The 285,644-nt window shown below is 40.4% G+C and overlaps 8 protein-coding genes, 2 long non-coding RNA genes and 1 pseudogene across 18 annotated transcripts; 6 read left to right on the forward strand and 5 right to left on the reverse strand.

The window, feature by feature from the left end:
* Positions 1 to 16,807: 16,807 nt before the first annotated feature.
* On the reverse strand, positions 16,808 to 18,169 carry LOC124063469. Its single transcript, XR_006844113.1, has 3 exons — positions 17,860 to 18,169; positions 17,166 to 17,258; positions 16,808 to 16,843 (listed from the first exon to the last, which is right to left on the reverse strand). It is a non-coding gene; the product is annotated as an uncharacterized LOC124063469 (long non-coding RNA).
* Positions 18,170 to 24,235: 6,066 nt separating this feature from the next.
* LOC124062876 (sodium-coupled neutral amino acid transporter 3-like) lies at positions 24,236 to 69,201 on the forward strand. 2 transcript variants are annotated; one of them, XM_046395925.1, is made up of 16 exons: positions 24,236 to 24,414; positions 37,740 to 37,878; positions 37,973 to 38,042; positions 50,728 to 50,843; positions 51,564 to 51,637; positions 51,964 to 52,056; positions 55,541 to 55,622; positions 60,850 to 60,932; positions 63,708 to 63,766; positions 64,381 to 64,497; positions 64,710 to 64,789; positions 65,316 to 65,416; positions 65,511 to 65,635; positions 67,490 to 67,634; positions 68,177 to 68,280; positions 68,424 to 69,201. In XM_046395925.1, exons 2-16 carry the CDS (start codon positions 37,814 to 37,816, stop codon positions 68,526 to 68,528), a joined length of 1,419 nt encoding a protein of 472 aa, XP_046251881.1. In that variant the 5' UTR covers positions 24,236 to 24,414; positions 37,740 to 37,813; the 3' UTR covers positions 68,529 to 69,201. The 2 variants fall into 2 exon arrangements, with proteins under 2 accessions (XP_046251881.1, XP_046251882.1); XM_046395926.1 differs by lacking the exon at positions 24,236 to 24,414 and adding an exon at positions 39,528 to 39,616 and having other exon boundaries at positions 37,822 to 37,878.
* Positions 69,202 to 70,085: 884 nt separating this feature from the next.
* Positions 70,086 to 82,980, reverse strand: ccdc22 (coiled-coil domain containing 22). Its single transcript, XM_046395924.1, has 16 exons — positions 82,564 to 82,980; positions 82,134 to 82,311; positions 81,313 to 81,445; positions 79,792 to 79,898; positions 78,709 to 78,793; positions 76,973 to 77,142; positions 75,132 to 75,347; positions 74,867 to 75,037; positions 73,552 to 73,671; positions 73,353 to 73,469; positions 73,165 to 73,266; positions 72,862 to 72,969; positions 72,485 to 72,580; positions 71,932 to 71,991; positions 71,752 to 71,826; positions 70,086 to 70,840 (listed from the first exon to the last, which is right to left on the reverse strand). Exons 1-16 carry the CDS (start codon positions 82,611 to 82,613, stop codon positions 70,727 to 70,729), a joined length of 1,902 nt encoding a protein of 633 aa, XP_046251880.1. The 5' UTR covers positions 82,614 to 82,980; the 3' UTR covers positions 70,086 to 70,726.
* Positions 82,981 to 91,041: 8,061 nt separating this feature from the next.
* Positions 91,042 to 100,286, forward strand: tbc1d25 (TBC1 domain family, member 25). Its single transcript, XM_046396777.1, has 7 exons — positions 91,042 to 91,382; positions 92,120 to 92,229; positions 92,347 to 92,501; positions 93,541 to 93,668; positions 93,758 to 93,946; positions 94,139 to 94,414; positions 95,988 to 100,286. Exons 1-7 carry the CDS (start codon positions 91,338 to 91,340, stop codon positions 97,644 to 97,646), a joined length of 2,562 nt encoding a protein of 853 aa, XP_046252733.1. The 5' UTR covers positions 91,042 to 91,337; the 3' UTR covers positions 97,647 to 100,286.
* Positions 100,287 to 111,568: 11,282 nt separating this feature from the next.
* On the forward strand, positions 111,569 to 117,067 carry ndufb11 (NADH:ubiquinone oxidoreductase subunit B11). The gene is made up of 3 exons (XM_046395853.1): positions 111,569 to 111,793; positions 115,178 to 115,308; positions 116,865 to 117,067. The coding sequence occupies exons 1-3, from the start codon at positions 111,629 to 111,631 to the stop codon at positions 116,992 to 116,994; spliced, it is 426 nt and encodes a 141-aa protein (XP_046251809.1). The 5' UTR covers positions 111,569 to 111,628; the 3' UTR covers positions 116,995 to 117,067.
* Positions 117,068 to 118,885: 1,818 nt separating this feature from the next.
* On the forward strand, positions 118,886 to 180,553 carry rtel1 (regulator of telomere elongation helicase 1). Its single transcript, XM_046395854.1, has 34 exons — positions 118,886 to 119,150; positions 119,570 to 119,768; positions 129,185 to 129,278; positions 129,435 to 129,516; positions 129,635 to 129,695; positions 129,855 to 129,930; positions 130,738 to 130,822; positions 131,622 to 131,687; positions 132,108 to 132,264; positions 132,395 to 132,433; positions 132,554 to 132,629; positions 133,324 to 133,421; positions 133,610 to 133,665; positions 135,930 to 136,001; positions 136,113 to 136,194; positions 136,603 to 136,735; positions 137,459 to 137,572; positions 137,784 to 137,824; positions 137,968 to 138,053; positions 138,175 to 138,252; positions 139,490 to 139,567; positions 151,823 to 151,969; positions 152,064 to 152,179; positions 155,020 to 155,143; positions 162,498 to 162,663; positions 162,792 to 162,949; positions 163,031 to 163,129; positions 164,482 to 164,692; positions 165,249 to 165,386; positions 167,962 to 168,087; positions 169,212 to 169,397; positions 169,523 to 169,645; positions 171,587 to 171,743; positions 180,128 to 180,553. The coding sequence occupies exons 1-34, from the start codon at positions 119,049 to 119,051 to the stop codon at positions 180,234 to 180,236; spliced, it is 3,735 nt and encodes a 1,244-aa protein (XP_046251810.1). The 5' UTR covers positions 118,886 to 119,048; the 3' UTR covers positions 180,237 to 180,553.
* An 18,957-nt stretch (positions 180,554 to 199,510) lies between these two features.
* icmt (isoprenylcysteine carboxyl methyltransferase) lies at positions 199,511 to 203,019 on the forward strand. Of its 2 annotated transcripts, none has more exons than XM_046398218.1 (5): positions 199,511 to 199,700; positions 200,721 to 200,809; positions 201,134 to 201,303; positions 201,753 to 201,970; positions 202,407 to 203,019. In XM_046398218.1, the coding sequence occupies exons 1-5, from the start codon at positions 199,668 to 199,670 to the stop codon at positions 202,584 to 202,586; spliced, it is 690 nt and encodes a 229-aa protein (XP_046254174.1). In that variant the 5' UTR covers positions 199,511 to 199,667; the 3' UTR covers positions 202,587 to 203,019. The 2 variants fall into 2 exon arrangements, with proteins under 2 accessions (XP_046254174.1, XP_046254173.1); XM_046398217.1 differs by having other exon boundaries at positions 199,524 to 199,886.
* A 94-nt stretch (positions 203,020 to 203,113) lies between these two features.
* On the reverse strand, positions 203,114 to 206,286 carry LOC124064034. 2 transcript variants are annotated; one of them, XR_006844205.1, is made up of 3 exons: positions 206,187 to 206,286; positions 203,738 to 203,781; positions 203,114 to 203,685 (listed from the first exon to the last, which is right to left on the reverse strand). It is a non-coding gene; the product is annotated as an uncharacterized LOC124064034 (long non-coding RNA). The 2 variants fall into 2 exon arrangements; XR_006844204.1 differs by lacking the exon at positions 206,187 to 206,286 and having other exon boundaries at positions 203,738 to 203,925.
* A 2,448-nt stretch (positions 206,287 to 208,734) lies between these two features.
* Positions 208,735 to 208,843, reverse strand: LOC124064051 (annotated as a pseudogene).
* Positions 208,844 to 210,846: 2,003 nt separating this feature from the next.
* Positions 210,847 to 215,322, forward strand: LOC124064033 (60S ribosomal protein L22). 4 transcript variants are annotated; one of them, XM_046398223.1, is made up of 4 exons: positions 210,847 to 210,937; positions 211,600 to 211,707; positions 213,812 to 213,936; positions 215,128 to 215,322. In XM_046398223.1, the coding sequence occupies exons 1-4, from the start codon at positions 210,926 to 210,928 to the stop codon at positions 215,270 to 215,272; spliced, it is 390 nt and encodes a 129-aa protein (XP_046254179.1). In that variant the 5' UTR covers positions 210,847 to 210,925; the 3' UTR covers positions 215,273 to 215,322. The 4 variants fall into 4 exon arrangements, with proteins under 4 accessions (XP_046254179.1, XP_046254180.1, XP_046254182.1 ...); XM_046398224.1 differs by having other exon boundaries at positions 210,911 to 210,937; positions 211,603 to 211,707; XM_046398226.1 differs by lacking the exon at positions 210,847 to 210,937 and adding an exon at positions 210,998 to 211,015.
* A 21,254-nt stretch (positions 215,323 to 236,576) lies between these two features.
* rcc2 (regulator of chromosome condensation 2) lies at positions 236,577 to 257,280 on the reverse strand. 3 transcript variants are annotated; one of them, XM_046398211.1, is made up of 13 exons: positions 257,131 to 257,280; positions 255,747 to 255,961; positions 254,838 to 254,931; positions 250,771 to 250,914; positions 250,438 to 250,569; positions 249,380 to 249,468; positions 249,051 to 249,165; positions 247,965 to 248,131; positions 247,263 to 247,443; positions 246,930 to 247,035; positions 241,074 to 241,146; positions 240,855 to 240,932; positions 236,577 to 237,677 (listed from the first exon to the last, which is right to left on the reverse strand). In XM_046398211.1, exons 2-13 carry the CDS (start codon positions 255,945 to 255,947, stop codon positions 237,573 to 237,575), a joined length of 1,485 nt encoding a protein of 494 aa, XP_046254167.1. In that variant the 5' UTR covers positions 255,948 to 255,961; positions 257,131 to 257,280; the 3' UTR covers positions 236,577 to 237,572. The 3 variants fall into 3 exon arrangements, with proteins under 3 accessions (XP_046254167.1, XP_046254169.1, XP_046254168.1); XM_046398213.1 differs by lacking the exon at positions 257,131 to 257,280 and adding an exon at positions 256,929 to 257,060; XM_046398212.1 differs by lacking the exon at positions 257,131 to 257,280 and adding an exon at positions 256,567 to 256,602.
* Positions 257,281 to 285,644: the final 28,364 nt, after the last annotated feature.

Here is a 285,644-nt window from a genome sequence, read left to right on the forward strand (position 1 = left end):
TTCTCCGTCATTGCCCATGACAGCGTTTAAGTTCCACAGTACAAGTACAACTACAACTGCAGAGTCTTGAGGTGGAACCCTTTCCAAGACACCACTCAGAGACTCCAAGCTTCAAGCTGAGCTGTTGTTTAGTGTATGGGCACGCACAACAGTCAGAGTCTTTCCCAAAGCGACATGCAGTCACATAGTGGCAACCCTTGTCTTCCACAGAAGGTCCAGCTCGGTGGTGTTCAGCCAAGGGCTTGTGAGTATCCCCATGCCCACCTGGGATCTCTCACCCTGGGCAACGCCGGAAAGAGAGCAGCTGCAGCCCATCTCCAGGGGTTTTGTTCTGGAACCCACATTGCATGGAGAGGAGACCCATCCACTACTTTGCCCTGCTGTTAGTGTTCCCACAGTGCTTCATTTCAAAGTGAAATGGACCAAATGGGACTCCAGCTGGCTAAGCAATGGAAAAGGGACTGTTGCGCCTACAACTTTCCAGAGACCTGTCTCAACCACAACATCATGAGGGAAGGTTTAAAATGGTTGGTAGACAAACAGTCTAAGCTGATGGACAATGTTTACCAAAAGATACCAACCATATTATTGTCATCATCCTGTTGTTCCAAACAGCCACCTCAGCAACAGCAGTAGGATTCCATTGCATCTCATATATACACATAAATATCTATTGTTCTATTTTAATTTTTCATTGTATGCCTGTAAAATATATTACTTATGTACAACATATGTTTTCTCTGTGTGTAAACATTGTCTTACAAAACTGTGTTGTGTCAGTAAAGAATATTCTTCTTCCTTGATTCTCATAATTATGTTGAAAATGTGAAATGTGTGTATCAGTGTGGAAAATGTGTGTATTGAAGTGTGTGTGTGTGTGTGTGTGTGTGTGTGTGTGTGTGTGTGTGTGTGTGTGTGTGTGTGTGTGTCTCACTGCTGCGAGCTTTGCTCTCCTCGTTGCAGTTGATGAGGAGATACCGGGGACTCTCAGGGCAGAGAGGCAGCAGGACACACTGCAGCAGAGCCGGCAGCAGGATAAAACCCAATAGCAAAGGCCATAGGAAGGTGTTCCCCATGATGGATTCGATCCCAAAGATCTTTTCAGCACACACAGCACAGTGCATACTCATGTTATACATCCGTATACAGCAACAGTGTTATAATTTACACCACCCTGACAATTTTCACTAGGAGCTGCAGATGTAAATGTAATGTGAAGCTTCTGAACTTATTCTGTCTATTTTTCCATAATAATAACTTTATTTCCTTTATACTTTGATTTTATAAGTCCAGTTTTAAGTGGACTATGCTAGTTGTTCATTAAATTTTACCAGGTTAATTTATTTCTTTTTTTTGTCATATATTTTGGCAACATGGGGTTTGCTGTTATTTTTTGAATATCAAATAATGTCTAAAATCTTGCAGGGTGGGCGGTGGGGTCGTTAAGCTCACAACACTAGTACTTTAATATATAATACTGGTGATAAAAATGGCAAATCAGTATTTTCAGTTTGAATTCATCCCTAAAAAATGGCAAACATATCATATTTAGATTCATAGAGAATTTTGATCAACACAGGGAGGAGGCTATTGTAATCGATTAGGTTATTGCTGTATTATATTCATTCATGTTTGAAAAGTATGCAGTGCTTCTTGATTTTATTTTTGATTTTTGGTTTTGCAATATTAGGATGTCTTTAAAATATCCATATGAATTTGCAGTTTGATTTTCCTCCATTTATGTTCTACTCTACTCTGCCAGTTTCAATTCAACTTCCTTTTCTTAGGAGACTGAACTGACTGCAATAATAGTCCTTACATAGTTTATAAATGAGAGATGACTATTCATCATAGAACTCATTCACAACCAAAGTATTTGGTTTGGGAGCCACAGTAACAGCTAGGTTTGCATCCCAGTAACACAATGGGTTTACAACATTCAAAGGAGAATCCAAAAAGGGGGAAGAGAGTGGATCTTGAGTATGAGAGAGAGTATGCTTGCAATTCCTCCCCCTTTTGCCCATTTCTAAGGTGTGAGAAAGTGTGGAGTGGCTTCAATTAAACAGCCTGACCATCCATAGCAGCCCAGGAGTAGGGATGAGATTGGCTTTATTTTGCATCCTAAGATCAACATTAGCAGAAGAATAAATGAAGACCAGAACAGCAGATGCCTTAAAACCAATTAAGACAGAACATAGGATGTAAAACCAGCTCCAGGCTGATGGTGGAGATCACTGCAGAATAAAAAAATGAAAATACCAAGGCTAACAAGGGTAGGACAGGAACCTTGATCCTGTGTGTTGCTGTCAAGCAAATTCCCTTTGTTATTTGAATGACTATGTTTAGGGTATGAGAGGTGCATCATGGCATCCAGTAATATCACATTCAGTTCTTTAAACTTGACTTCAGTTTATTCCAGATATCAGTGAGCAGGTAAGAGGGAAGAGTCTGAGGAGACAAACTTTGGTTTGACCATTTTATCAGGCTTACCACCCCGCAAGACTGCTCTTTGCAATCACTTTATCTACATTTAAAAAATAATAATAATAATAATTCATATTATTATTAAATTATTTAAATATGAAGCACTCTGCAACCCTGAAGTTTGAATGCTGTTTTAAACATAAATAAAATAAAATGCAATAATTTGCTAATTCTTTTTGATGCATACATACTTCGACCTCATCAACTTCATTGTTTTTTGTGTGCTGTGTGTATGTTTTGCCATGTTTCAAACAAGTTGGGACAGGGGCAACAACAGATGGGGTATATTGTGGAATGCTCAAAAAACACATTTAGGAAATTCCACAGGTAAACAAGTTCGCTGGTAACAGGTGATAGTGTCATGAGTAGATATGAAAGGAGAATGCTCCAAAGGCTCAGCTGTTTATAAGCAAGGATGATATAAGGTTCACCACTTTGTGAAATACATAACTGTATGAATATTAATACACAGGCTCATGAACACTTTTTAAAACTGCTGTTAATATAATTAAACATAGTTTATTTGATTGCATTCTGTTTGTATTTGTGTAATAGCTTTTTCTGGCATCAGTACAAGAATGATATTGTTTTTGATACTTATTATTTGCAGTTGTTTTGCTTTTTGTTTTGTTGTTTTTTGACGGTTGTTAAAGGGTTTTTGATATATCCAGAATCCTCGTAAAGTGGCACCCAGCTCCATTGTATTGGAACCAACCACAAGGATGAAACTGCTCACAACAAGGTCTGTGGATTATCTTGAGTAAGTGGTCATGATTTTCTGAAAGAGACATTGCTGTTTAAATGCATTTTCTATATGGGAACAAAGTGTACCAGTTTTTCCCTTCTATCTCTTTCACATAGAATTCCTCATGACATGCTGGATATTCTGCGCAGACAGACCAATTGCTGTTATTTGCAAGGCAAGAAAACTTAGTGTTGGCTCACTGGTGGAAAAGGGTGGGGAATTTTTTAACTTTATTTTCAATGCCAGTATGTTAATGAAATGAAGAAGGCATTTGTGGTTAGAGAGTTAACGATCTCACCTGTGCTACGAGAATGCCGATCACCACACCAAGCTGATGCAGAGTTCCTAATGCTCCACGAAGAGATGTGGGGGAGATTTCCTCAACATAAATGGGCACAAAGCCAGTGGAGAGGCCCGAGTAGATACCCACAATGAAACGTCCAATAATGAGCATCTCAAAGGAAGCAGCCAGCTTGCAAAAGCCCATAAATGCAGCAGCAATGAAGGCGAGGACATTGGCCATGAGCATGGAGTTCCTCCTTTGGAGATGATAAGAGCATTCATTTGTGTTATATTTGACATTTTTAGAGGTAAGTGCGATTAATAATGTTGTTGGTCATAGAATAAGCCATACCTGCCGAAGCGGTTGACAAAGAGGCCAACAGAGAAGGAGCCGAACATTCCTCCCACAGAAAAGATGGCCACAGAGAGTGACCACAGAGCTGTTAAAGTGGTCTGAGAGATGGGCTCTGAAAACCTGTTGCTCCATGTCTCATTATAGAAACTCTCTATGATCTAAAACACCAAACAACATAGGCTCAATGTGTGTGACATATGAAACTTGCTTGTCTTCTCTTTCATGATGTGGCTGTCTTTACAATGTTGGTTATTCAGTTGGTCCACCACTTTGGCTCAGTTTGAAATATTTCCGCCATCTTCAGGTTGATATTTTTGTCAGAGCAAAATATTTGAATAACTATTTAATGGACTGGTACAGCATTTTCATGTCTCCCAGAGGATGCAGCCTACTAACTTTGTCGATCCTGTGACTTCCTCTAGCACCTCCAGCGGGTAAAATATCTGTACCTGATAAAAAGGATGTAAACATCATCAGTATGATCATGTTAGCATGCTGACTCTAACTTGATCATTTACCTCAGAGTTCCACTTTGCCAAAGGAGCATGACCTTTAGTTTTTTTTCTTGTTTCATAACAAAAATAATTATACTTTTCACTTATGTGTTTTAATTTTCTTTGGTAGAGTAAATGACATTATTGCAGCAGTGCAAGCATTATTCACCTTGAAATATCTAAGTACAAAAAGTTCAGACTTAAATTCCAGTTGTATTTGTCAATATGGCTCTTTTCTGGGACCTCAACAGAAATGGCTTGGGGTACAGAACAGATTAGGCATCAGTGACAACAGAAATTACATTGATTAAGTCAGACACAGCATAAAAATAAGAGGAGCTGGGAGTGCAGGTGTGCTGCAAGGCAACTTGCAGAGGAAGTAGCAACTGTAGGCAGGCTAAAGCTTCTTAAGCTTGAGATTTGCCAATTAGATGCATACAGGGAATCACCTGAGCAATCAGCCTATGTGGGCTGACTTTAAGATCAGCTGCTAATGTAGCTGGGATTGTAAACTGAGAAACTTGACTTCCATGGCCTACCTGAAATGACGCTATTCTTAATATTTGGCAGAGGAACACCACTCCAATATGTATCATGAGGTGGCTGTGGCTTAGGAGGTAGAGAGGTTATCCACCAATCAGAAGGTTGGTGGTTCAATCCCTGGCAGTCTAGATGTTGAAGTGTCACCGGGCAAGAATCTGAACCCCAAATTGTTCCTTATGTCTGTTCCATTGGTCATCGCTTATTACTGCTACAATATATTGAATGGATCACATGTGCTTAGGAAGTAGTTCACCCTCAAATACCATCTTTAACTTGTCTATAACCTTGAGCTTCTTAATCCTTAATGCCTTAAACCACAGCACTATCTCATTAACCTTCCCTTTGTCATTTAAGATTTCTGTCAGACCACCTTCAGAGGCCATTGACAGACTGATACACTTATCAGCTACCTTAGGTTAACATACAAAAAGAGCATTTCTGACCAGACTCAAGCAGGTGACATTGTTTGTATCCCAAACCCCCAACCTCTCACGCCTTTATAATGATGATAATAATCATTGTAACCAAATAATATGTGTTTATCTGTGTAAAGTGTGTAAAAGTTTTAAGTTTAGGTTTAAGTTATAAATATCCATAGTAATCCTACCTTCTTGTTAGAGATTGTTGGGCATGCCTAAGGATACAACTCAAGGCTGAAATAAAAACCTTAATTCCTCCTTTGCTAAGAAAAAAAGTAGCTGTTTTTATTTACATATAATTCTTCGCCATCAGAGATAATGTAGTAACGTGTGTTTAAAGGTAATGTTTTTAAGTTTAAAGATTAGTTGTTGGACTGTAAATATTAGGTCAAATTTTTTGTCTTTTTTTAATAAAATAGTAGTATTTATTGAGTATTAGGTCTCTGTCAACAGAATTGTGGTTGATTATTTGGTCAGTGCATTATAATGTACAAAATTAATGAACAAACTTAATTGTCATTTTTCCTTTCTTGTTCATTTCTCACATAACACAGTACTTACATTTTGTGGAGCATTGATGACACCAGTGTTGTAGCCAAACTGGAAAGAGCCTATCACAGCAGTCCCGACAGCCAGCATCAGCTGGGATGTCACCTATTGTTATGAAAGAGAAACACAAATAAAGGTTTACTTTAAAAAGCCAGCTTAGTAAACTCATGCCCACAGTTAGCATGCATCACTGCAGTTTGTTGTTTTTATGAGATGTGCAGTAGAGGTGTTTGTGTGTTTTGGGCCTCTACATCAGCTGAAGAGATATCTTCCACACTACATTCTAAAACACACACGGTATGTTTTCAGTATACAATGTTTTCACACTGGACAGACAAAAATATAATACAAACATCATTCTTCTACTTCACAACATTTCAGAGAGAGAAATTTTGTACTGTTACCCTTCTACCTTTATGGTGATGTATGATAACAATCTCCACCATGAGGTTTTCACAACCACTAAATTTTGTGTGTGTGTGCGTGTGTGTGTGCATATATACATAGTGTAAGGTCAGGACACATTTAAATGGGGTTCTGGTGTAAAGTTACTTAGTTGGTTAGTTAGTTAGCCAGCACAAACAAAAACAATACAAGTGTTACTTGTACTCATAATAAAATAATAAGATAATAAGATGTTAGTAGGGATAATACTAGATGTCCATTTTTATATAGATAATAATAGATAACAAAATAAAATGTACTGATAATAAAAGTAAATAAAGATATGTTAATAGTAAGAAAAACAAAGGCCATGGAGGCAACAGCCAAGGAGGTTTAGACTACTCGGTTTAAAGTATTGATCACACAGCAGGTACCTTGCCACTGATCTCCATCCTGGTTGCTTGGATCACTCACAAATTGCAAAAACCACTTCCACTCAATTAAAGATTCCGGATCAATAGTAATCTCTCAGGTCAATATATTCTATTTTCTATCAAAACATGTCATCATATTGCTGTCTAAGATATCATTTAGTCCACCATCAGTGTGAACAAATCTTCCTGGGTTTCTTCCTTCATTCGCCTGCTGCTAAGCAGCTTAATGACGTCAGCACTAAGTGGATCTTAATGCGCTGCTGTGCATCCAGAAAATCACTGTGCTGATTGGCTGAAAATAAAACATAGTCAGACAAACATGTATATTGTCAAGTGCAATTAGTACATTGACAATAATACACTGACATTAATAATCCTGCCTTCATTAACAGATATAGATTAACTGTTAAAAAAACATGTCAAAACATGAAGGACATAAGAATCATAAGGGCACACAGGAAGAGGAATACACACAAAAAAAACTTTTTTTCATTGAGTCCATGGCAGAAATGACAACTATGTAGAAAACAATATAGTTTTTCAAAATTTCAAAGAACCTAGATACATCCCATCTAATCCCAAGTGGATCCTATTCTACAGAAATAAATAATCACAATTATAATAATGGTAAATAAAAATAACAATAGATAAAAGCATAAGCAATAAAACGAGCAGAAGAAAGTGGTGTTTCTTTCTGAATAATTTTTCCAAGAGTAAATGACAAGCTTATGATTGTTTTTTAGTTAGTTGAGACATAACAGGGTTTCAGGTAGGGTAAAGGTGGTCTTTGGATCCTCTAAGAGTGTATTCGATCTTTACAAGACGCTTGTGGAGCATAAGATCACTGTGTGCTGGTTTTAGGGATGCTTTTCTCAAATTGGACTGTTCAGAAAAATGTGCTATAATATCTTACTAGTAATCTCTGAGACAGTTGGCGCTATGCCAAAGATAGCTGAATATGCATTATGTTGTATATTTATGGGGAGTGGGAATGCCATGACTAAAACATGTCTGTTGCTCGAGTGCTACTACAATATCTACTATAATTTTTGTCTATATAATTTAGAAGAGATTGTCATCAGTCTGAACTTGAAGAGGTGAGTATGATGTAAGACCTTAAGTTGAATTACACCACGTGACAGGGGTGACTGTGATTCAGGAGGTGAAGTGGTTGTCCACTCATTAGACGGTCATTGGTTCAACACTTCAGTACTTCAGCAGTGGAAAATGATTGTTACAGGCACAGACCAAATTAAGTGTTAAACTAGTGTCAAAACTGTGACCAAATTCAAGGACAAACATAGGAATCGAGTTGTAGTGTGAGGTAGATAAGGGGACACTGGAAGTAACCAGTGTGGAAAGGTATGTTAAAGCGTATGACTCACTTTCAAAAAATATAAGTTGTTTGTGTGTCCTACTTGTTGTTAGAACCGGTGAACCACAGAAAACAAGACCCAAATGCACAACTCAGAAAGAAGGCTTCAGTCAAACTCACAGTCTTCAATCCAGAAGCAAGGGTTCAGTACACAGATAGGCAGTTATCACAGGCAAACAAATGCAAGGAAATGAGCACGGGCAATGTTGACAAGGCAAGTAAAAGTCCAAAAAACCAGGAAGGCAAAAGACGAGAGAATGCTGGTACAAATGTCACTGAACATTACGAGCTGGCAAGGAGACAAAGACTTGGCAGGGTGGTATTTGCAGAGGAGATAATAAGGCACAGGTGAAACTAACCAGAGCTCTGCATGTGTTTACTGTGCTGTGAAAAGAAAAGTTGATGCTTTAGCTGGGCACAAACATTTTGGCATAATTACAATAGTTTAGAAATATATCCAGACATATAGTGGTTGCGTTTGCATATTTATAAATACATGGAAGAGTGGACTAGGTATGCATTCAATTATTTTGTAGGTTAAATTTTCAGGTAAGATGTCCCTTTAAATTGACTGAATTACACAGAATTTACACACAGAAATCAGCTGACTAATGATGAGAAGTAGTACTTTCAGTACTTTCAGTCGTACTCTGAAACCATAAAGAAAGAAAGGAAGAACTGAGTTAAAAATGTATGGATCCAATGAAGAGGATCCACAACTACTGTATATAGAGGTGTTATATGAAATCAGTGGAATACTCCTTTAATGCATCATTTGAAGTTTAGTGAATTAATTTCTAATTCACTGTATTAAAAACATTAATTGATCATAATTTACCAAATTGTTAAAAAAAAAAAAAACAGATTACATTACTTACATTTGAAATTGTACCCTATGCAGACAAGGCACAGTAGAACTGTACTGTACAGCTCAGTAGAAACAGTAGTTCCAGCATAAGAAAAAATATTATTGCTTATGGTAAGTGCCATGACTTAAAATAAAAACACAGAATATACTGGGCTGGGATAGGATAGTAACAGTATGTGGCTACAGGGTATGTATTACATAGCTACATGTATTACAATCATACAATTTTGTTCTAATTCATATATTTGGTGCCATATACAAAAAGTTCATAGTCTTAATCACACAATCAAACACCAGTTTGACTGATATTCCATGGAGTACACACTAAAAAAAATCATTTAGGAAAATAAGCTATGTTGATTGTTTGCTAGCAAAAAATATTACCTCTGTTTATCTTTTTTGGCCACCTCAGGGCATGCATTTATTATTAAAGTTATGTTTTGAAATTTGCTGTATAATAAAGTCTATAAGTATCTCTGCAGGACGTAAGCCAGAGGATCCGGTCGGTTATCAGTGTATGTTGTTTCTGTGTACTTGTTTTCTTATTATGTAGAAAATAGGAACATTCCAGATTTTTCTTCTCGGCACTGCAGTCAGGCTGACAGAGAGCTTTAGCACTATCGAGCAAACCCTCGAACCCTCAGTGGTATTGATCCTTTTTAATGACAAAGTTTTATTAAATAGTCTTACCCGTAGTTAGTACTCCTTCACTCGATATGTTAAAAAGCCTGCTCTTAATGAGGTCTCATTCCCCTACAAATCTTCACCAGATATAGACAAAGGTATCCAGACCTCTTTATGGGACTGTTTTTCAGAGGTTGAAACCTAGTGAAGAGAAATCTCAATGCAGCAAGAAAAGCAGCTGAAGCAGAAAAGAAGAAAACAGAAAGTTTCTGCAAAGCTGAGGGGAGCTGTGCAGTCAATGATAATTCCCTGTGTGATCATTATGAGGGACCCCTCCCCTTTCATGTTACAGTCATTGGATCAAGTATGATCACTCAACTATGATCACTTTAAAGGACCAGCATGAGTACAACATCCATCATCCCAACATGGTCATGTGTACACCACCAAGTGCAGTCCATGTGGTGCAATGTTGTTGAATGTGTCAACATTTGTCCAGGAAAAGTTGTTAAGTTAATTTAATCAGTTTTGTCTTGTGTCTGTGTTGTCTTTTGATTTCCTATTTTATCTTTTTTTTATTATTTATTGTATCTTGCTTTTCTTTCAATCATAATCATAATCAGTCATAATCAATTTGCTTTCTTCCTTTGTCTGTTTTCCCTCCTCATTACCTGTCTCCGCCCTGAATGTTTTCACCTGTGCCCCTGCCTTATGTGTATATATAGTCCTCGTCTCCCTTTGTCCGGTGCCAGTTCGTCTTGTCCCTTGTGTCAGACAACTAGTGTCATTGCCATGCCTTGGCCATTGCCACTGCCAGCTCTTGTTATTTTTGTCACTTTGTTCTAGTGATTTTGTTTGTTTTCTTAGCCTACCTTGAGTCTAGAGAGTTTTTTGTTTCTTAGATTAGGGTAGGATTTTTCTCCTCTGTGAAGAGCGATTTTCTGTTTGTACCTTTTGAGAACAAATTTTATTTTGAAACTTTGAGAGTCGTGCATTTGGGTTCAGGTTTGAAGTTCAGTCGTGACAACATTAACCTGGTCACATTTTGGTAAATATTTATTCACTCCAGTGCTGTATTGAATGTTGTTAGTTGTTAGTGGCAGATTTTACCCTGAAATGAACTTTATTATTGTTTATTTTTATAATTATTATTTAATTTGTGTGGAGTCACTCGTGTTGGTCCTGGTGAGAGGCTGTTGCTCTGTCACTAATCCTCTGAGCACAGTAGCTATTTATACTTCCACTCAGTGGAGTCACTGGAGACTGTATCGGCGATGCCAACATGCTCGACATGTGACCTGAGGCTGTGGTTACTGTTGAACTGAAGTTATGCAGGGTGTCATACAATGCAAAGTGCCTTTTCTTAAACATGTTGGACCTTATCAAAAAGTCTTCCACCAATGACCCATAGTCACATTGTGTATTTCCATGTGAATCTGTGTGACACCTAAGGTGACCCGTTTTGGCACATCCCTCACCATCTCATCCAGATGCAGAAGTTACCCTTTAGCATCTTGAAGAGTTTCACCCTATTAGTGGTGTTGTGATATACTGGACAAGAACCGTGATATTTAAAACATAAAATGCTGATATACTCTTAATGATGCACTTATAATATTGTGTGAAAAATCTAGTGCTGATCTTAGGCCTTGTGGATCTTTTGTTAACCAGTTCATCTGGTTTCCTTTTCACTATTCATTGTAATTGTTTATTTGTACAGTTATGGTTACAAAGAATCCAGGGAAGAAGTCAAGTTACAGAAGTACAGAAGGAGCGTTAGAGGAGCAGAGAGAAACTTAGTGCATCCCATGGCAGTCTAAGCCTGTACTACGTTCACATCCCTTGTGAATCAAAAAGTCAGTGATCTTTTCCTAAACCTAACCATGTAGTTTTTGTGCCTAAACTTAACCATGTGTTTAAAAGGCTTTGTAACAGGAAGGCTTCACCAAAGGCATCACCCAAAGATGCTAAGGTTACCATGTGCATCGGAGGGTTTTATCATGTGAGGCATGTAATAAAACTGCGATATCTGACACCTGGGATGAGAACGAGTTGACTGAACTCTAACATTGGAAAATGGAATTTACAATAAATAATGTCACCCTTTAAACAATAATAATAGAGAGCTTGTGAGACAAGTTCCAATCTGGACCCTTTTCTCAAAAGGGTGGCAGTGGAAAGTTTATTTGTCCAACATTGGAAATGTATGGGGGGATAAAGTTTTTGAAGTTATTCAAATATCTGACAAGCAGGTCTGATGAAGCACACTGGAAGTTTAATGGTCTAGCGCAGGAGTCGGCAACCCAAAATGTTCAAAGAGCCATATTGGACCAAAAAAACAAAAACAAATCTGTCTGGAGCCGCAAAAAATTAGAAGCCTTATATAAGCCTTATATGAAGGGAACACAGGCTGTAAGTGTATATTAGCTTACCAAAATCACCAATTTGACGAATGAATCCTTTACGTACTCACCGTCTGTGAACGGTTTTCCACGCTTTATTATCTCCCGGGTTGCAACAAAACTAGCAGCAGAGTTTGGAGATGCAATCCACTTCTTAAATCTATCTTTGCACTCCTCTAATTTCTCCAGAAGTAAAGCAATCGCACTTTTTCTCTCACTCCCAACTGGGTGGTCTGTTGCAAATTCAGCATGCCTTCCCTGGAAATGTCTTTCCAAATAACTCTTTTTGTTATTTGACAACTTCTCATTACAAAGCAAACATGCAGGTGTGACCGGGGCAGCTCTACACCCCTGACAATATGACAACGCCACTCTGGGAATTTCACCCAGAGAATACACACAGGTTCTTTGATTTGAGAAAAAGGAGCAGAGAGGTGGATTTCCAGTTTCACAACAATATTCAAGTTTTATTTAAACAGAATTTACCGCATCACATGCCGATTTGGCTTAAAATCCCACTACTAAAAACATACTCTCAAAAAAAGGTATGACTGTACTGGAGCATTTTACCAGCAGGAGGGGTGGTGTCAAGGAGACCAACAGGAAGTGGGGGGGGGGGGTGACACCCACCCACACACACACACACACACACACACACGCACACACACTGCAAAGCAGAAAGACAGGTTAGAGCACAACAAAGTATTAAGCATGCAGGTAAACTCAAGGAGTAAGGGGGGGGGGGCCCTCCACCTAGTGAGCCACCACCCGTAAGCCTCCGACCAACCCACCTACGCTGGTATCAAAAGGACTCCAGAATAAAGTGCAAGCTCAAGGTTGGTTTACCAAAAAGAATAACAAAACTTAACCCAACTGGGGAGAAAAAAACCTAATAACTACAATAACTTATAAAAAAAATAGCTAATCAACAAGGTTGATAAGTACACCAAACATATTTGACAAATGGGCAAAAACAGCAGTGCCTAGAGCTCAGCTACTGCACCAGGAGCCGACATCACTTCCCCGTTCCCGGGAACTCCACATGATACAGCCACACATACACACATGATGAGCACTGCACCAAACGTAGAGGGGAGCACGGTGACCAGCAGCTTAAGTGCTCCGTCCTGCACCTCAACTAGACGCCGTTCCTGGCAGTATAGGATCAGGAAAGAATGAGGGGGACCTACCACTGGCTGTCTGCAGCTACATTTAAAGGTGACCAGGAAGTGATCTAACCTCGGCTGTTATGAATCGGTGCTGATTAGAGGGGCGTGACCAAGCTGCCAGTGGGAGGGGAAGGAGCTCTACCTATCACACAGGCAATCCTTCCGCATCGGCAATGAAAGCAAATGATTCGGTCCATTCTTCCTTGAATCCTCTGTTCTCATCAGCTATCTTTCGCTTTTCCCCGTTGGGATCCATGGCCCATGACACACCCGCCGGTTTGTTGACAACAGCCACCTGCGTGGCACCGCGCCGCGCCGAAACATGTGTCGCAGGCTATGACGCACATCGTCGTTGACAGAAATGTTGAAATTTAATATTTATTATAAACATTTTTACAGCACTGGAAAACGTTAAGAATGTTTGTGTCATGTTTGTCCTCCTACAGAAACCATATTAAAACAAAATATATATCCCCCCCTATTTCTTTCCATTTTCATACATTTTTGAAAAAGCTCCAGAGAGCCACTAGGGAGGCGCTGAAGAGCCGCATGCAGCTCCAGAGCCGCGCGTTGCCGACCCCTGGTCTAGCGATACATAAAAGGGCCTAGAACCAGAACCAGCCCCTGTCACTATTTCAGTCTAGCCCACAATGACTTTAGTTCATAGGAGCTTTTTCCATTCATTTCCATTTCCATTCAATTTAAATTTGTGAAATGTTGGATTCAGACTGAATTAAGCATTTTCACACACTACAAAGCTATGACAGAAACCGCATAGATGGTTGTCACACTCTTAACCCAAATTAGTTGAGTTTACTAGAACAATGCGTGGAAATGGATTGCCTTAAATGGTTTAAGTTTTTACACAGTGGTTAAACTAGGCATTTTAAGTTGTATTAACGTAACACATTAATTAAATGCAATAGTCTTTACTAAAAATATTTAGCTCACATGACTAATTTGTTTCTTTTTTGAGTGTGTAAAAATTACTATTTTAAATTCAACATACATATATATTGTCATGCCTGGTGTTTTTTGGTTATGCTTTGTCTTTTGATTTCTGTCCATGTGCCATGTTCCACGTTTGTCTTGTGCTTCCATGTATTATGTTCAAGGTTTTTTGTCATGTCCTGTTTTATTTTGAAAGTGTCTCTTCCCCTGTGTGTCCTGTTTTCATGTAGCTTTGCTTTAGTTTTCCTGATTGCTTTTTCCCTCCTGATGTGTGTCACCTGTGTCTTGTTGTCTTGTCTATTTAGTCCTTGTCTTCCCAGTCACCATTGTCAGTGCGTCTGCTTCCCCCCCCCCCCCCCCCCCCCCCCCCCATATGCCATGCCAGGATCTGCATTTCTCTCCATGCCATGCCAGGAACTTTTGTTTTACCTTGCCATGCCTTGCCATGTTTGCCCAGGAGCTTTTTTGCCACAGTAAGTGTGATTTTTGAGTTTAGCTTAGTTTAATCAAAGACTATTGCTTGGATGTGCTGAGTCCCCTGCTGTACTCCCTGTATACACATGACTGTGTGTCCACATCAGACAGTAACACCATCATAAAGTTTGCTGACGACACAGCCATCGTGGGGTTAATCTCCCACAACAAGGAGGAGGCCTACAGGAAGGAGGTCACCCACCTGGAGAGCTGCTCCCGGGAGAATAACCTCCTGCTGAACGTCAGCAAAACTAAGGAGCTGATTGTGGACTACAGGAAGAAGCAGCAGAAGGACATCCGTCTACTCTGCATCGGCGGGTCTGAGGTGGAAAGGGTGGACAGTTTTAAATACCTCGGTGTGACTATCACACGGGACCTGTCCTGGTCACTGCACATTAACAGGACTGTTAAGAAGGCCAGGCAGCGTCTGTTCCACCTCAGACGCCTCAGAGACTTCAGGCTCCCCCTCAAGGTGCTCAGGAACTTCTATACCTGCACCACTGAGAGTATCTTGAGTGGGAGCATCACCACATGGATGGGCAGCTGCACAAAGCAGGACCTCTCGGCCCTTAGGAGGGTAGTTCGCTCAGCTGAGCGGACAATCAGAACAACCTTACCCGACCTGCAGGACATTTACACCAAACGATGCAGGTTGAGAGCTGAGAAGATCCTCAGGCAGCCCCATCACCCCGGACACTCACTCTTCTCCCTGTTGCCACCAGGCCGTCGGTTCCGCTGCCTGAGAACCAACACTGAGAGGATGAGGAGAAGCTTCTTCCCCCAGGCCATCCGTCTGCTCAACAGTGAGCGTTAATCTGGACAATCTCACTCCCACCTGCACGACATGCACTAGTTGTAAATACCACTCATGTAAATAATGCACATTTTCACTTTTTTTAAATTTAATTTTAATTTAATTTTTTTTTTCTTTAAATTAAAAATTTTTTATTTACCTATTTTTTTGGTAGCAGGGACACAAAGAATTTCACTGCACATTGTACCGTGTATGTGACAAATAAACCTATCTTGTACCTGCCTGCCTGCTCTTTTGACTCTGCATTGGGGTTCAGTATTTTTCTGCGTCAGCTACGCCGACTCATCGTGACATATATATATATATATATATATCTATATATAGATATATATATCTATATATATCTATATATATATATATCTATATATCTATATATATATATATATATATATATATATATCTATATATATATGTATATATATATATCTATATAGATATATATATCAAAAAACTAATATGTATTATTTCTCATTACTTAAAATGATTTTTAAACTAATTTTTAGTAGTTTTTTATTATTGTATTTTATACAATAAAATAAGAAAGAAATAATAATCCAGAACATCAATTCATTGGGTTCAACATGTTTTATTTTCGAAATAATTGGCTGCAACAACATTAACTTGTCACATTTGTAAAAACAGGTTAAAAAGAGGCATTAAAATGGTTTAACTGTCTGGACTCAAAGGAACAGTGAATACAGTGGCACAAGTTTACAGTGGACAAACAAAAATCAAAACTTTTTTTTCCTGTCTTAGTAAAGTTTAAAGGTTGAGGCCAGGTTGTTGGTTTAATGGTCAAGACAGATAAGTTCTTCAATACAATACTGGGAACATCATTTCTTGATGCTTTTTTGTTATTTCAAACAAACTGTTTATATGAAAACAGAAATTTTTCTCTGGTCTTTCATAAAATATCAGAATACAAATGATTAACCATGAAAGACTAATATAAACAATCATCAGCTGGAGATATGCCTGCGTCAGATCTAATAGAATGCAGAATAAAGAGCAGTAAAAGCATTGCATTCATTATTGTTTTTAACAAAATAGTGGTCAGAACAAATCCACAAAATCTGGAATGCAAATATTTGCACCTCAATACAGGGAGACCAAACAGGTACAACTTGAGGCTTTCTGATATGGCCCTGTAGATATTTTTCCTTTAAATTGTCAGCTGGTTTGCCAATGTAATCTAGGTTTCAGGTCAGTATGGCCCAACATCAGGAGCACCTGCTGGATGAAGTGGAAGGTGTTTTTCATGGACTTGGGATAGTTAAGGTGTAATGCGTGTATCAGTCCAAACAGGATGCACACAGCCTTTGGCAAGTCCTGAAGACTGTCCACGACAGGTTCTCCCTCAATGACAATCTTAAAGGATGATGGACTGAAATTGAGGGGAGGCAACAGCACAGTACCTTTCTTGTTCAACAATGAGGATCCAAATGTCAACTTGGTGGAGCGAGTCACCATCATCACCCTAACAAAAGATAAAATCATATTCTTATTAAACAATTATTGATATTGTTGGAAAATACAATAGAATTAATTACAATTAATAGAATACAATTGAATTTTGTTAGACACAACACATCAGAGTGAACCTAAGCAGAAACTGGACGAAAAGATTGTACAAAAGATAACTGGAACAACTGGATAAAAGGCCGTTTTGTGCTGTATTTGATGGGTCTAAATGGAAAAGGTACGAGGAAAAAAGCAAAAAATAATCATCATTTTGATAACTATCAAAAATGAGACTTATTGAATAATGGTAATTTAACAGATATTGAGAGGATACTTACAATGCATGTTTTGTAGAAGTCTGTAGGCTTGTCACCAAGCAGAAGAGGAAGTCCTCTGAGCACCAGTGTGCAGATGTCAGCTGGTTCATTAGTCTTAGGGAGTAATATGACAATACATGTTAGAACAGAATATGTTAGAATATGTTGCTCTTCTTTTAGTGGTTGATAAGGGGCCATCCTTGCCAAAAAAAATTTGTTATGACATTGCTTTCTGAGACAGCCCTGACTATTTTTCGAACAGCTACTTACAGTTCCACGGCATCATTGAAAATCATAAACTAAAACAGGTGAAGTGAAAAAAGCTTTTGACCGTTCTTTTAAAATCTCGACACAAGCATGTATTAACCATTAAGTGCTCTCTGTTTAGCTAAACAGTGGCTTGACAAAACAATAAGAATAATAATAACCTAAATGCTAACTTTTTCGTTCGACATTGCCTCAGCAGAAACGTTGCCCTGAATGCTAAGGTTGTAGCACAACAATGGCTTGAACTTGAATGCTACAAAACAATTAATTAACATTATTAACATTAGCATTAACATTAATGCTAACCTTAGTTAAACTGAAATGGTGAGAGCTACAAAGACTTCAATATAGAGCTAACTCGTGCGTTTAGGTAAACTGCTGTCACTCCACCGGTCTTTCGAATAAACATCTTTCCCAAGAAGATACGGGAGTGTACTAAAACACTCACCTGTCACTTGGTATGAAGTCGCACTCCAAAAGCCCTCCGTTCCAGAAAAATCCTCTGTCTCAGTTGGTTTCAGCGCGCAGCAGCCACAGGACAGTTGACACTAACAGCGATGTTCAAATTTCGAATAAACTCCTCCCCTCGCATAAACATAACATAGTGTGTAATGTCTACTAAACATGATCGTTGGATTAAACATTTCACTTAAATATTGCAATCAACGAATTGTATTTTGTAATGAGACCCACTTTTTACTAAACACAAAAGATTAACTAATGACTACTGAAAAGCTTAATTAAAACTAAAATCTGGGTTTACAGTGCACGACTGACCCACATGGAAAGGAAATATATGCAGAATATATGTTGCATGTATGCCATATTTAGGGTCATATATGTGCATGTAGACAAGACATGACAAGACTTTATTTGTATAGCCCATTTTTACAAGCAGTTTGTCTCAAAGGGCTTAACATAACATCAGCAACATCCTCTGCCCTTTGACCCTCACATCGACTAAGGAAAAACTCCCAGAAAAACCTTTAACAGGAAAAAATGGAAGAAACCTCAGGGTGAGCAACAGAGGAGGGATCCCTCACCCAGGACGGGCAGACGTGCAATGGATGTTGTACATGCAGGAAAGCAATTAACAACATGAGAACAACATTACTAAAAAGACAAATAAAACAAAATCTCAACTCATAAAATTTTTTAGTTTTCATGTCATTCATCCGTTCAGTTTCACTTTCCATACCACCTCAATATGATTTTAACATTTCACATGTTAAATTATAAATTATAATGAAATGCTGTATGGTGAAATGCTGAGGAAACCCCAAGCAGGACCCGGCCCACAAGGGAAAACCACCCTGCCCATAGTCGGTGCATAGAAGAATGACAGGCAGATGTCAACAGTAGACATTGGGTTGGTCGTATGCCTATAGCAGCATAGCTATGATAGAGATTTAAAGATTAACAGTCAGTCAGACCTATTCTACTTGTGGCTGTATATCACGAAGTGACGGTAACTATGCCTACCAGCCCTACACACTTTGTTTGAGGCTAACTATATGCTTTACTAAACAGAAAGGTTTTAAGCTTAGTCTTAAAAGTGGAGGTGGTGTCTGCCTGTCAAACCCAGACTGGCAACTGGTTCCACAGTAAGGGTGCCTGATAGCTAAAGGCTCGTCCTCCCATTCTACTTTTCGGAATTCTGAGAACTGCAAGTAAACCTGCACTCTGTGATCTGAGTGTTCTATTGGGAATACATGGGACTATTAGATCCTGCAGGTATGATGGGGCTAGTCCATTTAGGGCCTTATATGTAAGTAGGAGAATTTTAAAGTCTATTCTTAATTTTACCAGAAGCCAGTGAAGAGAAGCTAAGATGGGGGAGATATGATCCCTTTTATGGATTCCTGTTAAAACTCTAGCTGCTGCATTCTGGATCAGCTGCAGGCTATTAAGTAATTTGGACATTCTGACAATAATGAGTTGCAGTAGTCCAGCCTAGAGGTAAGGACAGCATGAACAAGTTTTTCAGCATCACTCTGAGACAGGACGCTCCTAATCTTAGCAATATTATGGAGGTGAAAGAAGGCGGTCTTAGAGGTCTGTTTAATGTGATGAATAAATGACACGTCCTGATCAAAAATAACGCTGAGGTTCCTCGCGGTCGTACTGGAGGCCAAAGTAATGCCGCCTAGAGAAAGAATATTATCAGCTATTCTAGTTCTAAGATGTTTGGGGCCTAGAACAATGACCTCAGTTTTGTCTGAGTTTAATAATAAAAAATTGGAGGTCATCCAGTCCTTTATGTCCTTAAGACATGCCTGGAGTCTGGCTAACGGCTCTGTTTCTTCAGGCTTTAAGGATAAGTACAGCTGAGTGTCATCAGCATAACAATGAAAGTTTATGCCATGTTTCTGAATAATATTTCCTAGAGGGAGTATGTATAAGGTGAACAGGATCGGCCCAAGCACTGAACCCTGTGGAACATTGAGGCTAACCCTTTCATGTGAAGAGGAAACATCATTAACGTGAACAAAGTGAAATCTATCTGTTAAATATGATTTAAACCAGTGTAACGCAGTCCCTGTGTGTCTCATGTTCTAATCTGTGTAATAAAATGTTCACTGATCTACAGTGTGGAAAGCAGCACTGAGATCCAGTAGAACAAGTATGGAGACAAGTCTGTGGTCTGATGCCATGAGGAGGTCATTTGTAGCTTTATCCAGTGCTGTTTCTGTGCTGTGATGGTCTCTGAAACCAGACTGAAACGTTTCAAACAGACTGTTCCCGTGTAGATGATCAGTTAGGTGATCAATTAACTGATTTGCAACCACTCTTTCAAGTATTTTAGATAAAAACGGGAGGTTGGATATCGGCTTATAGTTTGCTAAGATGCCTGGGTCAAGTGAAGGTTTTTTAAGCAAAGGTCTAATGACAGCGGCTTTAAACGCCTGTGGTACATAACCTGTTGTTAAAGATAAGTTGATCTGATCTAAGAAGGAAACGCCAATCAAGGGGTCTAAGAGACATGTAGTTGGGTTAGATTTGTTAATGTTGGAGGTCAGCTCGGGGAGGTCTATGGGCAGGAACCTGTCCAGAGATGGAGTAGGATTAAAAGAGGTTTCTAGAGATGGCACTATATCGGCTATTCTGGGGAGATCTTTATTGATTTTTTTCTCTAATGTTATTGATTTTATTGGTGAAGAAACTCATGAAGTCTTCACTACTAAGAGCTGCAGGAATACAAGGTTCGACAGAGCTGTGACTCTTTGTCAGCCTGGCTATAGTGTTAAAGAGAAAACGTGGGCACGACTCTCAAAGTTTCAAAATAAAGTCTTTATTCAAAAAGTACAAAATGAAAATCACTCTTCACAGAGGAAAAAACCTACACTAAACTAGGAAACAAAAAGTCTCTAGACTGAAGCTAGGCTAAGAAAACAGAAAATCATTAGAACAAAGTAACAATATAACAAGACCTGAATTCCATTTCATGAGGGAGGTTCCACAAACTCTGAGTATGAATGTTAACTCTGAGTTGACAAACCCTGAGAGAAGTAACTCAACACACCAAAACTCATAACCAATAATAGTATAAAGTTCACAGAATAAAATGTTTGTCTTCAAAGGATAATGAAGATGAAGACACTGTGTCTGCTGTCACAGAGAGGCCTACAGAGGTATCATATTAGATCAGCTTTACATGTACATGTGACATTCTTGTATGGATTTATATTGACATGGAAGCTGACATTGGTATTCTTTTTTAACAGAGCGTAACTGGACAGCATGAAGAGGGTCCATCAAATTCTGCATAACAAATGAACACAGTGAGAGCTTCAGTAAACAACAGAGTTTAATTCTGTACAATTGCACATGTAGAACAATATGACTTAATGTCATTCTTATAGATTTCCAGTTACCAGTCAAGGAGTTATACAGAAAACATCTCCTTAAACAGAATGAAAAAACAGATAAGGAAATGGTACACTTGGCTGATCTGGCAGATCTAGAAATCGAGATACTTAAATACAAGTTAGAGGTGGGTGTGCAGTCACAGCTAAATTTAATTTATTATTGGAACAATATGAAAAACTAACAGAAAAATGTTCTCTTTGTCTCTCTCTGTCTGTAGGATATAAGGAAGACTAAATAAAATTAATATGTGACAGTGTGGTCATTTACTCTATGTGGTTGTGCTTTTATTGATTTAATCTGGAAAATGATTATTGCATATGAGATCTCTGATTGCTCTTCCATCCCGGTTTTCTGGGAGGTGGATGGGGTCCTCCTCATGGTCTTCTGTTTGTAGGGCAGAGTGTTCAGAGTGCTCTCCTCTAATAGTCACAATATTATGGAGAATAACACAAGCCACACTTATGTCACAGGCTCTCTCAGGGGTTACTCTGAGATGACGTAAGCACTGGAAACGGGCTTTCAGCAGGCCTATAGTCATCTCTACCCTGGCTCTTGTCCTGCAGTGTCACATTGAAGTGCTGCTGGGGGCCTGGTTGAGGGTCTGGGTAAGGGGTTATGAGTGTGGATTGGCAGGGGTAACCCCTGTCACCCAGAAGGAAGCCTTCAATCTCTCCTGCAATTAAAGTCACATTTATTTAGTACTGATATTTTTCACAGACAAACTAGATAAAGATCTTTACGGTGACAAACAGCCACCAGTGCAATGTTTCAGACCACTTGCCACAGTCCAGTCTGTTGCTCAGAGTAGACTCTCGATGCACAGACCCAGGCCACTTGGCTTCCACATTTGTGATTATATGAGCTGCATCACAAATGATCTTAACAGTACAAAAAATGAGACAGGTTAGTTGAAATGTTTGTGCTCTGACATTTAAAGGTAGTAGTCAATGTATGTACCTGCACATTAATGCTGTGGAAGGACGTCCTATTTGCAGAATCTCCTTCATTTTCTGAAGGAGCAGTGATAGGAATGTGAGTGCCATCAATGAAGCCAATCACATTTGGAAATCCTAAAAGACATACAAATTTTTGCTCCCAAAGGTCACAGCAACATGTTATTAACAGAAAAGTTATTATTCATTTGAAATTATTTACCCGCAATACCCTGGAACTCTTCTTTGATGGCTCTCACAGGCTTGTTCACAAGAAAAACAACGAAAACTGAGAGAAATCGTTTCAGAGCAAAGCGGACCTTTCTGACAGCTCTGTAAACAGTTGCCTTACTTATGTGTTCTGCATCTCCAATGTTGTACAGAACACTCCCGTTTGAAAAAAAACGTAGAGCTATGCAAAGTATTTGTTCAGTGGTGAGTGCACGGCCACGGTGGGTGATGTGAGTGATGTGAGGACGGATGAGGTTGTGAATGTGTTGCAGTGACTGTAACGAAAAATGATAACGCTCAAATAAAAAGTCGAGAGAGTATGAAAAATTATCCAAACGTGCTCGGAAAATCCTCGCCCGACGCAGTCACAATTCTGTGCAAAGCAGAATTGCTTCTTTGTCTATAGTTTCCTGATTTTTCCTGAACAATTAGACACAGCTAAAACTTAGAATTTAATGTTTTATGGCTCTGAGCCTCGGCTTTGAGTCCACACTACACCTGCACATGACAATGGTTATCTGGTGTCTAAATCAAGGCAAAAACATTTCAAACTGTGATGATACATCATACGTGGAACAGTTTCCTTAGAGACACCAAAATTATAAGACAATCAGTTTGAAAGGGAGTGTCAATCGAAACACAGTAGTAATAATAAAAATAATAATGTTAACCTTAGTAGTGACAGAGAACATTTACTGCACAATAGGTATTTTTACTATTTATGCATTAAGTGTATTTTGCCGGTAATACTTAAATTATCTTAATGAAATAACATTGTCAATGTAGGACCTTTACTTGGATACAGTATGTTTACACAGTGGTACTGGTACTTTTATTGATTTTAAGGATCTTAATACTTTTTCTACCACTGTTTGTGAGTCCCCCAGCCCTATGGAAGTGACATACTAAGTCAATTCAAGTCAGTTTATTTATATGGCTCCAATTCACAACAGAAATTGTATCATGAAACTTTCCAATTAGACCAGGTCTAGACCAAACCCTTTACTTTAATTACAGGAGTACCCCTCATCTTCCCATGCAACAGGTTAGTAATGGGTGTTTTTGAAGGTTTTGTTTTAAATTTATATCTCACCAGATGTACTCAACAGTATTCAAATACATAGATCACTTACTTAAATGCACCTTTTCATCACAAGTCAAAATTTTACACACATACAGTGATGAATTGAGGAATATAGTTAAGGCAACCAAACCTTCACACACACACTTAATGGAGTAGATTAGCGCTCACTCAGCTGAAACTGTGTTCCTGTGTGGACACAATACACCAAAATAACCATGGGAATGTGTGCATCCTTAGCCATGTGTTATTTCAAATGGCTCTGTTCAGCTGAATGAGCCAGGTCACCACAGGCACTTCTGGGTAAAGCTGGTTTACATATTTACCTTTCTGCGAAACATTCTAATAGACCTAGCTTATTCCAGTTTTGATTTCTTTCTTCTACTGTAGAACTGCCCACCAGCAGCCAAGCTTTTTTGCAACTCTCTGCCTATCACCTCACCATATTTCCACTCTTACCATAACTCAGAGACAGGAGAAGAGCATAGACAGTAGAAACATGGACAACAATTCAATAGATCCAGCTGTATAAGCAGGCCATAGAAGCCCAGTAAATTCCCTGCAGACAGAGCCCTGAGAGAAATTCACAGTTGACTTGTTTTCTTTGTTTATTTATTTTTTGAAAGGAAGAGGATTGCCTCTACATGTGACAAGTAATTTGAAACCGTCATTTTCAGTAGCCCTCCCTCTTTAGTGCCTGTTTCCACATTGGCTCCCCTCTTCCCAACCTCTTCCTGAAACAGTCTGTGCTTCTCTGCTGGGCTCCAAAGCTCCAAGCACCAACAGACCAGCATTACCATCCTCCCAACCCAAACTACACGTCAGATCCCAGGACTTCGTCTCACAGGTTGCCTCTCTGGTATACAGTCAGCTGACCCTGTTTCTGGAGGTAAGTCTCTCAATATTGTGTTGCCACGTAGTTTGGAAACTTCAAGAGATCCACTCAGGAAGAGTGAAGAACCATGGGAGAAGAGCACAGCTTTTTTAGTGGCACCAGCCAGTGCTCAGAGGCTTTGATTTGGAAAGGTTAATCAGACTCACTAAAGTAGTTGTATTCACAAATTATGCAGTTGTGTTCCAGATGTGAGCAGTCTGAACAGTTTGACACTCAGTTCTTGGTACTGTTTTTTTTTTAAGTTCATATATTATACATTTAAAGTAGCCTAACTTACTATAAATAAGCTTGAGCATTACTTCAACCATTTTTGTCATATATCAACACTTTAATTTTTGTTAGTGATTATTTTTTAAATAAATAATTAAAATTTTGTTAACAAAATCAAAGGATGCCATATTGCAACTTGTTAGTTTATATAATGTAGTGTGTATAAATTACATCTGCAATCTTCCTGATTATCTTAATCTTGGCAATTTTACATTTTTCTTTGCGAAATGAGAAATGCAGAATCTTGATAGAAACCAAATAAAAAAAGATATAGACTATGTCAACAACTACACATAAAAGAAAAAAATGAACATAAAAAACAATAACAACAAAACAAACAGTTACAGTTTTGCTGATGTTGTGGTAAACATGAGCCTCATCAGATGATTGTCATACTGTAGATCTGAACTCAGAGTTTCATGTGCTGTACATTAAAAGAAGAAAAAGACTAAAAACATGAAACATGAAAAAGATGACTGTATTGCACAATCTGTGTATCTCCACATTCCCCACCTGGAAAATAGATCAGGGTTTCATTTGGACACACATTTTACACCATATGTTTCATCTTGTGGTAGACATCAGTGTCATTAAAATATTTTTTGTATAAACATGATTATGAATGTGCAAGAAATGCCTTAATAAAAGTGTTCTGTATTTTAGGACATATAACAATTCATTTTCTTGACAAGAGATGCGATAGATAGATAGATACCAAAAACAGACAACACAAACAGAGAAGTAATAAAACCCAAATTGTCATTTTTACATCTTGCAGATTAAATAAACAAAACAAATAGATACTACATGTGAAATGATGAGTTTTGAACTTGAGTCAAATGAACTGTTTTCCCCTGCTTTAATTTTTTATGTTAAACTAGGGTAGATGTGCAAATTTATCTCTGACATCTTACTCTAAGACAGAAAGCTAGCACACTCATGAAATGTCAAACTAGTCTTTTTGAACTATTTGCTTACCTACTTAACAGCTATTCAGTTTAGTGTAATCATATCAATTTTTATATTACACCTGCTAGTTTCCATGCAGACGTAATTAGGTTAAACCCACTTTTGGACATTGTAATGTAAATTATAAGGTTAAAGTAATGTTCTTCACTGGCTATTTTTATTTCATAAATAAAGATTTAATTCTCAGTGATCCACCGAAAGCATGTGCTACATCACTGTGTCTGTTTTCAGTTGTATGTCTTTGGCCAAAAGGCATTGCCAAAAAACTATTTAAGCTGATTGGTTCATAGGGTGGGTGGGTGTATCTACATGATAATAACTCACTGAGTGTCAGGTGAGCAGACAGCCACAGGAAATTGTTCAACTTTTATATACTCAACTGGAACACACAACTGGAATTTTGGATGTTGCAAAGTTCTGTATAGTTAAACATATTGAATTATATAATATAAAAACAGGTTCAGACAAGTTATCAATAATGTGCGTAATAACTGTGAAATTTATTAAGCAACAGAAGTACATCATTTAATTTCAACCACATCAAAACTCTCATTCTACCATTTTATAATGATGAAATATAGTGCAAATATGAATCTGTGTTTTAAAGTAGGATCAATGTTGTGTGTCCAATAATCAGAGATAATGTGATTCAGATCTGGATCAGGTAACTCACAATGTCAACTGTCATGTTTAAGGGGATGCATTTAAGCACACACACAATTCAGTTGTGCACAGTGCAGCGATTACTATGTGTTGTGATTGCTATGCCATCCGAACAACATGGCATTACCATAATACATATATTTTCTTCTAATTAGAAAATATTTTTTTTATTTTTCTCTGGGAAACATGAATATATTTAATAACGCAAATGAAGTGCATGATAGCATGAAAATGTAATGTAAATACCTCTGTACGTATGGACAGTATTTACAAATAGAATCCATATAACGACCATTGTCCAAAAAGTCAATGTCTGAGGAGACAGTTCAGTCATGTTTGAGCAGGGAGGTCATTCTCAGCTGTTATCACTCTGTCTGTTACTGAGGCCTACAGAGAGGAGATAGCCACAACTGTAGCCGTTGAGATTTGGCTTCACTCCAGCCTCTTATCTGTAAAGTCACGTTGCCTTTTACTGGGGTTTTCTGGAATGGGTCTACCAATACAAAACATCCTGTAATATAATGCAACCAACTGTATTGTTTTTATTTGAAATGGAATGTGCTCATATCTTGAGTGTTTCATTTCAAATTCAATGTGGTGATGTACAGAGTTCAAATGCCAAAAAACGTACACATATTCAAACATATTCAATTCAAGTCAGTTTATTTATATAGTGCCAATTCACAACAAAGGTTATCTCATTTCCAATTAGAGCAGGTCTAGACCACACACAGTTTAACTAAACTTTGTAATACAGAGAATCCAACATACCTCCATGAACAGTGGCGAGTGCCTTTTAGAAGGCAGAAACCTCGGAGAAGACCCCAGCTCTAGGTGGACAGCCATCTGTCTTGACTGGTTGGGTTGAAAGAGATAAAGAGAGAGAGAGAGAGAGGGGGGAGAAGAGAAGGAGCACAAAAACAGAGATGTGTAGCTGTGGCCTAGAGGTTGGAGAAGCGGCTTGTGATCGGAGGGTCACCGGTTCAATTCCCCTATCGAACGGGAAGGAAAAATTTGGGTGTGGTGGAGTGATTAATGCGAAAAATGCTCCCCCCCTCCATTAGCCAGCTGATGTGCCTTTGAGCACTTAACCCCCCAATATGCTCCCCGGGCGCTTGATGCTGCCCACTGCTCCTGTGTGTGTTTCACAGCATGTAATTTGCCGGGTGTTGCATGTGTGTTCAACTAGGGATGGGTCAAATGCAGAGGACAGATTCAGTGTGTGTATGTGAAAATATATATACTGTCAATAAAGTGATTCTTTTTCTTCTTCTTCTAAAAAAAAGCAATGATACCAGAAGTACTGGAGAAGTACTGGAACTGTAGATAATGATAATGATAATGATGTAGAAGGTACAGAAGTTACTCTATGGTGATTGTGATAACAATAGTAGCAACAATACAAATGGTAGTAGCTGTAGCCATAGTAGTAATAGAATTAAAATAAATATATGACTAAACAGTAGTAATTGCAGTAGGTTTCAAGCAGGACCACAGCAGGAGGTCCAATCACAATCCATGGGAACCTGCGAGATGAGAAAGCACACGGACTCCAGGGGAGAAGTTGTGTTAGTAACTTGCATTAATGGGATATAAATGTGTGCAGAAAGAGAGGGAGAGAAAGAAAGAGGGTTCCACAGTAGAGGAACTTGATAACTAAAGGCTCTGGTTCCCAGTCTACTTTTGAAGACTCTAGGAACAACAAGTAAACCTGCACCTTGGGAACGAAAAGCTCTGGTGGGATAACAGGGTACTATCAACTCTTTAAGATATGATGGTGCCTGGCCGTTCAGGGCTTTATATGTGAAGAGAAGAATTTTAAACTCTATTCAGCATTTTACAGGCAGCCAATGTAGAGAAGCCAGTTACAGGAGAAATATGATCTCTAATGCTAGTTCTTGTGAGTAATCATGCAGCAGTGTTCTGGATTAGCTGGAGAGTCTTTAGAGATTTACTGGGGCAACCTGATAAAAGGGAGTTACAATAATCCAGCCTCGAAGTAATAAATGCATATGTGGACCTGACTGTAACGTCTCTTCAGACAATTACATGGAGAATAGAGTGACCATTTTACTGTTCAAAGCTAGCATCATTCTCACGCTTTTAATCATTGGATTCATAACCTGCACAAAAACAGCCTCCTCATCATTGGTAGCCCTGCTCCAGCTGAGATGTCCCTGTTTCAGACTTTCTCGAGTTGTGGTGGTTGACTTCCTGTTAGCTTCCTTCACATATGAATGGCGTGAAATATTTGCGATGCTCACAAAAATGTATTCATTATTTTACATTTGCTTTATTTCTTATGATTGTGCTTGGTCATTGCAGCTATTATGTGAGAAAGAGACAAGTCCCACCCACTTTATAAACTGTTAATTTTGACATTGGTCCATCCACCAAGCACTCTTTTTAGAGCACTGTGTCAGTAATTCATCGTCACATCCATTACATTCATTGAAAAGAACAATGAACAAAGAACAGTGAAATTCTACTACACGCCTTTATTGATTGGACATCCAAAATGTGATGGTAAAGGGAAGGACAGAGAAGGGACAACATGCAGCAAAGGGACACATGCTGGAACTGAACTCACAATCATTCAGTTTTTTTTTTTTTACATGGGGCACCATGTGCCACTATGCAGATATGTATATAACCTGTATAGCAGTATATTGTACAGTGTTTATTTTGAAGGTGTTAATTTATAACTCTTTTTATTTTTGACTCTGTGCTGCCCAGATGCTAGGTATCTGAGTCAAGGTGGGACACACTGTTGGCACAAAAGGACTTGAGTACAAAGAGTATACAAGGTAATAAAAGAGAAATATGTTAGTAAAGAAGAAAGTAAGATTGTAAATAAGATTAAAATGAGTGAAAGAGTGGTAAAAAGAACAAGTGAAGTAAGTAAGGAAACAAAAAGAGATGAAGGCAGCCGTGGCCTTGGATTTTAAATTCTTTGAAATTTTAGTAAATATTGTATATATGTTGAACCAGAAAGTATAAATCAGTGCCACAAAGCTATTATAATGTCATTTTGTTACTTGATGGATTTGCACACCCCTCAAACCCATGCCACTGAATCTGTTATTAACTATTGATTTTCATTACATTGATGCCTTTTAAATATTTATGTGGAGTGCTTCCTGGTAGAAGTGCCATGTGTGTAATGCTGCCACTATGATTGGCTAACAACATAATGTTTGAGACACAGGCCACAGTGATTCTTCATAGAACCAAAGATCTGAAGTTAATGTAGTTTGTGGAGAATGCATAGGAGCACTTTAACTACAGCTGTCCTCTCCACTTTACTCATTTATCTGATAACATTTAAGACCTTCATTGAAGAGAAATTGCAGTTCAATGCAAGCTGAAAGAGATCCTTAAGTTTAAATAAACAGTGAGCCTTTATTATTAAAGATGGCTATGAATTAACCAAATCATATTCTGTAATTTTAGCTGGGGCCAATCACTTCCTGTAGATCTACAATTACAAAATGTACCTCTGATTTTCCTCATGTAGTATAAAAATATGAAATCACCTGTTAAAAGGTATAATATTTGCTCTGTTAAATTTTTTTTAGTGGAGCAACCCCAGGTTCGCATTAGATTGCCCACCTACATTTTACATGCTTCCTATACCCATTCCCATTTGAGAAATGCTTTTGGGCCACTGTGTGTCAAGTGATGTGGCACTACTGTGTGGTTATTACTCCGTAAATGGCTGATAGCACAACGCTCTTCTTGAGTAAACCTCTGGCTCTTAGGGCCACTAACAGTCAAGTGCCTTGGGGAGCTGCCCGCTTTGCCTAGTTAGTATTCAAGCCCTGTCAGATCCTAACTTTCTGTACATCTAGTAAGACAGTTTCCCAAAGCCTGAGTTGAAATATTCAGATGGCTTATTTTGTCCATCCAACAGTCCAACCAATAGTCAATAACAAAAGATATTCAGTTTATTATCATAGGAGACTAAAGAAATCAGAGGAATCATTTAAAAAGTTGGACTGACTGAATTTTAACCATATGTTGTGAGTAATGGCTGTGAGTAATGGTTTCAGCTGTAATCATATTTGCCTTGAAATTTATATTCATACATTTTTTTAACAATACAAGGAACACAAGATATTACCTGTAAGCAAATGTCTATAGAAAAGTTAGCAGCGCCTGGCTTCATCCATTCATGCTGCAGTGATTGTAGTTTTACTTTTTCACTAGTGCATTCAGACCAAACACAGACATATGGAGAGTTGTTTCGTGGCACGGGCTCAGATGTATACTTTGATACGATGACATGGGGTTGACTGTAGCTACTGAACTTGTTTAATCCACTTTCTTCAACTGTCTAAATCAGAAGTAACAGGACAAAAAAGTAGCTCTGAGAGCAGCTAATGTATTATGAAATGAGTCACAGTAACAGATAGCATTATTTAACTGTTAAAGTCTCTGTGCTGCTCAGAGATTTTTATTGTTGGTACATTTTTTGGCTGTTAACCAGAAGTGTCAGTTTCATCCCATTTACTTCTGGCATCACGATGTGCATCTCCTAAATTTCTTAATGAGTTCAGTTCAACAAATTATATTAAAAACACTGACTTATCATCAACTTCTAAAAGTGTTGTGGTGAACATGTTAGCAAGTAATTGCCTCTGTGCCCCAAAGCCTGGAAGTCTGCAAAGGTTTTTCCTCTAACCAAAAAACAAAAGGAAAGTTTATCAGCATCAGTCTATTAGCATCATCAGTTTTTTTACTTCAGAATTCCAACATGCACATAAAGAGGGTCACTCTACAAGTACAGCTTTAATGCAGATCAGTGGTTGTATAACAGGAAAAGAGTAGTAGGTGTTGTCCTTGATTTCAGTATGTTTGTACATCCAAAAGACAGGGAACACATTAGTTTCAGCATTAGCATTTTGTGGTGTCTGTGCCACATGCTGAATGTGAGTCCAATATTTACTCTATTTCAGTTTTATTTTTGGTTTTCCCCAGTAGTTTGCTTCAGAGCAGGTGGTGTGCAGTTTTTTTACAGGTTTATCTAGTGATTGTAGCACTGAGAGTGAACTGGAATAAGTTTCACCTATCCATCCATCCATCCATCCACATTATTTTAAACCATGGTCTGGATGAATACTGAATACTAATTCTGACTGGCTGCATGAATTCAAACAGTTCCTCCTAATGGACACCTAAGTAGTTCACCATTCTAAATCAATGTGCTGGCTGCGGACATCTAGAAATTGGAACTGAATGATATGGAAAAAAATCAGAATCTAAAGAGTGAGTGCAGTCCTTGAGTGTCTCATCCTCATGGCAACTGTACACACACCTTGTAAGCAGCCTACACTGCCCCTGAACTTACTTTGTAGATCACATAAGCCATCATCTCACATTGAGCATTCAGTCTAAAGCCTAAAGTCAACTGTCATTCATTCAAAAGCCTTATTTTTAGTCTTTCACACCCAACCTGGAAAATAGTACAACCAATTTTTATTGTTGTAGCATGCCGCACTCCTGGACCATACTCTGAATTTCTACTGGAATTTTCAGAGTTTCTATCGAGTCAAGTCCTTAAAACTAAGTACTTATTTTAAGTAATTATTATGGGCGATTTCAATATCCATGTGGACAATGGTAATGATACCCTTTGCTCAGCATTTATCTCTTTATTAAATTCAATTGGCTTCTGTCAGTGTGTACATAAACTCACATTTGACACCATTGACCATTCCATGTTATTGCACAGATTGGAACACTTAGTTGGCATCAAAGGAACTGCATTAAGCTGGTTTCAGTCCTATTCATGAGATTGATCTCAATTTGTTCATGTTAATGATGCATCGTCCATACTCACAAAAGTTAGTCACACAGTTCCCCAAGGTTTTGTCTTCAGGCCAATACTATTCACCCTTTATATGTTCCCCATTGGTGATATTATTAGGAAACACTCCATACATTTTTTTTTGTAAAGTATATACATATACACAGAGGAGAGTATACAAAAAAATAACAATAATATAAAATAAATAACCAAATTCCATTCTTTGTGAGAAGTCTATGTATATCCTTCCACATGTACAGACTGAACACAAATTCACACATATAAGTCATTATCCACTTGCACAGACGTTTTCATGTAACTTATAATCCTCTGTTTTTACTTAAGTCTTTTTTCGTGTTTAGATGTCTAATACATGTCCATCTTGCCTTCTATTAGAAATATAACTTTATACAATAGAACCAAGGGATCTTACACTTCTGTTATTTCTATCTAAAAGAGAAGAGCAATCAGTGAAGTCATCCAAATTCTGCTCGCATTGGGGCTATAAATTCAATGTATTTATTCCAGATCTGATAAAACTGGTCTTTTTGGATCCTCAAGGAATACGTCAATCTTTTCATTATAAAAATTTCCAGAATTATTCCATACCAATCCCCCAATGTGGGAAGGATTGGGTTCAGCCATTTTCTAGTGATTGATTTTTTACTCGCCCCAAAAGTGCCTGCAGCAGCTTTATGTCTCTCTTCTTTTTCAAGAAACCAACATGGCCCAGATAAAGAGTCTCCAGGTTCTTAGGTATTTGAGTCTTAAATACCAAAGTCAGTATCTTATGAATATCATTCCAATATAGATTGAATTTAGGGCAGTCCCAGAATATTTGAAAATGGTTTGCCTCCACTGAGCCACACTGTCTCCAGCATATCGAATTCCTATTCTTGTATTTTTCCTGGTGAGGTGTTTTAAAATATCTTATAACATTTTTCCAGCAGTGTTCCCTCCACTCTATGTCCGTTGAGGACCACTGGAAGCTGCAAATTTGCTCCCAGATTTCCCCAGAAAGCTTGTCGTTAATATAAAAGGTGTTTTCATTCTTAGCCAAAAAGAAGGCATTATACCATTTAGAAATTGACTTGTTTGGAGTTGACTTATAGGCTAATTTTAGGATCTTGTGAAACTCAGATTCTACAGATTCTACTGTACATGTTTTATGTGTGACTTCCAGTTTATTTTGTCATCCATTATTACCCCAAGAAACTTGTTATTATGTACTCTTTCGATATCCACCCAATCTACTGGTATTTGTACTTGTGTATTTTCATTGCAGTTACTGAATAACATGAATTTGGTTTTTCCTAGGTTTAATGATAATTTATTCCTGTCAAACCACCTTTTCAGTTTGCACATTTCAATAGTGACCCTCCCCAGAAGTTCTTGTAAATCCCTCCCAGAACAAAAAATACTAGTATCATCTGCAAATAATACTAGTTTTAAAATGTTTGACACTTTACATATGTCATTTATATAAAGTATAAACAGTTTTGGACCTAATACTGATCCCTGGGGGACACCACAAACAATGTCCAAGAATGATGAAGAATATTCCCCCAACTTCACAAATTGTTTCCTGTTGTTCAAATAACTTCTCCCCCACTGCAAAACTAAACCCCTGATCCCATACTGTTCAAGTTTATTGATTAATATGTTATGATTGATTGTATCAAATGCTTTTTTAAGGTCTATGAATATTCCTACTGAATGCAGTTTTTGATCTAAAGCGTTAGTGATCTCCTCAATTGGTTCTATCAGTGCCAGTAATGTTGAACTATTGGCTCTAAATCCATATTGAGTATCAGAGATTAATTTATGTTTTTTATGAATTTGTCTAATCTGTTATTGAATAATTTTTCAAAAAAATTGGAAAAACAGACCTGTAATTTGTGAAATCATGTTTATCCCTGGTTTTATACAGCAGCACAACTTTAGCTATTTTCATTTTGTTCGGAAATTTATCAGTTTGGAATGATAAATTACAGATGTATGTTAATGATTTTGAAATCCCCTCAATGACCTTTTTAACACTTTCATATCAATTTCTTTTGAATTAGTAGATACATTTATTTACAATGTAAAAACTTTTTTTCCACTGCTGTGAGGAATATTGAATTAGGATTTCTCATTATGAGGTTATCATCCCAATCCTCAGATAGCAATGGATCAGGAATTTTTCCCGCCAAGTTTCCAACATTTACAAAAAAAAATTGTTAAAGCTGCCTGTACAACATCCATTGCACGTCTGCCCGTCCTGGGTGAGGGATCCCTCCTCTGTTGCTTACCCTGAGGTTTCTCCCATTTTTTCCTGTTAAAAGTTTTTCTGGGAGTTTTTCCTTAGTCGATGTGAGGGTCGAAGGGCAGAGGATGTTGCTGATGTTATGTTAAGCCCTTTGAGACAAACTGCTTGTAAAAATAGGGTATGCAAATAAAGTTGTCTTGTCTTGTCTTGTCTTGTTGACCACATTATCCATATTGTCCTTTTTAATATTGTTACTAATAAAATATTGTGGGTGACTCTGTTGTTAAGCACCCTTTTTAATAATACTTACTACATAATATGTTCCATATTCCATTATTATTGTTTTTGTTATTATATAATATTTTACTATAGTATTCCTTCCTACATTCCTTGACAATGTTGGTTAACTAATTTTTCATACTTATTTTCTGACTCTTTAGCCCTTTTTTTTAATAAATTCTTTTAAATTTGTGCATCATATTGATAAATTCATCAATAATTTTATGGTTATTTGGATTGAGCAGATCAATATTTAAGTCACCACAAATGAAAACAACTTTTTGATTAGTTTTTGAAAACATTTCCCCAGTCCAGTTCTTGAATGCTTCAACACTAGAGCCTGGTGCTCTATACAGCTGATTATGACATTTTTGCTTTTTTCCTCACAATTGTTATACATTCTAATAAATTATCAATCACAGTTGTCATATTTTCTACTATTTTGTAACTCAGTTTGTTATCTATATACACAGCCACTCCTCCTCCGCTCTTGTTCTTTCTGCTTACACAGTTAAATTCATATCCATATACTGTAGTTCAAACTCCATTCCTTATCTGTATTGATGCATGTTTCTGATATAGTAATAATTTTAAATGTTTATTTTTAAATGGCTTAAATATTCCTTTATGTTAATAAAGTTTGCATACAGACTGCTTCAACTGAAATGGATTATTGATAATTTACTGTCCATTGTAATGGTCTGGTTAAACTGCTCATTTGTGTAGTAGTAGCAGTTGTTATTGATATTAAAAAAGAAATTATTGTCCGGGTCTACAGTATATCATGCTCCAATTCCAGTGAATTATAGTCAGTGTATTGAAATGTTCTCAGCTCCAATTTGTCATAATCCGCAATCCTTTGAGTTATATCCTTTTTGTCACCAGGTATAGATGAATGAGTTCTTTCAGTCTGTGTCATGGGTGTATGTTGTATTTGAGTCATACTTTATAGTCCGGATTGGAATGATCATTCATATTTGTCCACTTCCTCGATGTTCCTGATGACCACAACTTTAGATTGCTCTGGTACCCCGTTTAGTTTGATGAATACTTTACAGTTTGATGTCCATGTATGTTAAATTTTTCCCTGTTTTTTAATGAGGTGTGCTTTTCTGGCGATGTCGGCATTTCGTTTGGTCAGATGCTCATTGATAAACACTTTTGATCCTTTTAGTTTCTTTCCTTGCATTAACAGTGCGGTCTTATGTTTTCTGATGGCAAATCTTATGATGACGGCTCGTTTTCCGTTGTCATCTTTTCGGGACAGAGGGTGGCATGCCTCAATGTTGATATGGTCCACATGAATTCTTTTGGATTGTAGGAAGGTAACATCATTGATCCTGGTGTACTGCTCCAGTTTCGACACTCGGTTCTCCAGGTGAAACATTCTCACTGTTCTGGATCCAGAGAGCCTTTACTTCCTCCACCAGGTTCATGATGGTTTTCTGCTGCTGTTTCACAACAGAAATCTCCTCAGACAAAAAGTCCTGAGACTTTTTGATGTCATCGCCTTCTTCCGCCCCATATTGCACAAATTTGCACAACTTTTTACCTGCAGCTCAAGCTAATGTTAGCTGACATTAGCTTACATACGTAAGCGCATGCGTAAGGTAAGCTGCCCCTCTGACTGTCATGTCCAACAGTGAGGTCTCTTCTTAGACCTGTCTAACTCTGAAGGATAACCTCTGTATCCTAGCTGGATTAGAGGGCCCTCAGCCTTGATAACAGTCATGATAATTTTTTTGTTGTTTTGTTTTGTATTGACCATATCACTAAAATTTTACATTTTTTCATCTAATGTATTTTCTGTAAAATTATGAACCTATACCTGCTCCTTTCCAGCTTGAATTTCCCTCGAGATCAATATAGTATCTATCTATCTATCTATCTATCTATCTATCTATCTATCTATCTTTAGTCAGTCTGTGTTCTCCGTTTGTTCACGTCTAAAAATTTGCAGCTTGCAGCTTCCCTGTAGTTTGGTGCTATGCTGCGCTGGGATGTGTGCCGAGTCTGTGCCGGCTTCCACGACCACCACTGGATCCTCTCCAGAAGTGATTTCGGTTCCTTGATTACTTTCACCGGCAATTCCCGGGCTTTTAGTTCTGACATTGCCTCCACCACCGTCTCATAAATTTTACTCCTGTCCTCATAGAAAACTTTGAGCAGGGCACAGAACAAAGTCTGGAATTTTATGTTATTTTCTTTCAGGACCCTCCGTGCTTCCACATATTCCCTCCGTTTGACGAGGATGGCTGGTGCATAATCATGGTCAAGGCTGATTTTGCAGTTGTTCCATATGAAGCCTTTCTTTTGCCATGCAAGTTTGAGCACTTTTTCTTTCGTCCTAAAACTCAGGAATTTAACGAGGATCGATCTGGGCTGAGCACTCGCCAGGGGCTGGGGTGCTATTGCTTGGTGGGCTCTCTCTGTAAATCCTTCGTATCGAGAATGACAAGGTTCTCTTTGAGCAGCTTCTCCACAAATGGAATCATTGATGCGGATCCGTTTTCAGTTCCCTCGGGTACCCCGTATATCCTCACGTTTTCCCTCCTAGGTCTGCTAACTTTGATTGGAGCTGCTCTTGGAGCTGGATTATTGTAACTCTTTTATCAGGTTGTCCCAATAACTCTCTTAATATTCTCCAGCTAATCCAGAATGCTGCTGCACGATTACTTACAAGAACTAGCATGAGAGATCATATTTCTCCTGTACTGGCTTCTCTACATTGGCTACGTGTAAAACCCAGGATAGAGTTTAAATTCTTCTCCTCACATATAAAGCCCTGAACGCTCAGGCACCATCATATCTTAAAGAGCTGATAGTTCCCTTCCCATCAGAGCTTTACAGGGTTTTTACCCGCCAGGGACTGCTCCAAGGTTTCTGCCCTCTAACAGGCAGTTCTTTCCTCTTTTTCCTTTTAACATATCGGCATCACACACTATTCCTGCTTGTTTGCAAAGTATAAGTGGTGATAGATAATGGGTGGATGGCTGGATCTTGAATATAAAGTGATTAAATAGAATATATTCTACATGAAGTAGTTTAAGTTGTTTGTGTTTAATTTCTTCTTTTCAGATTTTACGTTTCAATACCTTCTTTGGAAAGTTTCCATCTATTTGAAGAAATAAGTCCATGTACCTGTCATAAGTATGGAACTGCAGAAGTTATCAAATGGTAACCACCACCATGATGTCACTGTGCCTGTGGACGGAGGGTACGTGTACTGTGTTGGCTCACTATGAATTCATAGCAAATCAACTTTCTTGATATCACAGTGTTTCTTTTTTGTTTTGTGGTGGATATTTCAGATTCCCACCAGAGAAAGGAAAGTTCCTGCAACACAAGAATGATCAATTGAGGAGACCCCAGTTCACAGATGTGAGTAAATCATGATTACTTTTGTCAAACTGATTCTGATAGGTTCCCCCATCCAATGAGAAGCTGCTTGGTCATTAGCCAAGTCCCTCATCTTTCAGCCAATCACAAAGCAGCATTTGACTTTGGGTCTTGCCTCAGCGGCAGCCAGTGGGCATGTCTAAATACCTAACAAAGACATGAAACATACCCCATCCATCACACAAGCCCCTGAGAGTCTAATTAGGGGTAGTAATATGAAGTTGCAAAGAAAGGTCATGAAGGTCAGAACTTTCCCACTTCCCCATTCTATCAATGCAGGTATTGTCACTAAAGATATTTTATGGCCTGAATTTTCCCATGGGAGAAACACTAACTCTCTGGAGATCTATAATATTTTCTCACAAACAGATAAGCAACATAGGTATCTAAAAGATCATGAAAAAAATTGGTGCATTTAAATAAATCAATACAAAAAAAGAGTATGCAAGTGTCCAAAAAAGGACCAGCAACAGTGCAGGCAGTGATCTGGGTTTAACAATAATTGCATTAAAAAATCTCCCCTTTTTTTACCCCCCCCCCCCCAATATACACACACACACACAATAAAAAAGACAATTCCCATGGAACAGAGAATAAAGGTATTAAGCAATTGTCCCTTTCTGGTTCTAAAACATCTAAGAATAGATAAGGCATAAAAAAAAGTAAGATTGAGCCATTAGATTCACTGAAGACGCCTGAGACTGACAAGATGGGATACAGTATGGAAAAAAATGAACTTTCTATTTAAAATAAATACATTTAAATTACAGGTTTTAGTTAATTTAGAAAAAAAGTTTGTGTGGAGATTCATCAAACTCCTCAAAACACCCTTAACATTCCTGGGTAAGTAATCTACTCTATTGTTTACATTAATGCTTCTTTTACCACATATACTAGCCTATTTAGACATTATACTTTAACATAAAATAGGATAAGATTTAGTTATTATTTTATTTTAGATTTTTATATATTTTTAAGTTTTATTGTCATTGTATTGTTGAGAAACCATACAACAACATTTGTGAGCTTTTATGTGGTGCAACAAATTGAAAACACACTGTCCACACATTTATTCATAGGCTGTACATAGGTTACTCACGTCTTAATAAATAATAATAGTAAATAATAATATATTACACCTTAAGAAATAATAACAATAAATAATAATAATAATATATTGTAGAATATATTATATTTTTTACAATCACACTTGAAATCCTGGCTGTATGCAGTGGTGTGACAGACAGCATAGAAGCAGAGATAGATAGACAGATAGATAGATAGATAGATACTTTATTGACATATTATTTATTGAAATTCAAGCATCCAGCAGCACATTACAGCAGTGTAGGTTAGTTAAAAAGTAAAAACAAACAAGGCCTAACTGTTAGAAGGAAATAGACTAAAATAGATAAAGATATGCTGTCAGGAAAGTACCTGACCAACTGCCACCTTCTCCTGACTAAGACATCCCAAGCCTGCTAGTGATGTATCCACCAATAATGTCAGACCTGAGGCTCCTGCGAAAGAATCTAGTGGCAACCAAGTTCCATCAGGTAAGCTGATAAAACATTTTTAAATGAAACTTTTTAAACACTCCACTTTTCCTATACCTTGCCATGAGTGTGTCCGCTGAAAAGTGTGAAGTCAGTTCAGACCACAGCCCTTCTACGGACAGCCTGTCTACTCCATATTAAACCCCATTGTACTGAAAGTTGGCTGCAATGCAATTTCTGGACAAACATGTGTACTTGATTGATAATGTATGCTGATTTAAGATTTAAGAAAGATTTACGACCAGCAGCGTTACTTTACCGTAGATTGACTTCAATTAACATTACATGAACATAAACACAATAGTACAATTTCAGTTCTGTGTATTATAGTGCTTATGCATTTTCCTGACAATAGCTACATCAGATCGTTACTTTCAGGTCAGACATTGTGCCTCTTCCCTGTTTCAGGGATACCCCTCTTTACCTCCTAAATAGCTGTGGGAGGAATTTTTGACTTTTGAGCCTCACAAGAAATCTCTGATTTCTTTGATATATAGACAGCTTATCGAACTAGAGGATAGCTCAACGGTTAAAGTCAGAAACACTTGGGAGCAGGAACTAGGGATAGATTTCTCAGAGCAACAGTGGGACAAAGCTGTATGTAATATACGCTCAACTACGCCCTGTGCGAGACTGCAACTCACACAGTTCAAGGTCTTATACAGCATCCATTATTCAAAATATCACTTATCAGAAATTGTGTGCCTGTGTGGTGCCTCCCCATGTAATCTAAGCCATATGTTCTTCACCTGTTCTAAATTACACAAATTCTGGAATGATTTTTTCCACAATACTTTCTTAAATATTGGAGACCCAAGTTAAAGTGGATCCATTTTTAGCTGTGTTTGGACTTCCAATAAGCCATAGAGCGAAGGAGAGTTGCAATGTCTCGCCGGGCTGAACGATCAAATGGCAGTCACCTTTAGTGAGATTGACAAATTTGAAAAACTTGTAAATCGTAAAATTGTGGTGTTCTACAGAAACCCCCCAAACAGGGTTTAGATTTGAAACCAACTTCTCAAAATGTTCTAACTGTCAAAAAAGCAATCAGGAAAACCCAAAGCAAAGCTACATGAAAACGGGAGAGAACCAGGATGTGACAGAAACCTTGAACATAAACCATGAAAACACATGAGAAGACAAACATGAAACATGGCACATGAACTCAAACATAAAACATGGAAACACAAGAAACATGACACATGGATTCCAAAACAAAAGGACAGAAAACCAGGACGTGACCAAAACCTGAACTTAAAACATGAAACACATGAGAAGACAAACATGAAACATGGCACATGGACTCCAAAATCAAAAAACAAAGCATAACAAAAACACCAGGCATGACACTAACTCCGTGTTTCTATTTTTATGCCATAACAATTACCATGGAATAAAATAATCTCAAAGGCTTTTTAGGGGCAACATCTATCATTATTGTTACACAAGTTACAGCAATCCCTATATGTACGGATGTCAAGGCCATCTGCAACAACCTCACTTGTTTCACACACTGGATCGGAATGCAATGGTGCTCTGTCTTCGCAATACGTCTTTTCTAAGCTTAAAGTAGACCTTTCAAAGCATCGTTGGTACGTTCGTATATATTAAGACGTTGTTATATGTTATTGTACTAGGAATTGATAAATGAACAAAAGCGTTGTAACAACTTTGTTATGCTACTGTGTTAGCCTTCTGGCAAAATGAACTTAGCAGCTAACCTAATCTACATACCATCTGTTAAATGTTTATACTGAAGCATTGTATTTGTACTTCTCAGTTTAACCCTATTTCATCACATCATAAAGACTGAACTGGAACTTGTCATCTGCGTGATTTGTTGGAGAGGAGTTTAACTATCTGTTGACCCTGGCAACAGATAGTAGAGGGGGTAGAGGGCAGAACAACGATGATATACTAAAAAGATGCCTAATATATAAAAAAAATATACCACAATGCTGTGGGTGAAGACAAAGACCGGAATATGTGTCAGGGACTCAAATGTAACATCTGTGAGGAAAAGTTACCTCCTGACGATCACAGGTGCTATATGCAGTCCCTACCCGCAGCTGCAGAGAAAAATTGGTTTTCTATGACTTTGAGACATACGTCAATCAGAGCACAAATCACACATCCTGATTACGAGTTAAAATTTATCAACCCCCGTCTTTTCTAACCATACACCTCAGTGCTATGCCCAAGGCGTTAGGATTCAGCGATCAAACCTAGGGCTATTTCCAACACAAGTTCAGCTCAGGGAGGCATTTAAATTACATAGGACCCTACCCTGCACCATGCTATTATGACATAAAATGCATGGCTTTGAGTGAGAAGTAAGAGTTTCACAACTGGTACAGAGAAGTGAGTCAGGACACTTTAACTTTGGGAGGAAAGCTTTGCACTACGTCACTAAAAATGATATCCTCTTAGAGGGCTGCATCAGATTCAGGAAACATTTTCACAACGACATGGGTGTGGACCCTTTCAGGAAAAGGAAAGTGGAAGGAAAGTGACATATCTTGTCATTGGAGGGAACTCACTCCAATGAAATTTGTTCTCTGCATTTAACCCACCCAAGTGACGTGCACACACACACAGCAAACCCGGGGCAGTGGGCTACCGCGTGCAGCGCCCGGGGAGCAGTGGGGGTTAGGTACCTTGCTCAAGGGTACCTCAGCCATGGACACTGGGACGGGGAATCGAACCAGCGATCCACCGGTTACGAGTCCGACACCCTAACCGCTGATCCACGACTGCCCCTACTGCGCTACTATTGCCTCCACCTGCATGAATGTATTTGTCACGAATTTCCTGCCGCCTAAAACCCTAGCCATACCTTTGCACAACAACTACATTCAATGGTTAGAGGGGGTAGCGCACAGCAAATCATTCAGCACGCTTTAAAGGGGGAAAAACAAATAGGCCCATTCTTTGTAAATGGTCACACCAAGATTCAGGGTTTAATATATACGCTTGGGAGTTTCTAGCGTGATTGTCCAACGTTTTCATCCTTTGCCCTTTGAGAGGTGTTCCCCTTTAAGGAGCCTCACGAAGACAATGAGGAAATGCTACAGAAGTTAAAGTCTGTTTGCGGCATGGTTGTCGTGAGACAACACAAATGGATGGAGATGGAAAAAATGGTGTCAGCTCCTATCCGTTAGGTCACCCTACTATCATCCACAGCGACTTTGGTGAACCTCAAAAATATTTCGAGCCAGTCAAAGCCGTAATCTTTCCGCCTCACAGGCCCTTTTCCTCCATTTTTCCATGCACAGCCTCAGGAAATTGGTCTTCACCCTCTGTCGTACCTGCAACAACCTGTGTGGCACTTTGACCAACAGAGTGCTTCCATTTTTGTCAAATACATACACACTTTTTTGAAAGGCAAGCAGGAAGCGTCAGGCTACCACGGCTCAAGACAACAAGAAAAAGTGCATCAATAGGGTCAATCAGGGTATTCTGTTGGATGCTGACAAAATCAAAATGAACCTCACTAAAACCATGCCAACCCTGCCCAGAACGATATAGCCTGAGGACTGGTATACTTCCCCACCAGTGGCCGGCTGTTTATTCCCAAAACAAAGTAAATCATCATCATCACATCTGTGCATATAAAACGGAACGTTCCCTTATTAAACAGTACCACACCATGCCTCACAAACGAAAAGACATTCTTGTCCACGGCTCCCCGGATTTTCTCCAGGCTCCGTGTGAGATTGCTTTAAATCTTCTGAAAGTGAACATTCCTTTTTGAAGATTTTAAAGAAAAAGAAAATTAGCAGACAAAAGAAAATTATCAGAAGGAAATCAATAGACTGCAAAAAGAAAATTATCAGACTGCTGGCTGATAAGAAGACGTGTAGAAGACGATAAGAAGTGTCTATCCTTGGAAACCTTTTATGAGTACTCATTACAAGGTGATCACATTTGCCATGTATTTAAATTTCAAAAAATTTCTCTGAGAACCATGCAGAAAATGTTTCTTGTTTCACCCCATCAATTTAACTATCTGACCCATCCTGAGGTGTCCAGCAGACAAACGGCCAAAGGTGATTTGGATGCAGAAAGAAGAGTGATATTGAAGTGGATCAAGGTCTTATGAAAAAATTAAGGAATGGAACGAGCTGCTGCAGAGATATCTGGCCCTCAAAACTATGGTCAGAAAAATGAGCAACAAGTGACTTTGATTCTGTGGCATGGCCCATGGACCCAAACCGCATCAGGTCAAAGGCATTCCTGAATCTGCTCTGGATGAATGAGATCTTGAGAAGCCTCCCCTTGTGTGCTCATCAAAATGCAAAGGATATTATGAGGAAATTATCCAAGAGTGAGAGGAGTTGGAATTCAAAAAAAGGAAATTGTTTATAAGGGAAATGTTGTGAAAGGCTCTCATATGACCAATCTATTTAAAAACCTTCCATTCACTTATAATAACAAAAATCCCATAGACCTCTGCCCAGAGCCTGGGAAAGTTTCTTAAGTACTCTGTTGGAGCTCAACATTCCCTTATCCTCCATAAAGAACCTTCAAGTTTGCGAAATGGAAAAAAAAAAAAAAAAATCAAAAATGGACAGCAAGCCCCATGGTTTTGAAACATCTCAAGACCTGCCATGGACCATGAAGCTGAAGAAAAAATGTGAAATAGCCACTTGGACTAGACCAGAAAAAGAAGACAAGGAAGCTGAAGAAGATGAAGAAGGTTCTACAGATCTCAGACTAGATCAAGACTAGATCAAAGACTAGATAATAAAAAAACTACCAAACCTTTGCATTGGGTCAACTTTTCCCCATAAAACCTTTTATCTTTTCTCAGTAAAGCATTTATTATTCACATGCAGACATTGTTATTGTTCATATGAAAATCAATCTAAACATTTCACAAGTTGCAGCCACAATTTTTTGAATGTACAGCAAGTCCCATGGTGATAACTCTCTGAGCATCAATTTCTGATGCAACGTTGATATTTCTTCGCAAAGATGGACACCATAAGGTCATTTTTTAACAGATCAGCATGATACAAAGACAGTGTTTGTTCATACGTAAGTCCGCAGGCCCAATGGCAGAGATAATAAACGTAGTATTGACTGCTCACGACGGAAAGGGTGTGTTGAAACTAACGATTGTGGAACAGTATCTGCGAGTGGTCTTCCAAAAACTGTAAGATGTTTGATGGGTAATGAGCAAAATCCAGCAGGAATCTTTAAGAGTCTAAAAAGGTGGCTTTACTGTCCTCTTCCAAAGTCATCATTAACCAGTGCTGCCCAGACGTGTGTGTGGGGTGCATGTTCACAAGTAGGTAGGTAGTGACTGAGCAAGGGCAGCTTATCAATACCCCATACATCACAAAATGCCTTCCTAGTAGATAATGCAAAAGACTTTCCAACTGATGACTGTTCAATACGTATGAGTTGAGATTTGATAGCTTGTATGTTAAGTGGTAGCTGTTAAGAAAATGGCAACAAACGAACGAGAACTGAAATAGGGCACTTCAGGACAGCCACCGAGTTGAACAAGGAGGACAGGGAAGTCAAGGTCTGCTCACTCGTCTGCTCACTCATGCTTCTATCAGCAGAAACAGCCAATGTGGCAGAAATCGGAGGCTTACATACGAGTGCTGTATGAGCTAGCAGAGAACCGTAAGTTTGGCCACAAAAGCAATGTACACATCCGTGATAGACTGGTTGTGGGTATAAGAAACACAGTGTTGTCTTAGGAGTTCCACCTCAAGCCAGATTTGACTCTAGAACAAGTTATCCAGCAAGTACAACAGGAAGAGGAGGTTGCTAAACAGATTAGCCTCAAGACCAACCTGGCAGAGCTGCGAGTGGATAACGTTAATGCCGGCTGGAGCCGGGAGAGGGGAGGTCAGTGAGGCAGCAGGCCTGGATAAATGGACTGTCACTCTGAATATTGGAAATACACCCCTAATCTTCAAAATAGATATGGGGGCAGATGCAACTATCATAAGTGAAAAGACATTCTGGAAATTTTCTAAAACCTACAGACTGGGTCCAGCTGAGACACCCATTGTTTGACCTGGAGGTGAGCTTCAATGCATAGGGTGGTTCACTGCCAATACAGAATACAGAGGCAAAACATACACTTTCCCAGTGTACGTGATAAAAGGAAATAGCAGCTGCTTGCTCAGTTGACCTGAAGCAGTAAAAATGGGTTTAGTGAAGAGGGTGGAGCATGTCAGCTCTGTGTTTGGAACCAGCGGCCTGGTAAAAACTGAACCTGTTAAAATCATCCTCAAGGAATATGCACAACCATATGCTGTACATACTGCTAGACGTGTACCACAGTCACTAATGTCTCTAGTAAAGAAGGAGCTGTTACGGTTGGGAATGAGGGCATCATCGAGAAAGTAAAACAACCCACAGAGTGGTGTGCTGTTATGATCCCAGTGTTAAAGCCTAACAAAACAGAGGTCCGATGTTGTGCAGACCTCAGGAAACTAAATCCAGCTTTGAAAAGAGAAAACTATGTGCTACCCACCATAGAGGAAATTATGCTATGGCTCTCAGGATTTATAGTATTCACATCATTGGATGCTGCCAGTAGATTTTACCGGATTCTCCTCCACGAGGAAAGCTGCAAGTTAACCACTTTTATCACTCCTTTTGGAAGATATGCTTTCCATAGACTCCCATTTGCCATCACAAGTGCTTCAGAAATATTCCAGCGTAAAATGGCAGAGACTTTACAGGGGCTGAACGGAACCTATATGGATGACATCTTAGTGCATGGAGAAATGGAAGAAAACCATGTTAGACATCTGGAGCAGGTCTGGAAGTGAATAAGGCAGCTGGCCTCAAACTTAATAAGGACAAATGTAAGTTCAGACAGCAACAGATTCACTTCTTTGGACATACCTTTGATGAAGACGGGGTGAGGCCTGACCCAAACAAAGTGGGCAGGGTTGATAATTTCCCACCACCCCAAAATGTAGCAGAGCACAGACGGTTTCTGGGTATGGTGAATGACATGGCAAAGTTCATACCGGAGCTTCCAACAACAGGACAGCCCCGCTACGAGCTACTGAAAGGAAATGTAAAATGTAAAACTAACAGGTTCTTAGTTTCTAAGCCGTAGGTGAGAACTAGATCGAGTGTGTGATTGTGGCAGTGTGTTGGTTCATTCACTATCTGAAGGAAACCTATTGAATCTAGGAGTGAACTAAAGGCGGTCTTAAGACTGTCAGAGACCCACTATAATGACTTTATCTGTACTGAGCACTAAACTAGATAAGAAGTCAGAAAACTCAGACAGGAACTCTGAGTAAGCAGCAGCAGGTGGGCGATACACAACAACTAATAAAACTGGTTTTTCTGACTTCCACTTTTGGTGAGACAGGCTGAGAGTGAGACTCTCAAATGAACTATAGATAGATTTAGGTTTGGGGTTAATCTGAAGACTGGAGTGGTAGATTGCTGCCACTCCTCCTCCTCGGCCTGTGCCTCGAGGAACATGATAGTTAATATAACCAGATGGAGTTGATTCATTTAAACCAGGCATCTCAAACTGGTCCACAGGAGGGCCGGTGTGGCTGCAGGTTTTCTTTCCAACCAAGTAGCAGCACACCAGACTTGACTCATTTAATCAACTGATCTCCGTCTTCAGACAGTTGATTGGTCAAACGGTGTGCTCTTGGTTGGTTGGCACAAAAACCTGCAGCCACACCGGCCCTCCTGTGGACCAGTTTGAGATGTCTGATTTAAACTAACATACTCATCATGCTGTAACCAAGTCTCAGTGAGGCAGAATATATCGGACTGATGATCAATAATTAGATCACTGACTAGGAGGGATTTAGAGTGGAGGGATTGTATATTTAATAATCCACATCTGATTGTCCAATTTTTTGGCTCTAAATAATTGCTAGTTTGTATTTTAATGAGGTTATTATGATTAATACTTCTTAAATTTTGTGCTGGTTGGACTACGGGAGGACGAGGCACTGACACTATTTCTATGGGATTGTTAAACTTAGTATTACTATGTGCATTTATATTTTTATTTATTCTACTTTTAACGGAGGGCGGCAGTCCTACAGAAGCAGCAGAGAAGTGTGTAAGACAGCGACTCTGCTTCCTGGCCTCGACCCTGGGTTGTCAGGGGGTTGGTTGTCTAATAAACTTGGCTATATTGGTAGAAGCAAGAGCCTAAACAGGCATGTTTGATGGCTAATCAAGCACAGTAACACCATGGTCATTGAACCAGCTTTTGGTACCTTTGGCAGTGTGAGCAGGTGCCAAGTCCTGTTGCAAAATGAAATCAGCATCTCCCTAGCTTGCCAGCAGAAGGCAGCATGAAACTCTAAAATTTCCTGGTACAGTCGTCGCCAGTCAGCTATGCGAGTATCTCCATAATTACAGCCTATTTCAAGTAATTCAGTCAGGTTTTAGGGAACATCACAGCACAGAGACCACACCGGTAAAAGTCACCAACAACCTGTTAATGACCTCTGATCAGGGCTGTGTTTTAGTACTTGTCCTTCTGGATCTCAGTGCTGCATTTGATACCGTTGACAACCAGATTCTTTTACAGAGACTAAAGAATCAAATTGGTATAAATGGAACTGCTTTAAGCTGGTTCAAGTCCTATCCATTAGACAGACATCACTTTGTACATGCACTTTGTAAATCACAACTCGTCTATGCACACTAAGGTTAGTCATGGTGTTCCACATGGTTCTGTGCTTGGCCTGATCCTATTCACAATCTATATGCTCCCACTAGGCAATGTGATCAGAAAGCACTCAAAATTTTCACTGTTATGCTGACGACACCCAATTATATTTATCAATGAAGCCAGATAAAAGCAATCACCTAACACAACTACAATCCTGTGTTGCAGATATTAAGTCCTGGATGACCCACAACTTTCTTCTATTGAACTCTAAAAACTGAGGTTCTACTAGTTGGTAGAAAACATCTTAGAGAATCTTTAGCTAATGATATAGCCTTTCATAATGGACTAGCTCCTGCCTTTAGCACCATTGTAAAGAACCTGGGTGTTAGCTTTGATCATGACTTGTCTTTCAACTTGCACATAAAACAAATCTCGAGGACTGCCTACTTCCACCTTTGTAACATTGCAAAAATCAGGCACGTCCTTTCCTTAGATGTTCCTGAGATCCATGCTTTTGTTACCTCCAGGCTGGATTACTGTAACTCTCTTTTGTCAGGATGCTCTAAAAAGTCCCTCAGGACTCTGCAGCTCATTCAGAACTCCACAGCTCATGTTCTGACTAAGACTAAGAGGCGTGACCACATTTCTTCTGTGTTAGCCTCTCTACATTAGCTTCCAGTAAAATTTAGAGTAGAATTTAAGATCCTCCTCCTAACATAGGAAGGACAAACAAAATCCACTGCTACACATGGTCTGGTGTAGAACCGCTTCCCAGGGTGTATGTACAGGAGTGGACTTCATTCAGAATGTTTTCCAGTCATTCGATTTCTACATCTCTGACAAAACCATTTGTGCTTCCATATACCAAAGCTCTGTTTTCAACTGTTTAACTATCCCTGTTTTTAATAACCTGTACCTGTTTTTAATAACCTGTGCAAATAGGTCTATCAGCTGACAAATTACAACATTCTTGTCTAAATACATTACAAGTTTTGCCTATCTTTCTTTCTTTCTTTTTTTATTGTTTACTGTTCCAATACTCTGTTACCAGTCTACATTGCTCTATTTTCACTAAATCTTGTCCAGATCAGATTATCATACATGTCTGTAATACGCTCAAGGATCTTTTCCTCCCGGGAAAGCTATGCAGGTGTTGGTTGTTCTTCTTCTTCGAGTTTCAGCACTCCCCAGTCACTGGAAGTCAGCATAGCTACAGTCATCAGAGCTCCCAATGTTTTCCCTCCTCCAGCTGATACAAGCAAAGATTGCCTATGTCATACTCACACATAGCACAAGCATTTGTGCATTCCATGAGGGTCTAAAAACCATTCCCCTTGCAGAGACTTGGGTGAAGGCATCTAGCTGCAACATACATGCACCACATTTCTCTTAGGAGCACCTTTTATCAAGCTTGACTTTTGAAAGATTGTCACAGGCGTCTAGCAAATGAGCAATGCGGAAGCAGGCACTCTCTGAGATATGACAAGGTTCTTGGCTCATAATGGTTTTTTTTTTTGAAAGTTGCTTCCTTCAAGGAACATGCACTTGGTGCTGTGAATGGTGATGTCGTTGTTGTTATTGCTGACTTAGATACTTCACAGAGATGCTCTTATCAGAACTCTTAGCATTCATATTTCCCAAATACCTGCTCCTTACTCTCATTGGTGTTTTAATTTTTTAGGGTTTACATTCATTGGCTCACAAAGCCCCTTACCGTCAATGATATGGCGCACACACACATCGGTTCTTGCAGAGTTAAATGCTACTCTCTGAAAAGGGGAGGGACTTGGTTGATGACGTGACAGCTTCTCATTGGATGAGAAGGCCTGTCAAAATCAGTTTGACGACGGGTATCCTTATATACTCTCTGATGTGTTTATAAAGGAGAGGAAGAGGCTCTGCCACCCGCTCTATACCAAAATTCATGGAGGGAGCGGAGACCAGAAAAGGGGAGCACTGAACTGTATCCTACAAATCATGTATAGCTGGAGGTTATGTTTTGAGCAAATGTAATTGTCTGTAATGTTGAAAGTCCAGTAAAGAAACTTCAGAGCATATTCTGTCCAAATGCCATTCCTTTTCGTATATTAAATATCCATCCATCCATTTTCTATACCGCTTATCCGTCAGGGTCGCGGGGTATATTAAATATGTTGTTTAAATTGTATTTCAATTTAATTTAACTTTATTAAACTTCTCTCAGCCTATGGTATGTGCCATTGTCATCAGCAACACCATTTCATCAAGACAGTTCCCCCCAAAATACAAGTGCTGAGGCTAAAGAGTTGCATATCAAAGCATGTTGTGACTTGGCTGCATGTTTTGTGATTAGAAAGTTGAAAGGTATTACATTGCCTTGGATACTATACAGAGGTGAACCAAGATGTAACATCAAAATATGAAAATATGTGTCCTAAAAACAAATAATTGTTATTGTGTCTTTGAAGTTAATATTCCAGTCTTATGGCTTTTCCAGTTCGAGGGTAAGACCTCCTTGGGGATGTCTATCTTCAACCTGAGCAATGCCATTATGGGCAGTGGCATTCTGGGTCTGTCATATGCCATGTCAAACACAGGCATCATCCTCTTCCTGTGAGTACCAGAAATGCAAAAATTGAAGTATAAAAACTTTGAAAGAACTTCAGATTTTTTAAAAAAGAAAAAAAAACCCAACAGTCTTGAGAATTAATGAATATTTCATATTATGGATATGTTTCTACAGATTTGTAATGTATAATAATGTATAAAAAGTGAGAATCTGATATGAAACAGTGATTTGTACACTGAAATGAATACCCTATGTTGATATAATATTCACATATATACAGTATGTAGAATAAATCCAGATTATTCCCAAGTGGCACTTTCCACTTCTTATTTTGCGTTGCATAACAACGATCCTAACAGTTTAACAGTACAAGTTGTACAACATTCACCTTGAAAAACTGACACTCAAAGTGCCCCATGTTGGCTGTTCATGGCCTATTTAGTATTAAAATATTAAATTTGAGTGATGCTGCATTTAAATTGGGGTGCAAGAAGAGGCAACCTAAAGTGTGCTTTTGTATCAGATTGGCTGTACTACTGAAATGTTTTTTTACCTGGTCCCCTGAAAACCAGATTTCTCCAATGACAGCCACACTGTAATGGCCGGCTGTAGCTTTTAAAATTTATTTCAAGGACTCCAAAGAAGTTGGAAAGAAGTGAAGCAGCTTTTATAAATTATGGTTCAAAGCTTTGCAATACACAATGAAGCTAATCAATATGTAAGAAGCGACATTAATGTCATTACCTACCATAACTCTTTTACAGGATCCTGCTGACATGCATTGCCTGTTTATCCTGTTATTCCATCCATTTGCTATTACGCAGTGCTGGAGTTGTAGGTAAGTATTAATTCAGTTTAGAAAATAAATTAAGAAAAACTTACCAACATCTCTTTTTTAATAAGAATCGCTTTATTTATAGTATACACACTGAATTTGTCTTCTGCATTTAAGCCATCCTTAGTTGAACACACATGCAACACTGCAAATTACATGCAGTGAAACACACAGGAGCAGTGGGCTACAACTATCAAGCGCCCAGGGACCAAATTCACTTCACTTCCCCTCTTGGGTATATAACGTTAATTTAGCTAGTAGCCCTTTACCAATGTTTCACTATTCGTAGTCAGTTTGTTAACATGATTCTGTGTTATTGATTTCCACAGGTATTCGTGCCTATGAGCAGCTTGGCTTGAGAGCTTTTGGTCATCCAGGAAAGATTCTAGCAGCTGTCATCATAACATTACATAACATTGGAGGTAAGATACTGTTATACAGATGTAGTAGATGTAATGTCCCAGTGTTTTCCATTTGTCTGGGGTCAAGTTGAAAGGCCAGCAGAAGCCTGGGAAACATGAGACTGCTGTTGCTGCTGCATTGCCGCTAATGACTGCTGCAGCCTAGTTGAAATGGGAACTGGTGATGGGTGCATCTCGAAATCCAACCTCCACATTGGGGTTGCTGCAGTACAGAGACTGCAGGTTGCATTGGAGGTTACTACTGCAACACAGATACTGGAGGCTGCTGCAGTGCAACTACTAGGACAAGACAAGACAACTTTATTTGTATAGCCCATTTTTACAAGCAGTTTGTCTCAAAGGGCTTTACATAACATCACAGCAACATGAAAAAAGAAAAACTGCCAGAAAAACCTTTAACAGGGAAAAAAAATGGGAGAAACCTCAGGATGAGTAACAGAGGAGAGATCCCTCACCCAGGACGAGCAGATGTGCAATGGATGTTGTACAGGCAGCCAGGGCCGCAAAAAGGCTACAGTTATCACAAGTGCCATTATCAGTAAACTAGGCCGAGGAATAGCTAGTCATCAGGTACACGGAGCAGGAGAGAGGTGAGGAAGTGGAGGGAGAGAGTGAAGCCATAGCTAAGTATGCTAAGTATGCTAAGTAAGCTAGCGATCCAACTGCAAGTATATAGGCGAATGGATGAGTACAGAGGCAGCTTTCTAACAAGCTTGTTGACTAAGCTCAGGTTGATGTAAAGTGGCGTTTACTGCTATAAAACGCTATAAAAGTTAGAAAAGTAGAAAATATGTGGAGAGCGTCTAACACGCAGCAACAGAGCACTACATGCACAAACAGGAAGTGACGCAATACGCTCACCATGAGTCGGAGGAGGAGTCCAGTAGAGTCAAACCCCAATGAATTCTGAGAGTACCTTCAAGACCACAGATGTCAAGTTCAAGCTGAAGGAAGAATTCGACGTGACGACTGCGGATAGCCGAAATACCAAGACTGTAATCAGGATTTGCTGCAGTGTAGGAACTGGATACTCAACACTGCAGAGCACGGAGTGGAGGACTGGAGGCTTTTGCTTGGGCAGTCAACTAAAGGTTCAGAGCATGTGTCAGCCAGTGAACCAACTGAAGACCAAGAGTTGGTGTTGGCCAAGATTCCAACTGGAAACCAGAGTCAGGAGTGGGTCAAGCTATCACAGGACAACCAGAGTGATGTGTCAGGCAGGAGTGCTGGAAGGAGCTTAGCAGACTGTTGGCTAGCCATCTCAGAAGCTATAGCTAACAAGAGGCTAGCTGCATGCAAGCATAACATGAAAAAACATGGGCAGAGACCCTGGAACAACTTCCCCAAACTTCTTTTGTGACATCCCAAGAGCGGCGGGTCCCTACTCCTGACTTGGTGTTCTTCTCCTATTCCCATATAAACACACAAGATGAAAGATGAAAGTGACATATTGTCATTGGAGGGAGCTCACTCCAACGAAATTCGTGCTCTGCATTTAACCCACCCAAGTGACGTGCACACACACACACACAGCAAACCCGGGGCAGTGGGCGACCTCGTGCAGCGCCCGGGGAGCAGTGGGGGTTAGGTACCTTGCTCAAGGGTACCTCAGCCATGGACACCAGTACGGGGAATCGAACCAGCGATCCACCGGTTACGGGTCCGACACCCTAACCGCTGATCCACGACTGCCCACACAAGTGTTATGCCTGGTGTTTTTTGTTATGCTTTGTCTTTTGATTTCAGTCCATGTGCCATGTTTCATGTTTGCCTTGTCATGTGTTTCCATGTATTATGTTCAAGGTTTTTGTCATGTCCTGTTTTATTTTGAAAAGCGTCACTTCCCCTGTGTGTCCTGTTTTCTTGTAGCTTTGCTTTTAGTTTTCTTGATTGCTTTCTCCCTCCTAATGTGTGTCACCTGTGTCTCATTGGCTTGTCTATTTAGTCTTTGTCTTCCCAGCCACCTTTGTCAGAGCGTTATTTTTTCTGTCTTTAGTGATCATGCCAGGAAACCATTTGTCTTGTTTTGCCTTACCATGCCATGTATTATCAGGAGTTTTTTTTTACCACAGTTTTCTTAGACCTCATGCCACAGTAAATGTGCTTTTTTCAGTTTAGATTTTGTTAAATAAAGACGTTTGCTCGGACCTCTGCCTTGCCTCGCCTGCCCGCCTTTTGACTTTGCATCGGGGTTCAGCCCTTTTTATGCGTCAGCGACGCCGACTTCTCTGACACCAAGCATGTATGCCAGGTCATACAGTTTATGTTCTACACCAATGTGTGCAGCCTCAATTTTGTACTATAAACAAAGTTTAATAAACTTACTCAAACAGAAGCTGGAAAACTCAAGTAGGCCTAACTGAGAATAAATTGCATTCAGAAATCAACAAAAAGTTAGTAAGTATGTAACACAAAGAGAATTGCTGGAATCAGGAAAATGATGTAGGAAGACAGATGCCACAGGCAACAAACACAGACAAACTGACACAGAGGGAAGACACCACACAATTTAAGTAACAAAGGAGATTAGACAAAGATGTAAAAACAATCAGGGCAGGGCAAGTAACAGAAACCGGAGGGAAAACAGATGTACACTGGAAATGTAAAGATAAACAAGAAACAAGAGGCAAAAACCACAAAATTAAACAGGAACTAATGAAATAGAACTCCAATCCATGACAATGTGGTTGAAGCCAGTCAAGGTCCTCATGGGAACAAAAAGTATGGACAGTTGCTCCCTGTGTCTTATACTATGCATGACACAGGACCTATCACAGGCAAGTTCCGAAACTTTTGCTTTTGTTTGTCTCTCCTCTTGAGCTATTGTTTAAAGTTGCACAAGTTCTCTTGTCTTTTGTGGCATGAGGTGTGTTTTGGTATGACAACAGGAAAGCACTGAGGTGCCTGCTGAGGCACTGTGTACCTTGAGAGGATGCTACAGCTTGCTTCATGGTCTGTACAAATCTTCCAGCAAGCCCATTTTTAGCTGGCTTGATGTGCTCAACAAAGTTCCATGGATGTCTTCAGATACTAGTTGTGGTTCATTACCAGTATTAACCTGTTGCAGTACACTAAAACAGATGAGGATAGACTTTAGCTCTTTCGTGGTTTTGTCTGAGGAGGTAATGTCAGTTTTCTTTGCCATGGTTCTTCAGGCCAGTCCCCTAGATGTAATAGAGCCAGCAGTGGGAGAGTTCTCAAAGTCATGTTCTTGTCCCTTGTAGAGTAAGGTCCTGCAATTTCTCCCTTTATCCAGTCTGTTATACTTTACTTGTGTACCAGTATCCATTTGCATTCACACTCCTCTGTTCTCTAACACTGATGTGACTCACAGTCCCAATCAATAAAACATGCACTGTACTATCAAAGTCATAAAAGCACATCACATAAGGTGATGAGACTCAACGGAGTCTCAAAAGAACCCAACAGGCTGTCCTATCAGTACACCACATTAATGAATACTCTGTCTTTTCTTCCCCTACAGCCATGTCAAGCTACCTGTTCATAGTAAAATCTGAGTTACCACTGGTCATCCAAGCCTTTCTTGGCCAGACATCCAGTTCTGAGTGAGTAGTACTAATAACTTTGAAATCTACAAAATGCATGAAATTCAATATCAGTTTCGTCTGTGTGTCCATTACAGATAGGATCAGATAAAAGCAAGATAAAAAAAAAATCTAGGCAGTATCAATTCATATATTAGTGTATCTCTCTGTTGTTTCTCAAGTCCTGTCTATGGTCAATTGGTTTCTAACAAAAGTAAATCTTTGAAAACACATAAATAAATAGTTTCACATTTTAATAAAAGGCACTCTTGTTATCATATGGTACTCAAACAGGGAAATCTGCATCTGTGACTAATTGGCTGCACAATAATCTACATTTGGCAATCTAGTGTTAAGTCAACTAGCTCACATATATATCTTATTATGGGAATTTACAGAATGTATAATGTTAATGTTTGGTATTGAGGCTCTGTTCTTTTCATTTCCCACAAGAAAGTACCAACCTTGGCAGGATATATACAATATTTACTTCCTCCCTTGGGGAAGGCAGTCTCTGAGCCTACACATGGATGCAGGATGGAAGTGTGGCTTAAAAAAATGCAATATGAACAGCAACAGCAAAAGATGATAACTTAGCTTTCCGATGCAGCGACAAAAGGGTTAACAGAGCACTAACTGCTTAAGTACACCACCATGATGAAAAGGGTTTGTTGAATAGATATTGCCGTGAGAGTAGTATGTCATATATGTCAAGTGAAGCTGCCTGGACACACTGACTTCCCTGCAGTAAGACAGTGTATGTGTGATTGAGTCAAAAGAAATAAAACAACAACAAAAAACTATATTGTATATGTTTATGGTGATGCAGAGACATTGCAATGGTGTGACAGCGTGTTTCTGGACAACAGTGGAGCTCTATGGCACACATGAATGTTATGCAAGGGAAGGCACAGACAGTAGGACCAAAAAGTGCGACTTGGGAACTGGACTTGAAAGTGAGTCACAGTCTTGGGAGGGCTGAGATTCAATACACAGGTGGGCAGTCAAAAGAGGCAAAATCAAATAACACGTCTGCGCAAACACCGCTCCTTTACCATCTTGAGTGTGTCTCTGTTTAATTGCTTACTCCTCCCTAATGTGTTGCAGCTGTGTCTTATTGTCTTGTCTATTTAGTCCCAGTCACGTTTGTCAATTTGCTATATTTGTATTTGTACTACCTACTCTGGGGCAGCCTTCTGATCACAGTAAATTTTTAGGATCGTCTGTTGTATGATCGGCTGGTAGAGACCCTGGTGCTCTGTGTCTGAAAATTGAAAGGTTGTTATTTTAGCTGTGTGCAGGTACCCTTCTTTTTCTTAATATTACGCTATCAGACTACAAGCTACAACATACATTGTTTACAGTTTTTGATTGCTCTGCTCAGTGTGAATTGATTCACAATCCAATGCAATCATTTTGTGAGTTCTAATATAATATAATATACTTGCTTTTAACTAGGTTTTGTGTATGATCATATTGTATTCCTTCAGAGCATTAGTTGTGTGCCTGCTCAGAAATAAATGCTTTGCAACTGCAAGATGCATTTAAGCTCAAACTAAACACTGCAGGCAGTATATCAGGATGTGAAGTAAGTCAAGAAGGAAATTTTTCAATTTAATTTATATAGCACTTTATACAATCAAAATTGTCTCTAAATGCTTTACCCGAGCAAGCAGACAGTGGCAAGGAAAAACTCCCTTTTAACAGAAAGAAACCTTGAGCAGGACCTGGCCCCCCAATGAGAACTATCCTGCTAATAGTCGGCTGGGTGAAGGAGGGAGGGGGGGGGGGGGGGGGGGGGTGGGAGGTAGACAGGATAGAGAGGATGAAAGAAAGAGAGAGACAGAAACATACATGCAATAAACATCATACATTACAAAGGACAAACATGACAGGTTGTTATAATTGGAATTCTGAAGACTATGTGTTGTATGTATTTGTTTTTTAGCTGATATGTTGTTCAAGTTAGTTACAATAGCACTAAATAGAAGAACGACATGGGCAGATGTTGATAGTAGACACTGGGTTTGTCACTGGGTTTGTCAGAGGATGCAGTTCAACATGTAGATCTGGATGGAGAGATACCTGCAGAAAGATGCAGAGAGAGAAAGAAAGGGAGGGAGAGACACAAAACTACGAGGAGAACTGGACACACAATTAGTAACATAAAATAATGAATTACATGTTCATCTAATAAGAGGAGAGGAGGTGGGGGAGTAGAGATGGTGGTGGTGTTGGGGAGTTGGGGGAACTGCTCGGTGGATCATGTTTGTGTCCCCCGGCAGCATAGAGCTATAGTAGCGTAGCTATGATAGAGATTAAGAATTAACAGTTAGTCAGACAAGTCAAGAAGTGACTGTAACTATGCCTACCAGCCCTACACACTTTGTTTGAGGCTAACTATACGCTTTACTAAACAGAAAGGTTGTAAGTCTAGTCTTAAAAGTGGAGGTGGTGTCTGCCTGTTGAACCCAGATTGGCAACTGGTTCCACAGTAAGGGTGATGATAGCTAAAGGCTCGTCCTCTCATTCTACTTTTCTGAATTGTGGGAACTGCAAATAAACCTGCACTCTGTGATCTGAGTGTTCTATTGGGAATATATGGGACTATTAGATCCTACAGGTATGGTGCGGCTAGTCCATTTAGGGCCTTATATGTAAGTAGGAGAATTTTTAAGTCTATTCTGAATTTTACTGGAAGCCAGTGAAGAGAAGCTAAGATGGGGGAAGATAAGATCCCTTTTACCGATTCCTGTCAAAACTCTAGCTGCTGCATTCTGGATCAATTGCAGGCTATTAAGAGAGTAATTTGGACATCCTGACAATAATGAGGTGCAGTAGTCCAGCCTAGAAGTAACGAAAGCATGGACAAATCGTACTGGAGGCCAAAGTTATGCCGTCCAGACAGAGAATATTATCAGCTATTCTAGTTCTAAGATGTTTGGGGCCAAAAACAATTACCTCAGACCTCAGAGTTTAATAGTATAAAACTGGAGATCTTCCAGTCATTTATGTCCTTAAGACATGCCTGGAGCCTTGCTAACGGCTTTGTTTCTTAAGGATAAGTACAACTGAGTGTCATCACCATAACAATGAAAGTTTATGCCGTGTTTCCAAAAAATATTTCCTAGAGGGAGCATATATAAGGTGAACAGGATGGGCCCAAGCACTGAACCCTGTGGAACACCGAGGTTAACCCTTATATGCGAAGAGGAAACATCATTAAAATGAACAAAGTGAAATCTGTCTGATAAATATGATTTAATCCAGCCTAGTGCTGTCCCTGTGATCCTAGTCTCATGTTCTAATCTGTGTAATAAACAGTGTATGTGATCTACGGTGTCAAAAGCAGCACTGAGATCCAGTAGAACGAGTATGGAGACAAGCCTGCGGTCTGATGTCATGAGGAGGTCATTTGTAACTTAACCAGTGCTGTTTCTGTGCTGTGATGAAACACTTCAGACTGTTTCTGTGTAGGTGATCAGTTCACTGACTTGCAACCACTCTTTCAAGTATTTTAGACAAAAATGGGAGGTTGGATATCAGCCTATAGTTTGCTAAGATGTCTGGGTCAAGTGAAGGTTTTTTAAGTAATGGTTTGATAACAGCAGTTTTAAACTCCTGTGGTACATAACCTGTTGTTAAGGATAAGTTGATCTGATCTAAGAAGGAAAAGCCAGTCAAAGGAAAGATGTCCGTGAGGAGCTTAGTTGGGATGGGGTCTAAGAGGCATGTGGTTGGGTTAGATTTATTAATGCTGGAGGTCATATCTAAAACTGTGTGTAACGTGGCTGCAGTGTTGTTGACAAAGCAATCAATTTTTGCAGGAGTAATATTTAAATCAGTACGCTCTGTTGTAATGGTATATGGTGCTGAAGGGAGCTGTGATGGGACTGCATCCCTAAACCTGTCTACAATATTCTCAGAGAGGCATCTGGTATAGTAGACCTTTTTGTTGTGTGCCGTAAAGTTTGTTAGAGTTAGCTCAAAAGTTATAAGTGAATGGTCTGAAAGGAGAGGGTTTTGAGGGACAACTAACAGGTTCTTAGTTTCTAGGCCATAGGTGAGAACCAGATCAAGGGTGTGATTATGACAGTGTTGGTTCATTTACTATCTGAACGAAACCTACTGAATCTAAGAGTGAGTTAAAGGCTGTCTTAAGACTGTCAGAGTCAACATCCATATGAATGTTAAAGTCACCCACTATAATGACTTTATCTGTACAGAGCACTAAACTAGATAAGAAGTCTGAAAACTCAGACAGGAACTCTGAGTAAGCAGCATCAGGTGGGCGATACACAACAACTAATAAAACTGGCTTTTCTGACTTCCAGTTTTGGTGAGACAGGCTGAGAGTGAGACTCTCAAATTAACTATAGATAGATTTAGGTTTGGGTTAAAACTGAAGTGGTAGATTGCTGCCACTCCTCCTCGGCCTGTGCCTCGAGGAACGTGATAGTTAATATAACCAGACGGAGTTGATTTGTTTAAACTAACATATTCTTCATCCCGTAACCAAGTCTCAGTGAGACAGAATTTATCGGACTGATGATTAATAATTATATCACTGACGAGGAGGGATTTAGAGTGGAGGGATTGTATATTTAATAATCCACATCTGATTGTTCTATTTTTTGGTTCTAAATAATTGTTAGTTTATATTTTTAAGAGGTTATTTTGATTAACAGTTCTTAAATTTTGTGCTAGTTGAACTATGTAAGGACGAGGCACTGACACTGTTTCTATGGGATTGTTAAACTTAGTGTTACTGTGTGCATTTATATTTTCATTTATTCTACTTTTAACAAAGGGTGGCAAGTTCTACAGAAGCAACAGAGAAGTGTGTAAGAAAATTTTCAACAAGCTACAGCAACAAACAGAAATGTAGCAAGTAGCAAGTATGTAGTAAGTAGCAACTTTTTGTTTCTGCTGTGATCTCAACATTAACTAATTGGCTTATTAATGTGTCACCATTTTTAGTTATTTTTACACTGTACAAAAGATAGAATAGCTTAAAACCTAGTAAACACATTAGACCCTGGTGAGTATGTAAACTTTCACATCACAGCCACTTATCCAAGTGTAATAGATATATCATAAGAATCCTATATATTTGACTTCCTTACACTAGGACAAATTGAAAAATTGCAGAACTGACTTCACTTTTGTTCTAGATGCACACCGTTTTATATTGTTTCTGCCTGTGCTTTAATGTCTATGTGTTTTACTCCTTGTGTTCTGCATCTAGTGAATGGTTCATGAATGGAAACTACCTCATCGTCATCGTCACTATCGGCATCATCCTTCCACTAACTCTGATGAAACACCTAGGTACTTCCCTCAACCTCATCATACTCAACAACTCCTGAAAGTAACAACCAAGCCGTCTTTTGAGAAAATTCCATCCATCCATCCATCTTCTTCCGCTTCATCCGCGACCAGGTCGTGGGGGCAGCAGCTTGAGCAGGGATGCCCAGGCTTCCCCAAGGCGTTCCCAGGCCAGCCAGGTGACATAGTCCCTCCAGCGTGTCCTGGGTCTCCCTCAGGGCCTCCTCCCGGTGGGGCATGCCTGGAACACCTCCCCAGGAATGCGTCCAGGGGGCACCCGAAACAAATGCCCGAGCCACCTTAGCTGGCTCCTTTCGATGTGGAGGAGCAGCGGCTCTACTCCGAGCTCCTCCCGGGTGACAGAGCTCCTCACCCTATCCCTAAGGGAGCGCCACGGCACCCTGCGAAGAAAGCTCATTTCAGCCGCTTGTATGCAAGATCTCGTTCTTTCGGTCATGACCCAAAGTTCATGACCATAGGTGAGGGTAGGAACGTAGATTGACTGGTAAATTGAGATCTTCACCTTACGACTCAGCTGCCTCTTTACCATGACGGACTGATACAACGACCTCATTACTGTTGTCGCTGCACCAATCCGCCTGTCAATCTCACGCTCCCATCTTTCCCAACTCGTGAACAAGACCCCGAGATACTTAAACTCCTCCACTTGGAGGTGGTCCACCTTTTTCTGGTCGAGAACCATGGCCTCGGATTTAGAGGTGCTGATTCTCATCCCAGCTGCTTCGCACTCGGCGGCAAACCTCCCCAGCGCATGCTGAAGGTCCTGGCCTGAAGAAGCCAACAGGACAACATCATCCACAAAAAGCAGAGAAGAAAACTTGTGGTTCCCAAACCAGACACACTCCGGCCCCTGGCTGCGCCAAGAAATCCTGTCCATAAAAATAATGAACAGGACCGGTGACAAAGGGCAGCCCTGCCAGAGGCCAACACGTACTGGGAACAGGTCCGACTTACTGCCGGCAATGCGGACCAAACTCCTGCTCCGGGAGTACAGAGACCGCACAGCCCTTAGCAAAGGACCCCAGACCCCATACTCCCAAAGCACCTCCCACAGGATGCCACGGGGAACACGGTCGAATGCCTTCTCCAAGTTCACAAAACACATGTGGACCGGTTGGGCAAACTCCCATGAACCCTCAAGCATCCTGCGGAGGGTATAGAGCTGGTCCAGTGTTCCACGACCAGGACAAAAACTGCATTGTTCCTCTTGGATCCGAGGTTCGACTATCGGCCAGAATCTCCTCTCCAGTACCCTGGCATAGACTTTCCCAGGGAGGCTGAGGAGTGTGATCCCTCTGTAATTGGAGCACACCCTCCAGTCTCCCTTCTTAAAAAGAGGGACCACCACCTCGGTCTGCCAGTCCAAGGGCACTGTCCCTGACTGCCATGTGATGCTGCAGAGTCATGTCAACCAAGACAGCCCCACAATATCCAGAGTCTTCAGGTACCCAGGACGAATCTCATCCACTCCCGGTGCTCTGCCACTGAGGAGCTTCCCAACTACCTCAGTGACTTCGACTTGGGTAATGTGTGGATCCGCCTCAGGGTCCTCAGCCTCTGCTTCAATGACGGAAGACAGGTCAGCAGGATTGAGGAGATCCTCGAAGTATTCCTTCCACCTTCCAACAATATCCCCAGTCGAAGTCAGCAGCTCCCCACTTCTACTATAGACAGTATTAGCAGGGCACTGCTTCCCCCTCCTGAGGAACCAGATGGTTTGCCAATAGTCCTCCTCCATGGCCTCCCCAAACTCCTCCCAGAGTTTTTGCTTCCACAACTGCTCGGGCTGCCGCACGCTTGGCCCTCCGATACCCATCACCTGCCTCGGGAGTCCTACAAGTCAACCACGCTCGATAGGACTCCTTCTTCAGCTTGACGGCATCCCTTACTTCTGGTGTCCACCACCGGGTTCGGGGATTGCGAAACGACAGGCACCAGAGACCTTACGACCACAGCTCCGAGCTGCAGCTTCCACAATGGAGGTGGAAAACATGGTCCATTCGGACTCAATGTCCCCAGCCTCCCTCGGGATCTGGTCAAAGTTCTCCCAAGGTGTGAGTTGAAAACCCCTCTGACGGAGGGTTCCGCCAGATGTTCCCAGCAGACCCTCACAATACATTTGGGTCTGCCAAGTCTGTCCGGCTTCCTCCTCCCCCAGCAGATCCAACTCACCACCGGGTGGTGATCGTTGGACAGCTCAGCCCCTCTCTTCACCCGAGTGTCCAAAACATATGGCCGAAGGCCAGATGACTCTACCACAAAGTCGATCATTGACCTCTGGCCCAGGGTGTCTTGGTGCCATGTGCACTGATGGACATCCTTATGCATGAACATGGTGTTCGTCATGGACAAACTGTGACTAGCACAGAAGTCCAACAACAGAACACCGCTCGGGTTCAGATTGGGGAGGCCGTTCCTCCCAATCATGCCAATCACTCCTCCCGAGTGAGGTGACACTCCATGTCCCCATAGCCAGAGTGTTTGTCGGGGATTTGGGTCGCCGGGATCCCCGTCCACAGTTGTCGTCCAAACCACATTGCACTGAACCCTTGTATTTTCTTGTATTGTATGGTGCACAGAATTCAGCACAGTCTTATTGAAACCATGTAAGAAACAAAATATTAGTTTTGTTCTCCTGCAGAAGAGGAAACTCAAGCAGCACTTTTTTTTTATCCTCGCAACACTTGACATTAGCAACAAAGTGCCTATATGTATTTTTTGAGGTGTGTCTGAGGCTTGTGCTCTTGTGATCTGCAGGGTATCTTGGTTATACCAGTGGTTTCTCTCTCTCCTGCATGGTCTTCTTCCTTTCTGCGGTGAGTCGGTGGGTTGTCGTGGGCTGCATAAGTTAATGGCTACCATCAGGTCACGGGTAGTGCTGCAGTAATGATGTGTTGTTATGTCTAAGGAAGTTAATGAGCTAAGACATACTGTATACTAAGTTCCTGTGGTTGCTGATTACCACTATTAACACCAATATTAACACTATAAACATTTCTCTTTAGGCTTGCACCTGTGTGTTGTTGGGAGATTTAACTGAAATTGGAAAGTTTTAATAAAAAGAAATACATAAATAATAAATCTCCAAACTCGTAGTATTGGAGAAGACCCAATACAACAGAAATATTTTGTGATAAACTGTAAAAACATTTTTACATGCACACATATTACTTATTTTACATGTGTTTCTGTGGATTATAATGTAATATTTACCAGTGGTTTTGGTAAAACATACAGTAAATACTAGGAGCAAATATGCAATACATCAGTTACCTACATGTAAAGTGGAGAAGAATTAAGATACCGAATAAAACAGGAAGGGCTCATGAAAAGTATAAAAAGTATTAAAACGTATATTGTTTTGTCAGCAAAAGGCAGTAAATACATTATAATCTCATCAAAGTCTTTTCCTCTCTTTCTGTCACATCAGGTCATCTATAAAAGATTCAACATTGCTTGCCCTCTGGAAGTGTTTGGCAACTACTCTGTGAACACAGCTATCCCAGAGGACACATGCACTTCTAAATTCTTCACTATCAACCAAGAGGCGAGAACTCAATCAATTTCAAGCACATGCACAAAAATTAACATTTGCATTTGAACTGTCCATTTTTTATGAGCTCTGCTCAGAGAACTGTGGTGTGCTCTGGATATGTGCATGGGCAGGAACTAGATCCATCATAATTCACAGGGCAGTGTAGAGTTCATATGCCTCCTGGGAAACAACCAAGTGAAGAAACTCTGTTTTTTGATTTGCAGACCGCATATACGATCCCCATCCTTGCATTTGCATTTGTATGTCACCCGGAAGTACTTCCCATCTACACTGAACTGAGGAAGTAAGATGCCCACATGATTCCTACATTCTTCACATACAGTACACGTGCAGGGAATATTCTAGGTTCAAAAATATACTTGATTGCAACACGATGATAGAAAGCAATACTCATTGCTACATAGGTCTTATTTTTTAACGTTGCACGGTTGACATTGTGATGGTGCCTCCAAATTGAATTCGGCATGATTTAAAGGATAACTCTGGTCTATTATAATTTGGGTCTCCTTTTGCGGTTTTGGCTGCCATCAATAACCCTTGGTTATAGTGTAAAAAAGGAATCAGAAAGACAGAAAATCCAACAAAATCTACCAATAGTTTTTCATACAAAAGTGAGTGCACCTAAAATGTCTAACCTGGAGTTCTTTTTACAACCTGTCCAAGTGACCAAAGAAGTTAGTTAATGCAGATAGTTTCACATTTTGGCACATAGGGGACATATCTTTTGTTATAAGTTTTTCTGAAAATAAACCATAACAATAGCCATGTTTCTTGATTTAATGTACTGTACCTACCTTGTTCTCCTAAAGCCCAACCAAGAGAAGAATGCAGAATGTTGGCAATGTTTCCATCCTCGGCATGTTCACCATGTACTTCTTCACTGCCATATTTGGATATCTTACCTTCTATGGTGAGGCATCATCTGTTTAATTCAGGTGCAGAACATTGCTTAGTCAAGACAGTGAGGTTTCACAGATTCTATGTTTGTGTGTTTGTTTGTGCAGAGAACACTGAAGCAGAGCTCCTCCACACATACAGTAAAGTGGACCCCCTGGACACACTGATCTTGTGTGTTCGGCTGGCCGTCCTGGTAGCTGTCACCCTGACTGTACCTGTGGTTTTATTTCCTGTAAGAACATCTCTGGTCTTCACAAATGCTTCCACCTGACATAATCTCTGACAGTGACCTGAAATACATGTGTTTTTTTACTAAAGCAGACAGGCTTCTGTACATTCTCAAATAAAAGCTGGGCTCTGTCCAACATGGAAAGACAGCCTCTAAGGAAGGCAAGGTACAAACATTGAGAGGAAGCGGAACACTTTAGAAACAAATTATACAGTGATATAGCAATGCTAGATGGCTTAGCCTTGGCCTCAAGCTCTGCTGTGAGGAATCTAGCAATTATGTTTGACCAGGACATGTCCTTTAACTCGCACATAGCGAATATTTCAAAGACTGCATTTTTCACCTCCACAATATTGCAAAAATTAGGTACATTTTGAGTCAGAAAGATGCAGAAAAATTAGTCCATGCATTCATTACCTCCAGGCTGGATTACTGTAATTTCCTTCTATCAGGCTGCCCCAATAAATCATTAAAGACTCTCCAGCTAATCCAGAACGCTGCAGCAAGATTACTCACAAGAACCAGCATGAGAGATCATATTTCTCCTGTACTGGCTTCTCTACATTGGCTACCTGTAAAATTCAGGATAGAGTTTAAAATTCTTCTCCTCATATATAAAGCCCTGAGCTGTCAGGCACCATCATATTTTAAAAAGTTGATAGTTCCCTATTACCCCACCAGAGCTTTACAATCGCAAAATGCAGGGCTACTTGTTGTTCCTAGAGTCCTCAAAAGCAGATTGGGAACCAGAGCCTTTAGTTATCAAGCTCCTCTACTATGGAACCATCTTCTGGTTTTGGTCTGGGAGGCGGACACCCTCTCTATATTAAAGAGTAGACTAAAAACTTTCCTTTTTGATAAAGCTTAGTTAGCGCTTGCCTAGGCTGGCCCCTAGTTATGCTGCTATAGGGTTAGACTGCCGGGGGACCTCCCATGATGCACTGAGCTCTTTCTGCTTCTAACTCTCCTTCTGCAGACATTTATGTCCCATTAATGCATATCACTAACTCAACTTCTTTGCTCGAATCCTTGTGCTTTCTCGTCTCTCAGGTTCCCATGGATCATGGTCGGACCTCCTGCTGCAGTCCTGCTCGAAACTTACTGCGATTACTACTGTTTAGTCATAATCTATTTTAACCCTATTACTACTCTGCTGCAGCTGCTACCGCTATTATTGTTACTAATATTGCTATCATAATCACCATAATACCTTCTGTGTACTTCATTGTAATTATCATTATCTACAGTTCCAATACTTCTGGCATTATTACTGCTGCTATGCATCTCTGCTTGTGTGCTCCTTCTCTCACGAGTGCTATATAAATAAACTGAAGTGAACTGACATTCTGGTAACACAGGTACTCAATGTACTTGTGGTACTTCCACCTCCTCATTCAGTTCAACAACAGAGATATAACTGCTTCCATCACTTCCTATATACAGAATGTTTCACATTAAATAGTTTAATGGGTATACTTCCTTCCATGGGAAAAGATCACATAATTAATGGATATGCATCATTTAATTACAAGAAAACTATTTTGTAATCACAAAATCAAGATCTCATAATTTCTGTCAAAATAAAGCAAGCATGTCATAGAAAAATTCCTGGTAATATGAGATTCTTATGAATTCACAATTACATTTTATTGATCAAATGGTGTGTATGTGAGCAGTGCATACATCATACATCCATGAAAAATAAATACAATAAAATAAAATAAAACAAGAAAATTAAAATGATGAAAATGCTCTGCTGTAATTTCTGACACATTCTTTTGTATTTGTTGTTTGAATGAATGAATGTTGTTTGATAGACTCAGTACACTGCATTCTCATTTGTGTGTTGTCTGTCAGATTCGTCGAGCCCTCCTGCAGCTGCTGTTTCCAGGGAAGCCGTTTCACTGGTTTCGTCACATCACCATTGCGCTGTGTCTACTGTTTGCTGTCAACCTGCTGGTCATCCTCGTTCCCAACATTCGAGATATCTTCGGCATTACTGGTGAAATATTAGACCTATAAGTCAAATAAAAGCCTGAACGAAAAGGGTTATAAATAAAAATAAAATAATAATAATCACTTAATATTGGTCATGGGCTTCTACATGAAATGAGAACAATTGCACATTAGACATATATGCAGTATAGAGACTTGGAGCATGCCTTTAGGGTTATGTTATTATTGTTCTAAATGTGTTACTAACATGCAGCCTTTGTTTAATTGGCTCTCTGTGATGCATCTGATGTGGTAAATCACAATATCTTACTAGGCAAGCTAAGGTAATGTATGCTAAGCTGGTTCAAATCCTAGCTGAAGGACAGGGAGTACTACGCATCTATCTGTAATTGCAAGTCTCAGCTAACAAAAATAACATGTTCTCGAAGGTTCAATTCTCAGGTCTCTTCTGTTCAACCTCTACATGTTCACTAGCTCAGATAAAGAACGTGATGTTTTACCATAATTATGCAGATGACATACATTATTTACAATAACAACATCACCAGTAAATCAATGAGTGCTTTATTGTGCCTCTTCTATGTCCAGGGGCAACTACTGCTCCCAGTCTGATCTTTATCCTGCCTGGACTTTTCTACATCCGCATTATCCCCACTGACCAGGAGCCCATGAACTCCAGATCAAAGATTCAGGTATGTATGTTCAGGTATCTTTCCCTGACCGAGATGGGAGAGACAAAAAAAATTCAGCTAAAAACAACAGTGTTATGATTAAAATAAGAGAAGCACAGTGGGCCTCTTGACTCTGTATTGACGTATCTTCTTTGGGTTTTCAGGCGGCATGTTTCACTGCACTAGGTTTCATGTTTATGACCATGAGCCTAACCTTCATTGGGCTTGACTGGATGAGCGGAGAAAAGCGAAGTCATGGTGGCCATTAATTTAAAACCCTCCCAGTCATACACCAACAGCACCAACAAAATTCAACCCACTGCTGGAAGGGTCACAGTTTGGGGGATTTTATTAATCATAACTACAATCCGTTCCTCCAGAGTGACAATTCCTCCAGTTTTGTTCCTACACCCAACCAAGTTGTGATCTCTGTTCCACATGAAGAGCTGACAGATGTGTTGGCCATGAAAGCCCCTCAACCAGTATAAGCCATTTACTTCATTGTAAGGCTAAACGTGGTTCATAATAATAGTAAAATTAAAAATAAACTGGACAAGTGCAAAAAAAAAAAAATAACCCAAAAATCTGCTCCAAAAATGTTTGATTATCAACAAAGTTTGATAGAGAAAATGTATTTGCTATGTGCTTGATAAAACTGTTTTTCAAAAAGAAATCCCATCATGGTGTTTAACATTATGGTCCAAATAATTCTGTTCATTTGAGAGCTGTACATTATGAGATAACCAAACAGATGCCTTTAGATAATTTACTTTAATTCAGTTTCAGTTAGTTATTCTGGCAAACTAGAAAGAATATGTCAGAAAAGCCTAAGATGAAGTGAATGTAACTGTCAATTCATTTGGTGTGATTCATTTGCAAATTATTCTGGACAGCCTATATGTATATTCTTTAATAAAAGTTCACAAAAATCTTCCATTGCAATATCAATGAAAACAAGTCTGGGATGCTCCTGTTGGTCTGTGTCTGTGTTTATGTAAGAGAGCAAATGTCAACTGCAATTCCCTTAACTACTTGATAAACCGAAAGTATATTGGCTTCGTTTCAGCCCGCTAGCTTAAGAGCTAAATGCAGCTTTAAGACAGAATGGTCTAAAGACTTGTGAACAGTCCACATGAATTTTCACCCTTGAGCAACACCAAACCCTTATTTGCTCCCAATGCCCAGACATACACCTTGCACAGCAAATAAGAGGCAGAATATAAAAGGCTTGTTGTCAAACTAAAGATAGAAGTGCTAATGCATTTGTAATCTAAGTATCATGGTTTTACTGATTGGTTTACTGGTGGGGAAGATTATGTGCGATATGCCAACAGAACAGCGACAAAGTGACAGACTATTATCCACTTTTGATTCATGAACACTGAGTGCAGCTAAGCATATAAGACACTGTACTGGGGTGTGGATGATGTTGATAATAAGTCCAGTCATCATGAGTAATGTCACACAGGTTTAGCAGTGGTTTGCAATGTCGCCTCACAGCTAGAGGGTTCCAGATTCGAATCCTGCATATAAGACACTGAACTGGGGTGTGAATGATGTTGAGAACAAGTCCAGTCATCATGAGTAAAAACTCTGTGCGGAGTTTGCATGTCCTGCCACAATCCCAAAAACATGCACATTAGGTTAACTGACTAATCTACCTTGCCCCTCAGTGTGAGTGTGTGTCAGCCCTGCAATTGACTGGTAACCAGTCCAGGGTACACACCACCTCTCGCCCATAGTCAGCTGGGACAGACTCTAGCTCCCTGTGACCCTGACAGATAAGCGGTATATATGGATGGATGGTTTACAATGAGAGTTACTCCTCAAGTTTGTAAGGCATCTTTATTTAAGCAGTACCATATATACAACAATACTTTGCTGATGGGGCTGGACATTCAAATGTCATTCACTCAACATATTGATAAAATCCTAACTGCAGACAAACTGCTAATATCTGAAAACAGTAGAATAATTTGTTTATTAAAAAATTCAAAGTCAAATATTTGATTTCAATCAACATCTTATGAAAACATTTCATACATTAGTATGAATGAGTTTACATTTGAAAAGAAAAGATCAGACAGCACCCTCTGCTGTCCAGTGTTGTGTTTTGTTTACGTACAGGGTGAACAAATCATTGCACAGCCCCTTGGAGAGAATGTCTAGCCATAGAAATTAGTTTGAGGTGAAAACAATAAATCATCATCGTCATCTTCATCCATCCATAATAAATGTCATATTAAAGGTCATTAGTTCCACAGGACAAAAATCAGTTTGCCTGCCTTTCTAAAGAAAAGCGGGTCTCAATGGAAACAGAGCATTTTGTTAAAAAACAGCAATATCTTCAGTAAGAAGACTTGGGTACTGTTGCAGTCCAATTCATGGCTGTCTGTATATTTATTTTTTAGCACAAGTTGAGCATCAGCAGGCAGAGCAGAGCAAACCTTGGTTTCAAGGGCTTCCTTCAGCCTTCTCTGACTTTGGCAGCAAGTGCAGCATTCTCCTGTCGAATAGACTTGTAGTCATCCAGAATCCTCTCCAGGTTGGCCACAGTTTTGTTACCATTTTCTGTCTCAATCTGTGGAGAATTAAAATGCCAGTGAAAAATGTACTAAATCATCCTGCAAATCTCTGAACCACTGTTGCAATTTAAAATATAATAGACTGGAGATTTTGAGAAATACATGTTGGCTGTTACACAATACGCCATATAAAAATAGTGACAATTTCATTCCTGTCCTGTACAGATATACGACAGGTCTAAGACATGTTTTGACTAGGTCAACAAAAAAACTGGTAGCAGAGGGAAGATGCTATTCTCTGTTAAATGCGAATAAACAGACCCTACATAGTCTCACCACAGCTTGTATATGCATATTAGTAATCAAACAAAATATTACTGATACAATATAAGTAAAGCACAACATACAACCATTTGCTCTTGGCTGTGAAAAGAACAAGTCTCATTCTTCATTGTTCCAAAGACTAAAAGTTGATTTTCATTTCTACAACAGTCCAGAGAAGAATGTGTATATGTGAAGAATGTGGACATAATTTTAGAGATTTAAGAGAGACTCACACATGTTGTAGGAATTCAACAATGAGAGATCAATGAAAAGTGGGATAAAAATAAATGAGATAAACCCATCACAAAGACATTACTAAAACCTGGACTTGTATAAGGACTGAAAGTGTGTCAGCTGTACACCTTACTGTGGCGGAATAAAATGTCTTTTTAAAAAAGGAAAAAACTAATGAATAATAATTTTAAAAAAATCTGCTCCTGGAACCAAAATGTATTGTTTTGTAATTATGATGTGTTAAATACACTTGATATGTGTAAACTGAAATAAGCCAGGCTGCTATGCTAAGCTAGACTAACCACGTCCTGCAGCTCTCTATATACTAGACAGACTGATGAAAGTGATATTGATTTTCCTATCCGAAATACTAGCATGCATTATGTGATGATGTAACTGTAAATCGTACCTGCTCTTCGAGATCTCGAATCTCTCTCATGATTGTCCCAGTGTCCTCAATGGTTTGGATCAAATGATTACAGTTCTACAGAAGAGTACAAGATAGAAAGATGACTTGCATAAGGAATTCTCTGATGAGAGCTATAGATCTAATGAAACAGAGGAAATTTAGACAAACATGTTGACATACTTCATGAAGGGCAGCCAGGTACTTATAGGATTTACGAACGGATTCATCCTTTTTGGCGTCCTACAGATGACCAAAAAAAGAGGAAAAGGTTTGTCGGGTTGTCCATAGACATAAACATATATATATTTAAAAACAGCCACCTTGAGAATCCACAGGATTTAAGAGCATCTACGGTGTTTGTGGAAAAAAAATTCAAACCTGTTTTTGTTGGGGTTTTTTTTTACATTTTCTTGTGTAACAAACTGAACTTCAATTTGCCCCATGAAGATGATGCATGATATTTCTGTGTAGCATAGGCCATTTGGTTCAAACGCCTTCTACAGCGGTGTCCTTTATTGAACCTATCCATGCTTTATGTTCACACACGATGTATAGGTTCAATGTTTAACAGATGAAGAAATACTTGAGTGATTTCAGTTGCTTTGGACTGTTGCAGGTTATGCAGCCAGAGTAAATGGCAGATTAATAACACTCTTCAACTAAGTTCTTTCAAAGTTAAACAACTACAACAGAATGTAACAAGAGTTCGGATAAAATAAAAGCCCTCTGTTACCTTGAAGATCAGCTCATCAGTTACAGCAAATGTCCTGTCCAGCTTTCCTGTCAGGTTGTTGATCTCTTTCTGGAGTTCCTTAGTGTCTGACAAAATCTGCAAGCAAAGTGAACACAGAGTTGAGAAGGGGGCATTGTAGCTGTTCTACAGCACACACTTAACGAAGAAATGATTCTTCTACAAAATACTTCTGTTTTAAATGATAAGACTGGGTTCACTTTACTGCTGTGCACATGACATGAGACATGAGTTGAAGTTGTCAGAATACATTATGAGGCCTGACAGAAGTGAACCTGTGTCCAAACTGAAACTATTCAAAGCAGTTTATTTACTTGCCTTAGCGTTAGTTATGTGTTATCATTTGCTTTTAGATATACCTTTGTAATTTCCTCCTTCTGTTTTCTGATGTTGATGACAATCTCTAGAATCCTCTGAGTGTATGCTGACCGAGATGCATCCTGAGAGAGATTTTCTAATTCTGTTACCTACATTGAAAGAAACAGGCACAAAAGATTTAGTACATTCAGCAAGGTGCCAAAAGAGAACTTACTGTACAACTCATAACTTCACTGTGATAACAATTCTGTATCTACATGATACTTCCAATAATACCTAATATCAGTATAACTGTGCTCATAAAGATCAGCTAAAATGCATTTGCTACAAATTAAATCCATTACCAGTTGTTTGTATATTTCTTCTTTATTCTTTGCCTCTTCTGTAGACACACGTATTTTGTCATGCATAGACTTGATTTCAGACAGCTTTCTGGATGACTCCAGCTGAAAAGAATTGAGACATATGAGCAGAATACAAATCTGTTTTCATTGGAACAAATAAAGTGTCAAATTTGTAAGGCACCACTTACGTCTTGGTTGCTGTAGATTTCTTTAAGTCTGCGGTGTTCATCGATGAGTGGAGCACGGTGTTTCTCCCACTGAGAGGCCAGGTTCACGACACGCTTGGCACTGGCCTCAACCCTAGACTAGAGCAAGAAACACACAGGTTTCCACTAAATCTGAGTACTATGTTGATTTGATGTTGGAGATCTAGATCAGCTGTCCTACCTGAAGCTGAAACAGGTTGTTGTCTGCATTGGGCAAAAGGTCGATTGTTTTCTTCTTCATCTGCATCTTTTCCTCTTTTTCAGAGTTACCCAAATCCCTCTGCTTCAACTCATCGAATGCCTACAACAAAACCGATTACACAAGTGCATTTGTGCTCATTTTAGGAATTATGTCTTCTGTCACAAAAGCTCACATCTACTTCAAATACACCAGTGCTAATTTCTTTCCTTTAGAAGAAAGCCTCTACAGGCAGGTCTGACACCATAAACACATTTTTAGTTTATTTTGGGTGTAATGTAGCTCTAACCTTTTGTAACTACAGCTCCCATAATTTAAGAAATGTGAACAGAACGTATGTTACAGTGTTAGCATGTGGCAAGACTACAACTTCAGCCCTTTATTTTTTGCCAGCATTTTGGCGAACTATCCCCATTTAAAGTTTGCTGAATTAAGTATTAGCAGCTCTTGTTTGCTGTGTACCAGTGGACATACAGACAAATATCTGTGGATACTTTTGATTGTGCAGAAAACTTAAAAAATGTGATCACATTCGGTTTTACTGGCCACATATGTGCACACTTACAAGTAATTTGATTGTGATTTCTTTTCCACTGCTCTTTAAGTGCTTACAAAGGAACAGACATTAGGCTGCAACAAAAAACGCATGACAACATGATTATGTGGGAATGCCACAGCCTCTAACTGGTGGACAGACTTGACCTAATCTATTATGGAACTGACAGTGGATGACTAACCACGCTAACAACAACTGTTTTGAACACAGAATACAATAAATAATCTTAGAATACAGTCAGAGTTAGATTTCTGATGACAAATTTATTCTACAAAATTTCCAAAAGACACAGTTCAAGGCTGGATTACAAAGCTTCTGAAGGACAATGATAACAACATGGCATTGTTACCCTTGCCTGCTTAGCTTGCAGACCGTACTTCAACTTTTCCAGGTTTATGATTCCCATGCGGTTCTGCAATTAACTTTGTAATTGCATTTCACCTGATGCCCGTGTTACGAGGATTTGTGCTTAGTGAATTAACTTCAGTGTTAACCTTCTCAAGGTTACAACAGTGGCTCACTTCTTTCTTGTGCACATGGTGCACACCTTACATTCCACAAATCAGGTTATGTTCCAAATAACAGATCAAAACATATAAAAGCTCCGTCTACATCAGCCAGTCCTAGCGTTTGTGGTTGGAAGCCAATCCGAAACATAAGAGCATTGTGTTAGTTTTCCACACACAATTCCAAACACAACACATAGGCTGTTAGATTCAGCTGAGTTTGTGTGTGTGTTACCTGTGTACAGGTGACACTCATGTGCTTCATGTCTGCTGCCAGCTGGCTGACATCACTACAGAGTTGCTGGAACTGCTGCTGGAGTGATGTCAGCTCCTCTTGCTGATGAACTTGGATATCACTTTCAGACTGGTATCCAGTGGTGATGGAGCTTGTAATTGCTGCTGACTCCTAGAGGACACACACACATACAAAAAAGAAATTGAGAAAACTGCATTAAATGCAGATATATTTTTTTGTGTTATGCTCACGGATTGCTCCTCACCTGTGTGAAGGTGAACTTTTGGGTGTGGGTGAAGTGGGTGCCCTTGGTCAGGATAAAGTTAGAGGGGGCTGAACATCTGAAGATCTGCAGTAGCTCAGACAAGTCAGAAGTGGAGCAAGGCCCACCAAAGGCACTTTCACAGGAGGGCAGTGTAGCAGAGCGCAGCTGCTCCTCGATGCGTTTATGTAACCGCGTCAGTTTCCTGCAGCGATACTCCTGCTCAACAAAAGAAAATCTCATTTAACATGGATTTTTTTTGGAATAAAAATGGCAATCAGGATTGCAGTCTGTTCTGAACAGGCATAGGACATCCAACACTGTAATTTTTGGTTTCCCTTCCCTGTGTTTCTCTCACCATTCTCTCCATTCAACATTTTACAGCAAGGACAGAAGGTAATATGACAAAATGATTACATCAAAGTCACCTACAAGAAAAGTGTGTGGAAAAGAATGGTGGAACAACACTGCAATACTATGTGTATGTATGTAGTACAATGGGTATCGTAGAAAACGTTACGTAAATAGTCCTCTTAGCCAGGTGACAATTTGTGTACCAAGCTTTGTGGGAAATGACTCCAAACTTCTGTATTGTATGTACATATGTATGTATGAATGAATGCTGACATACATTAGGTTCATATATATTGGGACAATGTTTCTGGCATTTGGCCTCTGTACACCACCACTCTGAATTCAAAATGAAACACAATGTGAGCAAAATGAAGACTTTCAGCTTTAATTCAAAAAGTTTGACTAAAGTGTGCATTAACCATTTAGGAATTGCAGCCATTTTATACTCCCACCCCTACTTTTGGAAGCTCATGAATGATAAGCTGACAAGCAGCCGAAAAACCCTTTCACAGTGTCTAACCAAATCAAGAACACTCTTGAGGAGATAGGTGTGTTATTGTCAAAGTCTATAAGTCTATAAGTGAAGATTGGAGGCTTCACAACAAGATGAAAACCACTGCTAACGCTCAACAACAGAAAGGCCAGATTAGACTTTACTAGGAAAGAACTAAAAGAGCCTGCCCAGTTCTGGAATAAGATGCTGGTTAACTGCTCAACCTCGTCTGTTGTCCTCCTATCCATCTAATCTGTCTACAAATGTCAAAAAACTTATACTTGTCCCAATATATATGGACCTAACTGTAATTATGAGCAAAACTTGCTGTCAATCATGACATTTCATCCCCTTTTTATAGTATCAAATAACTAATTAATAAAACCAAACTTCTCAGATCAATTAACACTTGAAGATACATAAGTGTGAACAGTCTAAAATAACAGAAACCATGTTTGGCAAAAAATTACTTAACACAAACTTCGAGTTTTTAGTTTGGCCGATTTCCCAATTGTTACTATGTGACTCGTACTGCAGCCAGCCACCAGAGGGTGATCTAGAGGTTTTCGCTTCAATTTAAGGAGCCATCATGTCATCCATCTTTATAGTAATTGATTTAAAGTAAAGTAAGTAAGAAATTTTGTTCGGCTGGTTCTACTTTGCCAATTTTCAAATGTGGTTCCACTATTGTAAAGAAAACACAACTTGCTGGAGATGTTTCATATTAAAAATATTCCTGTGGCTCACAGAGAATAATCTCTTGTTAAACATTTGAAGTTTGTAGTTTACTTAACAGAGTTACAAAGTGAAAGTGTGAGCATCAGAGAGGTGAGTGTAACATGCCTCTGTTGTTGTAATGAACATTATAATGAATTTACCATGTGAGGTATTAGAGTTAATTTCATCCTCCTATTTTATGACATTTTCAGGTCATACAGAAAAACAAATTTATAACTGTCTAAAAAGTAAATATGCATGTGGAGAGTGAGAAGTTTGCCTGTGGTGTAAGGCGAGACAAGAGTCCCTGACTGTTCCACTCATTGTCCCACTCCTGAGCAGCACTCAGCTCAGCTGTGTGCTGCTCCAGTATGGATGCCACCACAGAGGCATGATGGGAAGGCTGGGCAGTCACAGGAGAAAGAATGTTCCACTGGTAGTCCTTCACATCTGAAATCACAGTACACACACACACACACACACACTTACTCCAATTGCTTGCACATACTGCAACAGATATTCTCTGCAGCTTTTCTGCACAAAGTCACAAAGTGATTTCACCACAAACTTGGTGGACTAAACACAACCCACAAAGTAATACCATATCAGTGTCTTAAATCAGATCTTGGCAATAAAACAAATTTGAAATAACCTATACGAAAATCAAGTAGAGCTAAACTATGTGCTATGTGAACTATGTAACTAAAATGCCCTTAATCTAAAAATAAGCCAGTGACAAGTTGAGAAAAATAGGCAACCAACAAGTCAAGAAATTTATACATAAAGTCAAAGCCCTGCTACAGCAAGAACGTTTTTGGTACGAACCCTGGCCAGAGCCTTTCTGCTTGGAGTGTCCTCCCCATATCTAAATGGGTCCCCTAGAGGTACTCTTGCCTCCCCCCACAGTCCACGACATGCCTGTTAGGGGGCTCTAAATTGCCCGAGTGTCTGCCTGTTTGTCTCTATATGTTTGGGTGTAACCCTGTGATGAGCTGGCAGCTTCACCAGTGGGAACCCTGCCTCTCACCCGGTGTCAGCTGGGATCAGATCATGAGACTGGCTAATGAACATTCATTTGCTACGATGAAGGACTGCCCTATACCTGCTGAGTATACTCACAATCAATGAACAATTAGTTCTTATTTCCTCTTGTATATATTTAATAAAGCAATTAGTATTCTTAATAAAACTCAAGTATTTCTTAGTAACTGGTAGGATACACGACTACTAAAATAATCAATAGCTGCAGCCCTAATTTTCTGTTAACCTGTTGTTTTGCATAGTTCACTGTTTAATGCTTCAAGATCCCCTGAACAAAAACTCTTAGTCCTGCTGTGTGTTTAGCTACACTGTGAGCTATTACTTCAATTAGCGGTTAGCTCCCTTAGCAAAGCACACACTGCTCATCAGCTGCTAACAGCTAACTTACACTCCCGTCAATATGGATTTGACGTGGATATTTGTGAGCAAGCTGCTTATGACTGAGGGGATAGATGGATTGTAATATGACAATATTTCAGAATTCTACATTGTTTTTAGGCCTCACGCTGGCATGTGCAGCCTGTGATAGTAACCATAGTAACGGCATGAGACGTGCTCTATTGTGGTTACCGCTCGATTCATTTTGTCATTTGCTAAGTGGTTATCTGTTTGTCCCAAAGATACTTTCTATCATCTCTGCTGTATGCTATGGCATTTTAGCACCATCTTACATTTATCTGATCTTTACATAAAGACTACAGACAAAATTATTTAGAATGAATATTGGCCAATAGAAATCAATGGCCATTCAATGAGAATACCTCAGAAAAAAGTAGTGCATTCTTTCAAATATTTTCAGTCGACAAATAAAACCACCAAGCAAATAAAGTTTTAACAAAAAACAATTATTGATGAATTGCATCACAAGTTTTAGGAAAGTCTGAGCACATTTTGAAATTTTAGATCAAGATAACGACCAATCTACATGGACCACAGTGAAACATCACACAGCAGTACATGCAGTCGGAGGCCTACCTTTCAGTTGCTTCTGTCTTGGACCTTTAGTGCAGTGTGGTAAACTTAGGGGCTGCATGTGGAAGCTGTGCAATACTCTTGGATACTAAATAGAAAAAAATTAAATGTCACAAAACTAAAATATCAAAAAAATAATAGAACAAAATATCATTTGGTTACATATTTGTCTTTACAGCAGCAAAGTAGTGTGGTAACCAATAACTGTTATAATTTCCTGAAAATGTAAATGTAAATTTGCACTTAACCTAATAAGAAATGTCATAAAACCCAAGAATAAAATAATTTGACCAGTAATGTAATCTAATTCTCTCTCTCTTGATTTCAGGCACACAAATTTCCCAGCTTCTTTGAAATTGTTTCTTCAAAATTCTTTCCTTTGTGTACGTTTTTGGAACTATTTGATACAGTATGTTGATATGTTATTACTGGTACCTATAGGTTTTATTTATTTGACGTTTTCATTCTTTTTTTTATCTTTTTGCAAGCACTTTGTAACATTATAAAATGCATAATATGCAGGATTTTCCATAAGAAAAAAAAATCTACAGACTTAAAAGAAATCTCTCTCACTCATCACATATGACCCACTATTGAGTGTGGCACACCCTCAATAAAAAAACACCCTGACTGTGCTAGTTTTTTTTAATTATTATTTGTAATTTTTTTTATTTAATTAGCTAGTAACAGTAAAATATTAGGAGACCAAACACATAGAAACCAGATTACAGATCACTGTCTTCTGCTTGATCGTTTTAAGGCTAAATTCTAAATACGACATTTGTTTTATCTGTGACACTGTATGCGGGTAAAAAGAGAACTTAAGGGAAACTTAAGATGAGCAGATTTATGTTGTTTGTGAGCACAAAGGCTAATGTATTCTCTCTTCCTTGGCCCACACTACACCCTTATGCCAAACAGACCAACAAACTGAACCCAAAACATTACCTTCTTGGTGAAGGTAATAAACAGAAGACTTTATGTAAATATGCTTGGTTTGCTCACTCTTTCACTGATTGCCCATTATCTGACTTGATACATCACCACATATTAAAGGACAACAAAATGTAATTTTAAAGCATTTACTTGTGTTGCACCATGCACTGGTAGTGTGCAGTTTGAGGGCAGCCAGGGCACAGACAGTTGGGCTTTCATGGCAGCAGCAATGGCTCGCTGGAAGACCACCGATTTACCTACAATAACAGAAGAGAGCACATGTTGTGCCAACATCATATTAGAACAATAAAAATGACTGTCATGCAGGACATGTAATCATTTAATCCTGTGTATGATAGTTGACAACAACCGATGTCACATCCAAAACCCCTCACAACAATCAGATTTCAAGATGTGTGCGCTGCCATTGTTTGTTTATGTTCTTGTTCCTAGAAGTCAGCTGACATCATAATAAATGAGTGATTTTTAGAAAGAATAAGAACACAGACATTAGCTCATATATGTCATTCATTCCATCCTTGGCCCTCCTCCCTATCCTGAGATCATTTTCTGCATGCAGGTATTGAAAATAGGAGGATGGGCCGATTTGTCTCAAGTTACAACTTTCGTTTTAGCTTGTTCTGGGATTAGCCGAGGTAGTGCTCTGCTTGTATAAAGAGAAAGCAGACAGAAAAAATCAAAATCTAGCTTTTCTACATGTCATGCTCATGGTACTAATAAGGTACTGAAAGAAAAAAAATCGAAAAATGAAAGTGATAATTCACAGTAAAGTGTCGATTGCACATGATATGGTAACAACTATTTACTTTTGAATTGACTAAGAGTTGTTGATTGCTTTAGGAAAAAATGGCTCTTGAGGGAGAGGCTTACAAGAAAACAGGCAATGATTCTATGTGCTGTGTTTATTACCCCCATCTTCCACTGTGTCCTAAGTGATCCAGTGACATGTGGAGAGCTATGGTGATGATGTCCTTGGTGGATTTGTTTGCTCTGTATAGAAACTGATGTGGGTTCAATGTTGGAACCAAACTGGCCTTGATGTGTCTGAATTTCAGTCTCTTCATGATTACAGGTGTGAGTGCAACAGGCTTGTAATCATTTAGGCTATCCATTGAGGGTTTTTTTGGGACAGGGATAATAGTGTCTTTAGGCAGAGTGGGATGGTGGCTTGTGCAAAGGATAAGTTGAAGATGTTGGTGGAAAGCACCGAGTGCTGGTCTGCACATGCTTTGGGTACTTTTCCAAGTATTTCATCACAGCCAGTAGCCTTCTTTGGGTTCACCAATCTAAGCACCAGTCTTACTTCAAGCATGGTTCTCATGAGCATGAGTGTTAATAAATCACAACAGAATGAAAAACAAAACACAGATTAAGAACTATTACATCATATAACATCAGAGCTTATCAATGCTATGGTCTTTAATAATTTAGTTCCAGGGCCCAATTAATGCTGGACTTCCTTACCCATGCCTAGTAATAATCAGTGCAAACATGGCAACTGTTAAAATAATGATTACATAGTAGCTACAAACCATGATTATAGTAACTTACATTCTGACACAAATAACTGTAACAGTAAAGTATATCTTTCTTTCTGTCTGTCTGAAGAAAAGACAATATGACATTTTGTGGATGACATGTTGTTGGTACCTGTTGGCTGGTCTGAGGCCTCTGCACGTTCTCTGGGCAGCTTCTCCACCAGGAACATAAGCAGAGAACGGATCTCTGGCTCATTGCTGTACAGAAAAGTCTGGTAGCCTATCTCTCCTTTATAACCAATGTCCTAAAAACAAATGGTTTGAATTATAAAGAAATATAAGCACTGGGATACTACAGGCAATGCACATCTGAATTTCCTCCTGAATTTGTGAAAAGCACTCTATAAATAATACGAATTGTAGATTGGCTGCTGCTTCTTCTGGTGAAAACCTGTGTGCACAAGTCTCTGATTCTAAAGTACCACATCGAAGCCAGGTTGAATTTGTTCTCATTTGAATGGATTCATTACGCAAGAAGGAAAGTTTTAGGCTCAATAACTGAATGAAACATCTTTATTCAAAATACTTTCATGGTTCACACTATATTTCAAGATGACATTCCATTTTAACAAATAATATGTGGATGTAATCTGCTCTGTGGTTAACTGAATTTGTCAGTTGTCATTTACAATGGAGCAAACTCCTCTGAGTTAGGGTTTTTTTACGACCATTTTCAAGGTCAAGAATCACCAAACATTTTCTCACTTTAATTCCTACTTTTTCCAATTAATGACATACTATTGATTGCTTTTGTTGATGCCAGCATGTACAAAAGCATTTGTGTGCACTGGAAAACTACATAAGATGATTTTAATTGTGTTAAGAAAAGAATATCTTAGGTATTGCAGGTATTTAAATTCAAAAACTGATTAGATGAAGAAATTACGTTCATTCATTCTAAATAAGTGTGGTTCATAATTCACAGGGTCTTACCTGGCAGGCCTGCGCCAGGCTCATGCCCACTCTAAAGCGGGCAGACATGCCTGGAGGAAGGGAGGTGGGCAGCACGTTGCCCAGGCCTGGATTGATCACCCGAATACATCTGACCACCGCCTCCACTATCAGCTCACTGCTGAACTGTTTGACGCTGTCGATCTCCTCACTCACCTCTCTGTGGGTCACAAATCAAATATCATTAATTATCACTTACACAATTATATCTTATTCAATCCGAGTTCATAAAGTGTGTCTCAAACAAGCCACATACATCTGTGATCATATGATGGGCTGACGTTCCTTAACGTTTCAGATAGCTATGTTGCTAACCACCAAACTTGAGTCAGTTAACATATCAGTTCAATAACATATGATTAAGTTGACTTTATACACAAAAGTAAATTAATAAGACGCTCTTGATACTTACGTGCCGACTTGTTTGAGGGTGTGAATTAAAATGCTGTCAACTTCTTCCATCGCTGAGCTTTTACTGAAACTATAGCTACTAGCTAACAGACAGGAAAACAGCAGATCATCTAACGCTAGCAGATCATAAAATCCAGTTAGCTAATATTACTCTGAATTTCCCATGCATGAAAGTAAGCAGGAGAACTAGCTTCCATCTTCGGTTAGCTAACCTTAACAAGCTACTAAAAACTACTGCTTTTAGCAAGGGTGATAAATTGCAATTCTGCACTTGAATGCCTCGCTACAAATCACATTTAGGTGTAATGGGAGTTTTTTTTCTGATAGACTGAACCTGACCGGCACCATCTGCTACAATCGTAACAAACCTGACATTTGTATCTTTTTCGATGTGGAAATGAACTAATAAGGGCGCAGCAGTGTTTCTGGGAAGTAGAGTTTCATCTGGAAACTACTGTCGTCGAAAACGAATGGGAAACGAGCAAATTACAAATACACTTCCCAGTATGCACCAAAAGCGACAGTCTCATGACCGGAAGGGTGCAGGACAATCCTTTCTTTGTCGTTTTTTTAGTTTGTAAATGCTCTGCTCGGCTGCTATGGCAGGATTTTTCATTCAAAATTAAATAAAAAATATGGCAATGAAATAAATCCAATAAATAAATAAATACAATTATTTATCTCAAAATGGTGTTTTCATTAATTAATTTTATATTCCTTTATTTATTTCATGGCACTTTTATTTCATCATGCCAAATTTATTTCGTGGCTCTGTTTATTTCCATTTCTTATATGCAAATGACAGGGCATGGTTTTCTTCAAGCCAAAGCAATCGCACCAGAACAGCACTGAGTCAAGACTGTATGATCCGTAGATTGTAGGCTATGGTCACACACTGAAGGGGAATACCACCAGAAGGTGGCAGCTGACATGTCATGAGAATCAGTTTTAGACTGAGCAAAAATCACTTAGCAAATCTGGATTGTCACTGAAGCAGGATGGCAAACAGTAGTGGTAGTTGTTCTGAAGCAGAAGACATGGAGTTCAGGTGGATTCCGGTTAGTCAAAGGAGGAAGGAAAGAAAGTAGTGTGAGGACCCCTGTTAACAAGCATTCACTAACAGATGATGGAGGAAGAGGTGAATTACGGAAAAAAGTAATGACAGAGGAGTTTCAGATTAACAAATGGTTTAAGGAAAGCATTGGGAAACACTGAAGTAGCTAAAGTGTTAAGAGATGGAAGATTGTTTGTGAAATGCAAGAATCTCGAGCAACGAAATAAGGCACTACAAACATAGAATCGCAGTTGGTGAAAGAAATGGTGTCAGGGGAGTGATCTCTGGAATACCCATAGGAGAAAACTTGGGAGAGCTGAAAAAAATGATTAAAAAATATGGAAGGTCAACTCCAGGAATAGATCAAATAAGTTATTATATGTTGAAAAATCTTAGTGATGAAGGGAAAGAAGTATTGTTGAAATTAGATAATAAGGTATTGAAAAGGCTTATGACATGGTGTGGAGAGAGGGGTCGCTAATCAAGCTGTATGGTATGGGAATAAGAGGGCAAATGTATAGGTGGATTAAGCAATTTTTAACTGACAGGCATGATTTCAGTGCAGTTAGGAAGAGATTATAGTGAAAAGTATGTAGCAGGGAATGGAACTCCTCAAGGTAATATTGTAAGTCCAATTTTGTTTTTGGTTATGATAAACGAAATATTTAGTTACATAGATAGGTCCATTGGGGTCTCATTATTTACAGATTATGTTATTATATGGAAAAGGGGACGGAACATTGCAGTTGTTGTTGGGAAGTTGCAACAAGTAATAGAGAAAGTAGAAGCTTGGGCACTGGAATGGAGTTTTAGATTTTCAGTCGTGAAGACAAAGGTAGTTGTTTTTTTAAAAAATAAAATGGTTATGCAGATCGATCTTAAATTGTATGGACAGAATCTAGAAGTGGTAGAGTGCTTTAAATGTCTAACTATTTGGTCTGATAAGAGAATTACCTGGAAAACATATCAAAAGGAGAGTTGGAAAGTGTAAAAAGACATTATATATATATACACATTACATCCTTAGGGATAGAGAATGGGGAGCAAATAGAGCATCACTGAAAACTATAATTGGCCTAATTAGATCAGTTTTGACTGTGGATGTATTATTTATGAGTCAGTATCAACACTGCTTAAAAAATTTAATATAATTCAATATCACGTTCTGAGACTGTGCTGCAGGGCTATGAAGACTACTCCAGTATCGCCACTACAGATGGAGATGGGAGAAATGCCACTGGAATTAAAAGGGAAACGGATTGCTCTAGTGTATTGGGCACACTTCAGGGTATATAAGGAGAGTCATCCAGGCCAGAATGTGGTTAAACCCTGCCAAGAGTGAGAGAAAGGATGGACACAAAGTTTTGTATGGACAATTGAGAACTAGGCTAAGGAAGTTGGAATTGTGGATAAAGTGATAAGTCCAACTGAGATCAAAAGTATTGCTAAATCAGAAATGAAGAAAAATGGCAGGAAGAATGGGATTGAGGCAGTAAAGGTTGGTAGTTCTACAATATCCAAAAGAAAGTAGGAGAAGTAAAAGCAAGCAATAGAAGTAGAAAGGAAGAAGACATCATTTCGAGGATGAGATTTAGTCATACTGACATAAATAGTACATTTTTCACTATGAAGGAGCGTGCTACAGGTAACTGTGAATTTTGTGGAGTACAGGAAACAGTACAGCATGTATTCTTAGAATTCCCAAGGTACCAGCAACAGAGATGAACTCTCAAAACAGCAGTCCAGAGTAACCAAATATCTCTCAATATATGAGAATTGTTGCAAAGGAATTCAGGTGATGTGGGATATAGAGTGGTTTTCAAGTTTTTAGAAAGGGTAGGGATCACAAGGAGAATTTAAGGCAGATATGTAGTGCAAGTTCTGTTCCACACTCCAGTCCAGAAGGGGGCAATAATGCACCTAAAAGTTGTTTGCCAATTGTCAATATCGAAATGGTACTGCAGGAGCAATAGTGAGTTGTGGCAGCTCTACCCCTTCTTCTCTTCTTTTTAGTATTCTTGGCATGTTTTATTTGTTTTCTTTAATGTAGTCAAATCCTGCCGTCAATCTGCACACAGGGAGACTATTTTTATTAGTTTTGTGTTTTGTTTGCAATCTGAGGCACATCTCTGTAAAGGATCAAATCTGCACTAAAGACATTGAGTTACTTGCTGCTGGCATTCGGCTTATTACATTGTACGTTATTGTGTTTAATGTGTACATTCCTCCCTTGGCCGCCTGTGAGTTGCTCCACAGTGCAGTGACCAGGATGCAGACACAGCACCCACAGTCCCCCCTGCTCATCAGCGGAGACTTCATTGAAGCCTCTCTACAGCTTGCAAAAGTATTCGTACCCCTGGAACTGGAAACAGTGTAAACAAAGCGCCGTTTCCCCTTCCTGAGTTGCCATTTCTTCACAGTCTTTCTCCACAGTCTCACCAATCTCCTCCCACACCCGGGTTTTACCTGGCATTTTCCAGGTAAATGTAGTCAGTAAGCTAACTGTTAACACTGTTAATTTAACTTTTGTGATTATTCATTATAGATGGCACTACATTGTGTGTGCGACTGACAAAATGAGATATTCTGTGACAACGTGATGTCATAATGTTATAAGATAATGGTCAGTCACTGAATGGTTGTGGTAGCATCATGTTGACTTGCGCTTTGCTTGAGTTAAGATAAGAACTTTATTGATCCCACAGGAAATTGTTGTGCCAGGGTTGCTGTGTTGCTGCATAGTTATTCAGACAGTTTGAATACAGTAAAGTTTGAAATAATTTCAAAACATACTTGTTAACATAAGGATCAGTCGTTATTGCTGCGTCATAGACTGCAATTGCCCATGTCTCGATCGACACACCAAATTTAAATTTGTTGTTGTTGTTGTTAGGGCTGCTTGCAGCATATTTCATTATTTGTTTGTGTTGTTAGTATTTGCAGTTCATGTGTTGTCAATTTGATGAAGATGATTTTCTAATTTGCTGTCTACTTGTATGTGTTTTCATAAGTTGCATTGCATTGAGCTCTCGACCACTGTAGAATGTCCACATCTTTTGGGATCTAGTGACAAAATCACCTATTTTTACCTCTAAAGCGTTTTTCCTTACATAAGTATATGTTGGCTTCAGTCCCTTTTTTTAATATGAATTATTAAGCACATACAAAATAGGTCCTTATGTTTTTATGCGTAATCGCCTGGGTCTCATAAGCACTACATTGCCTGATTGTTAAAAAGCGGCAATGAGAACAGGAACGTCATTCTGAAAGATTAACTTTTAACCTGAAGGGCTCTGCTGCAAAAAAGTTCAGATATTTAGGAGAAAGACTGATGTCAGGCATGGCAGTTTCTCCAAAGGTGTCACACTCAGTGGACATATGCCCTTAATCACTTCTTAGCTATTATCTTACTATAGTTACTTATTATCTTACTATTAAAAATCATGAAATTAAGACTATTTATTTTAGCTGTTTTTCTTTGGTAGTGATTTAGGAAGGATCATGGGACATTCATTTCTGCATAATGGACACAGACCATATGAGGTGGAAAGGAGGTTACACTGTGCCCATCCTGAGTGTATGGGTGACTACAATTAAGGAAAGCCAGGTGATCTGACAATTATGCATAAACAGTATGCTTTCATACACCTCCAAAGAGGTTTTAGCCACACCCACAGCCCAAGGACAATTACCAGTAACTAAACTATGAGAATTGAGAATAGAAATATCTATTCACATCCTCTCCAAATTTGTGTCTGACAACAGTGTTCTCTGTAGCTTTTTCAATGTTCTACTGAAATTATTTTTTACAGCTTTGTTGGTTTGTGTTTCATTTCATCCATCCATTTTCTATACCACTTATCTGTTAGGGTTGCAGGTGGGCTGGAGCCTACCCCAGCTGGCAAAGAAGGGCCCAGACCAGGATTTGAACCCGGAGCCCTCTTGCTGTAAGGCAACAGTGCTAACTACTACACCACTGTGCCACCCACACAGACATATTCAGTGTCAGAAAAAAGAAAAACCTGATAGTTGAAGCAGACAGCACTTCCACTTAAGGACTTTGGTTGCTCCTTAAGTTTTGTAGTCCGACCTAAGGGTTGAACATAACTATGTCTTTTGATAGTTTCAAGATAAACTGTCAATAACTGAGTGAATGGAACATCAAGGTTTGATAGAGCTGCAAGGTCTTGTTTACTTAATGAGGGTAGTAGCTGGAACTGAGGAACACTGACATTTGCACAGGGAGTATGCAGTCCCAGTCCACACCATAATCCTCACTAACCTGTAATAAAGTAGGAATACAGCTGTTCACAAGCAAGCCATTTTGCTGTGTGTCACTTAGCATTAACAATTAAACCAGTGCATAACATAACATTATAATAATAATAAAAAACTTTATTGTCTCCAAGAGGAAATTTGTCTTGGGTGTAGTGCTACAGCTACTTTATCATCAGATTCAGATCTGGGCATGGTATAAACAAACAGCCAATATTAACTCCAGCCTCTGACAAAGAACATTAGGGAGATTGCAAAACCGCTGGTGCTGGCACCGGATAACATGTCTGGCAGGAGTGTCAAAAGTTCAGTCAGAATATATTTACTACTATTTTTATATTATGTGGTTTTTACATTTACTTGCATATTTGGAAAATTGGGAAAAGATGAGAGAAGTGTGGGGTTTAAACAAAAAGAAAGTGCGTCACTGTGACAGAAAATCCTGAGGACTCACTTGAAAGCAAATTTATAGGAAACTTATGACTGAGACACACCCATGTGTGTGGTGCAGGTCTCAATTATTTTGCGTTATGTGCATGTGTTCAGTTATACCAAAAGACTCTGACCCAAATAAGCACTCACAACAGATGTAACGACAGAGAAGTCTTTCACTTACTATTAATGAACTATATACACTATTTACAAGATTCAAAGAACACAAGGTAAGTTTCACAGTCTCAATTCCAACGCAGGTGACGAGCAACAGGTGAGTGCATGTAGTCAACCAGCAGGTAAGTACAAATAAAAATCCAAGTTTCCAACAGGTGACAAAAGCTTCTGCAACAAACTGGGCAGGGAAGACAGAGGCAGAACAGTGAAGATTATCTGAGTACCCACTGAGCTAAACTCCACACACAGACAGGGTCCCAACCAGCACCCCACATTTTTACACCTCCATCGTCCAGTCTGTTCTCTGCACTTCCATCACTGTCTGGTTTGGATCGGCCACCAAACAGGACAGAAACAGACTGCAACAGACAATCAGGTCTGCAGAAAAAATCATCGGGGCCGACCTGCCCTCCATCCAGGACTTATACCAGTCCAGGGTCAAAAAACGGGCAGGAAGCATCACTGCAGACCCCTCACACCCTGCACACAAACTATTTGATCTGCTTCCCTCTGGTAGGCGTTACAGAGCTCTGTATGCCAAGACTACCAGACACAAAAACAGTTTCTTCCCCCAGGCTGTCTCCCTGATCTCCCCGTAATCCACCTGCCATTGTGTGAACCATCACACTGTTTGCACTACCTCATTCCACTGTTTGCACTACATGTATATATATATCTACATATATATATGTATATATACATATATATATTTCCCTTTCTTGTAAATACTTTATTCTTCATTTTTATTATTATTATTGCTATTTTGTATTTTGTATGGTGCGCAGGACAGAGAAAAATCCGGAGTCAAATTGCTTATATGGTCACACATACTTGGCAAATAAAGCTGATTCTGATTCTGATTCTGATTCAGACACAGGGAGAAAGGTTTAACAAATGAAATGAAATGTTCTTCCAAAAACAGAATATAAAAATGCTCAAACCCAAGAGTACAAGAGTACAAAATGGCTCAAAACTAGGATGGCAGGTGAGTAGTGGTCAGGGGAAAAGATACACAAAAAAAACAAAAAAAAATCTGCAGAGCAGGACTCCAGGAAACACAAGTAGCTCAGGAGAGAGCTGGGTGCAGAGTATATGGTGGAGGGAGGCAGTGGACCTGAGGCAAAAAAGGAGAAAAGTTACTGGAAACGAAAACACTGGACAAGAGCAAAATTTGGCCAGAGTAAAGGAGCCTGAAGCATTGATAGCACAGACGGAAGCACAACGATCTGATAAAGCTGGAGAGAGTGAAATAGTCTTTTATGTAGCAGTCTGGAGTGAAGCTGATTGCAGGTGTAGAGGCAGGAGGCGGTGCTTGGGAAAACACACCCAGCTGGGGACAAATTAAAAAGACAGACAGGAGAGGGGAGACAGGAGACAGGGACAAACCCAAAAATTCAAGGAAGGAGATAACAAAAGGAGGGGTAGAAAGGAGACCTGGTAGATCCTGACACTGACATATAGCACAAAACTTGGCAGCACAAAGACAAAGGTGCTTAAATAATGACAGCAGGTAGTTGAGTTGATTGATAGATGTTGCAGGACAGGTGTGTAGGACATGAAATGACTGGAAGACTGGCAGGGCCCACCTAGCTCTGCTCAGACAGACAACCAAACATGCAGGGAAAGGTAGGAGGGGAGGGAGAATGGGAGAAACACAATGAAAAAAAAGACACACACCAGAATCCACAATCCTAACAGCGTGGTTGCTTCTTGGCAACAGTAGACCTCAAAATGACCTGTGGATATGCATATTACATGTGCTAATAGTGATGCACCAATCCAGTGTTTTCTTAACTGATACAAAATTCAGGTTTTTGGCAGATCCTGAGTACCAATCCAATACTAGTGCTCTTTTTATAAACCAGTTCAAAATCTGTATCCCCTTACTATTATTGTTATTGTTCTATTATCTACACAAACATGCATTGTGGTCTTGTGCAAATTTTGTGTTCCAAAGGGTTTGTGAATTATTAATTATATTGTTAGTGCAGTATGTGCAGTATGACTGTTGTGTGGAGACTTGCTGTTCTGTGTATTCACAGTCCAACTTGGGGGAAGGCTCCTGCCTTACTGTGTGTCTATGTAAACCTGCACTTCATTTGTGTGTGGCTCCTGGTTTCTTTTTTCTCTCCATGAGCCAAAGTCAAACCATTCACTAAAATATTTTGTAAAGGGGTGTATCTTGTGGTTGTCTGTCTTTGTGTGTTGGCCCTGCGATTGACTGGTGACCAGTCCAGGGTGTACCCCGCCTCTCGCCCGTAGTCAGCTGGGATAGGCTCCAGCTCCCCCGCGACCCTGACGGATAAGCGATATAGAAAATGGATGGATGGATGTATCTTGTGGATGATAATATGCCACTGAACAGTCATAGAAATATTACTGAGCTGCTATACAGGCAGCAATGTGTCTGTATGGTGCTCTCACGTGACTGCGCGTTCCTACTTCCTGCAGAACAGGATGACTTCAGAAAACACAGAAAGAACTAAAGTCAACGGGCTAATTTGTTCTGAAAATAAAATACGACTAAAAATGATCAGCTAACATATAAAGCTTTTGCATTATGAATCCGTTTACTTCTAATCTAGGTATTTCTGTGTTTCCACTTTCACAGTCGGATTTTTACCAATTTGGTACTCTGGAGGTTAGTGAGGACATGATACAGGTGTATCCAGTAGATGGCGGTAATACAACTGTAAACAATATGTAAAATTAAAGCAGAAGAAGATCAGGAAACAGAGGAACTCGGCTAGTGGTCACCCATCATTTTATTGATTACCATTTCGGTGTAAAAGGAAAACAAAACTCAGAACAACCACCCTGATCCGAAAGTACTTAAAATGGCAGGCGAGGAGGAGAGGGGGGTGGTTCGTGTCAAAGTCAAGGTAGGATGCTTAAGGGAACAAATTGCCAACCAGCGTCCGCTAGTTAGCTAGCAACCCCGTTGTTATGTTCAGTGAAATATCTGCTTTATGTTTACAGACTGTCCACCAAGTACACATTAGTGCTGCAAAAAAATGAAACGGCTGTAAAACTGTTTGTAGAGAGCAAGTCTGTGCAGCGGTTACCCGCCTATTATCCCATTTCATTTATCGCCAGCTTATTCGTTGTCGCAGCATGCAATTTAATCAGCTGGAGGCACTAATCGAGAGTTCATCATAATTCTTTATTGTGACTGACTAAGAGGGAGTTAGAACTGACACCTTGACATAAGCCACATGATATCCAAAATAACAATGAACTCACAGTGGACCCGTCTCTCACAGACTTGAGCTGACGTCACCTACATGCTAAGCAAATACGTGCGTGTGTGCGCTGGACGTTTCTTGAAGTGCATGGATGTATTACATCCATGAAGGCCTTTGTGTGGTCTCTGCTTCAGGAAATGGTAAAAATGGGTCAGATTAGAGAGTATATTAAATATCAATCATGCAATTAAATAACATAGTGCTTTCTAAATTGCCCTGTTTAATGTGTACTGTGGAAACACTGATCGGGGGTGTTCAGGGCCAGTAGCAGGTATTTTGAACTGATATATATTTTCATTAAAAAATTAATCTTATTGACAAAATTTAGAATAAGTAGTGATGGAATAGTTTCTTCATATTGTGATATTTTTCAGAAATGTGATGGAGTTCTTCCTGTGGAGTTTCGATCCTTTGCAGTTGATCCTCAGATAACATCACTGGAGGTCCTGCAGCACATACTTATCAGAGCCTTTGATTTGAATGGGTAAGTCATCATCACCTTGACAAAACAGTTTGTATAAAGACTGCATCACATATTTATCAGAGTTTTTTTCTACCAGGCATTACATTATGTGAGCTTTCTCTTTATCTTTCAAACTAGGAAGCGGAATTTTGTGATCAGTTACTTGTCTCGAGATCGCAGTGGTGTTGAAATGTATCTCTCTCTGCTGTCTGACTGGGATTTGGATGTTGCATTTGTGAGTGCAGCCAAACCATATCTACAGCTAAAGATGGACATAAAACCTTTAGAAGACAGTAAGTATGCCAGGGTATCCCAAATGTAACAAAGAAACCCAAAAGCTTAAGGAAAAAATGCATTACTTTGGAGGTCTTAATATGTTACAGAGAACAGAAAGTGTAGGACTCTGTGAAATGCGGTATCTACAGACTGTTTTGATTTTGTGTCATGTATCTTGTAAATGAACCTAAACTCAACACTTTACTGTATGAGTGCAGTCACATGTATTAAGACTTGAAGGAACCAGTTCTTTGCAGCTGGGATTTACACAGATTAGAGTGGGGAAATTTATGCAGTGACATGTTATTATTTACCCACTTCGTTTGACCAACTCATGCTCCTGAAGCCATATATACAGAGGCATTTTGGAATACACTTTTGCACAGAACATGAACTGTGGATTTTGTCCTTCCCTTACAATGGAACAGCAACTAATAATTGACTGTATATAAAGATGGGTGAAAGGAGGGCTCCTCAAAAGCGAACCTAAAATCCCTTGCACCCTGGTGACTGGCTGTAGTACAAGTAAAAACCCTCTATGTTAACAGAGGGGACATAGAAAACTTAACTAAAAATTAACTAACTAAAACACATCACACAGCAAATACATTTTTCATTATAGTTAGTTCTTATCATGCTGATGAATGTTCAAAAAATAATTTTTCAGATAAATTTCATTTTAATTAGTTATTTGATGCTGGGAAGGAGCATCGTGATTGCTCAACAATTGCGTTAGGCAGGAACTACATCTTTCAGATCCATCTCCTGTTAACTACTTCACAGACTGCAGCTCCAAATGATTTGTTAATCCATGAGCTAATGATCCATCATTAGCTGGAGATGGCAGTGCTTGCATCTGGGATATTTTGGCTTCACTTTTGTACTGTGTGAGGAAGTGGAAACGGTTTGTTCAGCTTTACATATGTCAGTGGTTTCAGTGCTCATATAGGCACTTGACTGTTATTTTAGGACAAATTCAAGCTTAGTAGGGAGTATAAAAAATGTTAGACTTGAAATACATGTTTGTTCAGTCTACTCCTTTTTGTTTGTCTGCAGGTCCTGTTATGGAGGACTGGGACATCATAAGCCCCAAAGATGTGATTGGCTCGGAGCAGCTTCTTGTAGAGAGGACAAGGTCTTTGGCATCTGCAGCTGTTCCTTTCACCCAGTCTCTACTGTCCCAGGTTCCTTCAGCTTCTTCAAACTTTCTCATGCAGTCTTCTACTCTATGAGTCAAGATCTTTGCTTATGCACTTGCTTAACTTGTGTTCAGATGGGCCGGACCCTGTCCAGAGTCCAACAGGCATTCAGCTGGTCTTATGTGGAGGAAATCAAGCCATTTAAGCCCCCTCTGAGCGACGCTGAGTTTCACAGTTACCTCAATGGACAGGGCCAGTTGACAAGACCTGAGGAACTCAGACTGCGGATATACCATGGTGGTGTGGATCCGTCATTGCGTAAGGTGTTGAACCTCCCATTATTAAACAAAAAAACAATCTATTCTCTGTTTCTGCTGTTCACACAAAATGTGCTATATGAAATTAGCAATTAAAAATCACGCATCCATATAGAAATTATGTCATTTGTATAATTTGTATTTTTTGACTGTTCATCAATTAATCATCAACTTGTCTGCTGCGTGGTGTTATGTTAGGTTGTTTGGAGATACCTCCTAAATGTCTATCCTGATGGTCTAAGTGGACAGGAAAGAATGGACTACATGAAGAGGAAGACAAGGGAGTATGACCAGCTGAAGAGAGAGTGGACAGCCCGGGTCAGCCTTGAGGACCTTGAATTTATTCGTGGGAATGTTCTTAAAGATGTCCTGAGGACGGACCGGGCTCATCCATACTATGCGGGTTCAGAAGATAGTCCACATTTGACTGCCCTTACAGACCTGCTCACCACATTTGCCATCACACATCCACAGGTGTGTAGAGATGTTTTGTCTGTTATACCTGTTTTTAGTCTGCTCTTAAATGACATGAGACAAACATTCTATGTGAAAGCGAGTATGCTAAATGTTTAGAAATCCAATTAGAGATCACAGGAAAAATATTCAATAATAATGAATGCAAATCAGCATGTTTTAAATAATAAACCCCCCGTCTACACATCATTAGGTGTAGTGTTGAATATTTACATGAAAATTAAGTTAAAAAAAAGTAAAACACAAAGATTTAAGTTATCACCTACAGTAAAAACTATACAGTTTTTCATGGAGAAGAGGTTTAGAAGAGATCCATTTATTTATTTTACTTTATTAAATAAGGACCATGCACAAAAACATTAATCTCTGGAGTAGAATCTAATGGAGTAGCCATGGACCTTAGTGATTCTGGCTATTTTCCACCCAGGACCCAGATCAAAAATGGAACCCAGCAACTGGAACCCAACCCAAAAAATATACTGGCAAGGCAGCACAACACTTAAATCTAAATTCATATATGGTCAGCTATTCCTTTTGAAAGACCTGCTAACCTTCATGCCAAGTTGTTTGTGTATTGGACAAAAGTAGAAATGAGTAACAGAAAGATGAACAACACAGGTGACAAATTTAAGAGTATAGCATTTTAAAAAAAGGAAGGCATGTGGGAACATGTCCACTATCTAAGGATACTAAGTCTCCTTTTACTTGTGTTCCTGCACTGTTACTGACGTTATTGTATTTCACAGTGTTCCTCAATGGTTCCGCTCTTTGTTGCCATACAGTATTAATCGCGAGCAAATGTGGTCAAACCACCAGTGATGTGGTGTACGCATAGAACACATAAAACGTGGATGTAGTCACCATGACATCAACCAAAAGGTTTCTGAAGAGCCATTGTGAAGCTTATTTCACTAATCGCCATCTTGGCAGTGCTGGCCCATCCAAGACTTTACAAAGACTTGGAGGGTGGGTGGAGCTGATTAGAGCTAAATGAAGAGAGGTTGATGACTGCTAGTTATAATTTACAGTTTGCAGTTTTGTTTCAGTTTGAATTTAATTGATGCACTTAAGAAGGACACAAAATATACCAGTCTTAGTGGAATCAAGATTGATGACAAATGAATGTCATTAAAAGCTTCTGTGGATCTCTTACAATGAATTGTACATGATCAGTAGAGCAGTACTAGATAAAAGATAAAAATTACGGATTATTATATTGGCATTATTTACTGAAAGCAACGATTAACATGTACAGAAAGTGATGTGTTCAGCGACAACAGTTAAATAGTCTTGCATTATTTCATGGATGACAGTGGGGTTTGTTGGTTGGTTCTTGAGTGCACATTTTCAAGCACAGGAGGAAATTGATAAATTAGGCCAATGCATAGCAGCATGTGCATGATAAAGGAGGTTCCTCGAACTAAAAGACTACTGTTAATGAGTACTTTTTTCGTTTTCCTGAAATCTGCAAGCCAGATCATGAAAGCATGCATATATCTCCACATGATGTAGAATTCAGTTTTTGTTTGTAAAGTGGAGACCTGTAATTTTGTGTGGATGTGTTGTTTTTCAGATATCATACTGTCAAGGCATGAGTGATATTGCCTCCCCTATACTTGCAGTAATGGACAACGAGGCACATGCCTTTATTTGCTTTTGTGGTATCATGAAACGCTTGGAGGGAAACTTCAGACCAGATGGGCAGCTCATGTCTATTAAGTTCCAGCATCTAAAGCTGCTTCTGCAATACTCGGATCCTGAATTTTACTCTTACCTGGTGTCCCGAGGAGCTGATGACCTCTTCTTCTGCTACCGCTGGCTGCTTCTAGAGCTCAAGCGAGAGTTTGTGTTTGATGATGCCTTGAGGATGCTGGAGGTTACTTGGAGCTCCCTGCCTCCAGATCCTCCTGAAACTGAAGTGGAGCTTCTGGGACTACCATTGGAGACTGATGAAACTATATCCTGCAGAGACAAGGACAAGACAGGAAATTTCTTTGGAGATGATAAGGTACAAAAAGAGAAGCAGCGTAGACGACATATGCTAAGGCCTTCGAGAGAAGAATCAGATGTGAGCAGGAATGCTGTCAAAGAAGAAAAATACGTAGGTGCTGGAAAAGGTAGGGTGGAAAGGCAATGTGATATTCCTAAAGTGACCATGGAAAAGGAAGATTTGCCAACTCCTCCTTTTGAAAGGCAAACTAGTTTTGGAGAGTTTAAATATTATATTTCCCAAAAGGAAGATAGCTTTGATATGGAGGATGCTGAACAGTCACAGGGCATGATTGCTTCAAAGTCAATAACAAATGACCCCAGGCACCTGTCCATAGTTGACAATGAGGAGGACCCAGGAGAGACAACACCTCTTATAAAAACCTGTGACAATGGTTTCTCTCCCATGTCATCAGCACCTCTCTCTAGTGGCCTACCAATCTGGAAAACTGGTTCCACTGTCTCTCCCACATCTTCAGTTTCACCCTCCAGCTGGCCAGCTGCATCTCCAGACTCTTCTCCAAAATCTCCATCCACAGCCAGTGGAAGAGAGGCCTTACCAAGAACTGCCCCAAAAGTAATAACCCCTTCTGCCCAGGTGCTCAGCAGTACAGGAATAAACTTGCCCACAACATCCACAGTAAAAACATCTGTTGTGTCTCCTTCCCCCATTCAGAATCAGTCCCTACTCTCTTCACCCATTTTGTCCTTTGGGAGAGGCCCATCATTGTCTGGCAGCCGGTTATCCTCCAACAATCTCCCTTCACCTGGCAACAACACTCCCAGTTCTTCAAAAGCTGAGACTAACAGCTTCAAACCGTGTTCCCTGCCACCTCCTCAAGAGTTCGGCAAAGGCAATCCCTTCATGCTGTTCTTGTGCCTGTCCATCCTGCTGGAACACCGAGACCACATCATCAAGAACAGCTTGGATTACAATGAGCTAGCCATGCACTTTGATCGCCTTGTGCGGCGGCACAACCTGAGCAGAGTGCTTCAGCGAGCCAAGGCGTTATTTGCAGACTACTTGCAGAGTGAAGTATGGGACTCAGAAGAAGGGGATGAGGTTAGTTCGGACTCCCCTACAACAGCTACTGCTGCTCGTATCTCTTCTTCCACTATCTCTGCCAGGCCCATTTACAGTCCTTTAACATCGCCTCGGTCATCATCTCTGTACTCAGCCTATAACCTTGCAACCACTGTTCCCTCTTCAACACCTCAAGTTTCAGTTTCTGCCACACCCTGACTCGTCATGTATGAACTCCTCAGTAGACTGTGGCCCATTGGAGGTGTCAGTGTTTTTGAGACAGCCTCCAAAATTGAGGCTGAATATATTGTCTGTCAGTGTAATATTACATTTTTTCAAGTTTTTGGTTGTCCATCCTTACAGGGGTGGCTGAGCCCCTAAAGTTGTTGACTGATGAAATATTAAATCCTTTGATTCATGTGTTTGACGGTCAGACACATTGGATGCTAGAGTTTTGCTAGAAACTTTTAAATTTTACCCACTTGGTGCATTTAGCTTGTGTTGCCCACTTTATTAACATTTTTTACAAGCTCATGATATGTCCAATTATCCACAAAGTGTCTTAAAGCAACATTGTGTAACTATTTGACTTTAAAATGAGAACTTCAAAATCATTTTGATAGTACCCTGACTTGTTACAGGGTGAAAGTCACTACAAAGTCTAACATGGGTGAGCAGATAGGATTTCAGTGCGTTACACTATGGCACACACAGCACCGACTGCCACTCATTTTAGTGGAACTGGATTATGAATCATGTTTTATGGCAAAAATGAGTTTGCATGAGTTTGAGTTTGTTTCAGTTTGTCTGAGTCTGAGTTTGCGTCTGATGTTGTATGGCTTTCTTGCCTTAAGTTTCAGTGATTTATGGAGTCTCCTGGTGGACAGCTTTACTCGTTGCAGAAGTAACCCTGTACCTCCTGCTTAGTTAGCACTTTTGGCTGCGCAGCTAGCTTGACTCACTTGATTAAAAGCCAAGTCAGTCCATTTTGATAGAGATTTAGCTGGTAGCATGTTATAGCCAGGTGTTAGAATATTGTTTCTGTTTCAGAGCATGTTAGCTTGACATGCTGCTGTTCAGAGTTGTGTGCAATGCTTGTGCAAACTTTGACTGATACACAGCAACAAATGACTGAGCATGCATGTTTATCTTCAACACATATGTTTGTGAAACATAACATTGTTATGACCTTACTGAGTTTTGTTTATGGTGGACGTGTACATTACATCTGACAGTACAGAAACCTTTATGACAGATTTATGACAGTAGCATTACACTCAGAGACTGTTGGTTTATCAGATTACAAGAAATACACATTTTTACTACAATTGAGAGCATATACAAACAAAAATCAACTTTTCTTCAATGCAAATGCAAAATTTTATTTTCATAATAAAAGAAATTATTAAACTCTACTATTTCCTCTCAAAATAAAGCATCTGGAAAGAGCTACAAATAACAATTAACCGAAAATTAACTGTACACCCAACTTAATCTGACATATTAAAAGCAGGTACAACAGATTTATATAACAATACAAATGTCCGTAGCTTATATAATTTAACAGTATGCTTATAAATTCACCAGGGCTGAAGTAATTTATCAGATTAATGAAGCCCTTTGTTAAACCTGTTCTCTGCTCAGTTTCTGGACCGTGGTTGGGAAGCAGGGTAAATATTCCTCCTGGGCCGAAGCTAATTTGTGCTTTGGGGCTAACCCCTTCACTTCACAAACAGTGGTGAAACAGCACACGGGAGCTCTGTTTGGTCTTGAGAAGTCGTAGCATTTATTTACCGACTGACTGTGGGTTGCACTGGACATTTACAGTCAGCTCCCACTTGTGGCTAACTCTGTGTATAATTGTGCTGAGCTGCACACATGCCATCACTCACTGCTTGCTCTCTGGCTCTTACTTCACCACTAACTCCTTATGCATTCACAAATGTACTGCTCTATCTCTTTAAGGAGCAATGCTACTCTGATAACACTGTGTTTGCAACTATGGAGAATGGTTGATCATCCATAATTTTCCTTGTAATTGGTTTGATCTTTTCACTGCTCATACCAAGAAAAGATGGGACACGCAAGCCAGTAGCCTGTCCCATCTTTTCACTGCTCATACCAAGGAAAGATGGGACAGACTACTGGCTTGCGTCTGACATCGAGCTCTGGATAACTTTTCCTTTGCTAGTGTCTGTTCAGCTGGGTGATGATGTTTTAAGTGCCTGATTAGGTTTATTGTTCCAAACGTTTTGGTTGTAGCTCCCCATGGTTTACTTTGGCCTTACATGTATTACGACTTGCAAGCTTTGTGTCTTTTTCACTAACAGTGAAGAACTTGTTAGTGTAGGCTTGTGATGTTATTGCCTGTGCCACTGTGCATATGACGTGTGCATCTCTAATTTTTACATAACACACCTTTAAGTAAAGCACTCAAGCTTAAACCGTGAGGAAAGTCAAGGTTTAAATGGCTTTTGTTCACAAAGCAGGTCTCAAATGACATTTACAGAAACAAGACTTCTCCACTAAGATCTGTCTGTCATGAAATAAACTGATGACAACACTAAGAAACAAGACAAAGACAGCACACACACTGTCTTTACCCAACCTTTCTGACCTCAACTGACACCATTAACCTTAAATGGTAATTCAGCCGTAAGTATACATACTGTTATGCCAAATAAAGAAAAAAAAGTTGCTAGGTGTTCCCAGAAAGTTTCTTTAGACAAATCACAAAGTGAATTTAGATGTGACGCAGTTACAAATTTGATTATAGGGCATGAATACATGTGAAAAATGCAAGCTGATCCTGGGACACTATAAATCGGCTTGATAAACATACAGAGACGAAAGGAAAACTGCAGTGATATAACTATCAAATTGGTTCGAGGCAGAGCTGAGCAAACAGTTCAAAAACACAATAGGTGTATATGTTGCAGGTTGGCTCTAGCTAACATCTGTAACTTCAGTAGCCTTTTAGGACAGATAAACACAAACCATAGCAGTCGGTGTGATGTGCAAAATTGATTTGCCTTCTGTCTGAACAGACTTTAATGCCCCTAATGCACCAGCATTTATAACAATGAAATCTTAAACTGTTCCATTAGAAATCGCAGTAATCGAAGTAGATTGCAGAGCTTTGTTGTAGAGTTCATCCTTGGTGAACTTTTATATGCAAATTTGCACTGCTGACCAATTCAGACTGCACTGACAGTGCTGACCTCTGAGGAGCAGACTCCAAAACAGAGGAAGCTATAATAACCGCTGTATCTCAGAATCTAATTTTGTATAGCCTGCTCTGTCAGAGTATAAACTTCACAAATGAGATGCAGAATGGTTTGTAGTCCGTAGTTGTTTTGATTTAACTGTGCTAATTTGTTTCAGGAGGAGACACAAGTGAATTCTGCTGTGCCATTTTCTGGTGTCACCAGCTAGTAGCTTTAGTACCTGGTCACAACCAACCCCTCAAGCATTTTGCTCTTTTAGTGACATCTTAACCGCATTTTTTTACCTCAGCACTCCATACATCTGTGATTCAGACACAAGTGTTCCCTACGTAGATCTTAGGGATTCTCTTAAGAGCTGAATAGAGAACACAAATCTGTTGTCCAGCAATAAATTTAATTTTGAATGGTATTTTTGTCATTCCACTGATTCACCAAGCATTACATCCATTCCGAAGATGAAAATTTACTTAATTTTTTGGCTGAACACAACTGGAGAAAATAACCTTGATGATTAAACCAGGCTTATCTCATCTTGGGCATGGGTACTACAAAATTATAACAGAACAACCTCTGGGTGCAGTGTTAAACATGATAGTGATAGACATAGGCATTTACCAGTCGAGTGTGACCCAATTAATGACTTGGGCTCACTGCTGCCTCTGCTAATTCTGCTTGAGTACTCCTTTAAACCCCCCAAAAATCAAGATGGATTGCCTAAACCTGTTCTGTGCCAGTAATAATGTATCAGAAGCAGATTTGCCCATACTTTCTGCTACTCAAAGATTTCTTTTTGTAACATCTATTTCATTTTAATTTTCGTTTTTGTTATTTTAACTACTTTAAAAGTGTCGACTCTTTTATTTTTGAAACTGTTTTGCACACTTTTGCTTTTTGCACTCTATTCTGTTCTTGTGAGCTGCCATGACAAGTGAATTTCCCCGCTGTGGGATCAATAAAGTTCATCTCTCTCTTATGTTGTAAGCTGTACATGAGACAAAATTAATGAGTTCATTTTTTTTATTCTGTAATTTTGTTGCTGTGAGCCTGATAATCTTGACATTTATGCAGTAAGTTAAACAAAACTTTTTAAAGGTTTAATGTTACTTAAATTGATTATAGCAGCTTTGACACTGTATTAGGGCCATAATGGAAAACAAAAAATCTCAATCAGGCTTAATGATGTGACCAGTTTTTGTTTTGCTCTCTCTTTCTTTCTTTCTCTCTCTCTATCAGTCATGCCTTCTTCATTTGGTAATGGGGGATACAGTTCAAGTTGTTCCTTATTTCTAAATCAATTTGCAAATTATGGTTTGATTAATAATCATTTACAGCAAGCATAATACAGGACAAGCAGTGGTGTGATGTGATGAGGTTGATCCAGCCTTGCAAAGTGAAGCAGTGTGGTTACTTGATGCTATTTTCTGATGTTTGTTTCACTCAATTGTGTAACTTAACAGGGAATTCCTCAGAGAGGAGTCTTGTAAATTTGAAAATGTTCACAGAGGGGTTTAATGTTACCTAAAAAAAATTTATATGGTCATAGTGATACATTTTTGTTTGGTTTTATTGTTTTGTTTGTTTTTCAAATGTGGCTCAGCCAGTCACAGTTGAGGACTGACACCTGGTGAACAAATGAGGATATTTATGTTTAAATGTCTCCTTGATACAAGGGTTTCTCTAGTTATAACAGGATGAAGCAATGTCTTATTGATGATACACTGTATCTGCAGGACATACAGTGCATTAAACTACAAGAATAATCAAGCACTGTAGATTGTTTAATACTGTGGTGGGTCATTATATGTCATTTTAGCACTTTGGTTATTGCTGTTTCCCAACGTCTGTTTTTTTGGCTTTGTTGGCTGTATTATGATTTCAAAGAATCCATGAAGATAGATATATGTCTAGATCAGACTGATTTAATGCACAATTGCATGTATTACATATTGACTGTCATTTATATTTGCTGTGCATGGTTTCGTAATGTGATAGACATTACAGACAAGAGGAAGAGGATGTGATGACGTGACATGAACAATGACAAAATAGTGCAACAATCTGACAGAGAAGTGCCTCACTTGTTTGAATCAGTGGGCTTGATTTATATATTTTTCTTAATAACTGTCTGAATTGTGTCATCATGTGAGCTGAGTGATAATTAGTTTAAAGCATTATTGGACAGACATTGTATGTCATTAATGTGAAGGACATCCTGATGTGAGAGGGCGTTGGGGAAGCTGATGAACTGTGACTAACCCGATGCTGTGTTTCTGTGTTTGTCCATGAAAGGAAAAATAAAGCAGCAATTTTTCAGTGGTGTAAAGCAAAGGGACGAAGAGCTGTCCTCAGATGTTAAAAATTCATAGAAATTCATAAACTCAATATTAACACGTTTTCTTTACTGATTTTGTTGAAGGAGTACATCAAATTCAGTATTAGTCACAGCCTTTTTATGACCTCATGGTGAAAACTATCGAAAGTTTAGGTCATTTCCTCACCTCATGATTTACAGTGACAATTTCCTGCATTACCCTCCCTCCTATGTTATTTCACGTAGGGCACCTTACAGCTCAGCAAGTTTGCATAATGTATTCCCTCAACTGAAAAGGTATATTGCTAACAGTGAATATTGTCAGGGAAGCAATTAATGAAAGGGTGGTGGCTTTTATGGTTGATTTCAACTTGAAACTCTGAACATAACCTCCTCTGGACCAGGTCAGGTGTGCAGCATAAGTTGCCATGGTGAGCTAGCCAGGTTAAGGCTCAGCATGCCTCACTAACTCATTGGTCTTGCTTCAGACAGAGTTAGGGAACATATCTTAAAATTGTCCAGTTTGTTGTTTGTTTTCCCAGCGTTGTTTACTTTGACTTTATTTCTTGCATTGAGTGGTGTATATTATAAATTTTCTGTAATGCATTAGGGTGAAAAAAGGTGTGATTCCTCCTCCTTCAAATGGGAAGTCCCTCTTTGATAAGTGCTTCTGTTTTAAGCAGAAAGTAATTTTCATGTCTTTACAGGGATCTTTGTGTTTATTATGGTTATTAGTCTAACATTTGGTTTCACCTGGTACTGTAAATCAGTTTTTAATAACTTATTTAAGAATTAAGGTAATTGGGCTAGCTCATCTGTGAGCTGGTAGTATTTGCGCTTGAAAAAAATGAAAAGGTTTGTTTATCTCATTAAATTATATATCTGCACTTAAGTTAAACTTTTTAATCATACAACACTACAGTGTTACTGATTGTGTATCAGACAGAAAGACGGAAATAAATGCAAGTGATTGAGTGATTGTGTTTTTGAAATGAAACTGCTTCAGCAAAAGTGTGTAGCCCTCGGAAAATGATTTCATGTTATTAATAGTTCTCCGTATTGACATGGTGAAAATACGTACAATTCTTGGTAATATGCTAAATAATGTGTAGAAGTGAAAATGTAGTTGTGTTTGCTAAGTTGACTTTATATTAGATTTACTGTAAGAGTCACCAAACAAGATGTAAAATGAGACAAGGTCACCACAAAAATGATGAGTCCATCAGCAATAAAACACATACAGTCCATCACATGCATCCTGGAGGCTGCAATGTTCGCTACATTACACAATATACAGTCAAGCCTGAAATTATTCATACCCCTGGCAAATTTTGACTTAAAGTTACTTTTATTCAACCGGCAAGTTTTCTCTTGTTTGGAAATGGCTTCTGGAGGACAGAACAATGTACAAGAGGCATCATTGTAAAAGTTTTTATTTACATTTGAACAAAAAGTGGCATGTCCAAAATTATTCATACCCTTTGCAAACTGTCACAGTCTATGGGAAAATCCAAAGTTCTATCCCATTCCAAATAGTCCAAGCTGTTTTAAAGCATCCTAAGTACCCTGATTTATTGGGAACAGCTGTTTTCATAAACTCAACAGGTGAAAAACAGGAGCTCTGCAGTTGGTTGACTGTGCATTGTGGCTGCTCACAAGTCAGAAAAGGGCTATAAGACCATATCTAAAAGTTCCAGTGGCTACAGTGCAAAGTATTATTAAAAAATACAAGACGTTCCGCACTGTGGAAAATCTCAGAGGATGTGGTCGGAAGCCAAAAGTGACACCTGTGCTGGCCGGGAGAGAGGCGAAAAAGAATCCAAGGACCACCATGAAGGCCATCCCGGTGAATCTGGGCTTTTGCTTGGTGGCAACATCTCAAGACAGACAGTCCAATGGACACTGCACACTGCTGGGTTCCACAGACATAGACCAAGGAGGATGCCACTTCTCCAGATAAGGCACACAAAAGCCCGCTTGGCCTTTGCAAAAGCTCATCTGGACAAAGAAGAAGACTTTTGGTCTTCTGTTTTATGGTCACATGAAACAAAAATTGAATTGTTTGGCCACAATGATGTATCCTTCATTTGGCGTGAAAAAGGAGAAGCCATCAACCCTAAGAACACCATCCCCACTGTCAAACGTGGGGGGAACCTAATGCTTTGGGGGTGTTTTTCCAGCCAATGGACCAGGGAACCTAATCACAGAAAACGGCACCATGAAAAAGAGCAATACATCAAGATTTTCAACCACAACATTAAGCAGTCTGCAGAGAAACTTGGCCTTGGGCACCAGTGGACATTTCAGCATGAGAACGACCCAAAACACACACCAAAAGTGTTGAAGAAATGGTTAGCAGACAAAAAACATTAACATTTCACAGTATAACGTTTCACAGCCAGAGTCCTGACTTGAATCCAATTGAAAATCTGTGGAGGCAGCTAAAGATCAGGGCGATGGCAAGGAGACCTGCTCATCGCTAAAGATGAATGGGCAAAAATACCAGTGGAGACATGCAAAAAGCTGGTCAACAATTATCGGAAGCATATGATTGCTGTAATAGCCAATAAAGGCTTTTCTATTGATTATTGAGAAGGGTATGAATAATTTTGATGCAAATGCAATAAGCTGAGAAATCATTTTTTCCAACGATGATGCCTCTTGTACATCATCTTATTATCTTCTGGGAGATGCCTGTGTCATTTCCAAACAAGAAAAAACTTGCTGGTTGAACAAAAGTAACTTCAAGTCAAAATTTGCCAGGGGTATGAATAATTTCAGGTTTGACTGTAAATGTGTCAAGATGGAAGAAATAATAAATGTGCTAATGATTCTGTTGAAAGTCACTCATTAAATCAAAGGTTTACCCTATGTGGAGCATAAATGTGGTCAGTAAATGTCATGACAGTATCCCCATATGATATTTTCATACAGGTGGATATGTTGGTGGCACTAGATAATTGCACTCATACTATGAATGGCACAGAGAAATTAATGTTGAAATCCAGCAATTAGTTTTTGAGGCCTCTTGCTATGGACCAAATTATTAATGGGCAGTGGTGTGAAAGGTACACACATTTATTACTCAAATGGAAGTATAGATACAGGGGTTTAAAAATTGTTTGGTAAAAGCTGAAATACAGAATCAGAATCAGAATTCCTTTATTTATCCCTGAAGGGAAATTCTTTTTCCTACAGACATTGCACTTGCAGTTTTTCCGACCAAGAAAGAAAAGTGAAAGATATAAAAATAGGATAAACAAAAACAAGATAAGTATAAATCTAAAAATGCAGGTATTTACATGTGTTAAAAATCTAAAAATACAGGTAATACAGGTACTGACACAGAATTGCTACTCAAGTTGAAGTACAGAAGTATGGGGTTTGAAAAATACTTTAAAGTATAAAAGTAACTATTCTAAAAATACCAAAAAAATAAGGACAAAACTAGGTGGAAGTCACATCACTATAGCGACTGCGTATTGAGCAGCATCAACAAATAAGATATGATGACCAGCTGTACGCCTAAATATTGTAAGGCATGTAGGCATGGTTTTAAACACACTTTCTTTGAATGTAAATGCATTCCCAAACTTAGCAGCTTAAGTAGCATGAATCTGTGAGGACTAGGGATGTAACAAAATTGAACTGGAACACTGGACTAGCCTTTCCATTGTATTTTTATTATTCAGTATGCTTAATATATATCAATAGCCACCAAACCACTAAGTTTGTTAGACAGTTTCATGCTTATTTAGACTATGTAAGTGTCATTGTTTTGTTGCAGTGGAAAATTATGTTAACACTTAGCAAGAGTTTAACAGGAGTGCTTTAATTCAGTACAGATTCTCCTAGTCATTTTAGGTTGTTAACACCGCCAAAAAGTACTGATATGCAGGAAAAAGTTATATTGTGATACAGCCTACATTTTACCCATATTGTTCAGACCTAGTTACAATCGTTCAGACAAGTTACAAAATGCTTTTGACCCATCTGGTATGATTGTCCATAATAGAACAAATAGAACAGAACAATAAAGACAGGACATAGTATAACAGAAGTATAAGGGGCAGTCGTGGATCAGCGGTTAGGGTGTCGGACCCGTAACCGGTGGATCGCTGGTTCGATTCCCCGTCCCGGTGTCCATGGCTGAGGTACCCTTGAGCAAGGTACCTAACCCCCACTGCTCCCCGGGCGCTGCACGCGGTCGCCCACTGCCCCGGGTTTGCTGTGTGTGTGTGCACGTCACTTGGGTGGGTTAAATGCAGAGAACAAATTTCGTTGGAGTGAGTTCCCTCCAATGACAAAAATATGTCACACACACACACATATCAGTGTGCACAGATTCATGTGTGTGTGTGTATAAGGGCCTACAGCCGTACAGAAAATGAATATGGGCATACAACCAAAGGTTTTGTTGAGCCGCAAAAGCAGCTGATTCTCAAAGTTTCTTGAGCCAATGCATGCCCTTCTTGGCCTGAAGATGAGCCCTGCTACACTAAACAGTCTTTCATAGACTGCTGAGGCTGGGAGTGCAGTGTTAAGTTTATATGATAGTTGACTTGAGTACCTTAACTGTATCACCCGGGCACCTCAGTTAAGCGTTCAACTCTTTGGTACTTTCTTAGGGAGCCCTCTTTCTCAGTGTCGAAGAGAAGTCTTCCTCCTCAGAGGATTGGGAGCCCTCACTGGCATTCTGCTCTGCTTGAGAAGTCAAGTGACTTTTGATATACTCAAGGCCTATGAAATAACAAAAACAAAAATTAGGACAAATCAGACAATATTACAATATTGTAATTACAACCTTGATGACAGTATGATAGATAATCATTTTGATGCAGTTACATGAAGAGGTTTGGCCATCCCCATTTAGGTTTTTGTAAATCATGAACAAAATATCTTCAGTCCTGTTGGATGACTGTCAATGTCAAGTGCACACAGTTCTCAGTATTGTCCTGTCATTACGTACACTCTTTGGTAAATTTTGACCCACAATTTGGATTGTTGATCACTGCTCACTTAAACAGACCAGCTTAATCAGTCTAGGTTAAGGTAAGCTAAGGTTAGTATATTCAGTGGCCACCAAAATCTAATGATCAGGGCCTGGTTTTTCAAAAATAATCCGCTCGGATTTTGGATAATGGATTGGATCAAATCTTTAAAATGGGTTTTTTAGAACCTTTTAGTAGGCTTGGGATCACTTTGATCCAAAAACTCTGGATTATAATGAGCCCGTCAGAAGGGTGGATTCAGCGTGGATTTCAGGCCCAAAATATAATGAAACTTTAAAATTGTATTAAATAATACTATATTTGGATCATGCAGTATAGCCTACAAGATATCCTATTTATTCACAAGATTTTAATTTTATTTGTTCATCCATCAGGCTACATTTTTATTAGGTAGGCTATATATTCAGTCTTTCACTATAGGCCTACAGCAAAGTAGAAAGAGTATGGCCTCATAAAATAATCCCTCAAACAGCTGTCAATATTGACCACAAATGATATATTTAATTCTCTCATTAATTAATGGGTATTCATCACTATCAAAGATATTTTTGTTTTGTTTTTTGATTATTTTTTAGTGATGCATGCAATGATAAAACAGAATAACAAAGCAATGGCAATGGCATCACTGGTTTTTGAAATCCAAAAGAAATCCAAATCAGAAATAGTGTCTAACTATTGTGTCCCTTGTTGCACGTCCGGTTTGCTCGTTCTGGCAGAATGCAGGAGTCTATAGTTCTACATTGTGATTTTCTATCCTATTTGAGCGCTGGTTATCCAGATTTGGCGACCCTGAAAAGTTTCTATCTGCATCAGATTGATCCAATCCGATGTTGTGTTGAAGAACCGGCTCAGAAATAAAATGGGTTACGTGATTATGGATAGCAAAAAGAAAGGATGACCAAATCCAGATTAGTTTTATCCGGATTAAACTTTTTGAAAAACCGGGCCCAGAACATTTTGAAAACTCTGACCGTGTCAAATGCTTGTACACAACATTGGCTTCTGCTTTTGGCATCAGCTGTGGACACCAAATTCAGAAGGTGGCAGGCGCAGTGATGGTGCTTGGGTAGCTGATATTCCATGTAGTCATCTTCGTCCAGTGCCTTGAACGCCTCGTCCGGACCATCATTTGGATTCACTCTTCCTGACTTCCCTATCAGGGCTGCTGAAGTGAACTGTGTGTACCTCTTTAGATGAGTGGGGTGTTTCTTTTGTGAAGAAAAACACGCAAAGGCTGAGATGAGAGCCATATTATTACTCTCAAACCACAAGCTCAGACTAATTAGGACTTCCAGGGTATAAAATGTCATACTTGGCTCAAGCAAGCTTGGCTCAAGTAGCTACCAGTTTCACTGGCCTAAGCAATATGTTGAGCAGACCAGAATATCACCACAGTTTAAAATTGTTTTAGGACAATGCATTGCAAACAAGCTGTATTGACTAGTTGGTGGTAGTATACAAATAGCCTCGAAAGCACTGAAAAAACTAAAAACCTTTAAAGTTTGTCACGTGTGGAGGAGATGTATTCCGTACAAACCCATAGGAAGTCTGAATGGTATATGTTATTACTCCTTATCGAATCTGGATGGCGCTACAGCTTGGACGTTTTTTTAAACGACGAGAATTCCAAAATAGGACTAAATGAAAGGAAACACGTGTAACGAGACTGTTTTCAAAATGTAACGAATAGAAGTAAAAAGTAGGCAGAAAAATAAATAGTGGAGTAAAGTAGTATTTGCACTTCGTTACTTGACACAAGACAAGACAACTTTATTTGTATAGCTCATTTTTACAAGAAGTTTGTCTCAAAGGGCTTTACATAGCATCATAGCAACATCCTCTGCCCTTTTGACCCTGGGTGGAAAAACTCCCAGAAAAAACCTTTAACAGGAAAAAATGGAAGAAACCTCAGGATGAATAACAGAGGAGGGATCCCTCACCCAGGACGGGCAGGTGTGCAATGGGTGTTGTACAGGCAGGAAAGCAGTTAACAACATGAGAATGACATTACTAAAAAGACAAATAAAGCAAAATCTCAACTCATAAAAATTTTAAATTTTCATGTGATTCATCTGTTCAGTTTCACTTTTGATACCACTTCAATATGGGGGCAGTCGTGGATCAGCGGTTAGGGTGTCGGACCCGTAACCGGTGGATCGCTGGTTCGATTCCCCGTACCGGTGTCCATGGCTGAGGTACCCTTGAGCAAGGTACCTAACCCCCACTGCTCCCCGGGCGCTGCACGCGGTCGCCCACTGCCCCGGGTTTGCTGTGTGTGTGTGCACGTCACTTGGGTGGGTTAAATGCAGAGCACAAATTTCGTTGGAGTGAGTTCCCTCCAATGACAAAATATGTCACTTTCTTTCTTCTTATATGATTTTTACATTTCACAAGACTGAAATTATAATTATGAAATTATAATGAAATGCTGTATCATTCATGTATTTTGGGCGGCACGGTGGTGCAGTGGTTAGCACTGTCGCCTCATAGCAAGAGGGTTCCAGGTTCGAATCCCGGTCTGGGCCCTTCTATGTGGAGTTTGCATGTTCTCCCTGTGCCTGCGTGGGTTTTCTCCGGGTACTCCGGCTTCCTCCCACAATACCAAAAACATGCACATTAGGTTAATTGGCTACTCTAAATTGCCCCTAGGTGTGAGTGTGAGAGTGTGTGGTTGTTTGTCTTTGTGTGTTGGCCCTGCGATTGACTGGCGACCAGTCCAGGGTGAACCCCGCCTCTCGCCCGTAGTCAGCTGGGATAGGCTCCAGCTCCCCCGCGACCCTGACTGATAAGCGGTATAGAAAATGGATGGATGGATTCATGTATTTTTCATGTTCTGTTGAAAACCACTATCCTATCAATTCAATTCAGTTCAATTTCGGCCCGACACCACTGTCAATGGGATATGTCAACCTTATTGTAAGGCTATAAATGACAATATCAAGGTGAAAGCATACTCAGACTTACCTCAGAAAATTGCAGGCCAAATACCCCTCCAGGTGGAAGGCTCAATACACAGGACCCAAAGGATTCAACATTCCTGTGCTAGTCACCACAAAATAGCCCCAGAGGTCCTGTGTCCCTTCCCTGGGCATCCAGGTTAAAGTTTTTAATGTTGCTGATTGGTGTAGGCGTCCAGTCAAAACACTAGATGATTTAAAATGGAAAAAACATGAGATTGTTTGGTGTGCTAGAACAAACTAAAACTTAATGCAATAAAAACATATTTAGAATAAAAACATTCACCTGAGATAACAGCCACGCAAATTGAATTGTTTTCACACTGTCAAGCTTTGCAAAAATAGTTCTCAGAACATACCTATAGACACAAATTACAAGCAGCACAACACACTTTGCATGCTCACAAGTGATGGTAGGTGGAACTGCATTTTTCTGTGATCTGTGATTTGGGTATTAACAATTTTTGACGTGTTATGTAGTCCCACTGAGGTTTACCAAATGTCGAGAATGCTTAAGCAACACTTTGTAACTTGTGTGATAGTATAACAAAACCGCACCTGCCGGAGAATCCTCATCCTACATCCTCTTGGTGGCGGTAATAGACGCTTTAACCTCAAGAAAGTAAAGAAGAAGAAAGGTTACATTCTCACACTTCCGATTCCGGGTCATTATATACTTCACAAAACAGGGGCAATGTTATCCCGACTTTTACGGTTTGGGCCCGTGTTTTCACGGTCTAATGCACCGGCTCGGTTCGTCTCCCAGTCAAAACCGACCGGTGCTGGTTCGACCGCTGTGACTGAGGTGCACCCCGCAGCAGGGAAGGCTGGACACGGAGAGGTCAGTCAGTATGTCAAGGTGAGTTCCTCTCCATTTCTAGTCTAAGCAAACACCTTCATAAATCGTTTACTGTTGGAATAAAACTTAGATTTATGTCACATACAAAGATATGCAGAAAATGACCCAACCATTCGGTCAAAACATGCTCTAAATTGCATTATATTGCGCATCATATATTACAACGTAGATGCGCCATGAACTGTATCAGCTAGCTACCTAGCGTCAGCTACTACAGTAAACTGAGGCTACATACAAATCCACATTTTTGCTTTTGGTTGGTGTAAATCCAGAACAGTGGGTGCCTCTTCTAAATCAATTTAGGTTAACTCTAACTCCCAATTTGGGTCTGAAACATAACGTTCCCCATTCTCAAGAGAGGCTCAACAATTGGATTTTGATTAATTTGATTAGTGTTTCAAGAAAATCAGTTGACAGCTATTTGATTGACATTTCATTAATCCTCAATTTTCAAGCATAATTGTCAAGCATCCTAGTAGTAGTGTCCTAGTTTTAGCTTCTTAAATGAAAAATTTTCTGCTTTTCTTTGTCATGCTTGATGGCAAATAATGTATGTCTTGTTATTGAACTGTTGGTTTGACCATATAAGCAGTCTGAACACGTCACTTTGGATTCTGGGAAATTGTGATAAGCATTTTTCCACAACATTTTGCAAATTGATCCATTAATATTGAAAGTAATTGACAGATTAATCAATAATGGAAGTAATTGTTAGTCCCAACCTTAATTGTAACTGTTAATTTATAAATAATGTAAATGTTATTTTAAATGGTGCAGATGACAATTGTTAACTAAGCACAAATATAACATTAATGGCTATAATAACATTACCCTATTCTGTCAGTATGTAATATAATTGGCAACAGTTGCAACATTGAGTCAATAAGAATAGATCAGCATCAGCTGGTCCTGTCTGATTCTAACACAAATGTAAAATGAAAAACTGGGAAAAAAATTGAAAATATGGTGTTTTACTATTAATCTTATTAATTTCTCTGACGTTTTCACACAGTGAAATCACAGTGTCATTGTCTGAAGTGTGCTTGAGGCCCCTGGAGAACTTCATGAATTGTGGATTTGAACCACCCTTGGCACTGCCATGAATCCAGAGATCTGTAATTTTGTTTTTGTCAGTAAATAACTGACAAGTTGGACACAAAGACACACATACTCAAAAATAACCAAAATAAGAGGAAAGAAAGCAAAATATAGAAAATGTTTTATGACTGCTTAAAAGAAGATACAGTTACTGCAGATCTCAGGTCATCATTTGCATTTGTTGCCTTGTACTTACTACATGTGTAATGACAATAAAGTTGAATCTGATCTAATCTAATATAATCAAATCAGGCAGTTTGCTCCAGAAAAGAACACCATAGTGACTAAATGCATCCTTGGCTGATTTACTTCTGATTCTGGGTACATTCTGGGTACATTCTGGTGCCCAATACGTAAACTACAGAGGCCAGAGGTTGAACCACCGACCTTCCAATCAGTGGACGACGCACTCTACCTTCTGAGACACAGCTGAACAGAAAAGAATACATGCATACCTGTTTTTTCTTTGTTACGTTGTAGAAGGTTTTGAGACATCCAGTGTTTGTATGATCAGTCTCGTGTTATTCCACTGTGTAATGCGTTTGAGATCAGAGTTGTCATACTCGGTGTGCTCTGATTGTTCCAAGGCATCATGGGACTGATAGTGGATGGTTAACAACAACAGTAACTTTTTTTTACACAGAAAATAGATAAATAATCATGCAAAAAATTCAGCGTTGCATTTATCATACTGGATATTTTACAAAGTTTCCAAAAAGACACTGCAGTTCAAGGCTGGATTACGAAAGGATATGATCACACCTAACGGCACTATGGTATTGTTAGCCTTTTCTGCTTAGCTTCCATACCTTACTTCACTTTTCTAGCAGTTGTTAAATGTAGTTGTAGTTGTGAAAACAGCTGAGACATTTCTTTGACTGCAACCTTTATTAACTATAGACTGAAGCCTATCCTGAACATTTACTGCCAGATTGACATTTCACTGCGAGCTACCCTTTTCCTTTGCTCTGCTTGTACTCACTCTCTCAACAAGTCACTTCACAGTAAGAAAAAATCCATACCATGTCCTGCATACAGCTGTGTATCATCATCGTAAGATTGATAGGATACATTGACATTCTGATGATACCAAGAAGGGGGTCATGATTGAAGGTATTCAGTGGTTAGCACCATCACCTCATATGCACTGCCCCTGGAGTTGTTTCCTGTTCCTCGGGACTAGGTTAAATGGAGAGAAGTTGTTCAGAATCAGAATCAGAATTCCTTTATTTATCCCTGGAGGGAAATTCTTGTTCTTACAGACATTGCACATGCAGTATTCCCGACCAAGAAAGGAGAAAAGTACGGAGTATAAAATATAGGATAAACAATAAAGATAGGATAAACAAAAACTAAAATCTCAAAGTACAGGTATTTACAAAAACTGTATTCAATTTTTTTAAGAAAATTTAAAATGCAGGTATGTACATGTGTAGAAAACCAATATATACATTGTATATATAAAGTGAGTGTGCCCGTCACAGTGCTGAGTTTAGCAGTTTGATGGCGACAGGCAGGAATGATTTCCTGTGTCGCTCTGTGTTGCATCGTGGGAATATGAGTCTTTTGCTGAACGACCTCCTGTAGCTGATCAGCACATTGTGGAGAGTTTGAGAGGGAAAGTCCAGTATAGTTCTTATTTTGGACAACATCCTCCTCTCAGACACCACTGTCAGAGAGTCCAGTTCCTCTCCCACAACATGGTGGCCTTCTTTATGATTCTATTGAGTCTGTTAGTGTCCCTCACCCTCAGGCAGCTGCCCCAGCAGGCAACAGCATATGTGATGCTGTGTGATGACTCATAGAACATCCTCAGCATCGTCCTGCAGATGTTGAAGGACCTCAGCCGCCTCAGAAAGTAGAGGCGGCTCTGGCCCTTTCTGTAGACCATGTCCACGTTCTTGCACTAGTCCAGTTTCATTACATTGTACTGAGTATGTAACAAATAGAGATGAGTCTTCACAGCTAGAGGCTAAATTGAGCAGTGCCATTTTTAAGGCACATGTAAAGGCAATCTTGTAGAGATTTTACAATCTGCCTGCTGCTATTGATATTGGCTCGGATCAACCCAGGCAAAGGACAATCTGACTGACCAGTAGAGACAGAAGAATAAGACTTACAAAGCCTGTCGGGTCTCTGGAGTGGTTTAGAACAGTATATGGCAATAACTGTCCTGTTTTGATCTAGTCAAAAAAGAGACTGAAAACATGTCAGTAAAACAACTTGTAGGTCTGTCCTGTATTGGATGCCTTCAATATATAATTTATCCCTTTTTTGTTTTGCTAGAATCCAGATTACCATGGTTTCTCCATTGACCCTGAGGTGGATGTGTGGACCATGAAACTGGCCTTCTTCTTTGGCATCTCGTTGGCTCTTGTTGTTGGAGGAACATATATCTACTATTTACCAGACCATGGGTGAGTTCTCAGTTCTTCATCTTTTCATATCTGCCATCATGTTTGTTTTCAAATATAATATGAAATTTTGTCCCATACCATAGTGAAAATTCTGCTAAGCTGCGGTTTTCTGACAGTGGGCAGAATATAAAATGTCATGCCATAATCTGTCCACCATATTCATTCAGTGTTACTAACACTACCAATGAGTGGCATTTATATGTTGGAACTTAACAAACTGCTCAGTCCATGCTGATAGAAAATGTGAGCTATCACTCTAGCTTTCCTCAAACTCAAAATTCCGTCAAATTTATTTATATATACAAAAAGCCTGTGAATATTCTCATTCATCCAGGTCATGGTTATCTCAAGGGAATTCAATCGAATGCAACTGGACTTAGTTATTTGTCTTTGAAGACGTTTCACCTCTCATCCAAGAGGCTTCATCAGTTCATGCTCGCTTGACTAGGCTGGGACTAGTCCCAATTTCCTTGAGATTATATATACAAATCACCACAGTGATTATCTCATGACATTTTCCAAATAGAGCAGTTCTAGATCATACTCTTTAAAGTTAGTCTTTAATACAGAAAGACTGAATAATCCCCCATGAGCAAGGACTTGGCAACAGTAGTGAAGAAAAACTTCCTTTTAGACAGCAAAAACCTTGGAGCACATACTGGCTCTTGGTGGGTGGTCATCTGACCGGAGAGAGTGAGAGTGCAAATGAAGCAGGAAGACAGAGATTAGTAATAATAATAATAATATTCCTCACACCCAAATTTACCATTGCTTTATCTTTTTGTAAACACTTAATCATTAAATCAGCCTTATGTTAATACATGTCTGTGTGTACATCTATGATATAATGTATGTAGGGCTGTGGCCACATTAACGCGTTAAGGTATTAGGGCTGGGCAAGTCAATACATTATTAATTAATGCCAACAATTATTATTTTTTATTTTATCGCACATTAACACAGTTTTTTTTAGTGAGCAAGTGAGCAATGGTTAGATAGCTAGTGAGCATCGGACTTTAAAAATAATTATTATAATAAAAACAACTATGCAATAAAATAATTGTCGGCGTTAATTAAAATTGCACAGCCCTAATTTAATGCAGATCTTAATATGAATGAATTTATTCTCACCACTACTAGTGACTACTAAATGTCACCATTAACCACCCAACATGAATTCTGTTAACAGAATAAACCAGTCAGCCCTTGGATCAGTTGACATGCAGGCGATTCCTACCTTGCTGAGTCTTGCAGTTGGAGGAGAGCAACTGACTTTTTTCAGCCATTTGGCTCAAAAACAGTTGCCAACTTGATGTCACGAGATTAGCATGACATCAAGTTGACGTCAGAGCAAGTGAAATCAAGTCAGAAATCTACCCGGCATGCATTGGGCAATGATTGATTCTCCACAGGGCTGGCTCATCTTAAACGAGCCTGGTTTCACTCCTTTCTTTTCTCTCTTCCTTTGTATCTTCTCTTGTGTGTGTGTGTGTGTGTGTGTGTGTGTGTGTGTGTGTGTGTGTGTGTACGCACTCATGCATGCGTATTTGTTTCAGCATGCGGCAGTGGGCCAGAAGGGAGGCAGAACGTGTGATCCAGCAGAGAGAGAAAGAAAATCTTCCTCTCATTGATGAGAACTACTATGATCCAAACAAAATTATTGTGCCTGCAGCTGGAGAAGCATAGGATGTTCAACATCTACTTGCTGTATTTCATGTTTATTGTATTTCGCTGTGATAGAATAAATGATGTAATTAATTATTATGTGTGGACAACAATTTTTTGAAACAACAGTCTAAATAAGAAACTTGTATTTTTTACATTGGCAATCCTGATAAAACATGAACCCAAATGGAAAAAAGTGGACATGAAATGAGTAACTTATACCATGTACCATACACAATATACACTGTTTATATTTTTATCATGGTACCTCTTCAGGTCACAGGTGATCACAGTCATAAAGAGAGTTTAAAATGCAGCTTGCTGTCTGAGTATGTGGAAATGTGGGTTTCTGTTTTACTGCCCATCGTCCTTAACAAGTCTGTGTAGAAGCTTTTGTCAGTTGCCCTTTATCCATGATTTATTCCATCCTTGCCACATTGAAGCACAAATGTAATCGATGCTCGAGTTGCTCAAATCTTTGGCAAAAATAATACACTGTAAACGGAAAACAAATAATTCTAAGTTTACACAATAATGTTCTATGCCAGAAAATGTACGTAACTGAATTTACACTTTGAGTAAAAATGTAATAAACCAAATAGTCTAATAAGATATCCTGACATGAGAGAGTAACATTTTCACTGATAAACCTCATTACATTATTAATTTATTACAGGGACGTGCAACAATATTCTGCTTTAATTGTTAGTTGAATTTAATTTAGTTTAATTAGGGTGACAAGAGTTCTAATCTACTGAGACGAAGTTACGCTGATTATTAATGTTACTTGAATGTATAGACTGCGTTGATGTTACTTATTGGACTCACATTGCTAAAATTGTTACCTTTATAATAACATACATGATTTTACATACATTTCTGTATTATTCTTTAAGCATTTGTGGCATATGCACCACTTTATGACATTCGCCATTTTAATTTCACACATCAGTCAAGCATTAAGTTTGTGTTTTTTTTACCCACGCTTATACATCATAAAAAATACATAAGGACTACAATACACAAAACTGAACCCTGAAATTTTTGTGGTTATGTTTACGTAATGACCATTGAAGTTAGCTTACCGTAACATAACGTTGCTAGTCGTAAATCTTTAACCGACCACTCAGCATACATACAGAATGCCCTGTAAGAAATTCAATTCTGGTATATTCTATATATATATGTATATATATACATATATATATATGTATATATATATTCTGATATATATAACTGATACTATATTTACAAAACTGAAAGAAAATTTGGGCGTTTTGTACAAAGTAGGTATAAATTCACTCCCTTTCATAGGGGATTACCTCTCACGTCCCTTAGGTGACTTGCAGCCAACCTTCGGTACAACGGGTTTTAATAACTGGGAGTGCGCAGGCTGTCCATAGAAAGGCTAGAAAAACCTCACCCTTCCGATAGTTTGATTTTGTGTATTACAGCCCTTAAGCATTTTCCTAGCGAGAGCTTCAGCGAACGTCAGAAGCACGGTGAAAACAAAACACAAACTTGTGCTTGATTGATCCGTGAAAGCGAGAAGTCGGCTGCCGTAAAGTGGCGCGAGTGCCGCAAACATTTAAATAATAATACAAAAAAGTATTTCATCACAGAAAGTCACGAAATTTTAATCTAATAGAACTGTATCTGTTGTCTCTGCCGCTCATACTGAAAACATGAAGATTCGTTAGAAATTAGTAGAACATTTTTTCCATCATACATTTTGGGTCTTCAGCTCCATAAACCCACATTCATTTTGGACTATCTCGCGAGCGCGGCCTAGATAACCGGAAATGTAAGAGAGTGAGAGTTCTTTCGGTTCTTTCGTTCACAATTTCTTTGAAACTCCCCCTCTATTTAGTACGTCATCGCAGTGCGCAGTGATAACGAAGATTTGGCGGTAAGAACAGGGCCGTTCAGAGAGTAGAGCATGTTAGTCTGACCCTGCAGCAGCGATTAATTATTAGTTTGACCACTTTCCATGACTTTTAACAGTTTCACTGTAAATCCGAAGTGACGTGCGTCATTCTGCACATCACATTAATTAATACTGCTGCCGATACGTGATGCATTCACTAACTCTGAACGGAGTGACAGTGAATTTTCCTTTTCTGCCATATGATTGTCAGAAGAACTACATGAGCAAAGTGATTGAATGTCTTCAGAAGGTGAGTACGTACGAGTCACGTTACTATTGGAAGGACTATGATGTTTATCAGCTATACGGTCATGCTGAAATCAAGATGCTATAAAGTGGGGAAAAAAGCCAATTCTTGATTTATTAAGGGTGGTACCGTCCTTAATAGTCTTCTGTGTGATTGTTCAGTGAGGTGCATAAGTCTTTTTTCGACTCAACACACCACAGGCTACACAAGAACTGCATGCATGATCCAAATGCAAAGTTTGGATTCTTATGTGTTTAAGATCTGCTTTGTGGGCCACCAGGAGAAACAGAATAAGCTAAAAATTTTTGAAATATCTTATTCCTTGTTCTGTCAGTAGTTAACATCTCACAGAAATCAAAACGTAGCGTTTGGCAGAAGCTCTTAAGATGAAACTGTGGTACATGTTGGCCTGTTTGTTTCAGAAGGTGAATGGAGTTCTTGAGAGTCCTACAGGTACTGGCAAAACCCTGTGCCTGCTGTGTGCCACCTTGGCCTGGAGAGAGCAGTTCAGGGACACAATCTCTGCCCACAAGATAGCAGCGAGGCTGGGTGGTGAGGAGATGTTGCCAAAAACACCTCTGTCATCCTGGGGGTCAGCTTCTGCAAGTGATGACATATCAAGTATGTTTACATCAGATCACCAAACACCTCAGTGCAGTTTTAAGTGCTGTATTCTTCAGTCCAATACACATATAAACACAATCATTTTGGAATTGTTGACCACATACATTGTCAGACAACGTGATTGACGTGAATGACACTGATTAGCACCTGTCAATGCCAAGTGCAAAGTGCAGGGAGTGGGTACTAGTACAACCGCACTGCAACCAATACTACCTGTGAATATAAAGTGGCGTAGAGACAGTCAGGGATGTGTTCTTAAAACAGGTAGATAATTTTAATGCAGTTGTTTTCTTAACACCCAATAGTAGAGTGCTATCAAGTATGACAATACTTGAGACCATAGGTGCCTAAGCAATGACGCAAGCTGCAAGCAAGCAAGCAAGCAGCAACAAAGCTGGCTGAGCAGCAATTAGACTTGGGGGAACAAACATGCTTGGATCTTAAAACTGTAGGACTGAGATACACTGGCTACATTATTGCGATGTGATCATCTGTCTGGTTGGTTCTCAATCATTGTGCCGCAGTCTGACAAGTTAAGACTCATGTCAGTCACCCTTAGTCTGTTTTGGACAGACTAGAAATGAAAGTTGGTTCTTTTTTTGAGTCACGAGGATGCCAAAGTATGTAACAGGTAGGTTAGGCAGCTTGTAGGATGTCAAAGCTAAGACAGTCACCCAAGTTTGTTATCACTCTTTTTTTCATTTTGATATTTTGATAAAATCACATTTAATATTATCAGAAGGTGGGTATGCTGTTTTGTATTGCAGCAACCTGCGTAGTCACTTTAGTAGCAAGCAACAACAACAACAACAAAAAAAGTCATTAGATGCTGTCACCTTGACATGATAGACAGTAAATTATCAGTCTCAAGAGTCAGTGTTTATCTGATCCACCAACTAGTACTTATTTTAGTGAGAAATGTTATTGTTTGAAATGGTTCACCTCTCATTCCTAGCCCAACCAATGTAAAGTCTGTATGGAAATACAGTTTATCTTTATAAAGTATATTGATGCACAATTGACAACAACACTGTCAACATACAGTATAACACCCTTTATCTTGTGTTTCTACAGTTTTTAGGGACATGCAAGAAATAATTATAAATAATTACAAATATTTCATAAAGGGAGTTTGGCATGATATATTCTCTGGAGAGGGCATGGATCTTAAAGGGGAATAATAATAATAATATGGTAACACTTTATTCTAAGGGTACAAATCATGCTTAATTCACAGTTAGGCTTCTTCATACATTAATTTATAAGATAAGACACGATGAGACTTTATTGATCTCAGAGGGGAAATCTGATCATTACAGCAGGACAGTCCAAAAAGTGCAGCTAAAGGTATAAAAGAAGATATAAAAGATTACATAAAATAATAATAATATGAATAAAAACAAAAGAATACAAGTTTATATTTATAGTACAACAAATATACAGTTGTGTCGAAAGGACTTGTACACATATACAAATGAGGTAGTGCACAGGTTGGGAGTCAGTAAAAATAAGAAAAAATGGTGGTTTATTAGTGTTGACCTGAGAGGAAGAGTCACAGCGGCAGCCTAAGGATACACTGCTATTGCAGACTCTGACTGCTGTCTGGACAAAGAACCTTCGGTAGCATTCCTTCCTACACTGAGTGTGCAGCAGTCTGGACGAGTAGGGTTGTTGAGGATGCTTGGACAGCTTGGCCAGCATCCTCCTCTCACCCACCACCTCCACTGAGTCCAGAGGACAGCCCAGGAGAGAGCTTGCCCTCCTTATCAGCTTGTTCAGTCCTTTTTTTTTTATCCCTCTCGGTGATACCTCTGCTCCAGCAGACCATTGCGTAGAAGGCTGCTGATGCAACCACAGTGACCAAATTAGCTGTATCCCATTTAAAACTTTGTTTCAGATCCATGTATTTGCTTAGCTTCTTTTAAAGCAGACCAGTGGTTGAGATATGAAGATAGCCTATATTTTTTGGAAAATAAAACAGGTTGCAAAGTGCAACCAAATATGTCAATTAACCAAATATATTCAAACCAAATATATAAATGCAAAAAGTAACTAGTAACTGAAGTAACTTGTTTTAACTAATCATCTTTTAAGTGTGAACTAATAACATTAAATCATAGTCAACTCGATAATTTGTTAACTGTGAGCGAGCTGGTAGAAGTGGTCGCGTGGTCTGGGCTTCCATACGTCTCAGTATGGAAGCCCAGACTACTTCCTCTAGTCCCCGTGACCCGGACCTGGGTAAGTGGTAGTAAACGAGATGAGACATATTCTCCACTGAAAGGTCATGTCCTCCTAGTCCAGTGCTTGTCAGTTATTTTCTGTTACACCCATTTATTTGGCTTCATGCTGTCCGCTCTTTTTTCGTCTCCCACCGTAGTCACAGTGAAGCCAAGCACTACATACGCTTCGTCATATTTCCTCGTCTTAGCTTTCGGGAGACTTTCGTTTGTCTCATTATCACTTTCTGCCTTTCTTTTCATCCCTGTTAAATATTTTTCCATGGTGTCTCTTGCAGTTTTGTTCACTGCACTTCATATCTCCTGCTCTGTGCGAACCTTGAGAGCTGGCGGAAAAAAAGGACGCACGGTAATTGCTCCGAGTAACAAAATTCTCAAAGGTGGAAAAACTGATTCAAAAACTCACAAAATTTATCTATGTTCGAAGTAAACATTACTAAGACGAATTAAAGACATTCGCCATCCTGTAAGTAATCCCGTACTCCGCTACGTGTGACTATGCCTAAATGGCATGTGCTCTCTTACAACACGACTAATGCAGACCAGAGAATATGGAGACAAATGCCAAAGGCGCAAAAAATCCTCAACATCACCTTCTAAACCACAGAAAAAACTAAGAGGAGACGAACACACAATTACAGAAGCCCATGCCGGAGATACTTCAGATGCTGCCATCCCGGCCGCAATTGGAACACTAAGAACTAAAAGAAAACATACCATGGCCAGCATTGCAAAAGTGGTCGATTTCAACTCGGCTGAAATCAAAGAATGCAAGGAAAAAACAAAGAGTTAGGAATGGAAATGAAACTGCTTAAGTTGAAGAACACAGAGCTGGAAAAGAGTGCTGCAGAGTTGGAGAAGTATAATAGAAGAATGAATCTAAGACTAAATGGGTTGAAGGAACAAAAAGATGATCAAGGATATCATCAGAAAAATCATGCCGTACTGGAAGGAGAACATGGATTTCATAATGGACTCTATGCATCATCTAGGTCCAAACAACGGCAACCGTCCTCGCCAGATCATCATACAGTTCACTAGAAGGCCCTTCAGGGATGAACTCTGGTGTACCCCCAAACATCATACCATCTGCAAGGAGCTCAACATCCGCTTTGCTTAAGATCTCACCAAAGAAGACAGAAAGGCACATAAAGCTGTATAACCAAAAACTGACCAAGCAAGACAGGCGGGACTTAAGACTATGTTCCAAGGCCCCCATACCTTCATCAATGGACAGAGCCACACCGTAATCAAAGTAACAGGTTGGACTTTATTCTCACAAACAATTGAGTTTGGATAAGCAAAGGACATGCCTAGGGTTTTGCTACCATTAAGGTTCAGGTTAGCTAACGCCTACTCTTATTTAAACAGTTCAGTTTGATTAATTCATCTCAGTCTTTGTTTATGTTATATGTTCCAGTTAAAAAATGACATTTCTCTGATATCTGTTAATTCAAAGGGTCTAAGAGATATAACCAAAAGAAAATGTTTTTTTTGTTTTGCAAAAAAAAATGTTACTTTTTTTTTTCTACAAGAAATGCATTCCAAGGTTGAAAGTGACATTTTTGGTCAATACAATGGGGAGATGAAGTGTATTTCTGTAATGGCACTTGAAGATCAGCAGGGGTCATCATTCTACTGAAAAACTTTAAGGTTCAGGTTATCTCTCATGTGGCAGATGTTAATGGTCATTGGCTGATACTGATACCGATACCAACCCTTGATGATTTCAAATTCATCTTAGTCAACATTTATGGCTACAATGGGAGCACTGAAAATAAAAACCTATTAGAATAAATTGGCTTACAATTAGATAATATTAAATCAAAATACTCAACTGATAACATTACAATAGGTGGTGATCTGAATTTAGTCCATGATGATTTCTTTGATAAATGGCCTACTAGATTTTCTGAGTCAGCCAAACAGCACTTTTACTAACTTCTGCAATGTTCATGGCTTAATTGATGTCTGGAGACAGTTAAATCCAGGAATATTTAAATTCTCATGGTTTAACTCCAACTATAAATCCAGAATTGACTACTGGTTAATTGAAAACAACCTCCTAAGTTATAACGTCAAGCCCTGATATCTCTGCTGCTCCACTAACTGATCACAGTGTTATCTATCTATGTGTAAAGTCTAACAACAGGAGAACTTGTTCAAACAAATTTTGTTCAACTCTAGTCTAATTAAAAATGATGATTACTGTCAAATTATTAAATCACTAATTACAGAAATTATAAAATCTCTCGCCTCTCTCTCTTAATAAAGCACCTGGCTCGGACGGCCTCACAGGAGACTTTTATAGACATTTTTGGGAAGACATAAAAAAAAAAAAAAAAACTACTTTATCAAGTTTTTTGGAAATATTTGAAACTTGTATACTTCCACCCACAATGAGACACGGACTTATTATCTCAATTCCTAAACCTGGCAAAGACCCCAGATTCATAGAAAACAGGAGACCTATTACTCTTAGAAATTCTGATTATAAACTACTCACCTATATTTTCTCCACTCGTCTTCAAACGGGAATTTCACATCTTATTGCAGAATCACAATCTGGGTTTTTAATAGGGAGATCAATCCACAATAGTATAAGGTTGGTAATGGACATGACTGAATATAGAAATCAAATTGAAAATGATGGTTTTCTATTCTTTTTAGACTTCTATAAAGCATTTGTTTCGGTTGAGCGCCCATTTATCTTCCAACTCCTTGAACATTTAGGTTTTGGCATCAAATTTCGAAACTTGGTTAGTGGTTTGTGTCAGAGTATCAACAGTAGCGTTGTACTTTCTCATGGCACCACCCCCAGCTTTAATGTTAGTGTAGGAATTCCACAAGGTTGTCTCATTTCACCATATTTATTCATATTGGTCACAGAAATGTTAGCAATATACATTAAAAATTGTAATGAAATTAAACACTTAAATGTCTTAGGGACCAATGTTGTTATCAGCCAACTGGCAGATGAGACAACAAATTCCAACTACTATTGAAAAAATTAAAAACATTTCTAAAGCTTCAGGGTTAACCTTAAACTTGTGTGAACTTTTCGCAATTCGTGATACAACACTAAAAGACATCTATCCCTATCAAATGGGAAATCAAATACCTAGGAGTACACCTTACTAAAGACCAAAAACAAAGTCAGTACTTGAATGTAGAACAAAAAATTAAAGAGAGTAAAGCCAATCTAAATTTGTGGCTCCAAAGAGACCTTTCAATACTGGATTTATCTAACCAAGATGGAATGTCTATCAAGATGTATTTATCCAGCCTACTCTTGTGTTATCCCGGATAAACTAATAAAATCTATTAAGCAAATTAATCTAAAAATGATTTAAAAGCGATATGATTAAGGAAAGTAAAGATGGTGGTCTAAAAGTTATTGATTTTGATAGCCTTAATGGAACTTTAAAAATGAATTGGCTGAAATCTTGGATTCAAACATAGCAACTCATTTTGGTACTGTATTCCAAATGCCTTATTTAATAGGATTGGAGGATTGAGATGTCTTCTTACAACAGATTTCAATGTTGATAAATTACGTATCATTATCAGAGTTCCACAAACAAATTCTATTATACTGGAAAATGTTATATGTGCTTAATTTCTCACCCCACACCACACCACTATGATTTGGAACAATAGATATGCATTATACCGAAATCTTTATTTTTTCAGGATTGGTATGAGAGGAATATATGGTCTATAGTTGATTTAATGGATGCCAGTGGTAATCTCTTGGATTATCAACAATTTTGCACTAAATATAAATTTAACCCTTCAAAGTCAGACTTTATTAAATTACAAAAAGCACTTCCTCATGGATTAGTCTTTATAACGAAAAATATATTGGCACACCAACCTATAATGCCACAATTGGCCCCATTGTCAATACAGGGGATCTCAATATTGGGTAAAAAATGTGACAATAAATTCATTAGAAACTACCTTACTGGAATATTGTTCTCTGACAGACAAAGCAAAATTGATATACTAAATAAATTTGATTAAAAAAAATAAATTACGAACAATGTACTTGACATTCCCTATATCCCCCAAAATGAAAGAAACACACTTTAGAATTATGAACATTTATCCCTCTGAAGAATTACGTAGACTACGTTTTAATATCAGTGACAATATATGCACATTTTGTGAAACTGTGGACTATATTTTCTTCTCTTGTGGTATAATACAAACATTCTGGAATAATCTTCACAAATGGATTAAAAGACAAATTGTTTTGCTCCCAGCTTCAATTTCTAGAGATGATGTAACTTTTGGTATGGTCTTGAAAAACACAAATGTTTGCATTTGTATATGTTGCAATGTGATCTTATGCTTAGCAAAAATCTTTATTTACAAGAATAGAGTACTAAAATCCTCCTCCAACTTTAATGTATTTATGAATGAATTTAAAATATATATGAAAGCTCTAAAACCTATAACAACAATAAAGGCACAAAAATTATATGATATCTTAAAGAATTTCCCTACTGAATTGGATAGATGAACTCATTCTAAAATTCCCCCTCATGGAAGTTGTTAATTTTTTTTTTATTATACTAGTTTATTTGCTTATTTATATATTTTCTTTGTCTTTTTCATTGTGTTCATTTTATTGTTTATTTTATTCAATCTGCTATTGCACTTTATATTGAAAAATTATGTGATATGTTGCATTAATGTCAGTTTTATGTTCCCTTGTCATTTTCTCTATGGTTCTGGATTATGTATTATGAATACAATGCCACTTTTGTTACTGTTATACTTTCTCAATAAAGGGAAGAAAAGAAATCTGCTTTTGCGTATGCTCGGTGCAAAAAAAAATCCTACACCATAGAGCTAATACTCCCTGCACACACTCTGACAATGAGAGTGCCACTGCCACCTACTGTAGTGGATGTGCAATTACACTTTATTCTAGTATGACAAGAAACAAAAACAAAACAGCAAAACAAAAAGGCAAACAGATTACAGCGTAGAGCATAGACTTCAGCAGCGTTCACACAGCATTTGTACTTAAAATGAACTTTATTGATCCCACAGTGGGGAAATTCACTGGTTTTGACAGCTCACAAAAGCAGAAAAGAGTGCAACAAGCAAAGGTGTGCAAAACAGTTTCAAAAAATATGAAGAGATAATAAGTTAACAATAAGTTAATAAGTTAAGTTTTCAAAGTAAACACTGTACAACACACAGCTATATTCAAGTCTGCATGAGAGAGGAAATGAGGAACTAGACTGTTGAGTTGTACAGTCTAACAGCAGTGGGAATGAAGGACCTGTGGTAACGCTCCTTCCTACACTGAGGGTGTAGCAGTCTGTCGCTGAAGGAGCTGCTCACAGCCTCCACTGTCTGATGCAGAGGGTAAGAGGTGTTGTCCATGATGAATGTCAGCTTGGCTAACATCCTCCTCTCACCCACCTCCTCCACAGAGTCCAGTGGGCAGCCCAGGACAGAACTGGCCCTCCTGACCAGCTTGTTTAGTCTCTTCCTGTCCTGGACAGTGCTGCCCAGTCCCCAAAATGTCTAACAGGGGTCTGCACACTCCAAAGGACCTCAGTCTCCTCAGAAGGTAGAGGCGACTTTGGCCCTTCTTGTACAGGGCATCGGTGTGTGAACAGTCCAATTTATGGTTAAGGTGGACACCCAGGTATTTAAAACTGTCCAACATCTCAATGTCCAAGGCTTGGATGTTCACTGGTTTATGTATGTGGTGGCGTCCTTCTCTGAAAGTGAGTCACCATCTCCTCCATTTTACTGGTGTTTAAGCACAGGTGGTTATGCTCATACCAGTCCACAAAGTCCATGATGACTGACCTGTACTCCGTCTCATTCCCCTCAGACACACAGCCAACAATGGCTGAGTCATCAGAGAACCTCTGGAGGTGACATCTGCTGGTGTTGTAGGTGAAGTCAGAAGTGTAGAGGGTGAAGAGGAAAGGTGAGAGCACTGTTCCCTGAGGGGCCCCTGTGCTGCACACCACCACCTCTGACACACAGTTACGCAGTCTCACATAATGTGGCCTGTTGGCGAGGTAGTTGATGATCCAAGCAGCTAAATGTCCATCCACTCCTGCACTCTCCAGCTTCCCTCTCAGCAGCACTGGTTGAATGGTTGTGTTGAATGTGCTCGAGAAGTCAAAAACAAAAACATGATTCTCACAGCGCTCCCAGCACTCTCCAGGTGAGTCACCACCAGGAGCAGCAGGTAGATGACAGCGTCATCCACTCTGATGTTTGCCCTATATCCAAACTGCAGCGTGTCCATCGCTGTGCTCAACACAAAGTGAAGGTGGCTGAGGATGAGCCTCTCCATGGTCTTCATCATGTGGAAGGTCAAGGTGACAGGCCTGTAGTGGTTTGGCTCCTTGGGGTGTGTAGTCTGAGGAACTGGAACCACACAGGAGGTCTTCCACAGGACAGGGACCCTCTACAGACTAAGGATCAAGTTGAAGATGTACATGACCACCTCACAGAGCTGGTCAGCACAGCCCCTAAGCAGTCTGGGGCTGATACCATCTAGTCCTGCAGCTTTTCTGCTCTTCAGCCACCTCAGTTCTCTCCTCATCTGGTCCGATGTTAAGGAGAGGGGTGGCGGGGTGAGGAGAGGAGAGGAAAGGGGTGGACAGTTGGGGATGGGGGCTGATGATGGTGGAGGGGGCTGGTGTGAAGTGGAGTGGGAGGTGAAGGTGAAGATGGTGAAGGTCAGGTGATGGAGGTAGTGACCTGCTGGCCTGGAGATGTGTGAAGACGGGAGAGGAGTGGCAAAGGGGATGGGGCAGCGCTGGTTGCCTCCAGCTGTCCCTCTGGCTCCACTCAGTCCATGTCCTGAGATGGTCTTTAGGCCCCTCTACACATCTCGTGTGTTGTTCTGCTCCACTCACTCCTCCAGATTCTTCTTGTGGCAGTTCTTGGCTCGCCTGATTGAGTACTTGAGTTCACACTGAACTCTCTGCTGCTCCACTCTGTCCCCAAATGCGTGAACATGTTCCATAGTTTATTTAGAGGAAAACCCTTTAACTTCAATGTGCTAATATCACAGGGACATAACAGGTCATTTGGCTGCTGATACGATTGTATCTCTATGATAGTATGCTTCATGAAATTTTATGAAATAATATGTAGTTATTGTGTATTCTTATTGTCTTTCAGCCTACTATACAGATGTTCCCAAGATTATATATGCATCAAGGACACACTCTCAGCTTGCACAGGTTATCAGAGAGTTAAAGAACACTTCATACAGGTATACTGGGTCGGTTCTAAACAATATATGCCAGAAATATTCTTTGGTTATGCAAGATGAATGGCTGTATTTGACATTGACTGAGGAAAATGCAATACCTTCAGTTTTGGACCATTTCTGGTAAACCTATATCTCAATGTCTCTCTCAACATTCAGGCCAAAGGTGTGTGTGCTGGGATCAAGAGAGCAGCTGTGTATCAACCAGGAGGTAATGCGTCAGGAGAGCAACTATGTCAAAGTAAGTGGATAACAACACTGGTTTGTTCATGCTTAGTGGTCCTGGTAGTGGAGATAAAAACCAGTCTTCAGATCAGAATATCCACCTTGCAGATTTGATGGAATCACCTCTTTTTCAGGTCCATATGTGCAGAAGAAAAGTTTCCACCAGGTCATGTATCTACTACAATAACCATGAAGGTAATGGTTTGACACTTTAAATAAACACAATCTTAGTACTGCAATAAGATTCATGGATCGTTTATGAAAGACCACAGCTGGATGTTGGCGATGTGTTTAGGCCATCTGACAAGGACATCTTTTTGATATAATCCTTTTCCCTACTTTTTTTTTTCTTAGAGAAGAGTACTGACAGAGACTTGGTGAATTCTATCCTTGATGTGGAAGATTTGGTCAAATTTGGCAACAAACAAAGGTGGGATTTATGTATTGATGTTCTCCAGCATGCCTGACCTGTCACTGTCCTGATTCATCAGATGTCCAGTGATACAGTTGGTGCATGGTGTCTGCAATATAATTGTGTTTGGAGGGTAGAGTTGTAAATCTGAACATTTGACAGCTGGAATCAAACACATACCCTAAAGCCTAAAGATATCCAATTTACTAAAAACTAAGATAAAGAAATTTTTTTCTACCTTAAAATGTGTGTGTGTGTGTGTGTGTGTGTGTGTGTGTGTGTGTGTGTATGTGTGTATGTGTATGTCTATGAGCTCTCAAACTGTAACCCAAGCCACAATTGTCTCAGGAAACTGAAAAACAAATGTACCATGTATAGTACAAATCATCTTGCGATCTTTAGCCTACTAAAGTTGGGATAACATGTTGTGGCACTGAAACACAGCCACAACCATAACTAAATAGCTCGATCTCTTAAAACAGAGCAAATTTTTGCATTCTGGCTGAGACCGAAGTCCTCCCACCCTCCACCGGTGTCAGGTGTCACTAGCAAGAGAGAGGAGGACATAGAACAGAATAAATAAGTGATACTTGCTGATTTTTGTCTTCTTCATTCCTTTTATGTCAGACATATCATTTATTTGTTTTTGTTTTGTTTTTTTACTTTGATGTTGTATGCATTGCTGATGCTGCTCTACACACAATAGTTTATAGTTTCAATATCCGTTGTGCTGCAGGTTTATTATAAATTAAATCAAGTAAAACTAGTCTCCGTTTTTGGCATTCAGAAAGTCCATTTGAATTTAAAGTTAACATTTTTCTGCAGGGTTTGTCCTTACTACCTCTCCCGTTCCTTGAAGCAGCAAGCAGATGTCATTTTTATGCCATACAACTACCTGCTCGATCCAAAGGTAAATAATGACAAATTACCATTAAGTATTGTTGAAAGTATTGAAGCTAAAGCTGGATATGTTTCTCCCTTTCTGCTGTTCGAATTGGTTTATAGATCAGCATAACATTGTAGTGTCACCAGCATTACATAGATGTGTCCACATCATTGACATGAGCTAAGAAACCTATACTAAACGACTGAACTTTAATAAGTTGCATTAACCAATAGCAAACTGTGTAAACGGTGTCAACCTGAGAAGGGACAATGTGGTACAAATATAGCACATATCTTAAATATGATTCTGAAATGTATTGTTGTGTTTCTCTAAAGCACCTAGAGACAATGTTGATTGTAAAAGGTGATATATAAATAAAATTGAATTGAACTGTATTGTTAGTGACTGATTTAGCTCCATCACAACTTTTTTCACAAGGATGCGTGAATGAACTGCACTTAAATGTCGTGTCCCAAACTAGAACTTTGTGAGCTATCCACCAGCATTGACAACAATATTGGAAATATAGAAGGAATTGTTTTGAAAATTATTTAAAATGCATGAACATGCATTATGTAGATGTAGTGAAGTAGCCCAGTCAATCCTAGTCACTTGTTCAGGGAGTACAAGCTGCTTCTGGTTGCAGATATAATCAGCTGAGATGCAGAACCAAGAGTTAAGCACTCATCAGTCCTCTGCTACTTAGAATGTTGAATAACTTTATAGAATTCTTTTTTTTTTTTTTCTTTTACTGCTTCTCGCTGTGAAACAAATTGACCCTCATGGATAACGAAGATTACCCTGACCTACCTCTTTGTTTCAGAGTCGCAGGGCGCACAACATCGAACTAAACGGGGCTGTGGTCATCTTTGATGAAGCTCACAATGTGGTAGGATTCTGTTCTGGACACATTTATTTATTATTTACTGTGTAATAACTTATTAATTCACTTTTCACTGAAGCTCCCCTATTGATTATTATATAACTAACAGCACGCTCTCAAAGACAATGACAATGTGGAACTCAGATGTTATTATAAAAAGTGACACTTGTGTGAAGAATGAAAAAGGGAACATTCAAGGAGAAGCTCAGAACCTACCCACATTTGCATGCCTATCTACTCCAGAGATGGAAGCCATAAAAATCACATTATTTAATTTTTGATTGTACTGAGAGTTGCAGTCTTTTGATCCTGTTTGGACTGTTGATTCAGAATCATGAACATGAAAATCGAAATGACTGTTGTCTGTGGTAACCGTTCTAATAGGGGGAAGTATATCACAACAGATGATGTTTCTAATATTTGTAGGAGAAGACCTGTGAAGAGTCAACATCATTTGACCTAACTCCCTATGATGTAGCCTCAGCCATTGATGCTGTGGACAGGCTGCTGGTGGAGCAGGCTAAAGATGTCAGCTATGGAGACTCTGTTACTGAAGACTTCAGTCTAGACTTTTCCAATTCTGGTCAGAGTCCTGATTTTTCTTAACCATTAAAGATACACACATGAGAATTATTACATTTTACTGACAATCGAAAACATATCTGAATATTATAAACAAATCTATATGTACTTAAACTTCAGTTTTTTTCCAGGCTTAAGAATGGATATAGCCACCATTGCTAAAATCAAACGTAAGTATTCTTAAATGTAAAAGAAGATGAATCAAAGATAAACCCTGTTTGGGTGTTTGATGAATAAGTTTTAATCATTCTTTGATGCCCAAGATTTTAACAACCTGTCTGCTTTAACAGAAATACTGCTGGATCTGGAAACTGCCATCGATTCCTATGATGTTACAAGTGACAAAGGCATCACAAAACCTGGAATGTACGTGAAAGTGTGGTATTGAATTTATTCAGTCACTCATCCTGTCTAACATGTTTCAAAACAAATGTTTTTCGGTTAGGTTGCCAGGTTAAAATGCCATGACACCTGATAAGGATTTTCACAAAACCCTTTCCAATTCATTTTGACACCATTTCCAAGGTGTCAGTGTAAGCTGAATGAGCCTTATGTAGCATTAGGGGTGTCAAACCTTGATGTTAACTCCTCCTTAGCTAATAAAAAAGAAATTGAAGACAAAAACAAATAGGAATTACTATATATCATGGAAAAAAAAAATCAATCTCCTTATGTCTGGTGAAGAGAAACAACTGAGTCTTTTAGTTAATTTACTGTTGATTGTAGAGTAAGACAGGGTCACGCTCCTGCAAGAGGGCCAGCAGTTCCAAACTGACTCACCAAGACCAGTTAAGAGCAAAATGTATTTATGTGTGTGTGAGTCTGAGGATGAGAGAGAGAACAGAGGTGTCTCCTGAGTGTATTAGCGGTGTGTGGGTGTGCTCTGAGTGAGAGGTGTTGGTGAGGTGTCAGTTTCCATTACAGTATTAACACAAATCTAAATTTGCTCATCTAAATAACATATTGAACATTACACTTCAGTGATTATCTTCTGGCTTTCCACAGAAAGTTAGTTTGATATATTGTTTCTTTTGTCAACTCTCTTCTCTGCCTGTCTCAGCTTTATTTATGAACTGTTGGAGAGAGCCCACTTGACCTACAACAGCAAGACAGCAGTTTATGAAGCTCTGGAGCAAATCAGTGGATACTTAGCAGCGAGTCAGTATGGTTCGATTTCTTCATATTGAATTCCCATTCTCCTTCATACCTATACAGTAGAAGAAAGAAGGAATTGTATGTAAAGCAGGGGTTGTATTTTGTACAGACTCACAGTCTGAAAGTTATACAGACATATAAAATCACATTATTTGCATAATTAACAATTGTTGTGACATGTTTGTCATCAGAGCCAGGAGTATTCCTGAATACAAGTGGACTACAAAAGCTTGCTGATATCATACAGGTATGCTACATGGTGATGTTAAAGGAGTATTTCAACATTTTTATGAGCTTATTGTTTTTCTTCCTGAGAGTCATGTCATGTTAGTTTTATTGATGCAGTGACAAATCACAACAAAATTTATCTCATGACACTCCATATAGAACAAAATTATACTCTTTAATATATAGATGAGGGCAGAGGGAGAGACGGACAGCAACAATAAATGGACCTATGACAAATGATAATAATTATTATAACTGCCATTATAAATCTATAATAATAATATTCATATCCAAGTATAACTAATTGCACAAATAGTAATAATAACAATAAGAAGAAGAACAGGGGTAAGAGTATATCATATATGATATACTTTCTTCTGGAGAGACCACCACAGACCACTGATGTTGTAGCTGGAATCTGCTGGAGCCACTATTCCAGTTTTGGGGGTTACATCCCCCATTGCCCTGATTACCACAGGCATCACTGTTGCTTTTGCTCTCTACATCTTTTCTAGCTCCCCCTTCAGTCCTTGCTATTTTTTTAGTATCTGGTGTTCCCTCTTCTTGATGTTGCTGTCACTTGGGAGCGCTACTGGGGTCCTGTCTGCTTTGGTAGACCCCAGCCTCTATTGACCTTGTGCTGAGTGCATGTTCTTGTGCCTTCTCTAGCCATTGGTAGGATTTCTTGATATCAACCACTTATTCTATCTGTTGGAGGTACATGCAGGGGCTTGTCCTGCCATGATAGACCATTCCCTTCCTCCTCATCATTGCCAGGTTTCTGCTGCCTGACATATTCACTTAGCAGTTCATCACTGGGGGCCATATTTTTGATGTATTCCTCCTCCTTTGATCAACTTATTATGCCAGTGGGGTATCCGATGACTGACAGGGTGTACGTGTTGATGGCCCAGACCTTGTTTTTATCATTCAGGTTTTATCAGGTTCAGGGTTTTAAACCTACTCTTGAATGGAGAGAGGGTGTCTGCCACCAGGGCCGAGACTGAAAGATGGTTCCACAGGAGAGGAGCTTGATAACTAAAGACTCTGGCTCCCATTCTACTTTTGGAGAGAAGACTGTATGGGAGAAATATGATGTCTTAGTGTAGTTCTTTTCAGTTTACATACAGTAACATTTTAGATAAGTTGTCCTCAGAGACTGAGGCAGACTGATTAGGGAATTAGGGAAGGACAATAACCCAGCCTGTGTTTCTTAGATATTTAGGGCCCAGCACAATAACCTTTGTGTTGAGTAGTAACAGAAAACTGCAAGTCATCCAGGTTTTCATATTTTTAAGACATGCCTGAAACTTATTGAATTGATTGGTTTCATTGATAAGTATAATTGTGTGTCATTTGCATAGCAGTGAAAATTTAGGAAGTGTTTCTTAATAATATTGCCTGCAGGAAACATAGCTAAGGTGAATAGTAATGTAGCTCAGAAGCTTGTGAAGCTCAGTGACTATCTTTGGCGTTTATGGAGGGTGGATTCATTGGTAACATGTACAAACTGAGATTGATCTGATGAATTCAACTTAAACCAGCTTAGTTGGAGTTCCAATGCCAGTGCCAAATAAATGTTGCATTTTGTGTAATAAATGTGATGGTCAATGGTATCAAATGTAGCACTAAGATCTAACAATACAAGTATCGAGACAAGTCCCTCATCCGATAAAATTAGGTCATTTTAACTTTGACCAGCTCAGTAACCTTGTTATGATGCACTTAAGGATCTTAGAGATAAAGGTTAGATATATTGTAGGTGTGTAGCTGACTAAAATCTCTGCATCAGGTTTTTGATGAAGTCAATTATTTATTTGGAGACTTTTGACAGCAGTGCTGAGTGCATAAACTGTTGTTTGCACTAAGGGCCTGAATATGCTCCCCATGTACAGCAATAGTTCTACTTTCTAGAGTCCAGGGTACATTTTCACACAAACACAGACATTTCCATAACTTGTAGTAATGTAATCACAGAAAACTAGAGGTATGTGGATGTCCATGTAGAGCATACATATACACCCTGTGATGACTCTTGCTCAGTCACATGCTTTCCCGAAACAATCCCCGGTTTCACAAGATTAATTTTTGAGATTGATACTGACCTTCACCCCACTCTTGGTGGAGAAAGCAAATAAGCATGTTTCCCAAAATGTAGATTGTAGCATATAAGGTTTCCTGTTATGCATTGCATCTGATGTTAGTGTATGATCCATTGTATAAACTGCATTCAGTTATAATTTTATACTAGCAACAATTATTCATCCTTTCCTTTTCTTGCAGCTAGTGTTCTGTGGAGAACCATCAGAAAAGGACAGACAACAGCAGATGCAATCCAACACGGCTCATTTTAAGGTGTGTCTTAAAGTCATAAAGACCATATTGAAATGATTTTCCATCTCTTTACATTCTTTTGTTATGTATACAGTGACAGTGCCAGCTATCATATGCATCTATTTGGCTCAGGTTCATATCCATCAAGACACCAGCTATCACAAGAAAAAACAGAGCAATGATGTGTGGACTTCTTCTTCAACAAAGAAACAAGGTAATGATACGCAGCCTGTGACGTGCAGAGTTTTAGTATTAACACAGTTACAGCAGTGGAATCATGAGCCCTTTATTTGGACAGTAAGAAAAGTTAGGAAATGATTATCATTATTTTTTTCTACTTTTATAGATTGTCAGTAAAGGGTAGCTTGTTAAAATAATGCAAGTATGTAGTACCAGCTTGTTTCAGCAGCACTCTTACTACAAAATGTAAAGACTCAAATTATAGTCGCTCTTTGAGTCTTTAAATTTTCTGCATGGGTTTCAGACCCAGAGGTTGAACCCTGTTTGAAGTTTATATTTGTTTTGTCATTACTTTCTCTCACATTTCTATCTGTGGACATTTCACCAACATTTTGCGTAATCCTGGTTTAATGACCCTAATGTATTTCTTCACTCCTTGTAGGCAACATCCTGAGTTACTGGTGCTTTTCTCCTGGCTTCAGCATGCAGGATCTGGTGAATCAAGGTGTTCGCTGCATCATTCTGACCAGCGGTACCCTTTCTCCTCTGTCCTCATTCACATCTGAGATGAGGATGTAAGTTTATATTCACTCTGTAACTGTAACTAACTTCTACTGTTGACCTTTGCACGCTCTAAATCCCTTTTCAAATTACAACTAGAAACAACTGGAAAGAGTTATATGCATATGCAACTGTATGTGAGGAGAGAGAAGAAATGAAGCTGACTTGGTAAAATTGACAAAAGAAGAACAGCCAGCTCTAGCTCTTTGAATTTTCCGTAGTAAACAAACATAAGATCTAGTCACACCTTACCATATCTCAAGCACAGCACATCATAGTTGTGACAGTTCTTCTATGTATTTAGATAACCATCACCACTCTGCTGTTTATTCACTGTTGTGGTGCTCTGCAGCAAACTTTGTATTCAAATTATTTCTGGAAATAACTTTTTTTGTTTAATTGTTGAAACACTTTCTCACATATAGTATATGTGTGTCAGTTGTAGTAATGCACGCTCAAATCAGTTGAATCATTTTATGTTCCTGTTCTTTGAATACAATGAATCTTGACTTGATACCAGACACAGCTAAGGAGCTTTATTTTTGGGGGGTGGGTGGGTGGTGGCTTTATTAACCCAACCATAGTCAGAAATGTTTTCCAAATCATATCATTAAAGGTTTCAAACAAACCATAGGTAGTATTTGGGCAGTATTTACTTTGTTTTGTTAACAGCAGGTCAACCATGATCTCGAGTTTATGTAGTCATGTGTTTGTGGATCTTGTTGCTACTGGTTCAGAGAATTCCCAGTGAGTTTAGAGAACAGCCATGTGATTGAACGGGACCAGATCTATGTGAGCATCATTGACCGAGGCCCAGATGGAGAGCTGTTAAGTTCAGCGTTTGATAGAAGGTTAGTTCTACAGTTTCAGTATATGAATTGGTTGTGGGATTTGATTTGTTTTTTTGTCACTGATCTTTATATACAAGTATCTGTATCCTTTTCTGCCAAACATATCTTATGTGTTAGGGTTGTTACATCTGATATAGAGCAGTTACTTTAATAGTACTTCAACTCTAAAAATGGCTTACTATAAACTATAATAAAACATTTTCTGTGACAGGTTTGTTCCTGAAAACATGGCATCTTTAGGCAACACTGTTGGTAAGATCAGACCGTAAATGTATTGTGCATCATGTTTTTGTTCTATCATGCCTCAAGTATGACAGTCTGATTTTTTTTTTAATATATATAATTTCTATCTCAGTCCTCACATGAATGTTTGGGCTACTGTATTCTCTCCTCAGCAAACCTGAGCCGTGTGGTTCCTCATGGTCTCTTAGTGTTTTTTCCCTCCTTCACATTAATGGAAAAAACCCTGGAGTTCTGGAGAGTAAGTAGAGAGTAGAATCGCTATTGTTATATAATAATACATTTTCTTGATTTCTTTTGGATGTTCTGTGGGATATAGTGTTGTCATATAAAATCTGATACTCTTTGTGTTCTCCGACCAGGCTAATGGACATGCAGATCGCATTGAGACTATAAAGCCTATGTTTGTTGAACCTAAAGGAAAAGGCTCCTTTACTGAGGTAACTGTTTTCTTAAGTATGCAAATGCACATAAATATCTAATTCGGTGTCTGTAGGATTATGAAACTGCATCAAGACAATTTCAGGGTTTATTTTAAGGTCTTGCAGTTTTTCATGAACTGGTCATAGTTTGAGATGTATCCTTAAAGGACTTGGAGTCTGGACTGGAGTCACACTCAAGTCTGAGTTGAGACTTGACTTCAGACTCTTCACCAAAAGACTTGACATGGACTGGAGGGGACTAATCAGCAATCTTTATTTTATGTTTTTGACTCATTAACATTGAGGATATGTTTGATAAGCACAAGCAGAATGTAATTCCCTCCTGTATTTTTACACTTCTGGTGCAATAAGGCCACAGATGTCACTGCAGTAATAACACAATGGCAAGCATACCTGCACCTGCTGAGACATAACTTTTGGCTGTAGTAATTTCACACAAGGCCCAAACAAAATCATTAAATGCAACCAACCATGTAAAACTTTGTCAGACACCTGAAGCTGCGTGGGACAGGTGAGTCACTTTGATTTAAGACAATGTTAGCATCTATGGTCAGTTTAGCATCCAATATTAGCTTGCTGCTAGCTTTGTAGCTAATAAGGCAAAATGGTTTGCTGAATATTTTGAAAAGATGAGTGCTAGTTTACTTCACTTATTTTCATAGAGTGCTGATAGTTTGCTTCTTGTTCTTCTCCGTGTTCTTTGGTTCACTTTAATCTGTGTGATCTCCTGTTTTTCTATATGACTTACTCTGTACTGAGTGTTTTGTCAGAGTGATTGATGTTGGGTGATTTTGCTCATTTTTTTTTTTTTTAACCTGTAAGTTCTCGGAGAACTGTCTTTTCTCCTTCTCTGCTCCTCTCTGAACTTTAACAGTGCTTAACTTTTGTCTCTGCTTTCTCATAGCAATTGATTAATTACTTTCCAGCCTTCATGGTTAGTATTGAATATTCTCCTGTGCTGCTCTGTGACAGTGACTGGGCCTAATTTCATATTGCATTGCATAGCCTGTGGTGATATTCTAAAAAACGAATCAGTGCTGATACTGTGTGACAGTAAATGCTTGGAAGTCCTCAGAAATAGACATGCATTGTTTCAAGTAGACCGCATAGCATGCAGCATACACTTGAGACGCAGCATACCCTTGAGACGGACCCTGGACTTGCAAAAAATGACTTGTGAGCATTTCTAGAGATTGATAGCAACATCTGATTTTGTCTTTCTGCCTGTTTTCAGGTTATTGATGGATATTACAACAAAGTCAATGATCCAGTATCAAAAGGGGGAACCTTCTGTGCTGTGTGTCGAGGGAAGGTGAGCAGTGATGTGCATCCATGGAGTCATTTTAGATAATTATGTGGATCGCTGGTTCGATTCCCCGTGCCGGTGTCCATGGCTGAGGTACCCTTGAGCAAGGTACCTAACCCCCACTGCTCCCCGGGCGCTGCACGCGGTCGCCCACTGCCCCGGGTTTGCTGTGTGTATGCACGTCACTTGGGTGGGTTAAATGCAGAGCACGAATTTCATTGGAGTGAGTTCCCTCCAATGACAAAATATGTCACTTTCATCTTTCATCTTTCATGAATATTTATTATATCCAGAGGCCCCATCACTTTTTCTCTAGTGTCACCTTCAGGCTAAATCACTTGGTCAAATTCTTACTATGGAGCATTACTGATATTTGTTATTTATTTTTTTCTTATTGAGAATATGACAACATTTGAGTACCTTAATTTAAATACTGTCATTGTATAATTGTGGTGATGTTAACAGCATAGTTGCAATTTTGATTATTGTTATGGTTGTGGTCAGTCAGGACTGTTTTCCCAATTATTGAAAATTGTTTATGAAAACGTGTTAAAAACAATACAGGAGAAAACTTAGGACAAGCAATGGCAGGGTTACAAGGCTAAACATTTTGGATTGACAGTGAATGTAGTGGAGCAAGAGTAAAAGAGTAAGAAGGAAGTTGTCAGTTGATCAGTATCAGGTTACAATTTGTAAAGGATACAGCCGTGACCTAGAGGTTGGAGAAGCGGCTTGTGATCGGAAGGTTGCTGGTTTGATTCCCCCACTAGACAGGCAGGAAAAATTTGAGTGTGGTGGAGTGATAATGTCCCCACCCCCCATTAGTCGGCTGATGTGCCCTTGAGCAAGACACTTAACCCCCAATATATGCTTCCCGGGCACTTGATGCTGCCCAATGCTCCTGTGTGTTTCACTACATGTTGCATGTGTGTGTGTTTCAATCAGTGATGGGTTAAATGCAGAGAAGTAATTTCCCAGCTTGGGATTAATAAAGTAACTTAAATTCAGTTCAATTCAATTCAGGCAAATAAAGACTCCAGCTTTTTGAGACCAATGTGAATTCCTGTGTGTGAAGAATTGACTTTACCCAGGAGGAAAACTGACATCACCTCTGCTCCCAACTGTAAACCAGAAACTGAACAGGGAAGTCTAGCAAGCTGAAATAGTTTATTGTGGTTACGTAAATGTGATTTATGATGCTGTAGGCTGCCCCATTATACAGGAGTGTGCCACAAGCAGGAGATCAAATAAACAAACAGTTTATGAATGAAAAGAAAAGTAATTCGCCTTTAGCTACATGATATCAACTACACTGGTCTGTGTCATTGCAGTCTAACAAATCTATAGAGCAAAAAAAAAAAAAGACATAAATTTGTGAATCTGCAATCCACTATCCACACAGCTGTTATCTATTGTAATTGTTAAGAGTGTTTAATGATAGATATTGTTACATTTGCAACTGTACTACAAAGAGCACTGTGATTTACAGTCTTATATTTATATTTAACTATTTTAACTCATCTATAATTTCAATTCAGTTCAGTTTATTTATGTAGTGTTGATTCACAACAAAAGTTATCTCATGACACTTTCCAATTAGAGCAGGTCTAGACCAAACTCTTTAAATAAATTTTGTAAAACAGAGAACCCAATATTCCCTCTTAAACAAGCACTTGGCAACAGTAGCGAGGAAAAACTGCCTTTTAGAAGTAGAAAACTTGGAGAAGATCCCGTCTCCAGATGGGCGGCCATCTGCCTTGACTGGCTGGGTAGAGAGAGAAAGAGAGAGAAGGAGCACAGAAACAGAGATGCGTAGTAGCAGCAATAATACCAGAAGTATTGGAACTCTAGATAATGACGTATACAGAAGGTACTATGGTGATTATGATAGCAATGGTAGTAACAATGATAATGGTGGTAGCTGTACAGAGTAGTAATAGAATTAAAATAGATGACTGATAGTTATGACTAAACAGTAGTAATCGCAGTAGCTTTCAAGCAGGACCGCAGCAGGAGATCCAACCATGATCTATGGGAACCTGCGAGACGAGAAAGCACAAGGACTCCAGGGAAGAAGTTGAGTTAGTAACAAAATGTGTGCAGACAGAGAGAGAGAGGAATAGAGAGCTCAGTGGGTCATGGGAGATCTCCCAGCAGTCTACACCTATAGCAGCATAACTAGGGGCCACCCTAGGCCAGCACTAACTAAGCTTTATCAAAAAGGAAAGTTTTAAGTCTACTCTTAAATGTAGAGAGGGTATCCGTCTCCTGGACCGAAACCGGATGATGGTTCCATAGCAGAGGAGCTTCATAACTAAAGTCTCTGGTTCCCAATCTACTTCCACAAGTAACCCTGCATCTTGGTAACGTAAAGCTCTCATGGAATAATAGGGTACTATCAATTCTTTATGATATGATTGTGCGTGGCTGTTTAGGCTTTATATGTGAGGAGAAAGATTTGAAACGCTATCCTGAATCATGCAGCAGTATTCTGGATTAGCTGTAGAGTCTTTCGAGACTTATTGGGGCAACCTGATAGAAGGGAGTTTTAATAATCCAGCCTGGAAGTAATAAACACATGGACTAATTTTTCTGCATCTTTCTGACTCTGAATAAGAATGTGCCTAATTTTTGCAATATTGCAGAGGTGAAAGAATGCAGTCTTTGAAATGTGTGTTCGTGAGTTAAAGGACATGTCCTGATCAAAGATTGCTCCTAGATTCCTTACAGTGGAGCTTGAGGCCAAGGCTAAGCCATCTAGCATTGCTTAAGACATGCCTGAAGTTTGGCTAGCTGATTTGTTTCATGTAGTTTCATTGACAAGTACAATTGTGTGTCATCTGCATAACAATGAAAATGTACACTTTCCTCTGTGTATATGTATATACTTTACAAAAAAATGTATGGAGTGTTTCCTTATAATATCACCAATGGGGAGCATATAAAGGGTGAATAGTGGTGGCCCGAGCACAGAACCTTGGGGAACTCCGTGACTAACTTTTGTGAGTATGGACTATGCATCATTAACATGAACAAATTGAGATCGATCTGATAAATAGGACTGAAACCAGCTTAATGCAGTTCCTTTAATGCCAATTACGTGTTCCAATTTGTGTAATAAGATGGAATGGTCAATGGTATCTAATGCAGCACTACGGTCTAACATTACAAGGACAGTGATAAGTCCCTTGTCTGATGCCAGTAGAAGGTCATTGGTGACATTGACTAATGCTGTCTCTGTGCTGTGATGAGCTCTACAGCCAGACTGAAAATTCTCAAATAAGCTATTACTATGAAGAAAGTCGCATAGCTGATTGGCAGCTGTTCTCTCATGGATCTTGGAGCGAAATGGAAGGTTAGATATTGCTCTGTAGTCGCTTAAAAAGGAGAGGTTTCAAGGAGAGGTTTGACTACAGCTACTTTAAAAGACTGGGGTGCATAGGCTGTCATTAGGGACAGACTGATCATAATAGACAGTTGCTAAGTAAGGGTAAAACTTCTCTGAGTAGCTTAGTTGGAATGGGGTCTAAGAGGGATGTTGTTGGTTTAGATGAAAATATGAGTGAATTTAACTGATGAAGGTCAATGGGAGAAAAGCAGTCAAGATATTTGTCTTTTTGTTCTGCTGTTTCTAAGTTTTCAGTGTTTGAAGGTAGATCAGTACCAGCTGAGGTCAGTAGATGATAAATTTTGTCTCTCATGTTCAAAATCTTGTCATTAACAAAGGTCGTAAAGTCATTGCTGCTGAGGGTTACAGGGATACAAGGCTTTCACTCTCTGTCAGCTTGGCTACAGTGCTGAACAGTAACCTGGGGTTATGCTTGTTATCCTCAATTAATTTTGAGTCATAAGCTCCTCTGGCAGTCTGTAGGGCCTTCCTATATGATCTAAGGCTGTCTTGCCAGATTGAGCAAGAATCAGTGAGTTAGGCAGAATGCCATTTCCTTTCAAGTTTTTGTGCATTTTGCTTTAATTTGCGAACTTCACTATTATACCATGGCGCAAGTCTCTTTTGCTTTGAGACTTGGAGACTTTTGCTGTTTGTTTTTCAGCGGGGCAATAGAGTCGATTGTTGTCCTGCTTGCAGCACTGTCCACAAAATGGTCGATTCGAGAGGGATTACAATTGGAATAAGACTTTTCTTGAGTGTTGTAATGTTCTGCAGTACCGGGACATGATACTGAAGTAAATGACAATAGAATTGCTTCCTTAAATTTAGCCACAGCACTATCAGACAGGTACCTAGTGTAGGAGTTTTTTCTTGATGGTATGTAGTCAAGTAATACAAACTCGAATGATATTAAACAATGGTCAGATAAAAGAGGATTTTGTTGAAAGACTATTAAATATTCTACTTCAATGCCATATGTCAAAACAAGGTCAAGATTTTGTCAGTGTAAACCCACTCACTGTTTCAATCAGAGGCTGATTGAATCTAATAAAGAGATAAATGCTGTGCATCATTATGCATCATTACCATTGTCCACATGGATATTGAAATCGACCATAATAATTACTTGATTAGTTTTAGGGACTTGACTCGATACAAAATCTGAAAATTCCAGTAGAAATTCAGAGGATGGGCCAGGAGTGTGGTACACTACAACAATAAATTGGTTGTGATGTTTTTCAGATTGGTTGTGAAAGACTAAGAATAAGCGTTTCGAGTGAATGGTAGCTGACTTTAGGCTTTAGACTGAATGGTAGGCTTGGGTCAAAAATGGCTGCAACCCCACCTCCTCAGCCGGTATCTTGAGGAATGTGAGTTTTAATATGACTGTGGGGAGTAGATTCATTTAAGCTGACATATTCTTCTAGCCATAGCCAGGTTTCAGTTAGACAAAATAAATCTATATTATAGTCTAATATTAATTCATTTACTAGTATAGCTTTAGATGATAGATATCTAACGTATAACAGTCCGCATTTAATTCTCCTATTTGTTGTAGCTGTGGAGGTGTTGGTGTTAATCTATATTAAATTTTTATGTATAACTCCTCTTTTTGTCTGATTTCATTAATTTAAGTGGCCGATGGACCGACAAAGTCTCTATGGGATTTTGGATGGGTGGTTGGGTTTGGTTTGATAAGAAAGTCAGATTTCTTGATATAAGCGCTGCTCCATCCAAAGTGGGATGAATTCCGTCTCTCCTAATGAGACCCATAATAATAACTTTATTAGTTTTAAGGACCAGACCCGATAGGAACTCTGGAAATTCCAGTAAAAATTCAGAGTATGGGCCAGGAGCGCAGTACACTACAACAATAAAAATTGGTTGTATTGTTTTCCAGGTAGGGTGTGAGAGAGTAAGAATAAGGCTTTCAAATGAATGGTAGTTGATTTTGGGCTTTCGACTAAATGATAGGTTTGGGTCAAAAATGGCGGCAACTCCACCTCCTCGGCCGGTGTCTCAAGGAATGTGAGTATTAATATGACGTTGGGGAGTGGATTCATTTTTAGATATGATTGAACGTCGCCCACTCTGACCCCAGGAATGCATTTGACTATGGTCGCTGGTGTCACTAACTTCACGTTTCTGGGTAAAGAGCTGCCAATTACCAGAGTTGGTTTCTCAGCGGGTGTGTCACTGAGTGGGGAGAATCTGTTGGAAATGTGAATTTCAGTTCAATTTTTCAGTTCAATTTTATTTATATATAGCACCTTTTACAATAAACATTGTTTAAAAAGAAAAAAAAAGGTGATTAGATACATGAAGCGGTTGGTGGCGAACCACGGGCCTTTGTTTTGGACCACGCTTCCTTCAAACCGCCACCCAACTTCCCTGACTTCCCGGCTGCTCAGGAGCTGCCGTGGGATGGCTAACATCAGCTAAGGTAGGCCGGTCAAGGCTAACTGCTGCTGGCTAGCTGTCAGGGCTACTGGACTATGATCTACAGTACGGAGCCCATCCTCTAACTCACTTAGCCTTGCCTCCAAAGCTATTAATAAGCTACACTTTCTACACATCTCACTCTCACTAAAGGTTGAACAGGTTTGGAGTGAACCATGGGCTTGTGCTTAGGACTATGCTTCCTCTGTACAGTCACCCAGCCTCCCTGGTTTCCTGGCTGCTTGGGAGCTGCCTGGGGCCGGCTAGCAGGAGCTACACTAGATCGGTCCACTCCAGCTAATCGGGGCTGGTTAACTATAGCAGCTAATGACTTTGTTTCCATGGAACAGAGCTGTGTTTATAATTCACTAAGCCTCACCTCCAGGGTTGAAAATAAGCTACATTTATTACATTTGCCATTTTCACTAAATGAGGCTAGGGAATAGCTAAACATGTGATACACTGAGCAGAGTGAGAGTGAGAGGGAGACAGAGAAGCCATCATACCTAAACAGGCTAAGCTAGCTAGTGGACTTTAACGAACACTAAACAATCATAAGATTAGCGTGAAACTTGCTAAAGTGAGTGATTAAGTGTTTGACTCGAACAGGCGTTCAACATACCAGTGTTAAATTACTGGCTGTAGTGGATAGTAGAACAACTTAATCGAGGTTAAGGTAAAGAGCAGCACAGGGCTGTTACTAACACAACAGGAACTGACGTAGATGCTTACCGTAGCAGATGGCAGTCCATAACTATTTTACTATTTTATCTATTTTGAAAACATCTTGGTAATGCCAATGTTTTTTTAAATATGGAAAAACTAATGTATTCTCATAAAGGAAAATAAACATCGGATAGCTGTGAGGATAAATAATTTGTGGGCACAAGATAAAAATAACAACTAGCTGTCAAGTATTTTATATGTAATTAAGTTTAATATTAGAAAAGATACATATATGTAGATCAGTCCAAGTTTCTCCATACAGTGACTGTATAGTAATAATGCAGTTTATTTATAGGCGCCTTTCTAGACACTCAAGGTCACTTTGCATCATTAATCATAAAAAACACACACAATATTAGCAACAATAACAGAAAATAAGAGACAATAAAATACAATTTAAAATGGACAGTGCTTCCATGTAGTAGTGGTCAGAGGGGGTAGGCCAGTCTAAACAGATGGGTTTTGAGTTTGGATTTGAAATGAGGGAGTGAGTCAGAGTTATGGAGGTTAGGTGGAAGGAAGTTCCGGAGCTGGGAAGCGGCTGAATGCTCTGCTCCCTATGGTAGCAAGGCGGGCAGAGGGGACAGCGAGATGGAGGGAGGAGGAGGATCTGAGGGTATGGGTGTGACAATATGGAGGAGGTCAGAGAGGTATGGTGGGGTGAAGTTGTGGATGGCTTTAAAGGTAAGAAGAAGTATTTTATAGTTGATGCATTGTGTGATGGGGAGCCAGTGGAGCTGTTGTAAAATGGGTGTGATGTGATGGGTGGAGCGTGTGATGATAAGGAGCAGAAGTGGGTGTTTGCTGCTGGTGAATATGTTCAGTTTTTGTAGAGAAATAATATACCATAGCATTACAGAAATCAGAGGAGTAAAGGTGAGGAGGAAATGAATCTGGGGGTTTTGTGATGTTTGTAAGGAGGGAAAAAGGGGCCTTGGAATTTCCATCATTTGAGCTGATTAAACCAGAGTAATAGATGGATTTGGCTTTAGAAATACAGTCTTTGTAGTGGAGAATATGGTGAGAATACATGTATTTGTGCACAGTGAGATTGGGTTTCCTGTAGAGTCTTTCAAGTTGACATCCTTTTGCTTTTAACTATCAAAGTGAGAGTGAGAGTGGGAGTGAACCAAGGTGCAGAGACAGTAAATGATACAGACAGGAAACTGTGAAATTCAGTCATTTCTTAAAACAGTGAGGGGAAGCTGTTTTCCACTCTAAAAAATAAAAAGGATAACCCTTTTTGCAATGAGCATACCAAAAATTAGGGCTTGTTGGAGAGCTAGGGATAAAGATAATGAAAAAGTAGAACAACCAAATATTGCAAGAGGACCATCCGGAATTAGCAGTATATTGTATACAGTACTACAGAAAAGAAAGATTTCATCCCAAAACTTCCTGAGTTTGGGACAAGCCAAGACGAGGTGACCTTGGGTCCCCGGATTCAACTTCTCACAGGTGGCAGACATAGAAGGAAAGATGCTATTCAATTTGGTCTTAGAAAAGTACAGTGGATGGATTACTTTATACTGAATGAGTTGATTATGATTGAATGAGATAATTCTGATTTGAAAAAGTGACTTGAGGGGTAATTAAGTTTTATCTTCAGTTCAGTAAAAGATGCAAAGTGATTACTGATACAGAAATTCTTTGTTGTGGGCAGGCCCTTCTGTGACTACTGTGCAAAGACAGCATCCATCAGGCCTGGTTTAAGAGGGGCTTTGACATATTGGTGCATAATTGGATAGTTCTGAGAGACTCAGCTCACTCCTGATCTCAAGTTGTGATGCTTTACATTATGTGATCAGTTTCCTAGTTTAGCCCATGCGGCATTGGCACATAAAGCCCTTTTCAGACTGGCAAACTGACCCCTGAACAATGCACATACACCGTACAGGCTGAATAGTGCATAACTGGTTGTAATATGTCTTTTGGGAGATTAAAAGAACTGCAAAATGGGGCTGAACTACAGAGTGAGCTGATAGGGTTAGCAGGGTATTTTAAGCATAAAGCCTACCAGGGGCAAACAGCCCCCGACAACATAGCTCGTGGGAGCGTTAGGGCAGTCAAACCCCTCCACCATGGTAAAGTGGCAGTTCATGGAAGGGTTTCTCCATACAGCCAAACATTTCACTAATACAATACAGTATTGACTAGTGTAGCACTCAAGAAGCAGTTCCTGCTAAAGTGGTGTCCTAGAAATGGCTCCTGAATGTACAGGTGACGATTCATGGAGGGGTGCTTCAAAGGTTATCGCTTAAAGTTTTCAACAGACTATCATTCATACACATGATAACTATAGACCACTTTTGGTCATGTTTTTATTTGTGGTCCTTTGCTGTCAAGTCCATTTTATACTGCTGGTTGAGGGTTTGCAACAGCAATGATTTACTTTCCATGCTGTGGAGCTGCATTTCCAATGCACTAAACCTTGCCACAACATGGCAAATAAGTTACATTTATTACATGTACCAGTACTACTAAAGGAGAGAGAGGAATAGCTAAACATTAACACAAAAGGGACAGAGAGAAGTCAGAACTAGCAGAACTGAATACAACCCCTGGCAAAAAATATGGAATCACCAGTCTTTGATGAGCACTCAGTCAAACATTTTATTCTGTAGATCAAACTCACATCAAAAATATGAAACAATAATGAGATCATTCAAAAGTGCAGCTCCTTGCCATTCAGAAACACTAAAAGAAATGAACAAAAATCACTGTGGTAGTCAGTAAATGTTACTTTTATAGAGCAAGTGCTTGGAAAGAAATATGGAATCACTCAATTCTGAGGAAATAAATTTGGAATCACTCAATTCTGAGGAAAAAAATATGGAATCACTCAATAAAAATACAAAAAGAAAAAGCTTAACACCTAACTAGTATTTCGTTGCACCACCTCTGGCTTGTATTACAGCTTTAAGTCTCTGAGGCATGGATTTGATGAGTGACAAACAGTACTCTTCATCAATCTGGTTCCAACTCTCCTTGATTGCTGTTGCCAGTTCAGCTTTGCAGGTTGGAGCCTTGTTGTTGACAATTTTTTTCAATTTCCACCACAGATTTTCAATTGGGTTGAGATCAGGGCTATTAGAGGGCCATGTTATTGTCTGGATGTGTCTTTCTGCAAGGAATGCCTTCACAGTTTTCGCTCTATGGCACGATGCATTGTCATCTTGGAATATGATTTCACCATCCCCATACATCTTTTCAATCGAAGGGATAAGAAAGCTGTCCAAAATGTCAATGTATACCTGTGCATTTATTGAAGATTTAACTACAGCCATCTCTCCAGCACCTTTACCTGACATGCAGCCCCAGATCATCAAGGACTGTGGAAACTTGGAGGTCTTCTTTAGGCAGTCCTCTTTGTAAATCTCACTGGAACGGCACCAAACAAAAGTTCCAGCATCATCACCTTGTCCAATGCAGATTCTTGATTCATCACTGAAGATAACCTTCATCCAGTCATCTACAGTCCATGCTTGCCTCTCCTTAGCCCATTGCAGTCTTGTTCTTTTCTGTTTAGGCATCAATGATGGTTTTCTTTTAGCTTTTCTGTATGAAAATCCCATTTCCTTAAGACGATTTCGCACGGTTTGCTCACATACATTGACTCCAGCTTCCTCCCACTTCTTCTTCATTTGTCTTGAGGTGCGTTTTCGGTCTTCAAGACATAAGGCCTTTAGGTTTTTGTCTTGACGCTTGGATGTCTTCCTTGGTCTACCAGAGCGCTTGGCTTTAAGAACCTTCCCATGCTGTTTGTACTTGGTCCATATCTTCGAAACAGCTGACTGTGAACAGCCCACATCTTTGGCTACCATGCGAGAAGAAACCCCTTCTTCAAGAAGCTTGATGATCCTCTCTCTGGTTTCAAGAGACATCTCTTTTGTTGGAGCCATGATCCTTGCCACTCCACTTGCTCCTGCAGCCCTCCAAATTGTGATAATTGCAGTGTTTTTAACTCTAGACTATCGAGCAGAACTAATCTGAGCCCAATTAAAAGACTGTAATTGACTGATTGAGCCCTTACTCTCTACCTCAACATTAAGTGATTCCAAATTTATTTCCTCAGAATTGAGTGATTCCATATTTCTTTCCAAGCACTTGCTCTATAAAAGTAACATTTACTGACTACCACAGTGATTTTTGTTAATTTCTTTTAGTGTTTCTGAATGGCAAGGAGCTGCACTTTTGAATGATCTCATTATTGCTTCATATTTTTGATGTGAGTTTGATCTACAGAATAAAATGTTTGACTGAGTGCTCATCAAAGACTGGTGATTCCATATTTTTTGCCAGGGGTTGTAGTGTTCAACTAAACAACTGTGAGATTAGCAAGAAATTGGCTAAAATGAGGGCTATGAGTTCTTGACCCAAAGAAATGTAGCTTTAAATGTGTAGCAGGTGAATTAGTCGCCTCAGTGAAGAATAAAACAAATCTAACAGTGTTTATCTAGGCAGCAGTTTTCCTAATAAAAAAGGTACAAAATTGAACAAAAGTGATTTCTCTCAGTCATTACTTCAAAGCCTCTGGAAGTGCAGAGACCCTACCCTCTGTTCATATTTACTTATTTTATTAGAACTTTGCTGTGCAAGGAGATTTCTGAGTATCAGCCTCCTTGCAACGATGTGTTCCCCCCAGTCAATGACAGTGTGAGTTTGAAACTATGAAAATGTAGCAGCCATGTTAGAGCTGTCTCTGTTTCTCCGTAGTCTCTCTCTTCTGTTCCCTCTGTCTGTCATAAAGAGCTGCAGGTCTGTCTGTGATACAGAGAGGCAAGATGACCTTCTTCTTCACAAAACAGAAAAATTGTGCAGAGGTTTGGATGTGTTTGTGTTTTAGATCATAACCGCTGTAAAACCCTCCAAAATAAGGGTTTATTTTATTGACTGTGCTAACCACCATACTCTCTTTTCATCCACTTTGGTGTTAACTTGACCACCGCTTCTTTCATAGTGTGTCTCACTATAAAATGTCTAAATCAAGGATGAAGTGATGAGCTTGTGACTGTCAAGGTCAATGTCTGTCCTAGTGAACACCCTATCTGAAGTACACCATTAGGGAAATTCATTATGTCTGGCACAGATGAATTTGGTAAAGGTCATGGTCACAAAACAATTTTCATGCTTCCACACCAGGGTTGTCTGTCTGTAAATGGTCTTGCATTTGTATAGCTCTTTTCTAGTCTATCAGCTCCACAAAGCGCTTCATGCCATTTTACTGCATTCACATGCTCATACACCGATGGGAGGGGCTGATACGCAACGTGCTGATCTTCTCATCAAAAGCAATACAGCACCTCCTATCCAAAGTTCTCAACAATATTTTTATGCCAAGCCATTCACATACATTTACGCAGCAATGTAACAGACACTGGGGTGGGGAGTATCTTTCCTAAGGACACTACAACATGCAGCCAGTGCTAAGGATTGAACCATGACCTTACAAGATACAAGATCAAGATACAAGATAGGTTTATTTGTCACACACACAATCATACACAGTACAATGTGCAGTGAAATTCCAGTTAGGGCATGATTCACTCAGCCTCCTGAGCCACAATCAACCCAAAGCAGGGATCCACTCAGCTTCTCTGGGACCCAATCAAATGACCACCAAACCTATAAACAATACTAGAATTGTAATTGCTTCCCTCTAAGAGCTGCTCTATCAGCCCTCTATCTGTGTATTCTTGTATCAGGCTAGCGAGGGACTGGATTTTGCAGATACGTTTGGACGGGGTGTCGTCATCACTGGCCTTCCTTTTCCTCCCAAGATGGATCCTAGAGTCATCCTGAAGATGCAGTTCTTGGATGAGATGAGCTTGAAAAAATCTCCTGGGCTGAAGGTGAGAGAAAACACTGAGGATGACTGAACAAGCTTGATGTTGTTTCAGTAACTCATTCTTATTGCATATGCTTGTGTGTGTGGTGGGGGTACAGTACCTGTCTGGGCAGCAGTGGTACAGACAGCAGGCTTTCCGAGCAGTGAACCAGGCAATTGGGAGAGTCATTCGGCATAGGCAGGACTACGGCGCCATCTTCCTGTGTGATCAGAGGTAACATCAGTCATATTTTTGTTTTGGACCTCATGCAAGAACCATTCAAACCAACAGATTTCTTATGGTTTTGGACTGTTGAAGGGGCGTGATTGGGAGGAACAGCCTCCCTGATCTGAACCCGAGCGGTGTTCTGTTGTTAAACTTCTGTGATAGTCACAGTTTGTCCATAACGAACGCCATGTTCATGCATAAGGATGCCCATCAGTGCATGTGGCACCAGGACAGGCTGGAGGTCAGTGATCGACTTTGTGGTCGTGTCATCTGACCTGCAGCCATATGTTTTGGATACTCGGGTGAAGAGGGGGGCTGAGCTGTCAACTGATCACCACCTGGTAGTGAGTTGGATCCGCTGGAGGTGGAGGAAGCCAGACAGACTTGGCAGACCCAAACGCTGGGAATGTCTAGTGGAAGCCTCTGTCAGAGGGGTTTTCAACTCACACCTCCGGGAGAACTTTGACCAGATCCCGAGGGAGGCCAAGGACATGTGGACCATGTTCTTCACCTCCATTGTGGAAGCTGCTGTTCAGAGTTGTGGTCGTAAGGTCTCTGGTGCCTGTTGCGGCGGCAACCCTTGAACCCGGTGGTGAACACCGGAAGTAAGGGATGCCGTCAAGCTGAAGAAGGAGTCCTATCGAGCCTGGTTGGCTTGTGGGACCCCTGAGGCAGCTGATGGGTGTCGGAGGGCTAAACATGCTGGACTAGGGACGTTGTTGGACTTTGGAAGGAATACTTCGAGGATCGTCTCAATTCTGGAGTGGATGAGATCCGTCCTGGATACCTTAAGGCTCTGGATGTTGTGGGGCTGTCTTGGCTGACACGACTCTGCAGCATCGCGTGGCAGTCGGGGACAGTGCCCTTGGACTAGCAGACCGGGATGGTGGTCCCTCTTTTTAAGAAGGGGAACTGGAGGGTGTGCTCCAATTACAGAGTGATCACAGTCCTCAGCCTTCCTGGGAAAGTCTAGGGTACTGGAGAGGAGAATTTGGCCGTTAGTCAAACCTCGGATCCAGGAAGAACAATGTGGGTTTCGCCCTGGTCGTGGAACACTGGATCAGGGCGAAACTCTCTACACCTTCCGCAGGGTGCTTGAGGGTTCATGGGAGTTTGCCCAACCAGTCCACATGTGTTTTGTGGACTTGGAAAAGGCATTCGACTGTGTGGGGGGTTCTCCGGGAGTATGGGGGCTGGGGGCTTTTTGCTAAGGGGTGTGCGGTCTCTGTACTCCCAGAGTAGGAGTCGGGTCCACATTGCTGGCAGCAAGTCAGACCTGTTCCCTGTGCATGTTGGCCTCCGGCAGGGCTGCCCTTTGTCTCCGGTGGGTGTCACACAGGATTTCATCTCTGCTTTTTGCGGATGATGTCGACCTTCATCAGCTGGAGAGGTTTGCAGCCGAGTGTGAGGCAGCTGGGATGAGAATCAGCACCTCCAAATCCAAGGCCATAGTTCTCGACTGGAAAAAAAAAAGTGGTCTGCCCCTCCAGGTCGGAGGAGAGCTCATGCAGATAAAAAGACACTTTTTTTTTTTAACTCCATACAGATGCACTCTTTGTCAACATGAATCTAACTACCATGTCGTAGGAGTAGGACTAGATGATATTTGTGCAAATGGGTGAGAGATTCTGCCTTTGTAGAGTTTGAGCAGTGTTTGGGGTCGTTGTATTGTTGAAGTATCCAGCCCCGGCGCAACTTCAACTTTGTCACTGATTCTTGAACATTGTTGGCAAGAATCTGCTGATACTGACTGGAATCCATGCGACCTTCAACTTTTACAAGATTGCCAGTACCTGCACTGGCCACACAGCCCCACAGCATGATGGAACCACCACGAAATTTTACTGTGGGTAGCAAGTGTTTGTCTTGGAATGCTGTGTTCTTCTTCCGCCATGCATACCGCCCCTTGTTATGTCCAAATAACTCAATTTTACATTCATCAGTCCACAGCACCTTATTCCAAAAGGAAGCTGGCTTGTCCAAATGTGCTTTAGCATACCTCAAGCGACTCTGTTTGTGGCATGTGCGTAGAAAAGGCTTCCGCCGCATTACTCTCCCATACAGCATCTCCTTGTGCAAAGTGCGCTGAATAGTTGAACGATGCACAGTGACACCATCTGCAGCAAGATCATGTTGTAGGTCTTTGGAGCTGGTCTGTGGGTTGAGTTTGACCGTTCTCACCATTCCTCGCCTCTGCTTATCAGAGATTTTTCTTGGCCTGCCACTTCGGACCTTAACTAGGACTGTGCCTGTGGTCTTCCATTTCCTCACTATGTTCCTCACAGTGGAAACTGACAGCTTAAATCTCTGAGCCAGCTTTTTGTATCCTTCCCCTAAACTATGATGTTGGACAGTCTTTGTTTTCAGGTCATTTGAGAGTTGTTTTGAGGCTCCCATGTTGCCACTCCTCAGAGAAGATGCAAAAGGGAGAACAACTTGCTACTGGCCACCTGAAATACCCTTTCTCATGATCGGATTCACCTGTGTATGTAGGTCAAGGGTCAATGAGCTTACCAAACAAACTTTGTGTTCCAATAATTAGTGCTAAAGGTACTCAAATCAATAAAACAACAAGGGTGCCCAAATTTATGCACCTGCCTAATGTTGTTTAAGTAATTGTTGCACACTTTCTGTTAATCCTATAAACTTCATTTCACTTCTGAAATATCACTGTGTTTGTCTGCTATATGATATATTTAACTGAAATTGCTGATCCGAACAACCAATGATTTATAAAGGAAAATCCTGAAAATCATCAGGGGTGCCCAAACTTTTTCATACCACTGTAAATGCACACTTCTTTCCAGTGCCACATGAATAGATTAACATGATTTTTTGCTCCCTAGGTTCAAAAGCCTTGACGCCAGGGCGCAGCTTCCATTGTGGGTACGGCCTTATGTGCGTCTTTGTGACAGATTTGGGAATGTGATCCGTGATGTGTCTCAATTCTTCAGAGTTGCACAGAAAATGGTAGGTTCTAACACAGTTCACAAATATGCTACATGCCCTTGCATGAACTATTCAAGACTCACTGTCCAACTGTATTATCACGAAATGGACAGATAATTTTTGCATGAATTTGCAAGGGTTGTTGATATCTGATGCAACGGAAAAAAATATATACAACCATGTTGGGCAGGCCTACATGCCCCAAATGCTTCAAAGCTTTAATCGTTGTCCTGGAAATTGACGTCCCAACCAGAGTGCTTATACAAATGCAGTCCAACAAGCTAGGGGCTGAAGCCGAAACAGATATCTCACCTACTGGTCCCTCCTCTCTTTCCTCTCATAATTAAAAAATTATATAGCAAGGTATTTGAGTAAATAATATCTGCAAATCAGATGAAAGTATGATACCTTGTAGTGATGCACAGGTTATCCAATTCCACATGTGCACTTTCGTGAACACAACCCACCCGAACTAATTACTTTCTCTAATTTATAGACCCGCCCCTGCAAGGATATTTCTTTGCTTTGTGGACTGGTGTGAGCGCAACCACCTGTGCTTAAACAAAACAAGACAACTTTATTTGTATAGACCATTTTTACAAGCAGTTTGTCTCAAAGGGCTCAACATAACATCAGCAACATCCTCTGCCCTTCAGCCCTCACATCGATTAAGGAAAAACTCCCAGAAAAACCTTTAACAGAAAAAAATGGAAGAAACCTCAGGGTGAGCAACAGAGGAGGGATCCCTCACTCAGAACGGGCAGATGTGCAATGGATGTTGTACCGGCAGGAAAGCAATTAACAACATGAGAACAACATTACTAAAAAGACAAGTAAAACAAAATCACAACTCATAAAAAATTTAAAATTTTCATGTGATTCATCTGTTCAGTTTCACTTTTGATACCACTTCAATTTGATTTTAACATTTCACAAGACTGAAATTCTAATAATGAAATTATAATGAAATGCTGTATCATTCATGTATTTTTCATATTCTGTTGAAAACCACTATCCTATCAATTCAATTCAGTTCAATTTTGGCCTGCAAGGGAGAACCACCCCGCCGATAGTCGGTGCACAGAAGAATGACAGGCAGATGTCAACAGTAGACATTGGGTTTGTCATAGAGCCGGATGCAGTTCAACATGAAGATCTGGATGGAGAGATACCTGCAGAAAGATACAGAGAGAGAGAGAGAGAAAGGGAGGGAAAGACACAAAACTACAAGGAGAACTGGACACACAGTTAGTGACATAAAATAATGAATTGTATGTTAATCTGATGAGGGGAGAGGATAGAAGAGGAAAAGGAGGAGGGGAAACTGCTTGGTGGATCATGTTTGTGTCCCCCGGCAGCATAGGCCTATAGCAGCATAGCTATGATAGAGATTTAAAGATTAACTGTTAGTCAGACCTATTCTACCTATGGCTATATATCAAGAGGTGATAAAAATTAAATTTAAACAGAAAAAACTTTTTCTAAATTAATTAATTAATTATTAGTTCAAGTACAATGTTGTATTTTTCAAAGTTAAAATTTTCAACTTTCAATTTCAAACCTTTTTTCAGATTAAATAAACTTTCGGCCCTGATTTGGCTCCATCTTGGCCTATTGGGAGATTTATGTGTTGCAAGTTAGAGCAATCTTCAATAATATCTTAAACAACAGTTTAACAGTGTTTTAACATTGGTAACGTATGCTACTCTTTTTAATAAAACAATTCAATTCAGTTCAGTTTATTTATATAGCACCAATTCACAACAAAAGCTATCTCATGACACTTTCCAATTTGAGCAGGTCTAGACCAAACTCTTTTATTAAACTGTAATACAGAGAGCCCAACATTCCCCTTGAGCAAGCATTTGGCGACAGTGGCGAGGAAAAACTGCCTTTAGAAGGCAGAAACCTCGGAGCAGACCCTGGCTCAAGATGGGCGACCATCTGCCTTGACCGGGTGGGTTGAGAGAGGGAGAGAGAGAGCAGGAGAGAGAGCGAGAGACAGAGGGAGAGGCAGAGGGGGTGGGATGTGAGAGAAGGAGCACACAAGCAGAGATGCATAGCAGCAGCAGTAATACCAGAAGTATCGGAAATGTAGATAATGATAATGACAATGAAGTATACAGAAGGTATTATGGTGATTTTGATAACAATAGTAGTAACAATAATAAGAGGTCTGACTACAGCTACTTTAAAGGACTGGGATACATAGCCTGTTATCAGGGACAGATTGATCATGTCTAATAGACCGGTGCTAAGTAAGAGTAAAGCTTCTTTGAGTCGGTTAGTAGGGATGGGGTCTAAGAGGCATGTTGTTGGCTTGGATGGATATACAGGTGAATATAGCTGATGGGGATCAATAGGTGAAAAGCAGTCAAGATGAATATCTGTTTCTACTGTTGGTTCAAAGAAACTAGTGTTTGATGTTAGATCAGTACCAGCTGAGGTCAGTGGGTGCTGAATTTTGTCTCTAATGTTTAAGATCTTGTCGTTACAAAAGGTTATAAAGTCAATGCTGCTAAGGCTCACAGGGATACAATAGCACTATGGCTCTCTGTCAGCCTGGCTACAGTGCTGAAGAGAAACCTGAGATTATGCTTGTTATCCTCAATTAATTTCGAGTAATAGGCTGCTCTGGCAGTCTGTACGGCCTTCCTATATAATCTAAGACTGTCTTGCCAGATTGAGCGAGATTCAATAAGTTTGGAGGAACGCCATTTCCTTTCAAGTTTTTGCACATTTTGCTTTAATTTGTGAACCTCTGTATTATACCAAGGTGCAAATTTCTTTTGCTTTATGAGTTTCTTTTTCAGCGGAGCAGCAGAGTCTTAAGTCGTCCTTAATAAGTTTGCAGCCCTGTCCACGAAATGGTCGATTTGAGAGGGATTATTGTATTGTTCACTAGTATGGGGGCATGATACTGAAGTTAATGACAATAGAACTGTTTCTTTAAATTTAGCCACAGCACTATCAGACAGGTATCTAGTGTACGAGTTTTTTCTAAAGTCAAATAGTATAAACTCAAAAGTTATTAAACAATGGTCGGACAGAAGAGGATTTTGTTCAGAGACAATTAAATGTTCTACATCAATGCCATATGTCAGAACAAGGTCAAGAGTGTGATTGAAGCAATGAGTGGGTTTATGTACACACTGACAGAAGCTGATTGAATCTAAGGCAGAGATAAATGCTGCACGAAGGCTATCATTACTATCATCCACGTGGATGTTGAAATCACCCATAATAATAACTTTATTAGTTTTAAGGACCAGACTCAATAGGAACTCTGGAAATTCCAGTAAAAATTCAGAGTATGGGCCAGGAGCGCGGTACACTACAACAATAAAAATTGGTTGTATTGTTTTCCAGGTAGGGTGTGAGAGAGTAAGAATAAGGCTTTCAAATGAATGGTAGTTGATTATGTGCTTTGGACTAAATGATAGGTTTGGGTCAAAAATGGCGGCAACTCCACCTCCTCGGCCGGTGTCTCGAGGAATGTGAGTATTAATATGACTTTGAGGAGTGGATTCATTTAAGCTGACATATTCTTCTGGCCGAAGCCGGGTTTCGGTTAAACAAAATAAATCTATATTATTGTCCAATATTAACTCATTCACTAGTACAGCTTTAGATGAGAGAGATCTAGTGTTTAACAGTGCACATTTAATTCTCCTATTTGTTGTAGCTGTGGAGGTGTTGGTGTTGATCTTTATTAGGTTTTTATGTATAACGTACAGTCACCCAGCCTCTCTTGTTTCCCGGCTGCTTGGGAACTACCGGGGGCAGGCTACGAGCTACACTAGATTGGTCCACACCGGGTAATGGGGGCTGACTAACAACAGTAGCTAAAGACTTTGTTTCCATGGTGCAGAGCCGTGCTTCTAATTCACTAAGCCTCGCCTCCAGCGCTACAAGTAAACTGCATTTATTACATTTACCATTTTCACTAAAGGAGGCAGAGGAATACATAAACATTTGACACACCAAGCAGGAGAGCAAGAGGAAGACAGAGAAGCCATCGCTAATGAACAGGCAAGCTAGCTTAGCAGAATTTAGCAAATGCTAATCGGTTATAAGATTAGCGTCAAATTACTAAAGTGAGTGATGAAGTCTATGACTAGAACAGACATTCAGGGTAACAGTGTGAAATTACTCGCTACAGCGAATAGTAGAACAACTTAAACGATCTTTAATTGAAAGCGCAGACGGTGCTGCTCGTAACACCGGTAACACACAACAACAGGACATGACGTAGGACGCTTACCGCAACAGGAAGTCCACCTGCACTGGTAAAACCACAGTTTACAACTTCACAAGGTTGTAAACAGGCTTCAGGTCCATCAGCTGATCCCTAGTGTAAAGAAAACACAGAAAAGACCCACAACTTTCCCTGGCATGTAATATGAAGGGGGAAAAAAAGGGTTGTCCAGTAGCGTAAAGTAATAGAAAACAGTAAAGTATGTTGGGAGCTCTGTAACAGGCTGCATACGTGTTGACGCATGCGCACTAGGAATCCAAATCTGTGTCGTGGAGGCAGCAGTTTCAGCAGGGAAGCCCAGACCATCCGCTCCCCGGCCACTTCCACCAGCTCATCCGGGGGATACCATGGCGTTCTCAGGCCAGACAAGAGGTATAATCCCTCCATTGTGTTCTGGATCTTCCCTGGGGTCTCCTCCCAGATGGGCAGGCCTGAAACAACTCCCCAGGGAGACGTCTAGGAGGCATCTTAGCCAGCTGGGCCCCTTGGGTGAAGCCTCAGCCACCAGGCGCTCTCCGACGGGCTCCTTGGTCCAGAGCGGGGCAGGGTACACTTGTCCTTGGTTTTGCCTTTCATAGAGGTCTCTGTGAACTGTGCTTTGTCTCACCCTTCCCTCAGGACTATTTTGTCTTGGGAGACCCTGTCATGGGCAAACAGCCTCTGATAACATAGCTCCACCATGGTAAGGTGGTGGTTCATGGAGGGATGTCCATAAATCTCCATGCAGCCAAACATTTCACCAATATACAACAACACAGCATTTGCCTGGTACTCAAGAAGCTATTTGTGTTCTGTCCACCAAATTCTGTCCAACCAAATTCTTAGCAACAGTGGTGTCCTAGAAATGGCTCCTGAATGTACAGAAAAGAAAATAATAATTAGTTTAATGTCCAACTAGATTTTTTTGAAGGGTAGTAACATTTAATGTATGGAGAGCTGTTTTGTTTATTTTTTATTTGTTTCACAGGACTTTTATTTCACAATGCCATATTTATTTATTTATAGGGCGGCACGGTGGTGCAGTGGTTAGCACTGTCGCCTCATGGCAAGAGGGTTCCAGGTTCGAATCCCAGTCTGGGCCCTTCTATGTGGAATTTGCATGTTCTCCCTGTGCCTGCGTGGGTTTTCTCCGGGTACTCCGGCTTCCTCCCACAATACCAAAAACATGTACGTTAGGTTAATTGGCTACTCTAAATTGCCCCTAGGTGTGAGTGTGTGGTTGTCTGTCTTTGTGTGTTGGCCCTGCGATTGACTGGCGACCAGTCCAGGGTGTACCCCGCCTCTCGCCCGTAGTCAGCTGAGATAGGCTCCAGCTCCCCCGCGACCCTGACGGATAAGCGGTATAGAAAATGGATGGATATTTATTTATTTCATGACACTTTTATTTCATAATGTGACATTCATATCATGGATCTATTTATTTCCATTTTTAATATGTAAGGGATTGTGGTTATCTTCAGGCCAAAGCAAATGCACCACGTCACAGAGATCATTGTGCAGATAGGATGCGTTTGGATTGCATGATATTGGCAGCATAATGACTTGCATAATGATAGTCACTCATAATATACAGTAGTAATAATAATGATGATAGATATTGTTACTAATGCTCATATTATTATTTTTGTTATGGTTTTATTAATATAATAAGAATAATAATTTTTGTTTGTATAATAAACATACTTTATACTTTTGTGTAAGAGAAATTGTTGTTTCACTGAAGATCTAAGAATCAAAGGTGATCACTGTTTGGTGATATTTTTTCCGTGATTTCACCTCTTGGATGGCTTGAACAGAGGTTCACCTCTGCCTTCCAGAACTTCTTTCTATTCATACATCAGATCTGACAGAGGAAAAGATAGGAGAGTTTCATTTTCACTGAAATCATCATTTCCCTTTTGGACGAGCATCTCATTACAATATGAAAAGTGGGGCACATTGAAGTCTTCAGAGCAGGAGATGTGGCGATACGCTGCTGCTACATGATTCAGTGGATGCTGAATCATTGGGCTATTCCGCAGGGAAGCTGGTAGATGATACAGGGCTCTTCAGTTAAGGATGTCCCACTGTCACCTGTAAGACTACTGTCATACACAAACTGTCATGCTCACTCACACAGCACGAAGATGAACAGCAACAGTCACAACTAAATGTGAAGTAAAGTAAAAAAATGAAGACAACACAAAGAATACAAAGTGTTTTTACCATTAACTATCATAAATATGAAAAATGTGCTTGATCAGTCTCTGAGGGCCACAGTACTTAACAAAATGGCTCATTGCAAATTAATTTGTATGTTCTGCAAGTGAATGAATGCTCACTAGGCACCCTTAACAGGTTGGATAAGTTCACCAAGTGGAGAATAAATGATATGACTTTGTAAGATTATCATTACATGACTAATAATCCAATCTTTAAGGCCTTTTTATGTTATTAAGACAACAAGAGAGAGATGAATTATATTAGAAAGGACAAGGAGATGGAATAAGATGCACAAAATATAAACAAATATCTGCTGCCAATGGAGACAGTGAAAGGGTGGAGCAGCATTTATAGATGAAGGCAAAAGTGCATCTCATGTTCCATGACGATGTTTGTATTAAAGTTAAAGAACACAAACTCCTAACCCCCAGTTTATTTGGTGTAGGATAGCCACACATTGTATATTCATGAATAATTATTGCTTTGTTTGTCTTGATCAACAACAGATACAGCTTTCTGAATTTTTGTGACGCTTTCATGCTTTTTTTCTCCTTGTTCTTCACTTGTTTGTTGGTAGTGTCTGCATTTCAGAAGTGGACAAAACTGACGGAGCTTGACATTAAATGTGATTACATAATAAATCTGTGAGGACATATGCGCTATTATTTGTGCGATCGTCCCTTAAATGTATGTGCAATGAGAGAGATGCACACTGCAGACACTAACATGACGTGCTCCTCTGATACATACAGCTAGTACTGGTGGTAGAACACATCTCAGGTGCACCTGCAAAGCTTTGTGCCTATCAAATCTTATATAAATCAAACCTTACTTGTGTGCTGGCACTGCATTATGGAAGTGTGTTCCAATTGAATTTGTCATCTGACTGTTTGTGCTTGTTTTTGAATGTGCCAGAGGCCTGTGACAGAAAAGAAGGTTGCAACAGAGAGCTGTGGAACAAAGTGTTTACCAGAGAGTGAGTCCTCTGGTTTCACTTCCTGCTCATCCCCCCAAAGCTCCCACACCCAGCAAGCCAAGATGCTGGACACTCACCTTCCCAGCCTGAAGAGGAGGAGACTCAGTAAGTATAAAGATAGAAAAATCTTTAAAATCTTTAATCTATCTTTAAAGATAAAGGAACAGTTTCCATGCCACCTGAAAATTCGGATACATTTCATAGAGGAAATGTTGTCTGGGTTTTGTGATCAGATGAACACACTGGAGTCAATCAGATGGCCAGGATTTGCACTGAGTATGAGTGTGAGGTACAGGATAGTCAGAGGAGACCAGTCAACCTGCTGGATGCACTGGAGCGAGGTGACCATTGTAGTGGAGAGGATGAAGATGCTACTGTGGGAGAAGAGAAGGTAGGTATGACAATGAAAACAGTAATGAAAAGTCAAATTATTTATGATGACTGTATTTGTTTACTTCTGCATTTTTTTAAGGCAAATTGTTTGTCCACACTGTCTCTTCAATATGACAAGAGGATCGATGATGAAATGCGGGGAGGCAAACGCAAAATCAAATTGGTAGGTACTTATTTTGTGTAAAGAATAGCAGCAGATTTTGGTGGTGTTAGATTTCATGTTTTTAGAAACAGAACCTTGCAGCTTCAGTTGAAGTCACCACTGAACCTGTTCAGCCACAGTGCTGCTGTGCACCTACTGTTTCCGGCCCAGAACACCATCTGGTACTGTAAATCACAAAAGATGCCTAAATTGCAGTTACACCCATAAGTATGAGCAAAATGGGTGTTACAGTTTCTAATAAGTGTAATACGTGAAAATTATGGCATTCTTTTTTTAGCAGTGATGATATGCTAGTTCTCCACACTTGGCTAATTTGTCATTATCAGACCAAAATTTGTGTTAAGAAAAAGTGGAGATTAAATTCCAAGACCTGACTTGAATAACCCTTAACAAATCAGTCTATGCTAAGGCTAATTCAAGACTGGTTTGCATACATGTGCGTGCTTTTCAGGGGTTGAACACAGATCAAATTGATCCACCATGCTAAACAGCAGTGGTGAAGAGAGAGCATTGATTTTCATGCCACCAAGCAGGGCTTACTGTTAGAAATATGAATCATTCAGAGATCTAATAATCAAAAAAGTAGCCATTAACTAAACCAGACAGAGAGGCAGGCTGGAGATAAATTTCTGATCAAATGTGTAAGTGCCACAAGAACAGCTTCTTCCCCTCTGCTGTTGGAATGTTGAACACCAACTGACTAACATGCTGCCCTGCACTTCAGTTACTTCAGTACAGGCACTGATTTCTGCTCATGTCATTATCCACCTGCTGTTCATTTGCACTGGTTTACCTCACCTACTTGCACTACACTTCCACCCTGCACTACCTCACTTTTGGACTACCTCCAGAACCATATTTATTTTACTTATTTTATTTTGTTTTACCTTATTCTATTTTATTTTATTTTATTCTACTATTATATGTTACTCGTTACGTTCTATGTATGCACCAATCACCAAGACAAATTCCTAGTAATGTGAAACCTCTTCACTTACAATGGCAATAAAGACAATTCTGATTCTGATTCTGAAGTAGCAACTAAATTGAATGGGCCACCTACTGTAGGTAGCTCAGCTCATAGGATGTGTGTCTCATCCATTAAGGCTCAACAGCAATGTGGGATAAGTTCTAATCCATGGCCCTTTGCTACCTGTTTTTCTCTCTCCTTTTCCTGTGTCACTCTGTAGTTATTCTATCAACTACCCCCAACCCCCCCCCAAAAAAATCAAATTTGTCAGATTTGATAAATTCATTTTTGTGGTACAGGAGATATCTTTTGAATTATTATTATTTCTGTGAAAAACATTTTCAATATACAATGCAAATGTGACCAATATTATTTTTTTTTGTCCATCATGTTGAAGAAAATAAGCAGGTTGGAGGATGTGTCTGAAGAAGGTAAAGCCAGCAGGGCGAAGATTTTCTTGGCAGAGATGAAGAAGTCACTGAGCCAGGTCAACTTTGACCGCATCATTCAGGCTCTGCAAACCTACAAAAAGACTGACAACCTGGATGTCCTGCTTTCTGAGACAGCTGTCTTAACTGAAGATGCTAACACTTACAGTCTGCTACGAGGTAAGTCTTGCAAACAGGAGGCAATTGGATAGACCTGTCAGTGCTGTAAAATAAGTGACATAATTTTTCAAATTTGTACTTTTGATGCTCCTCTGTTAGTGAGCTTATCAAACCCACACCATATTACAACTCTGATTCCAAAAAAAGATGTTACACACTGTAAAACATAAACAAGCTGTAATTTTACCAACTACAGCTTTAACCCAGTTTTGCTCCTTCTAGACTCAGTCATGATGGTATCACCCATTACCATTTAACATGTTTACCCATGAAATGTTCCAAACAGGTGTTTTTGAACAAAAAAATCAATGAGAGCTGCCAGAAGGACAACAGATGCCAAACATGAATGAATGCTCTGCCACACAAGAAATGTTGTTCATGAATAATAAACAGGAAAAATAGATGCAAGAGGATATGGAAAGAGTGCTTAGTAAGGATAATAGGGATATGTTTAGTGTTGTCTTCAGTTTCTTTGTGTGTGTGTTTGTCTGTGTCTCGCTATCTGTGTTGATTTTATCAGTAGTTGATCTCTAATGCAGCCACTACTGTGTCACAGGGGTCTACCAGTTTGTTCGCCCACATCACAAGAAGATGTTTGATGAGAAATGCCTGGAGTTGACTGGGCAGGACTGTGGATACAAACCTGATTGCTCACTGGCAAAAGACCAGAATAAAGTACTCATGCTACACAGTGGTATGAGACACTGCGCTCTTCTTTATATATCATGTCAGAATATGTTTTTTGGATTTATCTGTTCATTCAGTTTGAGAACATCATCATAATATAAAAATAATTATTTTTTTCAGTGATAATATTTAATTTGCAATAATATAAACAGAAAATTCTTAAATTGGAAAATGGAACCAGAGAATATCTTTTTTGATATCTTTCCACGTTGGGCATTTTAAGCAGTCACTTTTCTTCTAATATCAATCCTCTGTTGATGTATATGGATCATGCTCATTCTCCACATGTCAACATTTTTTCCCATTGGATGTTATACTGCTGATTGATCAAAGTGTTGTGCCTCAAACCAGGAATCACCAACCACTAAATACTGGAAGAAGTATAGGCTTATGCCAATCACCAAACAAAATGTTTTTCCCTTATTAACATCTATAGTTGTTAATTATTAGTGGCATACTATTACTATTTATTTTTGTATGCTTCTTTGTATTGCAACCCTGGCACAACAATTTCCTGCGGGATCGATAAAGTTCTTATCTCATAATAAAAACACCATTACAATGTAAATAAAAAAATATTAAAATAAATAATTCTATAAGTATTTATTTAATTAAACATCAAATAAAGAAAAAATATATTTATAACTCAGTTAAAAAAAATGGAAAAGTTATTTGTAAACTGCAAGATAAAACAAACAATTAAAAATAGGGCACAAAATTTAGTTAAAAATAAATTCTGTGTCTCAGTCTCACTTGTCTCAGTTTCTGTGCTGAGGTCTTTGTGTCTTGAAGCCACTACAGGACTTTATCACTACTTGTATCTGGTTACTTTCATCAAAGTTTGGTCAAATATACACTAGCATAAAGTATGTGTAATGCCACAGTCAAAGTACTTTTACATCCAAACTGGACTCAGCTGAAGTAGTTTAATATATGTGTTTACTTTAAATTTGTGGTGTCACATTAAACTACAGTTCACTATTTGTTCAATTCTTCATGTTCCTTTGAATACAAAATGTCAGGTATGTTGTTTAGCTCTCCTGTAAGCTGTTAGCTCTGTTAGCTGCTATCTTGTTGAGCCAAACACACTGCAGGACGGACACTGTTGCTCACTGGCTGTTAACAGCTAACTAGCTCTGCCGATTTCAGGACAGATTTATTGTGCCCCTTTGGTTTAACAAGCACAACATATTTGTGAGATCTTTCCTGCAAACTGGTGTCATGGGAATATTTCAGAATCTTCAGATTTTTTTGTAGGCCTCACACTAACTGTCCAGACAGTAATCATTTTTAATTAATTTAATTTAATTTACTTTATTAATCCCAAGCTGGGAAATTACTTCTCTGCATTTAACCCATCACTGATTGAGACACACACATATGCAACATGCAACATGCAGTGAAACACACAGGAGCAGTGGGCGGCGTCAGGCGCCCGGAGAGCATATACTGGGGGTTAAGTGCCTTGCTCAAGGGCACATCAGCCGGCTAATGGGTGGGGACATTATCACTCCACCACACTCAAATTTTTCCTGTCCATCAAGTGGGGGAATCGAACTAGCGACATTCCGATCACAAGCCACTTCCCCAACCTCTAGGCCACGGCTGCCTAGTTACTATAGTAACTGTAGTAGCAGCATGACAAGATGTGCTCCACTGCAGTCAGCACTCAGTTCAGTTGTCATTTGATAGTTTAGGTGAAAGCATTTTCTGTCTTCTGTTCTTCTGTCTGTACCCTCACCGGGAGACAACAGGATGCCATTCAAACCCCACCTTATGCAGTGGCATTCAGGTGGGGTCTAGAAAAACTGATTTGTGCATGATCGACTCTTTGGATTGTTTTTTTAGACACCACTGATCAAAGTATTTTTATATACTGTATTTATAATAAATATCAGTGGATAATGATTGGTGCCCAGTCAGTCAGAACTCCCTTAATTTTAATGTGTCCATTACTTTGGTTTACGACCAAATACCTGCAAAACATTCCCATCAGTTACAGCTGTACTTTGTGTTTACTGCTAAAGTGGATGTTAGAGACCCAAACACTGCTTACAGTTTCAACTTGTCAGGTTTTCTGGACAACACAGACATTAAGAGAGTTTCGCCCCAAATCAGTAAATTGGCCAGTCCTATCATCAGCTTCCCTAATCAGTCAGCTAATCCTCTCTGGAGCTGGTACCTGTCAGTAAACACAGATCTTTGCAAAGAAAAGAGACATCTTACTCTTTAGCAGCAACAGACTTATGCAAGACATAAACATATAAAAAATGTGTAATGTAAATATGGCAAGGGGGCATAGTATACAGGTGTGTGCATTTTAAATAATGCTTTGTAAATTTTCTAGTTTTAGGATCATTTTCCAACCTGATAAAGAGGATTCAAATTTTTCCAACTGGCACTACTATTTTTTTTATTCCTAATGTTTGTGTGTTTGAGTCATTCTTAATCATTAAAAGCCAAGCAGATGAACAGGGGTTGTATCTTACGTGATTTCTGTTGATGCAAGAGTTTACTTAAAGTACAGTAGAAAAAGAAGACAGACTTTGAAACTGTTATGTTTTGTTCTCTTGACATTCTAGACAAACAGACAGTTCTGTGTCTAAAATCCTCCAGTGGGATGTCAAGCTACAGTCAGCTGAATACACAGCAGCTCAACAAAGGAGGCCACCACCTAAATCAGGAAGGATTAAGAGAACCTCAGACTGGTAGGCCAATGTACCTTTCAGTAATTATACGAAAGTTAAGTTTTCAATGCACAGTGACACAAAAGTTGTTTTCAGCTTGACAAGTCAACCCAGGATTTCCCAGTGTCGCCATGAGTGTCACAAGCAACACTGATCTAGGTCTAAGTAGAATATGAAAACTTTTATTGTTTTATAGCAGAGGACCAGATGCAGATCAGTAGAGCAAGTCACTACCTGACACATTATTCAGCTCACTCACTGCGACCTGAGAAAGCCAAACCCAAGACACAAGCAGAATGCAGAGAAAGGAATGTGTCACAAAAAATACAACAAAAGGGAGGTGAGAGATCACAGAGAGAGAGAGAGATCACTCATGAACATGGTTTTCCCAAGTCTATAGACAACTATTTTGGTGCAATCTGATCAAACGTTTGGCACATGATTAATATACAGTTAGGTCCATATAAATTGGGATAAGTATGAGTTTTTTTGGCAATGTGGCTTCTGTATACCACCATATTGCATTTGAAATGCAACACTCAAGAGCGAAGTGAGGACTCTCACCTTTAATTCAACTGTGCTAGTAGTTGCTTCTTTGGTGGCGTAGATGTTGGTTTTCTGCATGTATCCCCTCTCTCTGGGATTACTTGTGTAGTAGCATTCCAACAGGTACTTCTCCTCTGGGCTTGTCTAAAAATGCTTTGCCCAAGCCAGAGTCTTTTTTGTTTGGTTTTGCTCATGCCTGAGGTAGGCTGATGGCATTAAGGACCTTGCCTAAGGGTCTGCACTAGATTTGACACTTTGGTGAGATGGGGCAGGACCCACGCTAGCTGAATGGTTGCAGTACATGTCACATAACCATGGTCAATTCTGGCCGGGTACCTGTGTAGCACGAAATGCCTCTCTCTCTGTTGGTTCATGTCTGCCTTCACTATGGCTAATAAAGGCAAAAAAAGTACACTTCCCGCTTTATGTTCTAAATGAGTTTTCAGAGTACATAATGAAACTGTTGTAGTGGTGTGGTATAAAAATTACTTGAGTATTCTTAGATTTGGAGTATACTTTGAAAAGGTGTATTCCTTGTGTTGAATGAATGGTTATTGAGCATGAAATAAACTTCAGTACTGTCTTCTCATATTAAACAGATTCTGCTTCAAATAGTGAAGTCCATTCTACCTTTCTGGCTGATGTGAAAAAAGCCCTTGGAGTGGAAAAATCAGCTCAGCTGTTTCACACCATTTCTAGCTACAAGAAGACAGACAACTATGAAAACCTGGTGACCAAAGTCACAAGCTTATTCACAGAGAGAAATGACATCAGCCTTCTAGTCAGTAAGTTCCTTTCATATCAGTACATACAGCATATTTACATTCTTTTAAAATTTGTAAGTTTGAATTACAATATTTTATTGATGGTTCTCACTATTCATTCTATCTTTCAACTTTCTTTTCTCAAGGATTTGGCATGTTTATTCGTCCTCACCATAAGAAGCAATACCAAAAGATGCTGGATGCTTTGATAGATCAGTCAGTTTGTACTGCTGATGTTTCTACTGTCAGTGAAGACCAGCAAAAACATGGTAAAGAAAACCCCAATGTATTATAGTAATAATGACATATGTTTGTATTTCTTATATTGTGCACATGCTGTTTGTAAGTCATCTTCATGAAGACCATTAGTGCCTCCTAATTTTTTCAGCTGTCCAGTGTCCAGTAGTAGATGTCAGTGGTTGGTAGTTGCAGGTAATTGCACTGCACCACAGTGTTTGAGCGGCCTTCAAGCTAACCTTAGCAAAATACCCAACTAGACTAATTATGACAAAGTCCTTGCAAAATTTCAGTTAATGATAATCATTAGCAGTATTCCAGGTCTGAAGACCAAGATATTTTTAATGAAGTTGTGCAGGTGTATTTTTAAATGTTTCTTACAAACAACAAATTTCATGAAATAATCAAAACCAACAATGTGTTAGTCCATTGCTCAGTATTTCCCTACTCCATCTGTATGGGGTGTATCCCATCTCAGGTCCATGCCCATTTCTTTATTCATTTATTGTTTATTTATTAATGATGCCCTTTTTGTCTTAAAGTTTAGAGCAGTCAAAGAATAGACAACTTAAATTGGTAGGACATAACAGAAAAAAAAGTTTAAATAAACTTACTAACTAAACACACACAAATACTCACACTTATGGTAAATTTTCACCATTATTATGCACAACAGTCCTTTGGTTACACCAAATTACTAGATTGATCTCTACATACAACCAGCCAGTGATAGCAACCTATGCAAAAATATACAAATTAAGCTTGTCCAGTAAAGGGTATGTCACACTCTCATAAGCAGCCAGTTACATTATTGCTGTAGTTTTTTATTCATAAGGATGTGGACACCCCCCACCCATCCCTTTCCTCCAACATCTCAGTAGTATCTGCTTCAAGTCAGAGTCTTGGGACCAATATTTCAAAATTTGTAATCTATATGAGTAGTCCAGATAATGAAATTTCCCTTTTCTCAGGCACAGGTCAAACTGATCTTGTTGATTTTAGTTCAGTATTCTAAAACACAGGCAGACTGGGTCATAATAATCTCAATATGATCAGATAGGGATTTACAGTTCTCAAGTCTCATCCCGTCGATCTAAACAGAAAAACAAACATGGCAAACCATTTTTTTGAAAGGAGCGAGTGGTGACACATTTTTAACATCCAAATGTAAGTGCACTTTTGCCTAATATGTAGCATTTGTAAGACTATACCAGTAGTACCCAACCTGTCATGCAAGAGCGTAATAATTGCAAAATTAAGCTTGGGTCATGCTAATACAAGATAGTTTTGCTTCATGCACTGCTGTGGGCTAGCAAGCTGGCTGGCTTTGTTGATGTACAGGATGGTTCAACTTTTCAAAAGGAATTAGTTGGCATCATGTCATTGACTCTTGAAACAAACACTGAAAGTGGAAAAAGTGTTTGCATTTATGATTCATCTGCACTGAAAATCATGTCAACTAGCTAGACAGGGGCACACAATTAATGTAACAATACGAAAATTATTGTAGGCCTTGTTATTTGGATATGTCAGTGGTATTCTCTCTCATAGTTACTTGACCTTCAACCTGGTCCATACAGGAACTGAACATACTAAAGTCCCTTCTTATAAACATCTTGAATGAATTTGAATTTTGAAATATTTTGATATAAATAAGATCACCATATTAAAATAAAAAACTGCCTTTTCAAAACCCTTTAGTCTCTCCTACTCATCTTTACAATCCATCCCACCACGCCTTCCTACCTCCAGTCCCATCCTCGCAGGGTGATGACACTTTTCCCCATGTGTTGTTAAGATAGTAAGATCAAACAATATGTCATTCCCTGTTGCCACTAGGTGGTATCATGGCTGTGACCACATAACTTTTTTAGTGAGTTACTCAGGCAAGTACCAGGAGATGGTGTTTGTACTCACCATACGTAGCGTGGTCTTCATAAGTGCAGTCTTCACTTCTCCACTGTCCTCCTCAGTGTCGCCCCCACTGTCCTTTGCTTCAGCTTCCTGCATGGAAGATGGTGAAGATGCTGCAGATGCACCTCCCTGTTGTTGGTTGAGCCTCCGATTAGTCTCCATCCACAGGTCAACAGCTGGCTTTGGGTCAAATGTCTCTGTGGTCTGCTTTGACAGGTGAATGTGCATCAGTGCTGAGAGATGAGCATGTGACAGATGAGATCTGTACTTGGTTTTTATTATGTTGAGATATGAGAATCCCCTCTCACAGACTGCACTGCTTAAAGGCAGTGTAAGAGACAGCTTAACCACCTTGTTGATGTTGGAGTAAGCATCTGGGATACTTGTATTTACAATTTGGACCAGGTCATACACAGAAGAGATTCCCAGACATTTTCCTGCCTGCTATAAGCGCATCCATTCTGTCACTGTGGTGTCTTTGTCAAGTTGCAAGGTGGCCTCATATTTCTTGAGAATGCTGCAAACTGTTGTGTTTCCAAAACTGTGGAAGTCTTGCATTTGCCATGCCATGTTGAAGGATCAAATACTAAGAAATCATCACAGGACTTGAGGGAGTCATTTCTGATTTCAAACTCAACTTCAATTAACCCCCTGACTAAGTTTGTCTTGTCTCTGTCAGCATCAGTATTAGAAACAGTGTGTGCTTGTAGTGGCCTTCACCATCAAGCAGAAGTGTGAACCGTCCAATGGCCACCATGAGTTCATCCTTACATTCTCCAATGGTCAGCTTTTCCTTCTGAAACCTAATGGATGTGGTCTTGAAAATGTTGCCAGTGTCAAGTATGTTTGACAGAATGCCCCGAAAAAAAATCACTTGTAGCCAGTTGTATTTTGATGGGTGGCAATAGTCTTGATATTTTTAACATTGTTTCATGCTTCCATGCAGACCATCTGATATTATGAAACTTACCCAGTTTCACAAAGGAGATCCCATTTTCTTCACACAGCTTCTTCAGTGCAGCATTTTTTCTTTTGCTCCACCTTTTTGTAAATAAAACTGCAGCAGCTTGACCACAGAGTGATTAAATGTCTCAAAGTAAGGAACGTTGCAATCAACTGATTTTGCACAATTCTCCAGTGTGTGTGCAGTGCACCGAATGTGCACAAGGGAGTCTTCAACGGAGAGTTGACGGAGTTTTGGCACAACACCGTTGTACATACCGACGTTGACAGCAGCCCCCGTCTAGTCTACCAACTTTCTTGTTCGGTCTATCTGTTATGGCCTGCGCAGTTTGGTCAAGACCCAGTTCAATCGAACCAAGAAAGTCCGAGGTAAACTCTCCGTTGCCGGGCACAGAAAAAGTGTAAACGATTTCCCCCCAGCAGACTGCAACTTGGCTCGTAACTCCCCACTGCTCTGCACGATCCATGTGCCCCCTTCACCTGAATGATATGCACCTTCAACATTTACTCCTAGCCACTTCAGTAAAGGAATATTCTCAGAATAGGAAGATATGGGATGTGCACGTTTAGCTTTATGGAAGGCGAGGAGAAAAATATCAAACAGAGCTTGCCACCATTCTTCAATCAGCTCATCTCGCCATCTGGTAAGTGGCCGCCTGGACATTTCTTTTCGGCTAGCTTGTTTATTAGCAATGGCTGGCACCACATTCATGAGCTCCTTGCTCTTTTCATGTTTGTCAAATAAAGGATGATTGAAATTCTTTGAGCCTTTGCAAAACGCACCTGTTTTGTCTGCTAGCTGTGGATGCGAGTTGCAAATCTTGCAGCACATTTCAGTGCATTCATCGTTAGCTTCAAGCCACGGCACATCTTGGAACCACTTTTCCAAAAAAATCTTTTCTTCGACACTGGCTCTGGTTGCTTAATGTCTGTTGTTTTTTGGATATCTCCGACAGTAGTTGACAAGCAGCACGTGTAACGTTAGATGAGATAGTGGTGTTGATAACGTGACGGAAAAAAAGAAACCCTCTGAGCAGAAGGAGACTTTATAGTTGGAGATCAATGGGCCCAGGTGCTTACAACTAAGAAAATTCTGCCCTAGGGACTTGCTGCATTTAATTTGGTCCTCCCAGATTTTGTGGAAGTCAAAGCAACTTTGCCCCCATGGTGGAGGAAGATTTCAATTCCATTTATCTATATAGCGACAAATCACAACAAAATCTAGATGTAAATACCACTCATGTAAATAATGCACATTTTCACTTTTCTTAAATTTAATTTTAATTTTATTATTTTTTTTCTTTAAATTAAAATTTTTTATCTACCTATTTTTTTGGTAGCAGGGACACAAAGAATTTCACTGCACATTGTACCGTGTATGATTGTGTATGTGACAAATAAACCTATCTTGTATCTTGTATCCTTGTATCTTTCATCACACTTTCCAAATAGAGCAGGCCTAGACCTATAATAAATGTAATTGTAATTTAGTCTTCAACACACAGAGACCCAGTGTCCCTTCATGGATATGCACTTGGCAATACCTGTGAGGACAAGTAAAGCAAACCCTGGTTCTAGGTGAGCAGCCATCTGCCTTGACCAGTTGGGCTGAGAAAGGGAAAGGGAGAAGAGAGAGAGAATGGGGGGCACGGGCAGATACAAAGCAACAGCAGTAATATCACTCCTTCCAGTCATTCTATTTAGCATTATTTAGTTTTTTGTTTTAGTGTGCCATTACCATCTGCTGAGACAAGAAAGTGCAAAGACTCTGGGGAAGAAGCCAAATGAGTAACATGCATTAATCCAGTTCTGCGGTTGATGCGACAGTATCACGCAGCAGCCACTCCTGACAGGAAAATAGTGCTTTTTTAAAAAACTTTTTTATGGTGCGTGGAAGCCAAAAGAACTGGCGTCCATGTCTGCAATTGCTACACAATAATACACTGCAGAAATCATCCTGCATGATGGATCTGCCAGAGAAGCTGGCAAAGAGGATATCGGGAGCAGTGTGCAAGAAAGTGGAAGCACCGCAAGAGGGCAGGAGACTGTGCTAGGCTAAGAACAAACCCTAGTCAACCAGCTCTCCTGTCCATCTCGCTGTCCAATGTTTGCTCCCTGAACAATAAACTAGACTTCAACTGACTTTAGCAGACTACATGGTGTGAGTTTAGAGACATCACTAACTACAGGACGACTTCACCTACCTCCCATCCAGATGTGCTGAACCACTTCAAGGCAGAGAACGACATGGCGGCGAAGAAGTCGACCCCATCTCCATCTGAACAAGTCCACTGACATCTTCAACATTTCCCTGAGCAGTGCCATGTTCCCACATACTTCAAGTCAACTACCATCGTAACCATGCCAAAGAAGTCTTGCCTCAGTGACTACCATCCTGTCACACCCATCAACATGAAGTGCTTCGGGAACCTGAACACCTCCCTTTGCATTTGGATCCATTACTTTCTGACTGGGAGACCTGAGATGGTCCAGACTGGGAGCAGAATCCAGCACCCCCACACTAAGTACTGGAACCCCACAGGGCACACGCTCAGTCCACTGCTGTTCACTTTGCTGACTCATGACTGTGCAGCAATGCATAGCTCAAACCACATTATCAAGTTTGCTTATGACACGACCGTGTTGGCTTCATCAGCAATAACAACAAGTCAGCATACAGAGACGTGGTGAAACAACTAGCAGCCTGTTGCAGAGCCAACAACCTGTCTCTAAGACAAAAGATGGTTGTTGACTTTAGGAGATGCCAGGATGATCATGCTCCGCAAACTCTTGACAGCTCTTCCATAGATATTGTCAAGAGCACCTTGTCCAAGTCCTTCATGAGAACTTCACCTGTTCCCTCAACAGCAGCTCCAGCACCAGGAAAGCCCAGCAGCATCTGTACTTTCTGAAAAGGCTAACGAAAGCTCATCTTCCGCCCTACATTCTGAACACTTTTCTCACAGAGAGACTATCAAGAGTGTCCTAAGCAGCTGCATCACTGCCTGGTCTGGGAATTGCACCGTTCTAGACTGCAACTCCCTGGAGCAGATAGAGAGGACAGCTGTCTATTTTTATATTTTTTCTTTTTTACTTATGTGTAGTCTTCTTTGTCACAGTATGTAACATCCTCTATTGCATTGCTCTGTTTGAGCTGTAATGACAAATAAAGATCCTTCATTTCTTGAGTCCCTGAAATGCATTTCCACAGCATAATAACAACAATGTCTACAAAAATAATAGGTTCCCAAGGGTTCTTCATCCTTTGGGTTTAGTTTTCTACTTTTAGATGGAATATGGCATTCTTGAGCCATCTGATATGGGAATACAGTTTATGATCTTTCTACATGCTATTGCGATGTGTTAGAACTTAGCATACAAGGAGGACTGCAACCACTCTAAAGCAATGCGGGTTACTTGTTTGTTACTTCATCAGGCAGCTTAACTGTAAGACAAGAATAAGTCTATGTATGTCCATTTAATAGTCATTGGAGAAGAAGCCAAGCCGGAAGCCACAATGAAGTTCAGTCCCCTACTACCAACAAAGGTGGGGCACAACTGATATATTTGGCTACCCTCCCACTGAGATAGATCTCCCTTTGTCCTGGTCTGTGACAGGCAATTCATCTAGAGCCTTGATTCCAAAAAAGTTGAATCACTGTAAAATAGGTTTGTCAAACTCAAATACACAGTGGGCCAAAATATAAAAAATGCTCCAAGTCAAGGGCTGAACTTGTTCAGTGTTTATTGAAAACAAATTGAAATGACCTTATTGAAAATATTGAACTTGAACACTGTGCAGAAGTTATTTCCTATAAAACAACAGCAGTCATTAAATAAATATAAACTTGTTGCATTAATTTCTTATGGCTCAGTGTTTCCAGAGTAATTTAAAGTGAAAACATTTTTTTCTACAGGCCAACAACAGCCAGAAATTAATTTACTTCAAAGAAAAATCAGATGCCCTGTAGTAGCAAGAAAAAATAAACATGTATTAAAGCTCATTTTGCTGCTCTGTAATACTTTCCTTAGGAGGGGGCCTGAACGTGGCGGACTAAACAAACAAGACAAATGAACAACAAAACAACAACAAAAAACACACACCTTAAACTTTAACAATACAAATGTACAATAAAATAACTGCACTTTAAACAAAACAATACAACTGAACAATAACTGCACTTTTCTACTTGACCATTATACAATCGATTATACAGCTTTTACACTTCTTTTTTTTTCCAAATTCCTGCCCTTTTACATTTCTTATTTTAACTTTTGCTCTATTTATCTTTGACTATATCTACTGTAAAGACGCTGCTGGAAACTTAATTTCCCAGAGGAACCTTCCTGAGGGATTAATAAAGTACTCTCTCCATCTTCTAGAGAGCATATGAGCAGCTTGGGTACGCAAATGGGGCATTGTGTTGTGGATGAAACGTGGAAACTGTGCAGAGCCCACATTATCATATTTTGCCTTGAGTGTGTCACTACATTGGAGCTCAATCAGCTCAATTTTTTCAGTAAACTGTACTGGGAAACATGATGGTAGAGACCTGCTTTTTCATGGTTTGGCAGCACGGAAAATGGCTCAAGTTCTCTTTTAACATCTGCGTCTCCTATAGGCGCAGCTTGGTTTTAAAAGCCCCCGCTGAAGCATACATGTCTGTGATCACAAAGTCGCTGCAGGTTGCAGGTTGAGCGCATTAAGATGGCTTGTGATGTCACACAGAAATGCCAACTCACACAGAAACTTTTTGTTCCAGAGCTCTGTTGTGTCTTTCCCTTTGCTTTCCATGAACTCACATCTCCATCTTTTCAGCCTTTTTCCTTGGCTAAGCCACCGCACCTCTGTGTGATAGGACAAATCACCATATTCTAAACACAACTCTTCCAGAAAAGCCTTGAACTGACGGTGATTTAAACCTCTAGCTCTTATGAAATTAACTGCTTGTGTTATGGTGTTGATAACATTCAAGGATTTGCCGCACAGCGATTCCTGGAATGATGTTGTAAGTTGTCAGCTCGCCTGCGCCGTTTTCCTCCCTGATCCTGCCAACCAATCCACTTTTTTGACCGTGCATTGCGGGTGCTCCATCTGTAGTCAGGCCCGTAAGTTTGTACAGAGACAGCCCTATTTCAATCACATATGTGGATACCTCCTGAAAGATATCCTTTCCCGTAGTTGTGCCATGCATTAAGTGTAATCCCAGAAGTTCCTCCACAGACTTGAATCCACTCCACGGATAAAGACTGACTGCTGGGCAGTATCAGTAGTGTTGTTGCTCTCATCCACAGCAAGGGAGTACACGATACGATCTTTTCCCTTTCCCACCAGCTGTTGTAGACTGGTGGCGAGCTGATTTACACCATTAGCAACAGTGTTTCTGCTCAGGCTCACATTTAAAAATGCTTTCCTTTTTTTCTGGGCATACATCACAAACTTCTATCACGCAGTTTTTGACAAATTCTCCCTCTGTAAATGGTCGGACAGATTTTGCGATCTCTGGTGCCACAATAAAACTGGCATTTACAACGTCCTCGCTTTGTGATTTGACATTTTTAAACATGGCCTGCTGTGACATCAAACTTCTTTTCAACTCTTCTACCTTCTGGAGCCTTTGTTTGATGTCCAAATCCTTGTACCTGTCATGGTGTTTCGTTTCGTAGGGTCTTACATTATATTCTGTCATTTCAGCCACACTGTCTCCGCACAGAATACAAACAGCTTTGTCCTTCATATCCGTGAACATATACTCTGCCTCCCACCTTATCAGAAAACCTGTTTTCAAAGTCCACCTTCCATTTAGCCATTTTTCAGGGAGACGGGTAACGCTAGCTAAAAGGTGACCACAGGTAAGCTACTCACTCCATCAGGCTGCTGATAAACAGGGCCTTTGATTTACGTGATGTCGCACTAGCAGTGTATTGTGAGACTTGCAGTTCTAATAGTGTGGGCAATATACTGGCGGGCCTGATTTAATAACAATTAAAAATTAGCAGGCCAAAGATAATTCCATCGCAGGCCGGTCTAAAAACAGAATGTGACAATCCTAATCCTTTTTGGCATATACTCACTTGAAAATAGGGTTGCAACTCACAATTATTTTCATTATCAATTAATCTGCCAATTATTTTTTGTACTTATGTGAGACATCCACTGTGTCAGAAACATAAGGGGACCCCAATTCTTTTATTTCATGATGTGTTCTGATATACATAAAGTTTTAAGATGTGTGAAGGTATTCAAGGGAATAAGTTAAAATAGTGAACGTTAAGCAAGGATGTGTTACATGTGTTTCGCCAGTAGATGGCATCAGTTATAGTCAAATCAAAGTTATAGCAGAAGTGTTTTCTTTTTTTAGTCAGTTTTGTAACAAAGAGGAGTGTGATAGACGATTATTTTCTCGTGCTGTGCTTTTCATTTTCCAATAAGATTTATGTTGGTTTGAGACGCTGCTGTGAAGTAAGTAAAATAAAAGACAAAAAGCTCCTGAGTTTGCGTGTGAGTCACCGCTGCAACACTTAATTGTCAAAATAAATTAATAACTCATAATTGCTCATAAATCTCAAAGAGTCCTATCAAGAATCTTCATAAAAGATAAAGAAAGGCTGTAAATTCTTAAATTTAAGAAGCTGGATCCAGCAAGTGACTGAAATGAATCATAGATTATCAAAACAGTTAGGAGCTAATTTTCATTTCATTGATTAATCAACTAAATGTATTAGCTTTAATTGAAACCAACACAAAGACAACATATTTAATGTTTGGATAGGGGCAACATAAGACTGGTTTATTGGTAGCGGGTTATAGGGGCTTGGTCGTATGGGCTGAAGTTCACCATTTTGTCAAATATATGATTACATAAAAGAAAGAACTATATGGGCTCAGGAAAACTTCATAAAACTGTTGGTAAACAGTTCATTTGCAAGTGATTGCATTTTTTTACATTATTTTAATTTTCCATAGTATCCCAACCTTTTGGAATCTGCATCATAAGCTGAATAAGCTGTGATAACCGTAACCATAATAAACAAAATTCTCTGCTTGTTATTTAAATACATCAATCTAGCCATGCATCTGGTTAATTTGATTTAATTAATTTTGTTTGTGGGAAAAATATTTCTCTCCAAAAGTCTCAATATTCCATGACATCAGGATTGCCTTTTGTTTTTTTTTGTATTTTTTTTTTTTGTTTGTTTTTTATGGTAGTCCCACTATATTGCTTGCAGATTTGAGGGAAAAATATCAAGACTTGGAAAGCAGGCATAAATAGACATTTCAATAGTCATTGAAAGTAAATAGTAAATTTAATATTTTTGTGCAAGAATAGAATCTTAAGTTCTGACGTTTCTCTGCTATGTTTTGTCGTATTTGATCTGCAAGCCTCTGTAAAGCCTGCTAGCTCTCATTTTAAAATTGTAACAGTTATTTAATTTTGATATGTGTCTCAAACTATACTATGTTTGGGTCTTTGAAGGAAATTGTGCTTTCTTAAACTTTGTGATTGTGAGGTTTAAATTTCCACAGATGCAGTTATATTGTTATTATTTATTCAACCAATAATAGTATTAAAATTAAATATAATAAGACTTCTGATAATGTTGAGAACTTACAACTCTTTTTTTTTTTTTAACAGGTCCACTGGCATCTACTTTGAAGACACAGAGCAAGATTTCCAATTTTTTCTCAAAGTAGATTATAAGTTACAGGAACATATTTGTGTACGCATTACAGAAAGATCATAACTGTTAGTACTGACAAAACTATAAACTAGCCAGACACCGTAATCTTGCTCAGTAATCATCCCAACACGAGAAGACAGGCAGACAGAATTGAAGAATTAGTGTTGGACATGAAAGTCAACAACTTTATGACAAAATATTTTATCTTTCTCTATGTAGGGAGGAAGAAACTCCCAAGATAAGAGCTAATTTGAGATGACTATTGGCACAGAGGCTGTAAGGGATTTGTGATTTAACTAAACAAAGCCTGTTCTGTATTTAATTAATGTCATGAAAACTGAAAATGTAATATGAAGAAATAAAAGGATTTTGTGTGTGTGTGTGTGTTTCTGAATTCAAAGACACTCCGAAAATCAAAGTGAAAAAATGATGCCCGGCAGGCTAGACAATTTAGCTGAAATTTCATTGCAGCAACTCAAAATGATCACTAGTTTCTATGGCCCCCATGTGCTTGTTTGCTTCCCTGACACCATCGGAGTAGGCTCCTAATGAGACGACAAATGGTGTCCAGGTGTATCTCCTCCCAGATCTGGACCAGGGCATCACTGAGCACCTGGACAGTGGAGGCATCACATGGACCGAAACATAATGTCCCAGAGGTGTTCTGTTGGATTTAGGCCAGGCGAGTGTGGGGGTCAGTCATTGGTATCAATTCTTTCATCCTCCAGGAACTGCCTGCATACTCTTGCCACATGAGACTGTGTATTGTCGTGCACCAGGATGAACCCAGGACCCACTGCTTCAGCGTAGGTTCTGAAAATGGGTCCAAGGATTTCATCCCGATACCTAATGGTAGTCAGGGTGCCGTTGTCTAGCCTGTAGAGGTCCATGTGCTTCTCCATGGATATGCCTTCCCAGATCATCACTGACCCACTACCATACAAGTCATGCTCCATGATGTTACAGGCAGCATAACATTCTTTACAGCTTCTCCAGACCCTTTCAAATCTGTCACATGTGCTCATGGTGAACCTGCTCTCATCTACGAAAAGCACAGGGCAACATTGGCGGACCTGACGATTCTGGTGTTCTATGGCAAATGCCAGTCAAATTCCATGTAGCCCGACAGTGAGCACAGAGAGGACAGAGGGCCCTCAGGCCACCCTCTTGAAGTCTGTTTCTGATTGTTTGGTCAGAGACATTCACACCAGTGCCCTGCTGAAAGTCATTTTGTAAGGCTCTGGCAGTGCTCATGTAACAGGGTAATAACTTCCCTTGGCGTCATTGTTGTTCCACTTGCCATTGGGATATGGTTGTGGCTGTATGTGGCAATTGTTGGTTCCCCATGGACAGTATGGATTGGTGCACCTATGGAGCCCCTGCGAACTTGGCAGGGGACACCCCACTACTGATGCCAGTTTGCTCCATGCTGTCCATGTGGTGAGTCGTGTCATAATAAGCTCTGCCAATTAAAGGACAAACTCTATTATTCTACACTGTAAATTTATATAGTATTTGTATGGCTTGACATTTCTTAAATGTGACAGTAACTAGCCTGTAAACATTCCATTTTACTTTTATATGTTTAAATGCACCCCATTATAGGAAAGTCGCTAGCTTAGATGCTACAATAATGGCCAGTCTTAGGTTGTATATTTCAGTGTATGTTCGTCGCAGAGTTTATTGCTATTCCTGCCTGTGAGACATTTTTGCTCCTGTTTTCCCAGGATATCGCCAATAAATGGCGAGTTGAACCAAATTCACTGAGTCAGCTTTTCACTAAAAAATATTCATAACGGTGCAACGACCGTTACTATGGTGCCGTGACCCGAGCTCGCCATGCTCGTCTGTGTCCTGGGGCCTTCGTCATCGCGAGTGGAGCGGTGGTGTCCGTGTGGCCGAGTTGGCGACACAGTGGCTGACCTGTGTGAGCAATTCTTCTTCAGCTTCGGTGAGCACGGACCGCATCCCTGCAGCCTGTCTCCTGGAAGCAGCGGCGCTCGTCGCGTGGCCTTCTCTGCTGGGCAGGAGTGAAGTCTGCGTTGCAGGTGTGGGGCATTATATTGAACCGGAAAGCAGTGGTACGTGTGCTGTGGGACTCCAGTGGCACTGTGCTGTAAATCTGATTTCATTCGCTGGCAATAACTCAAGGGTCTGTCGTCAAATTAATGCCCTTGCTGTTTTCTTACCTCTTGTTTTATTCTTGTTCTTGATCACAGTTAATCTGTCTGTCAACTAATTATTTTTTTCTCTTCACTGTTATAAATGTATTTATTTTCTTTTTGTTATTGAGTCCCAGACATACAACATATTTGTTTGTTTTGTTTAGTATTGTGGAGACTTTTTGTTTTCATTTCTTTCTATGCTCCATGCATTAAAATATGGATGGTAATGTGGGTTATAGTAAGGGGAAGGGTTTAGTGACCCCAACTGTGGCTGCATCCACCCCTATGCCTGTTTTTGAAAACCGGATGACTGCAGCCTGTGTTGATGGGGTACCTCACCGAGGTGAGTCACCGTCTCAACAGCTGGTCAGATGGTCCCCCAGCTGAGAATGTTCTGACGGACTTAGCATCGCAAATTGGAATCTCAGTAGGTGAAAGCATTGCCGCCTGTGTTGAGTCACGCTTAGGTTGTGGGTTGGGGCCTAGTGTGGTGGAGGTGGCTGATCCATCACTGTTGAATGTCATAGTTAAGTCTGATGTTAAGGAACTGGGGGCAGCCGTGGCCCAGAGGTTGGAGAAGCGGCTTGTGATCGGAGGGTCACCGGTTCGATTCCCCCACTGGACAGGCAGGAAAAATTTGGATGTGGTGGAGTGATTAATGCGAAAAATGCTCCCCCCACTTCATTAGCCGGCTGATGTGCCCTTGAGCAAGGCACTTAACCCCCAATATGCTCCCTGGGCACTTGATGCTGCCCACTGCTCCTGTGTGTGTTTCACTGCATGTAGTTTGCAGGGTGTTGCATGTGTGTGTTCAACCATGGATGGGATAAATGCAGTAGTCAAATTCAGTATGTGTGTATGTAAATATATATATATATACTGCCAATAAAAGTTGATTGATTCTTCTTAACCTGTGAGTTTTAAGGGTGATGGTAGTGACACTCTTACAGTCCAGGAGTGGGAAGCCGTGGTGGTGACCTACATGAAGAAGAAAGAAGTGCCAATCACTGATCAGGTGGAGGAGGTGCTCAGTAGATTGGTGGGGAGGGCACGTGAGGTTGTAAGGGTGGGTTTACGTAGTAAGCCGTTTCTGTCCCTGTCTGTGGGCCCTGACCCCATTTTTGAAATATTGAAACAGCACTTCAGTGATACAGTTTCTTCTAGCATGCCCTTAGCTGACGTTTTATGCCACTCTTCCCAGGACTGGTGAATGCCCCTTTGACTATTGGTTGAGGTTAAAAAGGGCTATGGAGGTGACTGAGGATTGCCTTAGGCACCAGAACAAGACAAGGAGAAGCGGCTTGTGATCGGAGGGTCACCGGTTCGATTCCCCCACCGCAGGGTGATCGTGCCAATGTTGGTGGCTGATGGCCAGAATGAAGATGTAATCATTGGTAGCAATCTACTTAGGTATTTGGTCCGGCATTTGGCGCGTGATGGGAGGTTGTCTGACAGCAAGTTGTCAACCTCTGGTGGTAAGAGTGATCCTCTTAGTAGGCTGCTAAGCTTGATGGCTGGGGTGGATCGGGGCACTGCAGACGTGCCTACAAGAATTGAGACTGTTCAACTGAAGAAGGCTGTGGCTCTAGAGCCTATGACTGAACATTTAGTTTGGGGCAAGCTGCGGCCAGTGGGTGATATGACTGTTGGTTGCACTGTCATGGTGGAACCTACAAGTGCTGGCTTGAGACCTAGGTCAGTCTTGGTTGGGAGGATGGTGGCCGTGCTGAGAGATGATGGGTGGCTGCCCATAAAAGTAATAAACCCGGCTGATGGTTCTGTCACTCTGAGACGCAATGCTAAGCTTGCTGATGTATTTTCCTGTGCAGCACTCGAGAGTTTTGGGTCTTCTGCAGTTCCCTGCACCACACAGCCCAACTTGCAACAAACTGTGACACGGTCAAATACAGACCCGATTGTCTGTGCGGATGAGCGCAGCCTGGTTTCTGAGATATCTAGTGCACCTGACCATCCTGTGTCTAGAGAAACAAATGCTCAAACTGATCAGTTCCATTCTGTACTACATGACATTGGTTTGTCTGACATTGATATTGATTCCTGTGAAGTCTCTCCTTCTTGTAGAGGCAGGCTGATTGGTCTCTTGTCAGAATACCAGTCTATCTTCTCTAGAGACAGGCTGGACTGTACAGGTTGTCTTCACCGGATAAGACTAGTGGATGAGAAACCCTTCTGTCTGCCATGCAGACGGGTGCCTCCCACCCAGTATGAGAAGCTCAGACAGGCGTTGAATGAGATGGAGGAGCGGGAAATTATACGCAAGTCGAGCAGTGAGTTTGCGTCGCCCCTAGTGCTGGTCTGGAAGAAGTCAGGTGATATGAGGATCTGTAATAATTTTCGCTGGCTTAATGCCCGCACCATCAAAGATGCCCACCCGTTTCCCCATCCAGCTGATGCTCTGGCGGCATTTGGTGGAAATGCTTTGTTCTCCGCCATGGACCTGACATCTGGGCATTATAATGTTGAAGTACATGAGGAAGACAAAAAGTACACTGCTTTCAAGTCGCCATTCTGGTTGTATGAATACAATTGGATGCTACAGGGGCCATGTAATAGCCCTGCAACGTTTATGAGAATGATGCTTAGCATCTTTGGCGACCAGAACTTCCTCTGTCTTTTGTGCTATCTTGACGACGTTTTGGTCTTTGCTCCCACAGAAGACCTAGCTTTGGAGCGGTTGGAGCTGGTCTTTCAGTGGGTCAAGGCTCACAACCTCAAGCTTGCCCCAAGGAAGTGCCACTTCCTCCAGACATCTGTCAAGTTCCTTGGTCACACTGTTAGAGCTGATGGTATAACATCTGATCCAGATAAAGTGACAGCTATCACGTCATTGACAGAGGCAGATTTTATGGAGCATGGTACGAATGTCCCTTCTCAGCGGAAGGTGTGGTCATTTCTTGGCATGGTGGTGTACTACCAACAATTCATTGTAGGTTGTTCTGCAATAGCAAAGCCCTTGTTTGGTCTTACATCAGGCAGTAAAGGTCCTCGTGGATAGGGGATGAAGCACCAGAGGGTTCAGCGGAAACTAAGTGCTGAGGACTGGACAGAGGACTGTAAAAGGTCCTTCCAGCAGGTGAAGCAAGCTCTGCTGGACCAGGTTACCTTGGCTCACCCTGATTTCAGTCGACCATTTGTGCTTTCCGTGGATGCGTCTAGTAACGGTCTCGGAGCTGTTCTGTCACAGGTCCCTGTTGGTGGAGCTACTGCGAGGCCAATAGCCTTTGCTAGCAAGTACCCTGCACACAGATTGGAGTTTTTTGCCTTGAAGTGGGCTGTGTGCGACAAGTTCCATAATTGGTTGAGGGGTCATCAGTTCACTGTGGGGACCGATAACAATCCTTTGACGTATGTGTTGTCCAAGGCTCGGCTGGATGCGTGTGAGCAGAGGTGGATTGACAAGTTAGCTCCTATTCAGTTTGACATCAGGTATATTCCTGGTCCCAAGAATGTGGTGGCTGATGCTTTAAATAGGGAGCCATTTGTATATCCCAGTACTCTCCATCGCTTGACTAGAGTACCCTATAGTGACCTTCTTGATGAGGCACAGGCAGTGTGTACATGGTGTTCAGGAGGCGTTCTGCTGGTCTGCTCACCCTCCTGATAACACCACATGGGCGCTGCCAGCTTATTGTCTCTCAAGTTGCGAAGGCTGATGGTTTGACGTCACAGAATGTGGCGGCAGTCTTCTTAGTGCAGTGCTTCTCAATTATTTTCTGTTGCGCCCCCCCCTTGCAAGAAGAAAACAATTCGCGCCCCCCCCCCACTCTCCGCCGCGACTATAAATAATAGTAATAATAATATGTAATAATATTTAATAATATGTAATAATATGATGCTAACAGTGCTCGCTGGTTTACTGAAGTAGCATTCACAAAGCGGGATGATTGTTGGCAATATTCGGCACGTTTTGGCTGAAAAAACTCCAGCGGCTTATCAGCATGATTGGGATGTAATGCCTTCAAGTGGCGCCTTAATTTATTTGGCTTCATGCTGTCCGCTGCCAGCATTTTTAGACACAGTAAACACACCGGTCTTTCGTCTCCCACTGTAGTCACAGTGACGCCAAGCGCTACATATGCTTCGTCATATTTCCTCGTCTTAGCTTTCGGGTGAGTTACTTTTGTCTCATTATCTTCGTCTCTCTCCGCCTTTCTTTTCATCCCTGTTAAAAATTTCTTCATGTTGTCTCTTAAGGGTTCGTTTACTGCACTTCATATCGCCTGCTCGGTGCAAAAAAACCGCTACACCATAGAGCTAATACTCCCTGCGCACACTCTGACAATGAGAGCGCCACTGCTAACTACTGTAGTGGATGTGCAATTACACTTTATTCTAGTACGGCAAAAGTGACATGCACACACACACACAGCAAACCCGGGGCAGTGGGCGACCGCGTGCAGCGCCCGGGGAGCAGTGGGGGTTAGGTACCTTGCTCAAGGGTACCTCAGCCATGGACACCGGTACGGGGAATCGAACCAGCGATCCACCGGTTACGGGTCCGACACCCTAACTGCTTGATCCACGACTGCCCCTGGAGGAAAAAAAAAAAATAAAAAAAAAAATAAGCCCCCCCTGGCATCGCACCTCCCTAGGGGGGCGCGCCCCACTATTTGAGAAGCACTGTCTTAGTGCATGATGAGCAGGATGCACGTGTGCACCCTCATGAGCTTCTGCTGTCTCAGCTCTCCCAGACTGTGCTAACAGTCTGAGCATGCTGGCTTGGAGCCATTCTCTAGGGATGTGTTGAGGGAAAAGCAGCAATGTGATTCCATCCTGAGTAGGGTGATCTTCTTTGTGGAGGGAAGACAAAGACCTTCCAGGCGTGAACGTGCTAAGGAACCTGTTGAGGTGGTGAAACTACTGAAGTATTGGGACAAGTTGGCAATGAAACATGGTGTGCTGCATCGTGTAACTAAAGACATCTTAACTAAGAGGAAGTCTTATTTGTATGTTGTCCCGTCTTCGCTGCGTTCAACACTGTTACAGGGTGTTCATGATAACGCTGGTCACCAGGGTCGACAGCGTACACTGTATCTGGCAAGGCAGAGCCGCTAACGACACACGGCTACGCCAGTTGGAGGTCACCAAAGTTAATATTGAGTCGGTGTGTAATTTGGCAAAAACTATGTCGGACTCCCTAGCATTCTCTGGTCCCCTCCCGAATCTGACCAGTGATGACATGTTTAGCCGCATCGCGCATTGTCATCGCGCCGTCGCTGGCTGTCACGGTGTCCAGAAAACAATATGGCCTTTATAGATAACTGGGAGACTTTCTGGGGAAAACCTGGCCTTATTAGCAGAGATGGCATTCATCCCACCTGGGGTGGTGCGGCTCTTATTTCTACCAATATAGCCAAGTTTATTAGACAACCAACCCCCTGACAACCCAGGGTCGAGGCCAGGAAGCAGAGTCGCTGTTTTACACACTTCTGTGCTGCTTCTGTAGGACTGCCGCCCTCTGTTAAATGTAGAATAAATAAAAATATAAATGCACACAGTAATACTAAGTTTAACAATCCCATAGAAATAGTGTCAGTGTCTCGTCCTCCCATAGTCCAACTAGCACAAAATTTAAGAAGTGTTAATCATAATAACCTCTTAAAAATACAAACTAGCAAATATTTAAAGCCAAAAACTAGGACAATCAGATGTGGATTATCAAATATACGATCCCTCCACTCTAAATCCCTCCTAGTCAGTGATCTAATTATTGATCATCAGACTGATATATTCTGCCTCATTGAGACTTGGTTACGGGATGAAGAATATGGTAGTTTAAATGAATCAACTCCATCTGGTTATATTAACTATCATGTTCCTCGAGGCACAGGCCAAGGAGGAGGAGTGGCAGCAATCTACCACTCCAGTCTTCAGATTAACCCCAAACCTAGATCTATCTATAGTTCATTTGAGAGTCTCACTCTCAGCCTGTCTCACCAAAACTGGAAGCCAGAAAAGCCAGTTTTATTAGTTGTTGTGTATCGCCCACCTACTGCTGCTTACTCAGAGTTCCTGTCTGAGATTTCTGACTTCTTATCTAGTTTAGTGCTCAGTACAGATAAAGTCATTATAGTGGGTAACTTTAACATTCATATGGATGTTGACTCTGACAGTCTTAAGACAGCCTTTAGTTCACTCTTAGATTCAATAGGTTTCCTTCAGATAGTGAATTAACCAACACATTGCCATAATCACACACTCAATCTAGTTCTCACCTACGACCTAGAAACTAAGAACCTGTTAGCTGTCCCTCAAAACCCTCTCCTTTCAGACCATTCACTTGTAATTTTTGAACTAACTCTAACAGACCTTACAGCACACAACAGAAAGGTCTACTATACCAGATGCCTCTCTGAAGATAGTGTAGACAGATTTAGGGATACAGTCCCATCACAGCCCCCCTCAGCACCATGTACCAGTACAACAAAGTGTACTGATTTAAACGTTACTCCTGGAGAAATTGATTCTTCTGTTAACAACACTGCAGCCATGTTGCACACAGTTCTAGATATGGTTGCTCCACTGAAAAAAAGGTTACAAATCATAGGAGGCTAGCTCCTTGGTTTAATTCAAATATAAGAACACTGAAGCAAACATCAAGACGGATGGAGAGGAAGTGGTACTCCTCCAAATCAATTGAATCCCAGAGGGCCTGGAAAGACAGTCTATTGGCATACAAAAGGCCCTTCGTGAAGCCAGAACTGCCTATTATTCAACAGTAATAGAGCAAAAGAAGAACAACCCACATTTTCTCTTTAACACTGTAGCCAGGCTGACCAAGAGTCACAGCTCTGTTGAACCTTGTATTCTTGCAGCTCTTAGCAGTGAAGACTTCATGAGTTTCTTCACAATAAAATCAATAACATTAGAGAAAAAATCAATTAAGATCCCCCCAGAATAGCCGATATAGTGCCATCTCTAGAAACCTCTTTTAATCCTACTCCATCTCCGGACAGCTTCCTGCCCATAGACCTCCCCGAGCTGACCTCCAGCATTAACAAATCTACCCAACTACATGTCTCTTAGACCCCATCCCAACTAAGCTCCTCAAGGACATCTTTCCCTTGACTGGCGTTTCCTTCTTAGATCAGATCAACTTATCCGTAACAACAGGTTATGTACCACAGGCGTTTAAAGCCGCTGTTATTAGACCTTTGCTTAAAAAACCTTCACTTGACCCAGACATCTTAGCAAACTATAGGCCGATATCCAACCTCCCGTTTTTATCTAAAATACTTGAAAGAGTGGTTGCAAATCAGTTAATTGATCACCTACACAGGAACAGTCTCTTTGAAATGTTTCAGTCTGGTTTCAGAGCCCATCACAGCACAGAAACAGCACTGTTTAAAGTTACAAATGACCTCCTCATGGCATCAGACCGCGGGCTTGTCTCCATACTCGTTCTGCTGGATCTCAGTGCTGCTTTCGACACAGTAGATCACAACATTTTATTACTTGCAGTTCCCAGAATTCATATAAGTAGAATGGGAGGACGAGCCTTCAGCTATCAGGCACCCTTACTGTGGAACCAGTTGCCAATCTGGGTTCGACAGGCAAGCACCACCTCCACTTTTAAGACTAAACTTAAAACCTTTCTGTTTAGTAAAGCATATAGCTAGCCTCAAACAAAGTGTGTAGGGCTGGTAGGCATAATTACACTCACTTCTTGACATATAGCCACAGGTAGAATAGGTCTGACTAACTGTTAATCTTTAAATCTCTATCATAGCTAAGCTGCTATAGGCCTATGCTGCTGAGGGACACAAACATGATCCACCAAGCAGTTCCCCTCCTCCTTTTGCACTTCTATTCTCTCCACTCGTCAGATTAACATACAATTCATTATTTTATGTCACTAACTGTGTGTCCAGTTCTCCTCGTAGTTTTGTGTCTCTCCCTCCCTTTCTCTCTCTCTCTCTCTCTCTCTGTATCTTTCTGCAGGTATCTAAATGATAGGATAGTGGTTTTCAACAGAATATGAAAAATACATGAATGATACAGCATTTCATTATAATTTCATAATTATCGTTTCAGTCTTGTGAAATGTTAAGTTGAGATTTTGTTTTACTTGTCTTTTTAGTAATGTTCTTCTCATGTGGTTAACTGCTTTCCTGCCTGTACAACATCCATTGCACGTCTGCCCGTCCTGGGTGAGGGATCCCTCCTCTGTTGCTCACCCTGAGGTTTCTTCCATTTTTTCCTGTTAAAGGTTTTTCTGGGAGTTTTTCCTTAATCGATGTGAAGGTCGAAGAGCAGAGGATGTTGCTGATGTTATGTTAAGCCCTTTGAGACAAACTGCTTGTAAAAATGGTCTATACAAATAAAGTTGTCTTGTCAAGTTGTCTTATGTTTTGAAAATCTGTGTGTGTGTGTGTTTGTTTGTGTGTGTGGACATATATGCATGCGTTGTGTGTGCATCTTATTAATATACACTGGGTGTTCATTGGGCTCCATGTAGTAGTAGTGGGAGCAGCCATTTTGTGTGTGCCATTTTGTGACTACAACTGTGTTTCAATATTAATAGCTGCAATTCTGTTGAGCAGCTGTGCACGTTACCATGGAAACAGGCCCCCTCCTCGCCCCAGCCCCTCCCTTCCCTGTCAGCCAGGGAGGCTGTCCCAGGTAAAAGAGAGAGAATCCTTGATCGCTCCAGAGAAAAAGATAGCTATAAAAAGGCCCTCAAACAAATGCTTCTTGCAACCAAACGAAAGGTCGCAGGGCAAAAATTCTTTTGCCGTGAGCGCCGGGCACTTGTCTACTAACGTCATGTGGAGTTTCATCTTTCCCGGTCAAAGTATACATCGTACAGGCAGGATACAAGATACAAGATACAAGATACAAGATAGGTTTATTTGTCACATACACAATCATACACGGTACAATGTACAGTGAAATTCTTTGTGTCCCTGCTACCAAAAAAATAGGTAAATAAAAAATTTTAATTTAAAGAAAAAAAAAAAAAATTAAAATTAAATTTAAAAAAGTGAAAATGTGCATTATTTACATGAGTGGTATTTACATCTAGTGCATGTAGTGCAGGTGGGAGTGAGATTGTCCAGATTAACGCTCACTGTTGAGCAGACGGATGGCCTGGGGGAAGAAGCTTCTCCTCATCCTCTCAGTGTTGGTTGTCAGGCAGCGGAACCGACGGCCTGATGGCAACAGGGAGAAGAGTGAGTGTCCGGGGTGATGGGGCTGCCTGAGGATCTTCTCGGCTCTCGACCTGCATCGTTTGGTGTAAATGTCCTGCAGGTCGGGACAGGTTGTTCTGATTGTCCGCTCAGCTGAGCGAACTACCCTCCTAAGGGCCGAGAGGTCCTGCTTTGTGCAGCTGCCCATCCATGTGGTGATGCTCCCACTCAAGATACTCTCAGTGGTGCAGGTGTAAAAGTTCCTGAGCACCTTGAGGGGGAGCCTGAAGTCTCTGAGGCACCTGAGGTGGAAGAGACGCTGCCTGGCCTTCTTAACAGTCCTGTTAATGTGCAGTGACCAGGACAGGTCCCGTGTGATAGTCACACCGAGGTATTTAAAACTGTCCACCCTTTCCACCTCAGACCCGCCGATGCAGAGTGGACGGATGTCCTTCTGCTGCTTCTTCCTGTAGTCCACAATCAGCTCCTTAGTTTTGCTGACGTTCAGCAGGAGGTTATTCTCCTGGCACCAGCTCTCCAGGTGGGTGACCTCCTTCCTGTAGGCCTCCTCCTTGTTGTGGGAGATTAACCCCACGATGGCTGTGTCGTCAGCAAACTTTATGATGGTGTTACTGTCTGATGTGGACACACAGTCATGTGTATACAGGGAGTACAGCAGGGGACTCAGCACGCAGCCTTGGGGGGATCCAGTGTTGAGGGTGAGGGGGGATGAGCTATGGGGGCCCACGCGTACCACCTGTTGTCTGCCAGTAAGGAAGCTGTGGATCCACCTGCACAGGGAGGAGTTCAGTCCGAGATCATACAGCTTGGTTACCAGTCTGGAGGGGACTATGGTATTGAATGCTGAACTGTAGTCCACAAACAGCACTCTCACATAGTTCCCCATCCTAGTGTCTACGTGGGAAAGTGTCTTGTGCAGCAGGAAGGTTATGGCGTCGTCTGTGGATCTGTCTGGGCGGTATGCAAACTGTAGGGGGTCCAGGGTGGGGGGCAGAGAGGAGGTGATGAATGTTTTGACCAGCTTCTCAAAACATTTCATCACCACAAATGTGAGGGCTATGGGGCGATAGTCATTGGGATTACTGGGCTGGGCTGTCTTTGGGACGGGGACTACAACAGACTTCTTAAAGCAGCTGGGAATCACACACTGTGAGAGGGAGAGGTTGAATATCATTGTAAACACCGGTGCGAGCTGTTCTGCGCAGGCTTTGAGGACTCGACCGCTAATGCCGTCAGGCCCTGCTGCTTTCCTGGTGTTTACACTTTTAAACATCCTTCTCACCTCCAGCTCTGTCACAGTGAGCGTCACCTCTTCACCGACTCGAAGCGAGCAAAGAAGTTGTTGAGCTCATCAGCCAGAGAAGCGTCGACTCTCATCTCGGGTGGATGTGTAGCTTTGTAGTCCGTGATGGTGCGTAGTCCCTGCCACAGCGCCCTGGAGTTGCTCCCCTCCATCTGCAGCTCCAGTCTTGCGTCGCGGCGTTTAGCCCCCTTCACCGTCCTACGGACAGCGTAGGTGGCTGCCCTGTACAGCGTCATGTCTCCGATGGCGAGTCCTGAGTTGTAGGCGGCGGTGCGGGTCCTCAGCGCGTCGCGGACAGTTTTGTCCACCCACGGCTTCTGGTTGGGAAAAGTTCTGGTGGTGGCTGTTGGTGTTACGTCTTTCACCATTTTCCCGATAAATCCCACAACCGCTTCCGTGAACTCGTTGAGGTCACCGTCCGAGCTGCACCGAAACATATCCCAGTCCGCTGAATCCAGTGCGCCCCGCAGAGCGGCCCCTGATTGGTCAGTCCACCGTGTTACTTCTCTGACTGCAGGAGATTCCTGCTTCAGCCGTTGTTTGTATTTCAGCATGAGAAGGACTGCACTGTGGTCCAAAAGGCCAAACGGAGGCAGAGACTTGGCCCTGTAACCATCCTGGAAAGGAGAGTAACAGTGGTCCAGAGTCCTATCTCCTCTGGTGGGGCAGTCGATGTGTTGTTTAAACTCCTCCATCACTCCATCACCTTCCTCAGGTTAGCACGGTTAAAGTCCCCGGCCACGATGAGGGCTGCATCAGGCTGGTTAGCTTGATAGGTGGATATAGCCTCATGTAGCTCGGTGAGAGCAGTGTCCGTGTTCGCCTGAGGTGGGATGTAAACAGCGCTGATGATGACCGAAGTAAACTCGCGGGGCAGGTAGAAAGGACGGCACTGGATGGTCAGGAGCTCCAGGTCAGGGGAACATGAGTGTCTGAGAGACACAACATTCCTGTTGTCACACCAGTTGTTGTTTACCATCAGACACACACCACCTCCCTTTGATTTACCGGACTCGCCCATCCTGTCCTTGCGGTGAACTGAGAAGAACTCCGCTGGTTGAACGGCGTGGTCCGGAGTCAGGGGGGTCAGCCATGTCTCAGTGAGGCAGATGACGTTACAGTCCCGTATATCCCTCTGGAACTTTATTCTGGCCCTGAGTTCATCGAGCTTGTTTTCCAGTGACTGGACATTGGCGAGTAGGATGCTGGGCAGAGGTGACTGGTGTGCTCTGCGTCTCAGTCTGTTCCTAACGCCGGCTCGTTTCCCTCGGGGCCTTCTCCGTGACCTGCGGCCTGAGCGTCCGTTGTTGTTGTTGTTGTTGTATCCTGCCCGTAGGATGTCGACGGGCCAGGTCGGGTCCGGGATTAAGTTGATAGGAGCACAGTTTGAGTACTGTGCTCCAAGGTTGATTAGTGTCTGTCTGTCGTATGTGTTACGACCTACAACAGGATGGCTTAACAAGTTGAAAATTACGCTAAAAACGACTATATACAAACAAATTTCGGGAGCAGGTACGACAGCGGCCGACCTCACCAGCGCCATCTTGAATTCTGATGAAACGCCTTGGTTTTCGGGATCGGCATCGAAAAACTTTAACATGGGAGTGAATGAGAGGAGGGAGGCGCACTCCCCGCTTGAGGAACTCCTGACCAAATACCGTTGGTGTGTTGATGTATAATTCGTGCATGTGCGATACACACTCATAAAACTTCCAGCTGAAAAACCAAAAAAAACTGAAACATTAATGTATTAGAGAAAATTTAGCCCCAACCCTCCTTACCCATTTAAACTTTGAATGGCGTCTCTTGGTAAAACTATCGCAGAACTAGAGGTCAACAAAGAGAGAAATGTTTTGCAATTTTTTGTTTTTTTCTCTCTCTTTTACATTCATCATCTATGTCGCTCGCCCATTGGTTTTTCATGATTTTCTCAAGAACCGTTTGTCGGATCTTATTAATATACCCTGGGTGTCCATTGGGCTCCACGTAGGGAGCAGCCATTTTGTGTGCTGACTATATGAGCAGCTGTGCACGTTACCATAGAAACAGGCCCACTCCATGCACCAGCCCTTCCCTTCCCTTCAAGATTCAATAGTCTTTATTGTCATTATGCAAGCATAACGAAATTTTGTGCAGATTCTCGGCTTAAAAGCACACTCATAAATAGCAGCAGAAAATTAAAATTGCACACTTAAGAAAAAAATATAAAAATATAAAATACAAAATGAGGTAGATAAAGTACACTTAGTGCCAGTCTATGGTATGCTGTGTGTGTGTGTATGCGGCTGGACGGGGGAGGGTGTATGTGTGAGGTCCTGTAGCGGGGTGGGGCGTGAGTGTGTCACTGTAGGGGGGTTATTGCTTTTACAGCTCTGGGGTAGAAGCTGTCCCTGAGTTTGTACCGCCTTCCTGATGGAAGTGGTACAAACAGTTCGTTCCACGGATGGGTGGGATCTGTGGCAATGCGTCTTGCCTTCTTCTGGACTCGGGCAGTGTAAACTGAGTCCAGATCTGGTAGACTGCCGCCCACAATCCCCTGTCCACTTGGGCTAAGTCCTTCCGGTCCTGTGCTGTGCAACTGCCATACCACACAGTCACACTGAGACACAGGATGCTTTCAATTGTGGCTCTGTAAAAGTTCACAAGCAGCTGAGTAGACAGTCCAGTCCGTTTCAACTTCCTGAGAAAGAAAAGCCATTGTTGGGCCTTTTTCACCAGGTGTGAGGTGTTCACTGACCAGGAGAGGTCAGAGGAAATGATGAAGCCCAGGAACTTAATGCTGTCCACCCATTCAACCGCCTCCCCAAGTATACAGACGGGAGCGTGATCGGTCTTCCTGGACCTCCTGTAGTCCACTATGACCTCCTTGGTCTTGCTGATGTTCAGGATGAGGTTGTTCCTGGAACACCACTGTGTCAAGTTCTGGACCTCATCTCTGTAGTGGGTCTCATCATTGTTAGATATGAGATCCACCACAGTGGTGTTGTCTGCGAACTTAACGACCCTGTTTGTGGGGTGGATAACAGAGCAGTCGTGTGTGTAGAGTGTGAATAAGGCAGGGCTGAGTACACAACCCTGCGGCATGCCAGTGTTGAGGATCAGTGGGGCAGATGTAGACTCCCCTATCCTCACCACCTGGGGCCTGTTGGTGAGGAAGTCCCTGTTTCAGGAGCAGAGTGAAGCTGACAGACCCAGGTTGTGGAGCTTCAGGGCCAGCATATCCAGTTGGACGGTGTTGAAAGCCGATCTGAAGTCCACAAATAGCATCCTAACATATGTGTTAGGATGCTGCAGGTGAGTCAGGGCCGTGTGAAGTGCTAGAGAGACGGCATCCTCCGTAGAGCGGTTCTCCCTGTAGGCAAACTGCAGACTGTCCAGGCCAACAGGGATGGCGTCCTTGATGTATCTCAGGAGGATCCTCTCGAAGCACTTCATAATAACCGGGGTCAGAGCGACAGGTCATGGTTGATTTCTTGGGCACAGGCACAATGATGGAGGTCTTCAGGTGCAGTTGCAGGACGAGAGTGCTCCTCAATGCGCTGCTTGTACCTGTGTTTTGCCAGCTGGATGCCCTTTTTCAGTTCATTCCGGGCCCTGCTGTAAGCCAGTCTATCTCCTGACCTATAGGCTGCTTCCCGTGCTTTTAGCAGGGGCCACACTGTGCCGTCTACCCATGGTTTTTGATTAGGAAATACTGTGATTGTCTTTGTGGATAGGACAGTGTTGCGTTCGCTAGGTTGCGGGTGAGACACGGGAAAGCCACGGGTGATTAGTAGTAACAGGTGAACAAGTGGGAGGTTCACTTACCTGGTTGAAGCATGGGCCAGTAAACAGTTGAAACGTAGACAAGTAATCCAATAGCGGCAAACTAGAATCCGGTAATGAACGAGCACGGGCTATAAGCGGGTACGAGCACTAGTTTGGCATGTTGTCTCGTCAGGAGAGATGCGCCACCGGTAAGCTGCTGTTTACATTCTTTCAGCTGCGGTTTAAGTTTGTCTGTTGTTTGTGTTGCCGCTGTGCTGCCGTGATGCGGTTCATGTGCTTGACAACTGTTACTTTGGTCACGCTGATAAAACATTCTTAGCGGACTGTTGATTAACGTTGCCGGTTTCATAGTATCCGTGTCTGTTTGAATTGTAGCGCTTTCACCGTCACATGAGTACACTTCCTATTTTGCGGTGCTGGTTGGGTGACGTAGTTGCTTGTAATTGGTTGTATTCCCGCTCGCAATGCAGGCTGGGTAATGTAGTCAGTCGGTTAATACTAATAATGAATTGCTATGCTCTGCTTTACTATTTAAAACTACATTCACTGGTTGCATTTAGGACAGCACTTTTAGGCTATTGATTTAATAAGTATGCATTGTGGTTTGTGTGTGGCAATACAAAGTTTAATGTTAATGTACTTTGCTTGGTCATTCAATTAACACACTATTTATATTGTGCTATTTAAAATGCTTAATAATGCTTACTGATTATTGCAATTGATGGATATGTATTTATATGAATTCATACAGTATATTTAGTCTATATTTGTGTGTTTTTATATGGATATATTTTTGTATTATTCAGAGTTTATACAGTATGCTTACTTGGCTTTCAATATTGCTGTTTACATCATAGCCTTTTTATTCTATAGGTTTATAACCTACTGCAACCTACTGCAAATTTGTGGCAACTACTGCCTACTGCTATTTGTGGATGTTATCAGTGGATCAAAAACTTAAAACTGGAAAATCAAACAAAGTAAATAAAGACCACAAAGAGTTATAACAACGTGTCCTCTCCTGGCGCCCCGTTCGGTGGGGAGAATCTTAAAGAACCAAACAGACAGCATCAGTACAGAAGTGAACATAGGACAACACAGCTGACGTGTATTCCTCCAGGTCAGCGTCTGCTTTGAACACTCCCCAGTCTGTGTGCTCAAAGCAGTCCTGTAGGGCTGAGGAAGCCTCCTGAGTCCACACCTGGATGGTTCTGGTGGTGGGTTTGGTCCTGCAAATCAGAGGTCTGCAGGCACGGAGATGTGATCTGACATGCCCAAGTGAGGAGCTGCTACAGCCTTGTATGCCCCTGGGATGTTACAGTAGACCTGATCCAGTATATTGCAGTCTCTGGTCGGAAAGTTGATGAATTTGTGGAATTTGGGGAGAACAGCCTTTAATTCCACATGGTTAAAGTCCCCAGCCACGATCACAGCCGCCTCTGGATTAGTGTCCATTTGGCTGCTAATCAGGTAGTATAGCTCCTCTAGCGCTAGCTTAGCGTTAGCCCTCAGTGGTATGTCGGTCGCTATGATCATGACCGAGCTGAGTTCTCTAACCAATTTAAACGGTCTGCACTTCACTGCAAGATATTCCAAGTCGGGGGAGCAGAAAGTTCCTATTATGTTCGTTGCTGTACAGCACGAGTTGTGAATGTACAGCGCCAAACCTCCGCCTTTGGTCTTGCCTGAGGTGCCCCGCTAGCTCCACCACTGCATCGGGGATGTTTTTATCCAGCCAGGTCTCGGTGAAGATCGCCACACAGCTGTCCGTCTTACGTGAGATGATCCTCATTCGAATCTCGTCCAGTTTGTTGACGAGTGACCCGGCATTGGCGAGGAGGAGACTGGGCAGAGCTGGTCTGTGTGGGTTAGCATGTAGCCTAGCTCCGCTTACCCCGCTTTTGTTTACGTTGTCTCCTCCGTCTCCAAGGCCACAGAGGGGGATGGCAAGAGCCTCTGTGGTCCGCTGCAGCTCTGGTGGGATAAAATCCAGCTTTGGGGGTGCAAGCAGTCCGTAATTTTTCCCCAATTCCCACAATTCAGCCCTTCCGTACTGAATTAAGGCTTTGAGTGGTAAAAACAGTGATCACAAACAAAAACATGAATAAAAACACAAAAAGCCGAGAGCCTTGAGCCGCTGCGTGCACCCGCGCCACCATCTTGGGAAACTTTACCCCTTTTCAGCCAGGGAGGGTCACAGAGCAGAGAGCAGAGAGAGAGAGGGGGGCTTATATTTTGAAAATCTGTGTGTATACGTGTGTGTGTTTGTGCGTGTGGACGTATTTGCATGTCGTCGTGTGTGTATCGTATTAATATACACTGGGTGTTCCTTGGGCTCCATGTGTTAGTAGTGGGAGCAGCCATTTTGTGTGCTGACTACAACTGTTTCAATATTAATAGCTGCAACTCTGTTGAGCAGCTGCGCACATTACCATAGAAACAGGCCCCCTGCTCGCCCCAGCCCCTTCCTTCCCTGTCAGCCAGGGGGGGTCACAGAGCAGAGAGAGAGAGAGAGACAGAGCAGAGAGAGAAAGGTGCGACAAAGAGAGCAATGTTTTGCGATTTTTCGTTTTTTTTCTCTCTCTTTTACAATCATCATCTATGTCTCTCGCCCATCGGTTTTTCGCGATTTTCTCCGTTTCACCGTTTATCGGATAGGAACAAAAGTCATAGCACACTATTCCCGATATGGCCACACGTCTGGTAAAAGTTTCAGGACACTCACGCAAAAGCTGCGGGACTAGTTACGCGCCAAAATTTTGTCCGGAAGTAGGAAAATAATAAGAAGTATGAGCAATAGTAATAGTGGAACAATGCACTCAAATGTATGTGGCTTTGCATTCAGCCCAATTCTAGTGCATTGGCCCACTAATAATAATAAGAAGAAGAAGTATGAACAATCGTAATAGTGGCAATAGGGAAGAATAATCATAACAATAAGGTCCTCGCACTTTAGTGTTCAAACCCTAATAACCTTTAGTGAACGTTCGACTTGTTTTTGATTTGTCTGGCTTTCCATACACCCGGGAAATGAGACGAGAGACTTTAGCTGTCGCGAGAGTTCCTGCAGCTCAGTATTTCCATCATGGCAGGCAGTAAGTTGGTGTTAGAAGGAAGAGTAAGTATAAACGCATTTATCTTAGGGCTCAGCGTCGTTGTAACCCCATTGATCAGAACCTGGTTTGGTCATCTTGACTGGGTCTTTGATTATCTTACGGAAACTTCGGGGAAAATAGCGATTTGCATCCACATTGCAGTTATCAACGGCCTTTTATTAATTGTATACAGGGGACCTCTATACAAGGTAAGCACTGATATTGGGTAGTTTGTCAGCTTCTTGGCTTGTTTCTGTTGTATCTCAATTCGAGTAAAGCCCAAGTGAGATTTGTAGTGTTGTTCAGCAGTAAAGTATTATCTATCATGGGCTAAGGTGAATGTTTCCTGGGGTCTGACATAACTTAGTTAGCTATTTCAACTTTGATGTTGTACTGTTATTTTGGTAAATAATTTCCGAGCTAGCTAGCAAAGCTACATACCGGTATTTACGTTGGTTAATCTTATTAGCTTGAAAGAACCGAGACAGATGGTATCGATGCGCTCAAAATAGTCTAACGCATATGGCGTTGAAGCTGCACTGACTCTCCCTTTTTGCCTTTTGGAATGTTTAATTGTAATTTATAAAATCCTTGATAGGTTTTTGGTGTTCCGGAAAAGAACAAGAACCCAGTGTAGAAAAGTTATTATTCATTATTAGCTTGTTTCGAATGTAATTTGCTTTTGAGATTTGTTAGATGTTCTGCGTGATCCACTAATACTATTACTAGTAACACTGTAGTTAAACTTAAAATTGGTTTGCTATAAACTGCTGTTTAAAGATTGTGGGAAAAGCAACCGAATTTAAGAGTTGACTCTAATGAAATAAAATATTCAATATAATGTCAATATAATGCCAGGTATGGGATTTCATCAACAGATAATACATCATTAAAATGCCAGTGTGCCAGTGTAGGCCGCTCTAATTTGCGCTTAGCAATGCGAATTAGCAGTGCGGACAAATGATCTGTGAGAAACTGGTTTTCCTGTAGGTAAAGCATTCTGTTTTGATTCAGGATAACCCGAGTGTCCAAACTCGTTCTAGGTTGCTGTGAGGGCCTGTTTTCTGGGAGTTACTTTTGGCTGTGGCTTAATTATAAGTTTCTCTGAGACCACCTGGACACACTTTGGTTGGTATGTACATTTGCTCAGATGTCACTAGTCATTTAGGAGGATCAGTTTATTGATTTAAATAACATGATACTGCTGATGTAAGTCATTGTCATTTTATTTTTTCAAGCTTAACCTTTTATCAGTGCTTTTGTAAACAGTACCCCATAACATTCCCCTGACTTTTTTTTTGTGTATTTTTACACCATTGAATCACTTTGCTAAATGTTCACCACTATAGAGATATGCTGTGAAGCAGGGCATGTACCATATTTTGACAGCAGTGTGTGTATTTTGTAATCTAGCCCTCTTGCAATGAACATGTGTAGTAATGATGCCTGTCTTTAGGTACATGTGCTCCCTGTCATTCTTCCACTACTCTGAGTATCTGGTGACAGCCATCATCAACCCTCGCAGCTTGTCACTGGACTCATTCCTGCTGAACCACAGTGTGGAGTACACCTTGGCTGCCATCTCATCCTGGGTTGAGTTCACGGTGGAGAAGCTGACAGTTCCAGGTTGGTCTGTTAACAATGCTGACTTAATCATCATTATTTTGTTCACTGCACACACAATGCTCCTCAGATGTGAGGTTTGTATTTGAACTGTTTTGTAAAAATTAGGTGTTATACCTGGTAGATCAGCCTTTGCTGAAGTTGTACAAGTACAGAGGGAAATTCTGTGAGAGAAAGTTAGAATATTGAAGGTTGATATGTATACAGTTGATGTAGAGAAGAGCAAATATTAAGTTTATTCCACATCTTAGTCAGTTCTTGAAACTGTATTGAGTTTGATTAAAGCCAAACTAGTTTCGCCCTCAGTTTTCACCCTCCTTCATTTTGAAAGGAATTCATATAGTCTGTTATAGATTTCACACCTTCATCTGGACATACACAGTGAAGTGTGCAAAATCTTGTGTTCTTGCACATGCAGTTTTCATGAGTTATCAGCATATCCTCTCTCTCAGAGCTGAAGCAGCTGAACTGGTTGAGCTTCGTGGGTCTGCTCATGGTGCTATGTGGTGAGGGCTTGCGTAAGGCAGCCATGTTGACGGCTGGCTCAAACTTCAACCATATTGTCCAGAATGAGAAGGCTCAGAGCCACGTGCTGGTCACCAGCGGGGTCTACGCCTACTTCAGACACCCCTCCTATGTGGGCTGGTTCTACTGGAGCACAGGAACGCAAGTAAGCTCCAACAGCTCTACTCCACCTCATGTTCAACTCATGTTGATATGGCTGTAAATTGACTGTACTTATGTAGTGCTTTTCTAATCTGACCATACAGTATGACACACATCACACATACATTAATACATTGGTGGCAGAGGATACCGTGATAGGTGCCATCAGGAGCAATAACCATTGGGAGAAATTTTTTGCGTTTAGTTTAACCAACAAACTTCCAGTTAGTGACCACCTGTTCTTCCTCCTGAGCCACAGGCACCCCTCTAAAATACTTTTATATCATACATATCACACACGATTAACAATGATATTAATGAATCCTGCCAAACAATGATGGTGCATGAATGTCTATTAACTGATTGATGAAATGTTTATAATAAGGGTGTGCCACCCTTTGGTTACGAGGGAACATTTCTCACATTCCGTTGTGTTGCAGGTCATGCTGTGTAACCCAGTCTGTATACTGGGCTACGCAATAGCTAGCTGGCGGTTCTTCCGGGAGCGTATTGAGGAGGAGGAGCTCTCCCTAATCCATTTTTTTGCTGAAGACTATGTGGAGTACAAGAAGAAGGTTCCCACTGGGCTGCCCTTTATTTCAGGCATCCGTGTCAACTAATCCTAGGAGATGGATGCTTGATGTAACAGACTTGAAGCACTGAAGCAGGTCAGACCTGGTGAGTGTGTGGTGTCTGCCATGGCAGCTGCCCTCCGAAGGGAAACCACACAGCTGGCTGAGAGCCTGTAGCTCGCAGACATAGACGTGACATCTGGGATAGCAGCAGGGCTGTTGTTTTTCTACCAACTTCTAAAATCCAGTTAATGCCCTACATTGTACTATATTTATGCCAATAACAGCCACTCCACCTGTTTCAGTGGTGTTTCTGTTTGCATGCTTAGTATTTTCACTGATGACCTATGTTAAAGGAACTGGGCCATTAGGTATCATCTATCAGCAGAATTAAATGACAGTTTTCTGATGTTTTAATGACAATGGTTTGGAGACATTTGAATTACATAGGTAATTCACTAGAGAGAATTTTTTTCCTTATAAATGATGAGATTATCAATATTTTCAAGAACCTGCCACCACTATCCCTACTTTAGTCAAAATTCATTATTCCTAAATTTAGCAATGTTTAAGCCTAAATGCTGAAAGGAATACTCCACTGAAAAGCTCTTCTTTAAATAGCAGTCAGACATCTGCTTTAGTGTACTTTTCCAGTCTATTTATTGTCCAAAATCTGTTCCCACACATAGGCAAACCTAGTCAGAATAATTAAGTCTATTTAGTTCTGATCATCTCCTGTTTTATTGCTGCATTTCTCAGATCTGTGTATATCTTGTTGAATTATGCAAGATAAAGGACAAGTGGTTGTATCCTTGGTTCAGTTTTGGATCAGGTCTCTCTTTGTTTCATTTCATTTCTTACTGTGTTGTCTTGAAAGGCTTCTCTGAAAACTACACTATATAGACAGAACAATTGGGCCTCCTGACTATTATACCAACAAGGACCTTAATGGCATTGAATTCTAAATACATAGACAGCTTTGCAGCTACAACAGCTTCCACTCTTCTAGACAGGCTTTCCACAAGATTTTTTGCCCATTCATGCAGTAGAGCAATAAGTCAAGAATGGATATTGGATGAAAAGGCCTTGCTTGCAGTCTCCATTGCAGCTCATCCCAAAGGTCTTCAGTGGGGTTGAGGGCCAGGCTCTGTGCAGGCAAGTTCTTCACACCAAACTCATCCAACCTTGTCTTTATGGACCTTGCTTTGTGCAGTTGGGCAGTCATGCTGAAACAGAAAAGGGCCTTCCCCAAACAGTTGGAACCATAGCATTATCCAAAATGTCTTGGTATGCTGAAGCATTAAGATTTCCCTTCATTGGCAGTAAGGGCCAACCCCTGAAAACCAGCCACTTCCCAATATTTTTGTTGGTATTAGTATACTTTACAGAAGGAAGCAGCTCCTGCAGCATAATCAATCTGGTTTCTCCACACCTGAGCTAAATATAGAACTTCATGTCAAGCCATCACTTCCTCATAGCTCCAACGGGAGCTGCCTGTTTAGGGTTGATTTTAAACAACAGTTAACATACAAAGCTTAATTTTTTCAGGATATTTGTTGAGTGTGCCTTATAATTTTGTCCTGTTCAAAGATGTGAAAGCTGTCCCAAGAAAATGGACCACAGAACACAAAAGGTATCCACTAAAATCAGAGTTGCTTGAAATCTTCTGGAGCTAGTAGCTCTTGAGCATAGGATGACTTGGTGCATCCTGTGGCAAAGGGAACAATAGGTGACATTACAGGCTAAAATTCGTCAGTCACAAACTTTGTCATGAGGCATAATCGATAATTACAAGATTTGTATCACTGGAGAAATGAAGAGTTGTCTGTTTTGTAGCCTCATCTATGTTTTTGTTACTATTTAATATATATATGTAAATCATTAGTTGTCCTTTTCTCCTTTCATTTTCATGCGTCATTCGACATGTCAGACTTTGAAACCAAATCTGAGTTTTATATTGGTAAACCCGAATAAGGCAAAGAGAGAAGGTTAAGGTTTGTGAGCTTTTTAACAATGAAACCTTCACTGGGTAACATTTCAGAAAAGTTTTCTTATGAAGAATGTCCATGAATACACTGTTTTTGGAAGATTGTCTTGGTCAGTTTTTGTACATACTGTATGTATATTTACTCTATATTTCATTGTCCATGCTAATGCTTAAGAACCAACCAAAAGCAGCATGACACCGACCTAATATTACTTATACAGAACATGGTGAATTTTCACTCAGTATGGTATTTGGAAGTGTTAGCTTTATACCTACTAACTTTTCACTTAAAATTCTGTATGCTTTATTTTTAGTATGGTAACTATGGGTCTGTCAGAACCTTCCATCAGCAGAGTTATCACATGAACAAGTACAACACTTTGACAGTACCCTCTTCTGTCTTGTTTCCACTGTTTATCACAGTCCACAGTGGGGATGGTTATTGTTAAGATTTTAGCGGTACTACTACTCTTACCAGTACTGCTTATCAATCCAGTACTATTATTGATATTCTTATCAGTATTTTTTTATTTGTTTTAAGAGGAAAAATAGAAGAGTAAGCAAATGAAAAAAAACATTAACATTGCTTTATCATATGTACTGTATATAAATGAACTACCACTTGCATTGTAAAGCCCTTTTGGGCTTGGCTTTGGCTTGGACCAGCAGCAGTAGACAGAGGGGTGGGTTGGTTCATTGTAGCTGCAGCTTTAACAAGAAAGTTACAAATTCTGGAAGAGTTTATAAATTCACTATGCCTATCTGATCTCAGATCAGAGTACTGTCACAGATTTTACTCAGGATATAACCAGTAAAATATGATGCATTATCATTATTTATTGAGCTATCTATAAGTTAATGTGGAAATTGTACTGATAATACATCATTCTTTACAAAAATAAGCTGAATGCTGACAGTATTCAGTATTCTTACTGTGTGTTAGTTTACCTTTAGCCACAAACCATTTCGGATCGAATTTATTAAAGCACCCACAACAGTCAGCTGGTTAACAGCTATTGTTATTCATTAAATCTTTTTCGTAACTTGGTTAACTCCGCCTAAGCCAAATACAGATGAACTCCAAGCATGCCTGTTGAAAACTGTGGTTGTGCGCAAATACGTGATGTACTTTCCCTAGATGTTTTCGACAGCTTGCTCATGTTTCCATCCACACAGGTGACCTGTTGCACTTGCAGCAACTAACCCTGTCGGCATCGAGTGTGGTGAAGTTTAATCACGTTTTTGTCCGTTTTCTCCGCCTTGTGTGTGTGCTGCACGCTGTTGCTCCTTTCACTCAGGCTCCGACAAGAGAGCTCTCTTCTGGACTGGGAACAGCCATAATGCATCATAGAAAAAAAACGCCTTAATCAGAAACGGGATTGGTAAGTAGAAATGTTCAAGAAAACAAAAAGTAATGTGTATGAAACCTGTCTGTTAAATCTCTCCAGTATTGAAAGCACAAATGATATTGTCGGAGCTTATTGATCATCCGAACTTAACAAATTTAGACTCGGTGTCTGTTTGATATGCTGCGGGGTGGCTTGATCCATAGAAAACTATGGAGTCCAACAGTCTTTGCAAAAGTACACACCAACTCAATGTTTCTTTTGGTGACCTCAAGTGTCATTACCATTGATGTATTACAGTTTCTCTGTACTTACGCTTATCCTTGGGCAGCAATTTTGAATATGGATCAATGTTGCCTGCTCTGAATCCAGCTACCGGGGGTGGGCTAGAAGGAGCTACACTTGACCGGTCTGCAGCGGCTGCTGGGTGCTGGCTAACTACAATTACTGAAGACTTTGTTTCCATGGTGCAGAGCCACGTTTCTAATTCACCAAGCCTTGCCTCCAGCGCTGCAAAAAAACTGTTACATTTACTGTTCTCACTAAAGAAGGCAGAGGAATAGCTAAACATCTGACACACTGAGCACAAGAGTGAGAGAGATAGAGAAGCCATCCCGAGTAAACAGGCTAAGCTAGCTAGTGGAGTTTAACGAATGCTAAACGATTGTAAGTTTAGCATGAAAATCACTCAAGTGAGTAAGTGTTGTGTAACACCAGTAATACACAACAACAGGAGTGTCTGTGTACACTCCCAGGTGTTTGTATTCCTCTACAATGTCCACAGCGGTCCCCTGGATGAAAACAGGTGTCACCAGAGCCTTGGTCCTCCTCAGGTCCACTACCAGTTCCTGGATTTTTTTCACATTTAGCTGCATATTGTTTTGCACACACCAAGTGACAAAGTTGTCCACTGTAGCCCTGTACTCAGTCTCATCACCCTTGTTGATACATCCAGCTGAGTCATCAGTGAACTTCAGGGGTTGGTGGTTGTTGGCAGCTGTCAATGTGGGTTTGGGTCACATTGTAAAATCGATTGAAATCCATTGACACTGTAGCCCTGACCAGTCAGTCATATAAATAAAAAAACAAAACTAAAATGAGGTAGTGAATATATGTTGGATAAAACGTGAGGAAAGTTAGTGTCTTGTGTGGGAGTTGAGTATCCAAACAGCCCACAGATAAAAGTTGTTTTCTGTATGTTCTGCTTTTGATACTCCTGTATCTCCTTCCAAGGGTAGCAGGCTGAGCAGGTGGTGTTCAGAGTTGAGGTGGTCAGAGAGGATCTTTCTGGTCCTGGAGAGGCATCGAGAGCTGGCAATGTGATCGAGGGAGGGCAGAATGCAGCCAACTGTCTTTTCAGCTGACTTTATAACTCTCTGCAGCTTTTTTTTGTCAGCTGCTGTGCAGCCAGTGCACCACAGTCCCCAGAAATTTAAAGGTGGATACCCTCTCCATGCAATCACCTTTGATGTGGAGAGCGGCAGTCCATGACCACCTCCCTAGTTTTTTTGGTTTTGAGAGTCAGGTTGTTCCTGACTCGCCACTCTTTCTGCTGCACCTCATCCCTGTAAGCCATCTCGTCTCTTCCTGTGATGAGCCCCACCACATGGTATTGTGTGCAGATTTAATTACTGTGTTGGTGAGGTGGATGGGAGTACAGTTGTGGGTGTAGATGACATACAGGAGTATGCCAGCACACAGCCAGTGCTGAGCATGAGGGTGGAGGAGCTGTGGGCACAGACTCAGTAAGCAGTTTGTGAGGTAGTTTTTAATACAGGCCTGTGTGGCAGGGGGGCTCCAGGGCAGCTAGCGTGTCTATGAGGATGTCAGGGATGATGGTGTTAAAAGCCAAACTGTAGTTGATTATGGGCATTCTTACTGAGGTTCCTGGACATTCCAGAGGCAGGTTTTGATGGGGTGTAACATGAGCCTCTCAAAACACAACGACCCCTGATCTTAATGCGATAGGCCTGTAATTGCTGAGGTTACTCAGGTTTACGGTAGCAGACTTGAAACAGGGTGGTACCATGGTGTGTATCAGGGAGATGTTAAAGATTTTGATACGGACTGCTGAGAGCTGATCAGCACAGGCTTTGAGTACTTTTGCAGGTACTCCATGAGGTCCATAAACTTTCTTTATGTTCACAAACCCAAGCACACTACTTGATGTTCCTAAAGTGTGTGTGAGTGTGGGTGGGTGTGCAGTCTGTGGGGGCAAATATCAAATGAATCAAGAACTGGAACTACCAGCAGGTTAAATAAACAATCAAACATGACAACTATTAGGCTAGGCTACTGCGCAAGTAGGCCTGTCAGACTTGCTGTATGACTTACAATGTATTCAACAGATATTACTTAAAATATCTGATTTGATATCAATAATGAACAATGTCCATCATCCACTGCACAGCGCCATAAATAGGCAGAGGTGCACGTTCACCGATGGGCTGTTGTCTCTGTCCTGCTCAATAGACAGGTTGAGGAAGTCCATTGTCCCTCAGGCCATTGGCTACGGCTCAACTTCTCCCTGTGAGGATGGAATTGGACTGTGTGACTGGTTGGTTCACATTGCACATTTTCTTCATTACTTTCTCACTCAATGAAAGAATGAAAGATGAAAGTGACGTATTTTGTCATTGGAGGGAACTCACTCCAACGAAATTTGTGCTCTGCATTTAACCCACCCAAGTGACGTGCACACACACAGCAAAGTGGGCGACCGCGTGCAGCGCCCGGGGAGCAGTGGGGGTTAGGTACCTTGCTCAAGGGTACCTCAGCCATGGACACCAGTACGGGGAATCGAACCAGCGATCCACCGGTTACGGGTCCGACACCCTAACCGCTGATTCACGACTGCCCCTAAAGCTTACGGCACCTGGTATTTCCAGGCGGTCTCCCATCCAAGTACTAACCAGGCTCGACCCTGCTTAGCTTCCGAGATCGGGCGTGTTCAGGGTGGTATGGCCGTAAGCCTAATTGTTTGTATGGCATTGGACTGTTTTTATTCTATTATTGTTTTTATTTTTTTTTTTATACTTTATATTTTTGTACTTTATACTTTAATGCTTACTGATTTGTGTTTTTTGTCTTTGTACTGATGCTACTGAATAGGAGTACTGAATTTACCCTGGGATCAATAAAATATCTATTTATATGTCTGTCTAAAATAGTATTCATTATTACATCATGTCTTAATGAGACTTAATTCTGTGATAAGGCCTATCAGTTTCACTTTCTTATCTATGTGCACTGCTATTGACTGGGGGCTACACAACCACTGTCCAAATGGTCCGAAAGATCCAGAATACATCAAAATAAGGAAATACAGTACAGTCAGGGGGCACAGTCCATGCAGACCAAACACTTTGAGTGGGTCATAAATGATTATTGAAAGGGACTATTTTTTCATTACATTTTTTAAAGAAAATCCTGCACATCCCACATGGCAAAAAAAATATATGAACCTATATGTTTTTTATCTATGCTACATATATTTTTCAACATATATGCACATATTTGAAATTGCCCCCCTACTATTTACATGTATGCTATACATACATGTGTGCATATATGTATGTATATGTACATATAGTTGAAAGACATATGTTGGAAAATATATGTTAATATATTTTCTTTCCATGTGGGACTGTATAGTGAAAAAGGTGTAAAGAGCATGATGCAACAACAGTGCCGCTCTGCTGTTGCATCATGTACATCTATCCATCCAGTCTGATAAGCTGGAAGACTGAGTTTCCATTTTCAGGGGACTGAATAAGATACAGACATTTGGTTGTTTGATTATTTAATCTTATTCCACTTCCTGTTACAGATTTGAGATATAATTGAAAGCTCCAAAAATGTAGTAATTGTACCTTTAAATCTGTTATGTTATACATAGTGTTTCCAAGGTCTAGAATGAACGTCCTTACTGAACCATATACTTATGTTTTGTCAACTATATGTGGATATTTTTTGAAATGTTCTTTATCGTGGGGGGAATATATGACAACACTACGATCTTAGGTTGCATAAAATATTTTAAAGTCCACTTACTGTAATGAACTTAATTTGTTAGGCCGTGATGTAGCAAAATTCCAGCAAAAGAGAGGAAAAACTTTTATGAATGTAAACAGTGGCCAGTGGCATGGAGTTACCAGGATCAGCCGAGGTCATTGGCTTTGCTTCCACGTTGGAAATGAGAAAACTCTCGCCCCATCGTTTTTTTACCGAAGCGATCACGTTAACGATTGTGGCAGTTAACGACACAGCACGTTTGCACCATGTTTAGCTTGCTAAAACGACAGAACACAAGAGCAGCGTCTCGCATGCAGCCGGCGTAATCACACTTTTCAATTGCAAGCATATTCCACAATGCATTGCGATCTCCCCACTCCGCTACGTCACACTTTCGAGCCCTATAGCCTTCTCAACCGGGTGTCTCGGTTCGGCTTTATGAGTCCGTAGTTCGCCCGTCGCCCCAATATGGATCGAGTTGATGACAGATGATAGAGAGTGAGGCCACTTTAAAAATTGCTGCACGCAATAAAACAATCAAAAACTATTGTCTTATACGTTGAATTTTATTCTGCAAACCTCAATCTGCGTTGAATTAAATACATTACATACATAGGAATTATGTATGACATATATGCACCTGACTGTGGCATATATGTGGATATATATGTCATATATGACACACATATTTCCTATATATCTACATACATGCACATATATGACCCTAAATATGGCATATATGCAACATATATTCTGCATATATTTGGATATATGTTCATATATTTCCTTTCCGTGTGGGTTACTGCAAGGACAGTGCAAAAACACAGATAACAAACGTTATTTGATTTAGGCAAGACAACCCCTATTCATTTCCGATGTATTTCCATTCTACACGCTGTTTAGTATTTTCTGACAATCTCAGTTGAGAAAGGTGAGGAAAAAAATCTTAATCACAGATGGACGGATTCAATCAATAATTCGGTGTTTGACTTGTAACGCATGCGCAAAACCTGCTCTTTCTTTCTGCTAGCTTCTCCGCCATGGCTCCTATTGTAAGTAAAATCGTGTGTTGATATATCCACCTAGTTTGCAGATTTCCCTGTGTGAAAGCCAGAGAAGTGAACAACATGGTACGGCAGTGATGTTCTTACGATCATGGTCAAAATGCAGGGTTTGAGTTCGCCTTTTAAGTGCTTTTATGATCATATATGTAGCTGGGGTTGTCTGTGGCCTGGAGCTGCCTTACAGCTAACTTGGAGCTAGTGGCGGATTTCCAGCCCACCACGTTGTTAACTCTGCTAACGTGTCCGAACTGCTGAAAGACAGCGGTTTGTCTAGCAAGTTGAGCAAATTAATAGTTAAAGAAGCGGTTCATAACCAGTGAGACAACGTTTTGTTGTTTTGACATCTGAACGTTAGATGGAATTAAAACAATACTCATAGAGAGGTTTGTTTTTCTTCTGGAAAGTCAAAGCTCTTAAGCATAAAAGCTAAAAGGATTTATCATCGATGCTTCACAACGTTGAAAACACGTTGCTGTTTAATGAAAGTGTGGATCCTTACCGCATTTTTAATTTAAGCAGCCATGTGCTTGAAATTATGTCTGTCGTGACGCTCTAAATTTACGTGTCTAGAATTGGGAGGAGTTCAGGTTTTTCTTTAGCTAACTGCTAACCTGACTGTTCAGCCAGGTAAAGTGTTGTTTTGTTAACAGAAGAAGCCCAACACCGCCAAAGGTGGTAAAAAGAAGAAGCAGGTCCTGAAATTCACACTGGACTGCACCCATCCTGTTGAAGATGGCATCATGGATGCTGCCAACTTTGTAAGTCCACCACTCATCTGATGTTCATGATTTTAGTCTATTTAGCACAAATTAAATACAGTCAACGTGATTTGGTTAACAGTTTGATGGCATACTGACCATCAAGAATTTATTGTGGTTTTACTATCTAAATTTTTAATTATCATTCAAACCATGTTTGATTACCATGAAAAACTCAAGGTAAATACTGTCAAACCTAAATCAAAGTTACCAAAGGTCTCCAAGACATAGACATGCAGGCAGCAGCATGCATTGTCTGTTTGCATCATTGAAAACACACTAGAAGGCAGTGATATACTGCCTTCTACTTAACCTATACTGTTTCCTTCTTGTCTGCAGATTTCAAAGTATCATAAGATGAACTTTATTGATCCGACAGTGGGGAAATTCACTTGCCGTGGCAGCTCACAAGAACAGAAAAAGAGTGCAAACACAGTTACAAAAAATATAGAGATAATAACAATTTACAAGTGAACACAGTGCAATATACAGCTATATACAGGTCCTCATAAGGGAGGAAAAGAGGACTAGATTGTTGAGTTGTATAGTCTAACAGCAGTGAGAATGAAGGACCTGCTCCTTCCTACACTGAGAGTCTAGCAGTCTACTGCTTAAGGAGCTGATCAGAGGCAAAGGATAAACTTTGTGTAGTATGCAGTTTTCCACTGACATGAGTATTCCTGTCTAATTTTTCCATAAAGACTGATGCATATAATTGTTACAAGATTATCATGGTTCATAGTGCATGTGAGTGTGCTGGGGGCTGCACACAGGGCAGACAATGTTGATGATTGGAACAGGTATCGTTGCAGGTATCGTAAAAACAAAATAAAAGCTAATATAAAACTTAAAGAGTAAAGAAACACTTCAGGTTGTGGTAACACTCATCAGATATAGCTGGTATACACATCTGTATAGATCAAAATGAGGGCGAATCTCTCACTCTTTTTGCAAAACATACAGAAGAAGGTCACAGTGACCTTCTTGAATACCACCCTCTACCTCACAGAAAGCAAGGCAGCCTAATTCATAACTCGTGATGTAATACATGGTGTGGAAAATGTTGTTGTTTGTCTGATTTATTTGCTAACAGCCAGTCAGTAATGTAGATGTAATCTCCATATATGGGCCAGGTTTATTGTTTACCTTATTTAGTGTTAAGTCCCAAACTACTTCATACAGCTCCTTGCTTTTCTCTTCATATCACTTCTTACCTCTGGTCACTGACTGCATGCACACCGGGTTTCCCCATTCTGCATCTTTCTTTTCTATTTTTTCTAGCTCTATATGTGTCACCCAAAAATGCAACTTAAGTTTTTTTCACCTGTGATTGAATTTTCATGTAGCAGGTGAGCCACATACGGAGGACACTTGTTAACGACTTGTCCTATCAAAACAATCCAAACTAACATGGTACCGATCCTTGACATTGTTCAGCTGCTGGATGCGTGATTTCTGTGGGTAGCCAATCAAAACATATTGTTCATTTAAAATCCAGCAGTTGCGGAATTGGTTCTAAGTCTTTGATGGGATTTTTCTGTATTTATTTTTATTTAAGTTGAAACACGCACACATGCAACATACACATGCACACAGGAGCAGTGGGCTGCACCAAGCGCCCGGGGAGCATATATTGGGGGTTAGCAAGGGTTAAGTGCCTTTAAGTGGGGACATTATCACTTCCACCACACTCAAATTTTTCCTGCCCATCCGGTGGGAGAATCGAACCAGCAACCTTCCGATCACAAGCCGCTTCTTCAACCTCTAGGCCACGGCTGCCCCCAAATGTTATGTCAATTGTTGGCCTCATTGCAATAACCCACTGTCTTAAAACTCAACAACACAAAATAGAATGTGTATTGTATTTTATGTCAGTATTATTCAGACCATTTTAAAAATACAGTGCTAAAACTGGTAACTAATTACAAATAATAAAAGCACATAATAAAAAAAAAATGTTTTAATGTGTTTTTATCCGTAATCCAAATGAATGCTGAATTTTCCCCGAAATGAATGTTATTACAGTATGAAAACCAATTAATAGAATTAATATTTGTGTTAGGTAATCCTTCAGAGTGTGCTGTTTTCACAATTGTGTTTCCAGGAGCAATTTCTTCAGGAACGCATCAAGGTGAACGGGAAAGCCGGCAGCCTGGGTGGTGGTGTGGTCTCCATCGAGAGGAGCAAGAGCAAGATTACAGTGTCCTCTGAGGTGCCCTTCTCCAAACGGTAAGAAATTATACACATGTTTATATGGTAAACTGCACTATGAACTCTTGGGTAGGTATGCACCGATCGACTGGCCAGAGACTGAATAGGCCAGTTTTGAGTGTTCCCTGTCCATACTGGAGACTGGCTGGTAAATCACCTGTATCTCAGATTCACTCCATTTTACACATGCACAGATTACACAGAGCGGCACAGTCATAACGTGACAGCTGCACGCCAAAGGTTTGTGTCTACAGGATATGCTTTACATTCACTATGTGAAACGCATTGCATTCTGTAAGTGGCACGTTGCTTTTCAAGAGAAGGGCCGCCGAGCTCATTTGCATGAAGTTGAATATTTTCACAGATGTATTTTCATGTACATATATCTGTGGTAAGAAATAAATATACACAAGCATTAGTGTTTAATAAACTTAGCTCAGTCATCTGAGAGAAGTTTAGCTCTTGCAGAGCTTCCATCTAATCAGGTCACACCTCTTGTTTGTCACTCTTTAACAAGTTATATTTGTTTCTTTTCTTTTTTTTATTTTATCAAACTCTTTGGAGTACTCTACTTGTATGTGCTTTTTTGATGGGAGCTGAGAAGATTGATACTTGAATTGTAAATTTGAAGCTGTAAAGTCACGACAACTGTTTTGTGCCACATGTCATATATGCAGTGATTAGGGTTGCTTTCCATCAAACCAGTATGCTGTGGTATAAAAATGTACAGTTGGCATACCATGTACCTACATCTGTGGTATCAAACTTTACCATATAAGTGACTCAAAAATATTTCAAGTTTACAAGAAGTCTCATGTCATTCCCTGATTCCAGTTTCTTAATTGTCTCTGATGTACTGCTTTTCTGTCACAATAAACTCAATTTTTTACACTATTGGTCAAACACAGCATTTGAAGAGATAACCTTCACTTTATTCACATTACCGAAAGCACAAATTTTCTGAAAAAAACTGTACATTTTATGAAATCATGCACAAATGACAAATATAGCCAAGCAAACACGATGTTGCATGAAATTATGTTTTATTTAATGTGTTGGTGTAAAATTTGTTATTACAACCAAAGGAAAGTAAATATTATGTGACATTGATGGTGAAATGGTACTAAACTAACAACATACTGAATTTTGACTGAATAACTTGGGATACTGGAATCCCTGTCCCCACTGTTTTTATCTTCTCTGTTGCAGATACCTTAAGTATCTGACCAAGAAGTACCTGAAGAAGAACAATCTTCGTGACTGGCTGCGTGTTGTGGCAAACACCAAGGAGAGCTATGAGCTGCGCTACTTCCAGATCAACCAAGATGAAGAAGAAGAGGAAGATGAAGATTAAACTGCCCATTCATCGTATTTTGTACATTTAAATAAATGTTGTTTATTGTACATAAGTTAGTCCTTAGTGATTTTTTTTTTGTTGTTGTTGTTTGACTGACTTTTTATAGATGGATATAGTTAGGGGTTTGCAAAACGAAAATTTTAGATTATGATTAATATTGAATAATCTACTTTTCAGATAAATGGTAAAGATTGTGGTACTTAATGTTCTCTGATGTTATCTGTGGGATGCGAACATGCCAAATCAATGGTGTAGCCAACTAAATGGCTATGCTGATTGGACAGATTGCTTGAGTTATTGTAAGTAATTCAACATGATGTACAGCTACCAACATGAAAGTTGAGCTTGTGCAAAAAACTGAACCATTTTGAGTGCGATACTGTAAGAGTGCCCCAATTGATAGGCTATGAATCTTTAGTCAAGTCAGCTTTATTTGTATAGCCCATTTTTACAAGCAGTTTGTCTCAAAGGGCTTAACATAACATCAGCAACATCCTCTGCCCTTCGACCCTCACATCGACTAAGGAAAAACTCCCAAAAAAACCTTTAACAGGAAAAAATGGAAGAAACCTCAGGGTGAGCAACAGAGGAGGGATCCCTCACCCAGGACGGGCAGACGTGCAATGGATGTTGTACAGGCAGGAAAGCAGTTAACAACATGAAAATGACATTACTAAAAAGACAAGTAAAACAAAATCTCAACTGTTTAGTTTCACTTTTGCTACAACCTCAATATGACTTAAACATTTCACAAGACTGAAATTATAATAATGAAATTACAATGAACTGCTGTAACATTCAAGTACTTTTTTTTTTTTAAACACATTTTATTGGTTTTCCAAACATAAACAGTACAAAACACAGAAACAACCCCCTCCCAACCCCCCCTATCAGACAGCACATGTACTACAAAGTTTTACCAGAAGAAAGAGAGAAAAAGCAAAACAAAAACAAAAACCAAGAAACAAAGCAGTTACATCATGTGATATCAATGACATAAAGTTGGAAAATAATAAGGTAACCAGGAATAGATAAAAGTAAAATTAGAATAACTAAATAAAATGAAATATAGAATTAAATGAACAGAGTATAATAAATAGATAAATAGTGGGAAATAAATAATAATTAAATTAAATTAAATTAAATTAAAATGAAAAATAATTACAGTTCTGGTTTGATTCCAGTCAGTATTTAACCACGAGTTAAGAGTAAACAATCATTATCACAGCCTATTATCCCTGCACTGGGGAAGTCCTATTCCACTCAGAAAAATGTCTGCCCATCATTAGCAGATTTTTCAGATCTGCAGGTATATAATCTAAAAACGGTGTCCAGACTTTTATAAATAACTCATCTTTGCCCTTCACAACAGCTTCCAACCTTTCATGAGGGAGGGTATTAAAGATCTCTCTGTACCAAAAGGTGATAGTAGGCGGAAGAGGTTTGATCCAGTTTTGTAGTATACATTTTCGGGCAGCAAGAAGGAGTTTTTCAAAAAGCTTATAATGTGATGTAGTGAGATGTAGATCTCTAGAGGGCAGGCCTAAAAGGAAAACCCCTGGGTCTTTTTTAATTTTTTTCTTAAATATACCACTGAGTATCTTTGAGATAAGTGACCAGAATCTGGAGATCAGTTTACATTCCCAAAAATAGTGAAAAAATGTTCCTCTTTCCAAGTTGCACTTGGTACATAGAGGGGAAATGGAACGGTCAATTTTGTTTAAAATAATAGGAGTAATATATAGCCTGTGAAGTATCTTGTACTGAGTTTCTCTCAGTCGATTACAGGTAGATGTGGACTTGATCAGGCGTATAGCTGACAGCCAGTCATCCTCTAGATATTCGTTATTCAAGTCTTTTTCCCATCTATGAGATATGTCTGGTAAATGGTAAGTGACAGAGGAACCCAGAAGCAAACAGAATGATGCTATAAAATGTTTTCTATCTTTGCGCTCTTGAAGAAACCTCTCGATATCACTATAAGAGGTGTTGGTAGAGAAAGAGGCGGTCTGTGAAGATACAAAATGTCTAATCTGTAGATACCCAAAAAAATGCTGTTTGGGGATGTTGAATGTTTCTTGTAACTGTTGGAAAGATAGAAAAGTATTATCCCTCAATAGATCGCCGATTACATGTATTCCCTTATCCCTCCAAAAAAGGAATGTAGGTGAATTAACACCTGCAGGAAAGTCAGGGTTGTGGGTTATGGGAGACAGTAATGATTTTGCACTTCTTCTTCCCAGGTATTTGGATATATCACGCCATATCCTGATACTGTTGTAGATAATAGGATTACATTTTATTTCCAGATGTACCTTATTTGCTTCACAGGTGATTAAACTCCACAGGGAATGAGGGTGGCAAGCCCAATCATCAATACAGGTCTCTCTCTTAATATATGAATGTAACCACAGCCAGAGGTGGCGTGCATGGCAGGCCCAGTTATAAAACAGTATATTAGGCATAGAAAGACCAGTGTTTGTAGGTAATTGTAATATCTTAAGTTTCTGCCTAGGTTTTTTGCCTTGCCAGATAAAGTTGGAAAATGCCTTCTCTAGATCTAGGTTATTTTTTTTGGATAGATATAATGGTAGCATTTGTAAAGGGTATAGGAGTCGAGGGAGCACATTCATCTTAATGAGACTAATTCGGCCAAACAGGGATAGGGGTAAATTCTGCCATCGCTCCAGGTCTCTTTTGACTGCGGTACATATAGGGGTAAAGTTCAGTTTTTGCAGATCTCTCAGGTCCGAGGACACCTTTATCCCTAAGTAGGTAAAGCCAGATCTTGACCACCTGAAAGGAAAGTTTTCCTGAACATCTGTAATATCTAGGGTTCCCAGTGGCATAGCTTCAGATTTATTAAAATTAATTTTATAGCCAGAGATATTACTAAACCTATTGAAGATCTCTATAATTGTTGATATTGAAAGCTGAGGAGAGGATAAAAACAAAAGAATATCGTCTGCATATAAGGCAATTTTATGTTCCTCATGTCCTATTGTTATTCCCTTTACATCTGTTAAGAACTATATATGGAGAGAAGGAGGATCCAGGTGCGGGTTCTCACTGAGAGATTTATTAGTACAAATAACCAACAGAAGGTGTCCTCAAACGGAGGGTAGAAATACAACAAAAGGTGTCCTCAACGGAGGGTAAAAAGTACAACAAAAGGTGTCCTCAAAAGGAGGGTTTAAACACAACGAAAAGTGTCCTCAAACGGAGGGTTTCAGAGGGGAAAAAACACCACGGAGGACGCCGTCACTGCCGGGCGGGGAACTGGAGCTGGCGATCTGAAAGAAATAGAAGATCAGGAGACGAAAAGGTTTCTTTTTCAGGAAGAGTGCAAAACATTTGCCGAGTACTACCGCGAAGGAAAGCTGAAGAACTGGCGGCTAGTGGATGCAGACCAGGTCCTTAAATAAGGAGCGGAGAACAGGAAACAGGTGTGTTAAATGACACAGGTGATGGCACTCAGCTCCACTTCCCCGTCCCGTCGACACGGCTGTCCCCGGCGTGCCTGAAGGAAAAAGAATAACAAAAAACCAAAACAAAAAAGATAGCCGAATATTCGGCCACAATCCTAACAACATCAGTATGAAGTCGAATAGTTTCAGCTAATGGTTCTAATGCTAAGGCAAAGAGGAGTGGGCTGAGGGGGCACCCTTGGCGGACACCCCTTGCTATTGGGAAGGGTTCGGAACGTCGCCCGTTAGTTATAACAACACCTGTAGGTGAGTGATATATGGTTTGGATCCATTTAAGGAAGTCCCCCCCTAGGCCAAATCTCCCCAATATGTCAAACAAATAGCCCCACTCAACCCTGTCGAAGGCCTTTTCTGCATCTAGAGAAATGGCCAGAGCCTTCTGTTTATATTGAGAGGTAAACTGTAAAATATTCAAAAGCCTTCTCACATTGCTAGCTGAATAGCGCCCACAAACAAATCCCGATTGATCTGGATTTATCAAAATGGGGAGTAATTTTTCCAGGCGTCTGGATAAAAGTTTTGACAATATTTTGCTGTCTACAGAAATCAGACTGATCGGTCTATAGGAACCACATATGTCAGGTGGCTTATCTTTCTTTAAGGTAACCGAGATATTAGCAGTGTTTAATGTGGGGGGGAGACAACCCCTATTAAAGGAATCCAAATACATGTCTGTTAAAGGACCAACTAGTTCTTGTCTGAATATTTTGTAAAATTCCGGGTCGAAACCATCCGGTCCTGGAGCCTTGCCTCCCCTAAGACTGTGTATGGCTTGCAAGACTTCTTCTCTAGTAATTGGCTTGCATAGCTCTGCCTTCTGTACGTCTGAGAGAGACGGTAATTTTATCTTGTTAAGAAATTTTGCTCTAGCCTCAGAAGAAAATGTACATTCAGAGCTGTAGAGGTCTTTATAGAACAGTTTCATTACTTCACTTATATCAGATGATTTGAGGCATCTCGTCCCGTTTTTGTCTATAAGAGATGGAATTACATTGGGATCGGTTCTACCCCGGGCAAGGCGGGCCAATAATCGGCCTGGTTTATTACCTGATTCAAATAGTCTGTGTTTAGCAAAAAAAATCTGTGTCTCTGCCTTCCTGGTTAAGAGCTGATTCAAAGCAGAACGGGCTGCATCCAGCTGTTTTGCCAGAGAGCTGCTATGAGACATCTTAAACTGAGTCTCTAGGTTGTCTATTGTCTTCTCTAAATCTAACTGTCTTTTAAGAGCGTCCTTCTTCCGCGCCGACGTATACAATATGATAGCCCCACGTATATATGCTTTGCCGGCTTCCCACAGCGTAGAAGGACTGATGTCTGGGGTTTTATTTATAGAAATGAACTGCCGCCATTCAGATGTAATATATTCTGTAAAAGAGTGGTTACTTAGAAGGGTAAGATCAAGCCTCCAGTGTCTGCAAGCCGGATCTCTATAAGGAGGAGAGATAGTTACACTAATGGGGGAGTGGTCAGAAAGAAACTTGGAGCCAATTGTGCAGTTCAGTATTCTGTTCAAAATCGTTCTTGAGGATAAAAAGTAGTCTATTCTAGAAAAAACCTGGTGGGGAATTGAGAAGAATGTGTAGTCTTTATCTAAGGGGTGTAACACCCTCCAAGTATCGTATAGATCTAAATCCTTACAAAATTCACCCATTTTTGCACTTTTCTTAGAGAAAGTAGATTGGGGGGGGGGTAAATCAATATTTGGGTTAGATGCACAGTTAAAGTCACCTCCCAGAAGTAAATTTGGAGAAGAAAATGTCGCCAAGTCTGAAATAAGCTGTGGAATGAAAGAGGCTTCATATATTGTTGGGGCATATATACAACCAAGGACTACATGTTCTCCATAAAGATAGCCAGACAGAATTACATAATGTCCCTCTTTATCTGATAATGTTTTGTCCAGAGTAAAAGGCAGGGAACGATGTAGGAGAATTGCAACGCCTCGACTTTTAGAATTATAAGACGAACAAAATACCTGACCCACCCAGTTTCTCCTCAGCTTTATATGCTCTAGGTCTGAAAGGTGGGTCTCTTGGAGAAAGGCAATTTGGCATCTCTCTTTTTTAAGGAAGGACAGGATTTTTTGGCGTTTGATGACATGGTTAATGCCCTTTACATTAAGTGAAACAATCTTAAGATCGCTCATGTAGAGTTATGCCCTCTATGCAGTAAGTATTCTATGCAGCTATACATGAAGTAGGGAGGAAACAATGCAATGTCTGAATTGGTAGTTAATAAAGGACTGAAGCCAAACACACAAGAAAATAATACCATAGTTACGGCTGTCTGTTAAAACCCCTTCCCAAACTGAGGCTTAAAACCCTGAACACAATAAAGCCCCCCAAACAAAAAAACACAGAACATCCTTATAAAGGCGTTAAGAGTCTTAGGGCAGGTGAAGCAGAGAGGTATCCTCCCACCTGTGAGAGAGACGAGCAGAGCAGCCGCAGGAATGTTCACATGCATCCCACCACTGATGCTTGTTCTCCGCAACCTCCCCTCCGCCCCGCAGCTGACACCTGATAGTGAATCACGTCCTGTGATTGAAGCATAGTCTCAAGAAATAATTAAACACCGTGTTGCTCTGAAAATAAACTCCCAGCGATGAGGTCCACACCCCGGGTGGAATATGAATTGATCATCTTCCATTCGGCAAAAGTTTAATTTCTGTCTGCTGTGTAGACCGTGTTAAGCGCTTCAGTGACATCAATATCCCGTGCCCGAGGTTAAACGCTTCTGCTCAGAAAATCCTCCGCTTCACGTGGGTCTTTGAAGGAGTGATTCTCGCCGTTCAGGATGAAGCTTAAGCTGGCCGGGTAGCGCATCTGGAACCGTAGCCCTCTCTGGATGAGGCGGTCACAAACACCGTTGAATTGGCGTCGGGCTTCCCTCACCTGGGGCGATAGGTCCTGACGGATGTAGATCTTGTCTCCTTGGAAGATGACTTCGCGTTTCTCTCGGACCGCTGCAAGGATCCGTTGTTTGTCATTGAAGTTGTGTAACTTTATAACGACAGGTCGGTTGTAATTTTTCTTCGGCGGGCCTAAGGCTCTGTGTGCTCGGCCGATCTTAATGGAGCCTCGCTTGGTCTCCAGACCCAGTGTGTCCGGAAGCCAGGTCTCAAAAAACCTGACAGCCTGATTACCTTCTGTGCCTTCTTTGAGGCCCATGATTCGTATGTTATCTCTGCGGCTCCTGTTTTCGCTGTCTTCGGCTCGGTCGGTTAATATCTTCACTTTTTTTCGAGTTCAGCTAGCTTGTTCTCCAGAGAAGCTGTTCGGTCCTTGCCGTCAGAGATGCGGGTTTCAGTCTCAGTGATCCGCTTTGTGTTGTCTTCCACACAGCGGTTCAATCTGTCCAGGGTAGAATGCAGCTCTTCGAACTTCCGTTCCATGAGAGCGCCAATCTGTTTAGTAACTGTACTGGAAACAGCGTTAGCCATGCTTTCCTCAAATGACGTGCTGTCGCCATCTTCCATGTTAGCTTCAGCGTTGTTCGCGTGTCTTCGTGTGTCTTGACGAGTTAAGGTTCGCGCGGGTACTTGCGACGTGGAGACAGCTCGAGAAGTATTCCCTTTAGCGTTGGACATGTTCTCCAGCAAATGTAGTCAGGATATCTTGAGGTTAAATAGAGTTTATCGGCTGAAAAGAGCGGGAGGTCGGCGAAAGCGATCCTCTCAGTGCAAGCGCATCACGTCACCCCCTCAAGTACTTTTTATGTGCTGTTAAAAATCACTATCCTATCAGTTCAATTTCGGCCCGTAGGGAGAACCACCCCGCCGATAGTCGGTGCACAGAAGAATGACAGGCAGATGTCAAAAGTAGACATTGGGTTGGTCATAGAGCCGGCTACAGTTCAACTTGAAGATCTAGATGGAGAGATACCTGCAGAAAGATATAGAGAAAGGGAGGGAGAGACACAAGACTACGAGGAGAACTGGACACACAGTTAGTGACATACAATAATGAATTGTATGTTAATCTGACGAGGGGAGAGGATAGAAGAGGAAAAGGAGGAGGGGAAACTGCTTGGTGGATCATGTTTGTGTCCCCCGGCAGCATAGGCCTATAGCAGCCTAGCTATGATAGAGATTTAAAGATTAACAGTTAGTCAGACCTATTCTACCTGTGGCTATATATCATGAGGCGAGTGTAACTATGCCTACCAGCCCTACACACTTTATTTGGTGCTAACTATATGCTTTACTAAACAGAAAGGTTTTAAGTTTAGTCTTAAAAGTGGAGGTGGTATCTGCCTGTCGAACCCAGATTGGCAGCTGGTTCCACAGCAGGGGTTCCTGATAGCTAAAGGCCAGAGGCGGTTTTTGCTATGGGCAATGTGGGCGACCGCCCAGGGCGCAATCCATTTGGGGGCGCACGAGCGCCCCTCAAAAAACAAAAAAAAACAAAAAAACAAAAAAAAAGCGGATCCGAAAGAAGACCAACGCCAGAAGTCAGACGATCAAGAACGGGGGGCAGCGTCAAAATGGTGTTTCTGCTCCGCCCCTGTGTGTGTGTGTGTGTGTGTGTGTGCGTGTGTGTGTGTGTGATCAATCTATCTGCATGCGGACGGAGCGTGGCGTGACGTCACCCGCAGGCAGAATCACTTATAATGAAGGTGGTGTGCTCATAAAATTAATATAGACCCCTGGTAGATACATGAAATTCATTGGGTTATATGAAGAAAAATAAAATCAAATATAATTAAATAAAAAATAATTTGAATTAAAAAAAAAACACAGGAATCTGTGCATGCGTCAATTTGTTTACATCACGTCAATCTTGACTGGGTGTTTGACGGACGGTCAAGTTATTAGAGTCAAGGGCGTGATGGAAAAACTACGACCAAAGAAACCCTCAGGTGCTCAGTTCAGAAAGAGAAGGAAAGAAGAGGAGGACAAACGAGCAAAAGATAAAGGTATGCAGGTCTCTATGAGTGACGTTAATTGTGCATGTAGGCTAATTTAACAGTAGCCTATACGCTATTTATCGGTTAGCCTCTTGCTACCATGTTGATGTTACTTAGTCAGAGAAAAGGACTGTATTTGGTTTTTAGTTTTGCTGAACTAGTAACAACTATTAGAATTTGAGGTTTCATGTCATGCAATTAATTTCAGCCATAGGATAGTTTGTGTTTGCAACACAACAAGTGCAAATTCATAGGGATTTGGTAACTGTGGAGTTTTTACTGCCATATGTGGGTCTATGCTACTAACTTCTAATATACATTGACTTGACATTTTGTAAGCTATGTGATATAACTTTTTGAATAATTTGTAGAGTCTTATGTGTAGTTAATAGAATGTTAATAAATGATAATAAATTGCTCATCAGTGTGGTTTATTTTAATTGGGTAACTGCTGATGCACGTTAAGTGTGATCTAACTTACTTTATATGTTAATTGTAAATTCAGGGGCACTTCTGAAATATTTTGGAGCAGCTCCCACTGGGCAAAATGTGGAGCCATCTACTTCCACCGCTGCACAGGCCTCGGAGATGGTCCTTGAGTCTGAGGAGGAGCAGCCATCTACCTCCACAGCTACAGAGGCCTCGGAGATGGTTGGTAATTGATGATTTTGCATCAAAGAAGGCCAGAAAAGTCAAGTTTTAGATTGCATGTTATTTTCTAATTCACATTGGTGTTTACATTTTCTATTTCGTGTATCTATTTTATCATTTTGTGCGTTTAAGGATTTGTGCAATCTACATTTGTGTTTACATTTTCAATTTCATTCATCTGTTAATTTTTATTTTTTGATTGTTCCATTTCTTGTTAACTGTTTGTGAAATGTTTTAGTGATAAAGAAAGTATGTAAATAATGTAATTCTTGTGTTTGTGCCTTGATGGGGTGCAGCTGGGAGGGGGGGCGCCGATTGAGTGTTCGCCCAGGGTGTAAAAGTAGCCAGGACCGCCTCTGCTAAAGGCTCGTCCTCCCGTTCTACTTTTATGAATTCTGGGAACTGTAAGTAAACCTGCACTTTGTGATCTGAGTAATCTATTGGGAATATATGGGACTATTAGATCCTGCAGGTATGATGGGGCTAGTCCATTTAGGGCCTTATATGTAAGTAGGAGAATTTTAAAGTCTATTCTGAATTTTACCGGAAGCCAGTGGAGAGAAGCTAAGATGGGGGAGATGTGATCCCTTTTACTGATTCCTGTTAAAACTCTAGCTGCTGCATTCTGGATCAGCTGCAGGCTATTAACAGAGTAATTTGGACATCCTGACAATAGTGAGTTGCAGTAGTCCAGCCCAGAAGTAACGAAACCATGGACAAGTTTTTCAGCATCACTCTGAGAGTGGACGCTCCTAATCTTAGCAATATTACGAAGGTGAAAGAAGGCGGTCTGTTTAATGTGATGGATAAATGACACGTCCTGATCGACGACAACGCCGAGGTTCCTCGCAGTCATAATGGGGGCCAACGTAATGTCGTCCAGAGAGAGAATATTATCAGCTATTCTAGTTCTAAGATGTTTGGGGCCTAGAACAATGATCTCAGTTTTGTCTGAGTTTAATAATAAAAAATTGGAGGTCATCCAATCCTTTATGTCCTTAAGACATGCCTGGAATCTGGCTAACGGCTCTGTTTCTTCAGGCTTTAAGGATAAGTACAGCTGAGTGTCATCAGCATAACAATGAAAGTTTATGCCATGTTTCTGAATAATAGTGAACAGGATCGGCCCAAGCACTGAACCTTGTGGAACACCGAAGCTAACCCTTATATATGAAGAGGAAACATTATTAACGAGAGCAAAGTGAAATCTATCTGTTAAATACGATTTGAACCAGCGTAGCGCAGTCCCTGTGATCCTAGTCTCATGTTCTAATCTGTGTAATAAAATGCTGTGATCTACAGTGTCGAAAGCAGCACTGAGATCCAGTAAAACAAGTATGGAGACAAGCCATGAAGAGGTAATTTGTGACTTTAACCAGTGCTGTTTCTGTGCTGTGATGGGCTCTGAAACCAGACTGAAACATTTCAAAGAGACTGTTCCTGTGTAGGTGATCAATTAACTGATTTGCAACCACTCTTTCAAGTATTTTAGATAAAAACGGAAGGTTGGATATCGGCCTATAGTTTGCTAAGATGTCTGGGTCAAGTGAAGGTTTTTTAAGCAAAGGTCTAATGACAGCGGTTTTAAACGCCTGTGGTACATAACCTGTTTTTAAGGATAAGTTGATCTGATCTAAGAAGGAAATGCCAATCAAGGGAAAGACGTCCTTGAGGAGCTTAGTTGGGATGGTGTCGAAGAGACATGTAGTTGGGTTAGATTTGTTAATGCTGGAGGTCAGTTCGGGGAGGTCTATGGGCAGGAACCTGTCCAGAGATTAGGATTAAAAGAGATTTCTAGAGATGGCACTATATCGGCTATTCTGGGGAGATCTTTATTGATTTTTTCTCTAATGTTATTGATTTTATTGGTGAAGAAACTCATGAAGTCTTCACTACTAAGAGCTTTAGGAATACAAGGCTCAACAGAGCTGTGACTCTTGGTCAGCCTGGCTACAGTGTTAAAGAGAAAACGTGGGTTGTTCTTGTTTTTCTCTATTAATGTTGAATAATAGGCAGTTCTGGCTTCACGAAGGGCCTTTTTGTATGCCAATAGACTGTCTTTCCAGGCTCTCTGGGATTCAGCTGATTTGGAGGAGTACCATTTCCTCTCCACCCGTCTTGATGTTTGTTTAAGTGTTCGTATATTTGAATTATACCAAGGAGCTAGCCTCCTATGATTTGTAACCTTTTTTTTTCAGTGGAGCAACCATATCTAAAACTGTGTGCAACGTGGCTGCAGTGTTATTAACAAAAGAATCAATTACTGCAGGAGTAACGTTTAAATCAGTACTGTCTGTTGTACTGGTACATGGTGCTGAGGGGAGCTGTGATGGGATTGCATCCCTAAATCTGTCTACACTATCTTCAAAGAGGCATCTGGTATAGTAGACCTTTTTGTTGTGTGCTGTAAAGTCTGTTAGAGTTAGTTCAAAAATGGTCTGAAAGGAGAGGGTTTTGAGGGACAACTAACAGGTTCTTAGTTTCTAGGCCGTAGGTGAGAACCAGATCGAGTGTGTGATTGTGGCAGTGTGTTGGTTCATTTACTGTCTGAAGGAAACCTATTGAATCTAAGATTGAACTAAAGGTAGTCATAAGACTGTCAGAGTCAACATCCATATGAATGTTAAAGTCACCCACTATAATGACTTTATCTGTACTGAGCACTAAACTAGATAAGAAGTCAGAAAACTCAGAGAGGAACTCTGAGTAAGCAGCAGCAGGTGGGCGATACACAACAATAAAACTGGCTTTTCTGACTTCCAGTTTTGGTGAGACAGGCTGAGAGTGAGACTCTCAAATGAGCCATAGATAGATTTAGGTTTGGGGTTAATCTGAAGACTGGAATGGTAGATTGCTGCCACTCCTCCTCCTCGGCCTGTGCCTCGAGGAACATGATAGTTAATATAACCAGATGGAGTTGATTCATTTAAACTAACATATTCTTCATCCCGTAACCAAGTCTCAGTGAGGCTGAATATATCAGACTGATGATCAATAATTAGATCACTGACTAGGAGGGATTTAGAGTGGAGGGATCGTATATTTAATAATCCACATCTTTATCATCTTTATCATTCTTATTGTAAATAGTTTGATCTTTACATACACTGGATTGCAGCATTCAAATGGCATCATGTTGTCTGTTACAGGATCTTTCACCAGCCAGGCTTCAGAAAATATTTGTCCCAAATGACAAACTAAAACATGACAAGATGACCTCTGTTGTGGTTGGCATTTGGTTCAGTTACTGTTGCTAGTTGTTTAGCTTCCTAGGCCTCACCACTCGCCCAGAGGCCTTGGAAAAACATGAAAAATGTTAAATATTCTCGTTTTATCCATCCCTTCAGTCGCAAGTGGCAGTGTGATCTGAAGTTTTCATAGTTTTTAAATCCACCTGATGGTGGTATCCTCCACATATGTCGCAACAGAGGCGCCATGCGTAGGACTGCAGTCATGGGTGTACACTGAACAGGAGGAACAGGAGTGCTGAGGACAGACCACCTAAAAGAAGTCTTTCAAGAAGCCAAGAGAGGTGGGGTTTAAAGTTGTGATGTATTCAGTTTGTTGCCTTAATAAAGGCAGAGAACTTCTTGCTCTTGCCCACCACAGCAGATGAATTTCAATTCAATTTCAATTCAGTTTATTTATATAGCGCCAATTCACAACAAAAGTTACCTCATGACACTTTCCAATTTGAGCAGGTCTAGACCAAACTCTTTAATTAAACTGTAAATAGAGAGAGCCCAACATTCCCCCTTGAGCAAGCACTTGGCGACAGTGGCGAGGAAAAACTGCCTTTTAGAAGGCAGAAACCTCGGAGCAGACCCTGGCTCAAGATGGTTTGCCTTGACCGGTTGGGTTGAGAGAGAGGGAGAGAGAGAGAAAGAGAGAGAGCAGGAGAGCGAGAGAGAGAGCAAGGGAGAGAGGCAGAGGGGGTGGGGTGTGAGAGAAGGAGCACACAAGCAGAGATGCATAGCAGCAGTAATAATACCAGAAGTATCGGAAATGTAGATAATGATAATGACAATGAAGTATACAGAAGGTATTATGGTGATTTTGATAACAATAGTAGTAACAATAATGGTAGTAGCTGTACTGAGTCGTAACAGATTTAAATCAGATTATGACTAAACAGTAGTAATTGCAATAGGTCTTGAGCAGGATGACAGCAGGACCGCTGCAGGAGGTCCAGTCATAGGAATCTGCGGGACAAGAAAGCACAGGGACTCCAGGGAAGAAGTTGTGTTAGTAATATGCATTAATGGGACATAGATGTGTGCAGAAGGAGAGGGAGAGGAAGAAAGAGCTCAGTGCGTCATGGGAGGGCCCCCGGTAGTCTAAGCCTATAGCAGCATAACTAGGGGCAGGCTAGGCCAGCCCTAGCTATAAGCTTTATCAAACAGGAAAGTTTTTAGTCTACTCTTAAATATAGAGAGGGTGCCCGCCTCCCGGACCGAAACCGGAAGATGGTTCCATAGTAGAGGAGCTTGATAACTAAAGGCTCTGGTTCCCAATCTACTTTTGAGGACTCTAGGAACCACAAGTAGCCCTGCATTTTGGGAACGCAAAGTTCTGGTGGGATAATAGGGCACTATTAACTCTTTAAGATAGAATGGTGCCTGACCGTTCAGGGCTTTATAAGTGAGGAGGAGAATTTTAAAATCTATCCTGAATTTTACAGGTAGCCAATGTAGAGAAGCCAGAACAGGAGAAATATGGTCTCTCATGCTGGTTCTTGTCAGTAGTCGTGCTGCAGAGTTCTGGATTAGCTGGAGAGTCTTTATAGATTTATTGGGGCAGCCTGATAGAAGGGAGTTACAGTAATCCAGTCTAGAGGTAATGAATGCATGGACTAATTTTTCTGCATCTTTCTGACTCAGGATGTGCCTAATCTTTGCGATATTGCGGAGGTGAAAGAATGCAGTCTTTCAAATATTTGCTATGTGCGAGTTAAAGGACATGTCCTGGTCGAAGATAACTCCTAAATCTCTTACAGTGGAGCTTGAGGCCACAGCTAAGCCATCTAGCAGTGCAATATCACTGCATAATTTGTTTCTAAGGTGTTCGGGGCCCAGAACAATAACTTCAGTTTTGTCTGAATTTAGAAGTAGGAAGCTGCTGGTCATCCAGGTTTTTATGTCTTTAAGACATGCCTGAAGCTTGACTAGCTGATTTGTTTCATTTGGTTTCATTGATAAGTACAATTGTGTGTCATCCGCATAACAATGAAAATGTATGGAGTGTTTCCTAATAATATCACCAATGGGGAGCATATACAGGCTGAATAATATTGGCCCAAGGACAGAACCTTGGGGAACTCCATGACTAACCTTTGTGAGTGTGGACGATGTATCATTGACATGAACAAATTGAAATCGATCTGATAAATAAGACTGAAACCAGCTTAATGCAGTTCCTTTGATGCCAATTAGGTGTTCCAATCTCTGCAGTAAGATAGAGTGGTCAATGGTGTCAAATGCAGCACTAAGGTCTAACAGTACAAGGACAGAGATAAGTCCCTGTAAGTCACAGAAGTTGTAAATACTATAAACTATCATGCTTTTTTGTTTCATTTCCTGATCTGTACAGGTTCATTTAACAAAATAGAAACCTTGCCCTGAGTAGGGTAGGCAAAATAAGGTGCTACTGTGTGCAACAGTTGAGTTCATGTTAAGGATATGCATTATCAGCATGTCACTTGCCTGAGCATGGCAGCCCATGCCTCCTGCTTGAAATGGTATCGCGTGCAAACTTGTACAAGGGAAGGCAGAGCCCGGGTTCTGAGTTTAAGCCAATCAGTCAGTCAGACTGATAAAAGAGCATACAGAAGCAGTTGGAAAGACTATCGCTGTACTGTGATTTGTGATTCAGATTTGTGTCCAGGAGAACCAAGCCTATCTAGAGCCATCAGCCATATTTGTCCAAGACACCAGTGTGCTGCGACAATGAGTTCAGAAGGTGGTCTGCTCAGCAGCTATCATTAATCTTCACCTGATTGTACAGACTGATTGAGGTTGCATCCACACTACTCCACAGTAGGTAGTGTCTGTGCTTCCCTAACAGGTGGCCCAGCTGACAGTGACCTGTGCTGGAGTGCCACTAAAACATGTTAGTTGGCCTTGTGGTGTGGTGGGCTAGCTCGGTCGGTAATATCACTTCTATGGTCACTGGTTTTTGCGTCTTTCAGGGTCAGTGAGGCTCTAGGTGGCACCTAGAGACTGCTTCTCTTCTTTGCAAGGTGTCTTACAGAATCCCCGTACATAAGGAATATGCAACCACTTGGAGTGTCGATCAAGGTAAATCAGTCAACCAAAATCGTGAACACCCAGAGTTGAATCCAGCAGACAGTTGCAGATCTACACAAATTTCTGTTTCCACTAGAGCAGTTACCCACTCAATATCCCAGACTGTGCCCAGCCCTCATCGCTTAAATTAATTACACTGCATTCCAAATTATTATGCAAATAGTATTTAAGTGTCATAAAGATTTTTTTGTTTTTCAATTAAACTCATGGATGGTATTATGTTTCAGGGCTCTTTGGATCACTGAAATCAATCTCAGACACCTGTGATAATTAGTTTGCCAGGTGAGCCCAATTAAAAGAAAACTACAAAAGAAGGATGTTCCACATTATTAAGTAGACCAACATTTTCAAGCAATATGGGAAAGAAAAAGGATCTCTCTGCTGCTGAAAATCATGAAATAGTTGAATGGCTTGGACAAGGTATGAAAACCTTATATGAAAACAACTTTGAGGCTGATTCAGAGCACACGCGGGTTCGTGCAGATAAAGGCACAAGGAGGAAGGCGTGGGCTTGTCTCCATATTCATTCTACTGGATCTCAGTGCTGCTTTTGACACTGTAGATCACAGCATTTTATTACACAGATTAGAACATGAGACTAGGATCACAAGGACAGCACAAGGCTGGTTCAAATCATATTTAACAGATAGATTTCACTTTGTTCATGTTAATGATGTTTCCTCTTCACATATAAGGGTTAACCTCAGTGTTCCACAGGGTTCAGTGCTTGGGCCGATCCTGTTCACCTTATACATGCTCCCTCTAGGAAATATTATTCAGAAACATGGCATAAACTTTCATTGTTATGCTGATGACACTCAGCTGTACTTATCCTTAAAGCCTGAAGAAGCAGAGCCATTAGTCAGGCTCCAGGCATGTCTCAAGGACATAAAGGACTAGATGACCTCCGATTTCTTATTATTAAACTCAGAAAAAACTGAGGTCATTGTTCTAGGCCCCAAACATCTTAGAACCAGAATAGCTGATAATATTCTCTCTCTGGACGTCATTACTTTGGCCCCCAGTACGACCACGAGGAACCTCGGCGTTATCTTCAATCAGGACGTGTCATTTATCCATCACATTAAACAGATCTCTAAGACCGCCTTCTTTCACCTCCGTAATATTGCTAAGATTAGGAGCGTCCTCTCTCAGAGTGATGCTGAAAAATTTGTCCATGCTTTTTTACTTCTAGGCTGCAACTCACTATTATCAGGATGTCCAAATTGCTCCATTAATAGCCTGCAGCTGATCCAGAATGCAGCAACTAGAGTTTTGACAGGAATCAGTAAACAGGATCATATCTCCCCCATCTTAGCGTCTCTTCACTGGCTTCTGGTAAAATTCAGAATAGACTTTAAAATTCTCCTACTTACATATAAGGCCCTAAATGGACTAGCCCAAGGGTGTCAAACTCAGTTGCACAGAGGGCCAAAACTCAAAGCACACTTTAGATCGCGGGCCGAAAATGAACACTTTGAACACATTTTTAAACATACAGAATAAAAACAGACAGGAATATCATTCCAAAATAGATAAATTATATATATATACATACATATATATATATGTATACACATATATATATATATACATATATAAAATAAAATCTGTCAAAAACAAACATGCTGCCTTGAAAAACGGGCTTTTCTCACAAGAATGTTTGTAATGAACTGAAAAGATTTTAAAACAAGAAGTGTTCAGACATTATTGCTTGAGTAAATGGCATGATCTCACAGAGGACTTCTTATGGCTCAATTAAAGTAGTTGGAATATAGTTTCATATATTGCTAGCGAGGGCGGCACGGTGGTGCAGTGGTTAGCACTGTCGCCTCATAGCAAGAGGGTTCCAGGTTCGAATCCCGATCTGGGCCCTTCTATGTGGAGTTTGCATGTTCTCCCTGTGCCTGCGTGGGTTTTCTCCGGGTACTCCGGCTTCCTCCCACACCAAAAACATGCACATTAGGTTAACTGGCTACTCTAAATTGCCCCTAGATGTGAGTGTGAGAGTGTGTGGTTGTCTGTCTTTGTGTGTTGGCCCTGCGATTGACTGGCGACCAGTCCAGGGTGAACCCCGCCTCTCGCCCGTAGTCAGCTGGGATAGGCTCCAGCTCCCCCGCGACCCTGACGGATAAGCGGTATAGAAAATGGATGGATGGATGGATATTGCTAGCGAACTACAATATGTATTATCACCACCAGGGATAGTTTTATTAACTTTCTTTGTAAAGTGTAGGCCTGGTGTTTGTCGCCATATGAGCAAGCAGCAGATGAGGAGATTTTCCTGTGCCTCACATGTTAAGGATAATTAGAAATAAGCAGAGGAAGATTAGCAGCCATTCATTTTATTTTCAGAAAAACACCACCAACACCAGTCTGAAAATGTCGTGAACATGTGTTAACATAATTGTGTTGAAAATGATGTTTGGTCATCTCACGCCTGCTACCCAGGCCATTCGGCGTCTCCTTGTTACCTCACAGATCCAAGGTCCTTGTGTTTGCTTCCATGTTGGAAATGAGGGAAAAAAAACCACTACCCGATCATTTGTTTTACTGAAGCAATAATGTGAACAATTGTGACAGTTACATAGCATGTTCACACCATGTTTTAACTTGTTGAAACAAAACAACAGAACACAAGAGCAGCATCACGCATGCAGCCGGCGTAAACACACTTTTCAGTTACCCGCAAAGCCCACAATGCATTGCGGTTTTCCCACTCCATTACATCACCCTTTCAAAGTCAAAGTCAAGTCAAAGTCAAAGTGTACTTTATTGTCAAAGATCTATGTAACAGGGGTTAGCACAGAAAATTGAAATTTCGTTTGACCAGTCTCCAATGTGCAGTAAAAACTAAAAACTAAAACTAAACATGTAGGTAAGACAGTGACAATAATTACACACACACACCCATACACATACACCCAAAACAGGCACACACAGTGTGCAGTAAAAGGACAACATCCTGATAATACTATGTACAATAAAAATACACACACACACACACACACAGCAGCAGAAGTACAGTCAATGGACATACCGGTATGTGCAGTAGTGTAGATGCAGTATGTAAGGTGCAAAGAGTAAAGTGCAAGTGACATATCATGAAATGTTCATGGAGTGTTCATCAGTGTGTTGATGAGTCTGATGGCTTGTGGAAAGAAGCTGTTTCTCAGTCTGCTTGTGCGGCACCGCATGTTGCGGTAGCGCCTCCCTGATGGTAGTAGGGAGAACAGTTTATGTGCTGGGTGAGTGGGGTCTTTGATGATGGTCATTGCTCTTCTGGAACAGTGTGAGGTGTAGAGGTCCTGAATGGCTGGTAGTGGTGATCTGATGATCTTTTCTGCAGTCCTCACCACCCTCTGTAGTGCCTTCTTGTCTGCAGCTAGACAGCTGCCGTGCCAGACCGAGAGGCTGCTGGTCAGGATGCTCTCAATGGCACCCCTGTAGAAGATGGTGAGTGCAGATGTGGGGAGGTCAGCTCTTCTCATCCTCCGCAGGAAATGGAGTCGTGCCTGTGCTTTTTTGACCAGGGAGGTGGTGTTTGTGGTCCATGTGAGGTCTTCTGTGATGTGCACTCCAAGGAACTTTGTGCTTTTCACCGACTCCACAGCACTGCCATTGATGAAGAGTGGGATGTGTGATGGTTGTTTTTTCCTGAAGTCCACAGTTATTTCTTTTGTTTGGTCGACGTTGAGTGACAGGTTGTTCCTCTCACACCAGTTAATGAGTTGGTGTACCTCCTCCATGTATGCTGAGTCGTCGTCGTCACTGATGAGGCCCACCACTGTTGTGTCGTCAGTTTTTCGAGCCCGGGACCATGCCCGGGATGGCACAGATGGGCGTGTGGTGACAGCTTTCCAACAGGAGGAAGCAGTGCGCTAATTGCGCAAGTACAGACGTTGTTGTTGTGGTGAAAATAATAATAAAAGAGCAAGCTAGGCCAACAAAATCAACAGCCTTGGTTGTATATGGCAACAGAGCTCGACTTGATTGACGCGGGAATGTTCCCAGGTAGCCAATAGTAAGATGGGATCTGTAGTTTGTGTTTTCAGCGCTTCATATTGGTGGGCCATTAGTAACAATAATTATAGATCTATATGAAATGAGCTTGCGGGCCGGATATAATTATACGCTGAACAGGATGTGTGAATTTGACACATATGGACTAGCCCCATCATACCTGCAGGATCTAATAGTCCCATATATTCCCAATAGAATACTCAGATTACAGAGTGCAGGTTTACTTGCAGTTCCCAGAATTCATAAAAGTAGAATGGGAGAACGAGCCTTCAGCTATCAGGCACCCCTGCTGTGGAACCAGTTGCCAATCTGGGTTTGTCAGGCAGACACCAACTCTATTTTTAAGACTAGACTTAAAACCTTTCTGTTTAATAAAGCGTATAGTTAGCCTCAAACAAAGTGTGTAGGGCTGGTAGGCATAGTTACAGTCACTTCTTGACAGACAGCCACAGGTAGAATAGGTCTGACTAACTGTTAATCTTTAATCTCTATCATAGCTGCACTGCTATAGACCTATGCTGACCCACTGAGCAGTTCCCCCACCTCCCCAATACCACCACCATCTCTACTGCCCCACCTCCTCTCCTCTTCTTAACACCGACACTGTTGCAGTTTTTTATTTAATTAATTGTGGGATTTTAAACATAATATTCGACATCCAAAGCTATATTAATAAACAATTCAGTGTCAGATTGTCCTATTGATTTATTTTGTCTCTGTTAAGTTGTTGTTAAGTTGTGCCCAATTGTATTCCTTGAGACACTGGCCAAGGAGGTGGAGTTCACTCAAACCTATTAATTATTCCAAAGCCTAAACTAATTATGACTCATTCAAAAGCCTTATTCTCAGTCTTTCACACCCAACCTAGAAATCAGTACAGCCAGTGTTACTTTTTATTTTGTACCATGTTCCTGGTCCACAAATGGGAAATTGGTGTAGGTGATTTTAATATTCATGTGGACATTGGTAACAGCCTTGGTACTACATTTATTCCCAGATTAGGTACAATTAGCTTCTGCCAGCATGTACATAAAACCACTTTGTTTTAATCACATATTCAACCTTGTTCTGACATATAGCACAGAAATGTAACATGTTAGAGTTTTCACCAAATACTCTTTTAGCTGACTGAGCGTTTTTCTTACTTGACTGTGAGCCACAAGGACAAAAAGTACACATTAGTTGTCCATCAGCATTTAGTGCAATGACATATCTCAACATTACAGGGGACTCTTAAGTCCTTCCCATTTTGTTGATGGTGCTGGAAGTGCATTGAGAATGACATTTGAGTCAAGTGCTCTCATTCATTGCCCATCTAAAAAGCATGCTGTATGCATGTAATTATTTCAATGTTATGCTTGAAATTTGTTTAATGTGGGAGGGCCCAAGTGTGTGTGTGTGGTCACCTGTGGCCATGTAAGTGATTGGAACCTGGATTCAAGCAATTGGATGGGTGAATGAATACTTTTGGCAATATAGTGTACTGTATTCCAGTACAATAGCTTGATCTGAGGTGATGCCAGGTCTTCATAATTGTGTGAGATGTAGAGATGTATCCCTACATCTCACACAAAAACTGAAACTCATTTGATCCATTTTATTTTCAAAACATTCGGAAGAAGTAGGCTGGGTAGAGGATAGCCTGGGGTACAAGCTAAGTTAACTTAGGTCAAACTCCCCCTGCATTTACTGCAAACTGCATTTAGATTATGTATTAATCATCTAAATACCCTTTGTTGAGTATGAGGAGCCTTGACGTAAGATTCCACTTGATCCTGTACACAGTACTATTTTAATGTTTTTCGAGAGAAACATCTTTATGAAATCCAACACTGTACTTAAAGAGGCATTATGCATGAAAATTAGAAATGACTACAGACTAAGGTAAATTGTATTATTTTAGCCCAAGTTGAAGAAGAGACCAAATCAGATTCCCATGAATCTTTATTTAACCATTTCAATGAAAAAAGTAACCCAGAGAAATTCCCCAATAAACATAATGGAGTACGAGTAGGAAAAAAAAATCTCAGCTGTTTTGAAGAGGATGTGCCTTCTCTCCCAGCACACCTCGCTACAATGACCCATTTCCATACATTGCATTGTTGGTTCTAATTTTTCTGATGAACTGAACTGAAATTAACTGATGCTTGAGAAACCATTTTTTGAGTGTTGGAATAATTACTATGACTTAAATTAGCAAAGACAAGCATTAGTAGAGACAGTTGTCTTGGAAGAAGTGAGGTGGTGCATCTTTGATCCAAACACTGTAGAAAACAACAAGGAATGTAACATCAAGTGGAGTGCAAGAACTCAGAACTTCATGTTCCAAATCTGGTCCTAATCTGTGGCAGCTGCACATAGGTCTGCTCTTCTGAACAATACAAACAAGACTTTCATATCCTGAACATACATGTTTAAAAAAAAAAAAGGCACAGGTATGGAGAATTTGTCTTTGAAAATCCCTCAGTAGGAAAAGACTGAGGGTCCTGCTGTAGCACCAGTAACTGTGACAACTGTATAATTTCAAATACTGAAACAAATAAAATAGAATGAGATACAAAATAGAAATAAGGTTTTGGGAAGCACTACTATGCCTGGTGAGCAGTGCTTGGAGCAAACTGTTACAAGTTCACTTAAGGTGGGAAGTGAAGCTACCTTGACTGTTTGTTCTGAGTGCTGGACCATTAAGAGTACCTGTCCGTCTCCAGGCCCATTTTCTATTGTTTTCAGTGTATTTAGTGTCCAAATTGGTATCGAGAAAGTTTGCTGGTAGTTGAGGTGTGTGGATAACCTTCAGACTTGTGTCTTCCCCTGAACTCAACCATGCCACTAGTACACCACCAAGACCAGCAGGTGGTCCTGATGAGAATTGCTGGTCTTGTTCCAATGAAAAAGGTTGAGATTTTGCCAGCAGAAGCCCAATCAGATTGTTCTAGGGTTGTATTCAGGCAGCTTTTTAAGTTTCTCCCGTTCCTGCTCAGTGTCCTGTCTGGCAATAACCAGTGAGTGAGAGTAGCCCATCACCACCTGCAAAAACACAACAATACTGATAATTTTCAATGGTGGGCAAAAGGGACAGGTCACCCCAAAATCAAACACACATATTTTTGTGATTTAGGTCAATTAGATAGCTATGTTGATTAGACAAATTACTTGAAGGGACAGTTCAGCTCAAAAGTACATATTTTCCTCTTACCCATTTTATCCATCTGCATTTATCCATCTAGATTGTTTTGGTGGCAGGTGCAAAGTTATGGAGATATTGTCCAATTTTATCCTCTACATCAAGATGTAGACATCTTGATGGACTGCTCAAAGTGCCAAAAAATATATCTGAAATACTCAATAGCAATGTCTCTAGAAATTTCTTTTTAGAAATAACGAGTCAGTTACTTTAGAGAAGTCAAAAACCTTGCTGCAAGCGATTTCATGTTTGAAATATAGGAACTTTCCATCTTCACACCACTAACAAAGGGCCTTGCATTTGCATTATATTCAAAAGACAGACAGGCATCTCTATAACCAGCATCTCCGAAACTCTATCCAAAACTCGATCTAAATCAATCTAAATGGATAAACAGTACTACAGATAAGAGGAAAAATTATGTATTTTTGAGGTAAACTGTCCCGTTAAGTAATTTATCTAATCAGCACCATAAAATAGACTACATCACCTTATTTGCTTGTGTTGCATAGCACTGCTTTCAATAAGGTTACGTCGGGCAGTTAAGTTTGAAAACTGAATCAAGACTAAATTAAATACCGCAATCTCAACAATTCAACTGAAAAATACATTGTGGATGCCTCCAAGATCGAGCACAATCTTAAAACAACAAACTAGAAGCTAATTTTAGATGGTGACATCACAGTGTGTCCACACTTTGTTGACACACAATTGCCTCTAAGAACTGTTGCCACCGCACCGAGTGTATCCCTTGCGCACAGCGCACTGAGGATTGGCAGTCTGCAGTCACAGTAAAAAAAAAAAGCCCCTGCTCCCATTTTTTCTTCAGCGCTTGCTAGCCCTTTCATTGAAGGGCAAGATTCCTCTTAAAGAGCAAGATTATCTATGATGTCAACTTTCAACTGATGTCTACCAGTGGGGGTCGTCTCTGTCCTTCGTGTCAGGTGGGCTGCATTTTGAGCTCCTGGAGAAGGGTGCGATATCCGTGGTCCCTCTGAGCAAAGTGAATGGTTGTTTATCACTCCCATTACTTCATTGTGCCGAAGAAGATGGGCGGCTTGAGACCGACTTTTGACCTCTCATTCAACAAATGCATAATGATGGAACTTGTGAGACTCCTAATACTGCTTGGTAAACTGGCTGAAGAGTTCTCCTCCCCTCCCACTTCATCACTCATCTGGGAGTGTGTCTGGATTCACTCAGCATGAAAGCTAAGCTGTGTCTAGACAGAAAAAGTGCTTCTCTCTCCTGTCTTGCATCAGGCCTCGCAAGGTGGCGACAGCTTTATCTGTGACTGTGCCTGCTGGCAATGATGTCAGCCAGTCATATGGTGGTCCCTCTTGGCTTTCTCCACATGAGAAAGATCAAGAGATGATTCAGTAGTCTCTGATTAAACCTGAAACATCACAAGATGCCTGCTTGGATTGGGGAGGGTCAGTCTCACATTGCTGGGGGAAAATGGTTGGAACCCCTGTCCATCCACATAAATAGCTTGGAGCTGTCCACGGTACTGAAAGTGCTGAAACACTTTGCTCCATTGTTGAGGGGGGAGGATGTGATAGTGACGACTAACAAAACGGCAGCAGCTTACATAAATTGCCAGGGCGGTGTTTGCTTTGCTCAGCTGCTGGAGATGGCCAGGAGCTTACTGCTGTGGTCTCAGAGAACTTTACACTCCATCAGGGCCATTTATATGCCGGGAAAATAGAATCAAGCCTCAGATCTGGATCTGATGTCACTCTGCGATCCTTCAAAGAACAAATGGAAACCGTTCTGTGACAAGATGGACAAGATGAAGGGAGATGTTTGGAGAGCTCAGGCTTGCCTCCTGATGTGGCACACATGATCCAAGGTGCCAGGGTTCTGTCTATCATTGTCTCTTATTCTGTCAAGCTTTTTCAATGTTGGTGTGGAGAGAAAGGCATGGATCCCACATCATACTCCCTCTCTTTCTTTGGTATTATCTTTTCTTCAACTATTTGTGGATAGAAAACTGGCTCGATCTACTATTAAAACATATGCTGCAGCTATTTCATCCTGTAAGGGCTATGGAACAAGATGGTTTTATTCTATAAAAGGGAGTCTAAAGTCAGCAGCCTGTCATGTGCTCACTTCATGTCCAACTGTTCTTTCTCTTTGAAAGGTACCCTCCCCAACCTACAAGAATGAGATGGAGGAAACATCTTTGTCCAGTGCTCAAGGTCTCTCATTATGTAGTGGGCAGAACAGTTTTCAGACAGACACAGTTTGTGCATTACAGAGAGCACTATAAGGGAAATGAAGCTCACGAAGAAACATCTGTCACACTGGCTGTGTGAAGCTATCACTTAAGCATATGTCTGCTCAAAGAGAAGCCCCTGCCTGGGATTCGTGCTCATTCTACCATAGTCCTCTCCTCTTCCGCAGCTCTTCACAGAGGAATATGGGTGCATGACATATGCATGCCAGCTTCATGGTCATCTCCATGTCCTTTTATCAGGTTTTATTTATGTAATATATCTGAGTCTTCGCTGACTCATTCAGTACAAACAGTTCCAACCTTGCTGTACGTTGCCTATGTATGTCTAATTATAATTCCTGCATGAGCAAAATATGATGCTCTTGCTGTTCTCTCTTATCGATTGGGCTTCCAAAAAGAAATCATGCCGCTGTTTTGATCCTTTTACAATGGGTGCTATAGTGCTTGAGGACTTCAGTGGGGCACAGATCACTTCCACCTTCGCCCTTATCCCAATAGCAACAGCTCTTTGAGGGCGAAGCCTATACAATAATGAACGTTAGTGAGGTATTGTAACTTGTGCTTCTATAGATGGGCATGGAAGAAAATCTTCAGGAGTGTGCATGTGCGCGAGGGATAACCCCAACAACTTAGGGGGCAACACCTATACTTAAAGAAATCTTGTGTAGCCACAGGTCCAAAATATAGAGTAATTTAGAGGACTAAGTGAGGATACCAAGTGATGTATGATGTAGCCCCCCCTCAATCAGGAGCTGATCAAATTTTGACTGACATTTATTACCTGCTCAATGTAGATGCCATCCAAGGTCTTGACCTCTTGGGCAGTGGTGGAGGATTTGGGCTTATTGTCTCCATATCCCTAAAGGACAAATGACAAAAGAAGCACTGAGCTGCCAACTCTCTCACAAAAGCCAACATTCCTGTCAACCATGCTGTACCATTTTTTTGAATGAACAATATATCCTATTGACCAAGCCATTACTAAGGTCACAGGTCTTACCAACTCTCCAAATGTGGGTGAGGGGCCCCAGCTGATCGTACTCTCATCTGCAGCAATAACAATACTGCTCTTCCTGTTAAATAAAAACACACTTAAACTCCACACAGAAAAAAATAAAATGAATGCACAAGCACGTAATAGGAATTAGTAGCAATTAGAAAGCCTCCATATGTCTACTGCCATTGCATACTTTGTAATGATGATGGCACAATTACCAAGTGTTTACATATGTTACAGCATTTCTCAGTACCTAGAAAGCAGGCTCTGTCTAGGAGAGATTTCCTTTGGATTGGATTTCTGTGTATGTATGTAAAGATCATAGTATGCTTCAAAAAAAGATAAAGTGACTGTTTAATTTTTTTTTAAACACATAAATTAGCTTATGTGAAGTACATAGGTCACCGACTCCTTTTGCACTGCCAGTAGACAGATTTGCCTCTGTTTTCCTGCATGATCACAAAAGCACCGTAAAAACCACATCAGACTACATCCAGAACACATTAAAACCTGACTGAAAAAAGTCTAAATAGCACTCAGCGGTGACGTGTTTAGCCGCACAATTCAACTGATGGATGTCGACATGGTGTCCCGCAGACAATAGAGCATTGGGAGGCTTTCTAGAGGACCTGGGGCGTAATTAAAGGAAGCCACACACGAATATTTGCAGAAATGGGGCTGAAATGTACATAGACATCTTTTGCCGTAATCATCATGATTTACAGAAAAATTCTGTGCATAAAAGAATAATAATAACAAGAACAATACCTATATGATTAGTTTTGAAGAGTTCTACATGACAAAAGTTTAATTAAAAAGAGCTGTTAAAGTAGCAAACATTTTACCAAGTGCATTTTTATATCCTGAACTCTTCTTGTTAAATTTTCTACCACCGTAATAATGTCTCTCTGCAACTGCAGCACAGCATCAGAAGGACACGGAGTCACTTAGATCCCTACATAGGGAGTCACACAGACAAATTTTGCTCAGTTTGTTGTTTATTAATATGTTAGATGTTTATTCCCTGCCAATTCTGGTGGAGAGGGGGTAGCGCACCAGGTTGTTCAGTGGGGTGGAGGGAGGAATCACATAGATGCAAAACAGGTCTTTAAAAATATCATCATTTAATATAAACAGAGCACTCAATCCAGTTAAGTGAGGGAAAATCTTATTAAAATTAAAGAACGATAAAATCCAAGTAGCTTTCTTGCAGGAGTCACATCTCAACGAACATGCTAAACTGAATAAATCAGGGAATCCGAGACTACTCTCACTACTTGTCCCCTCACAATGTCTACTTGTGCGTCAATTTTTTTTTATGCTTAAAGGAGATCTTTTTAGGGTGAATTGCGGTGAAATAGGACCCAGTACTATTTCAGATCATGGTCCCATCGATATGTCAGGCCACTTGAATAATAAGAAGAGGTCCACTCTCTGGAGACTGAACTCAAATATTCTGAATAACCCAGTTATTAAAGATAAACTGAAAAGTGAAATTAAATTGTATCTGGACAATAACGATAACGACGAAGTGACTCCACCTAGTCTCTGGGATGCATTAAAAGCGGTGGTCATTTGGTTTAATTTCTGGTTATAAAATTAATATTAACAAAACTCAAGTATTAACGTTTAACTATGAACCTCCATCTTCAATTAAGACCATGCACAATTGGAATTGGGATGCTGAGTCCATTAAGTATTTGGGTGTCTCATTACCTAGGAACTTCTCCAGACTGTATGACATCAGTTACGGCCCGTTAAATTCAAAGTCTGATATACATAGATAGAATGTTATTTCCTTTTTAACTTTAAGCTCCCAGATAGAGCCAATCAGGATGAATATTCTTCCATGGATGTTGTACTTTTTCAGTGTTTACCATCTAAACAGTTCTTAGAATTGAACAGATTAATAGCGAGGTATTTGTGGAAAGGGAAAAGGGCCAGAATTAAATTTAAGACGCTGCAATTAAGAAAAGAAAAGGGTGGTATTGGCCTTCCCTGCTTACAGGAATACTATCATGCAGCCCAACAGAGACCTTTAATCTGCCTGTGTTCACCAACATACAACTGCAGCATAGAAAAAAATAGAAGGCATGGTGATAAAGGGAATCCCAATAACAGCTCTACTAAGTGACAACAAATTACAAGGAAATCAGGAGATCCCAGAAGACTCCCTAACATGCAGTTTTTTTCAAGTCATGGCAGGAAATAGTGAAAATTTGCAGACTTAAAGATGCATCTAAACTTACGAGGTGGTGTGCCTACGATTCAGACTTTGCACCAAACAGAACTGATGGCAGATTTAAGATATGGATATCAAAAGGTTTAACTACCTATTATTCATTTGTCCACAAAGGGGCATTTCAGGGTTTTGAAGCCCTACAGAAAGATCATGGACCAGGAAGAGATGATTTTTATTTAGGTACCTGCAAGTGAGACTTTATTTTAACAAAAATTTTAAGGAGGTGTTAAGAAAAGGTGAGACAGGGTTCATGGAGGTATTTTTATCATTAACTAAGTCCAGATCAGGCGACAAAATTATCTGCAAATTGTATAATGCCATACAACTATCTAAACAAGAGAATACAAAATACATAAAGAAGAAATGGGAAAAGAAAGTAAAGGTAATGATCACACAAGAGAGTTGGGAGAAAATATGCCAACTACAATGGTTCTCAACTGGGTAAAAAATACGGCAGATTTTTTGTCACGCCCATTCAGAAACAACATCAGGGCAGCGGGGACGTGTGTTTGATACTTTGTGGGTCTAAGGCCAACCACTTTCATATTTTTTGGGACTGCCAGGTAATAAGACCTTACTGGGAAGAGATCCACAAACATGTAAAAAAAAATTATTTAATGTAAACATTCCATTTAAATGTGAAACTATGTATTTGGGCAATCTATTGTTTGAAACATGTAACATCAAAGACAAGAAACTGCTGGCCATACTACTGGCAGCCAGTAAGAAATCCATCACGAGGAAATGGTTAAAAGTAGAACCACCCAACATTGCAAACTGGACTGGTGCAAGAACGTTGACATGGTCTACAGAAAGGGCCAGAGCCGCCTCTACTTTCTGAGGCGGCTGAGGTCCTTCAACATCTGCAGGACGATGCTGAGGATGTTCTATGAGTCGGTGGTGTCCAGTGCCATCACATATGCCGTTGCCTGCTGGGGCAGCTGCCTGAGGGTGAGGGACACTAACAGACTCAACAGAATCATCAAGAAGGCCAGCCATGTTGTGGGAGAGGAACTGGACTCTCTGACAGTGGTGTCTGAGAGGAGGATGTTGTCCAAAATAAGAACTATACTGGACTTTCCCTCTCACCCTCTCCACAATGTGCTGATCAGCTACAGGAGCTCGTTCAGCAACAGACTCATACTGCCACGATGCACCACAGAGCGACACAGGAAATCATTCCTGCCTGTCGCCATCAAACTGTTAAACTCAGCACTGTGACGGACACACTCACTTGTATATACAATGTACATAATGGCTACTTTTACACATTGTACATACCTGTATTTTTAAATTTTCTTAAAAAATTTTGAATACAGTTTTTGTAAATACTACTGTACTTGAGATTTTAGTTTTTGTTTATCCTATTTTTATACTCTGCACTTTTCTCCTTTCTTGGTCGGGAATACTGCATGTGCAATTGTCTGTAGAAACAAGAATTTCCCTCCAGGGATTAATAAAGGAATTCTGATTCTGATTCTGATTAATGAATGGATTGAAATTGTCTATGAGATTTATGTTATGGAGAGGATATCCTTTTCCCTGAAAGTAGAAAAAAAAAATTTATAAGATCTGAACCAACTGGACCGAGTATGTAAAACCAATCAGATCTGATTTCATTTAACTGTATTTGTGCTTTGTGTGAACCTACCCTCTTTTTATGTGACACTTTGAATGCATGAGGTGGTGTGCTCTCCTGTTCTGTTCTGTTTTGTTAAAGCTTCAACTGGAATAATTAGTGGTCCATAAAAGAAAATCCTGGAAGGGCAGTGTGGACATAATCACTTGAACTTTCTGTGTCCAAGATTCAAGTGATTAAACTTATTCAATTTATTTATTTTCTATTAATTAATTGTTAGACTATATAATTCAATGGTCTAGTCCTCTTTTCCTCCCTTATGAGGACTTGTATATAGCTGTATATTGTACTGCGTTTACTGTACTTTGTAAATTGTTAATTTATTTTACCTCTATATTTTTTTGTAACTGTTTTTGCACACTTTTGCACTCTTTTTCTGTTCTTGTGAGCTGCCACGACAAGTGAATTTCCTCACTGTGGGATCAATAAAGTTCATCTTATCTTAATTGAGATTCAAGTGAGAGAACTTATTTAGTTCATTTATTTGCTTTCTTCAGTTTGATTTATTGGTGTATAAAGTGATTGAGCATATTTCGTTTATCTGCGTTTATTCAACTTGATGGGTTAGGCTAATAGTTGGAAAGAAATACAATAAAAAAGGTGCACCTAAATTAACTATTCTAACTAACCAACTCAACTATTTTGACTTAGCTATGCTACATTAACTAACCTACCTTAAGAAGTCAAGAAACTAAAATCTCAGAAATGCTAAAACAGCCGCTTCATATCTTGTAAATAGTGGAATTATTTTTGTTTATAATTTTGTATTTAGATATATTTCTCTTCCATGGCCATAATGTTATTTCGTACTTAATTTACTTGTACTCTTACTTTATTTTCTTAATACACGGTACCTATGCACTTCAGACCTTCTGGTCTCTGAGTCTTTATTTCATGTCCATCAGTCCCTGTTCTCCCTGCGCCGAATCATCATCTTCTGGTCATAGCCTATCCTAATATTTCACATTACACATACTACATACTATTGTTATCAAAATCACCATAGTACCTTCTGTATACTTCATCATTATCATTATCTACAATTCCAATACTTCTGGTATTATTGCTGTTGCTACACATCTGTTTGTATGCTCCTTCTCTCATGCCCCACCCCCCTCTCCTTCTTTCTCATTCTCCCTCTCTCCCAACCCAACCGGTCAAGGCAGATGGCCACCAATCTAGAGCTGGGGTCTGCGCCAAGGTTTCTGCCTTCTAAAAGGCTGTTTTTCCTCGCCAGTGTTGCCAAGTGCTTGCTCAAGGGGGAATGTTGGGTTCTCTGTATTACAAAATTTAATGAGGAGTTTGGTCTAGACCTGCTGTAATTGGAAAGTGTCATGAGATAGCTTTTGTTGTGAATTGGCGCTATTTAAATAAACTGAATTGAAACGTCCACTATGACTGATGCAATCAAACGGTTTAAACTGAGAGAAGCAAAAAAACAAAATTCCTTCAATGTGTTCAAATGCTTTACCAATGACACCAATCTGGGTTGAACACAAAGAACTATACAATCAACTCAGTTCTAAAGGTGGGAACCCAAGAGTAGTGTCACCAATTCAGCATTCAAACTAAATGTCAAATATAGTCACAATCTCTCCCTCTGTTTCCGAGTTATGGTAGTGTTGCAGAACCTTATACTGTCATGGTGATGTTGATCATTGGACATAAAGTGTCATCACTTGAAATTCTCTCATAAATAGCATGTTAATTCTTGGATTAAAACATGTCATAGTGGGGTCATAGTGACTTTGACAACCATATTCTTATCAGTCAAGGTGCATATTTGTGCCAGTTGTGATGGAATTTCTTCAAGGTGTTCCTGAGATATTGTGTTCACAAAAATATGACCAACGTGAGGTTACAGTGAAGTTGATGATCTCTGACCACCAAGATACGAACAGTTCATTTGCAAGTTCATGTGAATGATCATCAAACAATCATGGCACAGAGAGAGAATACAAGCAATGTGCGCACTCACCCACATGCCAGACTGCGGATCTTCCAGCCACACAGATCCTGCACAGCTTTGGGGTACATAGTTGACTCTCTAGAAGTGTTTGTCACTCCCCAGAAAAACAGCCCCCCTGCAAATAAAACAATGATCACACATGTATATGCACAGAAGGACACAATTATCATTTACTACATACATTATTTGGACTTACTTCACATTTTGTTTCTAGTTTTTATATCTTTTGCCTGAAAAATCAGCAAAAGTTTAAGAATCTTTAGGTACTAGACAATAATGTAACAGACTGTTTGAGATCAGTATCCAGGAATAATTTTGCACCATGATGTTGTCTCTTCTTACCCATCTCACTGACGGCAAAAGAACACTGGTAACCTGCACAGATCTGACTGGCACCACGTCCAGGAAAGTCAAACAATTTGACCAGTCTGGGAACCATCTCGTCCTTTTGCTCTGTGTGGCCCAGACGCCCGTAACCACCAAAACCCCAGCTGAATACTCGCTTCTGAGAGTCCAGCACCAGCTGCGGGCACACGCACACACACACCATCAGACCTATATATACACTGGGACAAGTATAATTGTTTTTGGCATTGGGCCTCTGTACACATCACATTTGAAAGGAAACATTCAAGATGTGAGCGAAAGCGAATACTTTCAAGGGGGTATGACAAAAATGTGGCATTAACCATTTAGGATCTACTGCCATTTTTATACACCCACCCTCATTTGTGGTGGTTCATAAATGATGGGACAAGCTAACAATTACAAATATAAGGATTGTTTTTAATACTTGGACGAAAATCCTTTGCATTCAATGACTGCTTGAAGTCTGGAACCCATGGACATAACCAATAATGCTGACTTTTCTCCTTTGGGATGCTTTGCCAGGCCTTAATTGACACTGCCTTCAGATGTTGCTTGTTCATCATTCTTTCTACCTCCTCCCTTTTTTTTCACTCTGTACAAAACTTTGAATTTCTGTGGCACCAGTGCTAGTCCCTGACTGATCATCTTTGGAAACAATACGATATAGTTCCTTACAGTGTGGTTAGCCCCACAGGCCACATCTCTGACCACAACATTAGGCACGGGCATAATCTGTCCATCCTTGGACTTCTCAATGAAGATAGCAACACGGCGAGGGATGAGCTCACAGTCAAACTCGATGCGCTGAGCACGAGCTATGAATTTCCCATCACTGTTGTGACCTGCAATGAGACAGATACAAATGTAAAGAGAAAAAAAAACTAAATAACCTACCCAATCTTTAGGTGCTAACAATGTCAGTGTTGTAGGTAACAAATGGAAACACCATTTCTAAATGACCTTGCGCAACATATGCATGCAAGTTTCAAAATAGGTGGCAAGTTTAGTAGTATTTAAAGTATTCATGTGGGAAGCTGTGCCAAAAGCTATCATCCCCCAAAAACTGATTTCTGCCCAAGATATTTAAACTGGGGAAAAGGGCTGGAATGGTTAATATCATTGACCGTTAATAAATGTCTACAGATGTCATGACAATTCCTCAATGGTGGAGCCTAAACATCTTGATTGCCTCTGTTAGCTGGGTTGGCTCTAGGTCATAGGCCTTTCCATGTTGGCAGATGAGATTCTGGCCAAACTAAAAGCTCAAAGGACACATTAAAAAAACAGCTAGCAGAAGGAGAACATTTCTCCCATGTCTAATTGATCAGTAAGTTATTTAACCACACAAAACTTACATCCATCCATTTTCTATACCGCTTATCCGTCAGGGTCGCGGGGGAGCTGGAGCCTATCCCAGCTGACTACGGGCGAGAGGCGGGGTTCACCCTGGACTGGTCGCCAGTCAATCGCAGGGCCAACACACAGACAAACAACCACACACTCTCACATTCACACCTAGGGGCAATTTAGAGTAGCCAATTAACCTAATGTGCATGTTTTTGGTATTGTGGGAGGAAGCCGGAGTACCCGGAGAAAACCCACGCAGGCACAGGGAGAACATGCAAACTCCACATAGAAGGGCCCAGACCGGGATTCGAACCCTCTTGCTATGAGGCGACAGTGCTAACCACTGCACCACCGTGCCGCCCTCAAAACTTACATATTAATTACAATAGATATGTGTGCACATTCTGAACATACCTAGCTGTCCGTATTCCGGGCAGCCAAAGGAATACAGGTTTCCTTTGCAGTCTACCACCATGCTGAATTCAGCTCCACAAGCTACCTTCACTAGTGGCTGCCCATTGTACGAGATCTAGAGGGAGAGAGAGAAAGCAGAAGGTAAATAAGGTGCACTTACAATGAAGTCTCTTAAAGGTCGCTACTTCAGTGTACTTCAAAATCATGTTTTCCATTTCCTCTGATCCATATTTCTGGCTGTCATTACAAATGGATACTGATGTGGTCATGATATTTGAAGTGTTTCCCTCACTCTACAGTGTGTGCTAGGTCTGATAGTAATGACTTACCTGTGCTGGACTAAGGACCGCATCAGTCTGACTGCCTTGTCCTAGCTGACCCAGCTTGTTCTCACCAAAAGAGTATGCAGTTCCATCCTCTGAGGAGAAAACTGATATCAGCAAACACAGCAACGTATAATAATTCTCATATTCTGTCCATTCTTGTTTACTCTAGGTCTAAAAATACAGGGCACTGAAAACATGATTTCAGATTTTTTTGGGAATACTAGTTGCAACAAAAATAACGAAAATACTTTTGTTTTCTTTTACTCCAGAGTAGGGTGGATGGAAACTGCTGATCGGTGATCGGATTGGTTTTTCCTGTGCTCATAATAAGGTGAATTTAACTTTTTACTTTCAGAATTAAGATGGTATGAAAACAATGTCTAGAAAATGTGCCCTACTAGGCATTTGGAGGTGTCTGCTGTAGAGTGGCACATCTGACTGCTGACCACTGTTAATCAGCATGAGTGAATCTGAAATCCTTAATTACAAACCTGTTTGCCATCTCTTTTCCATGGATCTTACACTCCGTATCTCCATTCTCATGCATTCTCATGAAAAAATGTTGCTCATAAAACTATGTACATTATGGATACAATTTTGATTGTGACATTAAAGATAAAAATGTTAAATGGAACATAACGCTTTGAAACTGTTGCAAGCACAGACAGACTTTTCAAGGGCCCTTCACTGATATGCTGTCTTTTATATCTTCAGGTAATCAGGGCAAAAGCCATAATATCCCCAAATACAAGATATTGCCTTTTTCTCTGACACTGAAACGAAGTCTCCATGTTGGCATTCCACTGGTGTGCTATGAAGTAACTCCCCCACTGCCTATCACCTTGAATGATATAGAAATGATCATTTAACCCAACCCCAGAGGGGTTGGGTTAAATGCTGGTTTGCATTTAATGCTGGTTTGCATTCCAACCAATGACTACAACAGATTATTTCATTAATAAAATGAACTCCTTTACTATATTCAGATGTTGTAATGTTAGTGTGGAATGAAAGTACACACACACCTACTTGATGATAACACACATCATGGCTCAGCCTACCTGTGAGTGCCAGAGTGTGATTGCGCCCACAGGCTGCAGCAACTATCACATGATCTGCAAAGGCCTCAATCAGCTTGGGCGCTTCAAGACGCTTGGTGTCCCCATGACCCAGCTGGCCTTTGTCGTTACGACCTGAAGAAGCCAGAAACCAAGAACTCAGGGATAGAATGGCTTCCAATCTGAAATCAAACACTGTGACACAAACCTGCATACACATACACGTACTTACAGTCACTTATTTGCGTTTTATATTTGAGTATGAATCGATAAATGTAGGGTTGCTAATATTTTAGAAGCAAAATCATTTGCACCTAAATACAACATGTTATTTACCCCAGCTCCACAGCTTGCCCTCAGTGGTCATGAGTAGACTGTGCGCAGCGCAGGGACCAGACACCACACAGCTAACCTGGACATCATTCAGACAGCCATAGCGATGAGGACCCCACAGATTTTGGCCCAGGTTGCGGAAAGCAGCTGGAAACACAAACAGACCACACATCAAAACATGATATTCAATGCAATATTGATTTCATTCACGCACCATGTCTCATAGATAGACAGATAGATGACTTTATTCATCCCCGAGGGGAAATTAAGTTTCATAGCAGTCCGGTATACTTCAATACAGTAAAACACACAATGACACCAAATACTCATGTTACGTTCTTTTTCCTATTTGTTCCTTGACCACTGTGTGTAATAAAAAAGGAAAGTTATGATGTCATAATGCATCCAAATAAAACAAACCACAGTCTCGTAATTACTCCAAAAGATATACGTGACAGTCAAAAACAGATCATATTCATTCTTTTTTTTTTTTTTAAATTTAACTTGATGCTAACCAGAGGTGGTTATGGCCTTAAAATAGTTTGACAATCTTGCAAGATATTTTTGCAATAATATTTCTGATAATACTGTAGATGGAACTACGCTATAAATATGATTACAAGACAATTACAATAATCTCATTCCAGATGCTGTGGTCAGATGGATACAGTCAGCAACTCTATTCAGTCTGTGTGATGATGGATTCACAGGTTGTGGTTCTATGTTCTGACTTTAAAAAATCCACGCCACTCAAAGTACTCATTCCACACATGCATCGATGCTGGGCTTGGCCCCTTGCTCCCATTGCTATTCCCAATCCAGAAGAGAGCTCTGTCCATGAGAGCCTGGGTGCAAGGGGTGGGACCACTGCCATTCACATGCTGTCACCACACACCCATGGCAGAGAGAACCAAAGGGTCAAGTGTGGTTACTCTTCTCCAATATGCTAGCTTCATTAAGCTACGCAGCTAACCACGGTCTTCTTTGTTCACATAGTGGTTTGGTAGCAAGCTAGCTGATGTGCTAACACACAACTTGTGAAGTTATATAGTTAGCCACTAACATAGTACAAACGAGGCGGACAAAGTTTGTGTGTTACAGAGACGGATATTTCTATTTAAAGACAATCCAGACTGGAAAAAGTTTTACGCTTTGTGCAAAATTTGCTAAATAGCTGCTAGTATTCATTAAGCTAAGGTTACCTCGCTGCTGTAAGCTAACAGGAACTCTAAATAAAGACAAGATCAGGAACGTTACATGAAACGATGCTACAGCACAAACTTTTTACAATTTTTTTTCTTGATTGAATACGTTTCACATTTAGCATACTTAACACTACAACCTTTGAGATTTCGAAAAAAAATCTTATGTGTAACTCGATAAAGCTAACAATAAATAAATGTACCGGCGATTTCCTGATTCAGCTGCTCTCTGCCCGTCTCAGGTTGACTGATTTGAACAAAAGAAGCTGCAGTCTGCTTTCACACCACGTGGTTTGTATTAACTATGCAGACAGGAAACCAAGTACTCATCATCACAAGGGGTCAAAGGTGGTTACTCTTTTCCAGGGTCGATGCTGACAATGCTCGTTGCCACAAGTACAACAAGTCTTTTGTCCTTATGGTCCAAAACGAGAGCAATCTGTATGAACAGTTAGCGAAAGTGCATCACGTACAGGCACAGAAATGCAGTTTCACATCTGTTGTCACCCTAGGTATGTTATGTAAACTAGCAGTCTAGAGCACACACAGAGTCAACTAAATTAGATGAACATGGATTAATGTTTAAAAGTAGTCATTAACCACCTGATGTTATTGGAGTGTTCAGAAATTCAATCTGAAACAGAGCAAAGCCTGAACTGTCATTCAGAAGTTCAGTCTCAGATCTTTCTGAGCAGAGGTGGATTTAGTGATTTGAAGACTGCAGGCAGAATACCACACAGTACAATTTACATTTCCATCACAAAATCAGAGTCTATAATAGTGACTTGTCCAAAACATTGCCCTATCTTCTGCTGTAAAACATTTTTTATTTTACATTCCAGTAATAACAATATGGTCTACAATAGCTATTTATTCAAAACAATGTTGTTGCAGCTTGCCACTAGGCAAGGCACTTAACCCCCAATATATGCTCCCCAGGCACTTGGTGCAGCCCACTGCTCCTGTGTGTTTCACTGCATGTTGCGCGTGTGTGTTTCAATCAGTGATGGGTTAAATGCAGAGAAGTAATTTCCCAGCTTGGGATTAATAAAGCAATTTAAATCATGAGAAAATAAAGCAATGTTAGTTCTGTTCTAAATTTAGTACAAGTACCAATATAAATAACCAGTATTGGAGAGAGAAGTAGTAGTACAATTAAAATCCATCTTAATGATATCTAACCCTACTAGTAGGTACTAGTCTCACTCTCCTGGAGATGGTTTTGTCTATGCAGCTGCTCCTCCTGACACCACCAACCCCCCTCCAATCTCAACAAAGCAGATTTATCAGTGTGTACCAGAGCAGTGAGGCAGGGATTGAACAAGGCAGTGCACAGCGTGCCCCTGGCATCAGTGCACAGAACATGCATGCATAAGAAAAGACATTACTGTCACAGTAAATTAATGACATCTTGCAGGTTTTCACACGTATTTAGCCCGTGAATCTCAAACAAAGAGACACATAGATGGATGTGCAGTCACCCTCAGCCATTCCATTCTCTATGCCACAGTCAAGCAATGCCTATGGTTGTGTTGTGACCATTATGGTCATCACTGCAAATTATTTTTTGCAGGGTGAATCTTATGTTATTACACTGCACAATTCATTTGTGATCAGAGCTATCATACATGTCCAGTCAAGAACACAGCCTCACCAAATTCAGCCCAAGGCATCACGCTGACAGTGAACAGCTACTGCTAGTTTTATTAGCAGTTCCCGTTTAGCTTCTAGACCGTACTTCACTTTTCCAGCAGCTGAAAAATAATTGTGCTGTTCATTTAAGGTCAGATTGACATTTTTTTTCCACTTTTCTGCTGCTCTGTAGTTGCTTTCTCACAGATATGTTGCTTTTCCTCCATAGTAAGAATAAATCCATCCCATCACAGCCACTTAAAATCTAATTAAGAGGCCAATATTCACTATACTGTATTCCAAGGTAACTGATAATTGTCAGGAACATGATATTTAATTCAACAAAAGTTCGATATTTAGAAAAAACTTGAAATGGCAAAAGTCTTACACTCTTAGTTACATGCAGAAACTTTTTCTGAATAAACCATGATGTGTTCATTTTCCCCATTACCTCTGTGCATGCTACAGTGCAGGTTATCCAAAGCACACAGGTTTTGGCCACATGTACACTATATAGACAAATGTATTGGGACACCTGACAATTTCACACTAACAGGGACTTCAATGACATCATATTCTAAATACATAGATGTCTTTGCAGCTACAACTGCTTCCATTCTTCTGGGAATGCTTTCCACAATATTCTGGGGTGGTTCTGTGGAAATTTTTGCCCATTCATGCAGTAGAGCAGGTCAGGTCAGGCACTTATGCTGGACGAAAAGGCCCAACTCTCAATCTCCATTCCAGCTCATTTCAAATCAAATTAAAGAGTTTAGTCTAGACCTGCTCTAACTGGAAAGTGTCATGAGACAACTGTTGTTGTGATTTGGCACTATATAAACAAATTTAACTGAATCCCAAAGATGTTAGGTAGGACTGTCGTCAGCGCTCTGTGTGGCCAGTCAAGTTCTTCCACAACAAACCCATCCAACCATATCTTTATGACCTTGCTTTGTGCAGTGGGGCATATTCATGCTGGAATAGAAAAGGGCTTTCCCCAAACTGTTGCCACGAAATTTGAATCACAGCATTGTGCAAAATGTCTTAGTATGCTGAAGCATTAAGAATTCCCTTCACTTGGAGTAAGGGGCTAGCCCAACCCCTGAAAAATGGCCCCATACAACACCTGAATTCAATTCAATTCAATAATAGAGGTTTGCCTGAATGCTTTAGTCTATATAGTAGATGAGTCCTACCCTACACCTGACCCAACTATTTAATACAAAAACATTCTACCTTGTTGTTTGGGCACCTCCTTTCTTCCAATCAAATCCCAGTTGGTTGCTCCAAAGATGAGCAGCTGACCTTTCACCTTAGGGCACTCAAGTTTCTGTAGAAAAGACAAGATGAGGTCAACGACAAAACAGCTCTTATGTTCATGTCTAAAGTCAAAAATAAAACAAATTATTTCAAAGACAGCTGGATCATAGCACTTGCGATTTGGTTAAAGGAATGTTTTGAAATCTTGAAAATAACATTTTGGTCATCTTGAAATTTGATGGCAGGCCCATTTATTTTTTCCCCTGAACTATTAACCTTATGATACCTGACAATGTTTTTTTCAGTATACTGCAACATTCTTTCTGCAACTCATCCTTGCAGACATTTTTCACACAAGTTTCTAGAAGATGTTGTAATTAAACATGACAAGCCTTCCTACAGAAAACATTTCCTTTTATGAGAAAGCAGATACAAGATCATGGGGAAAAGTCACTGTTATGAGTTACCACTTCAACAAAGACAGAAAAGGGAGATATAAAGAGGATATAAATTTAAGAAACATTTCAGAAAAAGACTTGGGGGCAGTCGTGGATCAGCGGTTAGGGTGTCGGACCCGTAACCGGTGGATCGCTGGTTCGATTCCCCGTCCCGGTGTCCATGGCTGAGGTACCCTTGAGCAAGGTACCTAACCCCCACTGCTCCCCGGGCGCTGCACGCGGTCGCCCACTGCCCCGGGTTTGCTGTGTGTGTGTGCACGTCACTTGGGTGGGTTAAATGCAGAGAACAAATTTCGTTGGAGTGAGTTCCCTCCAATGACAAAATATGTCACTTTACTTTACTTTACTTTACTTTTTAAAAACATAATTCTGGTGGTTTTCTTATCAAAGTTAACTAGTTAATTTTCAGACAAAGCATCAAACCTACTATTTTTTCTTTGATGTCTTCTGCCACAGTAACAGGCTGGAGACCAGACTTGGCAGAAGGCTTGCCAAGTTTCTTGTTGTTCTCCTGGTCGTAGTCAAATTCATCATCACTACTAAAGTCCCTTTCTTTCCTTTTGCCGCTTACTCTCTTCTTCTTCATCCCACCATTCCCTGAGACATCTGTCACCTTCTTACGAGGCATTTTTCTATCAGAACCTGTTTTGTGGAGAAAAAAGAAGTGATCAATTTATTATCTGAATGTATTTGAATTTACAACTATGAAAACACAATCATCCACAGGGTTTCTGGGCTACAGCAAAGAATCACTAAAATACTAAATACAAAATACAGCATAACAAAAGCATAAGGACTGTGTGTTGGCAAAGCATGAATGACAACATTCATGAATGGAGAATACAACATATTAAGACAAAGTAAAGAATTCAATGAAGATGCTCCACATGCAAAGAAAAGGACAATACAATACGTATCATCAAATAATGCTGAAATCAACTTTTGCATCTCATACGTAGGCTGCGGAAAAAAAGGCATAGTTGAAGCAAAAAACTTTCTCACTTCTGGTTTTCGTTAAATGAACTTTACAAAGTTGAACACGTGAACAATTCAAACTTTGCTGTGTAGACGCGCACATTTAAACCGCTACCGACTAGATTACTGTCACGTTATGCGCCTTTTAATTAGCTAAAGTTAAAAGAAGCAAGTTCCCTAACGTTTGTAAGCGATTTAAGTAATGTTATCTGATAAATTCTACTGTCACGTATCAACAGTCAAAACAGAAAATTTGGCTATTATTATATTACCTTCTTTAAGGCAGACTATTCGATATCCAGCTAAAGCTAGTAACAGAAAAACAAAAAACAAAAGGCAAACTAAAATATTTACCGGCGTCTGTCTACAGTCTACCTGCTAGCTTCATTGGGCTACGCAGCTAACCACGGTCTTCTTTGTTCGCATAGTGGTTTGGTAGCAAGCTAGCTGACGTGCTAACACACAACTTGTGAAGTTATATAGTTAGCCGCTAACATAGTACAAACGAGGCGGACAAAGTTTGTGTGTTACAGAGACGGATATTTCTATTTAAAGACAATCCAGACTGGAAAAAGTTTTACGCTTTGTGCAAAATTTGCTAAATAGCTGCTAGTATTCATTAAGCTAAGGTTACCTCGCTGCTGTAAGCTAACAGGAACTCTAAATAAAGACAAGATCAGGAACGTTACATGAAACGATGCTACAGCACAAACTTTTTACAATTTTTTTCTTGATTGAATACGTTTCACGTTTAGCATACTTAACGTTACAGCCTCTGTGATTTCGAAAAAAAATCTTATTTGTAACTCGATAAAGCTAACAATAAATAAATGTACCGGCGATTTCCTGATTCAGCTGCTCTCTGCCCGTCTCCGGTTGATTGATTTGAACAAAAGAAGCTGCAGTCTGCTTTCACACCACGTGGTTTGTATTAACTATGCAGACAGGAAACCAAGTACTCATCATCACACAAGCGGTTTGCAATTCATTTTCGATAAGGTTAATTGTAGACAACGAAAAGAGTATGAGGTTATTTGGTCTGCCATACATCTATTAGGTAATCGTGATCGTTTTCTGATGTATCACAAATTACAATATTGTTTGTACAACAGACAGTATAACAAAGTAATTAACTCAAAGAGAAATGACTTCTTACAAGAAGATTTAACTTCATGAGTTTATTAATTAATCATTTAATTTATTAATTAATCATTTAATTACAAAATAATAGAAGAGAATAGTCTTTGTTGTCATTGTACATGTATAATGAAATTGGAATGCAGTCCAATTACTGAATGCCAAAAGTGAATACAACTATATAGTAAGACTGTAAAATAAAATAAATAAATAAATAAAAACTATAAAATAAATAACTGAGGCTAATAAAGAAAGTGAAACACAAAACCACACACATACATTCCACATTCTGCTGTCATTGTCTCGAATATTGTATGTAATGCATATTGCACAAAAAAATGTATAGTAAGCAGTGTGGAAAGTCGTGGCAATGGTATCCTCAAATAGGTGTGTGGGTGGGAGGGCTGAGATGATGTGACTTCGAACCAGTTTCTCAAAGCACTTCATGACAACCGATTTAAGTGCCACTGGATGATAGTCATTCAGACTGCATATGGCGGGCTTTTTTGGCAGTGGGACTACTCATTTTAGCAAAATATTTCATACACAAATGTTGCTTTTTAAAAAAATATAATATCTGCATAGCTTTCTGGTTTTTATGTGGTTATTGCTGCTTATGGAATGTGAGAATTGCTTGCCATATGCTTCATGAGTACTTACTTCATGAGTATGCAGCCTTCTGTTTCTCCTGTTTGGCACATAGATTTTACTTTGTGACGACATCAGAAATGTTTGGGTTTGTTTATCTTTTTCCGAGGAAAGCTGTACAAACAAATACCTACCAAAAACCGACCAAAAATTCAGAACATAAAGATCCTTGACCTTGTGTGTAGTTTGAGACATACTGTCAACAGTCATACGTAGTATACATAGTCACTTTACAATGGAGCTCTATGCCAAAAACCTTTTTGGGTCATACGGGAATTGCGGCTTCCGAACTTGTGAGACAAGAAAGCACAAAGACTCTGATGAAGAAGCAAAGTTGGTAACATGCATTAAAGGGACATGAATGTGTACATAAGGAGAGGGAGAGAAAGAGAGATAGAAGCTCAGTATATCATGGGAGGTCCCTCAGCAGTCCAAGCCTATAACAGCAGCCTAGGCCAGCCCCAACTTTAAGCTTTTAACTTTTAAGCTTTGAGTCAACACCAGGGGTGTGTTCCTTCCCTGCTGCTCTTCTCCCTCTACACCAGGGGTGTCAAACTCAGTCCCACAGAGGACCTAAACTCAAAGCACATATATATATTAAAATCTGTCAAAACGAGTTAGAAATACAAACATGCTGCAAAAAACCTTGAAAAAAAGGGCTTTTCTCACAAGAATGTTTGTAATGAACTGAAAAGACGTTAAAACAAGAAGTGTTCAGACATTATTGCTTGAGTAAATGACATGATCTCACAGAGGACTTCTTATGGCTCAATTAAAATAGTTGGAATATAGTTTCATATATTTCCTATATCCTTGTTTTCCTGTGACCCTTAGCAGCAATGACTTTTTTTTTTAACCTTTTTCAACGACAAGATCTTAAACATTAGAGACAAAATTCAGCACCTACTGACCTCAGCTGGTACTGATCTAACATCAAACACTAGTGTCCTAGAACCAACAGTAGAAACAGATAATCATCTTGACTGCTTTTCACCGATTGATCCCCATCAGCTATATTCACTCGTATATTCATCCAAGCCAACAACATGCCTCTTAGACCCCATTCCTACTAACCTACTCAAAGAAGCTTTACCCTTACTTAGCACCTGTCTATTAGACATGATCAATCTGTCCCTGATAACAGGCTATGTACCCCAGTCCTTTAAAGTAGCTGTAGTCAAACATCTCCTTAAAAAACACATACTTGACCCAGAGGTTTTAAGCAACTACAGACCAATATCTAACCTTCCATTTCTTTCAAAGATCCTTGAAAGAACAGTCCCCAATCAGTTATGTGACTTTCTTCAAAATAATAACTTATTTGAAAATTTTCAATCTGGCTTTAGTGTCATGCCTGGTTTTTTGGTTATGCTTTGTTTTTTGATAGTTCACGTGCCATGTTCCATGTTTGTCTCCCATGTGTTTTTCATGTTTTAAGTTCAGGTTTCAGTCACGTCCTGGTTTTCTGTCCTTTTGTTTTTGAATCCATGTGTCACGTTTCTTGTGTTTCCATGTTTTATGTTTGAGTCTATGTGCCATGTTCCATGTTTGTCTCATGTGTATTTCATGTTTTAAGTTCAGGTTTATGTCACGTTTTGGTTCTCTGTCTTTTGGTTTTTGAGTCCTTGTGTCATGTTCCATGTGTGTCTTGTTTCCATGTATTATGTTCAAGGTTTTTGTCATGTCCGGTTTTATTTTGAAAAGCGTCACTTCCCCTGTGTGCCCTGTTTCCATGTAACTTTGCTTTTGGTTTTCCTGATTGCTTTCTCCCTCCTAATGTGTGTCACCTGTGTCTTGTTGTCTTGTCTATTTAGTCCTTGTCTTCCCAGCCACTGTTTGTCAGAGCATTAGCGTCTTTTCATGAATGTCTGTGTTTATTCCATGACATGCCAGAAACTTTTGTTTTGCCATGCCTGGCTTTGCTTTGTTTTTGCCAGGAGTTTTGCCACGATTTTGCCACTGTAAGTGAGAGCCCTTTTTGAGTTTGTTTTATGAAATAAAGACTATTGCTTGGACTTTTGCCTTGCCTGCTTGCCCTTTTTAGTCTCTGCATCTGCATTTTCTGCGTCAACAACACCAACAATTTGTGACATTTAGAGCTCATCATAGCACAGAAACAGCATTGGTCAAAGTCACAATTGACCTCTTCCTGGCATCAGACAAGGGACTTATCTCTGTCCTTGTACTGTTAGACCTTAGTGCTGCATTTGACACCATTGACCACTCTATCTTACTGCACAGATTGGAATACCTAATTGGCATCAAAGGAACTGCATTAAGCTGGTTTCAGTCTTATTTATCAGATTGATTTCAATTTGTTCATGTTAATGATACATCGTCCACACTCACAAAAGTTAGTCATGGAGTTCCCCAAGGTTCTGTCCTTGGGCCAATATTATTCAGCCTGTATATGCTCCCCATTGGTGATATTATTAGGAAACACTCCATACATTTTCATTGTTATGCGGATGACACGCAATTGTACTTATCAATGAAACCAGATGAAACAAATCAGCTAGTCAAGCTTCAGACATGTCTTAAAGACATAAAAACCTGGATGACCAGCAGCTTCCTACTTCTAAATTCAGACAAAACTGAAGTTATTGTTCCCCGAACACCTTAGAAACAAATTATGCAGTGATATTGCAATGCCAGATGGCTTAGCCGTGGCCTCAAGCTCTACTGTAAGAAATTTCGGAGTTATCTTTGACCAGGACATGTCCTTTAACTCGCACATAGCGAATATTTCAAAGACTGCATTCTTTCACCTCCGAAATATCGCAAAGATTAGGCACATCCTGAGTCAGAAATATGCAGAAAAATTAGTCAATGCATTCATTACCTCTAGACTGGATTATTTTAACTCCCTTCTATCAGGCTGCCCCAGTAAATCCATAAAGACTCTCTAGCTAATCCAGAACGCTGCAGCACGACTACTGACAAGAACCAGCATGAGAGACCATATTTCTCCTGTACTGGCTTCTCTACATTGGCTGCCTGTAAAATTCAGGATAGATTTTAAAATTCTCCTCCTCAGATATAAAGCCCTGAGTGGTCAGGCACCATCCTATCTTAAAGAGTTAATAGTGCCCTATTATCCCACCAGAGCTTTGCGTTCCCAAAATGCAGGGCTACTTGTGGTTCCTACAGTCCTCAAAAGTAGATTGGGAACCAGAGCCTTTAGTTATCCACCTCCTCTACTATGGAACCATCTTCCGGTTTCGGTCCGGGATGCGGACACCCTCTCTATATTTAAGAGTAGACTAAAAACTTTCCTTTTTGATAAAGCTTATAGTTAGGGCTGGCCTAGCCTGGCCCCTAGTTATGCTGCTATAGGCTTAGACTCCCATGACGCACTGAGCTCTTTCTTCCTCTCCCTCTCCTTCTGCACACATCTATGTCCCATTAATGCATATTAGTAACTCAACTTCTTCCCTGGAGTCCTTGTGCTTTCTTGTCCCACAGATTCCTATCGATCGTGGTTGGACCTCCTGCTGCGGCCCTGCTGTCATCCTGCTCAAAACCTATTGCAATTACTACTGTGTAGTCATAATCTGATTTAAATCTGTTACGACTCAGTACAGCTACTACCATTATTGTTACTACTATTGTTATCAAAATCACCATAATACCTTCTGTATACTTCATTGTCATTATCATTATCTACATTTCCGATACTTCTGGTATTATTACTGCTGCTATGCATCTCTGCTTGTGTGCTCCTTCTCTCACACCCCACCCCCTCTCCCTCTCTCGCTCTCTCTCTCTCTCCCTCTCTCTCAACCCAACCGGTCAAGGCAGATGACCATCTTGAGCCAAGGTCTGCTCCGAGGTTTCTGCCTTATAAAAGGCAGTTTTTTCTTGCCACTGTCGCCAAGTGCTTGCTCAAGGGGAATGTTGGACTCTCTGTATTACAATTTAATTAAAGAGTTTGGTCTAGACCTGCTCTAATGAGATAACTTTTGTTGTGAATTGGCGCTATATAAATAAACTGAATTGAATTGAATTGAATATATTGTTAGCGAACTACAATATGTATTATCGCCATCAGGGATAGTTTTATTAACCTTCTTTGTAAAGTGTAGGCCTGGGGTCCGTTTCATGAAGCAGGTTCAACAAACTCTGAGTATGTATGTTAACTCTGAGTTGACAAACCCTGAGATGAAAAACTCCGAGTTTCCTGTTTCAACACAGCTGATTCGCATTAGTTTTGTCGACTCTGAGTATGTTAACTCTTAGTCTGCTGACGCACCGCGACTATAAAGAAGCCATCATCAATGGAGCCCTGATTCACCATGGATACCGGAGGAAAAAGAAAGCGGAGAATGTATTTTACAGCTGTGGAGCTGGAAATTCTGATGGAGGCGTACGGTGAATATGAGCATTTATTCCGAAAAAAAAGTAACACGGCAGCAGCGGCCAAAGAAAGGCAAAACGCGTGGGAACAAATCACTGCTCGGGTCAATGCGTAAGTTTTGGGTTTAATCACTCATAAAATATTGCATGTAAAAAATGGTATTGACCCTCTGTTCATGTAGGTGCAACCCAGGGGGTGAAAAAAGGACTTGGAGGCAGTTGAAAATGAAATATAAAAATATAATTCAGTCAGGTGAGATGGAAACATAACATGCCTGGTTGTATCTCACTTTGCTAACGTTTCACATGTCAAACTATTTAAATGTATTTAAATGATTTAATACTGTACAACTCTTTCATCCCCGCATGATGTTTCCACACGTTCTGTTCTCTGTAATGTTTCATTAATTAATGTGTTGAAGTTAACACTTGACTCCTAGCCAACAGAAAGAGGGCAGAGGCCCGTAAAACGGGTGGAGGACCTGCACCACCACCTCTAACAGACGCAGAGGAGATGGCCCTTAGCCAAACTACTGGAAGGCCAGTGGCTGAGGGAATCCCAGGGGGCAGCTCATCTGAGCCAGTCACCCCCCAGGACACAAGTGCCTTCATAACATGTAAGAAGTCCACACCTCTATAACGTTTTTTATGAAGCCTCTTTTAGAGACAGGATGTTTGTTCTTGAATCCAGTAGACTCTGAGGGACGTCTCCACCTGTTGGAGCCTCATGTAGACCAACTCCAGCCTGTTGTAAGTAACTCAACAGACCAAAACTCATAACCAATAGTGGTATAAAGTTCACAGAATAAAATGGTTGTCTTTAAAGGATAATGAAGATGAAGACACTGTGTCTGCTGTCACAGAGAGGCCTACAGAGGTATCATATTAGATCAGCTTTACATGTACATGTGACATTCTTGTATGGATTTATATTGACATGGAAGCTGACATTGGTATTCTTTTTTAACAGAGCGTAACTGGACAGCATGAAGAGGGTCCATCAAATCCTGCAGCACCAATGGACACAGTGAGAGTTGCAGTAAACAACACAGTTTAATTGTGTACAATTGTACATGTAGAACAATATGACTTAATGTCATTCTAATGGATTTCCAGTTACCAGTCAAGGAGTTGTACAGAATCCATCTCCATAAAAAGATTAAAAAAACGGATAAGGAAATGGTGTACTTGGACCGCCAGATCCAAAAGGCAGATCTGGAAATCGAGTTACTTAAATACAACTTAGAGGTGGGTGTGCAGTCACAGGTAAATTTAATTTATTATTGGAACGACAGACAACAGAAAAATGTTCTCTTTGTCTCTCTGCAGGATAAAAGGAAGACTAAATAAAAAGAATGTGTGACAATATGGTTGTTCTTTTATTGAGGTTAACATGAAAAATGGTTATTGCATATGAGATCTCTGATTAGTCTTCCATCCTGGTTTTCTGGGAGGTGGATGGGGTCCTCCTTGTGGTCTTCTATTTGTAGGGCAGGGTGTTGCTCTCCTCTAATAGTTGCAATATTATGGAGAACAACACAAGCCACAATTATGTCACAGGCTCTCTCAGGAGTTACTCTGAGATGACGTAAGCACTGGAAACGGGCTTTCAACAGGCCTACAGTCATCTCTACCCTGGCTCTTGTCCTGCAGTGTGCCACATTGAAGTGCTGCTGGGGGCCTGGTTGAGGGTCTGGGTAAGGGGTTATGAGTCTGGGTTGGGAGGGGTAACCCCTGTCACCCAGAAGGAAGCCTTCAATCTCTCCTGCAAGTAAAGTCACATTTATTTAGTACTGATATTTTTCACAGGCTAACTAGACAAAGATCTTTACAGTGACAAACAGCCACCAGTGCAATGTTTCAGACCACTTACCACAGTCCAGTCTGTTGCTCAGAGTAGACTCTCTCTATATACAGTGGTATGAAAAAGTTTGGGCACCCCTGATCATTTTCAGGATTTTCCTTTATAAATCATTGGTTGTTCGGATCAGCAATTTCAGTTTAATATATCATATAGCAGACAAACACAGTGATATTTCAGAAGTGAAATGAAGTTTATAGGATTAACAGAAAGTGTGCAACAATTACTTAAACAACATTAGGCAGGTGCATAAATTTGGGCACCCTTGTTGTTTTATTGATTTGAGTACCTTTACCTTTATGCTGTATGGGAGAGTAATGCGGCGGAAGCCTTTTCTACGCACATGCCACAAACAGAGTCGCTTGAGGTATGCTAAAGCACATTTGGACAAGCCAGCTTCCTTTTGGAATAAGGTGCTGTGGACTGATGAATGTAAAATTGAGTTATTTGGACATAACAAGGGGCGGTATGCATGGCGGAAGAAGAACACAGCATTCCAAGACAAACACTTGCTACCCACAGTAAAATTTGGTGGTGGTTCCATCATGCTGTGGGGCTGTGGGGCCAGTGCAGGTACTGGCAATCTTGTAAAAGTTGAAGGTCGCATGGATTCCAGTCAGTATCAGCAGATTCTTGCCAACAATGTTCAAGAATCAGTGACAAAGTTGAAGTTGCGCCGGGGCTGGATACTTCAACAAGACAACGACCCCAAACACTGCTCAAACTCTACAAAGGCATTCATGCAGAGGAACAACTACAACGTTCTGGAATGGCCATCTCAGTCCCCAGACCTGAACATTATTGAAAATCTGTGGTGTGATTTAAAGCGGGCTGTCCATGCTCGGAAACCATCAAACCTGACTGAACTGGAGATTTTTTGTAAAGAAGAATGGTCAAAAATACCTTCAACCAGACTCCAGACCCTCATTGGAAGCTATAGGAAGCGTTTAGAGGCTGTTATTTCTGCAAAAGGAGGATCTACGAAATATTGATGTCATTTTTCTGTTGTGGTGCCCAAATTTATGCACCTGCCTAATGTTGTTTAAGTAATTATTGCACACTTTCTGTTAATCCTATAAACTTCATTTCACTTCTGAAATATCACTGTGTTTGTCTGCTATATGATATATTTAACTGAAATTGCTGATCCGAGCAACCAATGATTTATAAAGGAAAATCCTGAAAATGATCAGGGGTGCCCAAACTTTTTCATACCACTGTATACGGGAGTCATGCACAGACCCAGGCCACTTGGCTTCCACATTTGTGATGATGTGAGCTGCATCAGAAATGATCTTAACAGTACAGCAAATGAGACAGGTTAGTTGAAACATTTGTGCTCTGACATTTAAAGGTAGTAGTCAATGTGTGTACCTGCACATTAATGCTGTGGAAGGACTTCCTATTCACATAATCTCCTTCATTTTGTGAAGGAGCAGTGATGGGGATGTGAGTGCCATCAATGCAGCCAATCACATTGGGAAATCCTAAAAGACATTCAGATTGTAGCTCCCAGAGGTCACAGCAACATGTTATTAACAGAAAAGTTATTATTCATTTGAAATTTTTGACCTGCAATCCCATGGAACTCTTCTTTGATGGCTCTCACAGGCTTGTGGCCAGGAAAAACAACAAAAACTGAAAGAAACCGTTTCAGAGCGAGGCACACCTTTCGGACAGCTCTGCAAACAGTGACTTTGCTGATGTGCTCTGCATCTCCAATGTTGTAGAGCACACTCCCATTTGCAAAAAAACGTAGAGCAACGCACAGTATTTGTTCGGTGGTCAGTGCACGGCCACGGTGGGTGATGTGAGCGATGTGAGGACGGATGAGGTTATGAATGTATTGCAGTGACGGCAACGAAAAACGATAACGCTCAAATAACGCTGGGGCAGTCGTGGATCAGCGGTTAGGGTGTCGGACCCGTAACCGGTGGGTCGCTGGTTCGATTCCCCGTCCCGGTGTCCATGGCTGAGGTACCCTTGAGCAAGGTACCTAACCCCCACTGCTCCCCGGGCGCTGCACGCGGTCGCCCACTGCCCCGGGTTTGCTGTGTGTGTGTGCACGTCACTTGGGTGGGTTAAATGCAGAGCACGAATTTCGTTGGAGTGAGTTCCCTCCAATGACAAAATATGTCACTTTCTTTTTCTAAAAATAAAAAGTCGGGAGAGTACGAAAAATTATCCAGACGTGGTCGGAAAATCCTCGCCCGACGCAATCGCAGTTCTCTGCGAATTAGTATTGCTTCCTCGTCAAATGGGTTCTCCAGAAACGGACATGCCATTGTTGCGAACTTTGTAGGGTCGACGGGGACTCAGGAAACAGATCGGCTTTATGTGCTTTGTAAAGGGGAGGAGTCAGAGACAAACTCGGGGTTTCTGGGATAAAACCTGCTCCCGACCAGGTTATGTTCACAGACTAAGTTACCGCGGTAACAGACTCCGAGTATGAGTTACCTCGCTTTATGAAACGGGCTTAACTTACTCCTGAACTTACCCCGATCTCAGGGTTAACTTACCTCGCTTCTTGAAACGCTTAACTCAGGGTTTCGCTGATTTCAGGCTTAACATACTCAGGGTTAACTTACCTCGCTTCTTGAAACGCTTAACTCAGGGTTTCGCTGATTTCAGGCTTAACATACTCAGAGTTTCCACATAACCTGCTTCATGAAACGGGCCCCTGGTGTTTGTCGCCATTGGGGCAGTTGTGGATCAGCGGTTAGGGTATCGGACCCGTAACCGGTGGGTCGCTGGTTCGATTCCCCGTACCGGTGTCCATGGCTGAGGTACCCTTGAGCAAGATACCTAACCCCCACTGCTCCCCAGGCGCTGCACGCGGTCGCCCACTGCCCCGGGTTTGTTGTGTGTGTGCACGTCACTTGGGTGGGTTAAATGCAGAGCACGAATTTCGTTGGAGTGAGTTCCCTCCAATGACAAAATATGTCACTTTCTTCCAAAACAACAGAACACAAGAACAGGATCACGCATGCAGCCGGCGTAAACACACTTTTCAGTTACCCGCAAAGCCCACAATGCATTGCGGTTTTCCCACTCCGTTACATCACCCTTTTGAGCCCGGCATGGCACAGATGGGTGTGTCGTGACTGCTTTCCAATAGGAGGAAGCAGTGTGCTAATTGCGCAAGTACAGACGTTGTTGTGGTGAAAATGATAATAAAAGAGCAAGCTAGGCCAACAAAATCAACAGCCTTGGTTGTATACGGCAACAGAGCTCGACTTGATTGACGCGGGAATGTTCCCAGGTAGCCAATAGTAAGACAAGGCGGCAGTTGCATTATGGGATCTGTAGTTTGTGTGTTTTCAGTGCTTCATATTGGCAGGTCATTCGTAACAGTAATAATAGATCTATATGAAATGAGCTTGCGGGCCGGATATAATTATACGCCGGGCCGGACGTGAGTTTGACACATATGCTCTACACAAACGACTGCTCCTCAGGGGCCCTGTCCATTAAACTACTTCAGTTTGCAGACGACACAGCAGTAACAACAGTTGGCCTCATCAGGGACAATGATGAGGCTGCCTACAGACGTGAAATCGACCAGGTGGTCCTCTGGTGTGGTCTGAACAACCTGGAGCTAAACCCAATCAAGACTGTGGAGATGACAGTGGACTTTAGAAAGAACCCACCCACTTTACCCCCCCTCACCATTCTCAACAGCACAGTGTCTACTGTGGACTCCTTTAAGTTCCTGGGAACCACAACAAACACAACCACAAACTGGCATCTCAAGTGGAAGTCCCACATAGACCTCATCAGAAAAAAGGCCCAGCAGAGGTTGTACTTTCTGCGACAGCTGAAGAAGTTCAACCTGCCTCAGGAGCTGCTGACCATCTTTTACACCTCCGTCGTCCAGTCTGTTCTCTGCACTTCAAACACTGTCTGGTTTGGATTGGCCACCAAACAGAACAGGAACAGACTGCAACAAATAATCAGGTCTGCAGAAAAAATCATCGGAGCCGACTTGTCCTCCATTCAGGACTTATACCAGTCCAGGGTCAAAAAATAGGAAGGAAGCATCACTGCAGACCCCCCACACCCTGTCCACAAACTGTTTGATCTGCTTCCTTCTGGTAGGCGTTACAGAGCTCTGTATGCCAAGACTACCATACACAAAAACAGTTTCTTCCCCCAGGCTGTCTCCCTGATCTCCCCATAATCCACCTGCCATTGCATGAACCATCGCACTGTCTGCACTACATGTACATATATTTATATCTTGTTTTTTCTTTTTGTAAATACTTTATTTCTTATTATATTTTTTATTTTGTATTTTGTATAGTGCACAGGAGAGAGAACAATCCGGAGTCAAATTCCTTGTATGGTCACACGTACTTGGCAAATAAAGGAGAGGAGCTTGATAACTAAAGGTTCTACTTTTGGAGAGTCTAGGAACCACAAGTAATCCTGCATCCTGGGATCATAATGTGATATGAGCTCTTTCACATACAATGGTACTTGAACCATTCAGGTCAAAGCCAATAAGATAATTAACAGAAACACTGACAAACCACCGAGTAGGGGAAGATTTTTAACTACCCATTCAGTTGCAGGTGAGAAATTTTGAAAGCAAAAGGGGGGAAATATCTGAAATAATTAGATACCATGCCAATGTGTCTGCTTACAAATGGTGGTCTTACTGGAGTCGGCCTGTTCCCATGTTTCTTTCTCTCTACAGGTGACTTAACACACCGCTTGTAAAGATATGCTGTATGCTGTATATGTTTCATCAGTCCTGATTTCTGTTGTGTCAAAACACAGGAGTTTGGCAGGCAGTCTTTAGAATCAGAATCAGAATCATCTTTATTGCCATGTAAGTGAAGAGGTTTCACATTACTAGGAATTTGTCTTGGTGATTGGTACATACATAGAACGTAAGAACGAGTAACATATAATAATAGAATAAAATAAAACAAAATAAAATAGAATAAGGTAAAAAAAATAAAATAAAATAAGATAAGTAAAATAAATATGGTTCTGGAGGTAGTACAAAAGTGAGGTAGTGCAAAGTGGAAGTGTAGTGCAAGTAGGTGAGGTAAACAATGCAAATGGTCAGCAGATGGATCATGACATGAGCATAGATCAGTGCCTGTACTGAAGTAACTAAAGTGCAGAGCAGTATGTTAGTCAGTTGGTGTTCAACAGTCCAGCAGAGGGGAAGAAGCTGTTCTTGTGGTGTGAGGACCATGGACCATAACCTCCTGCCTGAAGGGAGTTTTTCAAAGAGTCCATGTCCAGAGTGAGAAGGGTCAGCTATGAACCTGCACGCCTCAGAGCCCTGGAGATGTACAGGTCTCGGAGAGATTGAAGGCTGCAGCCGATCACCTTCTCAGCAGAGTGCACAGCACGCTGCAGTCTGTGCTTATCCCTGACAGTGGCCCCAGCGTACCACACGGTGATGGAGGAGGTGAAGATGGACGGATGGATGGAATGATGGCCGTGTAGAACTGAACCATCATCTTGACTGGCACCTTGAGTTTCAGCTGCTGCAGGAAGAAAATCCTCTGCTGGGCCCTTTTGATGACTGATCACTTGAGGTCCCGGGTGATGGTCGTACCCAGGAAGCGGAAGGAGTCCACCATGGGGGTGTCTGTCAGGGTGAGGGGGAGAGATGGAGCTGGCACTTTCCGAAAGTCTATGATCATCTCCACTGTCTTCTGGACGTTTAGCTCCAGGTTGTTGTTGCCGCACCAGGACACCAGACGGTTCAGGGTGGTGTCGTCTGCAAACTCAATCAGCTTGACAGACTGGTGGCCAGAGGTGCAGCAGTTGGTGTAGAGGGAGAAAAGCAGAGGGGAAAGTACACAGCTCTGGGGGTACCGGTGCTGATGGTCCAGGTGTCCGAGGCATTCTTCCCCAGCCTCACATGTTCTTTCCTGTCTGTCAAGAAGTCAGTGATCCACTGGCAGATGGGGTCAGACCTGTTGGCTCTGTAGGCAAACTGCAGGGGGTCCAGGAGGGGGGTTGTGATGGATTTGAGGTCAGACAGAACCAGGTGCTCAAATGACTTCATGACTACAGATGTCAGTGCCACAGGTCTGTAGTCATTAAGTCCAGTGATCCTCGGCTTCTTGGGGACTGGAACTATGGTGGAGGCTTTGAAGCAGACTGGCACATGGCATGACTCCAGAGACGTGTTGAAAATGTCTGTGAAAATTGGAGTCAGCTTGACTGCACAGTGTCTCAGGGTGGAGGGGGACACACCATCTGGTCCAGGAGCCTTGTGAGGGTTAAGTTTTCTGAACAACTTGTTAACATCCTCTTCCTGGTTAAAGAGGGCTGTGGTGGAGGAGGAGGGGTCCGAGGTGGATACTGGTGGGATGTCTTCAGGGGTGTGGGGGGTGTGAATGGCCGTGTTGATGGAGTGTATGGAGGAGTCAGGGCCGGCTGATAGTCCATCAAAGCGACAGTGGAACTCGTCCAGGCTGTTGGCTAGTCCCAGGTCGTCAGTGGAGTGGGGGCCTTTAGGAGCTTGTAGTTGGTGATTTGCCCAAGCCCTTTCCACACAGAGGCCGAGTCATTAGCTGAGAACTGCTGTTGAAGTTTCTCAGAGTACAGTGATTTAGCACTTCTCACCTCCTTGCTATACCTGTACTTGGCCTCTTTGTAGCTATCCCTATTTCTGAATGAAGCCTCATTCCCTAGCCTCAGCTGTCTGAGTTTAGCTGTGAACCAGGGTTTGTCACTGTTATAACTTACCCTGGTGCGTGTTGGCACAATACTGTCCTCACAGTACTCGATATATGAGGTTACAGCATCTGTATACTCATCAAGACTATCCGTAGCAGTACACATCCCAGTCCGTTTAATCCAAACAGAAACAAAGGTCTTCCACAGCCGGACTGGTCCACTTGTTAGATGTACTCACCGCAGGTTTGGCGAGCTTCTGCCTCTGTATGTGGGAATCAGGTGGACCATGACATGATCAGATAGTCCAAGATCGGCGGGGGCACTGTACGATATGCTCCGCTTATTGTGGTGTAACAGTGATCCAGTGTGTTCTCCTCTCTGGTTGGGTATTTGATTAGCTGATTGTATTTAGGTAGATCAGATTTCCTTTATTTCCTTTATTTTCCTGGGTAAACCAAAACCCTGACAACCCAGAGTTGAGACCAGGAGGCAGAGTTGCAGTCCTACACGCCTCTCTGCGCTTCCATTACAGTTACCCACCCAATATCCCATAGAGACTGTGTCTGTCCCCCGACCACTTAAATTAATTGAACCAAATTCAAAAAGAGGAGTTATACTTAAAAATCTAATAAAGATCAACACCAACACCTCCACAGCTACAACAAATAGGAGAATTAAATGTGGACTGTTAAATATTAGATCTCTCTCATCTAAAGCTGTACTAGTGAATGAGTTAATATTGGACAATAATATAGATTTATTTTGCTTAACCGAAACCTGGCTTCGGTCAGAAGAATATGCCAGTTTAAATGAATCCACTCCCCAAAGTCATATTAATACTCAGATTCCTCGAGACACCGGCCGAGGAGGTGGAGTTGCCGCCATTTTTGACCCAAATCTATCATTTAGTCCAAAGCCCAAAGTCAACTACCATTCATTTGAAAGCCTTATTCTTACTCTCTCACACCCCACCTGGAAAACAATACAACCAATTTTTATTGTTGTAGTGTACCGCGCTCCTGGCCCATACTCTGAATTTTTACTGGAATTTCCAGAGTTCCTATCGAGTCTGGTCCTTAAAACTAATAAAGTTATTATTATGGGTGATTTCAACATCCACGTGGACGATAGTAATGATAGCCTTCGCGCAGCATTTATCTCTCTCTTAGATTCAATTGGCTTCTGTCAGTGTGTACATGAACCCACTCATTGCTTCAATCACACTCTTGACCTTGTTTTGACATATGGTATAGATGTAGAACATTTAACTGTCTCTGAACAAAATCCTCTTCTGTCTGACCATTGTTTAATAACTTTTGAATTTATACTATTTGACTTCATACCACCAAGAAAAAACTCCTACACTAGATACCTGTCTGATAGTGCTGTGGCTAAACTTAAAGAAACAGTTCTATTGTCATTAACTTCAGTATCATGTCCCCATATGAGTGAACAATATAATAATCCCTCTGAAATCGACCATTTCGTGAACAGTGCTGCAAGTTTACTAAGGACAACTTTAGACTCTGTTGCTCCGCTAAAAAAGAAACTCATAAAGCAAAAGAAACTTGCACCCTGGTATAATACAGAGGTTCGCAAATTAAAACAAAATGTGCAAAAACTTGAGAGGAAATGGCGTTCCTCCAAACTTATTGAATCTCGCTCAATCTGGCAAGACAGTCTTAGATTATATAGGAAGGCCCTACGGACTGCCAGAGCAGCCTATTACTCAAAATTAATTGAGGATAACAAGCATAATCCCAGGTTTCTCTTCAGCACTGTAGCCAGGCTGACAGAGAGCCACAGTGCTATCGAGCCTTGTATCCCTGTGACCCTTAGCAGCAATGACTTCATAACCTTTTTTAACGACAAGATCTTAAACATTAGAGACAAAATTCAGCACCTACTGACCTCAGCTGATCCTGATGTAACATCAAACATTAGTGTCTTAGAACCAACAGTAGAAACAGATAATCATCTTGACTGCTTTTCACCTATCGATCCCCATCAGCTATACTCACTCATATATTCATCCAAGCCAACAACATGCCTCTTAGACCCCATCCCTACCAAACTTCTCAAAGAAGCTTTACCCTTACTTAGCACCTGTCTATTAGACATGATCAATCTGTCCCTGATAACAGGCTATGTACCCCAGTCCTTTAAAATAGCTGTAGTCAAACCTCTCCTTAAAAAACACACACTTGATCCAGAGGTTTTAAGCAACTATAGACCAATATCTAACCTTCCATTTCTTTCCAAGATCCTTGAAAAAACAGTCGCCAATCAGTTATATGACTTTCTTCAAAATAATAACTTATTTGAAACTTTTCAATCTGGCTTTAGAGCTCATCATAGCACAGAAACAGCATTGGTCAAAGTCACAAATGACCTCCTCCTGGCATCAGACAAGGGATTTATCTCTGTCCTTGTACTGTTAGACCTTAGTGCTGCATTTGACACCATTGACCACTCTATATTACTGCACAGATTGGAACACCTAATTGGCATCAAAGGAACTGCATTAAGCTGGTTTCAGTCTTATTTATCAGAGCGATTTCAATTTGTTCATGTTCATGATACATCGTCCACACTCTCAAAAGTTAGTCATGGAGTTCCCCAAGGTTCTGTCCTTGGGCCAATATTATTCAGCCTGTATATGCTCCCCATTGGTGATATTATTAGGAAACACTCCATACATTTTCATTGTTATGCGGATGACACGCAATTGTACTTATCAATGAAACCAGATGAAACAAATCAGCTAGTCAAGCTTCAGGCATGTCTTAAAGACATAAAAACCTGGATGACCAGCAACTTCCTACTTCTCAATTCAGACAAAACCGAAGTTATTGTTCTGGGCCCCGAACACCTTAGAAATAAATTATGCAGTGATATTGCATTGATAGATGGCTTAGCCGTGGCCTCAAGCTCCACTGTAAGAAATCTAGGAGTTATCTTTGACCAGGACATGTCCTTTAACTCGCACATTGCAAATATTTCAAAGACTGCATTCTTTCACCTCCGAAATATCGCAAAGATTAGGCACATCCTGAGTCAGAAAGATGCAGAAAAATTAGTCCATGCATTCATTACCTCTAGACTGGATTACTGTAACTCCCTTCTATCAGGCTGCCCCAGTAAATCCATAAAGACTCTCCAGCTAATCCAGAACGCTGCAGCACGACTACTGACAAGAACCAGCATGAGAGACCATATTTCTCCTGTTCTGGCTTCTCTACATTGGCTACCTGTAAAATTCAGGATAGATTTTAAAATTCTCCTCCTCACTTATAAAGCCCTGAACGGTCAGGCACCATTCTATCTTAAAGAGTTAATAGTACCCTATTATCCCACCAGAACTTTGCGTTCCCAAAATGCAGGGCTACTTGTGGTTCCTAGAGTCCTCAAAAGTAGACTGGGAACCAGAGCCTTTAGTTATCAAGCTCCTCTACTATGGAACCATCTTCCGGTTTCGGTCCGGGAGGCAGACACCCTCTCTATATTTAAGAGTAGACTAAAAACTTTCCTCTTTGATAAAGCTTATAGTTAGGGCTGGCCTAGGCCGGCCCCTAGTTATGCTGCTATAGGCTTAGACTGCCGGGGGCCCTCCCATGACGCACTGAGCTCTTTCTTCCTCTCCTTCTCCTTCTGCACACATTCATGTCCCATTAATGCATATTACTAACTCAACTTCTTCCCTGGAGTCCCTGTGCTTTCTTGTCCCGCAGATTCCTAGCGATCATGACTGGACCTCCTGCTGCGGTCCTGCTGTCGTCCTGCTCAAAACCTACTGCTATTACTACTGTTTAGTCATAATCTGATTTAAATCTGTTAAGACTCAGACCATTATTGTCACTACCATTGTTATCAAAATCACCATAATACCTTCTGTATACTTCATTGTCATTATCATTATCTACATTTCGATACTTCTGGTATTATTACTGCTGCTATGCATCTCTGCTTGTGTGCTCCTTCTCTCACACCCCACCCCCTCTGCCTCTCTCCCTTGCTCTCTCTGTCGCTCTCCTGCTCTCTCTCTCTCTCTCTCTCTCTCTCTCAACCCAACCGGTCAAGGCAGATGGCTGCCCATCTTGAGCCGGGGTCTGCTCCGAGGTTTCTGCCTTCTAAAAGGCAGTTTTTCCTCGCCACTGTCGCCAAGTGCTTGCTCAAGGGGGAATGTTGGGCTCTCTCTATTTTTACAATTTAATTAAAGAGTTTGGTCTAGACCTGCTCTAATTGGAAAGTGTCATGAGATAACTTTTGTTGTGAATTGGCGCTATATAAATAAACTGAATTGAATTGTATCAATCAAAAATTTTCGATACCGGTACCAATACCGATACCTTCACTTCGGTACCGGTTCCTTAACGATACTTTTTTACATACCAATTTTATAATATCAATTCTAACAAAAAGAAGATTACATTATACATTATAGTACAAATCTTTAGTTTTATTTTTCAGCTTTGGTATTTCGCCACTCCAAGCGGTTTTCTTACAGAAGAAATAAACACCGAATAATTTCCAGTGCAGTTGCAAAGGTGGAGATTTTGAATCAGGCCCCTCGGTACGGTAGCCGACAAGTACAAACATAGACAGGTGTTACAAATACAGAAACGCACTACATATAAGAAACAGATGCAAAAGGAAAACACTGCAAATACAGAAACACACTGCATATAAGCAAACAAATGCAGAAAGAAAAGCCGCACATCCAGTCATACAACGGAAGTGCTCCAGGCCTCTAGGGGCAGTGTTGAACTTCCACCCGAGAGACAGACAACAGACGTATCAATGTCAAAGAAAAAGAAAAAAGAATATGTAGTATATACGTAGCACATTTCTGTATTTGCAGCGTTTTCCTTTTGCATCTGCCTGTGAATATTCTCATTCATCCAGGTCATGGTAGGAAATTCAATCGATTCGATTGAATTTCCTTGAGATATCCTTTTGCATCTGTTTTCCTATATGCAGCGCGTTTCTGTATATGCAGTCCATTTGTACTTGTGGGCCAAGCTTCTTGCAGTTAAACGCGGAGCAACTTTCTGCTCTGAACTTGATTGCGTGCATGGTCAGGTGCTTCACCAAATTAGCCGTGCTGCCGGCTTTAGCAACGATGACTTCTTCGCATGTATTGCATCGCGCACTATGGGTATCAATGTTGCTAAAATGTAGCCACACTCAACCTCGTAGCATTTTTTTTAACCAGTTCAACGACACACACAACTACAGTTTCCAACACAGATGCACGTGAACCGCGTCTATATGCCGCAATTACAGGTAACGTTACAGCCAATCGCCGGCAGCATGATCAGGTCTTGATGACGTGATTAACCCCTGGGTATCGAAACTTGGCCCCGAAAGACGAGGCATATTTCGATACTCGATACTATCGAAGCATTTTGGTCGGAACCATAAAAGAACCCAAGGACCTACCAAGGACAATAACCAAGGAGTCCGGATATGTTTGCTCCACACACAGTACCTGATCTGCGAGTACGCGCTGAGCCTCATGCACATCTGCGCTCGGCAGGATGTAAACAGCGGCCAGAATGAATGAAGCAAACTCACACGGAGAGTAAAAAGGCTGACAGTGTATGAATAAGTACTCCAGAGCAGGAGAACAGTGCTGGGAAATCACAGTCATATTGGTACACCAGCCACTGTTGATGTAAAAACAGACACCGCCACCTTTAGTTTTGCCGGAAAGTTCCTTTTGACGATCCGCTCGGAGAAGTCGGAATTCCTCCAGCTGCAGTGCAGTCCGGTATCTGTCCACAAAGCCATGTCTCCATGAAGCACAAAACACAACATGAAGAAAAGTCCCTGCTATTTCTCATAACAGAGTGAGTGTGCGTTAGAGAGAAAGATCCCAGGTAACAGTGTGCACGTTCCGCATCTGCAGAGGCGCACAAGTGCACCAGCTCCGACAAGCTGTGCTTCCCAAGTGGTCTTTAGCATGCTGTGTGTGGCCTAGCATGCTGCTGAGGTCCAGGTGAGGCTGCACCACTTAAGCGTCTAACACAGGGGTGGGCAAACTTTTTGACTCGAGGGCCACAATGAGTTCTAAAATTTGACAGAGGGGCCGAGCCAAGAACAGATGGATGGAGTGTTATATAAATTACATACAGGATTTGACCTATTAATGATTAATGATTAATTTAATTACATTTCAGTTGAATAAACACAGCAGGAAAACACACCATCAGTTTCAGTGGGAACAGTGTTGTTGATCTCCCTGTTTTGTCAGTGCATCAAAGTCTGGAGTAAGTTTTGTTGTAGCGATTCTCAGGATAGATCCGAGGTGTTGGTCAGTTATCCTGGATCTGTGACGGGCTTTGTTCATGTTCATAACACTGAATGTCTGCTCACATACATAGGTCGAGCCAAACAAGGCCAGCATCTTCTGTGCCGTCCTCTGTAGGTTTGGAAAGGTGGCTTCGTTCAGTGAAGCATAAAAGTCGTTAAGTTTAAGAGTGTTGAACTTTTCCTTCAAGGTGGCGTCAGACGTTCTGTGTCCTTTCCGGACACAGAACACCTGCAGTCTCCACCATGCAGTCTTTCAAAAACTCACCTTCGGAGAAAAGCTTGCTAGCTGCTGCTAATTTGAATGCCAGCAAAAAGCTTGCCTTGGTAGTTGACTCCTGAAGTGCAGTTTGTCGGTGAAAAAAATTTTGCTGGAACAGTAAATTGGCTGCCATCCTCTCAGCCGTAGCTGCCCGTTCTTGCGCCGACAGCTTGCTGGCATAATTGGCATGCTTCGTAGCAAAGTGACGGCTAATATTGTACTCCTTAAAACCCGCGACACTTTCTTGGCATATCAAGCATACAGCCTTTGATCGGACTTCTTTGAAAAAATATTTTGTTGTCCATTCTGTTTTAAACACTCGGCACTCACTGTCGACTTTTCTTTTCTTTGATAAACTCATGTTTGTTTTTAGAAGGGGGAAAGCTTTACCGCGGAAACCGAGAAGGAGAGTGTTTCTTCTGGGACCGCGGGAACCGCGAAGAAGAGGGGGCAAATGCTCAAGCGCGCCATCTATTGGGGAAATGTGGGCATTACAGGGGAAAGTAAATGAACAAGGTTTGCCGGTATATTTTGATATAACTGGGAGATGTTTGGCGGGCCGGATTAAAAAGACCAACGGGCCGTAGTATGCCCATGTCTGGTCTAACACAAAAGAACCAAGGGTCAATAGCAGGACCCAGAGGAGAGCAAGGGACAAGATAGTGTCATGCCTGGTGTTTTTTGTTATGCTTTGTCTTTTGATTTCTGTCCATGTGCCATGTTCCATGTTTGTCTTGTGCTTCCATGTATTATGTTCAAGATTTTTGTCATGTCCGCTTTTATTTTGAAAGTGTCTCTTCCCCTGTGTGCCCTGTTTTCATGTAGCTTTGCTTTGGTTTTCCTGATTGCTTTCTCCCTCCTGATGTGTGTCACCCATGTATCGTTGTCATGTCTATTTAGTCCTTGTCTTCCCAGTCACCTTTGTCAGTGCGTCTGTGTTTTTACCCATGTCATGCCAGGAACTTTTGTTTAGATTTACCTTGCCATGCCATGCCTTGTTTTTGCCAGGAGTTTTGCCACAGATATTCAAAGATCCTAGGACACAGTAAGTGTGTTGATGCAATGCTTCACTACTCCCCCCTGTATCTTTACTGTCTTAACTTTTTACTTTCTCTGAATTCTTTCAAAAGAATTAACAAAAATGTTGCAAAATTGGGACTCTCTGCCAATGAATGATATCAAACACCTTATATCAATTAACAGGATATTATATACTTAGTAATAAATGAGTAATAGACTTGATCATTACAAACATTAAATATATCCTCATATGTTTCCAGAGTTATACTTAGAGGAAAAATAAAATAGTAAAACAAAATCAACACCCACTTGTTCTTGTATTGTGTCGGCACCAGTTGCAAGACCAGGCAGACCAACCCGTGCACCACCTGGATTGACTACAAGAAAGCCTATGATTCAATGCCACACAGGGATACTGGAATGCGTGGAAATATATAGCATCAACAGGATGCCAAGAACCTTCATAAAGAACTCGATAGGGCTGTGGAAGACAACTCTAGAGGTTAACTCAAAGCCAACTGCACAGGTTACCATTAACTGTGGCATGTACCCACAGTCTCCCCCTAATTGGCATCTGTAAGTGAGGTGACTTAAAAATCCGATGTCTATTTTCAGATCAACACTAATCAAACTAATGCATGCATTAGATGGGAAGCCTCCAAGGTGTATATTAGAGGGCAGATTATTCGTTTCACAAGCACTAAAAACAAGAAACAAAAAGCAGAAAATAATAAATTAGAGAAGCAAATAAAATCTTTGGAAATAGATATACAGTAAATAATAACGATGACCCTGAAAAACAAAAACGGCTATTAATTTTAAGATTGGAATATAATAAATTAACATCTGATAAAGCTGCAAAAAAGTTGAGTGCGGTTAAACCAGGCCTTTTATGATCAGGGAGAAAAGGCCGGCAAATTGTTAGCTTGGAGAATTAAAAAACTACTCAATCAGGGGAGATCCTCAAGATATTAATAATACATTTAAGGAATTTTATCCACCACTTTATAGGTCAGAATGCTTTCACTTGCTTATAGAGATACCTTTCTTAATCAACCCCAGTTTAAAACGCTCACAGAGGAGGTTATGAGAGGACATGGATAAGGACATAACAATAGAAGAGCTATTGCAGGCCATTAAAAGTATTAACTCAGGTAAAGCTCCACAGCCTGATGGCCTGCCAATAGAGTTCTGTAAAACTTTCCAGAAGCAGTTGCTGACCACACTTTTGAATATGTTTAATGAATCATTTGACAGTGGGATATTACCAGCAGCTTTAAGACTCGCTACAATAATCCTTATTTTGAAAACTGGGAAAATACCAACTAATTGCTCAGGATACAGGCCTATTAGTCCTATGGGAGTAGACACAAAAATACTGTGTAAAGTTCTTGCTAAAAGCCTAGATTCATATATCTCTTTTTTGTTAATGTTAATGTTAATGACATGTAACTTAAATATAATTTTAAATTTATCAAGCCTGGTAGTGTTAGAGAGGTCAACCAATCAGGGCTTTCCTCTCTCCCCACTATTGTACATTTTGGCCTTTGAGCTTTTAGCCATGTCCATTAGAGCTGAAGCCATTTTGTCAAGTATAACAACTGGAGATCATGAACATAGGATATCGCTGTTTGCAGATGACATGATTCTTTTTTGTCAAACCTATCAAACAGTGCCCAGACATTATTACATTTAATTAATAAATTTGGTCAGTTTTCTGGATACAGTATTAATAATGCAAAATCTTCTATACTTTTCTTGAATAAAGACAAAAGAACTAATCCAGTTATAAGTACACCTTTTTTTAATGTGGGGGAGAGCTTTACCTACCTTGGAATTGAGATTACCCGCCAAACTAATACAATTGTTAAAGCAAATTATGACCCGTTGATGAGAGAGGTACAAGACTTGCTTGAAAAATAGACAATGCCAGTATTAATGATTGGATCAATAATTAACGTAATTAAAATGTCCATCCTGCCGAAATTCTTATATCTTTTCAGTCACTTTTCAGTTTCAGTCACTTCCAATACCACTGCCCAAATCATTTTTTTAAAGAAATGAATGATGCATTTTGTAGGTTTATCTGGAACAACAAAAAACCTAGACTAAGACTCAGATTATTGTATTTGCCATACGATGGGGTGGATTACAGCTGCCCTATTTACAGTGGTATTACTGGGTCGCTCAGCTACGCAGTGCTGTTTTACATTGTCACGCATTCTCCTCCTGCATACATCAAACAAGCATCAACATCAAAGCTGCCATTAAGCCTATATTTATATTCAGCAGATTTTAAAACGAAAAGAAAAACACAACAAATCCCTTCCTTAAAAACTCTGTTGATATATGGTTTAAAGCTCATAGATATATTGGTGATATACCCCCCTATTTGGGGTAATGCACAGTTCACTCCTGGCAGTGCAGATGGTGGTTTTCAGGTTTGGGCCGACAGTGGGGTGCTGAAAATTGGAGACTTATATGTTCAGGGCACTTATTTAACAACATTTAATGACCTTTGTTTGAAATACTCAATTCCAAAGAAGCACTTTTTTAAATACTTACAATTGAAGCACTTTATCTTGTCAAAGCATACACGTGAGCCACGTGCTTACGTGCTTGAGAGGATTGTGTTAAAACATCTGAATGGGAAACAGGAAATTTCTTTATCATATACAGCACTTGTCTCACATGATGTGGAATATAGTCATGATAGAAGAAGGGCATAGAGTTTGGATATTAAGGATGATATTGGAGAAGCTGAGTGGGCAACAGCTTGTTTAAAAGCTCAGTCACAAACCATTAATACTCGAATGAAACTATTACAACACAAGTGGTTAATGAGGGCATACATAACCCCTGAGAAACTCAATAAATAGTCCCCTGGTATTCATGACACGTGTGAAATGTTTCACTGAGAAAGGCATCATGTATGGGAATGTCCAAAACTGGTAGCTTTTTGGAGAATGGTTGTCTGCAAGTCAGATCGCAGGTATTTGGGTACCCTGCGTAACAAAACTTTGTATTTTAGGGATATACCCAGATTGCTTTTCTGTTAACTCCAAGTGTAAGACTCTGATCAACTTTGGTCTCCTGCGGGCCAGGAGGATGATTGCTCTATCCTGGAGAGAGACTGAAGCATCCTCTACACAATCTTGGATTAGAGAGATGGCAATGTGTGTTACATTAGAAAAACTTACCCATGTGATTAGGGGTAAATAGCAAGAATTTGAAGAGTTAGTGGACTTTCTCAAGTAACAGATAGTAATAAATAGTAAATAGTAATAGTAATAGATAGTAAAATAGTAATAGATTATATTTATCTGCAAGGTTATTGAGTGTGACAATTTTATTTTATTATCTTCATTATTATTATTATTATTATTATTATTTTGGTGGAATTGTCAGTGTGTTTTGTGTGTTCTTTTTTGTATGTCCTGTTCTTATTTAAAATTAATAAAAGCATTGTTCAAAAAAAAAAAAAAAAAAAAAAAAAAAAAAAGGGTTGCATGTACCAAGGTGATGTGCGATGTGTTATCGCTGTTGATGTTCTGCATAGGCCTGAACCCCATCAGGTAGATCATCACAAAGTGGTTATGGATCTCGGTTCCAAAGTGGGGCGACATGGATGACATCAAGTGGTACGGCAACAGTGAGTGAGACATTGACTTGCTGATTCACATCTCCAGGACCTAAAGAAGGTTGGATTGAAGGACAGCACAGAAGTGCTTATCATGGCATCATAAAACAGGCACTCAATTCAATTCAATTCAGTTCAGTTTATTTATATAGCGCCAATTCACAACAAAAGTTATCTCATGACACTTTCCAATTAGAGCAGGTCTGGACCAAACTCTTTTATTAACTTGTAATATAGAGAATCCAACATTTCCCCTTGGCGAGAGTGGCGAGGAAAAACTGCCTCGGAGTAGACCCCGGCTCAAGATGGGCGACCATCTTCCTTTACCGGTTGGGTTGAGAGAGAGAGAGAGAGAGAGAGAGCAAGAGAGAGAGGGAGAGGAGGTGGGGTGTGAGAGAAGGAGCACACAAGCAGAGATGCATAGCAGAAGTAATAATACCAGAAGTATTGGAACTGTGGACAATGACAATGAAGTATACAGAACGTACAATACTATGGGGATTATGATAGCAATATTAATAACAATAATAATGGTAGCAGAGTAGGAATAGAATTAAAATAGATTATGACTAAACAGTAGTAATCGCATTAAGTTTCAAGCAAGACCACAGCAGGAGGTCCAATCAAAATCCATGGGAACCTGCAAGACAAGAAAGCACAAGGACTCCAGGGAAGAAGTTGAGTTAGTGATATGCATTATTGGGGCATAAACATGTGACGAAGGAGAGGGAGAGGAAGAAAGAGCTCAGTGCGTCATGGGAGGTCCCCCAGGCAGTCTAAGCCTGTAGCAGCATAACCTAACTATAAGCTTTATCAAAAAGGAAAGTTTTTAGTCTGCTCTTAAATGTAGAGAGGGTGTCCGCCTCCCAGACCGAAACTGGAAGACGGTTCCATAGTAGAGGAGCTTGATAACTAAAGGCTCTGGTTCCCAATCTACTTTTGAGGACTCTAGGAACCACAAGTAGCCCTGCATTTTGAGAATGTTAAGCTCTGGTGGGGTAATAGGGAACTACCAACTTTTTCAGATATGATGGTGCCTGACTGTTCAGGGCTTTATATGTGAGAAGAATTTTAAACTCTATCCTGAATTTTACAGGTAGCCAATGTAGAGAAACCAGTACAGGAGAAATATGGTCTCTCATGCTGTTTCTTGTGAGTAATCGTGCAGCAGCACTCTGCATTAGCTGGAGAATCTTTATAGATTTACTGGGGTAACCTGATAGAAGGGAGTTACAACAATCCAGCCTGGAAGTAATGAATGCATGGACTAATTTTTCTGCATCTTTCTGACTCAGAATGTGCCTAATTCTTGCAATATTGCGGAGGTCAAAGAACGCAGTCTTTGAAATATTTGTTATGTGTGAGTTAAAGGACATGTCCTGGTCAAATATAACTCCTAAATTCCTTACAGTGGAGCTTGAGGCCACGGCTACACCATCTAGCATTGCTATATCACTGGATAATTTGTTTCTAAGGTGTTCAGGGCCCAGAACAATAACTTCAGTTTTGTTTGAATCTAGAAGTAAAAAATTGCAAGTTACCAGGTTTTTGGTGTCAATGGTGTCAAATGCAGTGCAGGTCTAACAGTACAGGGACAGAGATAAGTCCCTTGTCTGATGCCAGTAGGAGGTTATTTGTGACTTCGACCAATGCCGTCTCTTTGCCATGATGAGCTCTGAAGCCAGATTGAAAATCCTCAAAATAATTATTATTATGAAAAAGTCACATAGCTGATTGGCGACTGTTCTCTCAAGGATCTTGGAAAGAAATGGAAGGTTAGATACCTAGAACCTCTGGGTCAAGTGTGTGTGTTTTTAAGGAGAGGTTTGACTACAGCTACTTTAAAGGACTGGGGTACATAACCTGTTAATAGGGACAGACTAATCATGTCTAATAAACAGGTGCGAAGTAAGGGTAAAACTTCTTTGAGTAGCTTAGTAGGGATGGGGTCTAAGAGGCATGTTGTTGGCTTGGATGAATATATAAGTGAATATAACTCATGAGGGTCAGTGGGAGAAAAGGTCTATCACACCAGGCAGGACCCTGGATGCAGGCTGTGCAAAGATGCTCCTAAGACAATTCAGCACATAACAGCAGGGTGTAAGATGATGGCAGAAACAGCATACATGAAATGTCATAAACAAGTGACAGGCATAGTATACAGGAACAACTGCAGTGAGTATGGGCTGGAAGTCCCAAGGTCAGTCCCAATAACAGAAGATGGCCATGGTGATAGATGTAGCAATCCCAAGCAATGACAACATCAAGAAGAAAAATGAGAAGCTTGAAAAATACCAAGGGCTGAAAGAAGAGGTAGTTAAGATGTGGTGGGTAAAAGCAACAGTGGTGCCAGTGGTTATGGGAGCACTGGGGGCTGCAACCCTAAAACTGGAAGAGTGCCTCCAGCAGTTTCCAGAAAAAAACATTGGTGGTCTCTGTCCAGAAGAAAACAGTCCTAGGAACAGCTAAGATACTTCGCAGTAACCTCAAAATCCCAGGCTCTCCTCTGGTAGAGGATACCAAGCTTGAGGAAAACACACACCACCTCAGATGGGTTAAGGTCTGTCCAATAAAAGAATTAATAAAGAATAGTTTTGCAACATATCAGATCATGTCAAAAAGAATGACTGAACTTGATTTGTTAGGTGTTTTGAGTTATGTAGAAATGATCTGTAAGTGGCCCTACAATACAAATATCACTTTAAAAGTCTAAGTTAGCAATGCTGTATTCATGTAATTTTGTGGCTATATGTTTTGATGTAATAGTAAATAGCTCTAAAGAGTTTGACCATGGGTGGCATGGTGATGCTGTGATTAGCACTGTCACCTTAGGTTTAGTTTTGCAAGAGTTTAGGTTTGGATTAGGGTTACAGAAAGAGGGTTCTGGGTTGAAATCTAAGTCTGGGCTCAATCACTGCACAGTTTGCATGTTCTCCCTGCAAAAAGCCATTAGGTTAAATGGCTACTCTACATTGTAACTCAGTGTGAGTGTATAAGTGTGTGTGATTTTCTGTCATTGTGTGTTAGCCCTGCAGCTGACTTGCGACCTGTCCAGGGTGTACCCTGCCTCTCACCCACTGTCAGCTGGGACAGGCTTCAGCCCCCTGCGACCCTGATGGATAAAGCAGTATAGAAGATGAATGGATGGATGGAGTTTGACAATCAAGGGACATTATGGATAATTACATTGTGACAAAACTAAATGTCTATAAATTTTTGTGATGCAAGTAAAACAGGAGCAGCTAGTGGCAATCACATACTGTAAATCAGAAAATGAACATTCTAGTTATTATTCATATTCTGTTTTCAAGAATATGCCAAGAAGTACCTGGAGCTTGGAAACCACATCTAAAGACACCAAACCAGTAGTTAAGTGTTTGGTCTTGTTGCTGATCATACATCTTGTGGTACAGACCAAAGATATTTTAGATTTCACAGACTTAATTTTTTAAACCAAATTTCA

This window comes from Scatophagus argus, chromosome 8, assembly GCF_020382885.2.
Source record: "Scatophagus argus isolate fScaArg1 chromosome 8, fScaArg1.pri, whole genome shotgun sequence".
In the NCBI taxonomy this organism is placed as follows: domain Eukaryota; kingdom Metazoa; phylum Chordata; class Actinopteri; family Scatophagidae; genus Scatophagus; species Scatophagus argus.

Excerpts from the sequence above, each read along its gene's own strand:
- ndufb11 (XM_046395853.1), top strand. The coding sequence starts at position 111,629 with ATGTTATCCCGACTTTTACGGTTTGGGCCCGTGTTTTCACGGTCTAAT. Across the intron at positions 111,794-115,177 it reads AGGTCAGTCAGTATGTCAAG|AATCCAGATTACCATGGTTT; the intron begins GTGAGTTCCTCT and ends TTGTTTTGCTAG. Across the intron at positions 115,309-116,864 it reads TACTATTTACCAGACCATGG|CATGCGGCAGTGGGCCAGAA; the intron begins GTGAGTTCTCAG and ends TATTTGTTTCAG.
- icmt (XM_046398217.1), top strand. The coding sequence starts at position 199,668 with ATGGCAGGCAGTAAGTTGGTGTTAGAAGGAAGAGTAAGTATAAACGCA. Across the intron at positions 200,810-201,133 it reads ACCTGGACACACTTTGGTTG|GTACATGTGCTCCCTGTCAT; the intron begins GTATGTACATTT and ends GCCTGTCTTTAG. Across the intron at positions 201,971-202,406 it reads ACTGGAGCACAGGAACGCAA|GTCATGCTGTGTAACCCAGT; the intron begins GTAAGCTCCAAC and ends GTTGTGTTGCAG.
- rcc2 (XM_046398211.1), bottom strand. The coding sequence starts at position 255,947 with ATGCCTCGTAAGAAGGTGACAGATGTCTCAGGGAATGGTGGGATGAAG. Across the intron at positions 250,570-250,770 it reads GGGCAAGCTGTGGAGCTGGG|GTCGTAACGACAAAGGCCAG; the intron begins GTAAATAACATG and ends TGGCTTCTTCAG. Across the intron at positions 249,469-250,437 it reads TCACACTCTGGCACTCACAG|AGGATGGAACTGCATACTCT; the intron begins GTAGGCTGAGCC and ends TTTTCTCCTCAG.
- ccdc22 (XM_046395924.1), bottom strand. The coding sequence starts at position 82,613 with ATGGAAGAAGTTGACAGCATTTTAATTCACACCCTCAAACAAGTCGGC. Across the intron at positions 79,899-81,312 it reads GGCCTCAGACCAGCCAACAG|GTAAATCGGTGGTCTTCCAG; the intron begins GTACCAACAACA and ends CTGTTATTGTAG. Across the intron at positions 78,794-79,791 it reads CAGTGCATGGTGCAACACAA|TATCCAAGAGTATTGCACAG; the intron begins GTAAATGCTTTA and ends TTTTCTATTTAG.
- tbc1d25 (XM_046396777.1), top strand. The coding sequence starts at position 91,338 with ATGGCAGGCGAGGAGGAGAGGGGGGTGGTTCGTGTCAAAGTCAAG. Across the intron at positions 91,383-92,119 it reads TGGTTCGTGTCAAAGTCAAG|AAATGTGATGGAGTTCTTCC; the intron begins GTAGGATGCTTA and ends GATATTTTTCAG. Across the intron at positions 93,947-94,138 it reads TGGATCCGTCATTGCGTAAG|GTTGTTTGGAGATACCTCCT; the intron begins GTGTTGAACCTC and ends GTGTTATGTTAG.
- LOC124062876 (XM_046395925.1), top strand. The coding sequence starts at position 37,814 with ATGGAACTGCAGAAGTTATCAAATGGTAACCACCACCATGATGTCACT. Across the intron at positions 38,043-50,727 it reads GGAGACCCCAGTTCACAGAT|TTCGAGGGTAAGACCTCCTT; the intron begins GTGAGTAAATCA and ends TGGCTTTTCCAG. Across the intron at positions 65,417-65,510 it reads TGGATATCTTACCTTCTATG|AGAACACTGAAGCAGAGCTC; the intron begins GTGAGGCATCAT and ends TTGTTTGTGCAG.
- rtel1 (XM_046395854.1), top strand. The coding sequence starts at position 119,049 with ATGCATTCACTAACTCTGAACGGAGTGACAGTGAATTTTCCTTTTCTG. Across the intron at positions 129,517-129,634 it reads AGGAGAGCAACTATGTCAAA|GTCCATATGTGCAGAAGAAA; the intron begins GTAAGTGGATAA and ends CCTCTTTTTCAG. Across the intron at positions 155,144-162,497 it reads TCAGAGTTGCACAGAAAATG|AGGCCTGTGACAGAAAAGAA; the intron begins GTAGGTTCTAAC and ends TGAATGTGCCAG.
- LOC124064033 (XM_046398222.1), top strand. The coding sequence starts at position 211,027 with ATGTTCTTACGATCATGGTCAAAATGCAGG. Across the intron at positions 211,057-211,599 it reads GATCATGGTCAAAATGCAGG|AAGAAGCCCAACACCGCCAA; the intron begins GTTTGAGTTCGC and ends TTTTGTTAACAG. Across the intron at positions 213,937-215,127 it reads GAGGTGCCCTTCTCCAAACG|ATACCTTAAGTATCTGACCA; the intron begins GTAAGAAATTAT and ends TCTCTGTTGCAG.